This window comes from Haliotis rubra, unplaced genomic scaffold, assembly GCF_003918875.1.
Source record: "Haliotis rubra isolate DU_JTF1 unplaced genomic scaffold, ASM391887v1 Scf130, whole genome shotgun sequence".
NCBI classification, from domain to species: Eukaryota; Metazoa; Mollusca; class Gastropoda; order Lepetellida; family Haliotidae; genus Haliotis; species Haliotis rubra.
In genome coordinates this window covers 1,609,121-1,897,478 of record NW_025765226.1, presented here as the reverse complement: position 1 = coordinate 1,897,478, position 288,358 = coordinate 1,609,121, and the positions used below count along the sequence as shown (strand labels likewise).

At 39.7% G+C, this 288,358-nt stretch overlaps 13 protein-coding genes and 2 long non-coding RNA genes across 23 annotated transcripts in view; 5 read left to right on the top strand and 10 right to left on the bottom strand.

Moving 5' to 3' along the window:
- The first annotated feature begins 1,458 nt into the window (after positions 1-1,458).
- On the top strand, positions 1,459-13,408 carry LOC124267298 (excitatory amino acid transporter 1-like). Its single transcript, XM_046702218.1, has 8 exons — positions 1,459-1,643; positions 2,937-3,150; positions 4,054-4,259; positions 5,291-5,417; positions 5,985-6,218; positions 7,234-7,428; positions 11,254-11,388; positions 12,238-13,408. The coding sequence occupies exons 1-8, from the start codon at positions 1,595-1,597 to the stop codon at positions 12,398-12,400; spliced, it is 1,323 nt and encodes a 440-aa protein (XP_046558174.1). The 5' UTR covers positions 1,459-1,594; the 3' UTR covers positions 12,401-13,408.
- A 6,515-nt stretch (positions 13,409-19,923) lies between these two features.
- Positions 19,924-23,747, top strand: LOC124267316 (protein ALP1-like). The gene is given in 3 exon segments (XM_046702235.1): positions 19,924-19,955; positions 22,764-23,232; positions 23,277-23,747. Coding segments are annotated over 3 exon segments (972 nt in total).
- Positions 23,748-27,004: 3,257 nt separating this feature from the next.
- LOC124267315 lies at positions 27,005-29,274 on the bottom strand. The gene is made up of 4 exons (XM_046702233.1): positions 29,156-29,274; positions 27,897-28,003; positions 27,502-27,609; positions 27,005-27,295 (listed from the first exon to the last, which is right to left on the bottom strand). The coding sequence occupies exons 1-4, from the start codon at positions 29,272-29,274 to the stop codon at positions 27,087-27,089; spliced, it is 543 nt and encodes a 180-aa protein (XP_046558189.1). The 3' UTR covers positions 27,005-27,086.
- Positions 29,275-29,392: 118 nt separating this feature from the next.
- On the bottom strand, positions 29,393-30,945 carry LOC124267314. The gene is made up of 2 exons (XM_046702232.1): positions 30,916-30,945; positions 29,393-29,725 (listed from the first exon to the last, which is right to left on the bottom strand). Exons 1-2 carry the CDS (start codon positions 30,943-30,945, stop codon positions 29,393-29,395), a joined length of 363 nt encoding a protein of 120 aa, XP_046558188.1.
- A 14,872-nt stretch (positions 30,946-45,817) lies between these two features.
- LOC124267313 (excitatory amino acid transporter-like) lies at positions 45,818-65,143 on the bottom strand. The gene is made up of 9 exons (XM_046702231.1): positions 65,043-65,143; positions 61,983-62,073; positions 60,897-61,095; positions 59,843-60,056; positions 49,840-50,039; positions 48,868-48,994; positions 48,279-48,512; positions 47,438-47,544; positions 45,818-45,963 (listed from the first exon to the last, which is right to left on the bottom strand). Exons 1-9 carry the CDS (start codon positions 65,141-65,143, stop codon positions 45,818-45,820), a joined length of 1,419 nt encoding a protein of 472 aa, XP_046558187.1.
- A 6,238-nt stretch (positions 65,144-71,381) lies between these two features.
- Positions 71,382-93,935, bottom strand: LOC124267311. The gene is made up of 15 exons (XM_046702230.1): positions 93,746-93,935; positions 91,671-92,246; positions 90,435-90,590; positions 82,089-82,218; positions 81,587-81,780; positions 80,775-80,912; positions 80,039-80,256; positions 79,412-79,615; positions 78,473-78,634; positions 77,518-77,682; positions 76,493-76,597; positions 74,784-74,988; positions 73,651-73,913; positions 72,297-72,445; positions 71,382-71,487 (listed from the first exon to the last, which is right to left on the bottom strand). The coding sequence occupies exons 1-15, from the start codon at positions 93,933-93,935 to the stop codon at positions 71,382-71,384; spliced, it is 2,961 nt and encodes a 986-aa protein (XP_046558186.1).
- Positions 93,936-106,279: 12,344 nt separating this feature from the next.
- Positions 106,280-119,007, top strand: LOC124267297. The gene is made up of 3 exons (XR_006896000.1): positions 106,280-106,294; positions 111,266-111,268; positions 118,927-119,007. It is a non-coding gene; the product is annotated as an uncharacterized LOC124267297 (long non-coding RNA).
- A 27,675-nt stretch (positions 119,008-146,682) lies between these two features.
- LOC124267296 lies at positions 146,683-156,022 on the top strand. The gene is made up of 7 exons (XM_046702217.1): positions 146,683-147,408; positions 148,029-148,081; positions 149,469-149,649; positions 149,954-150,177; positions 151,664-151,903; positions 152,752-152,853; positions 155,119-156,022. Exons 2-7 carry the CDS (start codon positions 148,030-148,032, stop codon positions 155,460-155,462), a joined length of 1,143 nt encoding a protein of 380 aa, XP_046558173.1. The 5' UTR covers positions 146,683-147,408; position 148,029; the 3' UTR covers positions 155,463-156,022.
- A 4,974-nt stretch (positions 156,023-160,996) lies between these two features.
- LOC124267293 (protein O-GlcNAcase-like) lies at positions 160,997-174,821 on the bottom strand. 2 transcript variants are annotated; one of them, XM_046702212.1, is made up of 15 exons: positions 174,610-174,820; positions 173,151-173,203; positions 172,731-172,828; positions 172,210-172,340; positions 171,730-171,898; positions 171,183-171,281; positions 170,510-170,794; positions 169,524-170,308; positions 168,861-169,035; positions 167,925-167,978; positions 166,805-166,890; positions 164,732-164,836; positions 164,333-164,424; positions 163,737-163,926; positions 160,997-162,273 (listed from the first exon to the last, which is right to left on the bottom strand). In XM_046702212.1, the coding sequence occupies exons 2-15, from the start codon at positions 173,195-173,197 to the stop codon at positions 161,974-161,976; spliced, it is 2,616 nt and encodes an 871-aa protein (XP_046558168.1). In that variant the 5' UTR covers positions 173,198-173,203; positions 174,610-174,820; the 3' UTR covers positions 160,997-161,973. The 2 variants fall into 2 exon arrangements, with proteins under 2 accessions (XP_046558168.1, XP_046558169.1); XM_046702213.1 differs by lacking the exon at positions 167,925-167,978 and having other exon boundaries at positions 174,610-174,821.
- A 12,278-nt stretch (positions 174,822-187,099) lies between these two features.
- On the bottom strand, positions 187,100-189,150 carry LOC124267291 (small nuclear ribonucleoprotein G-like). Its single transcript, XM_046702211.1, has 3 exons — positions 189,003-189,150; positions 187,731-187,753; positions 187,100-187,504 (listed from the first exon to the last, which is right to left on the bottom strand). The coding sequence occupies exons 1-3, from the start codon at positions 189,032-189,034 to the stop codon at positions 187,293-187,295; spliced, it is 267 nt and encodes an 88-aa protein (XP_046558167.1). The 5' UTR covers positions 189,035-189,150; the 3' UTR covers positions 187,100-187,292.
- Positions 189,151-189,289: 139 nt separating this feature from the next.
- Positions 189,290-195,889, top strand: LOC124267289 (nuclear transcription factor Y subunit alpha-like). 4 transcript variants are annotated; one of them, XM_046702208.1, is made up of 6 exons: positions 189,290-189,331; positions 190,397-190,578; positions 190,763-191,081; positions 191,505-191,560; positions 192,427-192,549; positions 193,860-195,889. In XM_046702208.1, the coding sequence occupies exons 2-6, from the start codon at positions 190,408-190,410 to the stop codon at positions 194,172-194,174; spliced, it is 984 nt and encodes a 327-aa protein (XP_046558164.1). In that variant the 5' UTR covers positions 189,290-189,331; positions 190,397-190,407; the 3' UTR covers positions 194,175-195,889. The 4 variants fall into 4 exon arrangements, with proteins under 4 accessions (XP_046558164.1, XP_046558166.1, XP_046558163.1 ...); XM_046702210.1 differs by having other exon boundaries at positions 189,298-189,419; positions 190,402-190,578; XM_046702207.1 differs by having other exon boundaries at positions 189,298-189,419.
- Positions 195,890-206,022: 10,133 nt separating this feature from the next.
- Positions 206,023-207,820, bottom strand: LOC124267292. 2 transcript variants are annotated; one of them, XR_006895999.1, is made up of 3 exons: positions 206,585-207,776; positions 206,338-206,461; positions 206,023-206,306 (listed from the first exon to the last, which is right to left on the bottom strand). It is a non-coding gene; the product is annotated as an uncharacterized LOC124267292 (long non-coding RNA). The 2 variants fall into 2 exon arrangements; XR_006895998.1 differs by lacking the exon at positions 206,023-206,306 and having other exon boundaries at positions 206,422-206,461; positions 206,585-207,820.
- Positions 207,821-208,017: 197 nt separating this feature from the next.
- LOC124267286 lies at positions 208,018-269,483 on the bottom strand. Of its 2 annotated transcripts, none has more exons than XM_046702202.1 (24): positions 269,123-269,483; positions 247,695-248,235; positions 247,092-247,215; positions 244,862-244,967; positions 244,210-244,276; positions 241,438-241,690; positions 239,665-239,804; positions 238,124-238,249; positions 236,811-237,015; positions 234,147-234,483; positions 231,528-231,697; positions 230,781-230,908; positions 229,688-229,858; positions 228,977-229,070; positions 228,039-228,248; positions 225,869-226,033; positions 224,560-224,776; positions 223,047-223,289; positions 222,096-222,194; positions 220,416-220,597; positions 219,808-219,917; positions 212,436-212,598; positions 210,897-211,033; positions 208,018-208,540 (listed from the first exon to the last, which is right to left on the bottom strand). In XM_046702202.1, exons 2-24 carry the CDS (start codon positions 248,144-248,146, stop codon positions 208,336-208,338), a joined length of 4,104 nt encoding a protein of 1,367 aa, XP_046558158.1. In that variant the 5' UTR covers positions 248,147-248,235; positions 269,123-269,483; the 3' UTR covers positions 208,018-208,335. The 2 variants fall into 2 exon arrangements, with proteins under 2 accessions (XP_046558158.1, XP_046558159.1); XM_046702203.1 differs by having other exon boundaries at positions 269,232-269,483.
- Positions 215,939-218,519, bottom strand: LOC124267288 (putative nuclease HARBI1). Of its 3 annotated transcripts, none has more exons than XM_046702205.1 (4): positions 217,575-218,519; positions 217,075-217,183; positions 216,533-216,713; positions 215,939-216,112 (listed from the first exon to the last, which is right to left on the bottom strand). In XM_046702205.1, coding segments are annotated over exons 1-4 (1,020 nt in total). In that variant the 5' UTR covers positions 218,303-218,519; the 3' UTR covers positions 215,939-216,110. The 3 variants fall into 3 exon arrangements, with proteins under 3 accessions (XP_046558161.1, XP_046558162.1, XP_046558160.1); XM_046702206.1 differs by having other exon boundaries at positions 216,533-216,703; XM_046702204.1 differs by lacking the exon at positions 215,939-216,112 and having other exon boundaries at positions 216,297-216,713.
- Positions 269,484-279,262: 9,779 nt separating the features above from the next.
- LOC124267285 (aspartate aminotransferase, cytoplasmic-like) overlaps positions 279,263-288,358 on the bottom strand; it is a 17,252-nt gene continuing 8,156 nt past the window's right edge. The window contains exons 6-9 of the mRNA XM_046702201.1: positions 286,577-286,727; positions 284,726-284,891; positions 283,967-284,109; positions 279,263-279,884 (exon numbers count right to left, since the gene is read on the bottom strand). Of these exons, the coding sequence (XP_046558157.1) occupies positions 279,730-279,884; positions 283,967-284,109; positions 284,726-284,891; positions 286,577-286,727 (615 nt within the window). The 3' untranslated portion in view covers positions 279,263-279,729. The remainder of the gene's footprint in view (positions 279,885-283,966; positions 284,110-284,725; positions 284,892-286,576; positions 286,728-288,358) is intronic.

The window sequence follows — 288,358 nt, the reverse complement described above, 5'->3', positions numbered from 1 at the left end:
CAAATGGGTGCTTTCAACAGCGATATTGCAAGGACATTGGGTTGCACAAGACAAACCATAATTCGGCTGTTTAACCGTTTCAGTACGACAGGCCAAACATGTGTTCGACCCAGAGGTGGACGTTCCAGAGTCACAACACCCCAAGAGGATCGCTATCTGCGGGTTATTCACCTACGCAACTGGATGTTGACGGTGATGTCATCAGCAGCCACATCATTGGGTCATCGCGTAAGCCGATTCACAGTGACAAGACGACTTCGTCCTGCTGGCATGTATGGGCCTGCCGACCGCTGCGTGGAATGGCCTTGACCTTCCAGCATCGTAGGAACCGTCTGCAGTGGTCATCACTACATCGCTGTTTATTGTTACAATGTCATTTTCCTGATAAAACACGTGTATTGCAGTGTGCTTCAACAAACATTTTCCATTTCATCAAAGGTTTTGTTATTTTTATCTTATTGGAAGAAACACATCCTGTGTACTTTCTTTTGCACATCAGTTTACTTTCATTCAAAATGTGATCTGGGTCTAGTTATCTTAGCTGCGTTTAATAAGTGAACACCGAATCAAACTCTGGTCTATAATTTGACACGCCAGAGCTAATTAAAAATATGCATACCAAGACATGTAAAAACTGTAATTGTGTTGACAATTGTCTCGATCGTGTCTCGTCATACATCGTCGATTGGTTTGAAAGCTCATCTCCACATCACATGTGCAATGCCCACACAACCGTACTTAGGCTTTGCAAACAATATGTTCAACATGTAGATACGTTAATCAATAGGGACAAAACTCTTCTCAACCAAAAATGATATACGCAATATTATACAGTTATACATACGCAATATCATAGTTATACAGTACAGTATTAATATATATATATATATATATATATATATATATATATATATATATATATATATATATATATATATATATATATATATATATTGCATCTTGCAGATATGTGCACTTTTATATTCCATTAATGATTGTAGGTGACAGACAAACACAGCCTCGTACGCAGTCATGTCCAAGGTTTGTATACATACTTTCTTCATAGCAAAAATTAAGTGACACATGCGATAGTTAGCCACACTCGTAATATCACTGAGAAGACGTATCTTTAAAGTAAAATTGTCTGTTTGCAATTGCTTGTTTCCCGAATTGTTTTCCTGAATGTTAAGTTAAGTCAATATATAAACACAAGTAGAAATTATGAAATTGATAATTCTGTTATCAAACGATTACTCGTTCGAATATATTAAAATTCCCTTTTTTGTTATTTTACTTTGATGTTTTTGGCATTACTGAAAATATTTAACAGTTACGGTGGGAAAATGAAAACAAACCTGTTTGCCAGACATTTGCATTGCAAGGCCCAAAGGACAATTTTAATTGTAGCTAAACACGTTGAATTAATAAAAGTCATATGTTCCAGATACTGGCATGTCTTCGAAGGAATGTATTGCTGATAGCAAACCTCACTTCAGTTACTCTGGGTGTTACAATTGGACTGCTGTGTCGTCCTCTGAACCCCTCTCCTGATGCGGTCAGCCTCATCTCTTTTCCTGGGGAGATATTTTTCAGAATGTTGAAGATGCTTATTCTGCCCCTGATGGTGACAAGCCTTGTTACTGGTAATTGAATATTTCTTTTACTTTTTACATCTCCAACACCTCCACGTCATCCACCTGGGCGGTGGGGTAGCCAAGTGGTTAAAGAGTCCTCTTGTCATGCCGAAACCCCCGGTTCAATTCCCCACATTGGTCCAATGTGTGAAGCCCATTTCTGATGTCTCTTGCCATGATATTGCTGGAATACTGCTAAAATCAGCGAAAAACCATACTCACTCACTCACTCTCCCACCTAAAGAGGCATTCTAATTCTCAAATGTTTTTAATTTTCAATAGAATATGTCTTTTCGGATCATGCATCAGTTTCTTGTAGTTTGTGTCACTGTAAATAGAGTAACATCATGTTCACTAAAAAAGGGATGTGACTTCCCAATATAACCGCTCTTTAACCCAGTAAATATAAATCACCAATGCCTGAGATTAACCAGTCTTGCTGATTTCATTTGGTGATTAAAGCACAAAATCAGTGAAAAGGATATTATATATGAATCATCTTTTTGACTGGCATTTTAGAAGCTAATGAGTAAAAAGAAAAGTAGTTTACTTTATGGAAACAGTCTATACATGTATACTGCTGTCAAGCAAGAGACTTATAGACTAACAGGGATTAACAAAAACATCATGGTTGTATGCATGAAAATGATTAACAACAAAAAATGGATATTGGTAAATGATGCAGTAACAGGCGGAACAAAATAGTGACGTGATCGCTGGAGTGCTCTGCTCTGCTTTATGAGTTCATTGTAGGCAGATTGGATGAGATATCCTTGGTTTCTGTTGCTTGAGGGTTTGTGTCAGTGGATTTGCTCTACTTTTGCCAGTTGTATTTTTGTGCACTCCTGGAGTTTATTTATTATTTCTACATTGTCCCACCTGATGTTGTGGTCAGAACAGTTGATGATGTAGTAGAAAATGGCTGCTTTTTAGTCTGGTTGGTGGTACATGTTAAGTGTTCTGAGTCTGACATTTATTGTGTGTCATGATTAATAATGAATATCTACTCGGAACAACATACCGAAGGAAGTTTTTGATTGCCATATACTTTAATGCTTTCTGAATCAAATTCTGAATTAGCCACGGTCATGAATATAGTAACTCCATTCAAAGTTAAGGTTCAGAGACTTGAACTGTCAAAAAACAATGAAACTTATATATTATTGCATGAAAATCCTGTAGACCCTTTCATCATAAAATAGTTTTTTGAGGCTTCCATTTAGAAATGTTACAATCACAGTTCCCATATGGTTAGTTCTTATTCCTCACAACCAACGACCTTTTAAGCATTACTTTTGACAGGGCTAGCAAACCTTAATGGAAAGTCTGCAGGCAAGATCGGCCTGATCACCATCGGCTACTACATCTTCACCACCATCATTGCCATCCTCGTCGGCATCATCCTCGCCATCGCGATCAGGCCAGGTCATGTGATCAACAATCACGTCATCGCAGTCAAGTCTGTGGACGATACACCATCACAATCTGCTAAAGATGTGTTCCTGGATTTAGTAAGGTTGGCAAACTACTACTACTACTACTACTACTACTACTACTACTACTTCTGCAGCTGTTAGTATAGTATTTAATGAAATGCTGGCACCTGTAACAATGTCAGCTAAGAGTCATCAGGAGATCCCAAGGTCTGGTGCAATTCAGAAATGTGTCTGCTATAGCCCATATTTTGTTCACTGCCATTGTACAGTTGGCAGAATATATGTTGTGAAGAGTTGCGTCCCTCAGTCATGGCAGGATCCTCTGATCGTACTTTCAAATCCCATTTTGGCCTTATAATGTGCTGCATTTGTGGGTACAATAGCCGGTTTCAGAAAGTGATAAACATGTTTCTCTGGAGGTTCTTGTAAATGAGGCTGACACGCAGCTATTCAACTAAAATGCTACTGAAACCGAGTCACTCACTCACTCACTAATTACAACATCATTGCCTGGTCTGTAAAGCAGCATCAAGTTGTGTAGAATATTTCCTCTCAAATGACATATCCAACACTTGTGGAATTGATCTTTCCCCACATGGGCACAATGTGTGAAGCCCATTTCTGGTGTCCCCCGCCGTGATGTTGCTGGAATATTGCTAAAAGCGGCGTAAAACTAAACTCAGTCAGTCAGACAGTCAGTCAGTGGAATTGATCTTTTTACGAGGAACAAATATGCATATTTCTTTGACACCGAGCTATTGCTGAGAAAGATATTTATTTATTTCATGTCGAACAAAATTACGTCGGCCTGTAAAAAATCGCTTTGAGGCTGGATATTCAGTAATTGGAACGACCCAGGCCCAATGATCTCACGACACTCATAAATTGACAGGGACCCTATTCGAAACCGGAAGCCCCCCGGAATCAGTAACTAATTAAAGGCGCTGCGATCAAAAACACGACACCCGCCCTTTCTTTTCAAGGAATATCTTCCCCGACAACATAGTACAAGCAACATTCGAAATGAGTGGTACCATGTACGTGAAGAAGATGGACAAACAATCTCACAGGAACAATGTCATCCAAAATGATTTTGTCAATGGAAATCGGTCCAGCAATGATACAGATCCAAAACCAGATGGACCATGGACAGCAACGTCCGTTTACCGGCCAGGAACAAACGCCTTAGGTAAGGCAACACCCAGTCCTTCGTTAATAATTATTATAATAGAAAGGAAAGGAGGTTTTATTGGGTGAACGACGTAGCAGCAAGATCTAATGCTTCATGAACTAAAGCATTTGGCCATTGTCTCTGTCTATCAAAGACCTTTGTAGCCATTCTTTTGATGTGTGAGGAATAGAAGTGTTCAAATGCCTGTTGGTACAATAAGGGGACGTGATGTGAACTTACATAGCAACATCATCATCCAGTTGTATTACCAATAGGTCATAGGCATTTTGTATTTGCTGGAGGTGCCTGTTGGGATTTGGTAATACACAAGCCAAGTAAACAAAATAATGCGACATCATGTGAACGTACACAGCAACATCATCATATGTTACCAAGGGTATTATTATGTGCGTTTAATAACCGTATTATAACCGACGTTATACTGAGTTTCACCTCTCGAATCTTTCCATTTAAACGTCTTGGTACGAACATGTACATGTATAGGGGGTTATGCAGATAATACTAGGAGATAAAGGTATTTTGAAAAAGGTCGTTTTTCAACTTCCAAGAATGCAATTAACAATTGATATCGACACTGACTGTTACTTTTTATGCATTACACAGGAACTGCTGTGTGTGTTCAGGTGTGGGTTTTGGGTAGCTCTTTCTATCAACGTTATGCTTGCACTTTTCATTGGGTTTTTTATAAAACCTTGTCCACATTTTCCCAGTTCCTTTAATAACAGTCTTTGGATGGTACATAGGCATAACACCATGTTCTTCAACTGTTTTACCACACTGTGCACATGCTCAGACCTATTCAGGCTTCTTGACATATGTTCATGTTTCAGACAACCAGCATACATAAAGCGACCCTTTCATAATAACGTTGAGTATATCTAATAGAATCCTGGTCAGATGGTCATTGGTAACCTTTTTTTCTAAAGACTACTAATACAAGGGAGAAAAAGTCCCATGCCACATACCAGCATTTGATTCTCTTGTTTCCCTTTCGGCAATATGTATACCACATACCACTTTGCCTCCAGGTATATTATGTTACTCCGTAATTTTTGGAGTTATCCTCGGTCGACTTGGAGACAAGGGAAAGGTCGTTTTGCAGTTCTTCGTTACTCTAAACGATATAACCATCCGAATGGTATGGCTTGTGATGTGGTGAGTATAATCGTCCACAGTCAGGTATGAAATATACATATGTAAACAATTTCTTGACAGAGTAATCATAGCTACACATTACTGTCACTCTATTTCATCTCACTGGTCATATGCCCTTCTACACACGCGCGCACGCATGCACACGCACACATTCGGTTTCCATTTTTCTTATAACGTCACCTTATTGAAAGGTAAGGATTCTCCATTTTGTGTCCCTTCTGATGAGAGAATCATGGTCAAGCATGTTCTGCTTGACTGTGTGGACTTTTCAAACACAAGGGATAATTATTTCAGTGTGAAAACAGTCAGGGTTCTTATTAATAATGCAAATTTTCATTAAAATGTTTACTTTTTAAAAGAAATGGAATAATGTTTGTAAATATCTTAGATTTACATGCTGGTGTTACATCTATATCTGTGATCCACTATTTGTTTTTGCTGTCTTTCGTCCACATGTCTCTATATTCTGAGTTTATGTGTCATGGACCTGCTAAAGTACTGCCGATGTGACTAAAATTTTAATTCACTCACTCAATACACATTTATCTCTTGCGATATATGTTGCAGGTATTCACCAGTGGGGATAATGTTTCTGATAATAGGGAAGGTGTTATCTGTGGAGGATCTGATAAGCACGGCCCAACAGCTCGCAATGTATTTAACCACCATCATTGCTGGCGCCAGCCTCCATGGTCTGGCAGTCTTACCTCTGTTGTATGTTGCCTTAACCAAGAAGAACCCGTTCAGAATCATCAGAGGAATGACACAGGCGATCGTCACGGCTCTTGCAGTAGCATCCAGGTTAATAACTAAGACACTCTGTCATTTACAAAGCATTTTAAGGTAACGACCATTTGATGTGCTAGGTTAGGGCTTTGACTTGTTTGTTTTTAAAAAAATGCGAAAATGATGAAAACATAATTTGTCTTTAAACCATCTGTCCCGTATTTTAAATATTCTGTTCCAGAAAATGCTGGAAAACATAATTTCTTGAAAAGTTCTGTACATGTCACCAAACATGCTTTGTGTTCCAGGTGTAGCATGCCTCAGGAATATTACATTGTCTGTGCCTTAGACATTTACCTCTCTGCCCTCTGTTGCACTGTTTCAGATACCTCATTATCACATGTAAGGGATTAAGTTATACATGTACATAAAAATCAACAAGAAACAATAATCAAATTTTACAAGTAAACATTGCGAAATGATCTAGTCGTTATCAGTTTCGTAGTGCCATGATCATCTGGGGTAGCAAATGGCTCTCTTTCAGGCATATATGTATGCAGATATGTTTAAGTACCTTGAAGTGCTTAGTGGAGGAAAATACGCTGTATGTTCTTGTGAAAACCACGACCAAATGCAAAGTTTGCAAAAATGAAGTAATTCTAGATTTTTCTCTCAAATTCATCGGTGCTCCTTTTTAATAAAACTATAATTACTTGTTTCTGCAAGATTATATATTTTCAGAAGTGAAATTCTTATGATGAGAGCCGTTTCACTGGTTTTAACTGCTGTAGCATGAACGTTTTGGTTTCCTAGTTAAGAAATATATGGGTTAGTGGGGTAGCCTAGTGGTTAAAGCATTCGCTCATCACGCCGAAGGACCGGGTTCGATTCCCAACGTGTGTGCAATGTGTGAAGCCCATTTCTTGTGTCCCCCGCCGTGATATTGCTGGAATATTGCTAAAAGCGATGTAAAACCCAACTCACTCACTAAGACAAATATGCGGTATTTCCTACGAAATTTAGAGCGGATACTGACCTTTGAACAGATCTACGTGTATGTACATCCCATGGACATTATTTCGTCTTATAGTTCTGCCACACTGCCTGTAACTATCCAATGCTGCGAGGACAACCTGAAGATGAACAATGCCATCACTCGCTTCGTACTTCCACTTGGGGCAACGATGAACATGGACGGATCTGCACAGTTTTATGTGGTATCAGCAATCTACGTCGCCCAGATGCATGCGATATCCCTGAATTTCTTTGAGATGATTCTTCTGAGGTAAACTAGGAAACTTACAAATATTATAATAATAATAATAATAAGAAGAATAATAATAATGCTCAATCAGTTCGGGAGGTCGGGGTTTGATTAATGTGGAGGCTCTTCATGATAGAATTTTATTGTGTACTTTTGCACATATTTATTCGTCGGATGATCCTCTGGTGATGCGTGTCAAGACTCATGATGAAAGCAAGGAATTCCACAGCTATTTTAAGCGTGCCATGGTTGTTGGACAGAATCTGAAATTTGAGGTTGATTTTGTTGATGGCGATGTACTGCTGGACGGTATAGCGATTGAAGTCCTTCACCAAGTCTGCCCAGAGTCGGCCATGTGTGGAGAAGCTTTTTAAGAAACCACTGCATCGTGTATATATGCAGTGTGTGGAACAGAATAGCAATCCAACCGACTCCTTTGCCTGGATGAAGTCGGCTGGTTTAAAAAGTGAAACTGAGGGCTTCCTTTTTGCTGCTCAGGACCAGTCACTTCCCACTCGCAATCGCGTAAATGTGATTCTTAAAGAAAATATTAACATGAAATGCCGACTGTGAAATGAATTTACAGAGACTGTCCAACACCTTGTCAGGGCGTCATGGAACATGATGCTTTCAAACTTCTTTGGAATAGGCCCATATACAGCCTCAGAAGAATTCCTGCCAACAAACCCGACCTTGTCCTTTTTGATAAAGCCAATTTATATCATTGAATTTTCTGTCCGTTTTGACAGCAGCGTGATTGGCAAGATTCAGGAAACGCATGCTAAACATACGGATCTCGCCTTTGAAATGTCTCGCTTGCATGCCAAGTACACTGTCGTCAGGCTCCCCATCGTTCTCGGTGCCCTTGGTTTGGTACCTCCTGATCTCATAGCGCAGATCAGGAGAGTGCCCGGGTTCTCCACCGGGAGTACAGCCCTTCTGACACTGGATAATGCAGAAGGCTGCAGTGTTGGGGAGTCTACATATTCTGCGGAAAGTTCTTGGTGGGTTCGGCTAGGCAGCGTTTCCTGGGAGAAGTCCCATGGGCTGTCTGGGCTTTGTGTAGGGGGCCCTGAGCTGATGATGAGCCTTGCCAGCATGACTGTGCCAGGATCACCCGAACCCTCTCTGTTGCATTTTTCATCTAAATCTGTAAAACATAATAATGCTAATTTTTGCGCCTAGAATCCAACACAATGCTGTTCTCTGGCGTTTCATTATTACCCCGACGGAATTGTACGTTCAAAGCCGCTACAAAAGCGCTTCGCGGGATCGTATAGATCCGTACATCCGCTTCTCAGGTACCCATTTCAAACAGCTGGATGGACTGAGTGCAATATGGACTAAGTACCTTGCCCAGGGGCACAGCACAGTATGAGACCCAGGTCACAAATGTTTGGTGTCTCCACCGGGATTCGAACCCGGACCTTTGGCGTGAGAGGCCAGCATGCTAACCACTACACAACTGTGCTCCACATGGCTTGACCCTCGATGACAATTATTTCATAGATGATTTAAAGACATTGGTATATGTTGTCATATGTAAAGTTTTGAATATTCACATCATCTAATTGTCTTTGGAACTGGGAAGATAGATTTATGTTCTTTCAACGTTTTGGTAAAGTCATTTTCACTTTCTTGAGGTCTTCAGTATTTCTCCTATTCTCTCACATTGGTACACAAAGCAGTGATAGATGATTTTGATGAATTTACACTTGTGGTTTATAGTAGCTTCTACACAATATGACTTTTGTCACCAAAAGTACTTCCTATGAAAATGAAGAGCGGGGATACGTAGGATGTTGTGTTGCCATTAAAACCTCCGTGAATCTCTAATGCATGAAACAGGGTGTGACTCTCTGAATCTCACACAACACCAATTAATAATGATTAGTTTCCGAATTTCATCTAAAGTTGAGAAGGCCTGTGAAGTTATTTCAAATGACCAACATATGATCTCAGCTTTCTAACACAATAGTATTCTGTATAGCGCAGTAATTATCCTTTTTGTTCAACAAAATATTCAATTAAGGTTCCCACATATTTCAAATACTGTATTGCAAATAATACTAGTGTCATAAATCAAATTGTTTGCTCCGATACCACATCGTACTGCATGAAGATCTGACAAGTGGAGGATCTCTTATCTGGTCCCAAAACCGCATTAATACTGAGCGAGGCATGTATCCAATATATATCTGAGTCTGCATTTCGACACCGAACGTCCAGTTTCGAATGTAAATAAAAAATAATGTTATCTCGGTTCTAAACTCATTTGCATCTTCATCCAGAATGGGATGCAACTGTATTAACGGTGGTAAACAAATGAAACCATGACCATCGTGTAGAGGGGGCAGTATAGGTGCCCTCATGGTTCATGCAAACTCTTCTGTTGAGGGAATGTTATATAGAATACAAGAAGGGACATTGTCGGGTTGCCGCACTTGGAGTAATTTGACACTTTTTGCTTGTTTTTGTGTTGTCGACGACGCGACAGTGTCCCTTTAGGATACCATATGGATTGTCATAAAATCTTGAAGACCGGTATTATATTTGAATTAACGACCTGAGTTTAATTATATTGGAAGGGATGCACAAGGGATTCATCGTTGTTATATCAGGTTATTGACGGTGGTAAGGAAACACCGACAGGTATTATTGTTTCTTTGATTTGGAGTAATAACGTTTTTACGTGCACACCAAAAACATACAAGTTTGCCGACAAAATGATCGGGATACAAGTGCTAACTAGTTAAGATGATTTATTTTTTAACTATTTCTTTTCAAATTGTTATGTCATCCGAGTGTTAAGATGATTGTTGATGAAGCGCTAGGTACTACCACAAAGATATTTCATAGATTCAAACTTTCAAAGCACATTCCTAGATTCATGTACTATTCCTATCATTTGTAGGTATTGAGTACATTTGAAGGTATCGGAAAAATCCTATACAACCTACACTGATATTCAGCATTTAAAGAGTGATGTTTACCCAAAATGAATTGAAAATATGTTTTATTTGAAACCTACCGCATTTGGTAAACCTATAATGTTAATTTTCACCCCTTAAGCATATTTTTCGAATTTGGTTGTTAAGATGAGTGTTGATGAAAGCGCTAGGTACTACCACAAAGATATTTCAATGATTCAAACTGAACTTTCAGAGCACATTCCTAGATTCATGTAACATTCATAATTATCAATCTTGCAGACTGTGTACATTTGTAGGTATCGTAAAGGGCCTGTACAACCTGAATGATATTGCACTGACGTTCATCATTGAATTTGTTATGTTTACCCAAATGAATTTAAAATATTTTTTATATAAAACCTACCGCATTTAGCACGTCTATAGTGTTAATGTTCAACCCTTATTTCTGTATATTTCTTATGTCTACAGTGAAAATGAGAGTACTCTGAGCAATGCACTTCCAGGAATACCTCAACATATAGGCATAGTTATCCCGTAGGTTTTGGATATTTATAGGACTCCCACCTATACACTGTATGCTCGTTAGAGGCGACCTGCGGTGGTTAGGCTCGGTGATGAGGTTGATGACGTGTCAACGTAACATGACAGTTTGGAATCATTCTTGTTATTCACGGGTTTGGCTGTTACAGATTATTTGCAGGCGGTCATACATCAAGAATATGTGATCACAGCATTAATGAAAAAACAACAGTTGTGTTGCCCCTGAGGAGGTGTTAAAACATAACTATACGTTTTTTGTTACGTAGTTGCTCAAGCTTCCATTCATTTGCTCTAAGTATAAGAATAGTTCATGCATACATTTGGACATTGAAATCGGCCTCTAGAAATGCCTCATCAACACACCTTGTTTCAGTCTATGTGCAGTGTTGACAAGTGTTGGTGCTGCGGGAATCCCAAACACTGCTATAGCAGCATTAATGGTCGTCATGGCAGCTGCCGGTCTGCCAATTGAGAGCGTCTCTATCCTGATGGTGGTGGACTGGTTCCTGTGAGTATCACATAGCCGACTCCTTCACTTCCAAATAATTGTATCGAACGACTCAAAGCTATTACAAATATTAAAGAAGGGATCCCCATCTGAGATACTTTATTCAATTGATATACAGGCCACTGGTCCATTACAACATAGCTAAACCCATAATATAATTTTGTTGCACATGGGTGAACATGGTCTATTCTACTCGTACATGCATCAGTTTCGAAGTAAGCACCGATTTCTAAATTGACAGACATGGTTTATATACATAAGTACATCTTGTATTGTATCAGTCTTGAAACTAGATATTAGTACTGCAAATTGTTGCTTTGGCGGCCGTTGTGTATATTTACGGATCTGTGTTTCTGCCTTCTGTGTCCTAATAATGTACAGGTTTTTCTCTACTTCTCCACACTGACATACCTTACATAATCATTCAGAGTGTTTAGATCTTGCGTCCTACCATGTCCAGTCTCTAGCGGAAGAACACCGCACCGAAAATTTAGCAAACTGTTTGAATGAATTCCGGAAATTCTTTGGACTCGTTAAACTGGGATGGTTTTCTCCGAAGTAAACTATTTTAAGGGAGGGTTTAAGAAGTAAATAAAACCCGTGCTATATTATAGACAGTGTGTAAATGACACTTTTCCTCTGAGAAAAGAATATCGTGAAGACACGTTTCTCTTAGCAATATCTGTAGGACGGGAGTCTGTAAAGTACATACTATCTGAAAAATAACACAAATCTGTGAGGGAAGAATCGTCAAGAACCCTCACGCCTTCTTCTGAAACACATTTACAACTCAAACAACAGCATCTACAGATTTACATACCCTAATTTCATGCATCATATACTCAACAGGGGCCGGGTGCGCACAGTCGTAAACATCATCGGGGATTGCTTGACAGCCGCCATATTGGATCACTTCTTTCCACAAGCCGACGTTGACGTTGAAGTTGAGATGGGACCAGAAATATCCCTCTGTACCTCTACCGATGAACATAACAGGACAGAAATAGTGTAATATGTCTTTCCTGCTTAGCGGGTATTGACGTCTAATTCTGCGACGATTGTGTATGGTTTAAAGAGCAAATTTACGCGGAATTGAAAGTGTTTGTCTTGCACTTTTTCAACATAAAAAGTGTTTTTCAAGTAGTTTCATATCCAAAACAGTATAAATATCACAAGTAAATAATACATTTTGGCATTATATCGAATTATATTCTGCACATTTACCAAGAGTTCTATGCTCATAAAAACCACCATGGCTTATGCTCCTTGCAATATGTTGTCATTGTGCTAAATGAGAAAGAATCATAAGATCTTATTAGATCCAATTCACGTGGTGCAGCTACAGGTGTATGGTTATTTTTTCTCAATGTGCAGCCTACCGTTTTAACTCTCATGGTGTACCGATCAGTGATAAAACATTATTATTTCTGCAATACCATATTGTATAACATTCAGGTTTGAGTCTGTCTTCTTTGAAACAGTATCTCATGGTGTATCGATCAGTGTTACAACACTATTAAATATGAAATACCACATTGTATAACATTCTATTTGAGTCTGTCTTCTTTGAAACAGTATCTTCTTTCAACAAATCATAATCGTACGTGCACAAGTTTATCCTTGTCATTGGTGAAATGTGCCAGAAGTTTAAATTTGCTACTTTTCTACATAAACCGTAAAATATATGTCCCTCCTCTTTCATATCCAAATACATCACCAATATAAATGCACTTCGCAGTTTTGAAATTCAGTTTTGTATATCATCCACTCATACTTCGGAAATCTCGCCATTTTGACAAAATACTAAATCACCTTCCATGGCATTTCGGCGTAATTGTGTGCTTTAATCTAATATCGAATATTTACTGGGAAAATTGAAAAATGAAAATCTAATATTACTGTGGTCACGGGTATTCGTTGTTGTGATCTTTGTAGCTTCGTATTTAACACGTAGACCATCACTTTTACAAACCATAATTGTACTATGTTGATGTGACAGTTTGTAATATGATATATTATAATTAAAATAAAATATATATATATATATATATATATATATATATATATATATATATTATATAACCTGAAACGTTACGGCTTTGTAGATCATTGAAAAGAAAATAGGCTAGGTCTAATCAAAACAATGAAAACACATTAACACACATTAACACATATCAACCGCTCTTAAATATATTCAAAAACACCGTAAACATACACAATATATAATCTTTTCTGACTCTCTTTCATGTCTTCAGGCTATTAAAAATCTTTATTGTAAACATCCACTTTTAATTGAAATTATTGAATTATATAATGAACTTTTGTTGGTTACCCAGCCACGTTGGTATTTCTGGGAACACAATGGCTGAACACATCTGTGACACTACTTATCATTCCATATTGCAAAGCTTTGATTAGATCGTATATCCGTGATATCCGCACCCAAGTAGGTATCAATAAATTACATCAAATAAAACCAACTATCGGTTACACCTATACTAGGTTGTCAGTCCAGATTTGAAGAGCTCATTATGCGACGATGTCGCATTGGCCATACGCGATATACAGTTGTACTTATTAAAAGGTGAAGATACTTCTTTTGTATCCCTTGTGATGTGAGCCGCCATGTTGGATCACTTCTTTCCACAGGTTGACGTTGACGATGACGTTGAGATATATTGAGAAATATTGCTTTGTACCTGTCCCTAATACAACAACGATAACACTATATAACCTCATTACAAAAGAATACCAAGTCTTAACTATCCCCTGAAAGAGATTATGTTGGTGTATAGGGCAAACTAATGGCAAATTCCAAATTATTTCTTACAAATATTAGAATTCTTTTATGTTTCCACAGACAACTGATACTCCAATCTCAAACCCACCTATACAATTGTAACTCAGGATCTCTGAATTTCGCACTACATTTGCTACAAATGTTCACAGACCATATTACAAAAAATCGAGAGCAAAATCATTAACGCTTGAAACAAGTTGTACCAATGCATGAACCTGGAGCTTGCATATTAAGAAGTGAACTATATAATATCTCAACTCTACATATACCATGGCTTGATTGTCCGTCTGGCTGGTTGTTTTGACGTTTTCAACGTTTGACACCATACCCAGGTGAGACACAGCGCCAATATTTATGTTACCCAACCATCCCTGATATAACATCGATGACACTATAGAATCTCATTACGAAAGAATACCAAGTCTTAACTATCCTCAGAAAGAGATAATGTTTGAGTATAGGGCAAAATAGTTGCTAATGATCCTTGAAAAATAGTGATGACACCGATGTTTTGCGAAAAGCGTGGGCATGTCAACAAGAGACAGAGGGTACACTTGATTTGTCCTCAATCGGCTGGTAGCCGGTGTTGAGCCGCATGCCCGAACACGTGACCGGCTTGCCCGGCTCACTGAAGGAATCAAACGCACCGGGCGAAAACCAAGATGGTGGAGACAGCAATCATTATTGCATATCCCGCTTTTACAGAAGCAGAGAGCGATGATGAGGAGAACGATCTTTACAGAGATGCATGCATTCTTGATTCTGTGTAAGATGTTTCTGAACGTCAATCAACAAACTGAAATGAATGCAAGGAAATGATACAAATCCGTGTCGCGTGTGTTTTATTGACCACCGAGATACCAGTTTTCGTGGCAATAGTTAAGGCATGTATTAGGGAATGGTGATTTATTTCGCTGGTGGGCTGATGCGTTTGCACAACACCATGGATAGAGAGGCCTAAATATACCTTTTTGAGTGAGTGAGAGAGTTAATATTTAACGTCACATCGGCAATATTTCAGCCATATCGTGACGAGAACACTTTACATTGTAATGGAATATGTATATATTATAAAACCTGTCATCGAAGGACAGTAAAGCAACTAGTGAGTGAGTGAGTTAAGATTTTTAGTCACATCGGCAATATTTCAGCCATATCGTGACTAAAGCAAGTTATATTTATATCAACAATTTAAGTGAAATTATAACATTCTGCCAACGAAGGACAGTAAAATAACTAGATTATCACAGATATATATGTAAAACTAGTAATTGAATCTAAAACATTTTAACTATGGGGGACAACACAATATAAAAATGGGCTATAGATCGCTAACAACTGAAGGTAGATCACCATACTAGGGACCATGGGGACTTACAGTACATTTGCTTCCTGCATGGACCCTAGCTGGATTTACACCATCCCTTCAGCCGTCAGCAAGTTTTGACGAATTAGCCATAAGTTAAAATAACACATATTCTACGATTAAAATAATGGTATATTTAAATTTAGTTTGAATGTTTTGGGACTTACGTACCCCCCACAGGAGGACAATAATTTTACAGTGCTTCAACCCCAATGTGAGGATACAGCCACTAACAATCTCAGCTGCTGAATTAAACTACCAATTATAAAATATTTATCTATTTACAATTCATTCAACAAATCTAATTCTTTTAAAAACGCAATAACTAAATGAGAACTGATATTATTAAAAAGATCCTTCACCGTTCGTGATCTGAAATAGATATCCCTTGTGATGGAATACTCAACACAGTCAAGCAAGACATGCTTGACCGTGATTCGTTCATCACAAGGGATACAAAACGGAGGATCCTCACCTTTTAATAGGTACTCATGCGTATATCTTGTGTGGCCAATACGACATCGTCGTATGATGACCTCTTCAAATCTGGACTGACAACCCAAGTAAGTGTAACCGATAGTTGGTTTTATTGCATGTAATTTATTAATACCTGCTTGGGTGTCCCACTTCTTCTGCATCAGATCACGGATGTAAGTTCTAATGCTAGCTTTGTAATCAGAGTATGGAATAAGAAGTGGTGTCACAGATTTGTTGAGTGCTGCCTTAGCAGCAATATCAGCCATTGTGTTCCCAGAAATGCCAACGTGGCTGGGTAACCAACAAAAGACGATGTCGCATTGGCCAGTAGCAAGCTCATTATACAATTCAAGAATTTCTAATAAAAGTGGATGATTGCAAGAAAGGTTTTTAATCGCCTGAAGGCAAGAAAGAGAATCTGAAAAGATGATGTATTGTTTATATTTACGGTGTTTATTTATATATTTAAGAGCTGTTAATATGGCGTTAGCTTCTGCTGTGAAAATAGAACTATTATTTGGTAGCCGAGAAGATATTGTTTTGGACCCAATGACAGTGGCACAAGCCACCGCGCCACCATCCTTGGATCCATCTGTAAATAAGGATTTATATGTATTATATTTATTTCTTAATTGACTAAATTCTTGTTTATACTGTAAATCATTAGTTTCGGATTTTTTAAATGTGGTTAATGTTAAGTCAACATCTGGCCTCACCAATTGCCAAGGAGGAGAAGAAAGCAAACGGGAAGGAGCTATATTTTCCAGCTCAATGCCGGCAGCAGCAATGAATGGTCTAATTCTGTGCCCAAGAGGCGGAACAAGAGAAGACTTTTTGTTGTACAGATCCTCATAGAGAGGATGGAAGACACAGTTATATGCAGGGTTCGACTGATTAGAAGATAGTTTAGTAATATACTGCAAAGACAATTTGATACGGCGTTGGTTGAGAGAAGGCTCGTCAGCTTCAACATAAATACTATCAATAGGAGAAGTTCGGAAAGATCCAAGACAAAGTCGTAGACCTTGGTGATGGACAGAATCCAGTAGTTTCAAATTGCTTTTACAGGCTCCACCATATACAATGGAGCCATAATCAAGTTTTGACCGGATGAGTGATCTGTACAAATGAAGGAGAGTAGTTTGATCCCCTCCCCCACTTTGAATTGGACACGACTTTTAATAGATCTAATGCCTTCAGGCATTTAGTCTTCAAAGACTTAATATGTGGTAAAAAGGTCAAATGCTTGTCAAAAATCAGTCCCAAAAACTTGGCTTCCTTTACAACGTTAATTGGAGAGCCATCCAAGTACAGTTCGGGATCTTTATGAGGCTTATATTTCCGACAGAAATGTATACATTTGGTCTTTATCTGTGAAAATTTAAAGCCATTCTCAAGTGACCATTTATGAATTTTATTTAAACACATCTGTAATTGTCTCTCGATGGTATGCATATTTTTACCACGACATGAAACGTTAAAATCATCCACAAACAATGACCCATCTATTGAGTCATTTAATACTTTTGAGAGACTATTGATTTTTATGCTAAACAAAGTAACGGACAAAATACTGCCTTGTGGAACCCCTGATCCTGATTATAATGGTCAGACAGGGTTGATCCAACACGCACTTGAAATTGCCTGTCAGCTAAAAACTGTGATATAAAGTGAGGCAAACGGCCTCTCAAACCAAAGTCATGTAAATCTCTTAAAATACCATGTTTCCATGTTGTATCATAAGCTTTCTCTAGGTCGAAAAAGATTGATACAGCATGCTGGTTATTACAATGGAATTTTTAACAAATGATTCTAGTCGAACCAAATGGTCAATAGTGCTTCTATTTTTACGAAAACCACATTGAATGTTAGAAATTAGATTATTGGATTCTAGAAACCACACTAATCTATTATTGACCATGCGTTCCATGGTCTTGCAAACGCAGCTAGTTAATGAAATAGGTCTGTAGTTGGATGGATCTGTATGATCCCGGCCAGGCTTAGGTATTGGTACAACAATGGCATGACGCCACGAAGGAGGAAAATGCCCTGTCATCCAAATATTATCAAAAATGTTCAGAAGTGTTTCAAGACAAGCATTAGGTAAATGTTTCAGGAGCTGATAGTGGATATTATCAGCACCTGTTGCCGTATCATGAGCTTGCGTTAAGGCAGTATTCAGCTCATGTAGTGAAAATACTTCATTATAATCTTCACCATTATCAGAATGAAAGTTAATTTTAATTTTTTTCTTGATGATCTTTATATTTCTGAAACTTTGGATTGTAGTTGGATGAAGAAGAATGTCTCGCTAAAGTTGCACCCAACTTGTTTGCAATGTCAATTTTATCAGTTAAAAGATCGTGGCCATCTTTGAGATGATGAACACTTGAATTTCTACCTTTGCCCTTGATTCTCTGTACCATGTTCCATACCTTCGTCATTGGTGTACGGGAATTGATCTTTGATACAAAGTTCTTCCATGACTGACGTTTACTTTGTTTAAATGTACGTCGAGCCTTGGCATTGTTTATTTTAAAATTATTTAAATTGTGAACTGTAGGGTGGCGGCGAAAGTATTTCTCTGCCTTTTTCCTACACTTTCTAGCTTGTTTACAATCGTCAGTAAACCATGGTTTTCGAATATGTGGTTTAGCAGAAGCCTTAGGAATAGTTTCATCGGCAATGTTTTTCAGTTTATCAGAGAACAACTGAATCGGATCTGTAACATTAACAAAAAAGGTCGGACTGTAATGTGTCAGCACACAGTGTCTGAAATAATGGCCAGTTGGCCTTATTAAAATTCCACCTTGTTGTTGGTGGATCATCGTTTGGGTTTATAGCAGAAAGGATTGTGGGGAAATGGTCACTTCCACACAGGTCATCGTGTACTGACCAGTCAAATTCATTATAAATATTTGGGTCCGTGAGGGACATGGGTCCGTGAGGGACAGATCAAGTGCAGAATAAGTTCCAGAACCAGGGTGTAAATATGTGGCTGATCCATCATTGAAAAGACATAAATTATTATTAGACATGAAGTCTTCAAGGATTCTCCCTTTACTGTTAATATCGGCACTTCCCCACAAAGGGTTATGGCCATTAAGATCACCCATTATGATACAGGGCTTGGGAAGCTGGTCGAATAGATTCTGAAGATCAGACTGCTGAAGAGCAGAAGAAGGAGAAATGTACAAAGAACAAAGAGTAAAGGTTACCTGTAAAGTTAGACGGACAGCAACAGCCTGAAGATTGCTTTTAAGAGGGACAGGGCTATGCATAACACCCTGCCTAACCAAAATAGAAGCGCCACCAGTGGCTCTATTACCTTGGGGTGAAAACGAATGATATGAATTGTACCGACGTAATTCAAATTTATCTGAACTTTTCAGATATGTCTCTTGTAGACTAAAAGCCGAAGGTGTAAAATCGTGAGATAATAATTGCAGATCGTTAAAATTGTTCCTAAGGCCTCTGCAATTCCATTGTATTAAGGTCATTAAAATGTTTAGGGAGGTTTAACTGGAGATCGTGAGTGCGTGGAAGCGTCACTCCCACCCCCCTGTGCGTGAAGGAGTGATCTCCATGTCCAGTGGCTCAAATGGATTTTGAACCGTCACAGGCGTCAAACTAGTAGACTCTTCTAAGAGTTGAAGTGCTTTAGTCTTTTTCCTCAGTTTTTTCTTTTCTTTACTGGAAAGGTTGGCAACACTCTGTGTTGTCTGAGTTGTAAGTATATCTTCTGGTTGTGTTTCCTCAGTCTGCGAGGCTGAAGAACGTTGAAAGTCTGGTGTTATGGGATTACTGTCATTCAAGTGGATTTGAGTTTCAGTGACCCAGGATAACACAGTTTGACAGGAAGTTGAAACTGATGTAGATTTCCTAACACATGATGGAGAAGAAGATGAAACTGTTTCAGAATAGGTCAGACCGGTAGAATGTTTTGACTGTGCATTAACTAGTTTTTTTGGCCTCAAAGTAGGAGATGTTATTAGTGCATTTGATTTTGAGAATGTTGGTTTCGCATTCAAACTTTGGGCAGGATTTTGATGAAGCCAGATGCCCACCACTACAGTTTGCGCACTTGATGTCATTAGTGCAATCGGTACTCTCGTGAGCTCCACTGCAGCGTGAACAAACGGATTTGCCGGTACAAGATCTTGCACCATGGCCAAACTTTTGGCATTTGTAACACCGGAGTGGATTTGGTACATATATCTCCACTCCGATATTACAATATCCAGCTTTAATAGACTTGGGAAGCACAGTCATACCAAATGTAAAAGGTAAGTGTGTGTTTTATTACGTTTGAATCCTGTTTCCTCGTAAAACGTTTAACAGAAGTCACGCCCTGGTCTCTCAATTCAGCAACAATCTCCTCTTCTGTCATGTCTGACAAACAACGGGACCTGTCTCTAATGATGCCTCTGCAAGTGTTCAATGTCTTATGCACTGAGACAACAACCTGTTTATGCACAAACTGCTGTAATCCCAGCAGATTGACAGATTGCTGCCTCCGTACACATTCTACCAAAAGTGAACCGTTTCGGAGGCGGGTAACATTCTTCACCTCTCCGCAGACACCTTGGATGCCCTTGGAGACAGCAAAAGGATTAATATTTAATGGATTCCCATCATCAGATGCTATAACCAAAAACCTTGGCCAAGAATCATTCACGAAAGAAGATACCTCTTCATCAGACGAAGAAGAAAGATGTCTCCGCTTATGTGTCTTTGACGAACCAGATTGAGTGTTTGTAGCCATGGTAGAAGAATATAGTTCAGCATCCCTGCTCCCCACCCGCCATCGAGTGTCAACAAGGACGGTGCTGCCGTGGAAACCAGACTGCAACACCAGGGCTACAGGGATGTTATACTCCAGAAATAAGTACATAAATAGCTAAGAAATCTAAAAGATCAAATGTCAGGCTGGTTCGGCCCATGACATTAGTCTTAAGAAACTCAGAATTTAGAGGTCCATATCACCAGATTGGCCCATGAGCCACCGCCTTCTGGCATAGTACTCTAGGCAATACAATATCATGATTAACTGTAATTTCAAAAAGCCAAGACCAAATAATATATCAAATTTGTGCAATAACACTCACTATGCACAGGGCCTGGCATGACCAGCCGATTGGTAGAACCGGGCCCATTCTACCACCCGTCTAGGTGAAGTAAAGGGCAAAGTGGTGTGTTGGACAACAGGAACACCTGGTCCTGGTTCCTGTGCCCTCAACCACCAGCCTCCCGTCCTCCACCAACACAGGGGCGCAACCCACGGCAAACGGGTTGGTGGACCATATATCCCCCCGGGTCCACAACGGGGTTGAAGGGCGCTTAGCGTGACCCAGCACCCACCACGAGGAGGTGGCCCTTCATGGGTGCCAAATATTTAGCTATTTACAAATCTGTTAACAAATTTAATTCTTTTCAAAAAGCAATAATTAAATGAGGACTGATATTAGTAAAAAGATCCTTCATAGTTCGGGATTTGAAATAGATATCCCTTGTGATGGAGTACTCAACACAGTCAAGCAAGACATGCTTGACCGTGATTCGTTCATCACAAGGGATACAAAACGGAGGATCCTCACCTTTTAATAGGTACTCATGTGTATATCTAGTGTGGCCAATACGACATCGTCGCATAATGACCTCTTCAAATCTGGACTGACAACCCAAGTAAGTGTAACCGATATAGGGTTTTATTGCATGTAATTTATTGACACCTACTTGGGTGTCCCACTTCTTTTGCATCAGATCACGGATATAAGATCTTATAGCAGCTTTGTAATCAGAGTATTGAATAAGAAGTGGTGTCACAGATTTGTTGAGTGCTGCCTTAGCAGCAAGATCAGCCATTGTGTTCCCAGAAATGCCAACGTGGCTGGGTAACCAACAAAAGACGATGTCGCATTGGCCAGTAGCAAGCTCATTATACAATTCAAGAATTTCTAATAAAAGTGGATGTTTGCAAGAAAGATTTTTAATCGCCTGAAGGCAAGAAAGAGAGTCAGAAAAGATTATATATTGTTTATATTTACGGTGTGAGTTAATATATTTTAAAGCTGTTAATATGGCATTAGCTTCCGCCGTGAAAATAGAGCTGTTATCAGGCAATCGAGATGTTATTGTTTTGGACCCAATGACAGTGGCACAAGCTACAGCGCCACCGTCCTTGGATCCATCTGTAAATAGGGATTTATATGTATCATATTTGATTGTTAATTGATTATATTCTTGTTGATACTGTAATTCATTAGTTTCAGACTTCTTAAACTTTGTCAGAGTTAGGTCAACTTCAGGCCTCACCAGTTGCCAAGGAGGAGAAGAAAAAAGACGGGAAGGAGATATATTATCCAGTTCAATGCTGGCAGCATATACCTTTTTGTTATGTGAAAGAAAAACTTGAAATACTTGAAACTTGGTTATGTTGTGGTATATTGCAAACCCCTCATTAATTACCTACCGCCTGGTAAGTAGCCAGTGCAAGTAAAAGCTGTCCAGCTCATGTTAACAATTTTGAAAGTATGTACAGTGAAACTGGCTGGCTTATGTGTTAACATCGTCATGGGTGACTGGGTTTGGCTAGAACGAAGGTGATAAAAAATGTTGAAAACACATGCACACCACGAGGGCCTTCTGTATCAGCAGTGTAGGTGAAGTGTTATAGAATGTAATTTCATATTTATCATTATATCCTTATGACACCTTTCTTTGTATGTCCAGCCTCTGGAAAGATCACATAAAAACCAAGGACTTTGTGGACTATACAGTGCATAACTTTCTACCAGACACCTTCAAGCGCTATTTCCGAATGAGCAGAGGAACATTGGAGGCGCTATGTCAATCACTCGCACATTCACTGTCGACACGAACGGTTCCAGGTGGTCGTCCAGAGGTCCCACTGGAGAAGAAGGTTCTACTGATCTTACGCTATCTGGCAGCACAGGAAACAATGTTCAAACTGGGTCAGGACTTTGATGTTACAGAATATAGTGCCCTGAAATGCCGCCGTGATGTCATTGGTGCTATTAACACTGTTCTTCTGCAAAAGTTCATCAAATGGCCTGAACGTGCTGATCTCGCTACAATCGCACAAGACTTTGACACCTTTGGGAACTACAGGTTTCCAAATATCGTTGGAGCGATTGATGGATGTCATATTGAAATTGAAGCTGCAGTCAACAATCCAAAGGCATATTAACAATAGAAAGAAATTCTATTCCCTCATACTCCAATATTGGATGGCCTGGCCGTGTACATGATGCAAAAGTCCTAAGAAATTCAACCTTATGGAACAGTGGCTATGAGAAAACCAACAATGGACATTACCACCTTATTGGGGATGCTGCATATCCAATAAAAGAATGGATACTCACACCATACAGGGACAATGGACAGTTGACACCACGACAGCTGCGCTTCAATAGGTGTCTGTCATCCAAACGACAGGTTGTGGAACGGGCCTTTGGTCTCTTGAAGAACCGATTCCGACGTCTGAGACATGTTCATATCCACAACGTACATGAAATCTGCAAAGTAATTGCAGCCTGTTGTGTCCTCCACAATGTATGTGTACTGCGTGAAGATCAGCTTTAGGATGTCATTGATCATGACCCACAGCCGGTACTGCAAGGACCTTTGCCCACGTTGCAGCAAAATGATGCTCAGGGGCAACTGAAACGTGTCATGATCACTAATAACCTGTAGCAGTAAAGTGGATCATGACAGTATCTGTGTAATATCAATCTCCGACAGTTGTGGCATTTACCAGTATTAATAACAAATGTGTGATGTCTGTTTTTTGTTTTATATTTAGGAGATTAAGAAATGACATGGGGCTGCAAATTTGATGTAATCAGAACATTATTGCCCAAGCAAGCCTACATCCTTCGGATGTGTTCCCTGAAAGTGATAATGTACGATCAACACCATAATTGTATTAAATTTTATTGCAAAAGTAACAAAAAAAGTAGTAACAAACATAAATCTCTGTGTTCAAAATAAAACAAGTCATCCCCCCGGGCCCCACAAATTTGAAACAACAAATCATCTGACAGTTACAGTCCAACTTTATTTTTTCATTCAAAGCATTTCCATGGAAATCATGAAAAATTTAAATGCCCAATATCTGCAAAAGGCACTACTGCAAGATCTGTTTCCTATATCTGCCAATTATTGTTGAAAGACTGAACGGTTTTGGAGTTGTCTTCCAACAATGAAGCTCACCCCTCCCTTTTGAGACTAAGTCAGAAACGTTTCCATGGAAACCAAGTAAAATAAAAATCACAAAAATCTGCAAATAGCAAAAGGCACCACTTTAGGTCCTGTTTGATATATGTACCAATTTTTGTTGAAACATATTGAAAAGTTTACGAGTTGTGCTCCCAAAACAAAATGATTACGGATGGACAAGGCGTCCACTATATCCCGCCTCATTACAATGATAAGAAATAGAACAAATAAAACTGCATTGCAATGAGAATGCCAAGGGAAAACCTGACTGACATACACAGAAATAAATTCCACAAGATTCCTCCTTATGAGTTTTCAAGGAAAATATTCATCTTTAACACTGGCACAATTGAATGTTTATGAAAAAGATTACCCGTACAAGTCCTGATGAAATTATAGGAATTACAAATCGTAATGTCTGTACTGAGACAAAAAATGAAAAACAACCACCAACGTGATTTACACAATCAACTTAAACACTTTGGTTTTATCCAATAATTCAAACATTAATCAGTCAAATACTAAGCCAAAATGATACAATCTGTTTCATTGGCATTTTAGAAGTTGGTGACTAATCAGAAAGTAAGATTGTAAGTTGTTATTCATAAAGAATCTTCCTTTCTTACAATGATACAACTCAAAGAGATATAAGTAATGTCCACAAGCGCATTAGGTTATACAGATAGGAAAGCTGCACAGAATTCCCATGACATTATTGCTGAAGTGCAGTTGAAACGGAAATTGAAAAGCAGCTAATAGCTGAAGTAAGACATGGTTATACGAAAAGAGCATATTGGTATGAGTTACCATTACAAATAAAAAACTCAATATCTGAGTTTCAAACACTTCACACACTTAACTCAGTGATTTCAAAATGTATGTTTTAGGAAAATTAACATCATTAAGATCTACCATCATAAATGCACACAGTGATAAACATTAGCACCAAAAATACATTTGGCACCATACTTCAGCCCCCACAAATATTAACTGAAATGATGAAAGTATTTCTATGACATATACACTGTGTAGACTTTCTTACATTAGAAATACATCAAGAACACCAGCATGGATGATCAATCAGTACAGGAATGTGTGCTTGACAAGAAAGTCAACCCCAAATTGTTGTATACTACCCATCAAAAGTTTAGCCTCACTGAAAGCACTCACTATATGTTTATATATAGATATGGTGAAATCGAAAATGAATTTCTCCACAAACTGCAAACTTTATGCAGATTAATTGCACAAGGATCATGCATGAAATTGCTAAAAAGCATCTGGAAATATTGTGCATGTGAACAGTTGCGTTTTGGTGTAAAGTTTGGTTAAGCATTTGCCATTTTTCACTGACTTTTATCATTTACAGAACTCATGACAATCATTTCAACGTTACGCATTTGTTTTACCATACATCCATTCATGTGTAAACAGAATGGAATATTTGGTGAAATCTAGTTTAGACCAGTTGACTGAAGTAAGTGGCTACATTTCCACTAGTGAGTCCAAAGTTTTGATGGGTAGTATATTACCACAATGGCGACATTGCGATGGGGAGGCAAAGCAATCACGGTAATGTCATGTGTTGACATAGTATGCAATGGTCATGAAATGAAACTCAAGTGAATGCTGCTCATTGAAATACTGAACCCCCCTATGCATACTTTTTCAATGTGTGAATTCCAATAGAGTGAGTGAGTGAGTTTAGTTTTACGCCCCACTCAGCAATATTCCAGCGGTCTGTAAACAATTGAGTCTGGACCAGACAACCCAGTGATCAACAGCATGAGCATCGTACTGCGCAGTTGGGAACCGATGACGTGCCAACCAAGTCACCGAGCCTGACCACCCGGTCCCCGCCTCTTACAAGCATAGTCATGGGTTGCTGAAGACCTATTCTACCCCGGATCTTCTCGGGTACAAGTGCAATGAAGATACTTTCTTCATTAAATACATTTTTCTGTGACCAATTAAAAATTATGAAATGAAAATTTCTGATGGGTATACATAATTCATGAACATATACTATTGAAGCATTTCAGATGCTTTTCTTCAAAAAGATTCTTTGCAAATCGGGTTGATTTTCTTGTCAAAGGAACTGTCTGTTTATCAGGGCTTATATCATTTTACTTTGAAGCGCTTGTAGCAAGCAGTTTTAGTACATCTATCATCTCATTTGCCGTGCTCATTCTCTCTCTATGTCTCTGCTCAGCAGCCGCTTCTCTTCTCTCACTTTCACTCTTTAGGAAATCCTTCAAGCTGTCACCCACACTTGGTCGTCGTTTCTTTGGTTTAGGCTCATCTGGAATGAAATAAATCACAAGTGTTTGTGAGAAACATGGCTATGAACCCCACCACCAACAGAATCTGAAAAGGGTATATCTCATAGATCTAGCTGTTGTGGGGCATTACATGAAATCAAGGTTACAAAAATCATCTTAAGTATCTGCTTGTACGAAACAATGAAAACCGACAATACCATATTCAGGGCATCAAATTTGAACACTGCGTCTCATACTTCAAGAGATGCCGTGCTAACTAAATGACTCCGAACTCCTGATCAATATAACTGACCATAAATTCTCAAAAGGTTGTACCACAATTCAGACATCTGCAATAGTTCAGCAAGGACTAATTCTTGCAAATAGCAGTCATACTTTCATTTACCTGCCTCATCCTTCTTGGATTCAGCTTTCTCAGCTTCATCGTCAGTACTTGTAGGTGTCAATCGTAGCTACCGGTTTGCAGTCTGGCTGAGACTCAAAACAATCTTCTAGCTGAGGATCTGTTTCCGATGGGGATTCGCCAGATGTATTATTTTTTTTTCTGCTTAGCATACCTGTCTTTCAGACTCTTTATCTTCAGGCGACATTGTTCAGCAGTGAAGTTATACTTGTTATCACACATTATCTGAGACATTCTTTTCCACTTATTTTTCGACGGTTTCTTTTCCTCCTCCATTTTTTTGTGTTCATCAAGGATCAGTTTCTCTGCTGGTTTTGTCCACATGATATCACCAACTTCTGGAAAAGGTATAACAGGTTTACCGAGTACAGTTCAATTATAAAGTCTAGTTATTCAAAACTACTCAATAAAATTGATAAATCAATCATGCTACTACACAACACAGACAAAGTTTTTTCATATTCACTCTTTAGTCAACAACACTAACCTAAAATACTGGACAGGAATTATTGCATAACCCTGCAGAGTACTTGAATATATTTACCTGGATTATCCACAGAACATTTTGCCACTGCCTCTGTATTAGTCTGGTTTGTCTTGTCACATTGTGACCGGCATAGCTGATCTATGATGATCTGTTTAACCTCTGCATCTGAAATGATTTAAAGGATCCGTTCACAAACCGAACTAAATGATGTCAGTAAATATGAAATTAATTCAAATTATGTCTGGAGATAAAGATTGACTGCAAAGCATCGACAATTCCTGAAAATATACTTTAATGCATTTATTACTGCAGACATTAAGATAAAATCTGAAAGTTTTTTTTGACGTTTTAAGTCATTTTCAGAAAATATGACAGATGATTCATCAGTTGCACTTACACACAGCCCATACAATTTAAACGGTTTACTATTCGACAAGGCTTGCCATGCTTACCTGTATCTGCAGACACCAACAGTTTCGCCACGTCCTCGTTCACTTCGAGGTTGTGCATGTCACCATTCTGTTCCACTGTGAGATTCACTGTGTGAGACATGTTTAAGCTAAAAGGATAAAATAAAGATTTCTTAGCCTCAATAAAAAAAATATTACAGTTTCCCTAACACAGATGCATCATTACCTCAATGTCTTAGCGAAATTAGTTCTAGTGACTGTTGTCCCTGATTTATAGAGACTCTGGGCTCTTTGAAGCATTAGAGTATGCTACTATCTAATTGAAAATTGTTACCTATCTATTCCATGTTGAGAGCGAGTAATCATGATCATATTTTTCTTACAAAATATTTACAATGTAGCAAAACATATACTATGGTATATAAGCTGTGCATGTAACTGTTGTTAGTTCCCCTGTAATATAGAGTTCTAGCTCTGGATTGTCACAATCTGCGTGCCAAACCCTTTTACACTGTTCGCACCTCAGGTATATTCAGAAAAGACAGGACCAGCAAATGTTAGATGAAGGAAATTAAAATTATGAAAGAGTTAGAAACAGATATGAACATCATTGGTTGAATCAAATTGACGTGACAATATACTCGGCAGCATATTTTACCAACCATTTGCAGATACGTGTCATTAGGTAACTAAATTAACATTAAGTTGTTTTCGTAAACCAATTCTTATATGTCCCAATTTATTATATGCCTTCAAAATTGTCGTGTGATTCCATTCAGTGGTTACAAAGTACACAGTACATATCAATGCATTTGTTATGCTTTGAGCATAGTTTTAAACCTTTCATGCGGCCAGTTTTTCTTTCAAAACATATATGAAAAATATCGGATTTTAATAAGGGGTTTATTTTCTATGTTGCGTTAAAGTAATTGGACAAAGTGACTCTTTTACCCTATTTTCCATAACCAAAGTACTATTATGCCTTTCATATTACGTATAGATATAGTTTGATCCATTAAAGACATACCTGAAGTTTTGATCAATAAATAGTATGGAATTTCCGGAGTTTTCTTGTGTTTGCAATGACAGCAATGACTGCAATGACGCCTCTTTCATACATATGTAACACATCCAGTTGTCGGGATCCACCTGTCTCGCCTTGATAATCTCTGTCATCATTCATTAACTGCAATATGGAAAAAAACATTTCAATTTCAACTTTTCAATGTTTTCAGACATGTTTCATATCAAGTAATGTTTGAAAATTGGAATTGCACGACAACACAAGTCACGATACTTACCACGTGCCGCCATGTTTAGCTGTCTGCAGCCGCACAACTGAAGCCGGCTCATTCGGCTGACACCCGTGCAGTCCGTGCTCTTCAGCCGGTCCAAAACAAGTGCCTTGGCCGGTGAACATCCGGGCAATCGCCTGACCCCGGCTCGGCGGCTCATCAGCCGGTGTGCAAATCAAGTGCAGCCAGAGTATGTTGACTTACTTGACTTAGTCCTCTTTACTCCTTGAGGATCATAGGGCCTCAACAGTTGTCCTCAAACGCTTGCCGGTCAGAGGCTATGCTCTTGGTAGCCTCCCAGGTTAAACCGGTTTCCCTCAGTTCCTTTTCCAGGCTTCGTCTCCAGGTCTGTTTTGGACGTCCTCTTTTCCTCTTGCCATGTGGGTTCCAGTCAAGCGCTTGTCTGGTGATGTTTGTATTGTGTTTTCTTAGCGTATGTCCAATCCAACGCCACTTTTGTCGCTTGATCTGAGCAGAGACTTGGTCTTCATTCGCTGCTTCCCACAAGTCAAGGTTGGAGACTTTATCGAACCACTTGATGCGAGGGATCTGTCGGAGACACTTGTTGAGGAAAGTCTGTATTTTGATGGATCTGGTCTTAGTTACTTGGATACAGAGTATGTTAGTTACATGCAAATTCAATGACCTGAAACCGCTGTATGCAATATACTGCCTTGATACCATATATGGCATCATGTATATGTAACAGGAATGAATACAGGGATTGTAAATTATGTACATAAATCAGTCATTTTAATCTTATTTGAGGGTTTTAGTGATACGGCAGACGACGACTTCTTTGTAATATTTAACTTTCAACTAGTTGTCAGTTCAGCTGCATCTTGTCTTTGCCTTAACCGTTCATTTCAGTGTCACAGGGCTGGTTCATTTTGAGTTAAAGGGTATTTGGATTGGTCTATTTTTATGTCAGTGTCTTGGGTATCTTAACAATAGCCAGGGCCCTGTCACGATGCCGAGTGTCAAATCATACAGATAGCATCCTGTCAACAGTTAAACAGTGATTAAGGAAAACACCACAAATTATGTTATTATCTTTTGGCATCAAACATAGCATAACATCAAATAATACACTGTTAGTTTATTCCGGTAGTAGTGTATGTGTTGATTACTTGAAATGATTATACTATTGTCATTCGTAAATACTAAAGAAGGTAAAATTTTCGTTACTAACTTGCATGAGAAATTATTTTTGCTCTTTTACTAGTTTCTTAAATATAATTTTTTTTCAGTTCTGATATAAAATCAACTTACACAACATTGACTGACATAGCAGCAAGCATGCCTCTTACGACACTCATGGGGTGCTGAAGATTTGATTGTTGGTAATCATGTGATGTTATGTAATGTAATGTTAATAATGTATAGGGACTGAGAATTTGAGAATAAGGTAAATATTTGGTGAACAAACTATTTCATATTTTGTATTCTGTGGTTACACACATTCCCCACAATGGGTACAATGTGTGAAGCCCATGTCTGGTGTCCCCCGACGTGATATTGTTGGAATATTGCTAAAGGCGGCGTAAAACCATACTCACTCGTTTTCACCACCCACCGGATCTGGATTTTATACTAGTTCCAAACTTTCTTGGCCAACTTCTATTTCAAGAGAAAGTCGCCATGTTTTTAAGTGTCCTAACCCAATGGGACTAGGCTCTGATATCAACTCTCATATCTGAACCTAGAACACTGTTACTTCAAAGCAACACTTCTGGCAATTTGTAAGAAATTCATCACGATCCTACAGCACACTTCCGTTCTCTCTGTTTCCACATTTTTCGTGACATGTCTTCACAATGGAGGTGAGGTGAGGTGAGGTGAAATTGGGTTTAACGTCGTGCTTGAGAATATTTCGCTCATATGACGACGTGCATGCGTGTGTATGTGTATGTGCGGCTGCTTGTACTAGCCCAGACTGATGCTGGTTTTATAGTGCTAGCCCACTGAGATACCATGCCGCAGTGAACATGAATACCCCACTCAGACACATTATACTGACTCCGAGCCGACCAGTCCTTGTTGTACCTATTCATGCCGAGCGCCAGGCAGGGACCAACAAGCACCATATTTTAACGTCTTTTGGTATGACGCGGTCGGGGATTGAACCCGCGACCTTCCGCTCTCCGGGCGGACGCTCTAACCACTACACCACGGAGGCGGTCTCTTCACAATGGAAGGCTGTTAATACACCTAGTAGTACACATAATCTTTATTGGCCCATTTATGGTGGTTGACAGTACGTACATATATCGATCGCCTGGTTCCCACGTATTTGTATTGTTACATTTTGGCATTGTATTGGCTAAGTTTTGATGATTTAAACAATATTGCATTTTGTAAATTTTCCAGTGACATTATATCACGCTTCACGTATTATCAAATTAGTATCTCTGGAAATGTAACACGATTCATTATTTGATGTAAATTAAGACATGTCTATCACATGGCTGAGTAAGTACTTTCACGCCCAAGTGACTTGGATATTTAGTTTTGCTTTCAACCAGTATTTTGTTTGGTCGAGACATAGCTATAGATATAGCTTCATCATTACCAGAGTCATAAAAAACCCATTTATGATAGTCTATTCATATAAAGAGTTTTGGTGCCAGGAGATACAACTGTGGCAAAAGTACATAGTGTAAACAAAATCAGTAAATGTATTAAACTAGACCAGTATTGTACCTGCTTACTTTAAGAAAATATGTGTTTGAGGAAGACATCTTGTTACGAGATGAGACTGGAATTGTGTGTGTCCCAGATACTGACTGACTGACTGAGTTTGGTTTTACGCCGCTTTTAGCAATATTCCAGCAACATCACGGCGGGGGACACCAGAAATGGGCTTCGAATGGGGATTCGGACCCGGGACTTCGGCGTGACGAGCCAACGCTTTAACCATTAGGCTACCCCATCGCCCCGTGTCCCAGATACTGGCGTAGTGCGCTGAACAACAAACAAATACCTTTTTTCGGTAAAGTTGTAATATCAAATTATCCCGTACAAATATATTCCTTATATGTACATAAACCATTGGCACTCGAAGGGTTTGCCCCACCAACACAATTATAACTCAAATATTAAACCACCGCCTTTCAGATTTCTCCGATGCAAATCACTTGTACATTGTAATAATGATGTATCAAACTGATTTCCATGTAACAATGGCGTCAGACAGGGAGATAATCTGTCACCATTATCATTTTCCATTTTCATAAATGAGACTGAATCTCAGTTACTTACTTCAGTCTGTAATGGTGTAAATATCAATATTGAAGACGAAGATTTGGTGATATTCATAAAGTTGTTAGTTTCATCATATGCAGATGATGCAGTATTATTTCATGAATCGGCAAGGGGATTACAAGACGCGTTGGGCTCATTTAAGGACTATTGTGACTACGTTAAAAGTGAATATAAACAAACCTACAATAGTAATATTTAGGGGAGGACCATTAAAAAGCACAAAGTTAAATTTCATTTGGATGGTAATTTACTTGACAAAGGAGGTATAACGCTCCATAGAAATAAAAAAACTCGCATCAAGCATTACATTTGTAAGCAATAGTGCTCCAAAAGCAATCATTATGTATAGTTAAGTGAAAAAAGGTAGAAAGTTGGACTATCCTTTAGACAGTTTATTGTTAGCATTTGATTTAATGGTAATACTTATCTTGACCTTTGGTGCTGAAGTCTGGTGTTTCGAAAACCTTGAAATTTTGGAGAAAATTTTCAAAAACAAATTGATCAACCCCTCGTTTTATGCTGTATGGAGAACTGGCAAGATCTTCATATTTTATAAAATTTTGGCACCAGTTACCTTACCAAGAGTTTGTTTTAAGCTTTCCAACTTAATTTACAATTACTTATCACTAAAAAGAACAATATAGTTATAAAGATAATCCCTGGCTCTCGCAAGTTAAAAATGTATTAGACAATAATATTGGACTAGTGTGAGAAATAGTTTCCAAATTGTGATAGCCAGTCGGGCTAGCCATGCCTGAAATGTACTAGCCCACAAAATAATTCACTAGCCCCAAATTTGCATGTGGAAACTAAGCCAAAGATTAGAAAAAGGTAAAATACCATCAAAAACAAATGTATATTTACAAAATGACCCCATGAAAATTCACTGGCTTGTCGGGCTAGTGACTGTGGAGATTTACTGGCCCGACTGGATTTTTACTAGTCACTGGCTTGCGGGCCAATGGCTGTTTCGCACACTGCTACTGGACTCTCGTGCGTTTTTTTGAAAATCCCTCAATTTGTACAACCCAGCGGCTGGTCTCAAAAGTTAAACATATTCTTAAAGATCAATTTATCCCAAACTGGGAAAAATGACATTATTTCTAGTCCCAACATCTGAAGTAATTTCTTAATTTTGCTGCATCTACTTTCAAAACGTATTTCTTTACCATTATTGAGATTTTTACCTTTTCAAACATTACTCCTTAATGCATTTACTGCGTTCTTAGACAAGAAGACGAAGCTGTTCGAAGGAAACGCTGAAGCGATGTTGTTCCAACTGAGCGAGCCGCCATTGCCATCGCACTGCGCCCACGTGACCAGGAAGTGCTGACGTCACGTATCTTCACAATACTTATTGTCACCAGCATGACAGGCCGTGCGTTATATTAAGGGAATAAAGTTAGACTTTTACACTAATACGTGGTCTTTTTTGGTCGTTTCTTTGAACTAGATGTTAAAGAAACAGTTTGTGACTTCACGTCTTTCCGTTTATCTTTTAATTGTGTATTAATATGTTGTGCATGATAGTAACACCACTCACGTGAATATCGTGCGTATTGTGAGTATTGCCTTTGTGAATTCATTTAACATGGACGCGACCTCGTGTTACGTTCCGTAATTCATTGTTTGTATATTCGGTAATTTCCTTTATAATACATTACCGATATTTCTGTATATATATTAAATCCTATTATACTTACAACATACTATCATCTATGTTTTGGTATGTTTCTTTCACTTACTCACGTAATGGTAGGTGGGCAATACTGTTCTTCAATTATACGCCCGCTTATTACGCTTTATAGTTTAACTGCTTATATTGCAGATCTAAACTCTGTCAAAAAAGAAACGCAACCCCTGTCCTCAGATATGAAAAATTCGTTTGAATGAAGTTATTGCTTCCAAACTAAATTTTATTCGAATGTATTGAAATGATACACGTAATTAATGAAGATTACCATCCAAACAACTGCATTTGTACGCATAAGTGTATTTTATTGCTTATTCCGTCACAACGCATGAAATGACCCTCATGGTGACTTCGCACAAAAAAAACACATGCAAATCATGAAAATGGCAGTTAATGTAGGGGTGTATAAAAGCCCATGTGCTTCCGTATTATATTCATTCATTTGTCGCCGAAAAGCTGTGTTAAAATGCCACGATTGAGTGCTGCCGACCGAAATATCGCCATTGGTCGTGTTCAAGCCGGAGAAAGTTTTGGAACTGTTGCACGGCACCTAAATGTTCACAAAACAACGATATCCCGACTTTGGAGCCGCTACAACAACTTCAATTTGACCAACGATCGCCCGAGAAGTGGAAGGCCAAGAAGCACGACCCCCCTTCAAGATCGGTACATCCGGGTCCATCACCTGCGTAATCGGCATGCCCTACCAACCGTGACTGCCACACAAATACCAGGTTTGAGGGGAGTGTCAGCTCAAACGATTAGGAACCGTCTGAAAGAAGCGGGTTTACGTGCCTGTAGACCAGTTGTTGGACCTGTACTACGCCCCCTACATCGACGCCGACGACTCAGGTGGTGCAACAACGTAAGGATACGGACTTTACAAAACTGGAGGCGAATCTGGTTTTCTGATGAATCACGTTTTCTTTTGCAACGTCACGACGGAAGACAGCGTCTGTATAGGAGACGTCATAAACGTTTTGCGCCCATCTGCGTCCGACAGGTGGACAGATTTGGCGGAGAAAGCGTCATGGTTTGGGGAACCATCTCATACAACCAGAAACCAGAACCTGACAGCCCAACGTTACATCAACCACGTGTTAGAGCTTCACCTTCTCCCGATTATTGACCAACAGACACAGATTTTTCAACGGGACAACGCCCGGCCTCATACTGCACGTGCAACAATGAACTTTCTGCAGAATTCCAACGTCAATGTCTTGCCATGACCCTCTAAATCACCAGACCTCAACCCTATTGAACACCTGTGGGATACTCTGGATCGACGCGTACGTCAACGTCAGCCGCCGCCACAGACGCTGCAACAGCTCGCCGTTGCACTGCAGGAGGAGTGGAGAGCCATTCCCCAGGAAAGAATCCGGCGTCTTATCCGTTCTTGTCCAAGGAGATGCCGTGCAGTGATTGCAGCGCGTGGTGCTCATACGAGATACTGAGAAAGACGCCCCCCCCTGGTGACAAACTGGTGTCTGTGAGATGACTTTTGAAATGACAATTTTAAACATGCCCATCTGGGTTATTATTCTGCCAAATTTCAGACTTCTGTCTTAAATAATAAAAATGCCGTGTCGTCCTCAAACTTCAGATCAAAATCTCTAAAATACAGGGGTTGCGTTTCTTTTTTGACAGTTTATTATATGCCACGTTGTATCGATGCAACGGTAGCAAGTCTTAAAAGGACCCCCCGTCCGAGGTGTTTGAACTGTACTCGGCAGTACCTGAGGGCATCAAGGATACGGATCACACAGCAAGCTTAAAGACACCGCAGGATGACCGATTCTCAGGAGTGTCTTATCAACCCGGTTACCACAGAGATGCAGGGTTGCTCAGAGGAGACACCGCTCATGGTGAGGTTTGATACAACGTTTTTCAGATTTCCCCACTGACTACATCGACGTCAGTTATGTCGGCACCGGCGCCTTTGAGTGTCTACTCGACCTTCCCCATGGCACCTGCGCCATCACCCCAATTCTTGGATGAGCAGTACCATTACAACATATTTCGTAGCTCTTAATTCAGTGTTTGCCATCCCGGAAGACCGGAAAATGACCAAGATACCGGAATTAAAAGCTTTGCTGCGCTCCATTCAGACTAGAGGACAAAAGACCAACTTCAGACCGCCTGCATGGGATCTGAATGTGGTACTTAGATTATTGCGGGAAGCGCCGTTCGAGCCTTTACACATCCTATCCTACTATATAACCTTACAAAGAAAGCAGTTTTTCCTTCTTGCTTTGGCCACAGCGGCAAGGGTGAGCGAATTACATGCACAAGACATCTTCCGGGTCCAGTTTGAACATAAGACGTACGGAGCCGTCCACCTGGGTCTGTGCTTGGACTTCATAGCAAAGAATCAACTCACAGGACAGCCCGACAGGTCTTTCACCATTCCATCTCTCTCTTCGATTATAGGATCTGAAGACGAGGCGGAACTCCAATTATGCCTGGTCCGCGCACCTCGGTGCTTTATCCGACGCTCAAGTGCTCGCCGTGGTTCAAGGAAACGGCTGTTCATCCATGTCTCCAAGACATCCCAGACAGAAGTTATTCACGACACCTTGGAGTTTTGGTTACGAGCTACCGCACTACAGGCTTATGAAACCGCTCTATTTGACCATCTAGGCAAACAACCATCATGAGATCTAGAGCCCTCACGAGTCCAATATTTGGGACTCGAGTACTCGAGGTGTCAGACCTTATTCGGACCCGAGTATCCAACAATTTGGATGCTTATCTGAAACCAACATTCAAGCATACACGTAGTTGTTCCAATTTCCAGTCTACGAATAATGCAACATGTATGTGTGAATCCAAACGTTCTTGAATAAAGCAATTGATATTCAATGTCAATGAAAGTATCTATTACCTTTTTATTATTGCAAACAGCATGTGAAGGCAGCGTGAGTGTCATTGTGACCCAGTTCTACGCGATCAATAATGTGATTAATATTCACGAGCTGGGCCGGTGATACCTTATTACGCCTGTAAATGCTGTTATATGTCCGGGAAAAGACTGACTGACTGAGTTTGGTTTTACGCCGCTTTTAGCAATATTCCGGGAAAAGAAACCAATCAAAGTAGTTCTCTTTTCATTTGGTTTTAAGTTTGACTGCGCTTTCAAGATTATCTAATATTAATATGTCGTTGCAGTTATGACATATTAGCAACTTTTAAACATTCACATAGACGATAAGTCACATAATCAATTAACCTTAATCACGGTTAAAATGCGGCAAAACACGTGCGCAAGCTGGAAGATACATAGACACAGCATTCATTGATCGACTATAGAAATTAAAGAATATGTAAAACAGCATTGATGTTTATTTGAGACTTCTTATAGTGAAAAAGTTTGAGTTTCAAACTAAAGACTAACCATTTATTGAGTAACACTACGCTGTATTTCTTCTTCCGAAACTCTGCTGAACGGAGATCACGTCAATGGTATTTATTGTGATTAAAACTTTCACTTTTTAGGATATAGGTCTCCAAGTGTGAATGTTATTTGAATGCGTATGTATGAGTTATGGGTGAATATGTAACGCGTCCGTAGTTAGGGCAACGGCAGGTACTGTTTTGAGTACTGATATTTTGTTCTCCTTGCAAACTTCATACGACTTTGTGAGGTAGTTGTGAATTGTCGCGGTACATGGGACCTGGTAATTTGGGTTCAATGGTTCACAGAAATGCCCCAACGAGAAATGCCCTCGAGTCCCTTCAATTAATCTCGAGTCCTGCTTTACCCGACTCGGCCCCGAGTACCCGAGTACTCGTGAGAGCCCTACTTCCACGATCGATCTTATATGATAGAACAGTTGCTGTGAAGGGACATCGTGGAGGCTACCGCTCTGATCTCATATAAGATCGATCATGGAAGGATGCTTTTGGAGGTCAGATACAGTCTTCGCCAGTCACTACCTGATATACGTGGCGCTATAAAATGTTGAGGGCGTACACAGTTTTGGTCCCCTGGTGGTGGCACAGCAGGTCACAATCCCATAAGCCACTAATTTTACGGCAGTCCAGAGCGAGCTTTGCAACCCTTTTGGCATTGCGCCCCAGACGAGCAGGTTACATGCTTCTTGCATACACTCGGTATTTAAGTTTTAGACTTCAGCATATGCTTTTCTCTATAGCTGCCAAACTACGCTCTACATCCCTCACACTCTCATTTATCCTGTCAGAGATAGTCTGAGGATTCCCGATCATCGATCAGGGCTGCTGATGGATTACCTACAGCAGGGAATTATGGTTTCAAGAGGATCACATAATGGTGTGGACTTGCTTATTTGGAATGATTTGGCAGAGGGAAACTATTTGGCTGATCCTCGTGTTTGTGAAGAGCCCAGCACTTTGGAAAATACTGAAAATCAGGAATTGGTCCTTCATATTATTAAGAAATAGAGACTACATAGCCTTCCATGACATCACAGACTAGCAGAGATTTCTTATAGATGTGGAAAGGGTTTTGTTGCTTTCATTTAGGGCGGTGGGGTAGCCTAGCGGCTAATTCGTTCGTGCGTCACGTCTAAGACCCAGGTTCAATTCCCCACATGGGTACAATGTGTGAAGCCCATATCTGGTGTGCCCCGCCGTGGTGCCAAACTCACTTACACTCATATAAAACAGAAACCAAAGCCAACTAATACCGTCTTTATTTCATACTTTCGACTAGCTATATATATGTACATGCAATCACTGGCAATCTGCAGTCTTGCACATTCTAATTGATGGTTTGTGATGTTTGTGTTTGTCTGTCATTACGATAGCGTGTACGTACAATTTGATTTCGTGTGTGTACGCTTCCATCTGGTTTGTGTGTTTTTCTTCTGATAGAGCCTGAGCCTGATTATGCAACAGTTAAAACATCTGGACAACTAAATAATTCTTGGAAGTATTTCACACAACTGAGAACGGGACTCAGTCTAGACTGTCAGATAATGTAGAATGTTGCTGTTTGTCTCACGGAATACCGGGTTTGACTCCATACATATGAATACAAAATGAGAAGAAGAGTTATGTAAACATTGTGAATAGGCATTGTGAAAGTCTTGTCTAAATTAATGTTGGTTAAAATCGACAGACAGTCAAGATAACATGTTGGCCATAGTACATCATCACGTGTCAACCTGGAGGGATATGTCTTAAAAAGGCCTTTAAAAAAAGTATGTTTGATGTTTATTATTAGTTTTATAGTTCTGGGGAAACCTTTGTTTGTGTGCTTTTGCCATATATTCACTGAGAGATCTGTTTGGACAGAGAAGAAAGTAACGCTATTATTGACCTGGAAAATGTGTTGAGCAATACTGTTGCTCAGCATGGAGACATTGAACTGTTCTTAGTAATGAAGAAATGGAACCTATAATTGATGTAAACATTGTGAATCGGCTCGCTGAAAGTTTTGTCTAAATCAAAGTTGGTTGAAGTCGACAGTTGGCCATCATCACGTGTCAGTTTCATTTATATTGTCAGATATTGGTGGATTAAAAAAATCTGAATGCAGATCTTATACAGTTTCTTAAGGATTATGATATCATATGTTTTATTGACATGTGGTCTAAAAGTGAAAGTGAATTCTCAGATATTTTAGTGATTCTCATTATCACATGAACGTGCAAGCAACTTTGGAAGAAATCCTGGAGGGATATGTGTTAAACAGGCCTTTAAAAGAGTGTGTTTTGATGCAAACAATTGTGCATGTTGATTAATCTTTGTTGGTGTGCTTTTGCTCTGTATTCCCTGAGAGATCTAAATACTATATGGACAGAGAAGAAAGTAATGGTATTATTGAACTGGAAAATGTGTTAACCAATATTGTTGCTCAGCATGGAGACATTTGAATTGTTCTTAATAGGAGATTTTAATGCAAGAAATGGACTCTATCATTGATGATGCATCTGATTATCTCCCTTGTGAAGATGTGACATTGTGGCGGCATTCGTCACCACTCGCCTCTTTCCGTAACCTCCAAGAAGACTCGCCCCCCTATGGATGCTTGTTATGTGTGAAAATACGACAAACCAATCAGAACGCGCGTAAATGACTGCGGTGCTTTGGTAAAAATAATCCCGAGTACTTAAATCGTTTATGGCATTATGTCATTGTTTAAAAAATCATGAAAAATATATATAATGCCATAAACGATTTACGTACTCGGGATTATTTTTATCAAAGCACCGCGGTCATTTACGAGCGTTTTGATTGGTTTGTCGTATTTTCGCACATAACAAGCATCGAGAGGGGGACGAGTCTTCTTGGAAAATCGTGGAATTTTAAATGAATTCGCTGAAAAAAATATGAATGACCAAAAACAAAGTCAGACTGAAATATTCCCAGCGATGTGAAATATATGCCCAATGTTAAAGATTAAAGTTGATTAGTTACATGCAGATATATGTCTAATATTATTTTTTTGAAACAAGTAACGATTTATAATTACATTTCCTAAAATTGTTGAAGCGCACATGCAATCTCCATAGCAAGCCCCACAAGATCGTCAGAAATACACTCAGTTGGACCCACGAGAGCCGTTATGTCAACAAACGCACGTGCGTGTTTTTTAATCTCTCACCGTCAATCGCATGATTCTTATTAAAAACTTCATAATATGCAGCAAAATCCTGTTAGCTACCTTCTTTGTACTTTCAATATGGCGATATATATTGTTCATGTTTTTTTAAACAATGACATAATGCCATAAACGATTTACGTACTCGGGATTATTTTTATCAAAGCACCGCAGTCATTTACGCGCGTTTTGATTGGTTTGTCGTATTTTCACACATAACAAGCATCCATAGGGGGGCGAGTCTTCTTGGAGGTTACGGAAAGGGGCGAGTGGTGACGAATGGCGCCAATATGAAATCCTTCCAGAGGGGCACAAGTCGCTATTCGGCTTGTCCCGGAATAACACGAGTTGGTCACAAATGATTGTGGCGGGTGCTTTAGAAGAAAGGAGTGAGTGAGTGAGTATGGTTTTGCGCCGCTTTTAGCAATATTCCAGCAATATCACGGCGGAGAAGAAAGGAATCCACGTAAACATCAAAACAACCATTATGGTGAGACACTCAATATCAAACATTAAATACTGAGAAGTACACTCTTCTCGACATTTATAACAACTGATAATAGTGAAGATCTTCAAGCTGATGGCAAGGCCAAAAACAGGTTTAAAAGTGCATGTCGAGTGCAAAGAAAACAGCATGAAGAAAACAAAATTAACGATGTATGTGATAAAGTTAACTCTGTCAAAGATATGTGAAAGAAAATAACAAGTTTAACTAGAAAATCTGCAAGTATGCCAAATATTACAACAGATGAGCGGATCGAACATTTTCGGAGTATACTTGTTAACAGTCAGTTATATATCGACAAGGACTTTACAAGACATGGTGGAGAAGATCTTGAAGTTTTGGAGGATAGCGAAGAATATGTTGATGAACTGGACAATGTAATAACTGAGTCTGAGATTTTAGAAGCGCTTCATAAGTTCAGGAATCAAAAGGCACCTGATCCAGATGGTATTGTCATTGAGTGAGTGAGTGAGTGAGTTTAGTTTTACGCCGCACTCAGCTATATCCCAGCTATATGACGGCGGTCTGTAAATAATCGAGTCTGGACCAGACAATCCAGTTATCAACAGCATGAACATCGTACTGAGCATTCGGGATACGATTACATGTGTCAACCAAGTCAGCGAGTCTGACCACCCGATCCCGTTAGTCGCCTCTTACGACAAGCATAGTCGCTTTTTTGTGGAAAGCATGGGTTGCTGAAGACCTATTCTACCCCGTATCTTCACGGGTCGTATTGTCATTGAAATGATCAAGAACTCTATTCATTACATCATGCTTTACTTATTAGCCAGATACAATAAGGTTTTAGACTCTGGACATTTTCCACAAGTTTGGAGTGGTGACCTACAACTATAGAGGAATTTGTTTTCTAAATGTTTTAGGGAAACTATTTACAAAGATACTATATCAAAGGATGACAAATTTGGCGGAATTAAACTGCAAACTACATGAGGAACAAGCAGGTTACAGAAGTGGACATTCAAGTACAGACAACATTTTCATCTTACAATCCACTGTACAGAAGTATCTTTCCAAGAAAAAAAAAAAGCAGAATATATGTAGTCTTCATATATTTCTCTAAGGCCTTCGACTCGGTGAAGCGTTTACTTTTAATGTATGTTCTTAAGAAGAATGGAATAACTGGAAAGATATTTAACACCCTCAAATCAATGTGAGTGAGTGAGTGAGTTGAAATTTATCGTCATATCGGCAATATTTCAGTCATATCGTGACGAGAACAATTAAATGTTATACATAGAATTTAAACACCTGTCAACGAAGGACAGTAAAAGAACTAGAATATCACAGAAATGACAAGACTTTATGGATGATCAATTGCAACTTCTTTAAAATAAAGTTGATCATCCATAAAGTCTTGTCATCTCTATACCACCAACTTCTAGAATGTCACTCAAACAAATAGAATATCACAGATATAAATTTAAAACTAGTAATACAAATCTAAAACGGTTTAACTATAGATGACAGTACAATATAAACACAGGCTATAGACTGCCAACAACTGAAGGTAGATCACCATACTAGGGTCAAATCAATGTACTCAAAACGTAGAGGTGAGTGTAAATGGGCTTTAACCATACAGTCACAGTATTGGCAATCTAACATCAACGATAATCACAAGCTTGAATTATATTGCCAACTGAAATGCTTACTGCAACCTGTAAAATATTTGTTAAATGTCAAAAATCATCATTTGAAGATATATATATATATATATATATATGTATATATATATATATATATATATATATATATAGTGATATTAAAGAATATTAGTGAGATGTTAGTGAGAGTAAATATTAGTGAGAATAAAGAACGAAACATGTTGGAGAAAAAGGCATTCTGTTTTTATTTATCTATGCAATATTTATGACTGAACACCTGTACTATTTTAGACATTTTGTGCGTATATATATATACAATCAAACACACGTATATATATATATATATATATATATATATATATATATACGCAAAATGCGATGCGGAAACCATAATATGAGGATATAACAGTAGGATGGGATAAAACACCGTAAGAGGAGCGTTTTTGTGAATACTGTAGAACAAATACAAAGGATGACAAGCATTTTATATTAAGGAATGGTTTACAGGCTCTCGTGGATATCTGCTACGCATACAAGTGGAGATTCAAATTTAGCGTCAAGAAGAGTACTGTCGTCGTTTTCAACGAGAACATGACGTCATACGAACGCTCAGAGCGCAGATGGTCTCTTGGTGCTCAGGATGTCAAGGAAGACAGCAGCTACACGCATTTGGGAATCAAGGTCAACAAGACATCCGACACCTCACAGCAAATCAACGCTATCTGCAGAAAACTTAAAGCAACGTTTTTTAGCACAACAAACATTGGAGCCTTTGATGGTGAAATGCATCCTTTAACCTCTGCTATTGTGTATAAATCTGTTGTTCTCCAGCGGGCCCTCTACGGATCTGAGACTCTCTACAATCTCTCCCGGCAACACACCCTCCAGCTGGAACGAGCACACAGATTTTGTCTGAAGCTGATTCAAGGCTTGCCAGTGCGTTCAAGGACTGATGTTGTTTTGTCCATGATTGGAATCCTACCCATCTCCTCCTTGATCGCCATCAGAAAGATGAGTTTGCTAGGAAGAATAATCAACTGTACAGTAAACTGCACAGCAAGATCCGTCCTCCTCTTCAGACTACACAGATTCTTCCTCTATAGGCATAAACCTTTCCTTGGTTACATTCCTGAAGTCTTCAAGCTTCTGGTGTTTTATGATTGCATTGACTATATCAATAACGTCAGCTTAACTACATTTCCCGTCAACCAGAATTGGAAAACAATTGTGAAAAGCAAAGTTACTGAGCTTGAAACAACACTGCTCGAGCAGAGGACCTCAAGCGATGTAGAACTCTCCCTGTTCCATTATCTGCATCAATCTTACAAACCTTCCAAGCTCTGGACTCTGGGACGACAGATCCCTCATCTACAGCGTGCACTCAAAGGTGTTGTGAATATGATTGCTACACCAGTTAGACCAGGTAACTGCCAGCTATGCTCGGCAGTCTATAAATGCCTGCCTCATCACCTGTTGCATGAATGCCCTGACCAGCGTGTTTGCGACAACCGAGAGACTCTGTGGCTCTCCATCTTGGACACGTTTCGCAAAGACGCGTATGTCATGTTGGACTCCATGGAACTCGATGAACAAACAAGAACTCTGCTTGGGAGACACTCCTTCGATACTGAGGATCTTAAACTGCTACCCCCTGTGGGACTATTCTTCCTCTCCAGTGGACTCATTTGTCGTAACACTTAACTAACTCTTCTCTACTGTTCAATTGTAAATCTCCAAGTTTGGAGGAGCTAAAGACACTCACTCACTCACTCAGTATACATTATTGTTTTATCAATATATATGCACTACTGTTATAATGAATAAACATTCATATTAACAACATGAGAAGACCCGTATTTCTTTCTTCTGTTGCAGCAACAGTATACTGGATCTTAAATCATACAATCATTACGGAATAAGACATTATATACCTGATAAACTAAAAAGACATATTACACTATTTCTGTCCTGTTATGTTCATCGGTAGAGGTACCAAGGGATATTTCTGGCCCCATCTCGACTTCGACGTCAACCAAAGCTTGTGGAAAGAAGTGATCCAATATGGCGGCTGTCAAGCAATCCCCAATGATGTTTACGACTGTGCGCACCCGGCCCCTGTAGAGTAGATGATGCTTGAAATTAGGGTCTGTAAATCTGTAGTAAATGCTGTTATTTCAGTATAAAATGTGTTTCTGAAGAATGCGTTAGGGTTCTTGACGATTCTTCTATCTAAAGTATTTTGAACATTATTTTCAAATATTATGAATTCTAGAGACTCTCGTGCGTAAGATATTGTTTACTTCGGAAAACACCTCCTCGGGATATTCCTTTCTCAGAAGAAACCTGTCATTTAGGTATTGCTCTAATAACAGCAAGATTTGTATATTTTGTACTTGTGCAAAATATTTTGTGTTTTGCACGTCACGCCGAAGACCCGGGTTCGATTCCCCACATGGGTACAATGTGTGAAGCCCATTTCTGGTCTCCCCCCGCCGTGATATTGCTGGAACATTGCTAAAAGCGGCGTAAAACTAAACTCAGTCAGTCAGTCCTCTTTCAAGTGATCACCTTTTGAGTTAACTTTCCTGAGATTTCCTTCCCGTATAACAGCAGTACACATCTTGTTACCTTTCCAGGAATTCTTTCATATGGATGCCTGCACCTCATTTGTTTGTTTCAGTCACTGCTTGAAGTACTCAAATCAACCCTAATTTAAGTTACGACCAAAAGAAACCTTTCTATAATCGTTTTACATCAATCTAGGTTAAAACCATAAAATATAGAGGCATGAGGTCAATTGTATGGACAAGATCAAATGATGTCACGTGGCAGCTGTGGAAATGATATGACAATTGGACGAAGAGTGTCATCATCAATGTAACGCTGAGCTGTCACATTTTCGTTAACCAATGTTGTTCACTCCAATGGTGAAAAAAAAAAGAAGGACTGATTACATCCTTTTTTCATTTCGTTAGCTCCATAAACGAATGATTTAGGAGGTATAGATCAGGGAGGGGCCTGGGCTGTATGATACGTACAAGAACCAATCCACCGCCAGCAGGATAGAGATGCTCTCAATTGGCAGACCGACAGAAGACAGGATGACCATCAATGTCACAATAGCAGCGTTTGGAATTCCTGCAGCACCCACACTTGTCAACACTGTACACAGACTGAAACAATCGCCGTTATACCCAGTTTTGTTGAGCTAGTGAATGGTATTTTACATATCTTGAGCATTTCACTAAATATGAATGTTAAAAAAAATTACAACAAAGAAACCATATATTTCAAAACCTACATAGTGGCAACCGCATCTTTTATCAGTGACACACACTTATATTCTAGCTGTATACCCGTATATGGGCTTCACACATTGTACCCATGTGGGGAATCGACCCCGGGTCTTCGGCGTGACGAGCAGACGCTTTAACCACTAGGCTACCGCCCCTGACTAGTGAAAGAGTAAAGAGCCAAACCATCGGTATGGGATGAAACACAGTGAATCCAATTAACCACCCGAAGTCTCCTCGAGCATTTAGTATGTGGGTTGATGGTTTCCTATTCTAATCCGGAGAGATAACACGATACAATAAATGCTTTTCAACGAACAATGTCTTCTGTGTTGATTAACTCATGAATGAACTATGCCTCCTGCGGGTACTCTTCAGCAACAGGGGTGTTCCCACTTTCATCGTAGGGATGGGGAAGCACGACCCTGTGTGCACTGAACCATTAATTAATGTGTCTCACAACTGGGAGTTCTCACAAATGGCAGGACACCCGAATTGTGACTATGATTATGTAATCCTGAAAGTACATTAATCTTTTTTCGCGGATGTAAAATGAAATTTAATAAAGAGCTGAAAATTTTCATTATAGAGCCTCTAAATATTTTTGGAATTAGATGAAAAAACATTAATGTCAAATCTATTTGAGGTAAAAATCACACACAAAAAGATCACCATTTGCACCAAATATATCGAAATATTTTCAGGATTTTCCGAACAAAGTCCTTCAAATATGCAGAAAGACCAAAACGCCGGTTGCTGCAGATTGATGAATCTTGGAAGGTGCTTTAAACCTTTACTTTGAATCATTTATCTGTTCGGGAAACCAAGGGGAACAACACTGTATCTGTTATCAAGGTTCCGGGTCGTTTCACCCGGGTTGTTTCATCCGAATTCCAAACTGGTTCAATTCATCCCATTAGGGGGTCGTTTCACCCCTAATCATATTCCATTTTAACTCCGAAATCGAAACTTAATTTGAAATGGTATAGTTTAGCAGTAAATAATCCTTTACATTTTGCACATCGTTCCATAGGCAAATTGTAGTTCATATGCATACGGCCACTGGTGCGTACTTTAAAAGATTATGCTGTGTTTACATAACTCAGTTCTCAAAATGATTACATGCCATGTACGTGTTAAGATTACAAATACTATATGTATATGGAAATAATAATAACAATTTAATTTCAAGCCATAGATATGTGTATGTTTCACTTATTTCCTATTTTACCTTAGAAGAATCATCTCAAAGAAATGCAGGGATATCGCATGCATCTGGGCGACGTAGATTGCTGATACCACATAAAAGATTGCCGTACCATCCATGTTGATCGTTGCCCCAAGAGGTAGTACGAAGCGAGTGATGGCATTGTTCATCTTCAGGTTCTCTTCGCAGCATCGGATAGTTACTGGCAGTGTGGCAGAGCTGAATGTGAAACAAAATAAAGTTTACTGGTTGTTGTTTAACTCTACACTCAGTAATGTTCCAGTGATATAACAGCGGTCAGTACATAATTGAGTCTGGACCAGACAGTCCAGTGATTGACATAATGAGCATCGATCTACGATGACATGTATCAACCAGGAACAGCGAGCTTGTTCCAGTGATATGACAGCGGTCAGCACATAATTGAGTCTGGACCAGACAGTCCAGTGACTGACTACATGAGCATCGATCTACGATGACATGTATCAACCAGGTCAGCGAGCTTGACCACCTGATCCGGTACGTTACACCTTACGATAGGCATTATGGGTTACTGAAGATCAATTCTAACCAGAATCTTCACGAGTGAAACAAGATAAGGACCATGGGATATACCTATAGGCAGATATGGTCAGGGGTCAGTATTCGGTGGAAATTCTGCAGTAAATATCAGTTATAATTATCAGTTTGTAAACGCAAAGCTCATGTTAATGTAGTTACTGTAAATGTCATTGCGTGTCATATAGACTCAGCCTACTAAACCTACATATTATGATAGAAAAGAACAACAATTATTCAAATACTTAAATTTGAAAGAAGGCCTAATGAGAAGGGAGAGAAAATATCTGAACTTGCTTCATTTGAGCTTCTGTATTGATAGGATAGTGTTGCTTCAAAGGGAAAATAATGAGGGACTGCGAGACAGACTAAACAACATAGCCTTAGTTATTTACCTGGAAGCAATTGCAAGAGCCGTGACGATCGCCTGTGTTACTCCTCTGATGATTCTGAACGGGTTCTTCTTAGTTAAAGCAAAATACAACAGAGGTAAGAGTATCAGAACATGGAAACTGGCGCCAGCAATGATGGTTGTTAAATAGATGGCGAGCTGTTGGGCCGTGCTTGTCAGATCCTCCACGGATAACACCTTCCCTATTATCAGAAACATTATCCCCACTGGTGAATACCTGCAACATATATCATAGAAATTACGTTGACACAGTTAAAGCAGAAACTCGGGTAAATTAAGCTTGCCAACCTTCACTAGCTTTCTAACATGTTTTTCAGAAGAACTGATAAAATGAAGAACTAAAAGGTATGGTTAGCTTTTAATGCGAAAAGATTCTTTTTAGCACTATTGTTCAATTCGGAAACAATATAAGAAGATGGTGATACGATCAGGAGCTTGATAAATAACAATCACAGCAATTTGTATTTAGTTTCAATATTTTTGCTACCAAAGGTGTTCACTTCAAGGTGTCGTAGACAAATTCATTTGGGTGTCTTGTATACCCGACTGTGGACCATTATTAGGACACTCACCACATCACAAGCCACACCATTTGAATGGTTATATCGTTTAGAGTTACGAAGAACTGCAAGACGACCTTTCCCTTGTCTCCAAGTCGACCAAGGATAACTCCAAAAATGACGAAGTAGCTTAATATACCTGTAGGCAAAGTTGTAAACGAATCACGAGAATCATATGAACTATAGCACCCACCTCATTTTTTCAGTAAGGAAACAAGTTGAACATCAATTATTTGTCCTTATTCCACAAGCATATAGTACATTTTAATATAGAAGCCATACACTTACTTAAGTGCATATTTTTTCTGTAACATTACATAACACATAGACTTGGATAGATTTGCTTAGCAAAATGCAATTTCATTTCTATTTGGATGGACATATTTTGTTTGAGGTAACTATTTCTCAATGTTGTAAAACTTGACATACAAGGGGGAACCACACAACTGGCGGATTCTTAGTTCTCATTTTAATATATATTTCCTTTTCCTTTTTTCAAATATCAAGTCAGGTGATGAAATCGAAAACGTGCTTGTTCGTATTAAGAACGAGAGGCTTATTAAATTAAGTTGAAACAGCGTCATGGAAGAACATGGTCACTGTACGCAATCATCTTTAAGTTCAAGAGAAAAAGTCGAGTCACTACTCACTTTTACATTTCAAGGCTATCATTGCATTCTCAGAACCTTTAGTCTGACAGTTAAACAGACACATCGATTACATTAAGTATCCCTACAAAATACCCTGTTTAATCCCTATAATAAAATGGCATTTCTTCAGACATTAACAGGCAGGTTTCAAGGGTCTTTGATAGTCACATACAAAAGTTGCAAATGGTTCGCAGCCAGATGGGATCATGTTTTGTTTTGTAAAAGATTATACCTTACTGTTATGCTGTACAAACATGTCGTCTTGTTGATGGTATTATATTTATCAATGATTTGTTACAGTTGAAAATGACCAACTGAGTATTATGTATCATACCTAACGCGTTCATCCCTGGCCTGTAGACGGACGTCGGTGTCCATGCTTGAACTTCTTTGACATCTGTATCATTATTGCTGGAGTTTTTTCCACTGAAGAAATTTTGTTCATTTTGTATAGCAGTTTGTTTGTCCATCTTCACGTACACGGTGCCACTCATTACAAATGTTGCTTGAACTATGTTATCAGGGAAGATATTCCTTGAACAGAAAAAAATATATTGTTAATTTGTTGTCACAATGTTCCACTTTATCAAATGTTACATTAGGGGTAAGTAATGGGTGTAATATTTGTGTTGTTGTTGTTGAAAGGTTTACTTAATAAACACAAAAACCGCAAACATTTCTCAGTAGAAATTGAACAACACTGTCATTCGCTGGAAGGAACGTCACTGATCTGAGGGCATTTATTAGTTACTAGTTTAGAATTGGTCCCCGGCAATATATGCATGTCGTGAGTTGTTGCTCATAATGTTAATCACATGGATGTCTGGCCCAGAATCGATATTTTCAGAGCGCCGTCATATGGCTTGAATATTAAACTAATATACATGTATGTCAGCAATTCTTTGGCATTAACGAAACGAACATATTGAACACACACATATACTCCATAATTGTTAGCCATCTCCTACCCGGCCTGGTACAGTTACAGTCGATGTAAGGATGCTGTAATCAGTCCGGGAGTAAGGGATTTGGTTTCAACGCTGTTTTCAACCACTATATTAGTTATATCACTGTGTAACAGCTTCACGTGGGAGAAAGTCCGTGGGAAACAGTTTGCCACATTCTAAGACTGGACATTCTAAATTCTGATATTGTGCTGAACAATTAAGCAACCGATAAGGTCAAATGGGGGTGGAAGCACAATCAGAGGATCCTGGCATCCCTTAGAGGCGCAACATTTTAAAGTACATTCCAGCACAAGGAAACTGATGCTTTGATTTAAGCAGCATTTTGAGACAAAAATCAGTTTCCCAAAATGTGTCAAATATTTCACTTTTCAGGAAATACCAACACTATCATTTTCCACAACGAACACAATTTCATCCAGGTTGTTCACTTATAGGAATGCGTTGCAGAACGTGGACTTGGCAGAACACATGGCTGAAGACTCATTGTTTTTCTACAGACAGGTAAGACATAACTATAATCACAGGTGACTTCTAGATTGTTGACAGCACAACCTTCGTCAACTATTCAAATATGGGTCTAAATATTGTTAACAGTATACTACCAGTTGGGATTACAACTTTAAAATCATTATGAACGCTGCCATAGCATGTCCCAGAATATGGGCTAAAAGAGAGGAGGAACCGGTAAAATGTGTTTCGGAGTGGGTAAATCAGTGAGTGAGTTTAGTTTAGTTTAGTCTGGACCAGACAATCCATTTACGCAAACAGTAGATTGTGACAGCAATGTAAAAAAATACACACACTGCGCAGGGGATCATCTTACTTTAAAGACTGTCCTGATTGCAAATGACAATCAAGAAGATAAAGTTCACGCAAAACATTAGTTTTGCAGATGCAAAAGAACTTGTCCAAAGTTCAGAACATTCAGAAATTTATGCTTCCATTACCAGAACAACATCAGAAGCAACCTCTAGAGTAACTAAAGTATCTGCAGGCTGTCAGACAAACTGGCATTTATATGAAACTCTGTGTTGTAACAGACTTAAACCTCAACATTTTACATAAGTTACTGATGCCATAAAAAAAAATTATCTGATGCACTCAATAATATAGCTGATGAGTGTATCCCAAAATCCTCTGCAATGCCACACATCCGAAAACCATGATTCACCAATGAGTGCAAACAGGCTAGGAAGGCACTGAAGAAGGCTGAGAATTATTTCCGTCGCCATCCTATGGTCCATAATTTAGACAAATTTAGGGTTATAAACGCCAATGCATGGCGTACTTTCAAGCAAAGTAAACACCAATCTTGGCGTAACTATGTATCAAAAATCAATTCGCGCATGCCGATATCAAAGGTATGCAACGTGATCCAGAAAATCAAAGGTATGGGCAATAAATCTAGTATTCACCATCTGAAAGACGGAAACCAATTATTGACTAATAAACGAGATATTGCAAATAAACTTGGTGAGACGTTGGCTATCTATTACTTTCAATTCAGATAATGGGGAAGATTACAACGAAACTGTTTTCCATACATGAGCTTCATGCTGCTCTTGACCAGGCTCACGATACTTCTTCATGAGCTGATGGTATACATTATCAACTCAACTCCTGAAGCACTTACTAGAATCATGTTTAGAGACGCTCTTACATATTTTTGATGGCATTTGGACATCTGGAAGTTTCCTTCAACGTGGCGTGATGCTATAATTGTTCCCATCACTAAACCTGGACATGATCATACTGATTCTTCTAACTATAGACCAATTTCCCTAACCAACTTTGTGTACAAGACCATGGGACGCATGCTAAATAATCGACTTGTTTGGTACTTGGAAACTAATAACCTTTTAACAGATATACAATCTGGTTTCCGTAAAACACAGATGTACCATCGATCATTTAGCGCGTTTAGAATCTTTTGTTTAAAATGCCATAATTAATCAACAAAATGCAGTGTCGGTCGTTTTCGATCTAGAAAAAGCATACAACCCTACATGGAAACATGGTATTTAAAAAGATTGACATGACTTTGGATTACGAGGCCGTTTGCCTCAATTTATATCCAACTTTTTAAATGATAGACAATTTCAAGTCTGCGTGGGTTACACCCTGCCTGAACATTATAATCAGGATCAGAGTGTCCCACAAGGCAATGTTTTGTCTGTCACATTGTTTAGTATCAAGATCAACAGTTTATCAGTTTTATTAAATGATTCAATCGTTGGATCACCTTTTGTAGATGATTTTAATATTTCTTGTTGCTGAAAACTACGCATACTATTGAACGGCAACTGCAGTTGTATTTAAATAAAATCAATAAATGGTGTCTTGAAAACGGCTTTAAATTTTCTAAATCAAAACCAAATTGTATACATTTCCGCCGCAAATACAAACCGCATAAAGACCCTGAACTAACATTAAATGGCACCCCCAACAAAGTTGTAAAGGAGTCCCAAGTTCTCGGGTCTTATGTTCGACTCCCATTCAACGTTTTTGCCACATATTAAATCCCTTAAAGTTAAATGCCCGGAGGCACTTGATCTGTTAAAAGTCATTTCAAATTCTAATTGGGAAGGGGATCAAACTACGCTTCTACTCCTATATAGATCACTTATCCGGTCCAAATTTGAATATGGCTCCATTGTATATGGTTCAGCCTGCAAAAGCAACCTTAAACTATTAGATTCTGTCCATCACCAAGGTCTAAGACTTTGCCTTGGATCCTTTCGAACTTCACCTGTTGACAGTCTCTACGTCGAGGCCGATGAACCTCCTCCAAAACCTCCGTATCCTCCTTGCAGTTTGTTACAAAACTGTTTCAGTGAGTCCAACCCTGCAAACAACTGTGTTTTCAATCCTCTTTACGAGGACCTATCATTATAATAAAAAATCTTCACTTATTCACGAATTAAACCTTTCCTTTTTGCTGCTGGCTGCTTCTCCTCTTTGGCAATTAGTGAGACCACAAGTTGACCTAACACTAACAACATTTAAAACATCCGAAACTAATGAATTACAATATATACAACAATTTCATCAGTTAAAATAAAATGTAATACATATAAATCCTTATTTACAGATAGGTCAAAGTCAAAGTCAAAGATATTTATTGTACTTAAGGCCTCCGGCCGATATACAAGTAATACAAGTATATATACAGCACATGTTACAGACATTACACAAAGAAATTACAGTTCAGATAAGATATTGCTTCTAAGGAAAACAGCATGTTTTACATAAAGCGCAAGATTACGTATTACATTTTCATTTTTGGAGGATAGAATGGAAGCAAAGGCAGATGAAGGATATTTTAACAGGTAATTATTTGGTATATATTTTTTTCTTAAATCAGCATAATGTGGGCATACAAAAGCGAAGTGAATTTCATCTTCTATAGCCGAGTTACATAATGGACATATCCTTAAACGTCTCTCTATTGAAAATCGTCTGCCCTTATTTACTGATAAGTCTAACAAGCCCAATCGAAAATTGACAAGTGTGCGTCTGATATTTCTAGATGTCAATACAGTTAGATATAGTTCTGGTTGAATTAAGCTCTTATGTGATCTATACAACTGGTATCTTGAACTATTGTCTAGACAGGAATGCCATTCTTGATAATACATGCTAACAGATTGTTCTCGAAATTGCTTAAGAAATAGATTAATATTACCAACTGTTTGATTTACCACAGCCACACAAATCCAAAGCCATGAGAAAATAAAAGAGTTCTAATATGAGACGCCCATGTTGTCTTACCCCTATCATCTAAATGTACAAGCATGTTATAAGCTAGTTTGGGGATTCTTTGTTCGTGCATTCCAAGGATCTTTAACCAATATTTTAAACATCTGATTTGTGAATTTATATATATCGGATATCTACCGCATTCTCCATAAACCATACAAGTTGGTGCTGCTCGCGCTACATTTAAAAATCTTTTACATGCTAGAAGGTGTAGTTTTTCTAGACATTCATGACGTTGAAATCCCCAAATTTCAGACCCATAAAGCATAATCGGTTGGATTTGTGCATCAAACAATTTAAAATATATTTTCGTGGTTAAAATTCCAAAATTCTGGGAAACCGACATAACATTAATAAGAGCCTTCTTAGCACGTGATTTCAGGTCTATAACACTCTTTTTAAAGTTCATGGTATGGGAAAACAATAGTCCGAGATAGGTATACTAATTAACAATAGATACATTTTTGCCACTCAAAAAACATTTTTCTTTAGAGGCGATAGGCCCACCTCTTCTAAAGATAACTATGTTTGGTTTTGTAGACCGACGATAGTATCTGACACTAAAATTACATCATCGGCCAAAAGGAGGATAAAAATTTCAATCTTATCTGGAAACATTTGCACACCATGTTTACCTGCATTGGAAATATCATAATACAGTTCGCTTATAAAGAAGGAAAACAATACAGGGCTTAAAATACACCCTTGCCGAACTCCCATGGGACAGTCGAAAAAATCGGTGACATCATCACCACAACGAACACATGATTTAATATTCAAGTACATAGACTTTAAAATAGAATACATTTTCCCTTGTAAACCAGACTTTCGTAAGCAGTGCCATAATTTACAACGATCCACAGAGTCAAAAGCTTTCTTAAAGTCAACAAATGCTACATAAAGTTTGTGTTTATTACGCGATAGACACTTTTGTATTATTGCATATAGTGTAAAGATATGGTCAGTAGTTGAATAATCTTTTCTAAAAGCCGCCTGACATTCAGGAATTAAGTTTCTTAGATTTGACCAGTTTGAGATTCTGTTGTTTAAAACAGTTGTAAATATTTTCCCAATAACACTCAGTAAAGATATGCCTCTATAATTATCTGGATTGTCTTGAGCCCCCTTTTTATGTATAGGGACGATAATTGAACGAGACCAGCTTTCTGGAAACGAACCACTTTCAAATACAGTATTAAAACACTTATGGAGGAAGGGCATTAACTCGATTTGAGAACATTTAATCATTTCGATTATAATATTGTCGGGACCAGCTGCTTTTCCGCTCTTTAAGTTATTTATAGCATTCTTTATCTCATCTACTGAAATTTGTGTTTCCAAAATCATTTGATCAACAGTGTCATAGTCATTCGAAGAGATAATATCATCATCGAAGGAATAACCATCGCTTGGAAAAACAGCATCATTAGAAAAAACTGTCTTGAAATGTGTCATCCATTCACATTTTGAAATATTACTTTTAGGATTTGATCTCTTTCTAAATGAACGAATTTGTTTCCAGAACATAGCAGGATTGTGGATAGAATCATTCAATCTGTTCAATCTTTGATTACGCAGGTTAGATTTGAATTTTCTACATGAAGCTTTGTATTTGTTTCTCATTTTACAAAAATAATTTCTGTTGCTCTCGAGCGTCTACACCGAAAACGTCTAAGTGTTTTGCGCGCGTCTCGTCGCGCAGATTTACACTCGTCACTTAAGGGTGTTTTGCTTAAACGGCTTAGTCTTTTTCTTCATACAATCTGCTGAATCTAATATGACATGGACAAACCCATCAAAAGCTCCGTTTAGATCGAACTCAAGTTTCGATAAGAGAAGGTCATTATAAAATGAAGTCTTACTTTTCAAATTATCTAAAAATATTTCGCAACAGGCGTCGTTCCAAACAATCTTTTCTTTATAATCATCAATATGGTTTTTATCACTTGAGTTGTTCATATTTGGAAATAGACAAGTCCGTTCTAATGGTAAATGATCAGAGTCTACTCTGTCTCCAATATTCAACAAGTTAATAAATTGGAAGAAGTCTGGTGAACCAATAAAATAGTCATTGACACTTGATCCCTGTTGCCCATGAAACGTATATTCGCCTTGCGAGTCTCCATACACTCTACCGTTCGCTATGAACAGGTTGAAGGTATAGCATAAATCTAATAACAGATTACCAAAATTATTAACAACAGTGTCGTGAGAATAACGACCATCAATAGGATAGTTGTCATCATCAGCGCTCGCTTGGAATATATGATTCCTATTATCATCATCAAGACTAGGAGACACATTGTTCTGTTTACCTGTACGGGCATTCAGATCACAACAGATAACAGTGTGGCATTCAGCAAAGTCATGGAGATTCGCTAGCAGATATTGCTCCAGTTGTTCAATATTACATTTGTGATTCAAGGATGGTGGTGCAGTGGCGTGTGCCACTGCCATTGGATACAGAACAATATCTGATAGAATACCAGATAACAGCTCTATTTTTACAGCAGAATTATAATAATAGACTATTTATATAGCGCATATATCCATGTCAGTGACATGCTCAAAGCGCACCAAAAAAAAAGAGTTCCGGAGTCATTATATACAAGACTAACTGACTGACTGAGTTTGGTTTTACGCCGCTTTTAGCAATATTCCAGCAACATCACGGCGGGGGACACCAGAAATGGGCTTCACACATTGTACCCATGCGGGGATTCGAACCCGGGTCTTCGGCGTGACGAGCCAACGCTTTAACCACTAGGCTACCCCACCGCCCCCTATATACAACAGAGTCAAAGAAGAGATTATTGGGAGTCTAATTTGTAGAGGTATGTCTTGAGCTGGCTCCTGAACGAGGAGAGATCAGTGCAGAGGCGGAGATGCTCAGGAAGATTGTTCCATTCTACAGCAGCTGAGTAGGAGACGGTTCTGCGTCCATGTAGAGTTGATCGTACTTTCGGGACTACGATGAGATTTTTACTGCAGAGATCGAGAAGGCAAATATGGAGTGAGGATACTTGAGAGGTAGACCGGAGCAGCAGAGCCAGAGAGACAACGGAACACAATGCGTAAGACTTTGAAGAGAATTCGTTCTTCAGCTGGTAGCCAATGGAGTGATTGAAGAACAGGGGTGGTGTGTTCGTACTTCCTTGTTCGTGTGACAACGCTGTGTTGTGAACTCACTGCAAACGCTGTAGCTGAGATTTGGTGACACCAATCAATAGATTGTTGCAGTAGTCTAATTTCAAGACAACAAGAGATAGTTTAAGAGTAGCTGCTGAGTTTCTAGTGAGGTAGCGCCTGATATTTCCAATATTCCCGAGGGACGTGAAGGAGGCCTGCACACTATGAGAGATATTATCATCAAGTGACAGATCAGCATTTATGACGACACCAAGGTCTCTGGCCTTCTCAGAGAAACTGGCAGACGATCCATCAAACTGAAAAGAACTGACCTCACACTGACTTCTGTGCTTGGCTTTCCCAACAGAAATTACACTCAGTTTTGGCACTGTTGAGTTATAACTTATTGCTGAGCATCCATTGCTTCACCTCACACAACACAGTAAGTGTAACACTGACCAAGATCTTTAAGAGCAGTAGAAGATTGCACTGGGTCTTGAGGGAAGAATGTGTACACCTGAGAATCGTCGGCATATTGGTGGCGGCCGAGCAGGTGGTTTTCGATGATGGATCCCTGTTCCTTGATGTAAAGGGAGAAAAGAACTTGTCCGATGACATGTGAGTTGGATCTTGCGTGAACACTGGCCATTTATGACAACAGACTGACATCAGTCAGTTAAGTAGGACTTGAACCACTTAAGATCGGTTCCCACAATCTGAAAGTCACTCCTGGGTCTGTCGATAAGTCTGGTATCGAACGCCGAGTTAAGGTCTAGCAGCGTCAAAAGGCCAACCTTGTTATAATCGACGCCCAGTCTCAAGTCATTCAAGGCCTGATCAAAGCAGTCTCTGTGCTATGATTGGAGCAATAAGCAGATTAGAAGTTGTCCAAGAGATGGCGTTTGGATAGCCTTTCAGCCACAGTGCTTTCGATCAACTTTGAGGCGAAAGGAAAGTTTGAGACAAGTCTGTAGTTGCCCAGCATGTCAGGATCAAGATGAGACTTCTTTAGTAAAGGTTTGACCACTGCAGATGTGAAGACTGAAGGCATTTCTCCATGTCTGAGGCTGAAATTGACTATGTCAAACGCCATATTAACGGCTCTTAAGTAAATTTAAAGACACCCTAAAAATACACAATATTTTTTTTTCAGACTCTCTTTCCTGTCTTGAGGCTATTAAAAATATTTCTTGTAAACATTCACTCTTAATTGAAATCATTGAATTGTATAATGGTCTTGCTACTGGCCAATACGACATCATCGTCTTTTGTTGGTTACCCAGCCACGTTGGCATTTCTGGGTACACAATGTCCGATGTTGCTGCCAAGGCAGCACTCAACAATCAGTGACACCACTTCTTATTCCATACTTCCATATCTTATATCGATGATCTAATGCAGAAGAAGTGGGACACCCAAGTAAGCATAAATAATTACATGCATACATACTTGGGTTGTCAGTCCAGTTTTGAAGAGGCGTACACGACGATGTCGTATTGGCCATTCAAAAATAAATGTCTTAAAAGGTGAGGATCCTCCATTTTGTATCCCTTGTGATGAAAGAATGTCCTGCTTGACTGTGTTGATTTTTCCATCTCAAGGGATTTGTATTTCAATTTAAAAATTATGAAAGCTTTTAATAATGCATATGTTCATTTAATCATTGAGTTTTGAAAAGAAATTGATTTAACTGATGAATCTGGTATGCATTGTAATTACATGTAGTATGTGAAATTTAATTTGTGAGAATGATTAAATAACTTTGATTGTTAGTGGCTATACCGTCAAAGAGGTTGAAGTAGTGTAAAATCACTGTCCCCCTGAGAAGGTATGTAAGTCCCAGATCATTTAAAGTACTTTTCATTGTCCGTGATTTTAATCGTAGTATATATGTTCTTATAATTTTTGGCTAATTTGTGCAAAAATCACTGGCATCTGAAGGGACGATGTAAATCCAGCTAGGGTCCATGCAGGTCCCCATGGTCTCTAGTATGGTGACCTTCCTTCAGTTGCTGGTGATCTCCAGCCCGTTTATATTGTGTTGTCTATACTATCTGCCTAATTTTAAAAGTTAGTTGTTTGTTTTAATTCACTCACTCACTCACTCACTCACTCGTATGTTTAGGACGGATGCCACCGGTGGGTCAGGATACGCCTAACCTTTTGCGAACACCTGGTATCATCACTATTTGATAGTGATTCCTAAACATATGCTTTGTCATCGTATCTCATTGTCCAGATGCGAAAATTTGTCTTACAGCTGTAATACTTCTGAATGCGGCGTCAAGCAAACAGAATTGTAAATCGACTTTTGGCAGAGGTGTCATATGGATGTGGAAAGGGTTTTGTCGTTTTGTAATTCTTTTAAGATTGTTCTCGTAGTCTCGTATGTCTCTCTCGTTGTTATAGAAACAGCACTAGTAGTAATAATAATAACAATAGTAGTAGTAGTAGTAGTAGTCGTAGCAGTAGGATACCAACCTTACTAAATCCAGGAACACATCTCGAGCAGACTGCGAGGGTGTATCGTCTACAGACTTGACTGTGATGACGTCATTGCTGATCACATGACCTGGCCTGATCAAGATGGCGAGGATGATGCCGACGAGGGTTGCAACCAAGGTGGTGAAGATGTAGTAGCCGGTGGTGATCAGACCGATCTTGCCTGCAGACTTTCCATTAAGGTTTGCTAGCCCTGTCAAACGTAATGGTTAAACATGGTTGTGAGGAATAAAAATGATTAGATGGAAATTGTGGTTGTTGTTTAACGCCGCACTCGGCAATATTCCACCTGCAAATGATCGAGTCTGGACCAGACAACCCAATGATCAACAACATGAGCATGGATGTATGCAATTGGGATACGATGACATGTGATGTGTCAACCAAGACAACAAGCCTGACCTGCCGATCTCGTTAGTCGCCTCTTACGACCGATTACCAGAACATATCTACTACTCACACTTTGCTAAGGATAAAAAAATCATAACTTTACTTAAACGTAGATTCATAATTTGAAATTGTATCCATTTCAAACTGGATAATTAATAATATGGTAACCCCTCTTTAGACAGTCACTTTAATCTAACCTTATGCACTTGATACATGAGTAACCATAAAAATGGTTTTCATGGCACCAATCAACCATTTTGCAAATCATGGAACGAGTCATTGACAAGTACACAACACCTGTTAGTAGCAGATATGGGTTCCACAAAATGAAAGGACGTACTGAAAACTAGAGTCCATGCTTACAATAAGCTTAGATATTTAAACCAAATTTGGCCCCATATCATAGTTTTCTGTTGAATCCATGATTTGATCCTTAGCAAAGTGTGAATAGTATATATTATACATTTCCAGTTTAGAAAGAATAAGATTCTACTATATTAAAATTATAACAAAAACCAACATGAAGCTGATACATGATACAAAAAAAATATGCTACTGAAACAAAATCAAAACACATTTGAGTATTGTCGTTGCTAATGGGGGTAGTGGAGATATAAACAGAATAAAAAAATTGTTTTATTACCAGTAACAAGGCTTGTCACCATCAGGGGCAAAATCAGCATCTTCAACATTCTGAAAAATATCTCTCCAGGAAAAGAGATGAGGGTGACCACTTCAGGAGACGGGTTGAGAGGACGACACAACAGTCCTATTGTAACACCCAGAGTAACGGAAGTGAGGTTTGCTATCAGCAATACGTTCCTTCGAAGACATGCCAGTACCTGAAACATAAGACTTTCGTTAATTCAACGTGTTTGGCTATTAATCTCTTAAAACAAATTTAATTTGTGAGAATGATTAAATAATGCTTTGATTGTTAGTGGCTATACCGTCAAAGAGGTTGAAGTAGTGTAAAATCACTGTCCCCCTGAGAAGGTATGAAGTCCCAAATCATTTAAAGTACTTTTCATTGTCCGTGATTTTAATCGTAGTATATATGTTCTTATAATTTTTTGGCTAATTTGTGCAAAAAATCACTTAGCATCTGAAGGGACGATGTAAAACCAGCTAGGGTCCATGCAGGTCCCCATGGTCCCTAGTATGGTGACCTTCTTTCAGTTGCTGGTGATCTCCAGCCCGTTTATATTGTGTTGTCTATACTGTATCTGCCTAATTTTAAAAGTTAGTTGTTTGTTTTAAGTTACTCCATTCACTCACTCTCCTTCCTCCGCTCACTCACACTCACTCCTCCAATTCCACCGCAGCTCACTCACTCACTCTCACTCACTCCTCTCACTCTCACTCACTCGTATGTTTAGGACGGATGCCACCGGTGGGTCAGGATACCTAACCTTTTGCGAACACCTGGTATCATGACTATTTGATAGTGATTCCTAAACATATGCTTTGTCATCGTATCTCATGGTCCAGATGCGAAGAATTTGTCTTACAGCTGTAATACTTCTGAATGCGGCGTCAAGCAAACAGAATTGTAAAATCGACTTTTGGCAGAGGTGTCTTATGGATGTGGAAAGGGTCTTGTCGTTTTTGTAATTCTTTTAAGATTGTTCTCGTAGTCTCGTATGTCTCTCTCGTTGTTATAGAAACAGCACTAGTAGTAATAATAATAACAATAGTAGTAGTAGTAGTAGTAGGATACCAACCTTACTAAATCCAGGAACACATCTCGAGCAGACTGCGAGGGTGTATCGTCTACAGACTTGACTGTGATGACGTCATTGCTGATCACATGACCTGGCCTGATCAAGATGGCGAGGATGATGCCGACGAGGGGTTGCAAACCAAGGTGGTGAAGATGTAGTAGCCGATGGTGATCAGACCGATCTTGCCTGCAGACTTTCCATTAAGGTTTGCTAGCCCTGTCAAACGTAATGGTTAAACGTGGTTGTGAGGAATAAAAAGGATTAGATGGAAATTGTGGTTGTTGTTTAACGCCGCACTCAGCAATATTCCACCTGTAAATGATCGAGTCTGGACAAGACAATCCAGTGATCAACAGCATGAGCATCGATGTATTTAATTGGGATACGATGACATGTGTCAACCAAGACAACAAGCCTGACCTGCCGATCTCGTTAGTCGCCTCTTACGACCGATTACCAGAACATATATACTACTCACACTTTGCTAAGGATAAAAAATATCATAACTTTACTTAAACGTAGATTCATAATTTGAAATTGTATCCATTTCAAACTGGATAATTGGTAACCCCTCTTTAGACAAACAGTCACTTTAATCTAACCTTATGCACTTGATACATGAGTAACCATAAAAATGGTTTTCATGGCACCAATCAACCATTTTGCAAATCATGGAACGAGTACACAACACCTGTCAGTAGCAGATATGGGTTCCACAAGATGAAAGGACGTACTGAAAACTAGAGTCCATGCTTACAATAAGCTTAGATATTTAAACCAAATTTGGCCCCATATCATAGTTTTCTGTTGAATCCATGATTTGATCCTTAGCAAAGTGTGAATAGTATATATTATACATTTCCAGTTTAGGAAGAATAAGATTCTACTATATTAAAATTATAACAAAAACCAACATGAAGCTGATACATGATACAAAAAAAATATTCTACTGAAACAAAATCAAAACACATTTGAGTATTGTCGTTGCTAATGGGGGTAGTGGAGATATAAACAGAATAAAAAAATTGTTTTATTACCAGTAACAAGGCTTGTCACCATCAGGGGCAAAATCAGCATCTTCAACATTCTGAAAAATATCTCTCCAGGAAAAGAGATGAGGGTGACCACTTCAGGAGACGGGTTGAGAGGACGACACAACAGTCCTATTGTAACACCCAGAGTAACGGAAGTGAGGTTTGCTATCAGCAATACGTTCCTTCGAAGACATGCCAGTACCTGAAACATAAGACTTTCGTTAATTCAACGTGTTTGGCTACACTTAAAATAGCCTTATATTCATCACTAATACTGTGAAAGAAACATTTATACAAACCTTGGCCATTACTCTGTACGTGGTTGTGTTACCTACAGTGGAATTTAATTTAAAGGAACATAATTTGCAATACTCCAAGAAATGATCGCTATTTATCAAACTGTCGCGCATATATACGTTGTACTGTATAATATTACATATATGGTAATCGTTTTTCTATCTATGAACTAACGTATCTACATGTTGAACATATTGTTTGGAAAGCCTAAATACGGTTGCGTGCGCACTGCACAGTCGATGTGGTAAATCAATAACTGGAGATAGGTTCTTTCAGACCAATCGAAACATCACGTACCATGACGACGTAACATCGTCCCAGTGAGTATGTCAACGAATGTCAGTACCATTGCTGGTCCCACGAGTAGTTCCTTTAAGTGTGAATCAACTGAACCTATGTCGCCTTCAGTTGTGGGATACGTGATGGGTTGACCAATAACCAAAGTAACTGCAACAATAGTCCTCGCTATTCAGATTTGTTGTGAACTTGCTGAAGGGGTAAGTCATTAGTAGCGGCTACATGTGAATATGCCAAACATGGTCACAGATTGCAAATCATCTAGCCTGACCATTCATACCTGAACATTGATAGTAACTGGAGTTTACAGGTAAATATGTCAAATTTGATCAGATGAAAAGGTTTCAAACAAACTAACATGATGCATCACCATCAACGACGATTGTCACTGGTGTCGACGGAAGAATATCTCAATTCTGGTCTGATGAATACGGTTTCAGTCGAACTATCCTGTTCGCATACACTTCAACGCTGATAGTAACTATGTCTACGGATGAATAAAGATGTTGTTACACACAAAAGGTTTTCAGTCCAACTTGTCTGGTCACTCGAAATTAACGCTGTCTAGTCTACAAATGAATATGTCAGACTTGGCTTGCCCGATCATCTGCAATGGAACACTGATGGTCACTTGTGTTTACAGATGAGTGTATAAGATGTTAATGTTTCTATACAGTCATCACTGAAAGTCATTGGTGTGTGCAAATGAACATCCCGGTCAAGTTGATCAAGTAAAACTTGAGTCCAGCTGTTCAACACAGCCACTCGTGTTTAGAAACAGTTGACAATTCTATGTCACATTTTAGGTTTGAGCGTTCTCTGACATTATGCTGCCATAACTGTTGTTTGCACAAATGTGGTCAGTTTATATAACCGGTAGACAGGTTTGTTCAATAAACAGTCGGAGGCCCACAGTACACACATGAAAGAGTCATTTCACACAACACTCGCAGAGTGTCTGTACTCGCAGAAAGCATAGGGATTTTTCCAGCGCAGGTTTGAAAAAGATTTTCTAAAGAATGGAATGAAAAAAGTAACAATCTCAAAGCATCCACGAAGAAATCATTTCAAGAACAATATTCATTAATGTTCTTTTGTCATTTTCACACCTTGATATCAAATAATACAAATGCTGTGAGTATTAAAAAAACTTATCTACATGAATGTCGTGTAAAAGTAAATAGTCAAAAACTGTATGTACATAAAAAAAGATAATATATATATATTTGTTATTTGTTGAAAACATTATTTGTTTAACTGTAATACACATCAAGTTTTCACATAACACAAATGTTAGGCATATTATGAAAAAAAATAATGTGTGGCCATTTTGACTTTTTCTATGGTCATTTTGACTTTTTGCTGTGGCCATTTTGACTAGGGGTTGTGGCCATTTTGACTTTTTTGTGTGGCCTTTTGTCGTGTGGCCATTTTGACCTGTTCCCTGTGAGGTTGTGGGCTGGCTTTAATCTGGTGGCGTGGGTAGTCTCCTGGCGCTTGTTGTTGGAGGCCATTTTCAATGCTGGTGATGAAGTCATCTTGGTTGTGTACTTGTCTGGTTGGAATCAACTCTGATAAAAAAAACAACAGGGCCCTCCAGCTATCTCTGATAATTAATCTTATCGTATATGTTGTCCCGCTTCCCGAACAGTTGGTTACCTCCAGTTGTTACTGCATTAATTACCAGATATCCTTTGATGTTGTTAATCACTTTCATACATACCATCACGTTATCTTAATTAATCCCTATTATAATTATGTGGGTCTAGGCCAATTGCCACCAGACAATGGCCACCGGACAATTGCCACCCAGACAATGGCCACCGGACAATTGCCACCTAGGGCAATTGCCACCCAGGACATTGACTCTTCATCATCTAAAGTAATGTTTATTGACAACCTGCATTCATTTTCTTAAACACAATTGCATAAAAAATTCTGGGTGTCAATTGTCCTCACTGTTATAGAAAAAATAACTGGGTGGTAATTGTCTTGCTCCCATTATATGTATACGAGTCTGTTCTATGCTGTATTATTTCACTCTTGTTTGACAACGGTATAAGAATCTATGCAGAAACATCGCGTCATAATATAAATAAGAAGTTGTTATCTAGAAAGTAACCTGCCTCTCTTATTACTCATCAACTCCAAAGTTGCCACTCAAACAGACTGGCATTTTCACTGACAGTGCAATCAAACGGAAACAGATATATCACATACTGTGGTTTGTGCTTAATTTGTAGAAGGTAAGCTCATTGTTATATAGAGTATTGTACAATTTGTATGCAAAATTAATGTTCCTAACTTAAAGCATGAGACGCATACTCTATAAAGTATAGGCAATTGAGTGTTAAAAGTAACAACGACAAATGAATTCTACCATGACTTCAGCAAATACTGAATGAGTTTAGTTTAGCAATATTCCAGCAATATCACGGCGTGGGACACCAGAAATGGACTTCATGAGGGGAATCAAACCCGGTCTTAGGCTACCCCAACCGGCCTTTGTAACTTTATAATTCACTTCTGATAATATTTTAAGATACTGCAGGTTAATATAATGATTTCTATTATTTCAATTATTAGACAAAAATCTTATGTATTGAAAAGTTTTAAATGATCATATATTTGATTTGTCTTATTTATCAGATATGTACATCACTTGTGTTATTGTATATCTCCAGCCATGCGTGTGCTTTGCAGCTCTCTTTATTTGTTGGTAATTAAGAACACAAAATAGAAAACTGTTCAGCCAGATGTTTTACATGAAAATAACATACAACGGACAATGTGCATTGACTATTATATATATCACCACCATATTATACTACAGTGTATTTATTATATCCAGTCAACTGACCAAGACGAGGCTTAAATGTGTTTCTTGTCTAAAACCATCCTGTTCTGTCACGGCCGTCTTTAAATGATAATTGATGCTCATGATCATCTGTATGTTAATTGGGACCTGTATTATCCTGGGACTACGGGTGCAGGAAGGGTTAGCGAGTGAGTTATTATTATAGTCACATCGACAATATTTCAGCCATATCGTGACTAAAACAAGTCATTTTGGGGATAATAAATAAAGTCATCTTATAAATTCTGTCCACAAAGGGAAGTAAAATAACTAGATTATCACAGATGATAATTAAAACTAGCATGGAACTTTGAATTAAACCTATATTATGGACAATACAATATAGAAGCGGACACCAGCAACTGAAGGTAGATCACCATACTTGGGACCATGGGGACTTACAGTACTTGTGCTACCTGCATGGACCATAGCTGGATTACATCATCCCTTTAGCCGCAGGCGAATTTAGTCAAATTTAGCCATAAAATAAAATCACAAATATACTACGTTTAAATAATCTGCTAAGCATAAATTTACTTGACTGTTTTGGGACTTACCTACCCCACAGTAGGACAATAGTTGTAGGTGCAGGAAGATGTCCTCAATTGTATCAGAAGGTCAAGTTCTGTCAACTTTCATACACTCATAAATGCGAACCATTTTCATAATCATATGAAATTGCCTTTGTGGTCTATTAAGACGATATCATAAGAATGGCTGTCAGCATTCCATACAATCGATCTTTAAAACGACTACCCACACACAATTTCCTAAGTTCTTGAACACCCATACACTTCAAGCCTGCGCCTTGGCCAAATAATCTTGTATTGGTTTTGCCAATCTGAGCAAAAACTCCGATAATGCGTAAAAAAGATCCGCAAGGAGTGGAGCCCAATGGGGATGCTTCAATGTCAAAATTACAAAGGCCTTTCACACAGATGTCATCAATAAGTGCAGTGTTTCACATTTCTGTTCATCAGAAAATATCTGATGATTGTCCTGAACCTTTGAGGATAGATGAGGAAGACATCTAGCTGCAGCTACATTGATGATCTGGTATAGTTCAGCAACAGTCACATGGCCAATTCACAATTCACTCAATCCAGTTCTGGTGGTGATATCTCTCTAAGAGACGAGAATCGTGCTCTGATGGACATTCATTCGACGGGCAACTGTAATCTGAGACTGTCCTGCTTCCAGGAGACCTATAGCAATAGGTTGATTGGAGCGGCTCAGTCATGGCATTCTGTATTCCCCAAATCCCAAATACAGTGAATAAATCAAAGACAGTGATGGATCTTTTATACCCATCAATGACACGATGTGATACCCAAGTTTCACGTGCATTATGTCTTCAATGACATTGCATGCGTATATTGAAAATCATGCTGTTACATACAGGTATGTCATGCGGAATGCGTTTGGATATGATGTTTTAAGACAAAAACACCATAGGAAATATAAACAATACAAACATTTTTGTAAACACCTCCCTGTACCAATACACTGCTGCATCAAAATGGTCAGTTTTGTTATGCGTTTCCTTTTTTGAGAGAGAGAGAGAGAATATTTGCTCTTAGTGGTGATTCCTTAAAGATTTCATAATGTTTTGTGTAGGATTTTATACATTCCAATAAGATTATATAATTATTCAATACAGACAATAACTCACATATTCCCATAGTCCACATGCCCTTTAATCGCATCTCTAAATCACTGAAATGTACGATTGCTACAAGTAATGTAAACTGTGCTTCTACTGTTCAATTGTAAAATACATTGTAATAAGTGTCATTTTATCAATGAAGTCACGTGATAAGTCTCGCTAAAATGTAAACTGAATGTTACCAATTACTGTTAAAATATATAGAATTCGAAAATGTTTTTTTTAACAATGCACAGTTATTGCTTACCTTTCAATGCCTAGGTTGATCAGCATTTTCTCCATCTGAACAGTTTCTAGTTAGTGCGAGACAGTGAACACATCATAACACGTTTATTACAGCGTATGTAATCGGACTTTAATCAAACCTAGTGATACTGAACCTATAGCAAAACATGGCGTCCGTCTGGATGGAGTGCAACAAGGTCAATCATCACAATTTGAAAGGCTGCTTAGATGGATCAAACACATCAATCCGTCTTTCCACATGTGATTGGAAAATAAAGATTTCAAGTTCGCAAGTAAACGAGAACAGTTTTGTAATTCGAACGTTTGCCGACAGTGTTCATGGAATCAGCAATGTGTCATGCTCAGTGTCTCGCGCATATTAATTGAGTATGAACGTACACTCGGAAACTGTTCGATGAAACATAATCTACACATGCGTAAAGATATGCAAATGGCCCCTGAACGGTACAACAACGATACACTGATCCAGCATACAAAAGGGTTCCCTATGATTGCATGGGTAGAGACTACCAGTTGGTACCAATAATCACTGAGTCAGAGATTTCAATATGCATGTACTCTCGTACGTGCTGCTTATTAACCCATGGAGTAATGATTCCTGTACAACTATATTTGATCGATAGGTTTGTTGATGTGGAGCGAATTATTTTCGCGTTAAGGACAAAATGTTTGTTTTGAATTAAAAACTTTCGCTAATAATTGAAACGGAATATCTGGTTATAATTACAATGTGGCTAGAAACACTATTTTAAGTTTTTCATTTGCCCTGCTTTCAATATGTGTTGCTTTAAATTACAGCTTACAAATGAATATTAAAGCAACTGTCTCTATTCATGACTGACTGCAGAGTCTGAATAAAGTCTGTTTATGTTTAACGTGGTAGTATAAGTAGTAGTAGGAGGAGGAGTAGTGAGGTGAGGTGAGGTGAGGTGAAATTGGGTTGAACGTCGTGCTTGAGAATATTTCGCTCATATGACGACGTGCATGCGTGTGTATGTGTATGTGCGGCTGCTTGTACTAGCCCAGACTTAAGCTGGTTTTATAGTGCTAGCTCACTGAGATACCATGCCGCAGTGAAGCATGAATACCCCACTCAGACACATTATACTGACTCCGAGCTGACCAGTCCTTGTTGTACCCATTAATGCCGAGCGCCAGGCAGGGACCAACAAGTACCATATTTTAACGTCTTTTGGTATGACGCGGTCGGGCGGACGCTCTAACCACTACACCACGGAGGCGGTCAGTAGTAGTAGTAGTAGTAGTAGTAGTAGTAGTAGTAGTAGTAGTAGTAGTAGTCAGCAGTCAGAAGCACCTGGCACGTGTGTATAAATATCATACATGTGAGTGAGTTAATATACAGCGTCATATTGGCAATATTGCAGCCATACTGTGACGAGAACAATTTAATTATGTCAATATTAAAATCAAGAAATTTCGAACGTAAAATCTTGTCATCGAAGGACAGTAGAAATACCAGATTAGCACAGTTCATAATTTAAAACTAGTACGCTATCATAAAAAATAGATAACTCGAGACAACAGTACAATAAAAACAATAGATCACCATACTAGGGGCCATGGTGACTTACAGTACTTTGGCTACCTGCATGGACCCTAGCTGGATTTATATCAACTCTTCAGCAGCTGACGATTGTAGTCAAATTAAGCCAAAATTAAAATGACAAAAATACTACATTTAAAACATCTGGTAAATTTAAATTTCCTTTGAGTGTTTCGCGATTTACGTACCCTCTCAGGAACATCATATGATCCACAAAGGAGCGTGTGTTCTGGAATGACATGTATGTATACAACTCACTGAGAGTGAGTAAATGTTGCTTTAAGCCGCATCGATTTCTAACAGTTTTATGACAGAGTTGCTGATGTGGAAGCCATTGCCGTTTTAACATCGGACTTGGTGCAAAGGGAAATCGCCGAACAAGTCTTAAGTAAGACTGCGTCTCGTCTAGCTGATGTCTTGTGTGGTCTGCCTGAACGATGCATATCCTTTACATCGTTTGTTTGGTGAGGGTTGTTGCCTGGCATTGTAGTGTCATGGACAACTCGGCATTAACCATACCTATAACTTGACATCTTTTGGCTGTCGTTAGTTGAGGGGGTCCCATAGGGTGTTTTAAGACAATATGTATGCGTTTTAGCTCAGTTTTCTAACTAGAGTGAATGATAATTGAAACTGTATTTTCATGACAGGAGTGTTTCAAAATGCAAGTGTTCCATATGCTCCCCACTTGTTACCTGGAGCACGTGCACCATGATTTGTTACATTTGAGACACTTAATAAGTTATTGCTTTCATTTATTTTCATAATGTTATTATACGGCAATTTTTAGGATACTGAGAGAATAATGTTTTAGGTGTTGCGATACTTTTTTCCATGTGTATATTTATATAATCGTAAGATATGTCATCCCAAAGCATTCGATTGAAGGCCAATTCAAACGCGAATCTTCTGGGGGCGGTTTAGTTATGGTACATGTAGTATAGGTTAACAGAAGTCGTAACATTTGTAGAGTAGGAATGTGGTGTTGTAGTTGAAGTAGAAGGTGTAGTAGACAGCGTTGCCATGGATTACAGGATTGTCGTGAACAGGTTGAATAGAATCAGAGACAGATCAAGTCACAAAAAGGCATTTTTGTGAGTGCGTGGAGAATGTTTAACACTGCAGAAAGCGATTACCACGAAGGACTGTAAAATGCAACACGATCGACCGTACTGGAGCAGTTGATACCAAATGTGGTCTTATAAGCATATCACTACTGCGTAGATCGATGCACATGATGTCGATCACTGGATTGTCTGGTCCAGATTCCATTATTTACAGACTGCCGCCATATCGCTGTAAGTTTGCTGAGAGCGGATTTAAACAAACAAACAAACCTTAAAGGAAGGCACGGACATTGTTCCTGAACATTAACAAAAGAAACCACGGATGCAGTGTAATGATAAGACTTTACTTGACATTGTGAAGTATACACCAGATGCATCAGGCGCACTGGGCATGCGCATCGAGATTGTCATAGACCCCGTTGGGAAGTCTTGGTAGAAGATCAAATGCGGCTTCTTCTTCGTAATATCTAAACACCTGCAAACTGAATAAATACGTAACATATATTGAAACAGCCAGATATACGGTAGACAATATGTACGAGCAGGATTCCCACATCACATAGTAATTCTATTTTCTTTTGTTGGAAGTGAACGTACTGTGTTAACATCATTCAGGCTGCTTTTGGGTGAAAGATTAATGTATAGTATATGTCTAATGTGAATAAATCCTTTGACTTGCACGCAAGATCAGAACGAGTTCATTTCGCGCTTCAGTACATAAAAAGGAGGGATAGAAATACCATTGAAATTCACGGAACCTCTAAGGGCCAATGGCAAGTGTTATCTTCCTGGGCCTAGATTTCCGAAGCTCTCTTAGCGCTAAGATAGTCGTAACTGCCATACATTAACATTAACATTAACTAAGATACGACGCCATACCTTAACATTAACTTACGACGATCTTAGCACTGAGCTTCGAAAATCTAGGCCTTGCAGCTTATGTTTGTAACTTTATCGTTTGCAGTAACTATTCCTAAAACAAATTACATTAACATGCCCTTAAGCTCTTATGAATTCTGATAACCTAGCTTTGAATAGAGACAATGTCTACAATTTCTTCTTTGATTGGCATTCTAGAAGTTGAGGAGATGAAGATTGAGGACAATTCTTATGGATATACAACTTTTTTATTCTGTGAAGGGCGACGTTTCGACATAGATTCTAATGACGTTGTCAAGCAAGTGAATCTATGTCGAAACCTATACAGAATAAAGAAGTTGTATGTCCATACACATTGTCCTCATTCTTAACGTCTCCAATTTGTTGGCAATTGCTTAATAGATTTTCTTACGTGCTCCATTTCCTGTTTCGGGTGTTGTACACGTAGTAGCTGTTGGCGCCCATGGTGTCCGTCAGGCGCACATAAAGGGAGAAGGTTTTGGTGTTGTAGCCGTCCAGAACCAAGTACTCTCCCTTTGTCTGGTTAAGACTTGGGTAGAACTGGACAACATATGGTGAATGATGTATTATTCGAGCTGGGCATCAGCAAACTACACACAAGCTCACTTACATCTACACGTGATATATGTATCCGAATCTCATGTATGCTTTCTGGTAATGTGTCGGCATGCCAGGTTTGGAAATCGAACAGCAACAGTCGAATTCTCAAACTGAACGATTCCCCTTGATAGTTTCTTTCAACAGAGGTAGCTTAAAAAACGATCAAAAGTTCCCTGGATGTGTTTGGTCAGGCCAGCTTCAGATCTGGCCCCTGTATCTCTAAAATTACTTAAGTTTTAGTTTTTATTCAAATTTAAGAAAACCAAGAAAATCAATATCAAACTCAAACTTAATAGATGACTTGAGTTTTTTTGTGTTTGTTTTGTTCTATTTTCTTAAAACGGACCGAGTTAGAAACTTGAAAATTTGAGTAAAAATTTAAGTTGTTTTCGAGAAATCGGGGCCGATTGTCAGCATTCCAGGAATTCATCTTGTGAACAGATTGATCGTGTTAAATTAAGTTGGTAAGACGTCGGTCAGTAATATACATGGTGTGACAGCTTCTCCTTCTATGCTTCTTCTGGGGCGGTGGGGTAGCCTAATGGTTAAAGCGTTGGCTCGTCACGCCGAAGACCCGGGTTCGATTCCCCACATGGGCACAATGTGTGAAGCCCTTTTCTGGTGTCCCCCGCCGTGATGTTGCTGGAATATTGCTAAAAGCGGCGTAAAACCAAACTCAGTCAGTCAGTCTATGCTTTTTCTACTTCCAGGGGTGGTGGAATAGCGTCGTGGTTAAAGCGTTCGCTCGTCACGCCGAAGACCCCTATACGATTTCCCACTTGGATACAATGTGTGGAGTCTATTTCTGGTGTCCCCTGTCGTGATAGTGCTGGAATATTGCTAAAAGCGGCGTAAAACTAAAACTCACTCACTCCACTGTTCAGCTTCCAAAAATTCAGCAGCTCATTACTGAAGCCATATCTTCTGGTATATACTTCGGTGACTTTTGCTGGTACTTAGTGAGAACGTGTTCGTATGTTTTAAACATGCATCTACCATTAAGTCTATCATTAAGTGTTCGATTTAACCTTATATAGGTCCAAATAGACCAAATAGGTCTTAACCAATATCATGGTCAGGGTCTCTTTTAACTTCAGTTTCGAATGAAAATTTTAAATTATGAGTCAGGTGCAGCTACTACTTACACTCCATGTCCGACCATTGTTGTCAGTCTGTCCACACTGAAACACCCCAGTGGTCTGCTGGAAACACCCATACGCCAAGGCTCCTGCCTTTACAAAGCTGCACCGAGGACCCAGGGGATTGGACTTGTAATGCTGCGTGATAAACCGCTGCACTGCCCGGAACTTGGACACTGTCGTGGGATCCTGCCCCGTGTACTCCAACATCCCCCAGCTTCCGTACTTGGAGGGGGTGCTTGTGTAGGAGAAATAATTAAACAGACCTCCTGATAAATAAAATGAAAACATTAAGGTTACAGTGTTACAGAAACGACAAAACCCTTTCCACACCCATAAGAAATATCTGCTAACCAGAGTCGATTGTACAATTCTGATTCTCTCATGAGCAATGTACTTGTAAAAACATATATATACTCTTGGAAACGAATAAGGGAAGACATGAAAGTACAAGTGTTTCAGCAGTATCATAGCTGTACGGTGTTGTTTGTGTATTTTCTGGTATCGGCGATATCAAACTAAAATACTTCATATATGTTGATAAAATTATTAATGGTATATTAATATATTCACGTTTCTATCCAGTGTATTCTGCATTTATATATTTGAATGCTAAAACATGTGCCTGTATAAAATCCTACAAAATACAAATAATGTATTCACAGTCCCTCCGGCCATTTACACCTCGTTAACATTCAAAGTATATTGACTGACTGACTGAGTTTGGATTTACGCCGCTTTTAGCAATATTCCAGCAATATCACGGCGGGAGACACCAGAAATAGGCTTCACACATTGTGCCCATGTGGGGAATCGAACCCGGGTCTTCGGCGTGACGAGCCAACGCTTTAACCATTAGGCTACCCCACCGCCCCCAAAGTATATTGGGGCGGTGGGGTAACCAAATGGTTAAATCGTCCGATCGTCACGTTACGGATCGGGTTCGATTCCCTACATGAGTACAATGTGTCAAGCCCATTTCTGATGTCCCCCGTCGTGATGTTGCTGGAATATTGCTAAACGCCGCATAAAACCATACTCACTCACTCAAAGTGTATTCTTATGTGTTTATATATGCTGATGCATAAAACTGTACCTATGTACATGTATAATAATTATACAACCGCCACTTACATTACCTGGTGATTTGTTGGAAGGGTCCTGAGTAACGAGTTTGAACCACGTGTTCATGATGTCAATAACTGGTTGTTCCATGTGACTGTCTTTGTTGAAGGCTATTGCCTTGTCGGTCACTGCCTGTGTGTTCTGACCGAAGTGGGCTATGGCGCCACTTTCCATTACTCCTGGTCCTCCCTCGTACATCACTAGCTGCAAGCCGTGACTCTGCCAACAGAGGCATTGACTTCTTTCAGTGGCATTTAGAAGCTGGTATGATGAAGATGAACAAACTTTCTGGATTGACAACTTCTTGCTTGCTAACTGTGTTTGTATCTACACCAAAACGTCGCATATATTGCAATAAAGAACTTGTCAATTCATAAAAATTTGTTCCTTTTTAACGGAGGCATTAGTCAATGGACAATGGTCCAACTGGGGGAAATTTGCTTTCAATAATGCATAGATATAGGTCATTTTACACCAGATAAAGTACATGTATGCACAAGGCGTGTAGCGTTTTTATTGAAGTCATTCATCATTTACTTCTCAGTATAAATATGTGCATGGCATTTGTTGGCTTTCGCTATTTTGAAACATTCAAACCAATCCGTCTGGAAACTTTATCCAGTTCTCTCTCAAAACAGCTGCCATTACCATGTAATCATATTACACACCCCAATGCAGATAGCGAGAGCGTTACTGACGAAGCATACCTAACCTACGTCAAATATACAAACGTCAACACTGCTGCTGCCTCTGCTAATAAAAAAAACGTGTTCCACACATGTAAATTACAATTTATCATTTTTTTTATTAATTGCATGTCTAATATTTGGTTATTTGCATTCTGCAAAAGGATTTTTTCCAACAGTGTTGCCTTATGATACTTAACTGTGAGCGGTTGCTTCAAGAAATCAATTACAAATCGTACCGAAGTCCCATATTGAATAGTAGCAAAATTTTGCAGTTGACCTGGTGTGGTCATGAATGTACACAGAAATTACATTGATCTATTGTATATTCCAACAACTCTGCCATCTGGTTGGAATCCCTTCGAATCCCAACTTAGCCATTTTGTAGCAGAGAAACGTTCGAAAAACCCTTGTGAATAGCATTAGCAATTATTTAGAAATTATGTGTTTAGGGTTGCCTTTGTTCTAAAACAATAGCCACAGTTTAGAAGTGATGTGTTTAATAGCCATTGTTTAGAAGTCATGTGTTTAGGATGCCTTTGTTCTAAAAATAGCCAGTGTTTAGAAGTGATGTGTTTAGGGTACATTTTTACTAAAATAGCCATTATTTAGAAGTGGGATGTTTAGGATTCATTTGTACTAAAAAATAGCCATTGTTTAGAAATGATGTGTTTAGGATTCTTTTGTACACAAAAATAGTCATTGTTGAGAAGTGATGTGTTTAGGATACCTTTGTACACAAAAATAGTCATTGTTTAGAAGTGATGTGTTTAGGATTCCTTTGTACACAAAAATAGCCATTGTTTAGAAGTGATGTGTTTAGGATTCCTTTGTACGCAGTATTAGCCAATATGCAGTAGTGATATGTTTGCTTGCCTGTGTCTTTATGTTTAACCTTAGATGTGACAGGCTGTGGGATAGCCCAATGGTTAAAGCGTTTGCTCGTCACGCCGAAGACCCGGTTTCGATCCCCATATTTCTTGTGATATTCCTGCATTATTGCTAAGAACGGCATAAAACTAAACTCACTCACTCACCTTAGACATGTTGAGGTAGTAATGGAGTTGATCTTCCATGACAGGTACATCCTTCTTGCACAGATCCTGAATCTGAGACATAGACATGGACACGATTTCCTTCGCCTGAAACAAAACATAACACAACTTGTGTCAGACATGATTTTGAACATTCCCGAAAATTAATAAAATTGGTCTTCGGCAGCCCTTGCTTGTCGTAAAAACGGCACTTAGGGAATCGGATGGTAAGGATCTATGACCTGCTTGATACATTTCGTCATACCCCAATTTCTAAGCTTTGTGCTCATGATGTCAATCCCTGGATTATCTAACAATTACAGAATATTGCTGAATGCAACGCCAAACAACAAAACATTCCATAGTGTTCAGCCAAAGTGATCAATCACCCGAGCCACCCAAATGGAAATAAACCTAAAAGGGGACGTCACATCCCAATGCTTTGACTATGAGTTCTAGTCAGTTAAGTCTCTATCATCCATGATTACTGACAGGGTGGTGGGGTAGCCTAGTGGTTAAAGCATTCGCTCGTCACGCCGAAGACCCGGGTTCGATTCCCCACATGGGTACAATGTGTGAAGCCCATTTCTGGTGTCCCCCATCGTGATTTTGCTGGAATATTGCTAAAAGCGGCGTAAAACCATACTCACTCACTCATGATTACTGACGAGCTGCTTCATTAAGGATGCATGGGTTATTGCAAGGAATGGAGGACTGATACTATCATTTATACATTTAGACTAACGTTTAGTCTCTGAATATATATAATTTTGATTGTAACAAATAAACCCATTTAATTGAAAAGGAGCCTCAGGGAGACCAGAGCTGGTGATCTTGACTTGCTTCATAAAAGGTGTTAGCATCGCAGGGAGGGTTAGGCTGTAGGGAAAATAATATGGTTCAGGTGAGACAGACTATACTACAGTATGTTTTACATACTGAAATAGCGTTTCTGTTTTTGTAATGTATAATTCCACGGCAGAATATGCGAGTCTATTTTAAACAATTTTGTCTAACTCTGCACGTACGTGTTTGTCGGCTGCCTTATCACAGCTGAAGTAGCCTGTGAGACCAAGGGCCTTGAACTTCTTTATGTTATCCCCCAGAGCTGCCACCGCCTGTCGGTAGTAGTCCTGGTAACCTGTCTGCCATGCAAATATTGGGTACACTTTGTCCTTGTCAGATCCATACACCTGAAAATATACAAATCAAGGTAATTTACGAACTGCATTACGTATACATTTTATATGAACTAGCTATATACATGTATGAGACTGACTCAACTGACGGATGTCCAAGGATTTTAGTTGGAAAGTTGGAGAGCAATATGATATTGTAAACAAAAACATTGAATTCATAGCAAATTCACTACGTTTTTTATGTTTTGGATGTTTGGTTTTTTTTCGAGTGTGTGTGATGAGGGGAGGGCTTATCTTTTTAATTGTTATTTCATTTCCAGTGTTAAAATTAGATAGATCAAGTCTGATTAATACATAACCAATCGTGACTGTAAAATTATTGAACGGCGAGTTTTCCTGAACAAGAATTATTTCCTGCATATTTGTTAAATGTATTCTGGTGCCTACGAGACCCTCACAACGGACATCATTGTTAGTGCATGACATAAACGATTGATGATAGCGCACCTGATGCCATTACAGTCATTCAAGATGAAGGACATGCAAAAGATTACTACAACGTGTATATATGATACATTTATATATTACATGCGTATGCTTTATGCGACAGGCACTGGGTTGTTTAGTAAAATTTAGTAAAAGTGTGGCGTTAAGACAAAAACCAAAAACGTCATAACAGTTTGTGCTAACGCAAGGTCCAGAGAGCGGTTTCTCAAATCACAGTCTAACATTGCATTCAATATTTGCGCCTTTGAAACAAGCCGTGACACTGCTGGAATATTTCTAAAAGCGGCGTAAAACTATACTCACTAACACACTCACTCTTTGAAACAAGCTAACAAACCTGGTTCCAGATGTCGGCAATCTCAGCTGCTCGTCTACCATAGTAAACCAGCCCTGCCTTCCACTGCTGAGAGGCAAGGTTCAACTTGACACCCTGTTCACCCGCGTATTTATTCTGTCGGAATATACCGTTCCATACCTCGTTGGAGTACTCCAGGTAGACCTAAAACAAGCCATACCATAATAATATCAATGCAAATAGTCTAAAAATTATGAACATTTTTTTGCATTTGAAATCGAGTGATCACGTTGGAATACTTCATTTCACTTTATTTACGTCAGGGCGTCAGGGGACCCGTGAAGATCCGGGTTAGAATTGATCTTCAGTAACCCATGCTTGTCGTAAGAGGCGACCAAAGGGATTGGGTGGTCAGGCTCGCTGATTTGGTTGACACATGTCACCTCCCAATTACGTAGATCGATGCTCACGCAGTTGATCATTTGATTGTCTGGTCCAGACCGCCACCATATAGCTGGAATATTGCTGAGCATGGCGTAAAACTAAACTCACTCACTCACTCAGGGCGTTAGGATGTCAGACTACAATTTATAGTGCATAGCAGTCATGTTTCCTGTGTCATTCAAGACTACTATCAAACATTGTTTTGTCGAACGTTGATGTGTCGAAGTTACGGTTGTCTCGAAGTATAGTGTTTGAGTGAGTGAGTGAGTTTAGTTTTACGCCGCACTCAGCAATATTCCAGCTATATGGCGGCGGTATGTATAGGGTTTGGGTAACTCGAAGTATTTGCGTAGGTCCCATCAACTTCGACACAATCGTGTCTGTATTTTAGATGATCACCTCAATAAATTGCAGCTCCGTCGAATATTTAACAACTTCGACTTATATAGTTAAAGCATCGTTTTGATTGTGGAGGGTTACAGAACGCAAAGTAAGCCCAATGCTCAAACGCCAATACCAGTAAATGCCATGGATCACCTTCAGGTCCGGTCTGAGATTCTGCTTCACCAGCTGAGCAAAGTTCTTGACATAGTCATCAGTTGCAGCATGGGGGATGTTGAACCAAGGGTTGGCTCCCAGTGTATTGGCCAGATGTATCATGTACTCGATGGCGCCGCCCTGTGATCCAGCTTGAGTGTAAGAACCAGGGGTATTACGGTCTGCCCATGTTGTTGGTTCCGGCTGCCAAATATTGCATTTAAGTGTGTTAGAGGAAGAGCAAGACATTTCGAGTTCTAGACATGACACTGTTCAGTCATGCAAGTGTGTGAGTATTGGTTTAATCCGCTTTTAGAAATATTCAAGCAATGTCAATGCGAAGGACACATGAAATGACTTTACAATGTGTACCCAGGGGAGGAATCGGACATGGGCCTCTGGCGTGAAGAGTGAAAGCTTTAACCACTAGGCTACCCCGCAACTCATCTATTCGAAGTACCAATTTACCTCGTGATCATTGTGCCAACGCCAACGAAAAGAATCCCGTTGACTCAAATCACTTGAATACCAATTGTATCGATTACACCCGAAAAGAACAAAGATACCCTCCTTCAACATTTAAACTTGGTTTGAAATATATTTTGAAAATATAGAAATGGTAGTCACCTCGTGACCGTTGGTTGACAGAAAGTCCATGAAACGAAGTTCCGAGTATCGTTTGAGATTCTCCAAGAAGACTGGGTGAAATGGGAATCGATCGTACACATACTCGAAACCAGGGACAAGAACTCGTATGTTTCTTAGAGGATCCCTGGGATTCGTTGTATGGATCGTCATAGTGAATCCACCTGAACCAATCTTTGGCATTCTAACCACCATGCGACCTTGAATAAAGAACAGTTCAGAACAAATTAGAGTTTGAAACATCCACTTCACTTACAAGGTGATTTCTGAGGTTGTTATGAATTCTTCATATGTGACTTCAAGTGGTGTCAAAATAAATTTCATTTGTGTTGAGGGAATAATGCATGGGGAAAAGACCGATATACTCTGTGGTTAATGGTTTATACAAAATTGATTTAAATAAGTTGAACGTATTGTCTTAATCCAACTATGCATAAATTTAGAATGCTTCTTATTTCGAAAGATAGCGGTTACTGAGAATACTATCTAAATATACATCTCCAATTTTTTACATGAAGTTTGATTAACACTTGAATGATGTAATGTAAATTGTGTTCCGTATCACTGTAATATCCACATATGCACGTTCTGTGGAAATGGGCCAGTGGCCTTCATACGGATAAACAAATGTTATTCGTCAAGTATGTATGACTGATGAGTAAAACTATTTAAATGCATATGATGTTTATCACTGTTTTCTTATATTAACCAGAAATACCTTTTCCATCATAAAGAACATGTTCTTCAGTGAGTCCAAAGTCCATAGTCCCCTCGCCATCATAGAGAACCGTGAAATTCCCCTTTTCTTCGTGTGATCCAAAACTTCTGAACATTAGTTGCACCAGTTTCTGTCCAGCTGATAATGAATACATTTTTATGAAATTGGAGAAACTGGCATATAATTTAGCAAATTTTGTGAATGTTAGTCACTTACAGTTATGTCATCATGAAATTATAACTAGGTACACATTTAAGCTTTGAAGCATTGTCAGGTAATATATTTATTACAGCATTTATTCAATCTTGTACAGAATTCATCCTGCTTAACGCAACATATGTTATATTTGGGGGTACACGTTTTTTTGTTAAGTACAAAATCCAGTGTGGATACATTTCAGCTGAATTCCAACCGGGACATCCTTTCTCTGAAAAAGTACAGAGTCTTGTATCTTTCGGGGTTTAGTCCCATTCGGGATTCGAATCCACACTCTCAGATTCATGCACCTGAACTCCAACACTCAACATCAGTTATCTAACTCACTCAGCCACCGACACTTCCACAAACATGGAAGTCTGGTAACTGGAACTCTATATCCTGTGGGCGGTTGGGTAGCCTAATGGTTAAGCGTCCGCTCGACACGCTGAAGACCCGGGTTCGATTCCCCACATGGGTGCAATGTGTGAAGCCCATTTCTGGTGTCCCCCGCCGTGATATTGCTGGAATATTGCTGAAGGCGGCGTAAAACCATACTCACTCACTCACTCTATATCCTGTGTTTTATGTTCCCGTCTGACAAGTGTTCTACGTACGTTCAAGACTGGCTGGGTACCCATCCTTTGTCAAGTGCAGCTTGTCCTGTTCCTGCGTGTCCCAGTCATGTCGTCCATCTCTCTGTGTGACCCACTCCTGGGAAAGCTTGTGGATGTCCACGAACTTCACCTCAGACGAAAAGTAGCTGATTCCACCCAAGTTCATACCTACCGCCACATCCTTGTTCATCATTCTAGAGGACAAATTACGGGGTTGTGTTTAGGTTTATATTGGAGTTTGACTAATACCTTTTGTTCGTTTCATGGATGTAGTTTTTCTCTTCGTCTTTTAAAAACTATTTCAGTGACGACATGTTAGTCTACTATTAGATGAAAGGGCAAACGTTACATTAAAATACAACTATCTTAAAAGCCATCCAATGGTCTATTGATATTTCCTGCAGAGCCATTTTGCTCTTTACACCAAATGGAATCATTTTCTAAGGATAGTCAAGATTGGGTATTCTTTTGCACTTTTATATTTGCTTGTTTTAATTCTTACATGCTTGAATCATATTGCGAGCAGTCAGCCCCTTTGTATCCTTCCCAGCATACACACTGACCGTTACGACAGGCGCCGTATCTGCATTTCTGTGTACACCCACATTCCCCGGGACCGATACAGGACTCGCCTGCAGCAGACAAATGTTATAGACACTTCATGTAAAATGTTTTCTTTGTGTAAGATTGTGTAAACAAGTAAACTTTCATCATATTCTAAATGTCATTACTTGAATGTGAAACCGTGAATAGGTAGGGATTTCTAAAGTGTATTACGTTTGTGATTACTCTTAATAAGCTTTAAAATCTTAAGGATTCGAATTCTGTCTTAAATAAAAGACGTGGAAGATCGTGACATTGCTAGTATCCGTCTTGTTCCAGGTGTGAAATAATAAACATCGTAGTTAATAAGACATTGTCGTAAACAGCATATGTTGTCAAAGTGTTAAATGTAAGAAAACTAGCTTATTTCCCGTTGAAGAACAATTTATAATTTTCCAATGTCCAAAGTTAGGTAGTAACTTTACATTTTCAAAGTCATGCACGTTCGACCAACCCACAAGCTAACATCAAGTTCTGAACTAGCAGTTTGTTTAATCATATCATAATTTAACCTTCCAAATCGTGGAATATTTTATTAAATTCGAAAGACCGGGTTATTGCTCAAGGCAATGTGTCAAGAAGATATGTTTCAGAATCATTCCAAAAAACTTCAAGCAGGAACTCCACATACCATTGCTACATTGACAATCCCATACACATCTGCGTTGAGACGGGTCCCATTTCCATCCGTCGTCACAAAGACAAGTGTCATCTAGCAATCATATATTAATGCAACGTTTCAACCGAAGATATTTCCAGTATTTCATACAGTGAGTGAGTGAATCTAGTTTTACGCCGCACTCAGCAATATTCCAGCGATATGACGGCGGTCTGTTAATAATCGAGTCTGGACCAGACAATCCAGTGATCAACAGAATGAGCATCGATCTGCGCAATTGGGAACCGATGACATGTGTCAACCAAGTCAGCGAGCCTGACCACCCGATCCCGTTAGTCGCCTCTTACGACAAGCATGGGTTACTGAAGATCAATATTCTAACCCGGAACTTCACGGGTTATTTCATACAGAGATACACATGAAGCAGAACACGAATTGTCCAGTTTTTGCAATGAACACGGATGATGATTTCAACATGTAGATGCGTCAAAATTAAAAGTGCAAAAGAATACAAAATCTTGACTATCCTCCGAAACAAATTCTATTTTATGTAAAGGGAAGAATAGCTGTGAAATTTAAATATTCAAATTAATGGATAACGGAAAATCAGTGGTGATACCAGGTGTTCCAGAAAATAAAAATAAACGCTATCGTGTAAATTTCAGCCTAATGGTTACTTGTTTGTTACGCATTTCACACTTCCAGATGACTGCAGTTTCCAGAAATCAGGTAATTAGAGAATATTTAAATTATTAGATCATGAGAGGAATGTTCCGTTATTAACACGACAAAAGTCCTCTAAAATCTAAAACGGGCAAAACATCTCTCAGGGTTTGCAATATGAAAGCTGAGCTTTAAAAAGTAATTAAATAATATGAAACACTGTTCTTTCAAACTAAATTAGTAGGCCATCGTTAAGCCAATTCTTCACTTTAAATAATATTTAGTTTTGCGACGTTTCTGACGGTATTTGAAATTGACATGTATATTACGTGTTTACCGCTGGCACAATGTCCATAGCCTCCACATCCACAATCACCACTGCAGTCGTTGCCATAGAAACCATGAAAACAATGGCACTTGCTGTTGATGCAGCGTCCGTTCCAGTTACAGTCGTTGTTACAGACTGCGTCGGCAACACTAGAACCAAATGAATGAATTTAGCAATATGCCATCACTCGTGAAGATCCGGGTTAGAATCAGAGGCCCTCGTGTCTTTGCGAGGATTAAGATTTTTTAAAAATTTATAAAAATTTGAGATGACCCCCCAACTCGAAATGCTTCACTGTTCAATACATTATGACAAGGCCGGACACTTCGGTGAACCCTACACGACTGCTTTGCCGATCGCTACGCTACCATCGCATGCAATCGATTAAGACTTAATGTACACATAATCATGGATGATTGGCCTATCGAGCACCACTCATGACACCTACCAATTCTTTATTGTTATTTCTGCAAGTCGATTGAAACCCGATTTCGACTCTCAACTAAACGATCTTGACACAAATGGATGACAATATATCCGCACAAAACGGAGGTATGGTCGAAGCTCGATTGTTTACAGACCCCTGCCATATAGCTGGAATATTCCTGAGTGCGGCGTTAAACAACAAACCAACTCTATTTGTGTGACAGTGGCTAGGATTTGGAGCAATACACTGGAAAGCCTCTTGGCTTCACGCCATATGATCAGAGAAGTTTTGTCGGTCATGAGAAAGAGGCAGGAGGTATTGTTTTCATGTAAAGATATTCCAGCAAGATAAGATATATGTATAAAAATTCCAAGCAATGTGTTATATAGTTTGGGATTGGTTCTAAAACAAGCTTTTGACCGATATGTTGAGTGAGTGAGCGTGGTTTTATGCCACTTTTAACAATATTCCAGCAATGGCCTTCACACAGTGTACCCACGTGGGGAATCGAGCCCGGGTTTTATGCGTCAGTAAGAAACGTTCTAACTACTAACTTAAAGCTACTCCCATCGCCTCAGCCGATGTTTGGTAAGAACGACTGTCACTTTTTAGTATGCAAATGGTAACGTTGAATAATCCAAAACACAGTGCACATGGCTATCTCTTTCATTTGAAATGAAGTACACTTGTTCAGTTTACAATCTGGAAATTAATTTCATTCTGTAAACATTGAAAATTTAGCTTTGTTGCTCTTTTTATAAAATTATTGATATCAAAAGCATCAAAAGCACACCTTACGAGGTACGTTGGAAAATCAGGGAAATGACCTAAGAGCTTTATCCTGTGCTGAAGCACATGCACAATCGGCGCATCTTTTTGCTTCCAGAATCATCTTTACAAGCTACCTACTATAAGTGCATTTTTTTGCTATGCAGAATTACGTCCCTTAGAAAAGCCAGGATGGTGCTGATTCTTGGTTCGAGGCCCGGGTTGACTATGATTGTAACTGCTTGTTTGTCAAGAACATACGGGTGCTTTTGAGTTTATTTAAAACGCAAAACTCCCCAAGCCCATAAGAAAAATATCTAAATAAGGAAATGTGTTTTACAAATGTGTAACGTAATGTATGAAATTGTGAAATTCAGTCACTTGGTACTAATCTTTAAATTGATTTTTAGATGATGTAGAGCGAGTCACTTTGCTTCAGAAGCATATCATTAAATGTAGAGAAGGAACATCAAGATGATGTGGGATGTGATGTGTGCAAAGATAAGAGTTTTTATCACATCAGAGGATCAATTTCTAAATTTTAGACAAAAAAATATTTTATTATTTCACATCGGAATGAAAAAAAGGGCGGGCGGGATGTGGGAAACAGAAGAAATACTGACAGCCTTATGTTTTCAATTTACTGAAAAATTTATTTAAGTCTCTATGACTTGGCCTACCACTTTAAGCTAACTTTATAACTTACTTAATAAACGACGATCATTAACTGCAATGTCGAAGTAATAATGCATGGTACTTGACCGTGGTGCATATATATACATACCATACCGTCACTGCAAGTGCTGTAATAATTATAATCCCATTCATTGAGTTTGCATTGAGGGAGACCACGAACGATACGTCAGTTCTGCCTTAAATAGATTCCAGCCAATGGGCACTTTGGACTAAACCATTTTAATTCGCAGGGGTGTGTGACCAAACGTAATCTGGCCTACCTAAATCTGAGGAATAAAATTAATATAGTGAGGTCAAGAACGTGTTGAGAATTGTCTTGTATCTAGATACTGATAATGTATTCACACCTTTTCCGTCCGTTAACAACACGTTGACAGCCACGTTGGTCTATCTGTATTTGCTTATATGAAGTCTAAACTAATGTCGTGCCTGTACAATAAACGAATGTCACTTACCTGGTGATCTGTTGGACGGATCCTGGGTAACGAGTCGGAACCTTGTGTACATGATGTCGATAAGTTTGTCAATTTATTTGGAATATATTATGTTAGTTGAGCCTAATCATTTGTTTATTTGATATGTAGCACCCTTGCTTTTGTGAAATTATGTTAGGAGCTCGGTAAAGATAAGTTACACCACATTTGATCTAAAATGAAAACATCAATCTATCGTGTTTGCACCTACTGATCTGAATGTAGATAGAAGCCGTTTTAAAGGTCATTGCTAATAAGTTGTTTGATCAACAACAAGGCCTTAGTGAAGACTTTTAGAATATTCAGAGGTCCGTGTGTGTTTTAGGGGCACAGTTGATTTGCCTTTTCATGTGTTTGTGACGGGAACCACCGTTGGAGTCGTCTTTTTGCAAACACCAGGCATTACAACTCTCTGATGGTTTTGGATTGATTGTACAATGAACTACGGAGATTTTCCATGATTATTGAATGTCTATTTTCGATTTTACGATTTTCGTGTGTAGGCAGTAAGTTTTATAGTAAAGTTGCCAAGTGATAGAGTGGTGAAAAATATATATTGGTCGTAATCATAGATATTAATTACAATACACGATTCCCAAAGTTGTCTTTTGCCTTTTTACAAGGATTACATTCACCTTTGTAATTACATAAGTTATCAAACCGGAACATGAGTCTCATTAGCCTATTCAGACAATGACCTAGTTTTCAGCCGATCCGAACTTTCTCGTGTGAATGTGAAAAGAGACACCACACACAAACCATGGTTATACTGAATTCCAATTCCTTGTTTCATAAGAAAATGGTATTTACAAGTAAATTTTAAATTTAAACCTTTATAACATCGTATTTCTATATTTTATGGCGAGGTGTAGGCAGCATGTCGTTAACTTAGACGTCACAGACTGCCCCTGTTTGATGAGGTCGTAAAATGATTCACAATTCATCTGGCTCACTGGTTACACCTTTTTGCGCTTATTCAGTGTAGTTGTGTAACCCACAATGTGATTGATATAATATCCAGTCCGTACCAGACCGCCAAACTTTTCTAGCGGCAGAGCCTCGTTTTGAGATTTCCACGATTTCCAGATTTCCGTTTGTCAGAGCAGGCTGTACGACAGAGCACGCTGCACGACGTGTTTGCAAGGATTAGAAGGAGCGTAGTGTTGCAATATACAAGTGCTTAGATGTATCAAATAATACTGATACATATGTATGTATCCAGTTGAATGAATTGGTCTAAAATTCTGGACTGGTTATTGTACAAAGTTGCGCAATAGGACGGAACCCAGTCAGCAAGAAACGAGACTTGTGTAATCAATGTTTTGACTTGTAAAATACACAATATTTTGTCAGCGGCATGATGGTTTTCGTGTGTGAAGTGAATGAGTGAATGAGTGAGTGAGTTTTACGCCGCTTTTTGCAGTATTAAAGAATATCACGGCGGGGGACACCAGAAATGGGCTTCACACATTGCACCCATGTAGGGAATCGAACCCGGGTCTTGGGCGTGACGAACGAACGCCTTAACCACAAGGCTACCCCACCGCCCTTTTCGTATGTTGAACCGATAGAACCGTGTTAGTTTCAGCTCTCCTCATATTGAATATAATATAAACTATAATATAGTTATGGCAATATGCCTTCACGAGTAACCACCTCCCTGGTCTAGTGGTTAGAGCGTCCGCCCGGAGAGCGGAAGGTCGAGGGCTCGATCCCCGACCGCGTCATACCAAAAGACGTTAAAATATGGTACTTGTTGGTCCCTGCCTGGTGCTCGGCATTATTGGGTACAACAAGGATTGGTCGGCTCGGAGTCAGTATAATGTGTCTGAGTGGGGTATTCATGCTTCACTGCGGCATGGTATCTCAGTGGGCTAGCACAGCTTCAGTCTGGGCTAGTACAAGCAGCCGCACATACACATACATACGCATGCACGTCGTCATATGAGCGAAATATTCTCACGCACGACGTTAAACCCAATTTCACCTCACCTCACCTCACCTTCACGAGTAAATGTTAAGCAAAATTATGATGTCCACAAATGTTGTTACTATGTATGTGTCAATGAATTCATGATGACTACCTTGTGAGATTGGATGTATTTTTTCTGGATAGGTTAAAGATACAGAGCACGTTCGACAAAACCATTTATTTAGGGGTGGCATCAAAACTTATCTGACCGACCTACATTTGACAAAAGATAATTACAGCCAACAACTGGGAACAATGTACATGTTAGATAAGCTTACTTTTCACCATGGTGTCTGAATTTGCAACTCATGTTATTTTAGAAAAGTCTGGATTTCGTACACATGTACCGCTCTGAAATGTAGAAATTGGCTCGACTCCCTTGCTTAAAGCTTTCAATACACGGGGCCTTTTCGAAGGTGGTCTGATATAAAATATGTTATAATATTTGGGATTGTACGATATCAGTAAAAACAGACTGTTACACCGCTTTGAGCAATATTCCAGTAATATCACGGCAGGGGATACTAGATATGGCCCCATTGTACCCATGTGGGGAATCGAACCCGGATCTTCAGTATGACGAGTGGGCGCTTAAACCATTTGGCTAGCCCACCACCCTGAATTTGGGATTCGAACCCAACGTTCAGGTTAAGGCGTCACCTCACTGTTGTAGTGGCATATCTATACATACTCCCCATCAAAAGTTTAGACTCACCAGTGTAAAGGTAGCCACTTACTTAATCAACTGTTCTAAACTAGATTTTGCATACTGTTTAAAGGTACTGTTTACACATGAACTGATGTATTGTAAAACAAATTCGTAACGTTGAAATGATCATTGTCATGAGTTTAATAAATGATGAAACTCAGTGAAAATTGGCAAATTCTTAACACAACTTTACACCAAAACGCAGATGCTCACATGCACGATATTTCCACATGCTTTTTAGCAATTTGATGCATGGTCCTCGTGCAATTCATCTGCAAAAAAGTTTGCAGTTGGTTTCCCCAAGTTAGTGGAGAAAATCATTTTCGATATAAGAAATACATTTCAGTGAGGCTAAACTTTTCATGCGTAGTATACCTATCTAACCAGCATGTAATGAGCACCGAAAGGTTGTCATTAGGCTTGTCTGTTTCTGTCATTAGGCTTGTCATTTCAGAATAAAAATGTTTGTGTGCATACAAGAATATAATCAAATTAGCCAGTGACAATCTCACCACTCCTTAGTCTTCACTGCGCCGGAGTAGGAAGACATTATTTATTAAATAATTTTTAAATAATACAAAAGTCACACTGTCTTCCGGACCCAAAGAAGCTGTAGGCTCTGATTAAACTCTTCAGGCTCAAACTCAAATAACACCTCACCTCACCACCACCTCCACCTCCCTACCCCCTACCCTATTACCAAACGCAAATTCCATCAAATCTAATCCTTAAATGAGGGAACAAGTTTAAGTACCTGATTTTAAGTCATAGAAACAATGTCGGTGGTGAGTATGTTTTACGCCGCTTTTAGCAATATTCCGGCAATATCACGGCGGGGGACACCAGAAAGGGGATTCACACATTGTACCCATGTGGGGAATCGAACCCGAGTCTTCAGCGTGACGAGCTGACACTTTAACTATTAGGCTACCCAACCGCCCCAACGTCCGTGGTCGATGCTCATGTTGTTGATCACTGGTTTGTCTGGACCAGACTCGATTATTTACAAACTGCCGCCATATTGCTGGAATATTGCTGAGTACGGCGTAAAACTTAACTCACTCACTCACTCAACGTCCGTGGTACATGATTTTTGGCATGGTAAACGACACGTTGTAAGGGATATTTTCACATTATATTTCACAAAGTGTCTACATAATACAGTAGCCCATGAGGCATTTTTGACAACATCCATAATAACAATAGCTACAACAAATCCTAAACACCCACGACCTCTAACACCCACGACACCAATATATCAACTGCAAAGGGTCAGTAGTCTGATGTGGGTATTCTGGATCTATGGGTATTCTGGATCTGCGATAGGAAAATAGTATATATTTCTCCCATGTTCATGAGGCATATTTGACAATGTCCCTCAAAACAACAGATACAACAAACCCTACTAGAATACATATACCAACCATACCAGTTACACTAATGGCAGAATGTCGGTAGTCTGGTGTGGGTATTTTGGACAGTGGTAAGAAGATAGTATGTTTCTCTGCCATGTTCACGAGGCATATCTGACAATGTCCATGAAAACAACAGAAACAACAAACCCTACCAGAATACATATACCAACCATACCAATACTGACAGCAGAGGGTCGGTGGTCTGGTATGGATATTTTGGATCTGCGGTAGGAAGATAATATATTTTTCTCCAGAAGAAGTTGCTCCAACATGGCCATCACGTCCAGTGTGTAAAGGCCTTCGACTCTGATGCAGACTTCTTGACAGGTACCTGTGGATGAAACATAACATGGTGTGTTGGTAATCTGTAACAAAACGGCCTTTTGTTGATTTTTAGAAAAGAGACACATGTTACGAAATCAGTTCTAGGGAATTTCATTGTGACAGCCCTTTGTTGGCCCTCTGTATCTGCAGAGTTTTAGAAAAGAGCCACACGTTTAGAAATCAGTAGGGAAGTTCATTGAGGTCATCACGTCTTCCATATTTGGAACACCTCGTACACAGGGATAGTTACAAATTTGTTTCTACAATGTCCAATAATAATTTGTAAAGGTACCTTCTCCATTAGTGATCAAATATTTAGAGCACTATTATTACCACAACACTTGATTTGATAAGTTTATGAATCCGATATCTTGTTCATGTAAACGTACTATAATTCAATTTACAAAATATATATTTCATACATTATCGAGGTTATATTATATTCTGTATTTTTATATTGTTGGGTATTTTCCTTTTTTACTAAATCTCTAAAACAGATGTTTTACGATGTTATGTTTCTCCAAATATCTGAATGTGAATAAGTGGTTGAACGTCGGCACAGTTAGACGTTACAAACATCTGGCGGCGATGAATACACAATGTCTTTTAGAAAGCAGTCAAAAGAAACACGTCATATTTTGGAATGTACTTTCTCAGTAAAGTTGCGTGCAGGTTCGAATCCCGGATGGGACTCAACCCCCAAAATACTAGAATATGTACTTGACTGAGAAAGTGTCATCCTAAATATAACATATGTTACATATAGTGGCGAATTCCACGGATCGGGATTTGGTTACAGTTATCGACATTTTTCTCTCTTTGTGATTGGTTTCTGTCACTGATCATAAACGATTTTAACTTTTAGTAAACTCTTTAGGCATTTCTAGTGGTCGAAATAGGTATCTCATCCTACCTTAATATTTTAGAAAAACATTCGATCCGGTCAAAACAGGAAAACACCAGTGCTCAAAATTGTCCTTTGGTAAATATGTTACGAATAACATGTCAAACACGTATGTACAGACGATGTATGTTATCTGCGAATATTGAAAATTCGGGTGGCAGTTATAAGTTGAAAGTTTTGTACCTGTGACGTGGCAGTGTTCCCATGGTGAGACGACTTCAATGGCATCTTTTCTTTTCTCAGCGGGTGATGTTGTTGGTTGTGATGTGGTAGGCATTGTCGGTGTCGTAGAAGCAGTAGTAGACGCAGCAGCAGAAGTGGTAAAGTTTGGCGTGGTAGAAGCGGCAGCAGCATTGGTAGTAGCGCTAGCAGTAGTAGTAGCAGTGGTGACAGAGGCAATACAAGTGGCAGCAGCAGGAGTGGTAGCTGTTGTTTGAACAGTTGTTGCTGATGCAGTTGTTGCTGATGCAGTTGCGGTAGTACCAGCAATTGTCACAGAAACAATACTGGCCACAGACTTGTTGTGAAACGCAGCTGGAGACATAGTAGAAGTAGTATCGGTAGTAGCAGTTGAAGTAGATGCACCTGGCGAAGTGACAGTAGTCGTGTCGCTTGAGACTGAAGTTGTCTCGGTTGTAGATACTTTGGATGCAGACCATGTCGTTGTCGAAGATGATGTGGTAGTGTCTGGATCGCAAGGGGCGTTTGCGAAATCGTCTTTGTTTTCAGGTACAAAGGGGAAAGTTGAGTTGATGTAACCTGAAGGCACGGAAATAACAAATAACACTGATCACAAATACATGATTGAATGGCGGTGTGAAATGTTTGGTGCTTTTCCAGCCACTAAAGCATCGTGTAAATATACGAGCCTGCGCAATTGATAACTAGCTTCGTTTTGGAACGATGACACATGCACAGCGACCCGTGAACATCTGGGTTAGATTTTTGTCGTACGAAGCGACGAACGGGATCGGGTGATCAGACTCGCTGACTCGACAAATACCTGAAATATTGCTGAGGGCGGCGATAAACAACAATCAAAGAAACAAACGAGCCTGGCTGAAAATACGAATAACTGGACTCGTTTTGGAAGCATAATACATACTTTGACACCTAGGATACCTCGCAGTGTGCGGGGGCGGTGGGGTAGCCTAGTGGTTAAAGCGTTGGCTCGTCACGCCGAAGGCCCGGGTTCGATTCCCCACATGGGTACAATGTGTGAAGCCAATTTCTGGTGTCCCCCGCCGTGATATTGCTGGAATATTGCTAAAAGTGGCGTAAACCCAAACTAACTCACTCACTCACTCACTCACTCACAGGTGTGCACCAATAAACGTATACCATAAAACAATTGGCTTATCGCGATGGTGTAGTCACGTAAACCAAGACTTCATACCCTTTCGTCGGAATGGAATCGTTCAACCTTGGCACGTGCGGGGTCCTTACGAAAATAACAACTTTCCATCCAATGACACACTTTTGTGACGTCACGGAACGAGTGTGTGAGTAATGTTAATCTCGACAGTCAGCAGTAGTGAGTGAGTGAGTGAGTTCAATTCTAACCCGGATCTTCACGGGTTCAGTCAGCAATACTGTTGCAATGTCGTTGAGTGTAGGTCAAATATAACAATAGATGGTATTATTAACAACGTGCAGCGCTGTTGAAGATAAAGACTTGTTTGGAAATAGTCTACCCAGTTACCACGAACTGTGATATCACTTGACGCTTTAAAATCAGTTGCTCATATTGATTATAACCACAAACAATCTATAAAAGAAAGAAATCAACTGTCCAGGTTTATCACCGCTGCCTGTAAAAACTCGACTCTGAATAACCAGTGGCTCTAGTTACGATTCCAACTGGGATAAGACGGTGCGTCACAACAACCGGATCCAGATTAGAGTGAGCATGTCAGGGTTTAAGGTGTTGGCATTATTACAGCAATATCACGACACGATAAATGGGCTTCGCACCTTGTACCCATGTTGGGAATCGGACCCGGGTCTGCAGCGTGAACGCTTTAACCGTAAGGCTATTTTGAGGCGGTGGGTAGCCTAGTAGTTAAATCGTTCGCTCGTCACGCCGAAGGCCAGGGTTCGATTCCCCACTTAGGTACAATGAGTGAAGCCCATTTCTGGTGTCCCCCGCCTTGATATTGGTGGAATATTGCTAAAAGTAAACTTCAACGTAAGGGTGTCCTACCACCTCCTATCCTTTACAAGCAGGCACAATTAACATACCACGGACTAAAGCATACCTCTATAACACTGTTTTAACGCAACTTTTCTTTTAACAGGTGATGTGGCGGGAGGCGGCCCTGGAGGAGATTTTAGATAGATGCGGCATTTGCCACTGGAATGCCTGTAAGCGACACACATGCTGCCCTCCTCGTGTCGACTCAGACAATCCTGCTTGCATTTGGAGGGCGTGGAGGACTGGAGCGCCATTTGGGTGTATTTGGAGACATCTACCCTTTTGTCATTAAACCAGCATCTCACTGCAATAATAAATAGTAAATGTTACAGACATTGTATCGAAATATCAGACAACAATTCGAGTGTACACTGACTTTTCATGAATCATAATAATTGTTTATAAAATGGTGACATCATGAGCAAATGTCTACTATGCACTGTCTATGATCTATCCACTGTCTATGATCTATCGCTCGTTGCGAACCCTGATCTCCATCACCAACTTACCCACTATTCCCTGTCAACCTGGCCCGTGAAGGTCCAGGTTAGAATATTGATCTTCAGTAATCCATGCCTGTCGTAAGAGGCGACTAACTGGATCGGGTGGTCAGGCTCGCTCAGATCGATGCTCATGCTGTTGATCACATGTCATCGGTCCCCAGTTGAGTAGATCGATGCTCATGCATGTTGATGACTGGATTGTCGTTGACTTGGTTGACAGATCATCGATTATTTACAGACCGCCGATTGATGCTCATGCTGGATATTGATTGTGAGTCCAGATTCGATTTTTACAGACCGCCGCCATATAGCTGGAATATTGCTGAGTGCGGCGTTAAACAACAAACAAACAAACAAACAAAACATACCAACATGTATGTAAACCACTAGCATCTAGAAAAATAGTTATGAAATCTCTTCATGCTAACATCTTTCAATGCGGTCTTCTATTAACCATACCGTTCTGCTGACATACTGTGTGATAAGGTTCGCCGCAGGTCATCGTTCTAAACACCCCGGATGTAGATATCCGGACACAGTGTTCGGTATCCTTGTGGTCCGGTTCGGACCCTGCCCACGGTCTGTAGGAACCGAACGCTGTGCAGTCATTCCACTGGTACTTCACCTTTTCTTCCTCTGCAGCTTGTCATACAGGCCCATCCAAATGTCGTAGTCTCTGGAGTTAAAAGTGCTAGCGACGTGAAGGGACCAATCAAATACCGTTGTGTCGAACATATGGTTCTCTCGAAGTACAAAATTTGGATTTTAATCTTTTATGTTTATATTTTTTTTGGCGGGGGGAAGGGCGTTGTTTTGTTTTGGTTTGGTTTGTTTTGTTTTTTGGTGGTTTTTTCACATATTTAATTTCCTCCTTCCCTGTTACATATGGGATATTTAATCATTCCTTATTTAGCTTGTTCCCTTGTATTCCTTTCTAAGTTACTTGTTGTGTCGAACTCTAAATGACATTTTGGTTTGCCTTTTCTCTTATTTTATCATTTCTTATTCAACTTGGTTCCTGTGTATTCCTTATTAAGTAACCATTTTATGGTTGTGTCGAACTTTGAATAACTCGAAGTATTTGGACCTCGATGTAGGCCCCTTCAACTCGAATACAAAGGTGTTTGACCGTGTGTACATCAGCCAAAATACGTCAAGTATTATGGATTCTTTCACTTTTTTACTTATTCCGAACTTCAGTTGCCTGAATACCTACTTAATGCCAAAGATGTCACCGCCATTTCATTGAAAGTTGGAATCAGAATACAAACTGCTTATTCTCAAATGAAACTAAGTGGAAACATCTGAACTGATGGCGAAACGTATATGGCAATGGAATAGTTACAAAATGTTTCATAGCATAATCGATATCTGTATATTATTAGTGGTACGTGGCTTTGAGAAAAAATCAGTTGTGGTTCGTAAGGAATTAAATATAGGTGACCATCAACAGAAAAATTACCATAATGGTAATATCTAGTAAGTGATGTTCACTTATTTCAGGAGTATATGAATCACTGATCTCAGAAAGGTTGGGGAAGAAAGGTCTTAACTCGTCTGAACTAGATCGTGAAGATCCGGGTTAGAACTGATCGTCAGTAATCCATGCTTGTCGTAAGAGGCGACTACGACACATGTCATCGTATCCCAATTGCATAGATCGATGCTCATGCTGTTGATCACTGAATTGTCTGGTCCAGACTCGATCATTTACAGACCGCAGCCATATAGCTGGAATATTGCGGCGTAAACCTAAACTCACTCACTCACTCACTCACTATGAACTAACAAGGAAACTGTTATGAAACTAATCCGATCTGTGAGTGAGAGCAATAGAGTGTAAACATATATATACTTACAATGCTCCACCGTTATTCCATTCTTTGATGTATTGTAAGAATTCGACACTGTCTCTTCCCGATTTAATTTTCAACATGCCAAACCCGGCACGGTTGCAGAGCTCTTGGACTTCATTCCAGGAACGTAGTCCTGGATACAAGACGTACACGTGGCCATGGGAAGCAACGCCCAGTACGTCCCCTGAAACAAGAAGGAGCAAATGGAAATTCCCCATACATATTATCCCGGCTACACAAAACATGCTAAATGTGTCACGGTAGTTCATTATGGAATGTTTTTGTAATATACCCAAAATGCAAAATTCCCTAATTTATTACACTCTTCGCTATGATATTGTTACTTTGCACATTAATGAGCGAGCGAGTGAGTGAGTTTAGGTTTACGCTGCACTCAGCAATATTCCAGCTATATGGCGGCGGTCTGTAAATAATCGAGTCAATCCAGTGATCAACAGCATGAACATCGACCTGCGCAATTGGGATACGATGTAAAGTATCAACCAAATCAGAGAGACTGACCACCCACAGTGTCGTTTATTTGAACAGTTTGAAGTGTTCTTGAACCACTAGCACTACACATGATCGTAACTCCCATGCACTGCCAAAACCCTCAGGACGGTCGTAGCGCTAAGATCACTTTGTGCAACGGTTCCCAGGTGTTTAATTGGGTTTAACATTGGCTGTATGGACTTTCCACAGATTAAGTCCATAAATTCAAAATAAGAAATTGTGCTAGCACCTTTTTGTTTTCATAGCACTGCCACATATTTTATTTTTATTCCCAATTACAGATGTATATAGTTTTTTAAACATGATTCATTCATAAAACTGTTGTTAATATGTCGTTGCTGGCAAACATTCCTGCAAATACGATTCCAACTTTGAGCCACAAGGTTCGGCGTTTGCAGTATTTCTGATCATAGTTTTGGGAATCATTTACAGTCAATGTTGATCTGCTGGTACCCGGAACTAAAATGTACGTTTTAGATCAAGGGTGTAGGAAATTTGTATCGGTGTTATGTTGATCTGAGCAATTATTCAAGCATGTATTGAATGCTAGTATTTGGAGATTTATTCTATGATATAATGTGTGGATATATAAAACTGTACCTTTGTATGTGAAAAACGCCAGCAAACCAAAACAGATCCTCGAAAACATCTCCTGAAACGGATTTTACATGAACGTATAGAAACAACATTATATGTGATGCTGCACACACGTATCGTTCTGGAGGTAGTCGTTGATGCAAGAGGGTGATGCAGCCGCCGATCAGAGTTGCGTCCCTTCGGCGAGCCTGGAACCTGTGATTGTTCGAATCCCTGTTTAGACCAAATGTTTGTTTGTCTGATTGTTCTGATCCTTCTTTCACAAATAAATTTGAAGCAACGACAACAACGACAGTGGCCACCCCACCCACACCCTGAGATTCATGCTTCTCAGACAAACCAATGATACATGCTGATACGGTGCAAGTCAAACAGACTACGGCCGGGACGGCGGGGTAGCCTAGTGGTTAAAGCGTTGGCTCGTGACGCCGAAGACCCGGGTTCGATTCCCCACATGGGCACAATGTGTGAAGCCCATTTCTGCTGCCCCTGCCACGATATTGATGGAACATTGCTACAAGCGGCGTAAAACCATACTCACTCACATACTACGGTCTGTTAGTAAAGATGGCTGATGAATTTTAAGCACCGAACACGTAGGAGGTGGCCCAACATGCTACAATTCCGTATAATAATCACAGAAGTGATTGGGTGAGTGAGTTTAGTTTTACGCCACACTCAGCAATATTACAGCTATATTGCAGCAGTCTGTAAATAATCGAGTCTGGACCAGACAATCCAGTGATCAACAGCACGAGCATCGATCTGCGCAATTGGGATACGATGACATATGTCAACCAAGTCAGCGAGCCTGACCACCCGATCCCGTTAGTCGCCTCTTACGACAAGCAAAGTCGCCTTTTGTGGCAAGCATGGGTTGCTGAAGAACTATTCTACCCCGGATCAAGAAGTGAGTGAGTATGTTTTTACGCCGTTTTAGCAATATTCCAGCAATACCAAGGTGTGGGACACCAGAAACGTGTTTAACACATTGTACTCATGTGCGGAATCGACCCTGGGTCTGACAAGCTAACGCTTGTACCACTAGGTCACCCCACCACCCCGATGACCACAGACAACAAACCCCAAACATCACATGAAAAATATATGCAGCAGGTAGGCATTCATACTTACCCTTATATCCCGAGCTTCGTCTGTACAACTCCACAGTCACGAACCCAACTGAATAATGTCACGGAACAGCAGTATATGTGATTGTCTTCATCAATGTTTGACATCATTATTCTAAATTAAAGGCTAACACATTGTAGTCAAACACTGCAACCGTCAATGAACTGGGCGATATTTTTGCTACCTGCCACACAGACTCATAAAACGTCAAAATAATCCCGTCCAGCAGTAATGAATGCCAATAGAATTCAACTCTTTGTCAGTCATATGAAATCCCTTAGTAATCAGCGGTGTTATGGCCGCAAATATATCGTCATGGACAGGTGCTGATTAATCAGCCTTCGTGGTGGGTAAATTAATAATCTGGGAATATATTGGTTTCTGATATCACATTAACTCTTTCAAGTATCATTTGATTCGAGACACCCGAGAATTCGACACATCCAGTTCAAAACATCCGGGTTAAAATAATGATAAATATGGTAAATCTGATATCACATTAATTCTTTCAAGTATCATTTGATTCGAACACCCGGGAATTCGACACATCCAGTTCAAAACATCCAGGTTAAAATAATGATAAATATGGTAAGGGCTTGCTGGTACTTGACAGGTGATTTCACGCATCCGAGACATTGGGTTTCCACTTTATTGTTCATATGATCATCGTCAGCTTTCAGTCACTAATACATTATCGTTGCTTTTGGTTTATGTTAATAACTATATGTATCTTTGTTAATATTTACGATATACCAGAAATAATATGACTTGGTTGCTTTCATATTTATTGACTAAAGTTGAAATATTATCCCCTTTATTCCGTCAAGCTAATTGATAGATATCATACAAAGCACAAGCATAATGAAAACATATCAGACTTGTATACTTTATCATGCAGAAGTGAGTGAGTGAGTTGGGATTTACGCCGCTTTTAGCAATATTCCAGCAATATCACGGCGGGGACACCAGAAATGGGCTTCACACATTGGGGAATCGAATCCGGGTCTTCGGCGTGACGAGCAAAAGGCTTTAAACACTGGACTACCCCACCGCCCAATATCATGTAGAAAGACGTAAAGTAGTCGGAATCGTGCGATAGACTGCTAGAGGTTTTGTAGTTTTATTTTCTTTCAGATTCAACTCAATCAAATCTGGAGCAGCGACTTGAGCTGGAGTCCAGTATTTTTCACATGTTGCCGATCTTAGTCATAAGCACTTAATACTTGCTCCTTTAAACTACACAAACTTTGTTTTTCATAAATCTTCAATTCAGTAGAAGAGAGTTCGAAAATTTCAGCACCTCCAATGGAATTAAGCAAGCCTATAAAAAGCCAAATTAGATCATATTAGGACATAGCAACTATGACATCACAACGATCATTGTGAGGCATTAGATATGACGTCATAGTCGAACATCGAAAACACCTTATTTCAGAGGGCATAGTACCGATAAGATTGTCAGGATCATTAATTTATGTATCGAATGATATATGGAGTGATATTTATATATATCATACACAACACGATACCGACAATAAACGCAATCGGAGTACTATTTCTAAATATATGTTTTTCAATACTTGGACAATAAATGGATTTTTACTCAATGTCTATCCATTTTGTGTTGTCTACAATAAATCAAATCCGACAAAAGACGCTTATATCTTCTGCGGCATGTTTGGCGATTTAGGCCGAGTGAGTCACTTGATTGTTTACTGAAACACACACTGCATTAACAGCGACTGCATGCAGGTGAACGTCCAGTAAATGGCATGCGTGAACATATTGATATTCTATCAACACGTTAAAGTAGCTCTTAAGTGCGCTTCAATCCATTTTTAGCTCTGTGGATACCGTCGTAGAAAAAGAGTTGACAACTGCAAACAGGTTCACAGGAACTGTGAAACTGATGGCTAAGATCACCGTGAAGAATTGTGATTCCATGAGCACCATAGCGTTGTCCAGTTCAATATTTGTAGATCGTTATATCCCAAAGAAGACTAAGGTCTTTAACACTCTATATCTGTTGATGGTTGTATCACAATGGAGGAATTTAAGTCCCCCTTGGGTGTGCAGCTGGAAGATTGTACTGTCGTCGATCAATATATAGATACTTGATATGTGTGTTAATAACGTTCTTTCGAAAAAATGTAGTTGTGGAACTCATAGATAGCACTTTATGGGATTCTAAGGATCGAGCTGTGAGAACAACACAATCAGACAATAAATACTCGATCTTTATGACAAAAATATCCATGTATATTGCAAAAAGATTTAGCAAATGACACGCTTCATTTTCCACTCATGCATAAGGAGCACGCACAGTAAATCTCGAGGTACTTGCATTTCGAATATCATTGTCGTACACATTTTATTGGTTGGATTTCAATACCAGAATATAACTGACCCCAAATCATATGCGTCAATTATATATTTTACTACGTAGGACATGTTTGACAATTGAACTTATATTGAAGATTTGCTTGGTTTGGTTTGTTTCTTTTCTTGTTGAGAAAAATAAAACCGTTCTTCTTCAATCACATTTTTTCAATTTTTTAAAAAGAACTATCATGATGATTTTTAAAACATTCATATATTTTCATGCTGACTTAAATGATTACATACTTTACATAAGCACAAGTTAATATGCAAGGGTTAATGTACAAGTTTAAGTGTGCAATGGTTAATGTACAAGAGTTAATGTACAGGCGTTTATATACAAGGGTTAATGTGCAAGAGTTAATGTACAGGCGTTTATATACAAGGGTTAATGTGCAAGGGTTAATGTACAAGACTTAATGAACATGGGATTGTGTACGAGAGCTAGTGTAAAAGGGTTAAGCTACAGGGTTTGTATAATTTTCACAGCTTTTTGTTTTCTTTACACCAAACAGAATTTGTTTATGAGGATAGTCAATACTGGGCATTCCTTTGCACTGACGTTCTGTATTCATTTTACAATGGTTAATGTATAAGGAGTATGTGTCGATCTCTTTTGCCTTGCGATGAAATGTGAACTATTTAATGTTTGTTCACAAACATGATTGTCATTATATCACTGTTTAGCGGGCTTTAAGAATGTTCAATGAAGACGTACATTTCCATTGTGAGTATCAGGACAGAAATAGGAACGGTCTCACAATAACAGTAACATTTCCAAATTCAATCTATGTAGTGACTCGCAGAATTAACTTCCATTGTCAACAAATCATAGGTGTTTTCAGTAACACTATATTTACGTAATTAGTTAGTGTACTTCACAGATTCGTGAGCATTGTATTATTATCATTCAAAACCTCTGTTCTATCAATATCGCTATTATTAGTTTATGAAACAAGCTTAGGTTGTTGAATAGCGTGTACGCACATAAAACATGCAAACTCGTGACTATGTAAACAATATTTATTTTGTAAGTATTATTTTCCAGACAGATCCGTTTGACAATATGTTCTTGTTTTGTTTAATAATAATAATAATGGCACTTATATTGCGCTATATCCACGCCATGAAGGTATGCTCAAAGCGCATTGCCTCAAACGATGGAAACAGAGGCAGTTGAGTTCTCCACAATGGTATGAGTTATGTATCTTTTACGTATAGTGCTTGAAAAGGTAGGATTTAAGACTGGATTTAAAAGTTTCAAGAGATGGAATCAACTTCAGTGATTCGGGTAGAGAGTTCCACAGAGTAGCGGCTGAGACAGAAAAGGATCTGGAGCCGAAAGTTTTAAGTTTGGTGACAGGCACCCGAAGGAGCTGTTGTTGACTAGAGCGTAGAGTTCTTGAAGGGAGGTATGAGACAGTCAGATCACTCAGATAGGCAGGTCCAGTACCATGGACAGCTTGGTAAGTGAGTGAGAGAATTTTGAAAATGATTCGCTCAGGAATGCGAAGCCAGTGAAGCGAGTTTAGCACTGGTGTGATGTGTGCCTTAATATTCGTCCGAGTGACCAATCTGGCAGCATAGTTTTGGATGTGCTGCAGACGTCTGATTTGTTGTTTGGTGTTGCAATAGTCTAATCGAGAGAATTGCCTGTTGTTTAATGCCTCACTCCCGAATTCCAGTTCTATGGCGGCGATCGGTATATAATCGAGTCTGGGTGAACAAAGGCCCAGAGCCTTCCCGCCCCGGGGTCCAATATTCAGCCATATGTACTGACCAACAATAAAAACGAAACTCAGAATTCATGAAAATTATACTTTTTCAGCATGAGTTTGGATTTGATACTTTAGCACAATTGTTTTGATTTCTTGAATTGCGTTTCTTTTGCTGGTCAGTATGTTTTCTGGAATCCCCAGGTGCTCAAGTTGTTGTGGTATGAGGACTACATTTACCCATCATACAAATGTCATACCCATCCTATAGACAAATACTTACTAAATATTATGTACTAAGTATACACATGGAACGTATTCAGCACCCTGTAATATGTCTCATCATAGTGATGAAGCTATCGATGATGATGATATGTCAATTATGGAATTGTTCAGCAACACATTTCAGGTAATGAAAAACAAGGTTTCAGATTGAAAGGCTTTGCCAAAACGCAGCCCACATGAATGTGAAGCATACTACCCACTCATATCATGAAAATCAGTATCTCTGACTGGCCGTTCAAGGGTATAAAATGTGTGGATATACCATCCGTTTCATCATACTCGTGGCGAGGAGAAGACTTTCATTGGGACTGAGATGGCAGCGGGTATGGGCTCACTCAAGGTCATCGGACGTCTTGTTGCTGCCACTCTGTCATCAGTGGACCTATGTTGAAACACCAACAAACAGGCGCTGTCAAGGATCGACGAAGGCCATTGCAATCCACTCTGGACAGCTGAATATCATGACCCAGGCAAAGGTCCTTCCTGTACAAAATGTGGGACAGCATTGCATGGGAAGTGGCGGGCTCACTGATAGCTTGATGAGTGAGTGGGTATGTTTTTACGCTGCGTTTAGTAATATTCCAGCAACATCACGGTGGGGACACCAGAAATGGGCTTCACACATTGTGCCAGTGTGGGGACTAGAACCCAGGTCTTCGGTGTGACGAGCGGACGCTTTAACCACCAGGCTACCCACCGCCCCGTTGGCATGATGAGAACGGGGAAGGTTGTCATCTGGTCATCCGGATACACGAGGTACTGATGTCTGACTGAGTTTGGTTTTACGCCGCTTTTAGCAATATTCCAGCAACATCACGGCGGCGGGACACCAGGAATGGGCTTCACACATTGTACCCATGTGGGGATTCGAACCCGGGTCTTCGGCGTGACGAGCGGACGCTTTAACCACTAGGCTACCCCACCGCCCCGATAGCATGATGAGAAGGGGGAAGTGTCATCCGGGCACGTGGCGGATACACGAGGTAGTGATGTCAATCACGTCGGTTGATTTTAAAGGGGCCTATACGGACAGCGAGATCCGGCACTATCTCATCATGAGTCGTGCTTGGGAAATACCTTTTCAATGAACTGCTTTTTCCACCAAATTAAGAGGGTTCACATTTCTCATACAAATTGACATATTGCCTACATTTTGTTGTTTTTCTAGTCAATTATTCAATCTTCCATCAGATAATCAATCATTACCGCTGTTCTAGAAGTACGAAAGTTTGACACATTGTGTTCTAAAACAGAATGGTGCTTAATTAAGTCCCATGTATATACTTACAGTAAACATACTGAAATTCACATCAAGTTTACTTCGTCGATAATGTATTATTGCTTATAAAAAAATACGAATTATTCCCCTAAGAAAATACTGGCTGAAACAAATTGTAACAAATAGGTACATATCATATGCCTCACAGAAAGCTATGTCCTATTAAAGGAAGTGATTTTTTCCTTCCTTCAAGAATCTCGTGTCTTAGTGTCTTCAACTATGATTAAGACCTTTTTAAACAAGAACCTGAAATCTTCCTGAAGGCGCCTTTGTTCGTGTACTTCTATTGTATTCTCTTGTTTTCTGTCGACACATTCATGGGAATCATTCACCGAGACAATAATACAATTATTGGTTGGTTCCGCTTCACGCATAACAAATTACAAAGCTTCTTTACGTGTTGGAACTCTATCGACCGCAAGAAATGGACAATAGGAGCTAAGTATATTGAAATAATATAATCTAGAGGATATGTTCACAAACAATGCATCTGAGAGGTGTTGTATTACTTTAGAACTTTCACAGTGGGTTGAGTAAGTGCGTGATGTTGTCATTGTTAGAGTGCAAAATCTGAAAAAGATGTATCAGAATTGGAACATACCCATTCTGTCCCAGCCGGCTGTCATCCAAAGTATAGCTGCTCTGCATGAAACGTTCGTAGTTGGTCTCACTGAGAAGGCCTCATACAACATAACCATTATTGGAAACATCGCTACATATATCTTAAACCTAGGGATAAGTACTTTTATCTTCAGCACTGAATTCCAATACAATTATATAAATCCGAAATATATTTCTGGTCCCTGTCTCAAAAAGTAATCATAATATTTAAGACTATCAAGGAAGTGACTTTCTTATAAATATAGCAAATATTTTCAGACAAGCATAATAATACCTTATGGATTCTCAAAGTCAGAAAGGATTTGCTTGGATGTTTACAATCTTAGAAACGGACCGAGTTCAGATCTTGCAACGTTGTATACCACTAGTACACACGAAAAAGGCAATTCCTTAATCCATGGACAATAGGCAACAAACGTGGCGGGCGCAGATAGAGTTGCATATGTATATTCAAAGAATGGGGACAATTTGGCAAAAAAGATGTCATGTCCACATCTGAAGTTTACTGATTGTACAATGTGTGAAATGTTTGATTTCTTTATTAATAAGATCTGCGTAAAATGTGGAGGTAAAACATTAAGTGAGTGGGTGACTTAGTGTTACTCCGCTTCTACCAATATTCCAGCAACATCACGGCTGAGGACACCACAGATGGGCTTCACACATTATACCCATGTGCGGAATAAAACAATTAGAAAAGAAGTAGCATCCTCAGCTCGCCAGTTGTTAATCTGGTTTAATTAAGAAGTATCGATGTTCTAATATGTTTACAATAACCATCAAATAGCCAATCACCTTCCACTCCTGAAATAGAAAGACACAAATGAGACCGCCTCCTGTGTTTCATATTTAAATTTATGCGTAAAGATTAACTGTGACAAAAAAACAACTCCACAATGATGTACATGTATAACAAAAGGAAAGATTTCAACTTGTATAGTCAAATTTATGTTGAGCATATTCCAACAGTTCCAGCCTTCGGTGGTTACATTTCACATCTTTTGAGGTACAACGAAGCATGCTCTTTATACCAAGATTTCAGAGAGCATAATTCGACTCAGAAGTTGGTCGATCAAATATTCACCACTCAAGCCTCAGTAAAGCTTTCAAAAACATTATGATCGACATGTGAGGTAAATTCCAATGTTTGACGCTTCAATAGCAAAAGATATACTAGTATCCCCTGCAAAAGATATGCAGTTCCCTATTTTGACTTATCAAAACTATGGGATTCATAAATATAGGAATTTCATAAACCCATGTTCATGATATAGTCGCAATTGGAGATACGACTCTGAATTTAGCAGAGTTCTTTCGGATATGGAAAGGGTTTTGTCGCTTTCATTTAGGACTGACATCAGCTGTTTACCAAGTTGCCTCTCCTAGAGATTCACTTAAACATCGAAACGACCAACCACATCATCCATAACGGTCCACGGACGTCATAGTGATAATAATTATGATCATATGTTATAATGTTCCCAATGCAGACGGCCGAAGGTCGATCATTTACGCGTAAACGATGATGTTTCCTCTCGAGACTTCAGTTCGCCTTCGTTAACTGAAGCAACCAAACACAACAGCCGTAGACGTCCTTCGAGGCAATAGTAAGAATAACTAGGATTATAACAGTGGTTCCCGTTGCGCCGATACTGATGGCCGAAGGTCGCTCATCCACAACCGATATCTTGGATCGGCGATATGACGATAACGATGTCTTCTTCAGAATTAGGAGTTGGTGTTCTTCCTTCCAGTTAAACACTTGAAGAACTTGCCTTCGGCAAATACACACTATAATAGAAAAGAATTTATTCTATGAGTAAAAAGGCAGAATGTTACGTTTGTGATACACTCAAAGTGAGTGAGTATAGTTTTACGCCGTTTTACCAAAATTCCATCAATATCACAACAGAAACTGAGTGTGAGTGAGTTTAGGTTTACGCCGCACTCAGCAATATTCCAGCTATATGGCGGCGGGCTGTAAATAATCGAGTCTGGACCAAACCATCCAGTGATCATGAGCATCGATCTACGCAATTGGGATACGATGACATGTATCAACAAAGACAGCGAGCCTGACCACCCGATCTTGTTAGTCGCCTTTTACGACAAGCATGGGTCACTGAACACAAATTCTAACCCGGATGTTCACGGTGTCAGATAATTTCACAGAAAACATACTTGAATTTGTGTCCTCCCTTGAAATATTACAGGTTTCCCAGTCATTAATGAGTCTTTGGGTTGTGTTTGTCGTTTCACTGCTATTAAGGTAGGCGGGTTCCGTGGTCGTTGACGTGCTGACAAACTGTGTTGTCACTGTTGTAGTTGGGGAAACTGTAGTAGTACTGGTAGCAGTTATATCAGCAGGTGTAGTCGTAGAAGAGGCAGCACTAGGAGGGAGAGTCGCAGCTGTAGCCGTAGTCGCAGTCGCAGCAGATGCAGCGTTAGCAGACGTAGTAACCGTTGGAATACCATTAATACTCCCTGCCGCAGTTGGAGGGAGAGTCGTAGCTGTAGGCGTAGTTGCAGTACCAGCAGATGCGGCGTTAGCAGACGTAGTAACCGTTGGAATACCATTAATACTCCCTGCCGCAGTTGGAGGGAGAGTCGTAGCTGTAGGCGTAATTGCAGTCGCAGCAGATGTGGCGTTAGCAGACGTAGTAAGGTTGGAATACCATTAATACTCCTGCCGCAGTTGCAGCAGATCGTAGCTGTAGGCGTAATTAGCAGATGCACGTTAGCAGACGTAGTAACCGTTGGAATACCATTAATACTCCCTGCCGCAGTTGGAGGGAGAGTCGTAGCTGTAGGCGTAATTGCAGTCGCAGCAGATGCAGCGTTAGCAGACGTAGTAACCGTTGGCATACCATTAATACTCCCTGCCGCAGTTGGAGGGAGAGTCGTAGCTGTAGGCGTAATTGCAGTCGCAGCAGATGCGGCGTTAGCAGACGTAGTAACCGTTGGAATACCATTAATACTCCCTGCCGCAGTTGGAGGGAGAGTCGTAGCTGTAGGCGTAATTGCAGTCGCAGCAGATGCGGCGTTAGCAGACGTAGTAACCGTTGGCATACCATTAATACTCCCTGCCGCAGTTGGAGGGAGAGTCGTAGCTGTAGGCGTAATTGCAGTCGCAGCAGATGCAGCGTTAGCAGACGTAGTAACCGTTGGAATACCATTAATACTCCCTGCCGCAGTTGGAGGGAGAGTCGTAGCTGTAGGCGTAATTGCAGTCGCAGCAGATGCGGCGTTAGCAGACGTAGTAACCGTTGGCATACCATTAATACTCCCTGCCGCAGTTGGAGGGAGAGTCGTAGCTGTAGGCGTAGTTGCAGTAGCGCCGTTAGCAGACGTAGAAGTAGTTGTCGCAGAAATACCAGTATTGGTCGTTGTAGCCATATTACTGCTTGTAACAAAAGCTGGTGTAGCATCAGAGGCTGTAGACTCAGTTGAACCACCAGCGTTTGACGCAGCTGCTGTAGGTGTTGGACACCTATCAATGGGCTTTGTGTCACTGTTATCAACTATATTTAGTGTTTCACTGTTGTAATAGCCTGTAACCGAGAAAGATCATCATGATACGGAAGTCAGTAATGATTTGTAATTATCTTACCGTCGTGTTTCCTGCCAACAGTTGCAAATATGGACCAGGCTTCAGCGAAATGAGTTACAAATTTATACATTTCTTGACTGAATGTGAATATTATTCCGATCTACGATATGGCTTTCCACAGACCGCTTTCCCTGCATTGATTACCTTAAACTTCACCGTAGAGGAACAATCCAAAAACATTGTGCAAAATGATAGGTTATCTATTCCCATACGCAGTTTTTTCTGCTATGTATAAAAGGGGAAGGTTAGTGCACATTGTACCCATGTGGGGAGTCGAACCGGGTTTTCGGCGTGACAAGCGAACGCATTAACCTCTAGGCTACCACACCGCCCCACTTTTCCAGAACATGACACAGCTGATGGTATATTAGGATCAGTTTAAACACCGCTGAACCTTACCTATGGAGCATCTCTTGATGTAGACAGACGAAGACGTTGACTCTGAGGTCGCGGGTTGTTCATTTCCGATATACAGGGAGTTGTTCAGGGCCATCCTGCAGAGACCGAGAATTGGTGTGTAGTCACACGCGACACACTCCGTGTCCCCAAAGTCTGTGGTCAAACACAGTTCTTGGCAGCTGGCAACGTCAGGGATGGACACGTTGAAGTGGGTCTCCGAGATCACTCGGCGATTTAACGTCTCGAACTGGCAATCTGGAGTTTGAATGCGTAGTAATAGAAAAGACAAAAAATGTTCCTCTTCCTTAGGAATTCTTCTAAAAGTAGAGACAGTTGTACAATTCTGACTGTATCATGAGGATGTGTTTGTTTGACACCACATTCAGCGGTACAGCTGTACGACAATCGAGTCTGGACCAGACAATTCAGCGAATTACACCATGAAATACGAGCTGGGCGAGCTGGCTAAGGCGCCAGGCTAGTGATCCAGGGAGGTTGAGGTGCCGGGATCGAGCCCACCTGTGACCGGGTGTAAAAACCTTGGAGTCAACTTTGTTTGCAGACCCTTTCAGTGTTGTCACAACCCCTAGTGTACTGTACACAACCCTGTGCACTTAAAAGAACCCACGAATCCGTTGGTATATGACCAGATGGTGGCCACATGAATACGTGCAAACACCTAGTTTCGGGTACAGCAACGTGCAGTGAACTTGGGCAAAGTACTGTGACTATGTGTCCCAGTCCACCCAGCTTTGAATGGGTACCTCATTAGCATGAGAAAGCCATAATAACTCGGTGCGGCTTGTGGCTGCAAGAGTTGTATGTTCCCCAGGGAGTTGAGATTGATAATACGATGTGCCGTTGAGATTGCCATCCAATGATCGAGGGGAAAATACCAGCGCCTTGAGCATGCACTAGTTGCCTGGATATGTGCGCGATATAAATATCCTATAATAATAATTTCAGTGTGGGAGCGAGTTGGGTTAAATACCGGTAATCCAGTTACATCACGGAGTGTCAGCTTAATGAGGGAAGAAAACCCGAAGTAATGCAACCTCAGGCGTTGAACACTTTGGTGAAACCTACAGCTGCGATCGAGCCGACAAACCAAGAAACCTAATCGGGTAAAGTGGGATTCAAATCCATGGCCACAGGAAGCTGGCGTGCCATGCACACCTAACACTGTAGGCGGATTGCGGCGCCTTAGACGAATGGATTATCTGGTTCCACTGGAAATGTTCTGGATGGAGATACATATAATGGCAGGCCTCTGCCCAGCTAACATTTTCACGTTGTCACAACGTTGTCACAACGTTATGCATTCGTTGTTACAACGTTATTCTGTGGACTCCCATTTACGTTGTCACAACGTTGTGGCCTAAAGAAAGAATCTCAAAGTGAAGTTATAAGATATTGTGACACGAAGTTATAAGAAACGTTCTTTATAAGAAACGTTGTCATACCGTTTTGAGGAGACCAAAGCCCAACGTTTCCTCAACTTAAATTTGCAACGTTGGTATTACGTTGTGACATAACGTTAGAAAGTGACGTTATACTAGCGTTGTGTCATGACGTTACCAATCTACAACCTTCCCACAACGTTACGAAAACGCTGTGTGTTAGCTGGGTGATTTCACGCCTCATTAATCTTCATGCCTGAGCATACATCTCTTTTGGTCCTGATTCAATTACTATTACAGAGCGTAAGTATATATTTGTAATTCAGCGTAACCATCATGTAACTATGGAAACATAATACACAACATGACAACAAGCAGTCTCGATTATCTAAGGAAACAGATTCCACTAGGTATATTTGGCAACTGGCTGTTCGTGACAAGAGTAATCATGTCCTGAATCCGCACACAACAAAATGTCAGCGTTTGTTTCCTGGTAATTTAAGTAAGTAAAAGTAAAAGTAACATTATTAAGTTTGGACTAACCAATCCAGTGACTGGGCAGTGTTTATGAATTGTTATACAATAAATATATTATTCATAACATACCTTCCTCCTTCTGGCACACAACTTGACACTCCGTATCGCACGTTGTTGTACGGAACCGATACTCCGCTTTATCAAGTCGAACACAGAAGTCCTGATCCTGATGGTTGGGTTCATTCGCACGCCACAGGTTGAAGTTGACGAGAGGGCTGCAGTCCCCTTGCCAGTGATACTGTGTGTCGGATGCGTCGCTGGCCTGCCGGTCGTAAAGTCCCGTCCATATGTCAGTCGTCCTGTGTGAGATCAGAGAGTCAGAAGATGTGGCATGTTTACAGAGTTAGGTGATGTGGCATGTTTAGAGAGTTAGGTGATGTGGCATGTTTAGAGAGTCAGGTGATGTGGCATGTTTAGAGAGTCAGGTGATGTGGCATGTTTAGAGAGTCAGGAGATGTGGCAAAGTATAGAGGCTCTTTTATATCCTTCTTATCGGCCAATCAGATTCAACCTCTAATATGGCCTCAGACCACAGTTACCTCCCTTAACTTTTACCATGACCCGGAAGGAAAGTAGGAGAATATAGTGCCTTGTTTAAATGGGCTGTTCTGTGTGTACTAATTTTTTCAGGGTGACTTGTGATAGCTTAAATGAAAGGTAAGACATTGTACTTTATTGCAAAAATATTTCGGTCCACAATCTACACATGGTATTGACACCAGCCTTCCATGATTTGACCCCAAGTTCAAGGCTGTCTAGTGTGTTTCGGCCCGTAACTTCCGGTGACCATTGTTTACAGTGGATACAGCAAAACTGACATGGTCGATCCAGGCCCATATTTTGCCGGTTAAGTGACAAGTGGCAGGTTGGTCAGCATGCAACAGGAGAACAGCCTACGACCGATATTAATTATGGTGGACTGGCATGTCAGTGTAGATAGCAAAGAAGGAAAATAATTGTGGTCTGAGGCCATATTACTTGCATTTGCGTTAAACAAAATGGCGGTCGCGGTCACGATACACTGATCTATAATCAAGATAACACGTGGCTTACATCGCGAACTGCATCAACTTTCAGCGCCTTTAGAAAATGGTAAAATCTGAGAGAAAAAACATCTCTCGACGGTCAGCTGACGGGGAATTTTTTTGAAAATGTTGTAATCCGCCGAAATCTCCATTGCAGTTTACGAACCAGGGCTTGATTTCGTTATGCGATTTTCTTTGTTATCGTTCGTCCAGCCAAAATGCTCCAAAATTTTAACCTAGTTCGGTAAAGTCAGAAACTGGACTTTAAAGTTAGTTAACGCCCATAGTTTAATGACGTAATATAGTCAGCTACATGCCACACAGTACGTGTGAAAGCATCACTACTTGTAGTACTTGAGTTATACACTTCATTACCTGTATGTCGATATTTTGACAGGGAATGGAATAAATTAAATGAGACTTCATGTATCAACTTGTGCGAAGAACGTTTAGCATGCATGGTGACAATACACTTGCTACTATGGCATGCGAAATATTGCCAAAGCCTACTTGTCCAAGAGCGCGCTGGTTTTCTGTCTCGCTTGACGCTTAAAAAGGGCGGGGCGAAAACGTCCAAAATCCCCGTGGGTTTCCAAATAGTCTCCCATTTGCTACCCCTCAGCAGTGAAGATGTTATCAGCCCGTGAGTGACAAGGCTGTAACGGCTATGGGTGGCTGGCAAGAGCCCGGACCATGTCAAAGGTTAACCTTGGAATTTACTACTAGAATAAACATGTGCCTTATAGTAAAGCTGAAGGGGTCGTTGTCGGCACAGGTACTACAGATACGTACCCCAGGTACGACAAGCATGGGTTAGTGAAGGAGCCTGACCACCCGATCCCGTTCGTCGCCTCTTACGACAAGCATGGGTTACTGAAGAAAACACAGAAACGTGTCCCTCACAAAAATATCAACATAAGACGGAGATCTGCTTATAATGTAAGTAAGTCCAAGCTATTGTGGGTAAAGAACCTACTCACAAGAGTGAATCTGTTTTCCATGTTTCGGCAATTTTCCCAAAAACAGTTGATTCTTCCATGTTCCTGATAATCAGCATCTTTTGTTCGATACTGTCACATACATCTTGAGCTTCATTCCAAGTGTACAGCTTTTCCAACAATGTGAAAGTTTGGCCACGCCTTGTTTCCAATACTGCGCCACCTGAAACACACACGTCATCTCATGCACAGGGTATTAAAACATATTAATTAATGGGGAATGAGTGAATGCTCGCAGAAAGGTGACGACATCCTCCCCACCGGTGTCGTCCGTTACAAATACGTGCAAAGGCAAGTTGAGTTGATGTATGAAACTAACAAATAACACTGATATCGAATGCATGTTACCACGAACAATGATATCACTGACCCGTGAAGATCCGGTTAGAATTTATCTTCAGTAACCCATGCTTGTCGTAAGAGGCGACTAACGGGATCGGGTGATCAGGCTCGCTGACATGGTTGAAACTTGTCATTGTATCCCAGTTGTGTAGATCGATGCTCATGCTGTTGATCACTGGATTGTCTGGTCCAGACTCGATTATTTACAGACCGCCGCCATACAGCTGGAATATTGCTGAGTGCGGCTTAAAACTAAACTCACTCACTCAAACGTCCACCTCAGAATGTTTGCATCTAAGAAATGCTATATTATGACTTCCAGAACTTTGTTTGGGAGGGAGTTTCAAGATGTGTGCAAATTTCCATAAATGTTCATGGTGTTTGTTTGTTTGTTTATTTGTTTATTTGCTGTCTAACGCCACACAGAAATATTACAGCTATATGGAAGCGGTCTGTCTTAAAAAACAATCCAGTGATCAACAACATGAGCACCAATCGACACAATTGGGAACCGATGACATGTGTCAACCAAGTCAGCGAGCCTGACCACCCGATCTCGTTAGTCGCCTCTTACGAACAAGCATGGGTTGCTGAAGACCAATTCTAACCCGGATCTTCACGGGTATCCATCGTATTTAATATGATAATGACTCTTTGTTGTGTTCAAGGATAATGCATCAAAGGCTAGTAAATGCGATATTAGATTTTTAGATTGATTATTTGCTCAATGGAAATATACACATATCTTACCGAATGTCACAGGCAGGGAAATATCAACCGTTTTAATTGCTCGTTATATTTCCTCGACAGAACATCCCTCAAGATGTTTGTCATTAATCCTCCCCTTAAGAGATGAATATGGCAATATGTGTTTACTTTCAAACATTCATTTAACAAAGACAAACAATCATTTAACAAAGACAAACAATCTTATACGTACCTGGCCCTTATTCATTTCTTATGGTACATGTAACAGACTATTTGACAATACATTTTGCTGTTCCATAAACCTAAACGATACATCATGGTGACGTACAAGGCAAGGCTTTGCTTAGTATGTAAACAATTGATTTGACAAAAAGGGACAAATGAATATTGAACAAATGATGTATGGAGATAAACGTTTTCTCAGCAGTCTGTTGTCAACAAATATTAAGATGAAAGGAAACAAGTCTTCACAGGTGCTACAAAGTGCAAACACAATTAACGAAGGACAGATTTTGTAAAAATATTGACGTTTACATATGAAAACTCATAACGAAATATCGTCGAAAAACGAATATTGAATGTTGTTTTTTAAGTCACATCAGAAATAATCAGTGTTCATAGTACAGTTTGTCGGAAGAACAAAGTTTCACATCACATGTGTCCATTGTATATGGGCACTCGATCTCTCCTCAAGTCGGCCTGTGCATAGTGTACAGTTGTGGGCATTTTGGTAGGCGTCTATTTTTATTAAAATTCTCTGTACATCAGACAACCGATCAACAAGATGCTTGGTTGACATTTTTGAAGATGCTATTTGATGAACAAAGAGATTTTTCTGGGTTACGTCTTCTTTTTATTCTTGAGTACAACGTTTCAGGGCTTGTTCTGGCCTAATCATCAGGTAAAAAAGAAAATTTGTTTTTTACCTGATGATGGGACCAGAACAAGCCCTGAAACGTTGTACTCAAGAATAACAAGAAGACGTAACCCAGATAAAATATAAGTTCATCAACAAGATGTTTCAGGGACCACTGGTTAAGGTAACATTCAACTCATATCTGCTGCAACACCACCATTAAGGATGTGATAATGGACCTTTACAATGGCCTGTGTGACAAATAACCGGTAGTAAAGAATCATGACGTTAACACTTGATAGTGGTACTTAAGACATAAATAATCGTTGAATGATAAATCGATGAACACCTCAACAATTCTAAAGCTGCAAACACTGTGTTCCGTAAGTTCTGGAACAACGGTATGCATTATTGTTGATACACTGTTAGACACTGATGAACATTTACAGACAATACAATATAGTACGAGTCTATAAGGAACTAATACATGTCAGGGTCAAGATGGATTTCGTTGCTGTTTCCATCGAGATTAGACGTTTAGCTTGCCTTGAACCGTACTGGGGTTTGGTTGGTTGGTTGGTTGGTTGGTTGGTTGTTTAACTTGGCACTCAGCAATATTCCAGCTATATGGCGGCGGAAAAGCGAGATTTATGGATGTCAACTTCTTTATTGTGAATAACGGCGCAAAACTAAACTCACTCACTCAAACGTCCACCGAATGATTACATCTAAGAAATGCTTTATTATGACTTCCAGAACTTTGTTTGGGAGGGAGTTTCAAGATGTGTGCAAATTTCCATAAATGTTTCATGGTGTTTGTTTGTTTATTTGTTTATTTGCTGCTTAACGCCACGCTCTGAAATATTACAAATATATGGAAGCGGTCTGTCTTAAAAACAATCCAGTGATCAACAACATCAATCTACGCAATGGGGATATGTTGACATGTGTCAACCAAGCCAGCCAGCCTGACCACCCGATGTCAACTTCTTTATTGTGAATAACAAGTGTATGCTTACTCCTTCATATATGGCGGCGGTCTGTAAATAATCGAGTGTGGACCAGACAATCCAGTGGTCAACATCATGAGCACTGCTCTACGCAATTGAGAACCGATGACATGTCGGAGAGCGGAAGGTCGCGGGTTCGATCCCCGACCGCGGCATACCAAAAGACGTTACAATATGGTACTTGTTGGTCCCTGCCTGGCGCTCGTCATTAATGGGTACAATTAGGACTGGTCGGCTCGGAGTCAGTATAATGTGTCTGAGTGGGGTATTCATGCTTCACTGCGGCATGGTATCTCAGTGGGCTAGCACTATAAAACCAGCTTAAGTCTGGGCTAGTACAAGCAGCCGCACATACACATACACACGCATGCACGTCGTCATATGAGCGAAATATTCTCGAGCACGACGTAAAACCCAATTTCACCTCATCTCACCGATGACATGTGTCAACCAAGTCAGCGAGCCTGACCAGCCGATCCCGTTAGTCACCTCTTACGACAAGCATAGGTTGCTGAAGACCCGAATTCCTGTGGTATAACCAGGACTAATATTGCAATTTGAAAATTATGCCTGAGAACAGTACACGTCGAACGTCATACGATATTTTCTTTATTGACGAAATGTGACAATCAACAAGTTATCCAATTTTTGTAGTTTTATAATACCTTCGTATTTATGTTTATATGTGACGCAGTTATATACACATGGAATAAAGTATCGCAACACCTATGATTTTAACCGCCGTATAGACATATCTATTTGTATCATGATTGTGTTTGTTATAATTAATTTTACCCTTTGTACGCACCAGTCATTGATTTTTAGTTATGCACCTCACGATCAAAGGTGAGCATCCCGTGCATTAAGTAAAGTCGTCATTGAATGGAAAGTCGGTACATCACTGGCAAGCTAGATAGAGTTGATGTACCGCATCTCGATGGCAACCCTCTGAGCGAGTGAGTGAGTGAGTGAGTGAATATTGCTTAACGCCGCAACAATAAGTTTGCAGTTACTTGCGGCCTAATCCTCTGAACACAAGGCCCGCCTTCATGGACGACAATGCAAGGTCACATGGTCGTGCAGATACCGTTGTTAATTTCTTGGGGTGCCAGTCAAATCGCCCCAGCTACAAAACGCCCCAGCCAATTTGGTCAAAATGCCCCAGATTTTTGGTCAAATCGCCCCAGGTTTGGTCAAATTGCCCCAGGGGGGTAGTCAAAATGCCCCAGTGTATTTAAATTGGTTAAATACATATGCCACAAATGCATAGTTTTTCTCAACTTCCATATTATATACTTCCTATAATATTATATAGAAATATTTCTGATAGATTTTCTATTAGTAAACTGATAAGACCAAAAGTAATATTCATGTATAAACAACACTATAATACCAATTATTTGCATGTTATTAATGCTTTTGTAAAGAATTACAAGAATGAAATGAAATGTTTGTATAAAATGTGTATTGGCCATAAATGCATAGTTTTTGTCAGCAAGTATGGTATAATACTTATCAAAAGAATCTAGAGCTTTTGTTAATTAATCTTGTCAAAAAGGTGAGGCCATAAATGCATAGGTTTTCTCAACAAGTATGGTATAACGCTTATCAAAACAATCTAGAGCTTTTGTTAATTAATCTTGTCAAAAAGTGTGGATAAAAACAGGCTATTAAAACATGTTCACTAATTGATATTCAGTGCTGTGTTTAGTTAAAGGAAATGTTGAGGCTCGAATGTATGAGCATTTCAGGCTATAGAAACATATTCACTAATTGACCATCACCTATCGAGATTCAAAAATGTAATTTTGAACGATTCTAATATCTACAGTCATTTTGACTTAAATTTCGGTAGCAGATTGTGTCTAATCATACATTCCCGTCTCCAGCTTGAATGTAGTGACCTTAATGCGCACAAATATTAAAGATTTATATCTCCAACATCCTCTTGCTCTTGTGGCCATAACTATGAAGACTCTGCTCACTATTTCTTTTCATGTACTCTTTACAACGATATACGTCAAATTATGTATTTTTATACTGAAGGATTTGACCTAGAATCAGTTTTGTTTGAAAACCAACGCTGCTCCTCAATAGTAAACAAAGAACTTTTAATTTCAGTGCACTCTTTTATAAATTTAACATGAGGATTTGATCCAAAATATTTTGTTTATATGACATATACCGTTTAACAATGATTGGCGTTATTTCTCGTTTTTGCAACATTTATATATCATTCACATTGTACATTCATCATGACGAGTTGATTTTTCCTTCCATTGTATCCCAGAGCGGTATTCATATAAGCTTATGCTTGTTTACCAATCCGGTTCCTTTCTTTGGAAATAAATATGTTTAAATAATAAATATTATACCATACTTGTTATGATTACATAATGCCATTTGTTGACCAAAAACTATTTACAGCCAATAAACATATTATACAAACCTTTCATTTTACTCTTGTAATTCTTTACCAAATAATTGGTATTACAGTGTTGTCTATACATGAATATTACTTTTGGTCTTATCAGTTTACTAATAGAAAATTTATCAGAAATATCACTATTATAATATTATATATAGAATATAATATGGAAGTTGAGAAAAACTATGCATTTGTGGCATATGTATTTAACCAATTTAAATACACTGGGGCATTTTGACTACCCCCCTGGGGCAATTTGACCAAACCTGGGGCGATTTGACCAAAAATCTGGGGCATTTTGACCAAATTGGGTGGGGCGTTTTGTAGCTGGGGCGATTTGACTGGCACCCAATTTCTTGCGTCAAGCAATTTCACCTTGATCCGCCAGGAGTTCAGATGCCAATCCCAGAGCATGTTTTGGACATAATGGGTTGCAGAGAGATCGTCCAGTACAAAAGCTTAAGGTATTGAAACAAGCGCACCATCAAGAAAGGAACGCAATACCTCAACGTCAAATTCAACGTCTAATGCAATCATTGAGGGTCAGGGATGTTATTGTAGTTGGTGAAGGTTACACCAGATATTGACATTGTGCCAGGTAATTCATACTTATGTGAATTCTTGAGGATTTTTGCCACAATCTTAAAAATGACCGCAGCTGTTAACGTCATACGGCTATAGTTATCAGCACTACAAAAGGAGTAATTTTTGCCACGTTTGCTCCTCTGAACAAACTGCAGTATTTCGTTCTTTTGCTTTTAGATTTGCATTTTATCATTCATTGAAAATCAATTTATCCAGATAGTTAGTTAAATTGAGATTTGGATAAGTTCCTTTGATGTGGTTAATGATAACATTGATACCTTTAAAATTATGGCGTGTTGCGATACCTTTTTCCATGTGTATAGATTTATAAAGCCCACATGCATATACAAACTTTTCATAATCACAACCAGTTTATGTTAATGCTTTACCATCGAAGCTTATTTGAATGCTAACACCAATACGTTAACCAGCAAGCTATTTTATATACGGCTACATACTGACATGCAGTGTTTGTGTGGTTGTTGTATGACGCCGCTCTCAGCAATATTCCAGCTATTGGCGGCAGTCTGTAAATAATCGAGTCTGGACCAGACAATCCAATGATCAATATCATGAGCATAGATCTACGCACTTGGGATACGATGACATGTGTCAACCAAGTCAGCGAGCCTGACCACCCGATCCCTTTAGTCGCCTCTTACGACAAACGTGTTGCTGAAGACCAATTCTAAGACCTGATGCGGGTAGCCATCCTTACCTTGAGCAGCAACGGCCATTATCCACACTGTGTAAAGACAGGCGACCTTCATATTAACGGTGACCTGTAAAATAAAGACAATAATCAGTGTAGTGAGTGAGTTTAGTTTTACGTCGCGTTTTAACAATATTCCAGAAATATCACGGCCGGGGACACAAAAGAAACAGGCTTTACACATTGTACCCGTGTGGGGAATCGAACCCGGACCTTCGGCGTGATGAGCGAACGATTTAACCACTAGGCTACCCTACCGCCCCAACAGTCAATGAAGTGACAATATAGACAAATAAGTGACAATTCAGATAACCGAGCTACTATTTTGCTTTGTAAAACATGTATGATATACTGATACTTGCACATCATCATAAACTCAATTATTAATTCATTCAGTGACGAATTTATCAGAATTAAGAATCAGTCGAAGATCATCAATGTGTGCCTGATCCAATAGCGTTCCCAGTGACAAAACTGTCTTCTTCATTTAGCAAAGAAATGTGATTCTAAAGGGCCCTATATCGTCGTTTTCTACTTCAGTTAATACAGGACTGATTATTTAGCAACTTTAATTTATTGTTTATGTAAAACATTTCTCGTCACTATATGGCTGAAATATTGCCGAGGTGACGTTAAATTCTAACTCACTCACTCACTCAGTTAATACAGTGGTCAATAATATTTATTCGAGGTGTTGCAACAAGTTGCTTGAACAGATGGAAGCCCTTTTGTTTCCTCCTTTCGGTCCAAAAGACAATACTTCGTGACCTATTATAATTCTGACATCTTTATCATGTACACATCTCATGATTTGTAATGACGTCTGGGCGGTGGGGTAGCCTAGTGGTCAAAGCGTTCGCTCGTCACGCCGAAGACCCGGGTTCGATTCCCCACATGGGTACAATGTGTGAAGCCCATTTCTGGTGTCCCCCACCGTGATATTGCTGGAATATTGCTAAAAGCGGCGTAAAACCATACTCACTCACTCACTCACTCACTGTAATGACGTCTAGGTGACCGAACATGAAAGCCCCACGTGTCTGAATCACCTCAAAGTGAGTTTGGGTCTTAACAATATTAGAGGAACATCACGTTTGGGGTCACCAGAAAAGTGTTTTACACACTGCACACATGTGGGGAGTCGAACCCGAGCCTTTAGAGTGACCATCGAACGGCTTAACCACTAGGCCAACAAACCGTTACGAATCACATCAAAGATGACATTGAAGTTGATTAGTCAGTCTCATAACATTACCAACTGGCCTCATGGAAATGTCCAGCAAATCATCAGCCGTCCATGATCCATCGAAGAATTAACCTTGCATGAAGACACACACCAACATCGGTGACCGTCACTCAACTAATGACCAGTTTATAGTCTCTGTTGGTCATCACCCGTGAAGGTCCAGGCCTTCAGTAACCCATGCTTGTGGTAAGAGGCGACTAACGGGATCGGGTGGCCAAGCTCGCTGGCTTGGTTGACACATGTCATCGATTCCCAATTGTGCAGATCGATGCTCATGCTGTTGATCACTGGATTGTCTGGTCAGACTCGATTATTTACAGACCGCCGCCATATAGCTGTAATATTGCTGAGTGCGGCGTAAAACTAAACTCACTCGCAATAATATCTCGGCGAAATATCGTTAATTACAATGTCACTTTAAATTTCTTAGCATTTGAAAATAATTTCATTTGGCTTTGATAAAATAACTGAGCCAGTTTGCAATAAGGTACTCACTCGTACTGGCAACGGAGTCGTATCCAACGGCAGCTGATTCGGTACAATTCCTGTTAACGGACATCACAGAAACACAGTCTATCTCTCTCTCTCTCTATCCTGAAGTAGATCGATATATTTATACCAAGTAAGTGTTTAAACCAATGAATTCACATCTGAACAGCAACGGCAGTCAATACCTGCTTACGTCTTGTTCGCCATCGTCTTAAATGTAAATAGTCGAGCTTCTGAAAGTTTGGAGCACGTAAAACACTTTAGAATCAATACCAACAAACTGTGACATTACATTGCTGTTACTCAGACACAGGTCAACATTGGCTGTCATCGGTTATCTCAAACAGCTTGAATTGAGGACATGGTGTAAACGTAAGGGCATGGTACTTACTTCTCAGCAACTCCTAGGACGTTGTCAGCAGAGTCTAACAGGGGAAGATAGACGTTGTACGTTTATAGGAACTAGGGAAGATATAGATTCAAAGGCGATAGCCAGCTAGGTTGACATAGTGTGAACGTTAGGGAACAAGGGAAGATAAAAATTCGAGAGAGAAAGCCAGCTATGGTGACATAGTGTGAACATTAGGGAACAAGGGAAGATAGGAACTCGAGAGAGAAAGCCAGCTATGGTGACATAGTGTGAATGTTAGGGAACAAGGGAAGATAGGACTCGAGAGAGAAAGCCAGCTATGGTGACATAGTGTGAATGTTAGGGAACAAGGGAAGATAAAAACTCGAGAGAAAGCCAGCTATGGTGACATAGTGTGAATGTTAGGGAACAAGGGAAGATAAAAACTCGAGGGACAAAGCCAGCTATGGTGACATAGTGAGAACGTTAGGGAACAAGGGAAGATAGGAACTCGAGAGAGAAAGCCAGCTATGGTGACATAGATTGTGAACATTAGGGAACAAGGGAAGATAGAGACTCGAGAGAGAAAGCCAGCTATGGTGACATAGTGTGAACGTTAGGGAACAAGGGAAGATAGGACTCGAGAGAGAAAGCCAGCTATGGTGACATAGTGTGAATGTTAGGGAACAAGGGAAGATAAAAACTCGAGGGAGAAAGCCAGCTATGGTGACATAGTGTGAACATTAGGGAACAAGGGAAGATAAAAACTCGAGGGAGAAAGCCAGCTATGGTGACATAGAGTGAACATTAGGGAACAAGGGAAGATAGAGACTCGAGAGAGAAAGCCAGCTATGGTGACATAGTGTGAACATTAGGGAACAAGGGAAGATAAAAACTCGAGGGAGAAAGCCAGCTATGGTGACATAGAGTGAACATTGGGAACAAGGGAAGATAGAGACTCGAGAGAGAAAGCCAGCTATGGTGACATAGTGAGAACGTTAGGGAACAAGGGAAGATAGGAACTCGAGAGAGAAAGCCAGCTATGGTGACATAGAGTGAACATTAGGGAACAAGGGAAGATAGAGACTCGAGAGAGAAAGCCAGCTATGGTGACATAGTGTGAACGTTAGGGAACAAGGGAAGATAGGATCTCGAGAGAGAAAGCCAGCTATGGTGACATAGTGTGAATGTTAGGGAACAAGGGAAGATAAAAACTCGAGGGAGAAAGCCAGCTATGGTGACATAGAGTGAACATTAGGGAACAAGGGAAGATAGGATCTCGAGAGAGAAAGCCAGCTATGGTGACATAGTGTGAATGTTAGGGAACAAGGGAAGATGAGAGAGACTCGAGGAAAGACAGCTATGGTGATAGAACGTTAGGGGAACAAGGGAAGATAGGACTCGAGAGAGAAAGCCAGCTATGGTGACATAGTGTGAATGTTAGGGAGCAAGGGAAGGTCTGAGGGAGAAAGCCAGTTATGGTGACATAGTGTGAACATTAGGGAACAAGGGAAGATAAAAACTCGAGGGAGAAAGCCAGCTATGGTGACATAGTGTGAACATTAGGGAACAAGGGAAGATAAAAACTCGAGAGAGAAAGCCAGCTATGGTGACATAGTGTGAACATTAGGGAACAAGGGAAGATAAAAACTCGAGGAGAAAGACAGCTATGGTGACATAGAGTGAACATAGGGAAACAAGGGAAGATAGAGACTCGAGAGAGAAAGCCATCTATGGTGACATAGTGAGAACTTTAGGGAACAAGGGAAGATAGGAACTCGAGAGAGAAAGCCAGCTATGGTGACATAGTGTGAACGTTAAGGAACAAAGGAAGATAGGAACTCGAGAGAGAAAGACAGCTATATTGACATAGTGTGAACGTTAGGGAACAAGGGAAGATAGGAACTCGAGAGAGAAAGACAGCTATTATGACATAGTGTGAACGTTAGGGAACGGGGGAGATAGAGACTCGAAGGCGATAGCTATGGTGACATAGTGTGAACATTAGGGAACGGGGGAGATAGAGACTCGAAGGCGATAGCTATGGTGACATAGTGTGAATGTTAGGGAACAAGGGAAGATAAAAACTCGAGGGAGAAAGCCAGCTATGGTGACATAGAGTGAACATTTGGGAACAAGGGAAGATAGGATCTCGAGAGAGAAAGCCAGCTATGGTGACATAGTGTGAATGTTAGGGAACAAGGGAAGATAGAGACTCGAGAGAGAAAGACAGCTATGGTGACATAGTGAGAACGTTAGGGAACAAGGGAAGATAGGATCTCGAGAGAGAAAGCCAGCTATGGTGACATAGTGTGAATGTTAGGGAGCAAGGGAAGATAAAAACTCGAGGGAGAAAGCCAGTTATGGTGACATAGTGTGAACATTAGGGAACAAGGGAAGATAAAAACTCGAGGGAGAAAGCCGTCTATGGTGACATAGTGTGAACATTAGGGAACAAGGGAAGATAAAAACTCGAGAGAGAAAGCCAGCTATGGTGACATAGTGTGAATGTTAGGGAACAAGGGAAGATAAAAACTTGAGGGAGAAAGACAGCTATGGTGACATAGAGTGAACATTGGAAACAAGGGAAGATAGAGACTCGAGAGAGAAAGCCATCTATGGTGACATAGTGAGAACTTTAGGGAACAAGGGAAGATAGGAACTCGAGAGAGAAAGCCAGCTATGGTGACATAGTGTGAACGTTAAGGAACAAAGGAAGATAGGAACTCGAGAGAGAAAGACAGCTATATTGACATAGTGTGAACGTTAGGGAACAAGGGAAGATAGGAACTCGAGAGAGAAAGACAGCTATTATGACATAGTGTGAACGTTAGGGAACGGGGGAGATAGAGACTCGAAGGCGATAGCTATGGTGACATAGTGTGAACATTAGGGAACGGGGGAGATAGAGACTCGAAGGCGATAGCTATGGTGACATAGTGTGAATGTTAGGGAACAAGGGAAGATAGGAACTCGAGAGAGAAGCCAGCTATGGTGACATAGTGTGAACATTAGGGAACGGGGGAGATAGAGACTCGAAGGCGATAGCTATGGTGACATAGTGTGAATGTTAGGGAACGCGTGAGATAGAGACTCGAAGGTGATAGCTATGGTGACATAGTGTGAATGTTAGGGAACAAGGGAAGATAGAGACTCTAAGGTGATAGCTATGGTGACATAACGTCAACATTAGGGAACGAGGGAGATAGAGACTCGAAGGCGATAGCTATGGTGACATAGTGTGAATGTTAGGGAACAAGGGAAGATAGGAACTCGAGAGAGAAGCCAGCTATGGTGACATAGTGTGAACATTAGGGAACGGGTGAGATAGAGACTCGAAGGCGATAGCTATGGTGACATAGTGTGAATGTTAGGGAACAAGGGAAGATAGAGACTCTAAGGTGATAGCTATGGTGACATAACGTCAACATTAGGGAACGCAGGGAGATAGAGACTCGAAGGCGATAGCTATGGTGACATAGTGTGAACATTAGGGAACGCGGGAGATAGAGACTCGAAGGCGATAGCTATGGTGACATAGTGTGAACATTAGGGAACGCGGGAGATAGAGACTCGAAGGCGATAGCTATGGTGACAAAGTGTGAACGTTAGGTAACAAGGGAAGATAGAGACTCGAAGGCGATAGCTATGGTGACATAGTGTGAACATTAGGGAACGGGGGAGATAGAGACTCGAAGGCGATAGCTATGGTGACATAGTGTGAATGTTAGGGAACAGGGGAGATAGATATTGCTATTGATTTTCATGAGAATGAAATGAATATTCATACTATACTTCATAGCTCCAATACCAGTTTAAGAAATGCAAAGAAATCGATCCGATTTGGTTGAATTACATGTTTGAAGATGCTTTTCTAAAACATCAAAGACGCCACCTATACATTTCTCCTGCAATTACACTTTTGAGTTTAGCACTTAATGTTGTACTCACTGGAATAACCTGGAATTATTCCACATCTGGCCATATTTTTACATTGTATGCAATTGTGCAAAAGTACTTAATAAGAAGAAAACGTAAATTATATGTAGCATTTATTGACTTTAGGAAAGCATTTGACTCTGTAAATCGACAGAAATTGTGAGCTTGTTTAAAGCGGGCGGGATTAGATGGGAAAATGTTATTTATGTTACGAGGTATTTATGCCAGCGTAAAGGCTTGTGTGCGTAGCAATGGGGGATTCACCGGTTCAGGCTCACGACGCCGACCTTTCGACCCAACTTTACGGTTGGGTGCAATCCACGTCCTGAGACTAGTTTCACTTTGCCACTTAATAATGGATTACGAGGACAATTCAGGATCAAAGTGTTGTTAGAGGAGGATAATCCGGATTATGCGGATGAGAGCGCACCTAATGAGAAGATGACAACAGATGACAGATTTTTATTAGTTGACAGATTTTAGCATTTTTAATAAATACATCGTAAATTCATATAGCATACATTTTTTCAAAGATTTTAACCTAAATGCAATAGGTGGGATGCTGAATCAGCAAACTGCCTCACGGACACTGTTCCTTGTTCAAGCTGGTGACAGATGTTATCCAGTCGTCGCTCCAAATCCCTGTATTTCCTCTTTTTGGAGGGACGCTTCTGGCCAGCAGCATACTGGACTAGCTTGTTTTCGGTGTTTGTCTGTTCTCGTGACAAGAAGGACACAATCTCGAAAATGTTTGGATGAGCCTTGCCGACGTATTTCTTCTCCTCATAGACGACGGCCATGACAAGAGTATCCTTGGGTTTTCCACCGCCGATAACTTGTGTCATCTCTGCGAATCAGACACCATCTACGGAGATGGCACATTCTACGTGGCGCCGACCATATTTCACCAGTTGTACACTATCCATGGCATGGTAGATGTCAAAGTGAAACTAGTCTCAGGACGTCGTTTCACTTTCAGATTGCACCCAACCGTAAAGTTGGGTCGAAAGGTCGCCTACAAAAAGCAAAGAATTATTAACCATTTGGTTCCATTTATTAAGCATCTGTTATAAAATTCCAAACTTTTCCATTTATTAAGCATCTGTTATAAAAATCTGTGGCAATAACAAAATTTATACATATATAAGAATTTAAACTCTTACCTTAATATCACGCGTGACAGTTTGATGATTGTGTTCATCGTTCACCATGGTGACGATGTCATTCGTTGTTGATGCTGTGGATTTGCTGTCTTTTGCAGTACATATCCAAGATATCCAGTCTCGTTTTCTCTTGCTGACTCTGTACATGAACCCGCCAACAACCAAGTAACGACCGCCGCGGGCTGTAGGGATGAATCTCTGATCTAGCTGTGCATTTGCCATTTCGAAATCGAATGTGAATCCTTTGGCCATTCCATAGATATTTATACTAAAGATATGAACAGTGTTCAATATTGGCACTCTGCTAAGTGTTATTGTAAACTTTTCAAGTGACATGAGTTCACCCTCAAGTGACCCGTGCATGTGCGACGAGTTCACCTTATCAAAACATCTAGAGTAGATTACCCTAAGCCTAATCAGAACCTAAACTTCAAAGAAAACCGCAGGTCGGCGTCCTGAGACTAGTGGAAAATCGAAAGGTCGGCGTCGTGAGATGACACCGATTCACTGACTATTTTGAGTGCCCACTGGGTGTGAAGCAAGGATGTTTGTTAATCCCTATTCTCTTTTCCTTCTTCATTAGCGAATTGGAAAATGAAATAATTCATAAAGGCAAACATGATGTACAACTATATCCTGATATTTTGGAGATTTTAATGCTACTGTTTGCTGACGAGGTAATATATGAGTATCGGACTCAGTGGTAGGTTTACAGAACCAATTAGACATTCTGGAGAACTACTCGAAAGAATGGAAATTAGATGTTAATCTTGATAAGTCAAATATTGTTGTATTTAGAAGGGGTGGACCAATCGCTAATGGCGAAAAATGGTCTTATAACGGCATTCCAATGCAAATAGTTTCTGAATACAAATATCTTGGAATACTTTTTAATTATACATTGAATATGGGTAAAACTGCTATTGCCTTATCAGCAAAAGCAAAAAAGGCTCTGGTGTATCTGCTTTCATCACTATATTCATTAGAGCCAATAACACCAAAGATGTTTTTTAAACGTTTCGATGCACAGATACAACCAATGCTTTTGTATGGGGCGGAGATATGGGGTTTCCAGACTTTTGAACCGATTGAAAAGATACATCTATTGGCATGTAAGAAGTTCCTTAATGTTAACATTACAACACCAAACTATATGGTATATGGAGAATGTGGAAGATACCCACTTTATATAAACTCTCACCTTCGCTGCATAAAATACTGGTTCAAAATACTGAAAATGCATGAACAGCGTCTACCAAGAAAGTCATATAACATGCTACTTAATTTAGATAATATTGGTTATGTAACATGGTCATCAAATATATGATATCTGTATGGATTTGGATATGTGTGGATTTTCCAAGGTGTCGGTAACGAGTGGCTGTTTATGAATGATTTCGCCAAAGAGCCGTGGATATGTTTCGCCAGAATTGGATGAATACCCTTAATCTAAGTTCAAGATTTGATGTATATAGATCCTTTAAAACATTGATCGAACCTGAGAAATATCTATCAAACATTACAAGCAAGAAACTTAGAAATACAGTTATTAGATTTAGACTTGGCTTGACAGATATAATGATCAATACTGGCCGTAACAAGTCACTCGCCAAACATCTCAGATTTTGCCCTGTCTGTATGGCGGATATCGAAGACGAATATCATTTGTTATTTATATGTGACGCTTATGCCGATTTAAGAAAGGAGCACATTCCACAAAAATATCTGGGTCACCCTACAAGGGAAACACTTATAAGAATTTTATCATCAAAAGACGAATCTGTCCATGTAAAATTAGCCCTGTTTTTAACACATTCGCTGTCTTTAAGGAAGAGTCTAATTTCTCCTGTCAACTAACCTAACAATGTTATGATGCTTTCCACTGTTTGCAATGTCCATACCTTGCCTGTCATTACAATACTATGTATACGGGCCAGAGGCCTTACATGTGTGTACAATAAACCATCTTGATCTTGATCTACTCACGGAACATGAGTGAGTGAGTGAGTTGAGTGAGTGAGCCGCACTCAGCAATATTCCAGCTATATGGCGGCGGTCTGTAAATGATTCACTGAACATGAATCACAATAGTGAGTGAGTATGGGTTAACGCCACTTTTAGCAACATTTCAGCAATATCATGGCTGGGACATGGAGAATGTGCTTTTACACATTGTACCCATGTGGGGAATCGAACCCGGGTCTTCGGCGTGACGAGCGAACGCTTTAACCACTAGGCTACCACACCGCCCCCATGAACCACAATAAGCATTAAGTGTCTTAAAGCACATATTAGTGGTGAATATTGCAGGTATACGTTCCCAACACAGGCTGCACGCTCATTACAAAGCACCATCATGGCGCGTTGTTGATTGTCTGAAGCGTGAAAGTGGAGAAATAGGACGACAATTTGGACGTCACCAAACTGTATCTCCAGGATTAAGAGAGTTAGTGTGTATGGTTTTACCCCTTTTAATAATATCACGGCGGGGAACACCAGAAATGAGCTTCACGCGTACCCATGTGTCGAATCGACCGGGCCTTCGCCGTGACGAGCGAACGCTTTAACCACTAGGCTACCCCACCGCCCCTTTTCTGATGAACATGGGATTCTGGGCCTAGATTTTCGAAGCTCTCTTAGCGCTAAGATAGTCGTAAGTGCCATTTATTAACATTAGCTGACTTTAAGAGGGGATAGTAAGACAGTCGTAAGTGCCATTTATTAACATTAGCTGACTATCTTAGCGCTAAGAGAGCTTCGAAAATCTAGGCCCTGTTGCATTTGGTAGAGGGCCGTATGCAAGCTTTCGACAGACTGGGTAAAACGCGGCCCTGTTGTTCAAAACTCGGTTATCTTTTAACCAGCCGTTAAGTACATTTAACCGACTGTTACCTAATAACAGAGGGTTATCTTGTTGTTCAAAACTCTGTTAACTTTTAACAAGCTGTTAACGTGACGTTAAGTTAACACACCTAAGGACCGCCGCTAACTTTTTAACAGTATGGTTAACTCGCAAATGGCGTTCATGGCTAACACTGCTTTCATGATGCCAGTTCAGCAAAGAAAGGATAGGGTGTATCGTGGACTGGACTTCGATATTGGAAACTATTCTGACGAAGAGTTGCATACGAAACTGTATCTATGCATATCATAGGAACTAAAATACATGTTGTACAAGTACATGATGCCTACGTTTCATCTTTTAACACTTGTGGAAAGGTTTATATATGCTTTACTACACTACATGTGTGAATTTCTTCTGTAAATATTATTCAAACAAACACTTTCAAAGAATATAACACGTACACCATATACCCACGTATGAAATGATATTGAAAAAGGCTACATGTAGATAATTAAATTAGTTTCATGAAAAAATATCCCAACGATTACATTATGATACTGAAAGTGTAATCGGTGGGATATGGTGATTGTGTATATTCTTATTCTACCGACCTTCACCTCAGAGAAATTACCAAATACACTCCCATTTTAAGAAAGAGAAGAAGCCAGAACTGCCGATTATTACCGTTGTCGTTCTGCGTGATTTTGCGTCAGTCATGGCGTCAAGCAGCACAAAAACTTGACAGTTTCGTGTAAACACATCACATTCCTGTATTGTATCTATTTTTAATTTCCTATTTCTTGCTACTATGTTCTTTCCATGCAAATGGGTGTCTGAAAATTTGAGGAAATGCTACATTGTGTAAAGTCTGAAATTTTCTTTGTTTACATTTCAAACAGGTGTTGTCTTTTGAGCACAGCAGTTGTTTCCACCCCCAATATCTTTCGTTTCACTTTATCTAGACACTTGGTATTGGAGCCCAAAAGACCAGTTGTATGAGGAATTCAGTAGGGCTGGGACGAGAAGGAAACAATGGAATCGAGTACCCGCATGCACGTACCCGAATCGGAATCGAGTACCCGGAAATGTAAGAAATACATTCGGGTCAACTTTCTGAATATTCAGTCACGATTTGACAGAGATTATTACAGAAAACCTGAACAGTTGGTAATAAGACATTAAAACTGACCTCAAGCTATTTAATTTACGTCTGTTTAACCAATATAGAGAGTAATAATAATAATAATGTGTCCATTTATATAGCGCCAAACTCCACACTAGGTATGCTCATAGCGCTAACAATCAAGGCCATTATTACCCCGGATAACCCAAGCTGCCTGTTAGGCGCTAGAAGGTTATAGTCATATGACTTTTTTCCACCGGGTACCCATTTTCCTGCTGGGTGAACAGAGACAATTTTGAACAAAATCACTTGCCTAAGGTGAGACCACATGTGTCACATGTGCTTCGTTGTGGGGCAGGACTCAAGTCCTAGAGACTCGAAGGCGATAGCTATGGTGACATAGTGTGAACATTAGGGAACGGGGGAGATAGAGACTCGAAGGCGATAGCTATGGTGACATAGTGTGAATGTTAGGGAACAGGGGAGATAGATATTGCTATTGATTTTCATGAGAATGAAATGAATATTCATACTATACTTCATAGCTCCAACACCAGTTTAAGAAATGCAAAGAAATCGATCCGATTTGGTTGAATTACATGTTTGAAGATGCTTTTCTAAAACATCAAAGACGCCACCTATACATTTCTCCTGCAATTACACTTTTGAGTTTAGCACTTAATGTTGTACTCACTGGAATAACCTGGAATTATTCCACATCTGGCCATATTTTTACATTGTATGCAATTGTGCAAAAGTACTTAATAAGAAGAAAACGTAAATTATATATAGCATTTATTGACTTTAGGAAAGCATTTGACTCTGTAAATCGACAGAAATTGTGAGCTTGTTTAAAGCGGGCGGGATTAGATGGGAAAATGTTATTTATGTTACGAGGTATTTATGCCAGCAGCAAAGGCTTGTGTGCGTAGCAATGGGGATTCACCGGTTCAGGCTCACGACGCCGACCTTTCGACCCAACTTTACGGTTGGGTGCAATCCACGTCCTGAGACTAGTTTCACTTTGCCACTTAATAATGGATTACGAGGACAATTCAGGATCAAAGTGTTGTTAGAGGAGGATAATCCGGATTATGCGGATGAGAGCGCACCTAATGAGAAGATGACAACAGATGACAGATTTTTATTAGTTGACAGATTTTAGCATTTTTAATAAATACATCGTAAATTCATATAGCATACATTTTTTCAAAGATTTTAACCTAAATGCAATAGGTGGGATGCTGAATCAGCAAACTGCCTCACGGACAGTGTTCTTGTTCAAGCTGGTGACAGATGTTATCCAGTCGTCGCTCCAAATCCCTGTATTTCCTCTTTTTGGAGGGACGCTTCTGGCCAGCAGCATACTGGACTAGCTTGTTTTCGGTGTTTGTCTGTTCTCGTGACAAGAAGGACACAATCTCGAAAATGTTTGGATGAGCCTTGCCGACGTATTTCTTCTCCTCATAGACGACGGCCATGACAAGAGAATCCTTGGGTTTTCCACCGCCGATAACTTGTGTCATCTCTGCGAATCAGACACCATCTACGGAGATGGCACATTCTACGTGGCGCCGACCATATTTCACCAGTTGTACACTATCCATGGCATGGTAGATGTCAAAGTGAAACTAGTCTCAGGACGTCGACCTTCAGATTGCACCCAACCGTAAAATTGGGTCGAAAGGTCGCCTACAAAAAGCAAAGAATTATTAACCATTTGGTTCCATTTATTAAGCATCTGTTATAAAATTCCAAACTTTTCCATTTATTAAGCATCTGTTATAAAAATCTGTGGCAATAACAAAATTTATACATATATAAGAATTTAAACTCTTACCTTAATATCACGCGTGACAGTTTGATGATTGTGTTCATCGTTCACCATGGTGACGATGTCATTCGTTGTTGATGCTGTGGATTTGCTGTCTTTGCAGTACATATCCAAGATATCCAGTCTCTGTTTCTCTTGCTGACTCTGTACATGAACCCGCCAACAACCAAGTAACGACCGCCGCGGGCTGTAGGGATGAATCTCTGATCTAGCTGTGCATTTGCCATTTCGAAATCGAATGTGAATCCTTTGGCCATTCCATAGATATTTATACCAAAGATATGAACAGTGTTCAATATTGGCACTCTGCTAAGTGTTATTGTAAACTTTTCAAGTGACATGAGTTCACCCTCAAGTGACCCGTGCATGTGCGACGAGTTCACCTTATCAAAACATCTAGAGTAGATTACCCTAAGCCTAATCAGAACCTAAACTTCAAAGAAAACCGCAGGTCGGCGTCCTGAGACTAGTGGAAAATCGAAAGGTCGGCGTTGTGAGATGACACCGATTCACTGACTATTTTGAGTGCCCACTGGGTGTGAAGCAAGGATGTTTGTTAATCCCTATTCTCTTTTCCTTCTTCATTAGCGAATTGGAAAATGAAATAATTCATAAAGGCAAAACATGATGTACAACTATATCCTGATATTTTGGAGATTTTAATGCTACTGTTTGCTGACGAGGTAATATATGAGTATCGGACTCAGTGGTAGGTTTACAGAACCAATTAGACATTCTGGAGAACTACTCGAAAGAATGGAAATTAGATGTTAATCTTGATAAGTCAAATATTGATGTATTTAGAAGGGGTGGACCAATCGCTAATGGCGAAAAATGGTCTTATAACGGCATTCCAATGCAAATAGTTTCTGAATACAAATATCTTGGAATACTTTTTAATTATACATTGAATATGGGTAAAACTGCTATTGCCTTATCAGCAAAAGCAAAAAAGGCTCTGGTGTATCTGCTTTCATCACTATATTCATTAGAGCCAATAACACCAAAGATGTTTTTTAAACGTTTCGATGCACAGATACAACCAATGCTTTTGTATGGGGCGGAGATATGGGGTTTCCAGACTTTTGAACCGATTGAAAAGATACATCTATTGGCATGTAAGAAGTTCCTTAATGTTAACATTACAACACCAAACTATATGGTATATGGAGAATGTGGAAGATACCCACTTTATATAAACTCTCACCTTCGCTGCATAAAATACTGGTTCAAAATACTGAAAATGCATGAACAGCGTCTACCAAGAAAGTCATATAACATGCTACTTAATTTAGATAATATTGGTTATGTAACATGGTCATCAAATATATGATATCTGTATGGATTTGGATATGTGTGGATTTTCCAAGGTGTCGGTAACGAGTGGCTGTTTATGAATGATTTCGCCAAAGAGCCGTGGATATGTTTCGCCAGAATTGATGAATACCTTTAATCTAAGTTCAAGATTTGATGTATATAGATCCTTTAAAACATTGATCGAACCTGAGAAATATCTATCAAACATTACAAGCAAGAAACTTAGAAATACAGTTATTAGATTTAGACTTGGCTTGACAGATATAATGATCAATACTGGCCGTAACAAGTCACTCGCCAAACATCTCAGATTTTGCCCTGTCTGTATGGCGGATATCGAAGACGAATATCATTTGTTATTTATATGTGACGCTTATGCCGATTTAAGAAAGGAGCACATTCCACAAAAATATCTGGGTCACCCTACAAGGGAAACACTTATAAGAATTTTATCATCAAAAGACGAATCTGTCCATGTAAAATTAGCCCTGTTTTTAACACATCTGCTGTCTTTAAGGAAGAGTCTAATTTCTCCTGTCAACTAACCTAACAATGTTATGATGCTTTCCACTGTTTGCAATGTCCATACCTTGCCTGTCATTACAATACTATGTATACGGGCCAGAGGCCTTACATGTGTGTACAATAAACCATCTTGATCTTGATCTACTCACGGAACATGAGTGAGTGAGTGAGTTGAGTGAGTGAGCCGCACTCAGCAATATTCCAGCTATATGGCGGCGGTCTGTAAATGATTCACTGAACATGAATCACAATAGTGAGTGAGTATGGGTTAACGCCATCTTTAGCAACATTTCAGCAATATCATGGCTGGGACATGGAGAATGTGCTTTACACATTGTACCCATGTGGGGAATCGAACCCGGGTCTTCGGCGTGACGAGCGAACGCTTTAACCACTAGGCTACCACACCGCCCCCATGAACCACAATAAGCATTAAGTGTCTTAAAGCACATATTAGTGGTGAATATTGCAGGTATACGTTCCCAACACAGGCTGCACGCTCATTACAAAGCACCATCATGGCGCGTTGTTGATTGTCTGAAGCGTGAAAGTGGAGAAATAGGACGACAATTTGGACGTCACCAAACTGTATCTCCAGGATTAAGAGAGTTAGTGTGTATGGTTTTACCCCTTTTAATAATATCACGGCGGGGAACACCAGAAATGAGCTTCACACGTACCCATGTGTAGAATCGGACCGGGCCTTCGCCGTGACGAGCGAACGCTTTAACCACTAGGCTACCCCACCGCCCCTTTTCTGATGAACATGGGATTCTGGGCCTAGATTTTCGAAGCTCTCTTAGCGCTAAGATAGTCGTAAGTGCCATTTATTAACATTAGCTGACTTTAAGAGGGGATAGTAAGACAGTCGTAAGTGCCATTTATTAACATTAGCTGACTATCTTAGCGCTAAGAGAGCTTCAAAAAATCTAGGCCCTGTTGCATTTGGTAGAGGGCCGTATGCAAGCTTTCGACAGACTGGGTAAAACGCGGCCCTGTTGTTCAAAACTCGGTTATCTTTTAACCAGCCGTTAAGTACATTTAACCGACTGTTACCTAATAACAGAGGGTTATCTTGTTGTTCAAAACTCTGTTAACTTTTAACAAGCTGTTAACGTGACGTTAAGTTAACACACCTAAGGACCGCCGCTAACTTTTTTAACAGTATGGTTAACTCGCAAATGGCGTTCATGGCTAACACTGCTTTCATGATGCCAGTTCAGCAAAGAAAGGATAGGGTGTATCGTGGACTGGACTTCGATATTGGAAACTATTCTGACGAAGAGTTGCATACGAAACTGTATCTATGCATATCATAGGAACTAAAATACATGTTGTACAAGTACATGATGCCTACGTTTCATCTTTTAACACTTGTGGAAAGGTTTATATATGCTTTACTACACTACATGTGTGAATTTCTTCTGTAAATATTATTCAAACAAACACTTTCAAAGAATATAACACGTACACCATATACCCACGTATGAAATGATATTGAAAAAGGCTACATGTAGATAATTAAATTAGTTTCATGAAAAAATATCCCAACGATTACATTATGATACTGAAAGTGTAATCGGTGGGATATGGTGATTGTGTATATTCTTATTCTACCGACCTTCACCTCAGAGAAATTACCAAATACACTCCCATTTTAAGAAAGAGAAGAAGCCAGAACTGCCGATTATTACCGTTGTCGTTCTGCGTGATTTTGCGTCAGTCATGGCGTCAAGCAGCACAAAAACTTGACAGTTTCGTGTAAACACATCACATCCCAGTATTGTATCTATTTTTAATTTCCTATTTCTTGCTACTATGTTCTTTCCATGCAAATGGGTGTCTGAAAATTTGAGGAAATGCTACATTGTGTAAAGTCTGAAATTTTCTTTGTTTACATTTCAAACAGGTGTTGTCTTTTGAGCACAGCAGTTGTTTCCACCCCCAATATCTTTCGTTTCACTTTATCTAGACACTTGGTATTGGAGCCCAAAAGACCAGTTGTATGAGGAATTCAGTAGGGCTGGGACGAGAAGGAAACAATGGAATCGAGTACCCGCATGCACGTACCCGAATCGGAATCGAGTACCCGGAAATGTAAGAAATACATTCGGGTCAACTTTCTGAATATTCAGTCACGATTTGACAGAGATTATTACAGAAAACCTGAACAGTTGGTAATAAGACATTAAAACTGACCTCAAGCTATTTAATTTACGTCTGTTTAACCAATATAGAGAGTAATAATAATAATAATGTGTCCATTTATATAGCGCCAAACTCCACACTAGGTATGCTCATAGCGCTAACAATCAAGGCCATTATTACCCCGGATAACCCAAGCTGCCTGTTAGGCGCTAGAAGGTTATAGTCATATGACTTTTTTCCACCGGGTACCCATTTTCCTGCTGGGTGAACAGAGACAATTTTGAACAAAATCACTTGCCTAAGGTGAGACCACATGTGTCACATGTGCTTCGTTGTGGGGCAGGACTCAAGTCCTAGAAACTCTCCGGAGTCAAGCTGCCAAACACGGTCACCCATCCAAGGACTCTCCGAGCTCGACGCTGCTTAACTTCACCGATTTGTGACCTGAGCTTTAAGCACAGGACCACGCGCCACCACTTTTTAATTTCTCTCACAACGTTTCAGAGACCATTCCAGGTCCCTTCATCAGGTGAACTGGCAGTTAGGACTATGACGTCGTCGCTATGACGTCATAACTGAGTTATGACGTCACAATGCAAAGTGACATCACAGTACACTAGGGAGAGTACTGTATAAGTGAGTTTGAAGAGTTAATTACATAATGATGAAATTATACTAATACACAACAACTGCTAATTACACAGTTCCTTGATAGCAGGCTTTCCAAAAAGAATAGTAGACTCGTTTTTTCTTGTATCTAAAGTTCATCAAAAGTTCATCAAAAGTTGATGAAAACTTTGATGAACTTAAGATACAAGAAAAAACGAGTCTAGTATTCTTTTTGGAAAGCCTGCTATCAAGGAACCTTTGTGTAATTAGCAGTTGTTGTGTATTAGCATGAATTTCATCATTATGTAATTAACTCTTCAAACTCACTTATACAGTACTCTCCCTAGTGTACTGTTATGTCACTTGCATTGTGACGTCATAACTCAGTTATGACGTCATAGCGACGACGTCATAGTCCTAACTGCCAGTTCACCTGATGAAGGGACCTGGAATGGTCTCGAAACGTTGTGAGAGAAATTAAAAAAGAAGTTTAATCCATAAAAATATCTTGGACATCAATGTACAACTTCTAAATGCCACTGAAAGACATAATACCAATGATGTAAAAACCCGTGAATTTCCGGGTTAGAATATGGATCTTCAATAACCCATGCTTGTTGTAAGAGGCGACTAACGGGATCGGGTGGTCAGACTCGCTGACTTGGTTGACACAATAGAGTAGAACGATGCTCATGCTGTTGATCACTGGATTGTCTGGTCCAGACTCGATTATTTACAGACCGCCGCCATATAGCTGGAATATTGCTGAGTGCGGCGTTAAACTAAACTCACTCACTCACTCACTCGCTCAATGATGTAAATGTCTGTTACGTCAAAACTGAAAAAGACAAGCTATTGTCTGCCCTTGTCATTACAGAGCTCTCTCCCTTTCCGGATACTCGATTCCTAGAAACAGGACTCGATTCCAGCTGTACCCGACCCGGATTCGAGTACCCGAGTACCCGTCCCAGCCTTAGAATGCAGTGATTCATTTGTCGCCGCTGAATATGAAATACAAGTGATGTAATTGGCGTTTCAATACCGGCCTTCGCGAAACGTGATCCAATAGGGCGCAAAGTGCACTTGGGCGTTCGTGTGAATGTATTTATGAAAACATCTGAACACGATTCCAGGCTTAACGGCAACGTTTCAGAATTATTATGACTATCGAGGAAATTATGTTCATCTATAAATTAGACGCAGTTTCATGTTTTTCAAGACATCTTTTCGGAATATGCGTCTGTGAAGGCGTTCAGATAATGACGATATTGCACAGTATTATTCATGAGATTCCTGTCAAAAGTAAGGTCCGATAATAGATCGATTTTATTCAGCAGTGTTGGCCCTGGGGCCTATAGACCATTCTTAGCCAATATGCATGACCTCGAGGTCAAAACGAAAGCGAGGCTTAAATAGGTTGACCCAACCTTGAAAATCGCGACCTCGAAAAGGAAAGATTACTGCTGTGTGCCTTTGCGTTGGAGTGATGCCCGTAAGGATTTTACGGTATCTTTTCACCATATTCCCAAGAATAAGATCAGAAGAAGGCAGTGGTTGACGAAAATACGGAGAGATCCTGGAAAATGATTCATAGTAAGTACAAAATAATTACGGCACATGGCATAGTCTAGATCTGCCGTGTAATGTACAAACTGTTCACTATGCAAGGTTTTAATATTAGGGGCACATGTACAATGTGAATGTCACACACACACAGACACATTCAAACCCCTGCCCCACTACCCACACCCACCCCACCCCCACCCCCACACACACATTGTCATGTTCAAAATCAGTGATCACCCCCCAAGTTCATATGTACACAATTGGCCCCTGCCTCCCAAAACAAACTGGGAGACACCCCAACCCCCACAAACACCGCACCTAAAATCATCATCACCCCCCTAGTCATAAATTATGAACGGTCCATCATATTAAAAAAATTTAAGCATATGGACATATGGAGACACTTGTCATGATGGCAAGGGAATTTTATTTGCAAATATTCTGTATCAGTGAAATTAGATTGGCTGCAAATCAAAGTAACATTTCAAGTACATATACATTTGTATATGCAGGACACACACATGCTGTTAAAAAATCTTAAATATGTACTTTCAAAATTACTGCATACTGACCAGTGCTTCAGGGATACAGGAAATATTACTGGACAATCTAATTACAACAACTGAAATATATTTAGTGTTTAAATATCCATTTCAGATGCTGCTAATTAAGAGTCAGAGAGCATGTCACCAGCTCAGGAACCTCCCATAAGGAAGCTACCACAGTCACCATCTCCGATACAGTAAGAATGTCAGATCGTATTAAGTTAATTTTGCCAACTGACATGGTTTTAAAGAATTTAATACAACTGAACTTTGACCTATATGCTAGTTATTTACATACAAAAATATTGATTGCCCATGCTGTCTAAAATATGAAATGATGTTAGCCTCTATTCCTTGATGTATATTTGTTATTCCAGAGATATATTTATTGTTTGTGTGGTCGAAGAGATAATAGTGATGCTTTACAATGCTTATATTACAGTGAAGCAGAGAGTGATACAGCAGCCACTGACCCCCAGTCCAACATAGAACAACTCCATCAGAAATTACATGAACAGGAGAGGCAACTCAAGGAAAAAGTTGACAAAATAGGAAAATTGAACAGAAAATTTGAACTTGAAAAGTTTGGAGTTTTTAATTCATGTATGATGATAAAAATTGATTGAACATTTTACAGTATTCCATCATTTCAAACATTGGCACTGATTAGCTGGAACTTTTTCATTTGTTGAATATCTTCCCAGGTTTTGTGATGTACCTTGCCCAAACAGCACAACATTGACAGACATGAATGTAAATGAACTTGTTTCCTGCCTTTTAAAGGTCACATGCAACCAAAAAATCAAACATAATTAAAACACAATTATCACTTATTCATGACATATAATATACATTGCTGGTTACGAAAAATATATAAACAAAATTATAAGCGTACAATCGCAAATCGAAAGTGCAAAATTGTGTACTTCGGTTTACTTCCCAAGAAACGAAGCAGCCGGGATACCGAACCCAGTCAGAGCGGGTGGGTGTGCACTCAAGTGTAACGGCTGGTTCATTTGCAGATGCCTTCACGGCTAAATTGTGTATATATATAGAGAGAGATGTTGGGTTTTGTAAATACATGCTCATTTTTTGTGTATAACATTTTGCAATCAACAGACATCATAACATGTCATGTGTTCAAGTATCACACCTGCCTGTCTGTGTAATTACATAATGTGACAGAGACCGAACTCGGGCCATAAATCAATGCATTTTGTTTATGGTGTATAGCCTGATTGGTGTTAAGTTCAAATTGCATGTGGTCAGTGATAGCAGCTGTGTATTGAATATTGTCATTAGCAGACAGGCAGGCAGACACACAGGTGTCAATAAAACAAGACATTGAGTTTTGTCTGTGACAACGACATATCTATATCACAGTTAGAAATTCTGTCAACGCTAAATAATGACATTGCTTTTAAGTATCGAACTGAGAAAGTGTCTCGGTAAGAAGAACGTGTGGTGAAATAGACAAATGAAATTATATAAACAGTTAATTTACTGTCATAACATATAAAAGCTCGCGCCTGTGAGATATCAACAAAACATTAGAAAAATAGCTCACACCAAAGCCTTCACCGAGTATTCACCCGACAACCCGCTTCCAAGCTGCGCGAACCTATTTACTTGCGCACGTGCTATGAGCGCAGCCCAGCTGTTGAAACCCGTTTTCCCCAGAAAGTCTGGGGAAAATTAGTGAAACGTTTGAACTCCGATTTCGCGCGTTTTTTTCATCGCGTTATTTTTCAACTTTATAAGTTGAATTTGCATTTTTGACGATTTGTTTCGGTATGTCCATACCGAAAGGTATCAGAATCTGCAAAGTTGTGTTTTACGTTGCATGTGACCTTTAACTATAAAACAGAGTCGATAGGACAAAACATTTTAAACAGAAAAATACCAAAACAAATAATTTCATCACATGAGTAATACAATTTTGTTTGGTCCAGATCCATTCGAGGAGAGCTATCTTGATCTAGAATCTACATATTGCTTATAATCTCGATTATCCAGCTCAAGAATTAACAACACTACTCCCATGTGGAAGTGGATGATTTGAATCCAGGTCAGGAAATACGTTGAGTCTTTTGCTTTGTTCATATGTTGATAAAGTAAACGTGATTGACTTCCCTTGGTAATATTTCCACTATTGTGACTTTAGAGTAGTTTCCCTTCATAAATGCTGCGCAACATGGTAAACGTTAACATAGATATCTAGGTCATATATGACTTGTCGTGATGTGTCGTGAAGTACAGTAATTATTCACCCTTCAATCCGTGGATATGCTACAGAAACATTTTTGTAGCCCTTTCCCATTTCTCTGCGATTTCCCTGAACTACTGGACAGTTTCGTAATGTACCGTTCAAGGGAAATTTGAAACCAGGAAGTAAACATTGAGATTTGTCGCCATTATCCGATTGTGTCCTTGCCCAATTTAGCCTCGTTTTGGTACAGATATGAATATTCATGAGGCCTCATTAAGAATGGTCTATAGTACAATTACAGTTTGATTACTTGCACGTGGTGCTGGTAACATATTAAGTTTCTATTGGCATTGAATGCACATTTCAAATAAAAGCTAATGGTATTATTTTCACAACATCTATATTGTTTGATGTTAAAAGATTTGGCAATGTGTGTTCATACATTACAATTTTTGACAGACTTGGCAAATAATTAATAAATGATATTGATAGCATCTTCGTGACTTGGCATACAGTCATGACAATTTAAGGAGTGAAAAGAGAGCGATAGGTCTTGTGGGAATTCAAAGATTCTTTAAGACTGTAGTCGTCTAAGCGTAACTCTGTGTGTAGTATTTATACATTTTCTATCCACGGACAACATGCTTCTAAGATTAATATTATTTTCATGGATTCATCATATTTTATCTATAGCTGTGCTACAGTTTTTCATTAAAATGTCTTTTCTGTTGCTGGAATTGAAGTAAGTCCCACACAGAGCTGGGATCATATGTCTTTGAAATATAAATTATGCAAACGACTGGAACCTTTTGTTCCAATATAAAACGTTCGTAACGCTACGACATTCGCATGCCTATGATAAACTATAGAGTTTGCCTCAACCTAGCCTAACAACTAGTCTCTGAAATGAACATATTTTACTGAAAAAAGTTCAAAGTAAAAAATAAAAAATAATATAATGAAAAGGAGCCCTGAGACTTTCTGTCAGCCTGAAGCTGAGGAAATCTAGACTTGCCACATTTTCTAGACTTGCGTGGGCTTTCTTGGATATATTTACTTCAGGGTCTGTACGACAGACTAGCCTCAACCATTGACTGGATTACATTCTCTTCGTCAGCAGAGAAATTTCGACTTCTCTTTATCCTTGGGGTGCAGGCGACATTTTGCGTTTCCATTTTTGGTAAACCGGAAGTAAACAGAAAACGGAACTATGGGATATATGGAAGCTAACCAGTGACGTTAACCACACTGTTAAACTTTGACGGCGACGTTAGCTAACGGCATGACTAACGATGTTTTGAACAACGCATATTTAACGTTCGGTTACCTAACGGCCGGTTAAGGATTTAACCGGCGGTTAAGATAACCGAGTATTGAACAACCGGGCCCTGATCTTCTCCTTGAGAAAAATAAGCTATCTTCCTATCGCAGATCCAAGACATACGCCACAGATGAGCGACCTTCTGCTGACAATATCGGGGCGACGGGTGTCACTGTCTTGGTTATTGTGACTGACGTCCTTGTTGCAATAGATATAAATATTCATCAGATGTGAAAATAAACAGGCCAACAAGAGGATAAAATTTTAAACAAGCAGAATCCACAAAAAATTACTTGTTGAAATGGTTAATCGACTTATATCATGTGTATATTACACAGATATATTGGACATTTTATTCCATACTGACATTCATTACATTCAATCAATACTGTGAGTTTTCTGTTAGATATGTTACCCACATGTCTGATAATACCTAAAATTTCATACTGTTTAAATTTATTTATTCATTCATTCATTCATTTATTCATTTATATATTTATTCATTCATTCATTCATTCATTTATATATTTATTCATTTATTTAAGTTTACAAATGCCTTTATTTATATTTTACATTTCCGATCAACATGATTACGTATTCGAAAGCCCGTATTATTTATTTAATTATTTATTTATATATTATTATTTTTCTTTCTTTCTTTCTTTCTTTCTTTCTTTCTTTTTTATTGTATTTTATTTTTATTTTATTTATTTATTTATTCATTCATTCATTCATTTATATATTTATTCATTTATTTAAGTTTACAAATGCCTTTATTTATTTTTACATTTCCGATCAACATGATTACGTATTCGAAAGCCCGTATTTATTTATTTATTATTCATTCATTCATTCATTCATTCATTCATTTAAGTTTACAAATGCTTTTATTTATATTTTACATTTCCGATCAGCATGATTACATATTCGAAAGCCCGTGTTTGAAAAAAAACATGTATGTAACATATAAACTAATCTAAATATTAATTTATAGAGAAAAGTACACCCTCGATCAGCAAATGTGGTACTTAATGAACCACACTTAGCTGCATCCATATGAACTATAAGAGGTATTTTTACATCAGCATAATTCTTTATCAAAATGCCCCACAAATAGCACACTGGTGTTTGAATAGACAACACGCTAAAGTATGCACTGCACCACTTGTCGCAAACAAAGATAGACTGGAAGACTACCGGAGGTTGATTTATCCAGCATGACAAGGTTGCCAGTAACTGAAAGGTTCTATATTGTGGTTACTAACAGACGATGGGAACGTTGTCTGAAAGTAGAATAACCACAAAGGAGTCTGAGATCTGAGTCGAATTAGAAGAGTAAAAAGTAGGTTATATAAATGAGTTAATGTTTCATATTATAAAACACTGAATCACTATTTAGAAACCATTTATTCCAATGTTGCTTTGATACAAACAAGGCTGGTAAAAAGGTCATTTTTTATTTCAATACAAAAGTAGGTGATTTCAAAATTAAAGAGATACTTCAAACAGCACCACACCAATGTTTATTTGTTTGTTTGTTTGTTTGACTCCGCACTGAAAATTGTCTCAGCTATTTAACAGCATTCTGAACATAATCGAGTACGGAACAGACAATCCGGTGATTGAGATCATGGGCACAGATCAGTGCTATTGGGATACGATGACATGTGTCAACAAGTCAGCGAGCCTGACCAACGATCCCGTTAGTCGCCTCTTATGACAAGCAGTCTGACATTACAGGTACCTTAGCAATGATGTAACATGGTAAATCTAAGAAGCTCTCGTAAAATTACAATACGATGTTATACCAAATTATCAAAGAATATTTCACCTCATATGCTGAAAATTTAATCATACTTTGATTTACATGGATTTCTTATCTTTAGGACTTTAAATTTAAAAAACCTTTGCTAAACTTAACAATACATTTTTGTCAATACTCGACATGATTCTAAGAAAACTGTCCATAGAAGGGCTATTTCTTATATTAGGATGAAAAACACTCCAGTTTTACAGCCTCATGACAAATCGTTAAGACATGAAATTCATCTTCTACAATTAATACATTTTACTGTGATAATGAAAACGAAGCCTCTCGCTAGCAATAATATTACAATGCCTTCCTGTTTCAGTTGCTGGGGCGGTGGGGTAGCCTAGTGGTTAAGGCGTTCGCTCGTCACGAAAACCCGGGTTCGATTCCCCACATGGGCACAATGTGTTAAGTCCATTTCTGGTGTCCCCCGTCGTGATATTGCTGGAATATTGCTAAAAAGCGGCGTAAAACTAAACTCACTCACTCACTCACTGTTTCAGTTGCTAACCTGAAACTGTTACAAAGAGCAGTTAGATGCAAAGGAATGTCAACTGAAAGATACGATTCAACATGCAACATAGTTTTAAATTGATAATAAATTTGACACTTGCTCAACTGTGCCATTGTAGACTCAAGGGTTACAAAAACCTCTGTTTCAAAAGAGAAATAAACATTGCCAATGTCATGACACAGGACTCCAAAACCAAATTGAAACAAGATGTTTCTCACATGATAATCTCAGGTGTTTCTACACGCATCGTCTAAGTTCTTGAGCATTAAATAAGACTGACAAGGTAATTTATTGTAATCTTATTTGCATTATTCTACGCCAATATTCTTTATTGGTTTTAACATATAATTGTATTGGAGCGCTACTCTACCACATTCACCAAGTGTCGTGCCATCACAAGTAGTCAGTAGGCAGTAGCCAGTACTCAGTAGGCAGTAGCCAGTACTCAGTAGTCAGTACTCAGTAGTCAGTACTCAGTAGTCAGTACTCAGTACTCAGTAGGCAGTAGCCAGTACTCAGTAGTCAGTACTCAGTCAGTACTCAGTCTCAGTAGTCAGTACTCAGTCAGTAGGCAGTAGTCAGTACTCAGTAGGCAATAGTCAGTACTCAGTAGTCAGTACTCAGTCAGTACTCAGTCAGTAGTCAGTACTCAGTCAGTAGGCAGTAGTCAGTACTCAGTAGGCAGTAGTCAGTACTCAGTAGTCAGTAGGCAGTACGCAGTAGGCAGTACTCAGTATTCAGTAGGCAGTACTCAGTAGGCAGTACTCAGTATCCAGTAGGCAGTACTCAGTAGGCAGTACTCAGTAGTCAGTACAATACCACATTTAACACTCAATGTCAGTTATTACATGTTACCTTAAACCATTTCTGGTTCTTGCTGGAATATTGCTTAAAGCGGCGTAAAACCATACTCACGTACTCCATAACAATACGATTTTCTGCTAAAATAAGAGGCCGTTCTATGATTCCGACCATTAATAAGCATTTCTTAAAGCCTAAAAATATTAATAAAAATCTTAAGAGGGTTACCAAGTACGTTTGGGCAAGAGTTCACAGTGTATTAAGTACTGGTACCTAGTAATGATGAAGCCGTTTCATACGTTCGACTAGTTTAACATAAATATTTTAAATAAAAAGAAATACACATTTACTTTGAATTTCGATAATAGGAGGAATTTCTATATGGCTTTTGCATCAGCATCCTCGTGTATGAATTGCAGAGAATACACAATATAATTATATAATACAACAAAATTGTATCCGGTTCCAGATCAGTTAATTCCCCTAACCCCAGCCTCCCATCCAACAACCATTAACATTAGTTGTATGTACATCGGTAGATCATTACTAGACCATAGACCAAACGAGCAGATACAATGATAGCTCACCTCAGCCGTAGTAAGAACCTTATGAATAGTTATTACCCCATCATTAGATGTGATCTTATTGTAACTAAAATATTTATATTACTTTCACCTGGCCGACATCAACAGAAGACGCTGTATTACCGATCGCTGAATATTTCACATTTTTATTCCAAATTCAAATTATATTTCACTTACTTATTCTTTTGGCCTTATCAATATATGTCTTTTTCCTTACTTAAAATCAATATAAATGACAATAAGTACATAGCTACTTCTATTTCAATAAGAACACTGTATATGGTGATTATTAGAAAGCATATCTGGATTTCATTTGACTGCACTGACATATATACTTGAAAGCACTCGAACCACTATTAAATATTAATGTTAAGTTGCTTTTGTATCCGAAATCATTGGCAACAAATACGTTTTGTGGGGTGTGGAGAATGTATCAGCAGAATATCTTTGGAAGAGGATTTCACCAACCATATCCGATCATTTATTTATCGTTAAGTGTGAGCCTTGTGTTTAAACTTTAATCATACACTGTTTGGCAGGGCATTTAGAAGCAAGGCGTTGGTCGGAGTGGCGACATGATTGAGTCATTAGCTGTGATTGTTACGACTGATAATTGTCCGTGGGAAAAAGAACGATAATTATTCCAGCATCCGAAGACTCCATCACTGGCTGTCTCCCTTGTGTCATCTTTCTTATTAGAAGTCAATGACAAAGCAGATTAATAACTAGTTGGAAGTTCCTTGTGAAATCTTGCAAAAGATTTGAAAAATTAAAGACGTTAATCTTATTCTTACGGTAATGACGAGTTACGAGGTATTCATTGGCTAGCCCATTGGCGTTAGAAATGCAAGTATATATTCAAATAGGTGACGAATGCATTGTTGAGAATATGACGGTTCCCGGCGGTTGTTTCTTCACATTGATAAAGGAAGAACTGAGTGCTTGGGTGAGGGAGGAAGAAACATACCGTCAGTTGAGGAAACGCTCACTTGGCCACTGAAGTAGATACGGGGAGCGGCGGGCAGGAGACAAACTCTCAAGTGACAAGTGAGTAAAGGAGACAAACTTTCAGGTGACAAATGAAGAGAGGAGACAAACTCTCAGGTGACAAGTGAAGAGAGGAGACAAACTTTCAGGTGACGAGTGAAGAGAGGAGACAAACTCTCAGGTGACAAGTGAAGAGAGGAGACAAACTTAACGGCGACTTGTGAGGAGGGGGAGAGCAACTTTACGGTGACTTGTGAGGAGAGGAGGGAGGTTTTAGGAGGAGACACGCCCTGGGGAATATTTAACGTCGGGAGGTAAGCGAAACCTTGGTTTTCGTTACCTAAATGTGCTACTAATCAATAGAATCGTTGACATATCATCATCACCGATAGCTTTATTAAAATAACTTTTTAATTTAATTTCCATGTGTATATTTACGACGAAGAACTGAACACATTATTGAAAAGTAGACACAAGTTATGTATAACAACTTCTTTCATATACTGTTAAATCAGACGCAGTTTATGGATAAATAGACACCCAAATTGAATTTTAATTATCCACAAACCTAATGTTTTGTTTGGCTTACATTTTAGGTCAAGATCTGCTTGAAAGGAGTTATAATGTTGATATAAAATATCGAGGTGGAAAGATCGGCATTATGACGTCATTATCGTTGAATAACCTATTTGGTTCAACAACACTTGTTGGATAACTTTCAACTGGTTACACAACACCTGTTTGAAATAACCAACATGATCTCATAAAGATATTCAGAACACGTGTGTAATAATGACAGATACCCAGCCTGACGTTATCACAGCAGTCACTGGTGATACGATGTGTAATATGTGGGATCTACGAACTAGTGTGCTTGTCTTTTCTTTGATTTTATTGATGTAAGAAAGAGATTTTAGATTTTTTTATTTTTCAGTATGAGGTTCCTCGACGTCGGAATCGATTTTCTTCTGATCCAGACACTCACAGGTAAATATAACATGAGGGGTAAACAAAACTATAGATGGTTTTGTTTCATTTTCATGTCTTTAGAAATATCATCAGTTATGCATATTGTATTAAACCTTAACTGTACATAATCAGACCTTAGATAAAATTTCTATTTGGTCGTTTTTTAAACATATAACTTTAAAAAAATTGTTTTTCACATTATTTATTTATTTATTTATTTATTATTCAATTATCCATCCATCCATCCATCCATCCATCCATCCATCCATTTATCCATCCATCCATTTATTTATTTATTTATTTATTTATATTCATTTATTTATTTATTTATTTATTTACCCATTTATTTATTTATTTATTTATTTATTTATTTATTTATTCATTCAAACTACCCAGCGTTATAGTATTTTCAAATTAATTTCTAAACCCACTTTTTTTATGAACCATTGTATATATCACAAACTACCCATCCAGCCACAAAATACAGTTTTTACAAACTGTTGCAGGAAAGTGTAACGATTGAACAGACATAATAAATTTGTCAACAGTTGACTTTTTTCTCAATCTTTTGCACGTCAAGTCATGTAATGTGCATTATTTCCATTACCCTTCCACAAATATTGACGTTTTACATTGGTATTTGTATTGAGACAGAGTTATACGTTGTGCAACAATATGTCACATGCTATACATCGTACCTGTGGATTCAGTTAGGGGCAGTAATGTGCTGTATTTAGACTTGGGCTAAAACTAATAGAAATATCCCGTGCCCTTGAGAATATTACAGAATGGTCAGGAAAGTTTATTCCAGAATCATCTGCCTTAGAGTAGAATAAATATTTTCGGGCATTCTTTTCCTGTGTATAAACACCTTCGGCAGTAAATATTCAAAAGGAGCTGGTTATTGAGTCTCATCCTCTTCCTACACTGGTATAAGGGGAGCTGGTTATTGAGTCTCATCCTACATCTGCAGTCACAAGATTACCACCATTGTTGTGTGATCACTTTAAACTCTCGATTACTGTTGCTGGGAAGTGAATATACTCCTCACTGGCATTTATTGCTATAATCACAGCCCTTGTACTAAACTGACTCTGATTTTGTACCGAAACACTATTTTCGCTCTGCCATAATGATGCCTTTCTACTGAATTATTATTGGTTTCGTTAATTTTGGAATACAATTGATAATTACAACACATTTCTTCCTTGCTTTTTGCTTTGTTTTTTTTTTTGTTGTTGTTGTTGTTGTTGTTGTGTTTTTTTGTATATTTGTTTGTTTGTTTCACGCGTTCCCCTCTTACGGACTTATTCCCAGTTAAATAAATTTTGTTTAGTTTCAAGTGGGATTCAACTCGTATACTATTTCATAATATATAATAATTATACTTTTTCTATTGTTTCAGAAATTGTACTGTCCAACAATACCATTGGTCGAACTTACACACTATTTCCGGCCAAACAGACCTGGAATGAGGTCCAGGACTTCTGCGTCACTTCCGGTTCCAGCATGCTCAAAATCGGTTCTGAGGAGGAGATGGAGGAATTCAAGCAAATAATGAGTACTTGGGAGAATAATAGTCTGTTGTAAGTACCAAGAATTGAATAAGTTCGGATTAGACTTTTCATGAACACTTGGCTCTACTACTATTTGAATGTGATTCATAAACACATGTTTTTGATATAGTCATAATCGTACAATAGACTCTGTTTTTATGCACAGTTGCTTTAAAAACTGTGAAAATGTTTCGCTACTTATTTATTGAAACGTTACTTAGTATCGCCGCATGTGAAGTCCATTTCTGGTGTCCCCCGCCGTGATATCGCTGGAATATTGCTAACAGCGGAGTAAAACCAAACTCACTCACTCACTATTTCTTGATCTGTTCAGAACGGATTACTTGTGGATGGGCCTCTACCACTCCAATCTGTACGATGGCAGCAACGTTGTTTACCAGTGGCAACAAGACTGCACCAACCTCAGCACCTACACCAACTGGCGCCTCAGCAAGCCAAGCGACCAAGACATCGACCACTGCGTGGCTGTAACCCTGGAAGGGAAGTACAGGACCCGTCCCTGTAATCAGCTTTACCATACTGTATGCCAGGAAAATGGTAGGAACTTTTTATCTATCTCTTCGAATGCATATTTCGTATACCTGCAGCTAATGCCATGTTTAATTCTCTTTATCAAGCGTTATATTTTGTATGTCAGTATCACATTATCATCCCTTTATCAAACATGTTATTTTGTATGTCAATATTACATTATCATCCTATTATCAAACATGGTATTTCGTATGTCAATATTACATTATCATCCTATTATCAAACATGTTATTTTGTATGTCAGTATCACATTATCGTCCCTTTATCAAACATGTTATTTCGTATGTCAATATTACATTGTCATCCCTTTATCAAACATGTTATTTTGTATGTCAGTATCACATTATCATCCCTTTATCAAACATGTTATTTTGTATGTCAATATTACATTATCACCCCTTTATCAAACATGGTATTTTGTATGTCAATATCACGTTATCATCCATATTTCAAGTATGTTACTTTGTATGTCATCATTACCATTTACATCGCATTTTCAAGAATTTTCTTGTATGCGTTATTCCATAATTCATAACAGCCATTGTGGTCGACGTTTTGTTATAAAGCATGGCCGTTATCATGGTCATACATTCAGCCTGTTTCCGTTCAACACTTTCTCGACCAGGGGCAATGGGGAGTATAGAAGGTTAACCATTCGATTACCCTCACCCTCTATACAAATGATTCCTAGGTGTCCCCTGTCATGATTCTGCTGTAACAATTGTCACTCACTCACTCATACTACCAATTCCACATATTCACCCACATACTCACAACCATCCACTCACTCACTACCACCTATTCCACCTACCCACATTCAACCACTCACTCAACCATCCACATTCAACCATTCACTATCTCATAACATCTATTCCACCTACCTACACATTCAACCACTCACTCATACCACCTACCCACACATTCAACATTCAACCATTCACGCCGCCTATTCACATTCAACATCCACTCATCATACCACCTACCCACACATTCAACCATTCACTATCCATAACATCTATTCAACACATTCAACCACTCACTCACGCCACCTTCCACACATACCATTCACCTCACTCATACCACCTACCCACACATTCAACCATCCACTCACTCACTCATACCACCTACCCACACATTCAACCATTCACTATCTCATAACATCTATTCCACCTACCCACACATTCAACCATTCACTCACTCACGCCACCTATTCCACACATTCAACCATTCACTCACTCACTCATACCACTATTCAACCATCCACACATTCAACCATCCACTCACTCACTCATACCATCTACCCACACATTCAACCATTCACTATCTCATAACATCTATTCCACCTACCCACACATTCAACCATTCACTCACTCACTCACGCCACCTATTTCAACCATCCACACATTCAACCATTCACTCACTCACTCATACCACCTACCCACACATTCAACCATCCACTCACTCATTCTCACACACCTGTATTAACCACCAGGGCCGTGTAAGTTTGAGAAGAACAACGGCGGCGTCTTCCTATACAGCGAACTGCACTCGAAGAGTGCATCAGACATGAGCATATGCGAACAGGAGTGTCTGAGCAGAGTGGGGACCGTTTCTGAGTGCATAGCTTTTGTATACAAGGCCAACAGGTGTGACGTGTACGTTCTCAACACAACGTTTCTGATTGTGCTCTGTCCGTCCCCAGAGCAGCTCCGTGACAAGACCTGCTACACAGGTACAAGTGACGTGCCAATGTTTGGGGTTTTGTTTGTTTGCTTGTTTGTTGTTTAACGCCGCACTCAACAATATTTCACGTACATGGCGGCGGTCTGTAAATAATTGAGTCTGGACCAGACAATCCAGTGATCAAAATCATGAGCATCGATCTACGCATTTGAGATACGATGGCATGTGTCAACCAGGTCAGCGAGCCTGACCATCCGATCCCGTCAGTTGCATCTTAGGACAAGCATGGGTTGCTGAAGACCAATTCTAACCCCGATCTTCGGGGGTCTCGTGTCAGTTACCCCTCTTTGTTCATACAATGAAACACTAACTTCTCGAACCATCGAAAATATATTTCGTCATATCAGAATTTCGAGACAAACTGAACACTGATATTTAACATCGGAATGTATCAAACAAGACATCGAGTTTCGGAAGTTCGAACTAATCCAGGTTACGCTGTGTTAATCTTTTGTTGCAATAGAAGGCATTATTTTCAATGTGTTTTGGCACTTAAAAACTGAAATATATTTTGAGAAATGTGAAATGACGGGTAAAATTTTCCTATTTCTCTTAAATGTGGTCTTCATTTGTTCGTTTGTTTGTGTGTTTGTATTTAACGCCGCACTCAGCAATATTCCAGCTATATGGGTGCGGTCTGTAAATAATCGAGTCTGGACCTGATAAGCCAGTGGTCAACAGCATGAGCATCCAATTGGGATATGATGACATGTGTCATGGTTGCTGAAGACCAATTCTAACCCGGATCTTGACGGGTTGATCAGTTTGTCATCCGAATGAATGTATGATGTGATTGTTGTTTTAACGTTATCACTGACACTCCTTTCTTCCGTGTAGGTGAGATTAATTCCAACGACATCGTCGTCACATCCAACAAAAATCGCCAACCCGAGGACAGGTGCTACCAAACAACAAACTACACAACGACTGTTACGACAAGTAGGCACAATTATGTTCATGTAACCTTTGATTGCCCAGTGTTCTCTTCTGATAAATATAGCTAGATCTATTCGCCACCATTATGTCACGTAGTCATCTCTCTATTTCCCAGGTGCCTGAAGTGGACAAACAATATGGCTATTATTCATGTATGTCTATAATTTATGTCAATGAGAATTGTAGGCAACTGAGTGAGAAATACATTCAATTTTCTCTTTTTGCATACAGTCGAACCCCGTATATCCGGAGAACCCGCCTTCCGGAATATTGGTTTCCCTTGAAATACGAGTTTTAAGTAAAATGTGTAATATCTTTAAATCTATATTTCTAAAGACAATTTGGAATTCCAACATTCATGGCAGAAACATAGGGGTGGGATAGTCTTGTGGTTAGAGCGTTCGCTCGTCACGCCGAAGACCCGGTTCGATTCCCACATAATAATAATAATAATAATAATAATAAGTCATCTTCTATAGCGCACAGTCTCCAAACACCAAGTGATTGCTCGCGGCGCTTAATCAGAATCTGATTCTTATTACCCCGGATAACCCAAGCTGCCTGTTAGGCGCTAGAAGGTTATAGTCACATGACTTTATCCCACCGGGTACCCATTTTTCTGCTGGGTGAACAGAGGCAATTTGAACAAACTCACTTGCCTAAGGTGAGACCACATGCATCACATGGGTACAATGTGTGAAGCCCATTTCTGGTGTCCCCCGTCGTGATATTGCTGGAGTAGTGCTGAAAGTGGGGACAACAACAACAACAACAACACCCCACCCCACCCCCACCCCTCACTCGCTTCAGGTTACACACAACCAAATGGTTTTCCATAGACTTCTATAGCAACGTTATATTTTCTTTTAAATCACCCAGGCTGTCAACAGCTATTTCATGTACACATTAGAGCTGTGTATCGTGGCCTTAGTGGCGAGACGATATATCCAGATACCAGTTTAATGAGGCGAGACGATATAGGTAAAATGTTCACACTCTGTGACTTATACACCAACTCCTTTGTTCATGTAACAGAGATAAACATTTGTTTTAAAACAGAAGAACAAATGCAATACTCCTTACAACTTTAAGTGACCCGTGAAGATCCGGGGTAGAAGTTCAGCAACCCATGTGCTTTTGACTATGCTTTCGTAAAGGCGACTAACGGGATCGGGTGGTCAGAAGAATTTCATTGCGCAGATCGATGCTCATGCTGTTGATCACTGGATTGTCTGGTCAGACTCGATTATTTACAGACCGCCGCCATTCCTGGGATATTGCTGGATGCGTAAAACTAAACTCACTCACTCCTCACTACAACTTTAAGTAGTATTTAAGTTGTATCGGGATATATCGTCTCTTGTGGCGATACATCGATGTATCATGGACCCTCGCGATATAAATATCCTGATATATTGCCTAAATGTGTTTTGTATCGATGCCCTCGTATCGCGTAGTTGATGATTTAAATATCGATACTATCGATGAATGGTTACACCACTAGTACACATGGGTACAGTGTGGCCTTTAAACTACAATAAATACACAAATTTCGGCTAGCTTAGCCTGCCTATTCTTTTAGCACAGGAAGCTGAACACATCAACCCCAGTTCCGCACCAAATGTCACCTACTTGAAAATATCTGTGCACACATTCAGCATAAGTCATCGTTTTAACGAAGGCAGCACTAGATCTTCAAAAATGTGGTCAGTTTTAATTACTGGATGGATGTACATTTCAAAAAACCAAATATCTTACACGCTATCATCCAATCACAGTTGTCACATGCCTCCATCAGAACTGAAGTTTATTTAGTGTAGTGGAACCTTCAACAACAGAATGATCATTTCTTACTTACGTATAAGGCTTGCAAGATTTTACAGGCGCTTCCCTGTCTATTTACGAAGTAAACGTTAGGTTTGCGCCTCCAAGGCCTGTTCATATGAGATCACCCGTGAAGATCCGGGTTAGAATTAGTCTTCAGTAACCCGTACTTGTCGTAAGAGACGACTGATGGGATCGGGTGGTCAGGCTCGCTGACTTGGTTGACACATATCGTATCCCAGTATTTACAGACGACCGCCATGTAGCTGGAATATTGTTGAGTGCGGCGTTAAACAACAAACAAACCAATCCAAATCATGAGATCGTTCGGTTTTCCTCTCACACTTACTGGAATGATGTTAAAAGCGACGTTTCTTCTGGGGGTTTATGTGTCTCCATTTATTGTATGATTACACCCCTAAATGGTCTGCCCGTCTTTGACAGCGCCAACGCCAACACCTACGCCATCAACAGCACCATCAACGGAAGCGAGTCCAGTCTTCAACTGCACTGCTAATTCGGGCATCCAGTGGGTCGATCCTGGCAAGCTGAATGTCACCTACCTGAACGAATGCCTCCTGTTGAACAAGAAGGACCTATCCTGCCATGTCCGATCCTTGACGTCCGCAGAAGACAACCGCCCTTCTGCCATTGCTCTCGGGGCTGTGTGGGCGTTCCTGCTCTTTGCTGCGATTTTCTGTATCATACTGATGGATAACGACGCTTTGTTTCAAGATCGCAAGCCGGCTCGGAGGTGTTTGGTTGAGATCCACAGAATTGTCGATTAAGGACAAAAGAATTAAAACCTGGATCTCGAAAATACGGCTGCTCCCAAGATCCTCAGGTCACACTCAAACTTCATCTACAAAATTGGGTAGGTTACGGAGGTCATGAAAGAATTATACGGAGTTTTCTTGTAGAACTAAAGAGACAACCATTTTTCATTTTACCATTGTTAAACGTTTTCGGTATTTTTCCAACACTGGATACTGTTGATTCTACCATGCCTGTGATTGATTAATTAAAGTCATTCGGAGGTATATATTCACGTTATATACCTCTGGTTTTCCAACACAGTATGTATTTTGTCAAAGTCTTAATACGTTTCAGTCACCCATCATCTCCGCTATATGTTAACGGCTTACGTGTGTGTGCGTGCGTATGTGTGTTGTGTCCGATCCCAGAGAGTCCCACAAAGTAAAGTGGCTGGATCCCATCTGATCAGATTATTCATGGAACTTTAAGATTTTGTGATTAGAAATTGAAGGAGAACTGAATTGTCATTTATTGCTTTTAAATATAACAGTAAAACTAGCTATATATACTAGCCACATAAAGAAACTGTGCATTGTCAAAATATTATCCCGGTTGATAAGTACGATAACAATGTCAAAGGTACATATAAACTTTAATGGAGGGATCATGAGACCATAACAAGTCGGGAGAATTTCAATTGAAAAGTCAATCACAACGACGCCACGAGTCCACAAGCGGGACAGGGGTCAAACGACCATGTCACAAGCTCAATAACGGGTATGTCCACCATCGGCATTGAGAACAGCAGTGCATCGACGACTCATAGAGCCTATCAAACGTGCAAGGAAGGCTTGTGGGATGTCACGCCAGATTCTCTCAAGTTCTGTTGCAAGGTCAAGGACGTTATCTGGCGGATGAGGAAGACGGCGTAGACGTCGATCCATCTCGTCCCAAAACATGCTCTATCGGGGAGAGATCCGGTGAATTTGCAGGCCAAGGCAGTAAGTCAACGTTGTGGTGTTGCAAGAAATCCATAGCAACCCTTGCCGTATGAGGGCGGGCATTGTCCTGTTGGAATGTTAACCCAGGGCCATGACGTTGAAGAAAAGGAATTGCCACAGGTCGAAGAATCTGATCCCTGTAGCCCACACCAGTTACGTTCCCCTGAACAATCACCAAAGGAGTTCTTTGGCGTGCTGTTAAATCCACCCCAAATCATCACGGAACCACCACCACCAAAGCGATTCCTCTCCAAGACACAGGCCTGTGCATAACGTTCTCCCACGCGTCTATAGGCACGTTGACATCCATCACTATGGGAAATGTTAAACCTGGACTTATCTGTAAAAACAACATTTCTCCACCAAAACAAGGGTCTGCGGACATGATTTCGGCACCACATTCGGCGAGCTTGTCGATGACGTTGTGTCAGGATAGGCCGTATGGCGGGACGTCGTGGTCTGATCCCGTGATGACGTACACGTTGTCGAACTGTGTTGGGGTGGATACGGCGAAGTCCTGGGATGGTTCGGGCAGTCATCACTGCAGTCTGAAACCTGTGGCGAAGATGGGTCACCCATATCCATATGTCCTGTCTTGGCGTTGTTACACGTGGACGTCCAGAACGTGGCCGATCGATGACGTCATATGTGTTCTGGTAGCGTCTCACCAGTGCAGAAATGGTGTTCCGTTGGCAGTGGAAATGTGCAGCCACTTGTCGTTGAGACATTCCCCCACGGACCATCCCAATGGCCTCATGACGTTGTGCAGACGTGAGCCTTGGCATACTATGCGTTTCAATAGCCGTTTAATTTTTTGAACGATCGCAAGGGCATGGGGTTTCATTTGCTCTGTTTCTCTTTCCCGGATTGCGCGTCATACCAAAAGACGTTAAAATATGGTACTTGTTGGTCCCTGCCTGGCGCTCGGCATTAATGGGTACAACAAGGACTGGTCGGCTCGGAGTCAGTATAATGTGTCTGAGTGGGGTATTCATGCTTCACTGCGGCATGGTATCTCAGTGGGCTAGCACTATAAAACCAGCTTCAGTCTGGGCTAGTACAAGCAGCCGCACATACACATACACACGCATGCACGTCGTCATATGAGCGAAATATTCTCAAGCACGACGTTAAACCCAATTTCACCTCACCTCACCTCACCTTTCCCGGATTGCACGTGCAACAACGTATTGCACGTCTCAAGGACGAACCAACTGACGTCACGTGCATGCATGTTGGATACATGTCACTAATCGCCGAGTTTAAGTCCTTGTGTCTACACAGGTTTGATAAATTTAGATGTTAAATTTTTGTATGCACAGTTTCTTTATGTGCCTAGTATAGTTCAGAATATTATCTTGAGCCTCAGTTTCTCTTGGATTGCGTTTTCTTTACCTTTACACATTTCACTTTGCTTCAGGTGTCCTCAAAAGGTGACGAAATACTTTATCTGACATAATTTGCATCTATAACTATTACGTCATATATACTTGGTAAAGAGCGTAACGCGTGACAATAGTTTCAATCTATTTGCATGTCCGTATTACGATTTTGTTTCCTTGTACAGCGAAGAATATATTTAATTCCAACTACTCTATCAAGTTGTCGTTAAGAGTCCTTGTAATTTCCTTGAAGAATCGTTTCCCAGTACACCATGCCAGTGGACGGAACCAACTGTTTGAGATCAGGGATTGTCACAACCTTGTAGCTTGTCAAAATCTTTGGAGCGTTGCACCAAGGGATGGAGCATCACACATTTTGGGAGACATTTTGTACATTTTAGTGTCATTTTGGAAACGTGCAAATGCAAGGGCCGCTTGAGGGGTTTGAGGGCTGATATAAAAGACTGCCACATCGGCATACGATAACCTGTTTTTATCGTGCAGGTGAATGCATTACATTATCACCTTGTTGGAAAACATTGCCGTTGGAAAGCAGCCTGCGCACTAAGGGACGTAACTCCAATTCCTACCATTCGGGCAAATATTACTCGCCTATTCAAATTGCACGGACAAGCAATTTTAGCTCGGCAGGGTTGGGTAATATGGGTTTCGTTATTACACCCCCCGTGATATGGCCATCTAAATGTCGGCTATATATCGCACAAGCTCATGTCTCATCCTCACAGGGACATGACAAACGTGCAAATCATCTCTTGGTTTCCAGAACACCATGTCAATTCTCTAAAGCCGTAGCACGTTGTCCACCGTCTGTCAGTCCGTTCGTCCGCTCGTGTTTTGGATTTTGTTCTCAATACTTTGTTTTCGGAAAAGAAATAAAATTTCGTTTATTATGGAATATTTCAATACCAGATAGGTTGTAAAAGATTATAGTACTTCCTGCGAAGTTGCGAAAAATATCACGTGCATGTTTCCAAAATATTAGTCTATCTCACAGACCCTGAACCACATTATTTTCCCTTAAGCCAAGCTATCTCTGCAGTGCTAAAGCCCTAAATAAAGCAAGTCTAGATTTCCTCAGGTTCTGAATCTCTGGTATCCCCACACTCCGGCACAGCGCTGACTTAACATAACATCACTGCCACAGGCTAATTTGCATATCACGTGACCGGACTTTTCTCTTGTTTGTAATCAAACGCGCATATTCAAAATAAGAAGAGACTGGACTCACGAAAGCATTTCGGCGCTCACTTAATAATGTTGTACATTGTTACATATATATTCGTCCACAACTGCGACAGTAAGGTCTATGACTGTACATATTTAGATATCAAACTGGCTGCATCGTTTGCTCTCCATCAGCTTCGATGACAGCACGTGAAGCCGTACAACCGATGTCAACAAACGATCGCTACGCAAATCGAAATAGTGTTACATGTTTTTGGATATTTTCTCAGTGAATCTAAACCATTCTATTAAAGATGTTTAGTTAGATGTGTAGACTTGTCAAAAATAAAACAGTTAAAGAAATCTGTACATTATATTGAATGGACATTGCAAGATGTGACGAATCGTCACATTTTTCTGGCCTGTGGCAGAGATACTAGGCTGGCTTGGCGCATGGAACTCTGGGTAGGAGAGTGTGGTATCCCTGGGGCTCCTTTTCAATTTAAATGAGCTTGTTTGTTACTATCAAAATTATATATATTTAGAGATTAAGCGTTAGTCTACCAAAATATCAGTAACACTGGAATGGGTGTTAGCAAAATACTTTTTTTTCTATAAAGAATATTGCATTGAGACTGCAGTCAACACCGCACTTCGTAGCTTGACTAGATATAGTATTCATCTCTGTAAGATGCACCTCATTTGGTACGTGGTGAACCACAATGCCTTGGCGATATTCCTCTATAGTATACTCCTCACAAAAACTTAAGCAACAAGTATTTTCAGTGTAACATCTTTATCAATCTCGATAACGATTTTTGCCGACATGTTACTGAAAGGTAAATATTCAAAGAATACATATTAACCTTAAGTGCCAGTCAAACTGTTTTATCTCATGACATTGACATCACCACCCGAACACAACCACCCTCAGGAACAACATGCAAAATGTGAGGCATGACTGTGCTCCACTCTTCACAAATGCACTCTGATCGGTGTAAACCTACCTGTAATCATTCCTTTGCCACAACAAGCGGGTCCTAACTTCATTTTTATGGATGATAATGTCCGAGAAGGAGTTGTTTACGATGTTGTTTAGATCAACATCACACATATGGACTGGCCTGCAAGGTCACGTGATCTTAATCCCATTAAACATGCTTGGGGCATTATTGGAAGTCGTGTTTACGGTCTCCATGTTCACCCCCAGACTCTGGGTGACCTTGAGCAGGCGTTACAAAGAGAATGGCAGAACATTCCACAACAGCAACTTTAAAGGCTCATTTGGTCAATGCAAAGACGTGTAGAAGCTTGCATTTGTGCTCATGGTGGTCATACGTATTACTGAACACTGCTTCACTGTCCAAAACTGACTTGAACCTTAATGTTAACACTTTGCTACATCAATCCAGCACATTTTGCACGATTGTTTTGCAGGTACATGCTTTCGATGATTTGTAAGTCTATTATTGCTCAATACCATTTCATTTCATTTTGTGAATAGTGTGTACGTTTCACCTTTCTATTGCATCATTCAGTGATTTGCAATTTCAATAAATGAAAATGTAATGAACCTACAAATATGTGTTGCTTAACTTTTTGTGAGGAGTATATATTAAAAGTACACTTGCAAGTTTTGAGCTGGCTACTGTTTCTATATAATAGATGGCGCCACTCTTAACTGCGGAATGTTTTTGTGACAAGCCCGAATCACGTACCATACTGTTCAAATATGACAGGGCTTAACAACACTATAAAGCATTACAACTTGCAGGAGGACAACTATCATTTATGTATGTGGCATATTCAGTTTTGATTGTGTAACAACACCCCAGCAATATTCCAGTGATCAACATCATGACCATCGATCTAGGTTACTGGGATACGAATGTACACCACCATCACCTAACTATTTCTTGTTGTTATAATCTGGTTCAGAACATTAAGCTTTCACCTTCAATTTTACTGTGATACTGTAGGGACAAAAACAAATGGTCATTATCTTTCATCATTTTATTTCTTTGATCCACAGCCAAGTCAATAATAAAGTTAAGTGTACATTACTTACAACACTGTTTCATTGTTTGGCCACATTAACTACTTGGTAGTGTATGTAGTCAGCCAGACTGGGCAACACAACAGGGTAACAAACATGGCAGCTTGGCTGCTGTCGGAGATTATCACATACATAAATAGGACTAAGAAAATACCATCAACAATAACTTCACCCCTTTAGTCTTTGTAAAACTTCAAACACAAAGCTTCACATCAATATATCAATTCACTAATGTTATAAAATCAAGACATTAACAGAGCAATATAATGTTTTTAGACTGAATGAGTTACGGCTTGTAAGCAAGTGAATATAATAGTATTCAGGCATTCCTTAACAGTGCTTTCCTCAATCAAAATGAACAATTATATCTAAACATAGAATGTCCTTTATGGAAATTAAATTTAACGTTAATTGTGGCACTACAGAATCTCACTTCTTGCAAATACTGACAGTTAACTAAAGTTTGAGTATACTGATGGTGATATTTTCTTGAGACCATAGCACTCATATCACACGAGACTTTATGCAGTGTACTTTGAAATCATGCTTAACTCTTCAGAGAAATGACTCACATTCTTATTTCTTCAGATGCAAATCAAACTAGATAAGCACAGCTATTCTCAAAATATACACAAAAGAAAAGATTCTTTTGCAAAAATAATATCCCAAGAAGACTTCATCAAGTCAGATCTATTCTTTGAGTCAGTGATGCAATTTGCACATGATAAAACACTTCGTTGAAGCCCAGCATCGAAGCATAAGACCAATCACTCCCTTTTCAATGGGAATTGTTGATACTGGCTTAAGTTCCTTTCAGGGAAGGTGTTATATCGTGTAGAATGCCAAATGTATGGCAGCAAACCATCATTTGTCCATGGAAGGCAATACCCTGCCTTAATGCCATTACAGTTATCACAGTTCAAATAATCCGTCCAAGAAAGATAGCATCATCGGACATACAGTCTGGTCCTGTTATTGGTACGAAACCCAGTTTTGCGTAGCAGTCCATCATGTATTTATCTCCTACTGTTAGTTCACAGTGCACACCAATGGAACCACTGGTTTTTACAGCACAAAGGGCACAGGCAAGAAGTCTTTTAGGAACTGCAGGGTCCTCGATTCGGTTTGGCAGGACATCAACACGCAGTAATGATGGATACCGTTTGTAAAGAACCTCTGGGATCATCTGCTGCTCATTGTGAAAACTTAGGATCAGCTCCTACAAAAGAGAAAAATAGATATGTTTGGATTCATAAATGGTACAGATCCAGATTTCAGCCAACTTCAAATTGAGACAAACAGACAAAGCAGCCCTGGTAAAAGATGGTTAAACTACAAGATCATGACATGACAATTCATACATCTGTCATTTCAGTCAGCTAACCACAAGTATGGAGGTACTAAAGTACTGTCGGAAATAGAAAAAACTTTTTCTCACTGATATCTACAATTTATGTAGTTAATATGTGAAAGTGAGAAATATCTGTTAAAGTTCGGCCTAACTACAGTCTCAGTGGTAGGGAGATAGGGAGATAGGAAACGTGGAAAAAGGACTTTATTACATATATTACAAAGGACAATCTTTAAATGTCAATTTCGAAATTAAACTTAGCTTCATTATAAACAATAGCCGTCGTAAACAATAATAACTTTAATACTGAAACTATGAAGGATGAATTTACTACGGAGTCTCACTATCACTATAAAAAGAAACAGGTAGGAGGGGTCATCTCAAAAGCAAATCCAGGACAGGTGTCGCAGATGGTGGTTGGGGTCAGGCTGGTGGATAGAGATATAAGCCGAGATAAGTTAACCCTTTAGGGGAATTAAACTGGGAAGCAAACGGCATGTCATAACAATTTACAAATAATATCCAGCTCTAATAATAATTATAATAATTGGCTTGTATAGCGCCTAGTTTCCATCATAGATGCTCAACGGCGCTGCATACATCGTTAAAAACACAATAAGTGTGAAAAGAGTTCTATTCAGAAGCCATCTTGAAGAAGTAGGTTTTGAGCATTGTTCCACAGAGCTGGTGCTGCTACAGAAAAGGCTCTATCACCAATTGATGTTTTAGTGCTTGGCTGTGTTAGTCTTAACGTATCTTTTGATCTAAGCTCTGTCGATCTTCTGGTGGTCATGCCACCTATATATTTTGAGACATTTAATACGATGGCTGATTTAAGCTATTCCATGGGTACCCTTTTACACATCTCAACATGAACGTTATGAAAGAAAGACACAATGGATATTAATCAACAGATTAGACATATTCAACACACATGAATAAGCATAAAATATCTTTGAGATGACCCCTTGTGCCTGTGGGCAGCACGTGCATTTCATGTCAGATGAGTCGACAGTCCATCATCATACCTGGCTGAGCGTCCTAATTGTCATCTATAGTCTGATCTATTTTGCTCAATTTTACGAGTAAACATGCTTTTCTGGATATCCTGTTACGCATCCCACTGAATGCCAAGTTAGGCCATTGTGGGTTATTTCAATATATGCTTTTTGTAAATTTTAGGAATACAGAGTAACAGCCTAAAAACAGGTTTTTTTTCTATTTCCGACAGTACTTTAGTTACCAAATCAACAGTATTCATTCAATGTTCAGGGGAAAGCATCAAATATTCAGTGCGAGAGATCAACTACAGTACTGCATTGTATACATACATCTGCTGGTGAAAGATCATCTTTGTCAGGTTTGGGGTATTTCTGGCACATGGAGGGAATCCAAGCAATCTTGGTCTTTTGGTGTAGCTGCTTGCTGTCTAGAGCACAAAGGGCATAGCCACAGATTCCTTCTTCATCCTCGACGACAAAGCAGTATTCATGGCTGTTCGTGACCAGGCCTCCCAGCAACCTGGAATTAACACGTCCTCATTACCATCACAAGAACTAAAATTTTGGTAAGGAATCTAACCTCACACTCTTTCCCATATTTGAAACAGATTTAATGTATTTTTAGGAAATGCAAGAAATATGTTAAATGTAAACTTTCCATTTCACATTTTCGACAAGTTGGGGTTTCAGTAAAAAAAATATTTTACCCCGTTAGCTAAATCTTTAGGAAAATTACACTCGAAAGCCTTGTAGTACAGGATATAGGTTATTCAAGAACCTTTCAGACCATTAGTGATTGAATGACAGAAGGCTCATATTTAGGAAGGCAAAATGAATACTTTGAAGGCACAATTACTACATCACAATACCATAAATCAAAAAAACATTTCTAACATGAAGTTTAGTTTGCTCATGGATTTTCATACCTGTCTCCCATGAGTTGTGGATTATCTGGAAAGACATCTGTGCCATCCATGCCATCATCACAAGTCTTCAGACACACTTTGTACACTTGATCCTGAAGAGTTATTTTCTTCATTAAGACATACTCACAATGTACTCCCAAGATATATTATGAACAGTCATCTGACCCTAGAAGCCAACAGCATTTATTAACTTTGTCCAAATAACTTTTGCAATGAAGTGATTTAGGTTCTTTCAGGAAAGAAATCTTGTGCAAAAAGAATAAACGTGAGAAAAAATTTACATCATAGAAACGCTTGCAAGAATCCAATGCCATCTGAAAATTATATATTCAGAGTGTGAATATCTTCTATTTGGGTAGAAAAATCTCAGTATATATTGGTTTTTCGACATGAACTCACCTTATCATTAGGATGGTAAGGTCTATAGACATATTGTTTCTTGACAAAAGTGTCAGGGGCAGTCATGAAGAATAGATCATGAGCAGTGTCAATCGGCAACATTCGCTGTGAACAGATCAGAAGGGTGTTATGTAAGGATCAAGCCATGAACAGACTGATCCAAATTCAAATCACATGTTTCGCAAGCGCAAGATATTCCTGAATCCAGATGCTTAACTTGAAAAACAGCATAAAAGTTGCTGCAGTTTTTTGTACATTCATTTACTCACATGTCAAAATGTGTGACACATGAACCTTGTGCCATAAGTTTTCAATGTTTCACAAAGCTTCACATTAATATTCAACTGGGTTCAGGAAACAAATTGAAAAATTACATTTACCATATAATATTACTTCTTATTAAAACAAGCAAACTACTTATCACTTACTTGTTGGCTGAGAGCCTAAAACATTCAAATTATATTAGCATTTCTTCCTTCTTTCAGGCTGATTCACTGTTGCTTTTGCACTTTATCTCAAGTTTTTGCTATCTTGCTAAATGTTAACCACTGTGAAAGTTGGACAGTTTCAAAATTACAGGAGAAAATTCTTTTTCAAAGCATTCTTGATGGTCATAAATATGAAATTTAGGTGTCAGGAAAGACAAATAAGTAACTTTTCTGTCTTTTGAAATATATTCCAAGAGGGGCTGGGAAAGCTTGCAAGCATACAAAATATGCAATAACAAAAATGTACAAAATGTACAAGCTATATTTTTAACAACTTAAATAATCTGTGTTGACCAAGAATCAAGTCAATAAGCATTATGCTCTACCTTAAGTTGGTCAACAACATGATATTTATAAGGTCAAATCAGTTAACTTTGCAGTTGTGAAGGTTGACTAAAATCATTCAACTTTCTGAATTAGTCAGTGTCTACTCCGGGGATTTTGTGTGCGACATTAACATTAAACAAATGAAATTGGGAACAAGCCATTAACTGCAATGTCTTCTTTACAACACACTGCAGTGGGCAAAATGATATCAAAATATATTCCAAAGACAATATAAGTGAATATGTTCAGATTGTCCAACTTTCACGGATTATGAAAGAAACAAAGCATTATCGCAGCGCACTTTCTGTAATGAAAGATATCTATTAGCACATGGTAAAAACACCACTGGAAACCGTTTACTTGAAGAAATTAATGTTCAGAAAATTTTCCCATTTTTCCGCTCACTAAGATTTATCAACCTCTGTATGGAGATAGAAACATTTGATGGTGTGTAACAGTGTTTGAAATTACTTTCATTAAGTTGGTTTTTTTGCAGAATCATGCACACTGGCATAACAAGTTCTAAAAACAGTCACTAAATTGACCACATTATCCTTTGACAAAGATTCAAACACTGTTCTTATTAAGACTCCTCAATCATCAACTGTCAAATGACAAGTGGAAGCGTCAATAAAAGTTTCTATCACATAATAAAGAGGTTCTCTCAATGCTGAAAGTGTTTACATGTAAAGAGCTTCTGTCAAACTGTTTTTTAAAAGCCAAATCGCCCATGCAACAGGGAAAACAATCCTTTAAATGGATAGGATTTTGCACTAACAAATAACATTAAGAAAAAATTCTGAACCTTTCACTGTACACAATGGTACAAACTTCAGATTACAAATATTTTCTCTGAACATAATTCAAGTTGATTCTTGATTTGCAGAATATTTCGAACATGAATTAAGAATGATCCAACTGCCATGGAAATTTCACAAGCATTTTCTGAAACATTTGCCTGAACTGTGCAAAAACTAAATATTCTGCAACACTGACAAGAAACAAATTGAATTTTAAGAAAAGCTTTAAATTTGGCATGTGAAAGCCATCAGAGCTGAAACGCATGCTCATAGCGCGAGCAGCAGCGTAACCTGTGAAGGAAGCAAGAATTAAACTTGAGATAAAAGTGCAACAACCGCAGAGATCAGCTGAAATTGGAGAGAAGATATTAGTTGGGACTTGGAATGGGGGAAACCACCATGATGATGATTGTTGTGCATCCAGCGCATGTGGCAACAAGCTCCCTGGATATACATACTTGGAACTCTGCCTGCAGACCGCCTCGAAAGACCCAGGGTTCTTGGTCTCCGCTAACGAATGCCTCCTTATAGCCTTTTGTAAGCCCTATTATTGTTAAAAAAAAGAAATAGGTAGAACTCATTAGTGACCTGACAAAACCAATTCAGGTTGGTTGACGGTTGAAATGGTTTACTTAATTTTACAGTTACACATCTTACCTTACAAGTTCAATAGTTACCTCGACGATACAATTCATCGATGTTGCTACTTGAACAAGACGTACTTGCATGCTAGTTCACCTCCAGGGGGTATGATAATGTCAAAGAACTTTGTACAGCTTTCGTCGCGATATAGGTTTGCAAATACCAATTCAAAATGTACTAAACTAAAATTGAAATGTTGATGAAACATGACGTTCCATTTGAATGACTTGAAATAATTTCAGACAAAAATAACCCAGCCAAAAGAAATCTGAAAGCCTTACCAACCTCTATCTTTTTGTACCATGTTTGCAAACCTCTGACTAGGCAAGATGAGAAGGCACAGGAATCCAAATTCAATTACATCTGTATGAGAATATATAGCTCAAAGATCTTAAACAGTTTCATTAGAATTAATGAGGTGATGGACAGATCTAAATTTTGGCACACTCAATTTTCTGATTAAAATCAAGACAATTGAGGGCATAGATGCGAACTGAAAATATTCATCATACATATGAAATTTAAGTTGGATTCAAAACTCTCCAATCCGAGAGCAAATATCTGCATCTGAAACCATCATCTCCATTTCAGCAAGGCCCTAGCTTCCAGGAGTTTCATAACAGAATATTCCTCAATTACAAAAAGGTAAGATACACAAAAAATCATTGATTTACAACACTTGCATTTTCTCTTTTCTGTTCAGTAAGATTATGAAAATATATCATTATGAATCATATCTTCTTAAACCCACACTGAAACACCTGGAAGTTCATGAACGTTTTGGTGAAATGGAGATGCTATGTCCATGTGTAAAGAAAATCAAGTCATGCAGAACCTGTGTAAATGAACAATGATTAGTGAGCCTGGGAAAGCTGTACAAAGCGCTAACTGCGGTAGAAGAGTGTTGGCCCAAACCCAAACACATAGAATGCGTACATGTTAGAGATCCTTGCAAGTGACACACAGCCATGTATGGAACTCGACCACCTCCTGAAAGAACACAAGCAAACAGAACATTAGTATGTGCCTATCACTGGTCATCCGCACTGAAAGTAAGGACTAAATGCCAGTCTATATAATAGACTCCCTTACTCACCAACAGATTTATTTGATCAATTAGGAGACAATTTAGTCCTTAAAAAGATTAAATTTATTTGTCCTACAAGGCATTATCTTCAAACCCACTGTTCAGTTAAGCATTCTTTAAGACTTCATCTTACACTATGGAAAGGTTTGACATTTCTCACAAAACAAGAGCTTCACAAGACACAAAAAGCGCAGATATGTATTACTAGAAAGACTATAAAAAACTGAAATAAACAGGGAAAAAGATAATGCCTGAAAATGTTCTAGCCATGTCCACAACACTGAAGATGTCAACATTATTTAAGGAATTACACCTTAAAAATGGCTGTGACTTAGTTAACTGTCGCAGCATTCAAGAGCCACAATATTATCATGCTTATAAAGAGCCAAGCTGTACAAGACGTATTTCTTAGCACCAAATCGTTTAACATTATCTTAACAAGCACATCAAAACAGTGACTAAGATAAATGGTTTCAGTATATTTTCATGAATTTAACTTTAAAATCTAATCTCATGTTACCAAACTTGATAAAAAACGCAATACAAATCTGTCCATGTCCTGCAAAATGAACAATCTGAAACCATATTTAATTTTGTGTACTATTAATCTTACCAGAAAAATACATGAAAACTAACTACAAGATGGCGTTGTAAACGGACATCAAAACAACCCACATAATTTTATCAATAATACTGAGGCTCAAGAACAGGACAAGATTACAATGCTGTCAGCCAAAGGGACACATGCATAGAAATGTTGCGTTTTCATAAAAATTGACAATTACCCATCCACTTGACATAAGCACAGCATGTTTGTAGTACTCCTCGAAGATCCCACAGATATGGGAAGATGTCAGACAAAAGAGACCTGTTGGGCATGGCCACAAGGCGATCATACAACTCCAACACAGCTCCAACACTATCCTCAAACCTCTTAGCAACTTCAAACCAGTGTGTCACCTGAAATAAAAGCAAATTAGTGAATACTGCAGGAACTTGTCCAAGATCATCTGTACTGTCATCCGAAGAACCTTTGCAATGCTTCAAACTCTGAGTGTGATAAGTTTTACGTCACTTTCAGCAATATTCCAGCAACATCACAGCAGTGACACAAGAAATGGGCTTCACACATTGTACCCATGTTGGGAATCAAACCCGGCTCTTCCGTATGATGAGGGAACGCTTTAACCACAAGGCTACTCCACCGCCACTTCAAACTGAAGAAATCTATGATAAATGGTGACGAACTGACCATAAGCTATACGCAATGTGTTTGATCTGACACTTCATTACAGTTGAGCAACATTCTGTGTTTTAACTGTTGACTCAAAAACTTAAGTTTGTTTGAAAAGAAAAATGAACATGCCACTGAATTGCAATATATAGACATGTCTACTCAACATGCTCAACAAAAACAAAATCTCATAGCACAATAATTTTTCCTTTACCTGATCTTTGATTTTCTTTGCACCATTTGCACTTGAGATTACATGAGCATTTGCCCTAAGCCAGTACAGATCCTGCATCATTTCACAACCCCTGGACCCGTATTCAAAAGGTGTGTAGAACAAGTCCACAAGCAATGAAATGTTCTCATGGGTAAGATTACCACTTGATGTAAATTCAACTCCATTAGATGTTTCCACAACCTCTTCACAATTTGTAATGTCTGTACTGTTTCTTTCTCCTGTCTTTTCCAAAGCAGTCACTTCTATCTGCATCAGAGATTCTGACGATTCGTTTTTGGGAATACTATGGACATTTGAAGGTATTGCACTAACCCCTGTTGGAACACAATCCATGGGTTCAAGTTCTGAATTGTCAGCCACAAATTCTGTATCAGATATGGGCACCTCAACAAGACTGTTCACAGGATTCATTGAAGGCTGCATGTAAGATACATTGTCCACTTCAGCCATGTTGGAATCCATGGAATTTAATGGAGGGATTGGTAATGAAACATTTTTGTCTTCAGATTCAAATGTTGTTGTTGTTGGTGTTAATGCTGTACATGTGCTGACCACAACATTGGACATGGGCATCATAGGTGGGGAGGGGCGCTTAGGAGGGAGGCGTCTTGCAGAGAACTCCACCAACCACTCGCTAACAGCTATCTTCAGTGCCTGCCTGGGCTGGTAGCGAGTGTCAAACCTTGTTGGAATGTCCTCATCTGAACTGAAATCACTTTCTGTCTCCAGCTTTATGTCAGACGCCACAGGACTTAATCTGTCACCTGAAATGCAAATTATAAAAATGCAAATTTACATTAAAGTATTTGGCATCTATAGGATCATGATGTGTACTCTTCCACAAGCAAATTGCATGTTTATCCAGTCAAAAAAATCAGATGGTGCAATACCAGTCTCTAATATTCTCTTCCAAAAAATATCCTGAAAATGTACCTCTAAACAACTTCAACTCAAGGTTTCTTTACCTGATATGATATCTTTTTTCACTCCGTCCACGTTGGACTTGCACCACTGTGCCAATGTGTGACACGCTATGAAATTAGCTTCAAATTCAGTGTTTGGATTTGTCATCACACCCCTCAGGTATGGAATGATTTCAGGCGACCGTCCATCATATGGCCCAAGGAATATCCTTCTTGGATCATAATCATTGGCATGAATATTGTCCCATATCACAGGTGGGCGCTTCAACACAGAAGCAACTTCTTCCAATGACTGAATACTGAGTTTCTTGCTGATCACTTTAGGTCCTGAAAATTAAATAAATGACACCTTAGAATAGCCAAACCCAACTGAAAAGTACTGGGAAAATAATACTCTTTGAGATATCCCTGGGATGTCAGATGCTAAGTTAGGTCACATTCTAACAAGATCATAATTCAGCTTCTATGACTAGCACGGACAGAAATATCACTATACCAATCCTGTTTCACCAACTTCAAAACGGTATAAAGACAGGTCTGTTTCCATCTTATCAGTATTTGGGCAAACTGACTTTCACCATTAAATTTTCACCCTTGACAGATCCATTCCAGCAGGCCATGCAAGTAAGGTAAACACCATGGCATATTGGACTTTCACGGGTAATATGTTAACACCTTGAGCATGTACAAGTGCAGCATTATATTCAAAACATACCTGTCCACATGACATTGATCCCAGGCAGCAGTTTGCTACCTATAGTTGTTAGGTAGTCTGAGTTTAACACATTTGGTATTGCTCTGGAAGCACAATATTCTGAAACAAACATTCATGCAAGATTAATGTAATATGTTAAATAAGACCCTGAATAGTCAAACAATGCTTATTCTGTGGTGTTCCAACAATGTTCATGAACTCATTACAAACAATCAGAAGACAAAGTGGAGCAAGGAAAAACATTCCAGCAAATGAATTTTTTCTTCTATATATGCGAGTTCATTCTCACTGAATTAATTATAGTTTCAACTCAATTACATTGTAATTACAGTTAAGTTTATTTGTTCTTTTCCATTTATTCCGACATTCACATCTAGATGACTCTGCATTTAATAGCTTGATAGATATTGTCATGCTTGGCAAATTATATCCTTTCCAATTTAAAATTAAGAACAGTTTCCTGCTGTGTTGATTCAAAGGATCACAAATGTTTAAATTGTATCTATTCCAAGTTGAGGCTAGTAACAATTCAGTTTAAGGTGCTCACCTGTAGGACAGAATAAAAACTTTGGTTGGCCCAAATGCTCATATACTTCATTTGTAACCGAAGCTTGAGCAAAGGCTGATGACGGGAACACACTTCGATCTGCTTCACTTATTTCAGGATCAATGTCATCAAATAAGATGGCAAATGCTTTACAACCGAATGTTGAAACCTGAAACATATTGAACCAAATATATAAATCTTTCAATTATTTATAAAGTTCATCAAGGATGAGCATTTTAAAACCATATTGAACACTTAAATCTTATATTGTCAGCAATAAGTCTACAGAGTTCTTGAAATAATTTGTTTCAGACAAGCTAAGCTGTTCCAATGAAATACTGTTTTATTTGACAATCATATATATATATATATATAAATTCAAGCACATTTATGGATCACAAGAATCACTTCAGATGGATATTCTGAAAGATTACATTCACCAACATCGCTTGTATGCATAAATGAACACTATACTGTTACCTGTTCCAGTTTCCTTTTAAGGCATGTAATATCTTTTGTGCTGGAGAATGTGATGTCTAGACCAGGTGAGATGGCATAGACAAAATTCACATTGTTCTGATGTGCAGCTTCAACCAGATTTGTAAGATGATCTGCAAGGAAATTGCACTAAATGATCCATCCTTCATACTACAAATAGTAACACAAAGACAAACAATAATGACTTATGTTTTTTCTTGTTTTAATAGGAAGTCAAATCTGAGTTGGTAATGTGTATGAAGCATTAATTGATAAGTGTCAAGCATCAAAACACCTGTATGTATCAGTCTTAAGATGTTAACCTTCATGATTGTCTCAGGATTGGGAACATTGCTAATTACAGCTGTAATAAAATTATTGTGAAGTGTTGGTTGACAGTTGAGTCTTAAAATCTAGAATAGTTTCTTTCAAGTTACTTCAGTTAGCAGTAATGAACGATTACACAAAACTTCCCCTTTGTCAAGTCCAGCATTTCCAGACTTTTGAGTACAATTGTAACTTACCAGCTTCTTCAACAGAATACAGTTCTCTCCAGAAAGCCCTATGTTTACAGTCATCTTTGGGGGCATACATGTATGTGTTCAACCCCATTTTGTTCATCCTGAAAAAATGAAACATTACGAAATTTCAACCGTTGTCTGATTCTATGCTGCTGTATATATACACATCAATGTGAACACTTTTAGCTAATTTAATAAAGCACACACAAAAACTTACTCTCGTCAACTCTGCTCACTGCATACTATTGTTATGCATGTGTGTATGAAACTTTTCATTTGAAACATTAGATATTAACTTGATCTACTCATACACCTGCCTTAAACCTATAATGCATCAGATTATTACAAACATTACTTGGCGTTAGTGTTCATGCTTTGTTCACAATTCAATTAAACATAGTTTTCTATATTTTATATTCTTACCATGCAAAAAAGCAGCTTTCTTTGATCTGTGCTCCATGGTTTACCATAGAACCCTGTAAACAAATATTGCTAGAATGAGTACAAGGTTATAAATAACAAGGACCCTGAACACTAAGAAGCTATTCTTATCAGTTCAGAATAATCCAAGACACAATGTATAAACATAAAAGTATAAACCATTACACAAAACAGCACTTATGGTAGCATACCCAAGTTGTGAAAGCATGTTTTCTAACAGCCAATATGACTGATAACTATTATTAATGTGTGTCATTGTTGTCGACAACCTAACAGCAAACTCTTTAAGCTTAACACTGGGTTCATTATAGGTACTGTAGGTACAGTATTCAGTGTCTCATCATGAAGAGTGCCAGTCTCAGGATGGCAAGAAAGAGAAAGTGCGTTCACTAGAAACGTAAAGACTTCTGCCCATATCACCCACCTTAATCCCGAAACCCAACCCTAACGATTTAATGTCTGTGTGCACTATGCCATTTTAAAACTTATTCTATTAGGGCTTCTGGTCAAATCATAACCTGAATATACCAATCTTTTTCCTCATTAAAATTTACAGGACATGGGCAGAAGTCTTACCGAAGGAATTACCTAACAAATCATTCAATTCATCCATGACTTGTACTATTAGTTAGGTGAATTCTGTTGACTAATTCTGAGTTGTGTGTGGATGCAAAAAATATCAGCAATGCCGTCTGAGCTGTTCAGAAAAGGGATTCAAAAGGAAATGCCATTTTCAAAAAAATTCTTTTGAGCTGCAGAAATCGTTACTAATGTGACTATAACATAGGTGTGCGGGATTTTTATTGTTATTTGACGTAAGGTTCTTGTAATCGTTTCAAAATAAACGTACAAAAGACAAGATTAAAAAACCAGCTACACCAATCCGCCAAAACAGTTCTCTACGATCGTGTGAACTCCGATTGAGGTATTACCAATTCTAGGTTTATCTCTGGGAGTCTGTTTATCCCAGTGACCTATTTGCCAGTGCAATAAGCCAATCATGGCCGCAATACGAAAGAAAAATGGAGGTTCTCCGACGTTCCATTAACAGGATAATGAATTATATGAAAGGGGTTTAAGGGTCTGCCACTATTTACACGTCTTTACGGTAGGATGGTGGTTGATTTAGTACATATTTTAGTGAAAGCGAAACAATAGTCAATTTTGAGAAAATATCAACTTGATACAATCTGTCTTGTAATTCAAGTCAGCAGGCGCAAGACGCCATTTTGTTTTCACCGTCGGAATGCGACAAGTGCCCCGGATGAAAATAGAATTAGGTTTTCCTAAACACAAAATGATTGTATCTTTCCTTATGACGTTTCGTACGTATCTATACTTCGCAGTTTTTCATATTTCAGAATATTTTCACCAAATGAAAGGTTTTGATGACAGGAAACAATCTGTTTCTACAGGATCCAAGGTCGAATATTTCCCTCACCCTCAACAACACCGGACACGAATGTGCCGTCTTCCGCGCTGTTATCGTCAACTTCTTTCCCCGTCATTCTGGATCGTAGTTGGCGCTGAAATCCACCCTTTTGACATCTGCTCGCTATGGACCCAATTTTTGAGCTCCCTTTAACCATCAGCATGCACACTTTCTGTCCCTTCTTCTCGTGAAATAATTATTCTTCTGCTGACTTGTGGGTAATATGTACTTTCGGATGATACAAAGACGTTCATTGGCTACACGAATTATACTCAACCAATGAAATCCAGTCTGACATAGCGTTAAGTGACTGCTAATGCACCATGGGTAAAAAAAAGTGGCCAGAACCGGTTTGCACTGCCATTAACATGTTTCATGACAGCCCAGAAAGTCACAATGAGATACACATAAACATTGCCTGACAGCCGTGTCACCATCAGATATACACCAAATGCAAGCAACGATAGAAAACATATTTTGAAAAGGAGCAATAAAACAATAACCTGTACATTAAAATTACACTGTTCACTCCAAAATCATTTATCATACATAGCTTATATACATACACACCAGCGGTAATATATACCAAAAATTAAAAATATGTATTCAGATCGAGATCTACTTAAATATATGAAGCGAAAACTGCAGAAAACCAAGTATTATCGAAGAAGACTTTTGTAGATTTTGTTTTGTAAACATAAACAGAAATGACGTCACATAATATAGATACAGATCTATATATACATTCTTATTAAGCAGATATATGTAAACATTTGCATCCAAATACATGTCTCAGTTCCGATGATTGAAATAGACCTAGTTGTTTGAGTAGGGTTACAATTAGACTAACATCTAGTCTCTGAAAGTTTTTAAATTAAAATACAATACAATTAAAAGGAGCCCGATCAGCCCAGAGACTTTCTGTCATTTTCAGAAACTGGTAATCTAGACTTGCCATACATTCTAGACTTGCATGGGCTGCATTGGGTATATTTGTTTACAAGGACTTGGCTGACTTGGTTACAACATTCGAGGCCCTATTACATCTTTCAAGAATATAAATGGTAGACGTTTTATGGATTTGAGGCATCGGCTTGTTCAGCGACTACAATTATATGTAATATGGACTTGTATCATTATGTTCGGAGGTATAGTCTTGTGAAATGGTATATATACTGAGGGGAAACTAATAAGGGAACACCACTTCATGGCAGTGTTCCTTTACTTATTTTCAGATTTCCTCCCACAGCGCTATTCAAAGCTGGTGATGAAAACTGGAAAATATTAAATCTGAACATGTTACGAAGCCATTAATGATGAAATGGGCACAAGTGGGTTTTTTCTTCTTCTCTAGTTTGTACTTTGTTGCTGTTGCTTTTGTTTTGTTTTAAAAGAAAACATCAGACAAATGTTTTATGTCAGACAAATGAACTGTCTTCTTTGAGAGGCATTTGACAAGTTGGGGCGTATGTTGTTAAAACCGTCGTATAGGTTTAAGGGCAGAACAGACGTACAATATCGAACAAACTCTATGGATAACAACTTCTTATATTTCGTGAGTGCGTTTACTTCTTGACAACGGTACGCGAATCTGTATGGAAACGCCGCACTCACGAAATAAAATAAGTTGTTATTCATCTAGTTTGTCCAAAACTCAACTGTCGCGCTTGTCAGCGCCTGTCTTACAATAACACCATTCCGATGTATTATCAGTATTAGCTTTACTATTTGACAGCCTAAGCTAATTACGTTTAATTGCGCTTAAACAGAACACGAGACACATTCGTTCGTGTAATTACAAAATGTACAAATGCTCCCGATATTGGCTTAGCGTTGATGTTGTGTTACCAGCTGTAATTAGCATAACGATCGGCTCTGTCTGTGGAAACATCGTATTGTTCACAGCTGGAGTAGTCTCGGTGGTATGTTAGCGGGACAAAAGGCACATCGCGCGACAGTGACCGCTGTAATTATAGACACACGGAAGTGGATTATAATTTATATATGGCCGGTAAAACAGCACACACACAAGAGTCAAAGATTGTTTGGATATCAGCTTCTTTATTTGTTAGACAGAAATCTTTAACTCATGTTAATCACTTCTAATTGCCCCTAGAAGAACTCCAGACAAACATGAAACTACTTACTTCACCCCGCTTGTCTGGTCCAGACTCGATTATATAGAGACCGTCGCCATATATAGCTGGAATACTGCTGAATGCGGCATAAAACTAAACTCACTTACTTCACTCCGCTTGTCTGGTCCAGACTCGATTATATAGAGACCGTCGCCATATAGCTGGAATATTGCTGAATGCGGCATAAAACTAAACTCACTTACTTCACTCCGCTTGTCTGGTCCAGACTCGATTATATAGAGACCGTCGCCATATAGCTGGAATAATGCTGAATGTGGCATAAAACTAAACTCACTTACTTCACTCCGCTTGTCTGGTCCAGACTCGATTTTATAGAGACCATCGCCATATATAGCTGGAATATTGCTGAATGCGGCGTAAAACTGAACTCACTCACTTCACTCCGCTTGTCACTGCGTACTGACAAATTCCGATTCCTCTACAGTTTTCGAGGATTCATGTGCATGTCTCTTGTTGTGAGATACTCTTTGAGTATCGCCTATTATACCAGTTCCAAATACATAACAGTGGAATTACCATTTGGTTTGTTCCTTTCTATCTAAAGGAACCATTATGTGTGCATCAACTGCCCTTCCAGATGAACACGATCATGTCTTTAGGGTGTGAGGTTTTGAAAATAAAGAAATTGTAAAATCATATCACTAAACAATGCCTGAACCTAGACTATCGCTTAGTCTCTGAATATAGATACTTGTGAAACAAACAACTCCTTTCAAATTGAAAAGGAGCCCCAATATGGACATTCAGGACCTGAGGAAATCTAGACTTGCTTCATTTATGGCTTTAGCATTACAGAAAGGTCAAGGGAGATGCCCGTTAAGGTCTGGCTTAGAATTGGTCTTCAGTAACCCATGCTTGTCGTAAGAGGCGACTAACGGGATCGGGTGGTCAGGCTCGCTGGCTCGGTTGACACATGTCATCGGTTCCCAATTGCGCAGATAGATGATCATGCTGTTGTTCACTGGATTGTCTGGTCCAGACTCGATCAGTTACAGACCGACGCCATATAGCTGGAATATTGCTGAGTGCGGCGTACTCACTCACTCACAAGGCAGAAGGAAAAATAAAAAAATCCGGTTCAGGGACTATGCAACAGACTAACCTGAACCAGACAGAACTATAAATTCGCACGAGACACAGTTAATACAGCTTCCAGTGGGTCACGAGTCACACTTATTTTTGTTGAGCCTCTGTTACAGGTTTCAGGTATATGTTACTTCATACGCGGGTCTATAGCCCTGCTTCAAGGCTGTACTGAAGGCAAAGCCCATGGACTAGACTTGCACAAGTCTCTGAGGTAAATATTAATAGTTTAAATGGTTTAAATGATAATTTCTAAACAATGATAAAAAACCTCTAGATCTTCGAAGGATAGAATTACGTATAGTAATTGTATGCATAAGGACGCCAGTCTGTTATAGCTTGTTATTTTGATTTATATTTTCTAGAATTTATCAATTACACTAATAATTATTGCTTCAGAGACTTGTGGAAGTCTGGCGGGTGTAGGGAGGTGGGTTTTTTGATAACCGTCAAAATACTTTATATGTATGTGACATTCATTCATTCATTCATTCTCTTACAAAACCAGGCAAACTGGATCTTTCCCTATCAAAGCAAAGCGACTTGATGTATATCAAAAATTAAAGTCAAGATTATTACAAAGCGACCTCAACAAAAAATCAATAAAATAAGTTGCACTATTGGTGAAAAAAGTTTCGTTATTTTTGGCCCGCTCTCCCTCCAGCTTGTTGATGATGGAAGTGACAAAATAAGAATACCCATAGTTTTGAGACGACCCCGCAGCATAAACAAACACGATGGGATTATCCCTGGGCCAGCTGCCGGATAAGTAGAATGTCACCGATTTAGAAATAATGTTTGCTTAAATATGTTTACTTGTCCAGAAGGATTAAAACAAAGAAGGGTTTTGATTGACTCGCTTCCTCCTTGTCCAGCAGGGCGGTGGGGTAAGACAGTGGTTAAAGCGTCTCGTCACGCCGACTGACTTCGATTCCCCACTTCTAAACGTGTGTTAAAGCCCATAGTTTATACTGGTACATGTATATACATGCATATTGCTGGAATATTTTTAAAAGCGGCGTAAAACTAATCTCAGGCCAGTCAGTCAGTCTTTTCCATCATTAAGTTCCCAATCACTATGCTAAAACTGCACATGCTCTTAGTTAATCCCTAAACATATCTATTTTCACCTAAGCCACTGCACTATTTGGGAATTAATTGCGGGTGAGGTGTTTTAAACAAAATAACACAGTTAACCGCCAAACGAAAAAAACACCACTATTTTGCAAACAATATCTGAACTGAACTAATGTCGCCTAGACGTTTGTATAGACACTTTGAGATACTCACCCAAGTCTAACATAAAACAAAATATGTGATGAAAAACATTTTGTCTGTATGACTATCATGAGCTAAAACAGTAACATTCACGAGTGTTTTGAGGGCGGATGAACAATAAAGTGAACAGCGGTCAGGTTACGGAACATCTGACAGTTCAGCCACGTGACAAGGTCTGTGTCGACAATATGGTGTTAAATTACCAATATGTCTTGCTTAAGGTATACATTGGGACGTATTGCAAATCGAACACAACAGCTGATCAATAATTGTATTTCATTCTGACGACGGCGGTAACTTTGTTATGAATATTATTCTGGTAAACAGCCATGGCAACCAGACATTGTTTTGCACATTACTTGTCCTACTATATGTAGGTTCGCGACGGCATTGGCCTGGGTGCATATGTCCTCAAAACGGAGGGTCACACCAAGAATTGCTGTTATTTTCGTTGAAATAGCTCCCCGCACTTGTATGGAATCATCTTGCTTGTTGCAGTAACGTTTATCAATTTGAACATTTTTTTAAAACCGAGAATCAATTTCCTATCCGCTCCTGCAGCTCTAAATGTTGCCGACAATCTGTCGGCATGAGAAACTGTCGGCTGGTAGGTTGTCTGGGTCAGGCTGACACTCACTCAGTGCATGTATATCTGTACAGACAGTGCATGTATCTGTATAGACAGTGCGTGTATATCTGTATGGATATACAGGTGCGTAAAACACCGTTGTAGAGACGTATGAGTTTTGTTTTAATGTTAAACGCCGCATTCAGCAATATTCCAGCTATATCGCAGCGGTCTGTAAGTAATCGAGTCTTGACCAGACAGTGATCAACAGCATGAGCACCGATCTACGCAATTGTGATACGTTGACATGAGTCAACGAGTCTAACCACCCGATCCCCTTAGTCGCCTCTTACGACAGGCATGGGTTGCTGAAGATCAATTCTAACCCGGATGTTCTCGGGTCCTTCTTTGAAAAGAGGCTACGTCCCAGCAATTTTACAAATGATACAGCATCATGTATTGACATGCCGTTAACATTGAAGACTTCCGTTTTCCCATGAACTGTGAGGTCAACCCATCCATTACAATTACATTCCCAAATAGTGCAGTGGCTTAGGGTGAAAATATACTGAGTCAAAAAAGAAACTTCACAAAATGTAATTTGAAAAATAATGAATAATTTTTCTCTGATGATACATCTATGTATCCGAAATTTGGATCCCCCTATCTTTCGACTCTAGAAAAACGTTAGCAAAACCAACTCAAAACCATCCATTCGTCGTGCGAATAACGTTAGTGCCAGATCAGGTTTTGCACGTGCAGTCGATCACGTGATCTTCGCATCGAAGTTTTCTTCATATGCACGTGTTTGCATTGGCCTCAAGAATTGAAAAAACACTTTTAAACCACAGTTCTAACGGTACTTGAAATGCCACGATTGCCAAATGTGCAACGTGAACGTTCCGTTGGCATGTTGCAAGCGGGAAGATCAGTTATTGACGTCGCAAGAGCAATGGGATGCAGCCGTCGTACTGTGTATGACTTGCAAGGTCGTCTACAACAAACTGGCACCACTTCTGATCGCCCAAGGTCGGGTCGTCCATGTGTGACGTCACGAGCAGAAGACCGTCAAATCGTCCTACGTCACCTACGTGACAGATTTCTGCCGGCTACACGAACCAGGGCTGAGATGTTTAGAGGTCGACTGTCCTCACAGACCATTCGAAATCGGTTGCGGGCTGCCAATCTCCATTCTCGACGTCCATATCGTGGGCCAATATTGACGCCGTTTCATCAACGTCAACGTCTGCTGTGGGCCCAACGTCACCTCCGATGGACCCAGAGAGACTGGAATCGAGTCGTCTTTAGCGATGAATCCAGGTTTACCCTCAGATTCGCGGACGGCAGGCATAGAGTCTGGAGACGACGTCGTGAACGGTGTGCCCAATGTTGTGTACAGGAAGTCGACAGATTCGGGGGCGGAAGTTGCATGGTGTGGGATGCTTTCTGTGGGAACAACCGTTCCCGACTTCTGGTCATCCGTGGAAACCTCACAGCTGCTGCTTACCGCGACCAGGTGCTCACCCCTGAACTCATTCCTTTCATGGCGGCTCATGGCCCAGGTCTACAGTTCCAGCATGATAATGCTCGGCCGCATACCGCGATGTTGACACGAAATTTCCTTCAAAACGCTGGAATCAACTTCATGGACTGGCCATCGATGTCCCCTGACCTTAATCCAATAGAGCACGTTTGGGATGCACTTGGGAGAAGGCTTCGTGGTCTTAGGAACCAACCTCAGAGTTTGCAGGAACTTGGCGCTGCCTTACAAGAGCAATGGCGCAGAATCCCCAACCACGTGTTCACAAGCATCAGGCAGTCGATGAGGAGATGGTGTTTGGCAGTGGTGAATGCGCGGGGCGGCCATACACGATATTGAACTGAGAAATTTCGCATTTTTATTCTTGTGACTTGACATTCTTTATACCCATGTTTTGGAACGGCGGTGTAGCCTAATGGAACTGATTATGGCACTGTCAGTGTATCGAGTACATCACACAGATCTCAGCAATGAAATAATAACAATTTAACCATCTTACCATCTCTTGTTCTTTTATAGTGCCCTGAAGAAAGAATGTGAAGTTTCTTTTTTGACTCAGTATAGATACTTGGCGGACTAAAGCATGAAACTTTGCAGTGTGCTTGGGAACATAATGATAAAACATATTTTTTTGGTGGGCCCGCTTTTGGGGACAAATTTTCCAAAAAATCCAAGATGGCGTCCAAGATGGTCGCCAAAAATCAAGGATTTCCAATTCTAACACTATTGTGACTTCTAACACTATTGTAGCACAGTGCTAGGGAACATCATGGTAAAGCATATTTTTGGGGTGTGCTCGAATATTTGGGTCTATTTTCCCCAAAATCCAAGATGGCCACCAAAAATCAAAGAGTGCTGAAGTTCACCCAGAATCGTTGCCGACTATAAAAAAATATTCATTTGTTGCAATATGTGAGATATATTCGCCGTTCAAAGGGCTATTCTAATACTTTCAAGAAATATAACAAACAAGATTTATGTGTAGTAGTAAAATATACAATTCATCATCCAATTAATGAAAAGTTACTGTTTTGATCAGTCACGTGACATCAATTTGTCAAACATCGATCTCTGTGATTCTGAAGTCTCCTTTAACAGTTGATGACCTGCCAACTAAGTCAGCCAGCCTGACCCCCAACCTTAGTTGCCTCTTACCACAAGCTGAACACCAATTCTATCCCGGATATATAAGCTAGACCGGTGATGACACACACGTACTTCATCTTGGATGGTGAGTGAGTGAGTGTTATTGAACGCCACAATAAGCCATTTTCAATATCATAACTATATCACAGGGACCTTGACATATAATGGGCTCTGGAGCATGCAGTCGACCCAGTGACCGAAACAACGAGCAACGATCCAAACCTGAGACACTTCGATTATCATGCATGGCATCACTGGGAACTTCTTCCTTGAAATCTACACGGATGCCTGTTGGCAAATCCGACGTTGCCAGTAACATACGAGGCCGAATATTTATGCATTTATGCAACATGTTTGAAGTGGTTATTAAGTCACGAGATATATATCTCCGATACTATATATTCAATTCATGATTTGCATGCATGTATAGCCTTCTGAGTATTCGCCTCGGGTTAAAAATACCAGTATATTAATTTCCTCGGTTGTTATACATGAGCAATGCGCCAATGTTGTCAGGTGGAGAATCTTTAATTTACAACAAAATTCCAAACCTAAAACTTGAATGTTAACATTGCCTTCTGACTTCACGGAGTCATTAATCGGTGTTTTATTTAAAACCCTTCGGTCCTGCAAGCGCGAGGAGAGTGAATTCTCATGACTTGTTTCTCCGTCAACGTTAACCATGGAGTATTTTGGTTGTAAATTTTATTGAAACAGACCCTGCCAGTGAAGGCAACTTATTTTTTTAAGAGGTACGAATGTTGTGAAGAACGAAGCCGGCAACTGTTCATGAAAACATATGAGACGGAGGTGCAAGGTTGTTGTTCACAAGTTTGTGATGGCGGGTGATCAAGCGTATACCTAACAACGGATATGTATCAGAGCTTCAAACTCCAAGAGAGGAAAAGGCCTGAGATGCCGGGATCCAAGGGCCACAGGTCCCTGTCTTGTCCAGGGTCAGGCGCGTAGCAAGCCAATTCTTTCGTATAAACCCGATAGGATTCAAAGCTTTATATCAGATAGTACTGAGGGCTTGCCCAACCTTTTCAGCGACAATCATGCGTAAGCCCGGGCTTTTTTAAAAATGGTAGCTACGCCCCTGAGGGTGGAACGTGGTGGGTGGGTTTGCAAATTCCCTTCCAAGAAAGGTCACTTAAAACTATGTATTCAGACCTTGTTGTGTGATTTAAGTGGTCAAAATGCTGTACCCAGTTTGGCGTGAGAGTTATTGTTGGTTGTTGACATGATGTCACACGTGGAAGACCGGTAAATGGTATTCTTTAGGATATATACATGTGCTATATTTCTTTCTTTGTTCTGAAACACCACATTCAGCTATATTCCAGCCACGTGTATATGGATTGACCATACATTCAGTCATAATTCTGTCGTGAGAGCGTGACTTGAGTAATAAAAGCGTGAGTCTCAAGACGTTGGCAGGTGTGTACGTATGGAGCCAAAGTATAGTAATGCAATCAAGTATTACAAATCCCTGGCAAATGAGAACACACACGCATACAGTTCTACAGAATAACCTATCAATCGATACAACCATGCTATTGAGATTCTGTGTGAAGAAAGTATACTGGACAAAATAAGTTAGGGATATTGGTATTTTTATGATTGATATTTTATCAGTGTGTCAATGAATAAATAGATCATTATTCATAATTTCAAAATTTACATATATCCCTAACTATTTTTGTCCATATATATATATATCAGTGTTTAGAGAGTTTGTATGAGCATGGCAACATTGCCCAAGAAAGACAATACACGCATCTCTTCTTCATACAAGGATCCTTTGTGGGTTCGAATCCATGACTGCTGGAGTTTAACCATAAAAGCATAAACGACTGGGCAATTCACTGTACGCCGTATTTGTAACTGAAATGTTACTTATGTTATGTGTGTGTTAGATCACCGCCAGTGTGTGCTGGTAATTTTAAATGCCTCACTCGGAGTGTGGGTTCGAATCCGGATGGGTCTAAGTGAGTGAGTATGGTTTTACGCTGCTTTTAGCAACATTCCAGCAATATCACGGCGGGACACCAGAAAGGGGTTTCACACATTGTACCCATGTGAGGAATCGAACCGGGGTCTGGCATGATGAGCCAACGCTTTAACCACTAGGTTACCCCACCGCCCCTCGGATGGGTCTAAACAACTTACTTGACAAAGTACCCCATATAAAACATATATTACATGAGTGTGTATATACTAAAATGTTTTTCAATTACTCACCCCTAAAGTGTTTTTTAGGACCAAAAGCCTTCCACTGGTAATGCAATTATTAGACAAATGCACATGGTTTACTTCAGTCTGATTACTGGTCTGATTAAAACCAGATTATATTTCCCAACACTACTATTTGAATGAGATCAGATTTCAAGGGAATAGGTTTATTTCTGAAATTAAGAAGTTGCCTATGACAATCATACTTTCGGGTACCTGCAGCTAATCCAAGTTCTTCTGGCAAATGAGTCCAAGCTAATATGCCAGTTGCTGAAGAGTTTGGGCCACCTAGGAAGAATGTGCTACAGGGTTATATGCCAGCAGTACAACAGCAGTACAATTCCACAGCATTTGGGGTGTGTGCGTATAATTAATAATTCTCCTGTAATGAAAATTGGTGACCATTCTGCCATCAAGTATCCAAAGCAGCCATTCATGCCAACATGGTGTCTCCAGGAAAAGATGATCCTCCTAGTGTTGGGAATTGGTTAAAATCTCATAATTGACGATTGGTTTATTACAACCGATCACTCATCAAAAATAAGTGGTTTGCGTCATTTTTCTAATTTACTGTTATGTTTGTTAATGCACGAAAAAATATATATTAAAAAACATGTAGTTCTTTGGGTTTTTTTTTCAAATTGCGTAAATGCATTGGCAAATTTCACACCTTAAAAGGATGACTAGTATGTAAGGAACATAAATTTCCTGGAGTCTTTAACATAAATTCAATCATGACTTGGAACAGCTTGAATTGCTTATGAAATGTAAACTTAATGACAAAGCCAATCTTGTTCAAAATATTGTTAATGCAAATAAGTGTTCCAAAATTGATGAGACATGATCAATTGCTTGGTCATTTAGTCACTGCAACCAATCTTCGATTATTTCAATTAATCGCACCACTACCAGATCCTCCTTTCTCTACAATTGTTAACAGGTGTTTTCCCACAGACTGTGGATAGAGTTGATTGGCAACTCTGATAACGATTACAAGATAACTGTTCAATAAAGCAAGCACAATTTATATCTATACACAAATGTTTATTTACATAAATGAGCTTAAAAACAAAGATGACATTCTTGTTGATGAAAGAAATATACATACACTTGTAACCAAGAAACAAAACACACTGCCATGATCACTACGACTGAATCATCCATACAAACCAAGAAACAAAACACACTGCCATGATCACTACGACTGAATCATCCATACAAACCAAGAAACAAAACACACTGCCATGATCACTACGACTGAATCATCCATACAAACCAAGAAACCAAAAAACACACTGCCATGATCATCCATACAAACCAAGAAACAAAACACACTGCCATGACTGAATCATCCATACAAACCAAGAAACAAAACACACTGCCATGATCACTATGACTGAATCATCCATACAAACCAAGAAACAAAACACACTGCCATGATCACTACGACTGAATCATCCATACAAACCAAGAAACAAAACACACTGCCATGATCACTACGACTGAATCATCCATACAAACCAAGAAACAAAACACACTGCCATGATCACTACGACTGAATCATCCATACAAACCAAGAAACAAAACACACTGCCATGATCACTACGACTGAATCATCCATACAAACCAAGAAACAAAAACACACTGCCATGATCACTACAAACCGACTGAATCATCCATACAAACCAAGAAACAAAACACACTGCCATGATCACTACGACTGAATCATCCATACAAACCAAGAAACAAAACACACTGCCATGATCCATCACTACACTGCCATGATCATGAATCATCCATAAAACCAAGAAACAAAACACACTGCCATGATCACTACGACTGAAGTCATCCATCATCACAAACCAAGAAACAAAACACACTGCCATGATCACTCACGACTGAATCATCCATACAAACCAAGAAACAAAACACACTGCCATGATCATCTGAATCATCCATACAAACCAAGAAACAAAACACACTGCCATGATCACTACGACTGAATCATCCATACAAACCAAGAAACAAAACACACTGCCATGATCACTACGACTGAATCATCCATACAAACCAAGAAACAAAACACACTGCCATGATCATCACTTTCACTGAAGTCATCCATAAAACCAAGAAACAAAACACACTGCCATGATCTACTGAATATCATCCAAACCAAGAAACAAAACACACTGCCATGATCACTCACGACTGAATCATCCATACAAACCAAGAAACAAAACACACTGCCATGATCACTACGACTGAATCATCCATACAAACCAAGAAACAAAACACACTGCCATGATCACTACGACTGAATCATCCATACAAACCAAGAAACAAAACACACTGCCATGATCATCACTCGACTGAATCATCCATACAAAACCAAGAAACAAAACACACTGCCATGATCACTACGACTAAATCATCCATACAAACCAAGAAACAAAACACACTGCCATGATCACTCACGACTGAATCATCCATACAAACCAAGAAACAAAACACACTGCCATGATCACTACGACTGAATCATCCATACAAACCAAGAAACAAAACACACTGCCATGATCACTACGACTGAATCATCCATACAAACCAAGAAACAAAACACACTGCCATGATCACTACGACTGAATCATCCATACAAACCAAGAAACAAAACACACTGCCATGATCACTACGACTGAATCATCCATTTTTGTAATGAAGGGTAGGAATATTTTACTGGGACGAGCGAAATTAGCAATATATAAATGGAACTGTCACAACCTTCAATTGGTCGTCTCTCTCCAGTCTTGGTCTCTTCCATACCCTCATCCACCACGAGATTCATGAAGGGATCAAACCCTCGCAGGATGCCAGTAATCTGTCGACCTCCATTCAGCTTCACTGGAACAAAAACAACCAAAGTCTGAAAATATTAAACTTCACATTTTGGTTTCAGAAAATAACGTGGGAAAGATTTCAAAAACACAGTTCAGTTCTTTCTCTTTCAGAGGCACAACTTTTACTTCATTTCATATTTATGGGATGTGCATAAGCAATGCATCAAGAGGTAACTGGAATAACAGGAATAACATAACTTGCTTATCTAATAATGGCTCATAATACTCACACTGAAGCTTCTTCTCCATGTACCTGTAAAATACAAAAATATAAGTTTAGGTCATCACAAAAGGGACGAATTCAGGGCAGGGGTGGAAATAACTTTTAAGTTGCTAGTATACTCTGGTACAGTGGCATATGTAAAATCACTTGCCCTGATAATTTTTCCTCTAAACCGGCCAATTTTCTTGTTGATTTTTCTTAAATATACAATGTAATTAACATTGGAAAGTCAACTGGAAACCTCTGCCCAACAGAAAAAAACACTGGACTTGGACGTCAGGCAATTGGTTATTTTCACCCCTGCATGGTATCACAGCTTTAAACAGAATTTCAGTTACATCATGTGCAAGGCAAGGCAAAATTGGGATTCATGCCAGCTGCAAGATAACAATGAGCTTACTTTGCAGTATGTGTTAGCCCTGACAAATGGCATTTTTTCACCGAGACACTATGCCATAGTTTATCATGGTAACGGCGATCAGAATATCCAAAGTTAACCAGTCAAGTTACAGCAGTGTCAATTATCCAACCACTGTCATAAGTGAGTGGAAGATTAAAGTGCAGACCAACAGGACTAAGGTCTTAAGTCACCTTTTGTATTGGATGTGTGGAAGATTAAAGTGCAGACCAACAGGACTAAGGTCTTAAGTGTTGGGAGTACTGCACTTTATTGGTTCATTACCCACGAGATTAAAACATTGGGGCATCATGTTTTCCCTAACCCCTAACCCTAAGGATCGTAAAGGGTTTCTAACCCTAAGGATCGTAAAGGGTGCCTAACCCTAAGGATAGTAAAGGGTGCCTTACCCTAAACCCTAACCCTAAGGATCGTAAAGAGTGCCATACCCTAAACCCTAACCCTAAGGATCGTGGAGGGAGCAAAGAGGGCTGCGCCCGGTAAAGTGCATTCTAGCCTTGAAAACTTCACATCCAATGTAAAATGATGCAACTTAAGTCTTCAAGAAATATTCAGTGGAAAGACTACTTTCAGACTTTGACTAGAATGAAATTTAATGGGGGATACGGGCGGAAGTCTTTCCACAATGTATGCAAGTACATACGGGACAGCACATCAGCAGTATATTTTTTTCTAAGGGATTTATATCACTTAACTATACAATGTTCATGGTACAACATTAACCGAACTCTCATTCTTTCAGCAGGTGCTCGTTTCGAAACGTAAACAAACCGATGCAATACTGTTTAGTTTCAAACAAGAGCAAATGACAGTCAAAATTAGGTATATAATCCACACAACATTTAATAGCCATATACCTACTTTTTCAACTCTGGTGGATGTGCCTTACTCATGACGATAACAGTGGATGTAAGTTTGAAGCTTTAGCTCAAACCGGCATCAACAAAGGCGGTAACGTTTCGACGACGCGATCGAACCGGAAGTGGATAAGGGGAGGTTTGAGAAACCAAAATTCAGATCTTTTTAAAAATTAACATTTTCCAGCTTTTGCAATTTACATTAAAAATACCCACGCAATATGGATAATATTTGTAAGTTAATTATAATATTTTGACCTCATTGATACGTCATCAATCTGTGTGCTCAAATTCTGCGCCATATTTATAACCACAGGGGAAGCCCATGCATTGGTAAATCCAAATATTCCTTTCTGATTGGTCACTGATAGACTCTATTAGCCAGTAAAGAGTAACAAGTCTCATTGGATGCTTGTTGAAGGTATTTAACCCTAGTTGTCTTTCTAAGATGTCGAAGGAGAAGTGTGAGGACGGTTTTCTCAACCATTCGAACCTTCGCCATGTCAGACAAAACGGCATCCATTCAGTCATGTCGGCACCCATATCTAGGTCTCTCTTGTTTTGCACTTTCGTCACTGTACCGTTATGCATGCGAGAATAGTTAACCACAACACTCTCACACCGGTTCTGTTACTAACTTTGAAGTTTCAAAGCATTTTTCAAGGCAAAACTTTACGCTTTTCACCCAGTCGCTATTTTGACTGATGATTAGCCTTATGACGTACTTGTGTATAGCGTACGTTTCTCAGACTATTTTCTTCAAACATCATCTACTCTTCGGATGAACTAACTAAAACCTAAAATTCTATCGTATGCAATCATACGAGCATAGAAGTTGACAAAGATGCAAATTTGATATTGTATCATGAATAGCAGATCAAAATGGCTGATTAGTTCCTTTTGGTCTCCAGGAAATTGAATATTGAATGATGTGTGTAGCACTTTGTACATCCAGTGGACTATTTTCTTGCTTAAGTGTAAAAACAATGTTTATAGCACAACTCTTTGATCATGCAAGAGACACTAATATCACATTCACTTGTCACTGATTTTGTTAGACATTGCGCCTTGACCATAGAATACATTCCATGAAATATGAATGTATTTTGAATTTTCAGTTATATAAATGGTACCTTTTACATTTTTTTACCTAAACATTTTCTGTGAGTAAAAAACCCTTGTCAGGAAGTCACAAGATTTTTTCTTCACATCTTCATCTGTACTTGTATGGGTTTATGCCTCCATAAATTACAGTGTTCAGAATAGGGCATACAATTCAAGAGGTCCTTGTCATGAATCTAATGTTAAGCATGTGAATTTAGGGGGGTCTGCTGATTCAAATACTATGTCAGGAAATCACAAGAGACCCTCTATTTTCTAGCACTGTTTTATTTGTAGAGCAGTGAGAAATGGCCGAGGCTGAACAGTACACAGTGTATGAAGCAGACAGTCAGCAGCCCCTCACAGTAACGGTCAACCCTGAAGACGGCCAGGCCGTCCAACATGTGCAGGGTATCCAGTACATAACACAGGATGGAGTGCAGGTTGCCCAGCTCCATGGCCAGCCAGGGGTCATTCAGGTACGTCTTGGATCATACAGGGTCAGCCTTCTGTGCCTGTGAGCATAAAGTTCTGAGGAAGTCAAGTGCAGAGCATGTCCAAGTGTTCTGTGTTTGTCCCATAGCAAACAAGTGCAGATTTTTTTAAAATACACAATGTGTGTCGAAAGTGTTTGGCATTCACTTACTTGCTATTTTCCTTCAGGTATCAGATGCTCAAACTATCTACACAACGCAAGGTGGTTCTTCCTTCACCTCTCTCGCATCAACACCATCTACACAGGTTGTGGCCAATGCTGCCAACGTGATTGCCTCTACTGGTCAAACGATTGTCCAGCCAACCTCGGTTGTCCAACAGGGGGCCAATGTTATAGGCACACAACCAGTGATACAAGGAAATGGTACCACCACCATCAACCCTGGGGGAATCCCCCAGATGCTGTTCCTCAACCAAGTTACTATCAATGGACAGACATCCTTTGTATTGGTGGATGCCAACAATAAACCAGTACAGCTGCCACAAGGTAACCATGGTGACACGTTTTGTCATGTATAGACCTGCATACGAGTGCAGGAAAGTGTGTTGAAGCTTTTACATGTCAAAGCTGTAATCCTTTCAATTAAGACCTGTCTGTTTTGTTTGTTTGCTGTTCAAGTACTTTAAGGCAGCACTCAGCAATACTCCAGCTATATGGCGGCGATCTGTAAATAATCGAGTCTGGACCAGACAATCCAGTGATCAATTGCATGAACATTGATCTATGTAATTGGGATACTATGACATTTGTCAACCAAGTCAGCGAGCCTGAGCACCCCATCCCGTCAGTCTCAAACCCTAAACTAGGGCTAATCTCTAACACACTACTACTTTGTTGTGTTACTGTTACTCAACTTCAAGATTGGTCGTGGTGGAAGTATGAAACGTAACTGGTTATGTTTTCTTGAAGGTATTCAAGTTATCAATCTCCCGTCACAACAACCAGGAGGGCAACAACTACCCATGGTACGTAAACATTGTCATTTTGTGTGATGGGTGGCTTTGTCAGTCAGCATGGTCAGTCTTTTCTTCCACCAATTTTGTCAACTACTGATTGTCAAATGTAAACACACCATATCACCTGCAACATAAAATTCTTTTACGATTTGGGGGTACAGGTTCCAATTCATCAAAGGAGCTTGAATTCCCTGTCCAGAGTTGCATCCCTTGGTAACTTAGAAACCCATGGGTCTGGTTTGAATCCCTGAAATGCTTGGACTTTATTTTTAGTAGGGATGCCACGATACATCGATGCATGGATACCTTTTCAAAGACGATACAATTATCGATACATTCAACACTGTATCGTGACATTTCTTATTTTTAGGTTTGTCAACATGATACCTGAGCTAGTAGGTTACACTAAAGTATTGATCATCTGGCTTTCCTCACCAGTTTTTGGTTGACCCATAAGACCAGAAACATGACACATTGTCAGTGTTCACGAATGATGTTTCAAAGTAACAGGACATTGGGTCCTGTAAGTTTAAGATGTCTGTCTGACCCATTGAAAATTCACAGGACCCTTGGAATAAAATTAAACACACATTTCAGATTTAACATTTCTTATAATTGGCATTGAAATTATTTACAAACATAAGTAAAATTAACAGCAAACAAGTGTCACATGTCAAATATAACAACTTCAGTCAAAGTCATTGTGAAATATACAGTCGGACACTGGGGCTGGTGGGTTGTAGACTTCTATCGGACCATTGGCGAATCTGCCGGATTTGTCAGAGGGTCAGACACTATTCGCGAACACTGCATTGTTTAGAGGCATAGAAACTTTGATAGGATGTATAGAAATACTGAATGGTTTTACATTGCAGCCTGGCTCTGAGTCAGGGGATGAGCCACTTTATGTGAATGCAAAACAGTACCATCGGATACTGAAACGAAGGCAGGCCAGAGCCAAACTGGAATCTCTAGGAAAGATCCCGAAGGAGAGACAGGTGGGTTACTCATTAATGAGTCATTATTTTGCAAATATCATATCACATGCTAACAGGTGATACTGACAGACAGCGTTCTCTTTGTCAAACCCCGCTGTGATATTGCTGGAATATTGCTACAGGCGGCATTAAGGCATACTCGCTCACTCACTCTTTGTATGAACGACCGTCTCCGTGGTGTAGTGGTTAGACTAGAGCGTCCGCCCGGAGAGCGGAAGGTCGCGGGTTCGATCCCCGACCGCATCATACCAAAAGACGTTAAAATAAGGTACTTGTTGGTCCCTGCCTGGCGTTCGGCATTAATGGGTATAACAAGGACTGGTCGGCTCGGAGTCAGTATAATGTGTCTGAGTGGGGTATTCATGCTTCACTGCGGCATGGTGTCTCAGTGGGCTAGCACTATAAAACCAGCTTAAGTCTGGGCTAGTACAAGCAGCCGCACATACACATACACACGCACGTCGTCATATGAGCGACATATTCTCAAGCACGACGTAAAACCCAATTTCACCTCACCTCACCTTTGTATGAACAGAGGAGTTGGTGTCTTGGCTACTTAACCAGGTATACAGCAACAGACCAGTGCCTAGGAACCACTTTAGTATTGTCAGAAGAGTTAGAAAAGGACTTTTTAGAATAATATGTGTAGATTCAGAGCATAATAGTATTATGCTATCCTTATTGAAATCAGATATTAGTTCTCACTACCAGTACCACTACATCACAGATTTGAGTCATCGTAGTACGGGTCATGTCAGCCCAGCCTTTTGTGAACTGTGAACCAGTGTAATGAGAAACAGGAAGTTAAGAGAAGCTTTTCAGGTTTTATGGCCCATGTTTCAAAATGGCCACTTATAATCCAGACTAAGCTTTGAAAAATATTTTGAGAAATTTCCAGATTCATATTCTGAAAACTAATCAACAGAATATCAAACAGATATCTATAGTTAAACTGTTTTAGATTTAATTTCTTGTTTTAAATTAATATCTGTGATAGCCTAATTGTTTTACTGTCCTTCGTTGACAGGTGTTTGTATTTTACTTTTAATTATTAAAAATCTATAATTTGATTTAGTCACGATATGCCTGATTTAAAATCTTAACTCACTCACTCACTCAAATGGATGGCAGAGATTGTATGGCAGTACTTCCCACAGGTAATATATAGTCATTACTGCTTGAAATGTCTGTACCATTCAAGTGAGACACATGTTGAGTTTGACAGAATTGATTTTACAGTGTAATTGTTGAATACTCTTTAAGGTTTCTTGATTAGAAAACACATTATGACTCTTTTCTCCTGTCCATAGAAATACCTGTATGAGTCGCGACATCGGCACGCCATGAACAGACAGAGAGGATCAGGTGGGGTTTTGTCGGAGGAGAAGAGGACGGTCCCGCCCCCAACATCAAGCCACTTGATGGAAAAAACAATCACCAGGTGTTTCAGGAAACACAGGTGCTACACTCAGAGGGAGGCCCAGTCATTCACCACACAGGACAAGCTGCAGAGATGCTTACAACCCTCGGGACATAGGAGATGTACAGACATTGTGGTGGGACATCTTACAGATGCTGTCGACATGTTTATAGAATTGTACATACAATTTCTACTGTGCTATTAACCAAATTAATGAACTGAAGTTGGGGCTGTAATGATTCACTGGTATCAATGTGATGACCAGATACATGTCTCTTGTTGCGTGGGGACGGTGGGGTAGCCTAGTGGTTAAAGCGTTGGCTCGTCACGGCGAAGACCCGGGTTCGAATCCCCACATGGGTACAATGTGTGAAGCCCATTTCTGGTGTCCCCCGCCGTGATGTTGCTGGAATATTGCTAAAAGCGGGCGTAAATCCAAACTCAGTCAGTCAGTCTTGTTGCGCGGATACAAAACAATGCTGGTATTAAATGGGAAACATATATAAATGACTGAAGTCAGGGAGGCAATTTGGACATATTCATAGTTTATTCGAGCTTACCGACTTCGGTTCCAATACTCAAATGTCTGTAGCATTACAGACTATCATAAGTATATAGTTTATCACATTCTTACAAATATCGTAGTGTTACGAATGCTTTGTGGATCTCCCCCCTGGTGTCACTAGTAGCCATGTGCATCGTGTCAGCCCTCAACTTCTGTATTGTACATTTATCAGACAATGGTGCAGACATTTCCATTTGTATTATATCATGTCGAGGGTTCCTGCCCTCGGTCATCTGTTGTTAAATTGCATGCTCCTTTGTTGTATTATATCTCAAGATGCTCAAAGTAGAGAGTAGTTAAAGATAGGTTTATCATGAGTTGATCCACAACTATATGACTACAGCTGTCCTACAGGGATGGACACACTGCACAGTCCTATAGGCGGAACGTGATGGTTAACACTGTTTAAATATGGAGAAGGAAAGATATTTTTGGATATAACCATACTGTTAAGAATCAAAGATTAGGAGTCCCTTCTAGATTCAAAGATTATACCAACAAAACTGGAGGACAACAGTCCACCCCTAATTTCTAAAGCTGTCAAGTTAAGATTTAAAATTTATTGTCACATCGGCAATATTTCAGCCATATCGAGATCTGTCAAGACATCAGGGGCAGAGCAATAAGTACCATGACATTTACATTAGTGTTTCAACAAACATGATCATATATTGTAGTTACTGACATTATTTTGTTTCCATCTTTCACCAAATCGTCTGTTTATTCCTATTTTGATACATGGCCCAATATCCATTTGCACGAAAACTAAACTAGATTGAAGAGAACACTGTTGATATGTGTATGAATACAGTCAGCGACTAGCCACTAGTCTGAAGCCTGGGTCCAGTAGAGTTCACTCGGGTCAAGTAAGCTCAGCTCAGAAATAACAGAATCTGCTGGAAATAATGCTTTTAGATATTTTGGGGCTAGTAGATGCAAATGTTTGTAGCATAGACTGCCTGTACCACTGTTGACAGAGCACGGTAAGGTTATGCTAGTGAGAAAGTTTTCTTCATGTAGGCTGTTAAAGGACAAACAACATTGCCAGTACCTCTTATTTATCACTAATATGAAGGCAAGGAAAGTATTTTCTTCTTGCTGATGGGGTTAACCTCTTTGGTCATGTGGACAAGGCTTCTGACGAGGGGTGGAATGGTACCATCTTACCGTGGTACAAAGCCTTCGGTTTGGTCTGTTTCGGTCCGATATATGAGATATGATCATAATGCAGACAATTGATAACAAGAGCCTAACCTTACGTTGTTTAATAGCATGCACAAAAAATAACCAGAATCTTTATTTTGAATGAACAAAACTGTCATTTTATGACTCGATAGAAATAACGGTACAAAAACACCAAATTTTGGGATTGCATTATGGTATACCGAACCGAAGACAAAATACTGTCATTCTACTAATACCAAGGTATACCGTTTCACTCTTGCTTCCGTTTCACTCCTGCTTCCGACTTTGTATCCAAAGCCCTGTGGTTCGTATCCTAGCACAGAACTCATGGCAACATGTCATAGGCAACAACGAAAACCTGTGGATTAGTTGGCTGGAGCGCCTTTTTTTGTGATAATGACCTGATTTATGGACTGTTCATTTGTTGGTAGTGAGAAATGGTCAGAAGAAATCAAGGGAGGGCATAAAGAACCATGACTCTTTGGCAAAGATCATGAAAAAAAGCACAATTATCTTTTCCTAATTTATATTAGTAAATTTTCATTCAAATTCTTTGTGAGAAAAATAAAATTCAAGCTTGTACCTGAACTTACAACACACCATGGAAAACTGTACCAACCCTGTGAAAAAGTAGTAAGCAAGCTGTCTAAAGAATTGCGGCTTTGTAGGGGAAGGGAGGCAACTTGTTGAGGGAGGGTCATTGATTTTTGTATATTTAAAATAAGTTATTGGTCTTTTTTGTGTGGTAATATACCAGGTTGCTAATGATATTAACCATTCTTTTCCTGATTCCTTGAATATGACTAGAATATTTTGGAGTTTACTGTCACTGTATGAAAGGAGTTAGTCACTTCGTTGACCCCTGCTATCTCAGAAAAATATCCACTACAGCCCATGCAAGTGTATGAAGATTGGCGATTCTAGGTTACTGCAGTTTCTGATAATGAACTGTACCAGGGCTTCCTTTTATTATTTTTTTATAAACATCATTGGTGTTCCAGTAAAATAATCAATTCATAACATTAATCTACAGCTGTCATTTCGTAATGACATTATGAAATCCTTTATCATGATGACTTCTTGTAGGGAGGGCCACCAATCTCTCTCTGTCAATTTAGTGAGACAGCTTAAAATGATGTCTGGAAAACAAATGTTACTGAGGAAGGAACTTGTGCTCACCCCCTACCAATAAGGCAGAAGGCATCTGATATATAGCTGTTATTTACTTTGTAGATGCTATTTCATTCTGTAAGAAATAATCCCGGTTTTGAATTTGAGTGTGAATCTAAGTGTACTTATTTGAAGAAATACAAGAACGGAATGTTCTAGTCAGTATTAGTAGTATCCTATGGTAAAATGAACGATATACTTTGAGGGGATAATGATAGACAATACCCAAAGGGTCATTAGACATACAACAGGATTAGTAAAACACCTATTTATGGTACCATTTAGAAAGATCCAAAACCTTTCCAGACTAGGTTAATATGGTGCGATTTATTACAGACCTCGCATTGACATTTTATGTTGCATTTTTTGTGTGAAGTTTGTTTTTCATACTTTCCATGTCAAAGCTGCCAGTTACCGGGTAGGTAAGGGTATTATAACAGTGATTGAGTAAAGTTTGAAGCAAGTATGACAGTTTGTAATTGGCTCAGTGTTCATACTAAATATGATTTGTCCATTGATGAACAATGTTAATTGTTCCCCGCCAGCGTTTAGAGCAAAGCGGGGATATAGTATTAGGCTCCGTCCGTCCGTACCTAATTGGAATATCTTAAGAACCGTTGACTAGATTCTTTTCATATTTGGCACCTAGGTTCATCACAGTATAAGAAAGGTCCCAGTCAGGTTTGGTGACCTTGACCTTCATTTCAAGGTCACAAGGGGACTTTAACATTTTACTCTTGTCAGCGAGATATCTCAAGACCCGTTCACTAGATTGTCTTCATATTCAACACCAAGCTTTATCTAGGGAAGGCGCAGGGCCCAGGGCCCAGTCGATTTTGGTGACCTTCACATAATTATCGAGGTCATGGCGACACTTTGAAGATTTCAGCATATTAACCTGCATGTTATGCTTGTCAGCGAGATACCTCAAGAACCATTCATATTTGACGCCAAGTTTCATCCAGGGAAAGCGCAGGGCCCAGTCGATTTTGGTGACCTTCACTTAATTTTCAAGGTCACAGCGACACTTTGAAGATTTCAGTATGTTAACCTGCATGTTAAGATGGTCAGCGAGATATCTCAAGAACCATTCACTGGACATTCTTCATATTTGACACCAAGCTTCATCTAGGGAAAGTGCAAGGCCTAGTCGATTTTGGTGACCTTCACTTAATCTTCAAGGTCACAAAGACACTTTGAAGATTTCAGCATGTTAAATTGCATGTTAAGATAGTCAGCAAGATATCGCAAAAAACATTCACTGGATTTTTTTCATATATGACACCAAGCTTCATCTAGGGAAAGTGCAAGGCCCAGTCGATTTTGGTGACCTTAACATAATTTTCAAGGTCACTGCGACACTTTGAAGATTTCAGCATGTTAACCTGAATTCACTGGATTTTCTTCATAGATTTTCAAGACTTCCCTTGAATGTTTTTCAATAAGCAATTTCTTTAGTACCATTTTTGCATATTTCATACACTATGACATTCATGTCAAGGTCAAAGTCAGTCTTGAAAATATTTGTGTGTTTGAACAACTAAAGAGCAAGATATCAAGAGAGGTTGACTGGTCATGTTTTTATTGACATTTAACTTCATCTTAAACTTTCATTACTTTTTAAGTTTGATTTGATAATTTGTGGCGGGGGATTATGTCACCTTAGTGACAATGCTTGTTTTGTAAGGTTTGAATGTATCTTCTTTAAAAAAATTCTAATTTGGGGATTAATTTTAGAGAACCTGAGTAAACTTTTTGATGACCATGGAGGAATTCCTCTTGTCAGTAGTACGAGTCATGATATATATTTTACTATGAGTTATACATGATATTCACCAGATGGAATCCTTCATCTCTTGATACAGATGCACACTCCCTGCTTAGATTTATGCATGGGAGTCCATGCTTACATTTGGAGGACATTTCCAAATTTGATGGATCAATGACAAAATGTGGAAATTCCCTTTTCTTTGACTTGTACCACATCTTCCCGTGTATTTTTTGCCAGGTAACCATTTGACTTGCCTTTGCATGTGTTTGTGATAGATGCCACCACTGAGAGTTGGGATACACTTGCCTTTTGCAAATACCTTTTATCATCACTGATTGATTCATGAACAAAAGCTCATAATTGTCAGACTGGATCAGCAGTGTCAGCTCTAAGCTTAAGTTTCTTATGATTGTGGAAAGTGTTTTGTTGCTGTTATTTATGTCTAAACATCAGTTAAATGGTGTAATTTTGAATTGTTTTGTCCTTGCGTCCTCAGAACCATGCTAGAGCAGAATCAAGGCAGTGTTCATCCCAATTAAATGAAACCAGATATTTTCATAGCTAAGTTATTACTTATTGTCCTGATGACCCTCTTCTAAGAGAGATAACGACCCGTGAAGATCCGGCTTAGAATTGGTCTTCAGTAACCCATGCTTGTCATAAGAGGTGACTAACGGGATCGGGTGGTCAGGCTCATTGACTTGGTTGACATGTCATCGTATCCCACTTGCTTAGATCGATGCTAATGCTGTTGATCACTGGATTATCTGGTCCAGATTCGATTATTTACGGACAGCTGCCGTATAGCTGGAATATTGCTAAGTGTGGCGTCAAACAAACCAACGATCCAAAGGGAGATCACCCATGTAGTTGTGTTTGTGTGTGGTGATAGAAACTAGTATTTCACTTGGAAAAAGAACATCCCCATGCTGTGGTATAACCCACAAGGATACATTTTAGCTGAAAATTGAGTTGTTATGATGCCTTTGTTCGAAAATCAATTATTTGTATCGCCTAGTATGGTAGCTGTGTGAATGAACTATGTCCTGAATTCTGTTTTAGGGTAGGTACTGAAAGGGTTGCTTGAGTTCAGAACAGATATATTCTTTGATTTTACAGTAAATGTAATATTTTCCATGATGTTTTGCCACTTGTACATATTGGGAATGTTTTGTGTAGCTTTGTCTAGGTGTCACTGTGTGAAACACTCAGATCATCAAGAATGCATTAGGTTGAGGACAGAACTATCTACGCTGACACAAAACTTGCTTAATTTACCCAGTACCCAATGTTGTCAGAGCCTATTATATCGAGGATTAAATTACACAATGTGAGATCAGTTAATCATGCACTGTCGAACATAGATTGGTGGCAGGTTGGTTATTTACTGTCAGACCTCAGCTATCTTTCTTCTTTGTTCAACCAATGACAGTGTTCGAACATAAACACTACAGTAAAAGGGTCCTTGTTATAGCACTTATGATGAAAGTTTAACATTTAGGATCCCTATGTTAAAACAACTTAGGAGATTCAATGACTTCAGTACATCCTGTGCAGTGATTGTTTTACCTGGTTCATACTCATTTGTTTACCAATTAAAATGAAATTTAAGTATTTCTGAATGTGCTACCATGCTTAAATATGGTCAGGAGCTTAGGATATACCATGAAGGTTTTGATTGTACAGTTATCATGCACCTAGTGGTATGATTGCGTTACATTTGTTTTTCAAAGACTAAGGTTAACTGGGTGAGAGACCCATGCTCCATTCTGTTTGTAACATAAGTAGTAGTGGATCGGGAGTTTTGGATCATTTGAACATGTATTGCAAGAATATGAAGCTGAACAGGGTCTTTGAATCAGTGTCACGTTGCACAATTAACAGAAATTACCTAGCTGCCTTTGTGATGTGTGGTATTCCAGATCTGTGGAATACTGTCGTCCCAGGTTTAAACTACAGCATAGCAGCTAGATGAAGTATCATCATGTTGAACAAGTCATGTACAAATTGTACAGTAACCTACAGAAAATAAAATATTTGATATCAATGCATTTGTTCTCATTCCCAATTCGATGTACTTGTTAAAGGAGGTGTGCACAACACAAAACAGTGTTAGCTATTTATATGATTTGAAGTGTATGTCTGCTCATTGAGTCCGCTGCATTAAAGCAATATCTGCTACCAGGATTGGGTGGTCAGGCTGGCTGACTTGGTTGACACATGTCATTGTATCCCAGTTGTGTGGATCGGTGCTCATGCTGTTGATCACTGGATTGTCTGGTCGAGACTCGATTATTTACAGACCGCCGCATATAGCTGGAATATTGCTGAGTGGCATAAAACTAAACTCACTCACTCACTCACTCACTCACTCCAGGTCCAGCCAGGATGTGCAGGTGAGGGTTCCAAAGCCAGAAAATGCCTGGTCTGTCCACACCACTCTTTTAGGGCGGGTTTTTCAAAGAGTGCTGAAGATAGCCATAGTATTGAGATCATTTTTGGAAAGACATTTTGCTGTTCATTCCTCAAGGTTCCACTAGACTAAATCAGAATCACATGCTCCCTGAGCGAGTAGTGTATGTAAACATCTGAAGAGAAAGAGATATGATAGATTTTTAGTTTTTTTAAAAGCATCTCCATCCAGTAATTAAAACTGACCACAATTTTAAGTATTTAGTGCTATCATTTTTATCACCTTATGACCTTGACTTGTGCCTATTGTGTGTACAGATATTTTCAAGTAGGTGACATTTGGTGTGCAACTGGGGTTGATGTGTTCAGCTTCCTGTGCTCAGGACAATTGGCAGGCTATGTTAGCCAGAATATGTGTTTTATTGTAGTTTAAAGGCCAGACTGTACCTATGTGCACATGGAATGGCTGTTGACAGCCTGGATGATTTAAAAAAACACCTAATGTTATTATAGAAGTCTATGGGAAAACATTTGATGTTGTATAACCTCAAAATACTTAACATTAGCTTAGGCTTGTCTTGGCTAAGAGATTTGGGGATCATGCCCTCCAAATACTTTCAACATAGCAGATGCACATCACCAGACACTATGTACAAGAAAATAAGATCTTTATTCAAATAAATACAAAATAAATACTAAATCTGCAAGAAACATCTTACGAATCCCCCCTTCATTAGTAGGTACTTATATGTACATGTTAATTCAAAGCATCGCAGTGCTGAGGCATCCTGCTCGACAACCTACACAGTTACTAGTCGGCTAAAAACCTTACCATCATCTACCATGATGGAAGACTTCCACCAAACAAGATTACACAAATGAATATGAAGTAATGACGTTCATGAGATAACATGCATCAGCAGACTGGATCCATCATGGCAAGTAGAATTCAGCAATTCGTACAATTTTCAACCGCAAGGATTAATTATAGGGTCTCCTGGATTCTGTTTACACAGTGGCGGTGTTAGCTGATGAGCTAGACTAACATCTAGTCTCTGAAATGAACATATTTTACAGATTTTTTTATTAAAAATAAGCATAAACTATAATGAAAGGAACCCAGAGAGACTGTCCATTTTCAACTGTGGAAATCTAGACTTGCCATATATTGTAGACTTGCATGGGCTTTCTTGGATATATTTGGTTCAGGTCTGAGTCACAGACCACTGATGAGCCTCCTCATTTCATATCTTTTCAGTTATATATTCAACAAATAAAATATTTTTGAAATACATAAAAATATATGTCTCTTTTTAGTGGTTCCATCTTTGATTGATTAGAAAAATATAAAGATATAACAATGAAAATCAAAAAGCAAGTAACATGTTAAATAATAATTGCTCAAATACTTGCTGCATATATGTTACGAGAGAACCAATTTTTGTCATGTACATACATCTAGTACATGTAATGTTACTTTTAAAATAATTAACAATCTGCACTTTCAAAAGTGTCAATTATCTTCCAACAACCACCAATCCATATTGCTTAAAGCAAACAAAATCCAATGTTTAGCCACATATTTCCTTTTTGACCTACCAAAACGATTTAATTTCAACTACCCAAAATTTGTAAAAGATACTTTTATTTTAAGTTGACCATTATATGATACTAGCATAGGATTCTGCCTGAATTTTTATTGCTATTATTTCTCACTGTTTTCATGTCAAACTGAGAAAACAGTATATGTTTAAAACAAACTTAAGATAAATAACAGGTCCCTGGGATTAATTCTTGGCGGTGCATCTGTAGGGGCAAAGCAGTAAATATTCTGAATATTGTGCATCTATATTAGTGCAAATATTATTATATATGAGACAATCCTGGTTAGGATTATTTTGGCAAAGTAAGGAACTAAGTATCTTCTCTGACAGAACACAGAGTGAGTGAGTGAATATGGTTTTACGCCGTTTTTAGCAATATTCCAGCAATATCACGGCGGGGGACACCAGAAATGGGCTTCACACATTGTGCACATGTGGGGAATCAAACCCGGGTCTTCGGCGTGACGAGCGAACGCTTTAACCACTAGGCTACCCCACCGGCCCTGACAGAACACAGAACCAGCAGCGGATGGAGGCACAATTTCTGATAATACTGAGATAGGATCCTGGGTGGCCCAGTGGAGTAAAATACAAATTGCTTTGCTGGGTTTTGTTCCTTACTCCTGCCAGGATGTTCAAGAATCCTAGATATTACCTGACATTTCTTGATTTGTCCATACCACTGATGTTTGTAGTAATGGCTGATCTTCACTGACCTAGTTTGTAATGGTTCAAGTTATTATTTCATAAATTCTAGATACACTAATAGTTTTTCCCATGTTTTTAAATGACATCTAAATCATCAGTCAGATTGTAGTTGACACTCATTTGGCACAGGATCTTTACCCAATTTGACTCGATCAAGATCAGCTGTTAACAAATCAACCATTGACTATTCCAGTTCATGTGATATTTGATATCAACACAAGGCTTGAATATAGACAACATAACACAAATGACACTCGTTAAAGCTTTGTAAAGGTACAAAACATATTAAAACAACACGTCTTTCTCACACCACCTGCTAAAAATACTAAAAATGATTAGCTCTTTTAATATAGTTAATAACACAACAGAATCAAACACAACAAGAGCATATGTCACACTGTAATAAATGTTATAAATGTCAGAGTTGAACTGTCTGATGCCTAGAGTTCTCTACATATTCAGATTCAGTTCACAGTCCAGTATTCACAATGCAAATGACAGCCCAAGCAAGTTTGATTCATAGTTTCAAACACTGCATGTTGAGTGCAAACTTGTATGTTAGATACGTTTATTTCACTAATACTGTAAGGCCGTGGGCCAGGGTGTATAATGTAGAGCTTACAGATTGGTTGTATATTTCACCATGATGAATTTCATACTAACATTTTGCATAATTCATGAACAATGTAACGTTATATTTTTCTTGTTGAAATGCTTGACATCTATCTATGTGTGCAAAATCTATATGTTCAACATCTGAATTGCATCAAAGATATCCTACATTTCCATATACTGACATCTGTAAGAAATGCATGTTTATATATATATATCACATACATACAATATATACAGTACATATCACATACCATGGTACACATCTTTTAAGTGGTAACATTCTTTGCATTGTGGTCTGACAAGTAAAAGAACAAAAAACAGTTCTTTTACCCGTGATATTTTTTCAAACTTGTTCCAAATATACATTACAAAAAAAAAAAAAAATCTTTAAGTTTTTTGTCATATACCAATAAAAAAATTAGTGATAATTCCTTAAATGAAGCCCTAACAATGTAATGTAATGTAAGTTTCCATAGGAATATATTTATTAATCAAACTGCTGATTTACATAATGTGTGAAGATATTAGTATATTACACCTAACAAAATATGTCTATGTCACCATAGGTGCAGTGGGGTAGCCTAGTGGGTAAAGCGTTGGCTCGTCACGCCGAAGACCCGGGTTCGATTCCCCACATGGGTACAATGTGTGAAGCCCATTTCTGATGTCCCCCGCCGTGATGTTGCTGGAATATTGCTAAAAGCGGCGTAAAACCAAACTCACTCACTCACTATGTCACCATAAAAAGTTGATTGCAAGGTTTACTCTTTATTGGCTTAATTTGGATGAAATCCTGATGCATATGATAAATCATCAGCTACACTCAAATATGTGTCAGTAACTTGAAGTAACAAGTGCAAACTGCTTTGCTTCTCTGACAAATTACTATTACTCACAATATTACAAGCCTGTGAAGATCTAGGATAGTGAGTGAGTATGGTTTTACGCTGCTTTTAGCAATATTCCAGCAATATCACAGCAGGGAACACCAGAAATGGCCTTCACACATTGTACTCATGTGGGGATTCGAACCCGTTTCTCAAGCGTGATGCGTGAATGCTTTAACCACTAGGCTACCCCACCGCCCCAATCATGGTTAGAATATGTCACACTGGAATATATTTTTTCTGTCAAACAACACTGGAGTTATAACTACAACAAAAACATCATTTGAAAAAAAGTTTTCTGGCTTTTTTGTTACAAAAAGCCCCGTCCATGAGGATCAGAAGATTTTAATCAAGGCCCTTACACTAACAAATTTCACTCTGGTGTCTATAAACATAAAATCATTTGACATTCAATGTACACTTGAAGTCTGATTTGTTTCCTACGACTTCTATCTTTGATGTATACCACGCAAACAAGTTGAGGACCATCCAATTGTTTCTTAGTTAATCTGTCACATCCCTAACTATTTTAAGCAGTATATGTGACAGTATTTAACTGAGGGACAGGAATGAAGATGACTGACAGTATGTATTTACACTTTGTGAAGGACCGAAGATATGAACATAACCAATAGTGAAGTCTTGTGTGGATACAGCGCCTGAAAAAGCACTGGTACAGGGTATAGGGTGTATACACTTTCTCCTCATAGCTCAATACAGCAATATCAGTGCCTGACAGGAGAGAGGAGCAGATAGTTGGTAATGTTATATCAGTTCTTGGCTACAGGTACAGATAAGCTGCGTATCTGTGTAAATTACGCAAATATTTACATGAAAACTCAATTCCTTTTAAGTCTATTGAGTATACAGGTACACTTGAATTTTTGTAAATACTCAATAAATCTCATCTAACACACGTGTAGACACAACATTGTCAAATCTTAACTTGCGTACCGGTGGATAAATAAAATAACTTAGGTGTATTTAGAGGTTCTATTTCAACACATGAACTTGACAACTTACAGTCTTTCTTATAGTTTCTCATATTACTAGTCAAATATAATACCAAACACATAAACCAACATTTAAACTTTATTATATTTTTACAGTTAATGGAAAATGGCAAAATACCCAACTGAGTTTGAGTGAGGTGGGTGCAATATATTTGGTTACTCAAAGGAAAATTAGGATACCGAACTGAGATGAACACAAGCGGTTACATAACTCAATGACCCAAAACGTTATCTGTAGCTCTGTCCTACCAGCGCATGACACATGAACTTTCTTCTAACCCTGCCTTGATGGTTGGTTGGTTGGTTGGTTGGTTGGTTGTTTAACACCGCATTCAGCAATATTCCAGCTATGTGGGCCTATATAAGATGAGTATATGGATGGCAACTTCTTGTTTATTGAATGTGACCTCACCCTTCTGAGTGCATAAAGAATGTGACCTCACCCTTCCAAGAGCATAAGGAATGAGATCTCACCCTTCTAAGGGGATAAGGAATGTGATCTCACCCTTTTAATAGCACAAAGAATGTGACCTCACCCTTCTAAGAGCATAAAGAATGTGACCTCACCCTTCTAAGAGCAGAAGGAATGTGATCTCACCCAGCTAAGAGCAGAAGGAATGTGATCTCACCCTGCTAAGAGCTTAAGGAACGTAACCTAACCCTGCTAAGAGGACAAGGATGTTACTTCACCGTTCTAAGAGCATAAGGAATGCGATCTCACCCAGCTAAGAGCAGAAGGAATGTGATCTCACCCTGCTAAGAGCTTAAGGAATGTAACCTCACCCTTCTAAGAGGACAAGGAATGTTACTTCACCGTTCTAAGAGCAGAAGGAATGTGATCTCACCCAGCTAAGAGCAGAAGGAATGTGATCTCACCCTGCTAAGAGCTTAAGGAATGTAACCTCACCTTTCTAAGAGGACAAGGAATGCTTTCTGTGCACCATCAGTGTCAACAGTTAATATCCACCAACACCAAATTGTTTGAAAAATTACATTTGATTCTTAATACCCCTTCTCTTTACTATGTACTTGAATTCTAAATATTTGAAATTTAATTTGATGAACATAGTCCATGACTTCATACAAGCGAGTGACATTATGCTGCTAGTGTTGTACAGTGGTTCATAGTGTGATTACACGTGAGGTGAAATATGCATCAATATATTTACAACTTTAACTTTTGGTTATCTTTGGTTTATTCTTGACTTTCCCCTCCTTAAAATATTTTGACTTCATAATATTTGAATTTGAAATTAACATCATACATACTCAACCACAAAAGAAATGCAAAGAAGTTGGATAATTATTTTTACTTGATACATTTAAATTAAATAAATATTGTTCATATCAGTATTAAGTTTTATAGCAGAAAGTATACCTGAAAACTACAGTTGACAGATTAAGTAAACAATTCTTCCTATTAGCATTAATTAGTTTCACACACCTTTGACCTGCCTCCTCTAACTGCACAGTTGCACCTGCTGACCCCCCTTCAGCAATGTCTTTGTCATTACCTCAGTAGAACTGAATAAGCATCAGTATTCATCATATTGTCATACTGTTGAATATTGTCATACCAGTGAATGTTGTCATACCAGTGAATATTGTCATACCAGTGAATATTGTCATACTGGTAAATATTGTCATACTGGTAAATATTGTCATACCGGTGAATAATGTCATACCAGTGAATATTGTCATACCGCTGAATAATGTCATACTGGTGAATATTGTCATACTGGTGAATATGGTCATACCGGTGAATCAACAACACCTACCACTGCGAGGAGTTTCTAAACTCACATACCATGGAGGAATGTATGTCTTTACTTACATAATAGACTGTCTGGGATCACTCTCCACTATACCCTGGATGCATCGAAGGCTTGGCCCAATGATTATATTACCTCCCTTTGCTGGCTTCGCATTCTCACAGTAGCCAATCAGCTAAGCCGCTGTTACATCCAAGCTTGCCAGTGTCAAAGATAGCGGTCGCAGTCGCGAAGGTTTGTTCGCAGTGCCACTCAAATTTTTGAGGAAATAATAGACAAATTGACAGATCTGAAACTTTCAAAAAATATATAAAAGAACTTCTTCTACCTCTTTCAGAGTACCTCTGCTGTGTTGCCAAGTTTAAACAGCTAGATAATTTAAGAAGCGAAAGTGAGTTGTGATTGGTTCGCTCAACTTTCCATCGTAGACACCTGATTGGATACAAAGCCAGCCAAAGGAGGTAATAAAAGCTTCCGTGATGCCGTGGATGCATCCAGGGTATAGTGGAGAGTGATCGTAACGTATACCCTGGAGATTATGGAGGATGACCAGTCTGAGACTGAAAGACAAGGATAAACTTAGCACACTAACGTTTTGGTTGAGTAGACGTTATGCATTTCAGTTGTACATCAGCTGCTGATAATGCTCACATGACCATGTAGCCTAGCGATAATTGTTCTTGGTGTTTCCGATCTGTTGTATCTCATCGCTGTTGATGTAGATGTTTTGGATGCTTTCCTGGTTCACATACAGACTCTCATTCATGGATGATCTGTCGGACATGGCGGACGAGATTTCCTGTTGAATTCGTACAAATGATGGCCGGTGTTCGTTTTCTGCATGCCAACAAGAGTTCATCAGCTCATATCTGCAACAAACAGTGTCAATCATCAGCAACATCAGCAGCAGCAGCAGCAGCATCATGAAGCCCATGATGTCTAGTTCCTTTCCAATAATAAAGCAGGAATATTGTTTAATCTTGAGTAACACCACAATGCTTCCCATAACCATCAAAAATCACCCCTAGGTAACCTAGTTGTCTAGGACCCGTGAAGGTCCAGGTTAGAATTGATCTTCAGTAACCCATGCTTGTCATAAGAGGCAACTAACGGGATTGGTAGGTCAGGCTCACTGACTGGGTTGACACATGTCATCGTATCCCAGTTGCTTAGATCGATGCTCATGATGTCAATCACTGGATTGTTTGGTCCAGACTCGATTATTTACAGACCGCTGCCATATAGCTGGAATATTGCTGAGTGCGGCGTAAACTAAACTCACTCACTCACCTAGTTGTCTTGGGTTCTCCACCCTGATGGCAGACCCTTACCTGTGTCTGGCTTCCCACACTAATTGCAATTCTTGATCTGCCAGCACCATATCCCTGGTTGCGGTTTTAACCAAAGTTGCAAAACCCTAATTCTGCATTTTCCTTCATTATTAAACAGATCCTGATACAGCAACTAGAATACAACCTTCTCCCTTCAGGCCGCTGATACAAAGTTCCAATTGTGAAAACTAAGAGAGCCCGTACATCCTTTATTCCAAGTACCATATCTCTCTTAAACAAATGTGAAGATATCTAAATCAAGAATTTATGTAAATATGTTTGGTATCTCTCTAATGTGTCAGTAGCTCTGCTGATGTAACACAAATTCCTGAAAAGGCATTAAAGTATTATTCTATTCTATTCTATTCTATTATTCTATTCTATTCTATTCTATTCTATTATTCTATTCTATTCTATTCTATTCTATTCTATTCTATTCTATCTATGTTCGTGACCACAGCCATTTCATCACCTCTATAGGATAAGACATCTCACCAGTGAGTTCAACCCCAGCCACATCATACCAAAAGCTGTTACAACACGGTACTTCCCTGTAGATCCCTGCACTTTGTGAGACCTTAGTACTTCCGGTGACAAACAACGCTTCATACCTTTTCAAATGGTCTCATGGTTGTTGGCCGTAAGGAACTGACTCCTTGCAGGAATAACAAATTTCCGATCTAACCATCCCCAAATTAGCCAACTATTACGACTATCAACAGCTTGACAGCCAAGAATGGTTGTACACTTGGTCTGGTCAAGTAAAGCCATACTTGGCGGTCACGTGATTTGAAACTAGAACTGATTCACTAGAAATCTGGAACCGGAAGTAAGATGGGCCCTGTCTCTCATATCGCAAGTTGGCGGGCGCAAAGGGAGCCGGGAACCAGCATAGTCCAGAAGTAGCATGCCCTATTATACTGCAGCATGCTTTCTCTGTTATGTGAGTACTATAACGCTCCACACTATTAACATGCATGCAGACACACTTGTAGAGAAAAGTCCATCAGAACAGAATGTTTAACATCACCATAAACCTTATTTCGCTCCAGCCACACAGGTTAAGCCTATTGGGCATGGTGGTCTTTGTAAAGCTGTTCAAACATTGAAATAAAATAGAATCTCTCAATCTATCTTGGAAATGTCAACGTTGGATTCCAGACACAAGTTTGTGGATGGCAGCTCTTACTCGAGCTATAACCACCTGTGTTGCATTACATGGACATTGAAAATTCTTGAAAGATGGCTTGTGTTTCGGACAATGTTATCCTTTACATGATGTTCCACTATGGGAAGTTCACCAGATTAGAAGTTGGCAACAAATTGTTTCTAATGTATTCAAAAACCCATAAGGAACCGTTCATAATTTAATGCTAGAGGAGGTGTATTGATGATTTATATGGAGAATCGTGTACAATGTGAACGACACACACACCCCCAACACACACCCAAACCCCAGTGTTTGTGTACAAAATGGATGACCCCCCTACTTCCCCAGAACAAAATGGGTGACCCCCCTAAAAATCCACATCACACACACCCACACCACCCTACCCTAGCCATAAATTATGAACGGTTCTTAAAGAGAATTTGACTGACGATAATATTACAATTATCAATGGACCACTTGTGATAACATAAAGCAACTGGTGGATCCTGCAGGACTGACTGAGTTTAGTTTTACGCCGATTTTAGCAATATTCCAGCAATATCACGGCGGGGGACACCAGAAATGGGCTTAACACATTGTGCCCATGTGGGGAATCGAACCCGGGTTTTCGGCGGGACGAGCCAACGCTTTAACCACTAGGCTACCCCACCGCCGCTGAATCCTGCAGGAAAGAAGACTTTGTTAATAAAAGGATAGTTAAAGAGCTCATTGTCCTCCACGTACAAGTCTTCAGAGAGCATCTGGGGTTTTCCCAGTCGGAAGCCCTCCACGATGGCGTCTTGCACATTCTCATCTGCGATTTCCTGGAACGGCACCAGCCCCCGTGTCATCAGCTCCCACATCAGGACCCCAAATGACCACTGCAGACAAAAAAACAACTGGGATTTAGAGGATGCATTCGCTTAGTCTGGATGATCATTAATAAAATATTGTTGGTTTGTTGTTTAATGCATCACTCAGCAATATTCCAGATCTAAGGCGGCAGTCTGTAAATCTTTTAAATATTGTTTGTTTGTTGTTTATCACTGCACTCAGCAATATTCCAGCTCTATGGCGGCAGTCTGGACCAGACAACCCAGTGATTGACATCATGAGCACTGATAAATGTAATTGGGAAACCATGGCATGCGTAACTACTTAAGCGAGCCTGACCACCCGATAATGTTATTCACCTCTCACGATGACATGTGTCAACCCAGTCAGCAAGCCTGACCACCCAATCCCGTTAGTCGCCTCTTACGACAAGCATGGGTTAGTGAAGACCAATTCTAACCTGGATCTTCAAGGGTTGTTTAAATCTAACTCAAAATGGTAGAGTGAGTGAGTGAGTTAATATTTAACGTCACATCGGCAATATCTCAGCCATATCGTGACAATCAAAATGGTAGAATGATTGTGTGTAATAAGTCACAGATATTTGCTCATGTGAATCTTAGTGATTCTCACTGATGTAATGAAATGCCCAGCTGTTGTTGTTGTAAATGTCACACTGAGCAATATTCCAAGTATATGATAGGAGTCCTTATAAGTTGTTCACTGGTCTCGAGGGGGATATTATAGGGCTGATTTACCCTTGATGTTTGTTTATGTTCCCTGAGCTCGAAGGGTGAGGGGAACATAAAGAAACATCAAGCGTACATCAGCCCATGGGCCCCGAGGGACCAGTGAACAACATATTTATCTTACCGCACACCTCATTGGTAATTTTGAACTGTTTGAAGCACGGGTATCGGATCATAGTATGGTGTACCAGACAACCAGACAACAAGAAAAACAAATTTAGAGTTATCTCCCTTCCATCGATTTGCATTTGCAAAACATCGATAATTTACTTACATCATATGTGATTCAATGTTATTCAAGATAAAGAATTACTACTACGAAGTACCAAATGAGTTCGGCATTCCCAGCGGAGTACATAGAAAATGCTACTCGCTTGTAAGCAGGTCACATTGAAAATTAATAGAAGAGCGCTCAGCCAATCAGAAAACGACATTTATGTGTGAGGCAAGATAAATGTAAATAATTGATTCTGGACCAGATAATCATTTGACTGATGCTGTGACTGGTTTGACTGGTCCAGACAAACTATTTAGTGGCATCCATGGTATGGATGGAATATTGCAGTCACTCACTCATTCACTCACTCACCCACACACTCACTCATCCACGCACTCACTCAACCACACACGCATGCACGCACTCATGACATGCTGCAAAATCATCATTAACAAAATATAAGTAGAATATCAGTGCACTAACCACATCCGACTTGCTGTCATAGAATCCAGTACTTAGACTCTCAGGGGCCATCCAGCGGACAGGCAAGTATCGATCTCTCTGGCTGTCGTACATGTATTCGTTTGGATAGAAGTCCCAGGAGAAAGCCGCATCAGTGATCTTCACCCTCCCTGCTGCATCCAACCTTGAAAGACATGAAGCTTTATATATCAGTGATGCGTTACATGACTACAAAAACTGGTTGTCAGGACTACCAATATGCTGTACTGGTAGCCATATCTACTTGCATACAGCAATGCTTTCCAGAGTTGCTTACATACACTACTTATTACCAGGTAAACTTGCATACATTACTGGTAACCAGGTAAACTTACATACAGTACTGGTTGTCAGTACTACCTACATACAGTACTGGTTACCAGGTAAACCTACATACAGTACTGGTAACCAGGTAAACTTACATACAGTACTGATTACCAGGTAAACTTGCATACATTACTGGTTACAAGGTAAACTTGCATACAGTACTGGTTACCAGGTAAACTTGCATACAGTACTGGTTGTCAGGTGAACTTGCATACAGTACTGGTTACCAGGTAAACTTACATACAGTACTGGTTACCAGGTAAACTTACATACAGTACTGGTAACCAGGTAAACTTGCATACAGTACTGGTTACCAGGTAAACTTACATACAGTACTGGTTACCAAGTAAACTTACATCCAGTACTGGTTACCAGGTAAACTTGCATACAGTACTGGTAACCAGGTAAACTTACATACAGTACTGGTTACAGGGTAAACTTGCATACAGTACTGGTTGTCAGGACAACCTACATGCAGTTCAGGTATCAGGTCAAGTTACATACAGTACTGGTTACCAGGTCAAGTTACATACAGTACTGGTTACTAGGTAAACTTACATCCAGTACTGGTTACCAGGTAAACTTGCATACAGTACTGGTTACCAGGTAAACTTACATACAGTACTGGTTACCAGATAAACTTGCATATAGTACTGGTTGTCAGGACAACCTACATGCAGTTCAATTATCAGGTCAAGTTACATACAGTACTGGTTACCAGGTCAAGTTACATACCGTACTGGTTACTAGGTAAACTTACATACAGTGCTGGTAACCAGGTAAACTTACATATAGTACTGGTTACCAGGTAAACTTACATACAGTACTGGTTACCAGGTAAACTTACATACAGTACTGGTTACAAGGTAAACTTACATATAGTACTGGTTGTCAGTACTACCTACATACAGTACAGGTTACCAGGTAAACCTACATACAGTACTGGTTACCAGGTAAACTTACATACAGTACTGGTAACCAGGTAAACTTACATACAGTACAGGTTACCAGGTAAACTTACATACAGTACTGGTAACCAGGTAAACTTGCATACAGTACTTGTTACCAAGTAAACCTACATACAGTACTGGTTACCAGGTAAACTTACATACAGTACAGGTTACCAGGTAAACCTACATACAGTACTGGTTACCAGGTAAACTTACATACAGTACTGGTTACCAGGGGTGGTATTCATAAAGAAACTAAGATTTTTCCTAAGTCCAAACTTAAGTTTTTTTAAACTGACTTAGCTAAGTCTGAGACTTAAGATGCTATTCATAAAGCTACTAAGTCAGAAACTTAGCTAAGTTTCCAAAGACAAACTAAGTTTTTTTCGTAGTGCATACCCGCGTGATCACTAGGGTGAATCCGAGTTATTTTTAGACTTCCGGCGGAACTCTTTTATAAAAAGGTGTGAAAATGGCTTTCGTTGGGATCTCCTTTTGCTATTTACGGCAGACGACACATTGAGATACCGCGGTAATACATTGTGAAAAATATGTCGGAGTCTGAGATAAGGAAGAGAAAACCTAATTGGACTAAAGACGAGGTCCTGCTTGTGACAGAACTCGTGAAAACAAACGTCAGAGTGTTGGAAGGGAAGTTTGGTCCGGGCATGACGTCGGCAAAGTGGCAAGAGGCGTGGCAGGTAATGTAAACATTGGGTCCGACTGTCAATGTGTAGTCAATACAGAAAATACAGAAATGTCTTAGACTACGTGCCACATAGTTTTTATTCGTTTTGAATAAGTACGATTTTCTGTTCTCTTTTCTGAATTACATTGGTACGCCTATGAAACAGCCCAAAATGCATCAAACACTGGAAAAATGTAGTAGGTGTAGGTGATGATTAGCCGAGGTCACACGACAAAGGAAAGGAACATGTATGAACGAAAAAGTTTTTTTAAGCGAACATGACATCAATACAAATAAATAGTTTGATGAGGCTACAGCATGTAGTGTCAGGAATATTTGTAAAATTTCCTGTGTTTTGTTTACTAACAATGGAAAATTTTTAAAAATAGGAAATCCTACTTTATAATTTTTTTAGGAAATCCTAGTTTATAAATATATTACTAAATATGAAAGCTTTGAGTGATATCTATTAAAGGTATTATCATCATAAGTGTAATCAACTTTAGAACAATTGATTTCAAGAATATATGGAAAATTTAAAAAATAGGAAATCCTACTTTTTATAATTTTTTTTAGGAAATCCTATTTTATCAAAATATCCTTTCTCCCAAATGCTCTGCCTCTTATTTCTCCACAATCATAATGAATATAGTTGATTTCTAACAAGTTATGGTCATGACATAGTAATTCATAAGCAGATAGTAACATATGTATATCATAATAAAGGTTGACAGTTTTCATTCAATTCAACAGGTTATTACAGCAACCATCAACTCCGCTGGTCTGCATCCCAGATCTAAAGAAGAGGTAGAGAAAAAGTGGAAGAACATAAAGAGTCAATCAAAACAGAAGTATTCTGAGTTCAGCAGAATGACTAGAGGAACAGGCAAGTACTTTTCTTCAGTTCATATATCCTGTATATGAGTCACGGGTATTAAATGATATCTATCAGTCTTCTGTCAATTGTCTTAACAAATAAGTTATTACTGATGGATCAATAATCAGTAACAATCGTCCCTGTGTTTTTGTTGTTGTATTTCTTGTATGAAGGGTAATATTTAAAAAATGTGATCCTGAATGGAATAGTGATTGTCCTATTCCCTATTCCAATGAACATATATATATGAAGTTATTTTAAATAAAAGAAATCAAATTAATGATTGTGATTAAATTTTAATGCAGGAGGTGGACCAGCACCAACACCAATCAGCCCAGTGACCGATGCTGTCATTGACATTTTAGGCCAGGACAATGTGGCACTGACAGGTGTGCCTGGGTCAGTCGACTCAACAATGCTGCAGGGACTTGACTTGGTACCAACCGATGACAGGTAAATATGAATGATATGAGGTACCTTTTGGTTAGAATATCATCACCTCACTTGTGCATAAATGTGTTCATACATACATGTATTTTTGGTATGCTTTAACTGCACTGTCTGTTATGATAAATATATGTAATGAACAACTGTTATTGTTTTTTTTTATATCTAATTGTAATAACACGAAACAACAGGCTTGTTAAAATTGAAAGAACATTTATATGAAAATTACATGCACATTTCTATCATTTTATTTTTAGACAGATTTATGAAGCCATGTGTGACCCCCCATCCACAGCCAGAGGGAGCCAGAATGGGTCCTGAGGAGCCAGCAGTCCATCCAGATGCTCCAAGATGCCACACAGTGGAAGCTCTGTTAAAACAGAAATTGCAGCTGGAAATAGAATGCCTCACATTGAAAAAGGAATACCTAAAACATAAAATCATGAAACTGAATTAGCTTAAACTGCCATAAATGTACTTGCTGAAAATCAGAAATATTTACATATTTGGGTATTAGGTGTATCATTCTCTGTCTAATATAAGGATAAAACAGATTCTGTTAGAAAAACTATTGTGGGGCCTTTAGCCAAACAGAAATTAAATTGTCAATAGTACACATGAAGATAAGGGAATATACAATATTACAAATAAATAAAGCTATCGTGTAGAATGTATTAATAGTATGAGTGATTGTTTTGGAGAGGATTGTCTGTATTAAATGTAATAACATAATCTACCATTTATAGTTCTAACTCTGACACTATGATAGAAGATCCTAAAATCATCTTACATGGAAAGTTTGTATTGGCGAAGTGCTCTCTACATCTCAGTGCAGCCACTGGTGTAGTGATTCCTGGTAGACCTCCATTCTGCCCATCATGCCTTCCAAATCCATCATGCCCATCTGTGGGTGGTATTGGAATGTTTCTGTCCTTGCATATGTTGTGAAGGACAGCATATGCTATGATCACCTGAAATATGGAATAATTAGTGATAAATGGAAAATAATAAATTTAATTACAAAAGTCAGTATAGACATGGCCATGCAGTATACATTTTGAGATGATGAACTACTGTATTGCCTTTTACATATTTTCAATAGCATCAGTAAATAGAAATTCATGATAACCCATATCATATTCGTGATATATACCGTAGTAATATATATATGTATATAGTTTCATATTTTCAGTGATTCATACATCTTGCAAAATTGTAATTTATTAATCATATTGCCATTTAGCTTTGTTACCTTGTCAATTTATTTGTATTATTTATGTGGCAAGTAAACAGTGCTAAAGAAATAACTGTTGTTGATTATATTTTTCTTACCTTGCAAGCCTTCTCAGGTTTTAACCTGATTTCCCCATGAAGAACAGGAAATCTGCGCTTGAATTGGCCAATGGCCCTTTCAACACTGCTCCTTGTTCTTTTATGCGATCTGGGTTATGAAATAAAATATCATAAACCTCCAGCACAGTAAAAACTGTTTGTGTTGTCATTGTAAACTGTCACTTATTCAGTAAATAACTCTGAGAAAAACCTAATAATACAGTAACACTTACATAGATTATTTAGGTGGTTTATGATGTTTTAAGAAAATAATTTCTAGTCATATTCAGCATACTCATAAAATGTCTACAACCTGATTACAGAATTTGTATTTTATGAAAACTGTATTTTGCTTCGGTTATCCAGGCTAAATGTAATAACGTTTGTGATCTATAATGTGTAATGAGTACGATTGCTCAATGTTTATTCGAGGTAAATACAAGGGACACCACTCTATGTTGCTGGTCACAATCGGCAACTTTACACGGAAGTTTACATACCTGTTGTAGTTTGTTTGTGGTCCTGCCAATGGCCTTAGGAAAGGGGTTAGTAGCCACTTCTTACAGGGGTAACCGCTGTCACCGAGAAGGTGGCATCCGATGGGGACAACATTATGGTCGAACAACTGGTAGAGACCGCTGTTGGTCAATATTCGTGAATCGTGTGCCGATCCAGGCCACCGAGCGACAACGTCAATTATCCTGTCTTCGCTATCGAAAGCGATCTGTGTATTGATGCTGTGGTAGTGATGCCGGTTTACAAATTCATTTTCATTTACTGTTGGGGCTTGAATCTGAACGTGCATTCCATCAATCACCCCCACAACTCCGGGAAAGTTTGCAACCTGATAAAAGTTGGTCTGGTGACGCCTGATGTCACGAAGTTGTAGGGGGAAGCGAACGAAATGTTTGACAATCCTGTCAGATGACAAACTTCGTATGCAGTCATTCACAGCTCTGGAAATGGTTGGCTGGCTGACACCTTGATCATCCGCATTGCACAATTGAAATTTTCTCAAGTACCTCAATGTGATGAGCGTCTTTTGTGAGGCATCCAGTGCGTGGTTACAGGTGGTTGTGGGCTCAACGTCTGGCGCTATTAGACTGGCGACGAATCTAATGCCATTCCCATCTGGACGGTATCGCCGAATTAATTCTTCATCGCTGTATTCAACGAGACTTTGTCTTCTTTGGTGAAATGAACGACGCCTCAGCGCTACGGCAGCCATATTGTTTACTGACTTAAGTCAAACATCTTCCAGTTAAGCCTACCCCTGCCCAGTCTTAAGATTTAAGTCGGAAATCGCCAAAACTTAAGCCTAAGTTGCTTTATGAATATGACTTGAGTAAAATCTGAAAACTTAAGTCAGAAAAAGTGAAAAACTTAGTTTTTTCAAAAACTTAAGTCATATTTCAGACTTAAGTTCTTTTATGAATACCGCCCCAGGTCTTCTTACATGCAGTACAGGTTACCAGGTAAACTTACATACAGTACTGGTTACCAGGTAAACTTACATACAGTACAGGTTACCAGGTAAACCTGCATACAGTACTGGTTACCAGGTAAACCTGCATACAGTACTGGTTACCAGGTAAACTTACATACAGTACTGGTTACCAGGTAAACTTGCATACAGTACTGGTTACCAGGTAAACTTGCATACAGTACAGGTTACCAGGTAAACTTACATACAGTACAGGTTACCAGGTAAACCTACATACAGTACTGGTTACCAGGTAAACTTACAGACAATACTGGTTACCAGGCCTTCTTACATACAGTTTGTGGTGGCCAGGTGTATCTACATACAGTTTCTGGTGCCAAGTCTACTGACATACAGTTTCTGGTGCCAAGTCTACTGACATACAGTTTCTGGTGGTAAGTCTACTTACATACAGTTTCTGGTGCCAAGTCTACTGACATACAGTTTCTGGTGCCAAGTCTACTGACATACAGTTTCTGGTGGTAAGTCTACTTACATACAGTTTCTGGTGCCAAGTCTACTGACATACAGTTTCTGGTGGTAAGTCTACTTACATACAGTTTCTGGTGCCAAGTCTACTGACATACAGTTTCTGGTGCCAAGTCTACTGACATACAGTTTCTGGTGGTAAGTCTACTTACATACAGTTTCTGGTGCCAAGTCTACTGACATACAGTTTCTGGTGGTAAGTCTACTTACATACAGTTTCTGGTGCCAAGTCTACTTACATACAGTTTCTGGTGCCAAGTCTACTTACATACAGTTTCTGGTGCCAAGTCTACTGACATACAGTTTCTGGTGCCAAGTCTACTGACATACAGTTTCTGGTGGTAAGTCTACTTACATACAGTTTCTGGTGCCAAGTCTACTGACATACAGTTTCTGGTGGTAAGTCTACTTACATACAGTTTCTGGTGGTAAGTCTACTGACATACAGTTTTTGGTGGTAAGTCTACTTACATACAGTTTCTGGTCGTAAGTCTACTTACATACAGTTTCTGGTGGTAAGTCTACTTACATACAGTTTCTGGTGGTAAGTCTACTGACATACAGTTTCTGGTGGTAAGTCTACTTACATACAGTTTCTGGTGGTAAGTCTACTGACATACAGTTTCTGGTCGTAAGTCTACTTCCATACAGTTTCTGATGGCAAGTCTGCTTACATACAGTTTCTGGTCGTAAGTCTACTTACATACAGTTTCTGGTGGTAAGTTTACTGACATACAGTTTCTGGTGGCAAGTGTACTTACATACAGTTTCTGGTGGCAAGGTCCTTGTGCACCACATCCTTAGAAGACAGGAAGTCCATCCCCTCGCACACCTGGCCAGCTAACTCCAGCAGCTGCCGTAGCACAAAGTCCTGCATGGAAAGGATGACCACAGATCAGCACATGTAACTCTACTTCTGTCCTGTTTAAGGTCCTGTAGCTTAGTGGTTGCCTGGAGCCTGGCATTAATGGGTACAACAAGGACTGGTCGGCTCGGAGTCAGTATAATGTGTCTGAGTGGGGTATTCATGCTTCACTGCGGCATGGTATCTCAGTGGGCTAGCACTATAAAACCAGCTTCAGTCTGGGCTACTACAAGCAGCTGCACATACACGTACACACGCATGCATGTCGTTATATGAGCGAAATATTCTCAAGCACGTAAAACCCAATTTCACCTCACCTCACCTCACCTCACCTGTGGTTGAAGTGTTTGATTGTTACACAGAAAACCCGGGTTGAATTCCCCACATAGATAATATGTGTGATGCCCATTTCTGGTGTCCCCTGCCGTGATATTGCTGGAATATTGCTGAAATATTGATGAAAGCGGCATAAAACTAAACTCACTCACTATTTATAAGTATTACCTTTTTGGAGTCTAAGACATGGTCTTTAAGTGTCCTGTTCTCCATATAAGGGTAGAGAATATAGAACCGCCTCTTGTCCAGCCCAATTCCCTTGATGGTCAACAAGCTCTCATCATCATAGGGCTTGAAGCGCAGACACTCTCTCAGTGCTGTTGTGTACAGTGAGGATAGAACGCCAGAGTCTGGAAAACAAACATGAACAGACCATGGCTTTTAAAACCCTTTGAATCCTTTATCCTTAATCCTGAATCCTAAACTCACACCATCAAGAGCGATGCTCCTTACTGCCAGCACACAAAAGAGTACGAGAATTTGAACGTCAGTGACAAAGTGTAAACCCAAATATAATGTGTTAAACATGGACAATCAGCCATTGTTTAATTAGTTTAAAATCAATTAATTATATGATATTATTGCTTTATCTTCCTACCAACCAGGATTCTTATGTCAGATTATATTATTAGTTACCGCATTCTAGATCTTTAATGTGTGACAGTGTCTCACCTGGCAACAACATGTAATTGAAGCACACCTGGCAACAGTGTGTGACAGTGTCTCACCTGGCAACAATGTGTGACAGTGTCTCACCTGGCAACAACATGTAATTGAAGCTCACCTGGCAACAATGTGTGACAGTGTCTCACCTGGCAACAACATGTAATTGAAGCTCACCTGGCAACAATGTGTGACAGTGTCTCACCTGGCAACAACGTGTGACAGTGTCTCACCTGGCAACAACATGTAACTGAAGCACACCTGGCAACAATGTGTGACAGTGTCTCACCTGGCAACAACATGTAACTGAAGCGCACCTAGCAACAATGTGTGACAGTGTCTCACCTGGCAACAACATGTAACTGAAGCGCACCTAGCAACAATGTGTGACAGTGTCTCATCTGGCAACAACGTGTGACAGAGTCTCACCTGGCAACAACATGTAACTGAAGCACACCTGGCAACAATGTGTGACAGTGTCTCACCTGGCAACAACATGTAACTGAAGCGCACCTGGCAACAATGTGTGACAGTGTCTCACCTGGCAACAACATGTAACTGCAGATCACCTGGCAACAACATGTAACTGAAGCACACCTGGCAACAATGTGTGACAGTGTCTCACCTGGCAACAACATGTAACTGAAGCGCACCTAGCAACAATGTGTGACAGTGTCTCATCTGGCAACAACGTGTGACAGAGTCTCACCTGGCAACAACATGTAACTGAAGCACACCTGGCAACAGTGTGTGACAGTGTCTCACCTGGCAACAACATGTAACTGAAGCGCACCTTGCAACAATGTGTGATAGTGTCTCACCTGGCAACAACATGTAACTGCAGATCACCTGGCAACAACATGTAACTGAAGCACCCCTGGCAACAATGTGTGACAGTGTCTCACCTGGTAACAATGTGTGACAGTGTCTCACCTGGCAACAACATGTAACTGAAGCACACCTGGCAACAATGTGTGACAGTGTCTCACCTGGCAACAACATGTAACTGAAGCACACCTGGCAACAATGTGTGACAGTGTCTCACCTGGCAACAATGTGTGACAGTGTCTCACCTGGCAACAACATGTAACTGAAGCTCACCTGGCAACAACATGTAACTGAAGCTCACCTGGCAACAACATGTGACAGTGTCTCACCTGGCGACAACATGTAATTGAAGCTCACCTGGCAATGGATTTTTCAACATCTTGATGGTGAGTTTCTCCATTGGTTCAATCTTGGACCTGGCTGTAAAGGTCCCATCAACTAATCTGGCATGGTTTCCTACAAACAAATAAATATGGCATTTTAATCATTTCAAACTTGAAGACTGAGAATATGTTTTCCTAAAATAGAACAGTGCTGTAATAACAACATCATTTTTCTTCATATACCTGAGAAAGTTTGGGACCTGGATCCATTACATGAAGTACTAATATGAAGGTAACTCCCATATGTTTTACGTTCACAAGTTCCAGCACTCAGAGTGAGTGAGTGAGCTGTGTTCTATAGTATTCAAGGGAGAATTTTCGTTTCGTGTTTTCTTCCACGAGTCGAGTTTTAATTCAGTTTTTTTATTGTAAGTTTTTGTACCGGTAGATATCCTTGCTATACCATTTGCTCTGAAAGGTGAAAAACATCGATTTAGTAACATAGAAGATGTAGCTAGTGTTTTGCACAGCAAAATATACCCCACACTATAAATATTTGTTAAACCTGTTGAATCAACGCAACAAGATGGGTTGAACGCAGATGGAACAGTATTCCAGGAGATTCCAATGTGTCAGTTTAAGGATAAAGGAAAGCCTAAGTGTTAGAAGAGACAGTGTGCTAGGCTCAACCTTCAAATGGATAAGGCTATTATTTTAATGCATGGATGGGTGGGTGGTGAATGGATGAATGGATGGATGGATGGGTGGGTGGGTGGGTGGGTGTGGATGGATGAATGGATGGATGGATGGGTGGGTGGGTGGGTGGGTGGTGAATCGATGAATGGATGGATGGATGGATGGGTGGGTGGGTGTGTGGATGGATAGATAGATGGATGGATGGATGATGGATGGATGGATGGACCCTAATAATTTCTTGATCCATACACAATAACTGAAAGGCCTATTATCGCCACTTCCAACCCACCTTTAGCAGAGCACACACTCCCAACATTGAAGTTCTTCTTGCCAATGACACAGGCTTGTACTTTGGTGCGGATGCTCTCCTCCACTCTATGCAGGAAGTACTCAGTGTTGACAACCTCATCCTTGTCATGTTCTTCAGCATCTGTACCATCAAACGCCCGGTTGGTATACTGATTGATTCTGGGGAACGGGGTGTATGTCCGAGCGGGCTGGATCAGTTCGTGGTCATCACTGACCGGTCTGCCTGTAGCAACACAGGCATGCATAGACACATTACAACTGTCATAAATGGTAAGTTTACTTATGTATTCAATATGTCCTGAAGCAAGTCAAAATAATCTTGTTCTGAGTATCTGGCTGACCTTAATAATTTCTTGAGTGGTACTCATTGCTCATTAAAAAGCAAAGAGCACACATGGAAATGTACCTCTATAATGAAGTTAAGGAACAACCAATGACAATACAGACAAACTACAGTAACATGAAAGAATGGGTTGTTCTTTAAATTCTTTAGAGCAGCATCGATACCAGGCAGTGTGCAAAAACAAGGCGTTTTTTTCAAAAGAAAGAGAAACAATGAAAGTTACTGACACCCCAAATGCTTCAAATATGCATTAAAATCCCATACCTCATTATACTGAAAAAGGTTCATCCAAAAGCATGTAAATATGACAGACAGGACAATTGATGACTAAACCAAATGATTTCTACTCAGTAATGGTTTAATTATATTGCAAAGTAGTTTTCATATCAGTAGACAAAGCAATGATAAAATTATTTCGTGTAACATTCTAAACTCTATAAATGACAATTCTATAACAAAATACCAAAGATTCTAAAACCGATGTATGATACTTGTATTTTGCCAAACACTGCATCATAAACAATATTATTATTTTTTTTTTTTTAACAGATTAAGGATGAAAATGCAGCAGAGAGGGTTCGCATGATCCTGGCAAAGTCAGGCTGGTAAGGCTCATCATCAGCTCAAGGCCCTCGCCCCCTCTACACGCAGCACAGACAGCGAATGGGACTTCTCCCAGGAAACACTGCCTATTGGAACCCACTAAGAATATGAAGGCTCTCCAACACTGCAGCCTTCTGCATTACCCAGAGTGTCAGAAGGGCTGTACTCCCGGTGGAGAACCCGGGCACTCTCCTGATCTGCGCCAAGAGATCAGAAAGTACCAAAGTAAGGGCACCGAGTACAATTATTATTATTATTATTGGATATTTATATAGCTATCCTTGCACTAGTGCATGCTCAAGGCACTGGTATTTTTTCCTCGATCATTGGATGTCAATCTCAACGGCACATCTTATTATCAATCTCAGCTCCCTGGGGATCATACAACTCTTGCTGCCACAAGGTGCACCGAGTTATTGCGGCTTTCCCATTCATCATCGTACAATGTTACACAATTAACCACTGACTCACTCACTGACTCACTGACTCGCTCACTCACTCGCTCACTCACTCACATATTCATGGTTGTAAGAATTCAGTACCGTACCATTATTTTCTGTCAGGGGAGTGATATTCTTTAATGGCTCGCTCATTTGTTTCTTGCGGCTGCGGCGACGTCGACACACACAGATACAGATGAGCAGGGTGATGAGGGCGATGATAAAAACGCCGCAGCCCACCATTATGTAGACAAAATACTTCGTCAGCCAGAACTGTTTGTAGTAGATTTCTCCCACATTCACTTCTCGAGCTCCGATAAACAGCTGGTGTCAGAGCAACAAAAACATATGGTCAGGGAATCAAATTTAGTTGGTATTTTAAAAATACAAGAAATACAGTTTTTATCTTATCTATATGCTGAATCAGGAAAATAGATAGCACTGAAGAATACAGAAACTTAAGAATATATATACTTTTCAAATGAGAGACAGTGAGTTTAGTTTTATGCCACTTTTAGCAATATTCCAGCAATATCATAGCAGGGGACACCTGAAATGGGCTTCACACATTGTACCCATGGGGAATCAAACCAGGGTCTTTGGCGTGATGAGCAAATGCTTTAACCACTAAGCTACCCGGGCACTGCCCCTCAGATACAATGAGGTAGCACAGAGGTTAAAGTGTTCACTCAGCATTCCTAAGGCTTGGTTCAAGTCCCTGCATGGGTACTAAGTGAAGCCTATTTCTAGTGCTCCCAAATATGGTATTTCGGAAGATTGCGAAAGTTTTGTAAAACCAAATTCAATTAACATCTCTCCACCACACAATACATATGACATAATTCTCGATCAGATGACTTTGACCTCAACCATCCTAAACTATTACAGTAATAAACAATTTATTACAATTTATAATCAATTCATGAAATATTATTGACCATATATTACACACAAGACAATTAATATGTGCATTTATAATGTGTTTAACTCCATTCACTAGGTGAATGCTCATAGCACTACCCAAATCTTATTACCCCCGATAATCCCGCTAGAATGTTAAGAGTCACATGAGGGGCGGTGGGGTAGCCTAGTGGTTAAAGCGTTGGCTCGTCACGCTGAAGACCGGGTTCGAATCCCCACTTGGGTACAATGTGTGAAGCCCATTTCTGGTCTCCCCTGCCGTGATGTTGCTGGAATATTGCTAAAAGCGGCGTTAAAACCAAACTCAGTCAAGAATAGTCACATGAGCCCACTCGTACAAGATACATTTGCATAATAGACCAATTAGTGTGCTAAGAACGAACTACTTATGTAACCAGTCTAGTTTTGGCTCACGAAACCAAATTTTGATTAAATTTTCAGGAGAATGGACCTGCAGAGCATGTGTGTATCTGGCAACATCCAGAGTGTTCCTACCGACATCTTGTACTTTCTCTTGTCCATGGTAGAAGTGACAGGCGGGGAGCTGGGAGGCTCACACTCGATGCTAGTCTCTGTAAAACTGGTGATGGGGCAGTCAACATCATCACCAATGACGACCCTGTAGTCACGTCTGAGACAGTCTGTGCCGATTCTTTCACCCTGCAACAGTAATTTAACATTCCATCAGGGGGATGGTGATTGGAGGGGAAAACAGGGAGATGGTGATTGGAGGGGAAAACAGGGAGATGGTGATTGGAGAGGAAAACGGAGATGGTGACTGGAGGGGAAAACAGGGAGATGGAGATTGGAGGGGAAAACAGGGAGATGAGACTGGAGGGGAAAACAGGCAGATGGTGATTGGAGAAGAAAACAGGGAGATGGTGATTGGAGAAGAAAACAGGGAGATGGTGATTGGAGGGGAAAACAGGGAGTGGTGATTGGAGGGGAAAACAGGGAGATGGTGATTGGAGGGGAAAACAGGGAGAGGTGATTGGAGGGGGAAACAAGGAGATGGTGACTGGAGGGGAAAACAGGCAGATGGTGACTGGAGGGGAAAACAGGGAGATGGTGACTGGAGGGGAAAACAGGGAGATGGTGATTGGAGGGGAAAACAGGAGAGATGTGATTGGAGGGGAAAACAACAGGGAGAGGTGATTGGAGGGGAAAAGGGAGATGAGTGATTGGAGGGAAAACACAGGAGATGGTGACTGGAGGGGAAAACAGGGAGATGAGACTGGAGGGGAAAACAGGGAGATGGTGATTGGAGGGGAAAACAGGGAGATGGTGATTGGAGGGGAAAACAGGGAGTGGTGATTGGAGGGGAAAACAGGGAGATGGTGACTGGAGGGGAAAACAGGGAGATGGTGATTGGAGGGGAAAACAGGGAGTGGTGATTGGAGGGGAAAACAGGGAGATGGTGACTGGAGGGGAAAACAGGGAGATGGTGATTGGAGGGGAAAACAGGGAGATGGTGATTGGAGGGGAAAACAGGGAGTGGTGATTGGAGGGGAAATCAGGGAGATGGTGAGATTGGGGATGGTTAGAAGGTGATTAGAGGATATGAAAGAACAGGGAGATTAAGAACAAAGGAAGATGTGAAATTAGGGAAACAAGGTAATGGTGAGATTGAGGACACAAGACGTTTGCCTGTTCGAGGATTTTGTCAAATCATCTCTATGTGAGAGGCACATGGGACCAGATGATTAAAAACGTGAACTCAATGACTTTTATGATGACGGAACAGATTCCATTGGTTGGAATAACCTGTGCCAAAGACAAGGACACTGAGTTTGAGTTTATCATGGAGGCTGACTTTTGAGTGGTTGCTTTATCTGAATGCATCAGTAAATGATTTGTAACTTAAATATGATAAATATTAATCATTATTAAGGGTAACAATTTTGTATTGCACCGTGTCAACACAAACTGGCACTGCTATAAACACGACACAGCAACACAGATAACAACAACAAAAGGCAGGCATGTTTTTATTACAAACGTAAGGATAACGCATGCATCATTCCACTTCGATTAAGGTGAGGTGAGGAGAAATGGGGCCTAACGTCATACTTGTGAATATTTCACTCATATGATGGCGTGTATGTGTGTGTATGTGTGGCTGCTTGTACTAGCCCAGGCTTAAGCTGGTTTTATAGTGCTAGCTCATTGAGATACCATACCGCAGTTAAGCATGAATACCCCACTCAGACACATTATACTGACACCGAGCGGACCAGTCCCTGTTGTACCCATTAATGCCGGGCGCCAGGCAGGGACCAAAAGTACCATATTTTAACGTCTTTTGGTATGACGCAGCTGAGAATCGAACCCAAGGCCTTCCGCTCTCTAGGCTGTCGCTCTAACCACTACACCACAGGGGACGGGGTAGATGAATTAGCACTAATTTTGAAGGCTTGTAAAAGGGAGTCATCTTATAAGTGGGGTCATACTATACGCAGCAATGCATGGTATACATTCACTCGCGTGCTCTGTTTTTAGGTAGGAAGTTAGGATATACAGTGACAAGACGACTGGTTGTATTCTCCACAGGGAGTGTTCTGTACTCATTGACCAGGGGTAATATGTCAGCGCTTTGAGCATGCAATGTGCATGGATAAATGTGCAATATAAATGGACTATTATTATCATGTATTTTGCAACTTACCATAATTGTTATAGTTTTTTCAAACGGTGGTGCAAATTCTAAGAAAAGACCTGTATTAACCACAGCATCCTGCATCAGTGTGAGATTCAGCCGTTGACGTCCAAGATAGTTGTCGAATAAAACGTATACTGGGGCCACACTTCCATTCAGACCAACTGCTGCAGGAGTTGCACATTTCATTCTCTTCCCCGAAGATTCTGGCTCACAGTACTGTAACAGGCAAGAAAAGTGTATCAGGAAATAAACCTACATGTTTTGAAATTTGATACCTTTGATTTTCATTAAGAACTTGTTGGTCTTATTTCCATGAAATCAACATGACATCTCTAATTGTAGGGTACACAGGTTGTTGAAATAGAGACAAAAATGCTAAACATATTTATTCACAATGTTTCTTACTTTGCAGCTGCACTGATGTACCATATGTTATTACTGAGGTCTTAAATAACTCCTTGGTAGGAAATGACCCTTCTATATCCTGAAGGGTGGGTAGGGACTGACCACGTGATATTCTGGTGGGAGTATAAGGGAACCTGCAGTTTTTTTGGTTAAAAACAGAAATGGATTTAAAAAATGCATTGTGAAAGACTACGTATCTTGTGATCATGGTTTTACCCCCAAATTTAACTATTCATAAGTTAAAAAAAAATTCACAAAAATTGTTGGTGTGCTTTAAGCAGTCATCAAATAAATAGCCTGTTTTGAAAAATATTTCCAGGCCCCTCACAGTTTATATATTCCCTGGGCGGTGGGGTAGCTTAGTGTTTAAAGTGTTGGCTCGTCATGCCGAGGACCTGGGTCCGATTCCCCACATGGGTACAATGTGTGAAGCCCATTTCTGGTGTCCCCCGCCATGATATTGCTGGAATATTGCTAAAAGCGGTGTAAAACTAAACTCAGTCAGTCAGTCACATATTCTCAGTGAGTTCAATCCTTACTGAATACGATTCTTCTCCAGAGGCATTGACCATCATCCTCGGCTTGTAGACGCTGTTGAGATTCTCCCCGGCCAGAGTTACGTAACATCCACCGCTGTAGAGAAAACAGAAGTTTAGGATCAGACAGAAAAACAAGAAGACATGGTTATCAATATCCCCCGCCACAGTGTTTTGTTCCTATTTGGTTCCTGTTTTTTAACTCCATCACGACATTCAAGTGCTGAAAACACATACCACATTTGGTTTCCCCATCTATAACGGTTTCTGAGAAAATCTGTCCCCATTGGGGATGCTGTGCACTAAGTCAAGAGATGCATGACAAGGGCCATAACTCTGTAACAAATTGTAACACGGTTTCCGTTTAAGAATTCCATCACGACATTCATGTTCTAAAAACACATACCAAATTTAGTTTCCCTATCTATAACAGTTTCTGATTAAATGTGTCCCATTCGGGTGGGTGGGTCTGGGGGGTGATGATTTTAAAGGAGAGTCACCCATTTTGTTCTGGTGCAATTTTGTACATGACATGCAAAGGGGGGTCGCTTAATTTGTACATAATTCTAAGGGGCGTCGTTCACATTGTACATGCTTCTCCATAAAAATAGTCATCACCCAGTATAGCCATAAATTATGAATGGTTCCTTAGTGTATGTTGTTATTTTCAACTGCTCACCAAGTAACACAAAGTGCAACGTTATACCACAATACCTTTGAGCAGCTGTTGCCGAAGTCGGGTTTTCTGCAGCCAATCTGGGGTTTGGTTTGTAGGTATATTGAAAATTATACGCTAATGGTGAACTGGAATTCCAGGTAACAGACAGAGTTTCAGATGTAACAACACCTTTTGCTGGAATGATGATGATAAGCTGAGTATCTGATCTGGAACACAAAAAAGATTGACACTAGTACATGGCTCTTCATGAACAGCATCTGGACGAGTGAGTGAGTGAGTGAGTGAGTGAGTGAGTGAGTGAGTGAGTGAGTGAGTGAGTGAGTGAGTGAGTGAGTGAGTGAGTGAGTGAGTGAGTGAGTGAGTGAGTGAGTGGGTGGGTGGGTGGGTGGGTGGGGTGGGTTGGCCACACGCACGCACGCACTCACTTACTCATTCACTCACTCACTCCTTATATCACACAATAACAATATTACCTACAGAAAAACCAACATCGCTTATGCAATCACGTTTGTTTCATGAGAATGGGACCTCGAACCAGATATCCAATGTGCCCTTGCATGTGTATTTGACATTGGTGCCACCAGGGAGGCAGGATACATAGAAGATACTAAACGACCTTCCATGTAATACCATTTTTATTAAACAAGTTAATGATTTGGTATGAACGAGTGAAAGCGAGTTTGATACTAAATCTTTCACGAGTTAAATAAAAATGGTATTTCACTGAAGCGAGTTTAGTATTCTGTGGGAGGAGGGAAGAATTGGGGGTCAAACCATTTGAACTCTTCCCTTGGATCCGCACATGATGTGGGTTTGAATTCCGGATGAGATTCAACTCAAAAAGTACCAGAATCTGTACTTTACTAGGGAAGTGTAGTCCCAAATATAACATATGTCAAATACTGAAGGTATGCTGGGGGCAAGTAACATTTCAGGAGGGTTATTGCTACATGTAACCACCATTTGTGTTGGTCGGCATTCTCAGTTACTATCCATGGCCTAGATTTTCGAAGCTCTCTTAGTGCTAATGTAGTCGTAAGTTAATGTTAATGTATGGCACTTACGACTATCTTAGCGCTAAGAGAGCTACGAAAATCTAGGCCCATCCCAGTAAATTGTTATACTCACCCAGTAGCAATAAGGTCAGTGGGTCCTATAGTAACTGTACTGTTCACCAAGTAATGGCCAGTTATTGTCACCACGGTGCCACCAATCACTGGCCCAAACAGAGGCACCACATCTGTCACTGATGGAGTCTGGAAACAAACCAGAAACATAAGTCTTATTTATCTTCTGTTGCTTTTATCTACATTTTATAATTTTGCAGTATCAATATAGGATAAGTCGAACTAGATTAAAGACAATACAATTTGAATGCAATTTGCAGGGCTCGATTTAACAGATGTTTACCTACTTGCACCAGGTGCAACCTAACATAAAAACCTAGTTGCACCAGCCAAATTCTAGTTGCACTGCTTTTATTGCAATATTTAATTTAATAAATATACTATGAATTATTTAGATGTTTTATTCAGAGTTTACCTACTCAAAAATTGAGTTGCACCTGGTGCGAGTTAGACAAGTAACTAGGTTGCACTTTGTTACATTGGGTTGCACAAGTGCAAGTAACAAAGCACTAAATCGAGCCCTGATTTGTTTTAGCATTCACTCTTGAGAGTGTCAATCTTCACATCCCCACACACTCCTTCTGGATCTGCCCCTGAACATATATGAGAAACACATTAACAAAAACATTAGCATTTGTAAAGTTTTATCGATCACAAATCTTATAGGATATCCTAGTACTTTGGAATAAATTTTAACTGAACACACAAACTCAAACAGTATAAGCTACGACTGGTGTTTTTATCTTACGCAAGTTCTGTTGGTGAAATCATCCCCTCGACACTGACACTGTCCCGATGAACCCTTGTCACACGTTGTGTTTGAGGTCCCCATCGTGTGACACTGACACGGGGAGCATCCAATAGCGTTGTTCATACTGAGGTCATAGAACTGATCCTTGCATTGACCACACTGACGATCTGGGCAATACAAACAGTACCATGATATAGCCATCTGTAGTCTGACATGAATGCATCATAACATATAAAAGTAGAAACAAATGTCAAAGATATAGAAACAGCTGGGATATAATTTGCGTGTGCTTAGATTGAATTACAGTGAAAAACCCATAATTTTCTTGCCCTGATGGGCTTCCATACATACTACTGACTGTAAAGCTGTGCCAATCTACACTTATAAGAGGAATACACAACATGTACGCGATCTACACTACCAGTTGTCCGACTTCGATTTTTGTGGAAACCATAGAGGCTGAGTGGGTTAGATTGCTGACTTTGCTGGCAATTAGGTGCCTCACTCTGAAAGAGTGGGTTTGAATCCTGGATTCTTTACTTAACTGGAAAATGTGATCCCAAATATAACATATATTACATTGTGACTGTAAGAAATAGAGATCCATGTCAAACTATTTGACCACTTCCACCATTGAGGTTCACTCAAACAACAAGCATCTACTTAAATGACAAGGAGCCCAAGAAGACTGAACCCATGCTTATTGTGAGATGACTCTTGGTGGATCGATTGGTCATGCTCGCTGACTTGTTTGAAGTGTGTCATCATATCCCAAATACGTAGATAAATGCTCATGACATCAATCACTGAATTGTCTTGTCAGTACTCAATTATTTATACACAACCTCTCGAATACAAGCGAGTCCGGTAATTCTGCGCGTCAGGTAATTCCGGGCAGCTGCAAAAGCGTACTTCCCTATCGAAGGTAAACATGGTCGGCTACCACATTTACGCTTGAAATCGGGACATTTCTACAAGGCACTGGCTTCTAATCACTTCAGGTAAGTAAATAACAGTAACTGACACATAAATGGACATTTTATGAAAATTTGTTTTCTTCAGACTTTAAACCTTTTTCTTCATTATTCATAATTGGATTTAATATGAAACACTCTTCCTTACATTGATGAAGTGATTTTTTGAAAATAATCTGGCCCTAATACGCTTCCATACTTCGGATCTCCAGCTGTTATGCGCATCAGCAAGCGATGTCGTCAGAACGCCGGTAAGGTCAACCATATGGCATAATGCTACGTTAGAATCTTATAGTCGTCAATAAAACTTATATTTCTAGGTAAATATGATGCATACCAGCATGTTTAGTCACGTAAACCACAAAAAATAAGAGACGTTAGTTGCCGTGTTGCGATCGATGTAATAATAATAATAATAATAGTCCATTTAAATTGCGCTTTATCCATGCACGTTGCATGCTCAAAGCGCTGCCATATTACCCCTGGTCAACGAGTACAGAACACTCCCTGTGGAGAATACAACCGGTCGCACTCAAGGTTCAAATTCAAACCACCATCGTATCATACCCATTTCTGGTGTACCAATTTTACTGCTGGGTGGACAGAGGCAAGTTTGAACAAACTCACTTGCCTAAGGTGAGACCACATGTATCACATATGCTTCGTTGTGCTGCAGGACTGAAGTCCTAGAAACTCTCAGGAGTCAAGCTGCCAAACACGGTCACCCATCCGAGGACTGTCCGCGACCACCATTGCTTAACTTCAACTGATTCTGACCTGAGCTCTACACACAGGACCACACACCGCCACATGTGCTTAGGTTTGCGGAATTACCGGACGGCATTGTAACTGTTTTGAGTGTGGTATTAAACAACAAACAAAAAATTACAAGAAGTTGAAGATGAACTCTAAGCTGGATCTTCACTATGAAAACCGAAGTTGCTTGAGGATACTGGCTGTTTGAATCTACAGATCCTTTAAAGACACAATGTCACACCACATTTCTCTAAAAATACATAATGCATTTCTCTCAATAATATTAATTATCAGCCCTCAGGGAAGCTACCATATAATGTATATTAATAAAATTACGCATTTAGATTACAATATTAAGTTAAAAAGTTCAAATGAATTAATGCAGTGTTGCATTCATTCTACTCTCGTCCCCTCTACTGGCCAAACACTATTTCCAGCAAACTAAATAGAGTTATGTCCCTTGGGGCGCTCCTTACGAATATACTATGCACAACTTGTGATGGAAACCAGTTTGGCAAACACAGACAACCCGGCAAGTAACAGTTTTTGATGTACGGAGCAATTGTTTACATTCCATATATGGCAAGTGTTATCTGTTTGGAAGCTGTTCGCCTCGAGGTTTCAATTATCAATTGCAGGCAAGTCGTAAGGGATAATAAGTCTTCCATTGCATCAATAAGAACGTAAAATGAGTGCATATGTCCAAAATATATAAAATATAGGTCTAACCATTGTAAAAAATGTGTGACATTGTGCCTTTAAACTTATTTTCTTATTAAAATTTACAGATCAGTGTCATATACAGTAATTTCAAATGCTGTGTTCTTATGCGAGGGAGAAAATTAGCATTCCTTTGGAATTATATAACACATTACAATTATCTTACCTTGAACATTTTGTTTGCAGTCACACTGACCAGTTCCGACATCGCAGACCAAACCACTAGCCTCTTTAGTTCCTTTAGTATCGCAGAGACATGGCAAACATCCAGTCTGAGGCGTCCAGTAGTGTTTATCCTTGCATTCCGAACAGTTGGAGTTTACGACATTAGTCCTGCAGTAACATTCCCCAGTTTCGTTGTTGCAGGCGGAACTGCCTCCAGCATCACAGGATGACCTGGTACAACCCTCCGGGTTGCTCTTAGTGATGTTATACGTCAGTGGTTTGCACGTGTCACACCGTGCTCCTGCCACGTTAGACTTGCACAAACATTGTCCCCCAACCTGAAACAAAACAGTTAACTTGATGTAGGTTGGATACTGGAAGGATTTTATCTTGGTATGCCTTGTCTTGTCTCGTTTAGAGTGAGTGAGTATGGTTTTACACCACTTTTAGCAATATTCCGGCAATATCACAATGGGGGACACCTGAAATGTCCTTCATGTGGGGAATCGAAGACGGGGCTTCAGCATGACAAGCAGATGCTGTAACCATGAGGCCGCCCCACCACTCTGTCTCGTTTAGAAGAAACACAGGATAATTAACGTACAAAACTCGGGGATTTAGAACTGTCACTGTAACTTGGCTCATGTCAGGATTCCTCTCCCACATCAAGCTGATTCTCTGAGATTAAACTGAAATGTTGTTGAAAGCGATGGTAAACCAGATTCAATCTTGATTTATCTACCAATGAACATGGCTTTGTTTCATATCACTTGCAAATCTATCTATCTACATATCTATCAAAAGAATAGATGGATATGGAAAAACAGTTAAAAACATTTTGGTTATAGGGCCAGTTACTGCTGTCATTCTCAGTCAGCATTGTAACTGTTGCTCATGCAGATACTTCGTTCCTATGGGTCCATTTTTACAAAGGGTTCCCAGCAACATGATGCCATAGGATCACTTCATAGCAAATACCATGAATACACAATGCCATTTAGAAAGTGGTCAAATGTAACATTTATATTTGGGATTACACTTTCTTAGTAAAATACAGATTCTAGTACTTTTAGGCTGAGTCTCATCCGGGATTCAAACCCACACCCTCAGAGTCGGGCACCTAATCACCAGCACACAAAGTCAGCTGCCTAACAGCATTGTGTATTCATAGACCGCCTCGGTGGTGTAGTGGTTAGAGCGTCCACCCAGAGTGTGGAAGGTAGCGGGTTCAATCCCCGACCGCGTCATACCAAAAGACGTTAAAATATGGTACTTGTTGGTCCCTGCCTGGCGCTCGGCATTAATGGGTACAACAAGGACTGGTCAGCTTGGAGTCAGTATAATGTGTCTGAGTGGGGTATTCATGCTTCACTGTAGCATGGTATCTCAGTGGGCTAGCACCATAAAACCAGCTTCAGTCTGGGCTAGTACAAGCAGCCGCACATACACATACACATACACACGCATGCACGTCGTCATATGAGCGAAATATTCTCAAGCACGACGTTAAACCCAATTCCACCACCATTGTGTATTCATAGCATTCGGCCATGTTAACCATGCCAAGTTACACTATCAGAGGGGTACACAAAGTCCACAGTCTAGACCACCAGTTGTCTGACGTCCATTTTTGTGGAAGCTGTGGTGGTTGAGTGGGTTAGACTGCTGAATTTGTGTGCTGGCGATTAGGTGCCTGTTTAAGAAGCACCTAGAACCTACCAGTATTACATTACTTACCTACATCACATACAGAGATCATCCATGATTCTTTGTTCATACATTCATCTTTGACTTTTGTTAGTCTATTGTTTAACACCGCACTCAGCAATATTCCAGCTATATGACAGCAGTATGTTAGTAATCCAGTCTGGACGAGACAATCCAGTCATTGTGATATGATGATGTGTCAACCAAGTCAGCAAGTTTGACCACCCGATCCATTTAGTCATCTCTTACAACAAGCATGGGTTACTGAAGATCAGTTTTTTTAAAGTGGTCAACATGGTCATTAATATGTCAGCTGTAAGAGGGGGATCTGTAAATCATCCAGACTGAACTACTGGCAAACAAGGATAAGTTGAGTACCGACCTCACAATTGACCCGTATTAGCAGGTATAAGTGCAGCCCACTCTCGCTTGCCATTGTTAGCTAAGGGGCCCCAGGTTGTCCACGATCAAGTGTAGTGCTCGGATGTGCCTCAGTGAAGAGAAATAAACCGGCAGCATTGCTAGCTTTTAGTAGATGTACATTCTTTCTCCATGTACTTAATAACATTGTATGCCACTTGTCGGGTCTGAGAATGTATTATCTGACCATGCTTACCTAACTTTGACATGTTTAATTCTCTCGAAATATATATCTATATATCCGAATATTAACGACTTGCTACACCAACCACATGAGAGTCTTATGAGCAAGGCATGTTCAGCTACACACTGAATCAATTTCGTCGTCATGCAATGCACGTGCACTAGCCTACATCTGCTCTACCTTTCACAAACCAAATGGGTTTGCTCCTTGCCACGCACCGCCTACTTCTCGTAAACGCGTTCTCTGCGCCGGTCCAACTTATTCTTGTTTGCCAGTAGACAATCCTCTGATTAGCCTGGATATTCAGGTGTAAATCTTTAAGTAACCATGTGGAACTAGATGAATTTCTCTTACCGTTTCACAGTGCCTGGTAGCATTTCTGCCGTCAGCATCGCAGTCACAACTCTGAGTACATCCAAACCCAGTTTCCTCTCGGTAGTAGCCATTGTCACATGACCTACAGTGGTCACCTTCAGTCTGATTGAGACACATACATGTGTAGCTGGCACTTGATCCTGAGGTCAGACTACATGTTGAGGCTGCGCCGTCACAATCACACCTAGCGCCAACAGTTAATTAAAACATTAATACTGAAAAACGCTATTTGTCCAGACCCTATCAATCCAGGAACCTTGTCATCTGAATGCTAGTTTGGCTGAACCTATGGCCAAACGTTACCTATACATGAGGGGTGGAAATAACCCATTGCCCGACATCCCAGTCCAGTGTGTTTTTCTGTCGGGCAAGCAAATTTGTACATCACACTGTACAGGTGTCCAGTTGACTTTCCAATGTTAATTATGTTGCTTATTTAAAAAATTAACAAGAAAATCAGCCGGTACAGTGGAATAATTATCAGGGCAAGTGATTTTACACGTGCCACTGTACCGGAGTACACTAGCAATTTTAAAGTTATTTCCACCCCTAACATGGATTAATGTGTAAATTTGTAAATTTGGGCAATTTAACTTTATTCAGATTAATTTTAGCTAAATAAATGGGTTCACTGTACAAGGATGATTTTGGATTATGTGCCAAATGAACAAAGTACAAAGCAACTTTAGCACTACGACTTTCATATGTCTGTGTTAAGGACTGGTAGTTACAATCACTTTAGCATTATTACGGTCGCTTTGTACAATGGCTTCTAGTTCTAATAACTGTCACAACAGGGTTCAAATCTTACGGACGCTCTAATAAAGATCTTTGTTTGGTCAACATTGTACTAATGTTGGTGGGCTTCACCAAAGCGGTAATTGTTGAATACCAGCGTTAAGCTCTGACGTAACTGAAATAATGTTTATGCTGGCATTAAACCAAATTCACTCACTCACCCAACTCACTCACCTAACCATTCACCCACCCACTCACTGACCCATCCAAACACCACCAACCCTACCAAACACTCACTCACTTCACCCGACCACCCACCCTCTCACTCAATCACACACTCATTCACTCAATCATATATCCATGGTTATGAGAATTAAGTGTCGTACCATTGTTCTCTGTCAAGAGAGCAATATTTTTCATGGCTTGCTCATTTGTTTCTTGCGGCTATGGTAATGCCATCGACACAGTGCGATGAGGGCGATGATAAAAAACCCACCATGATTACTCACTCACTCACTCATTCATCATACTTCTTTAGTGACAAAGACACTCACTTTCCTGAGATGGTGACACTTGAGATTATCAGGTTTGAAACAGATCCTGAGGATCTTTCAGTGATTTTCATTTCGATTTTCTCAGCAATTGTCTCACCAAAGGCTTGATAATCTGGTGGTGTGGCACTGAAACACATAATGGATGGTATAAAACTAACACGTAAATGTATTAAACACTGCATCAGTACTGGATGAGTGACATTTGTCCACTTTCTCAATGGCATTTGTGTTGATAGCTTTTGATTATGGGAGCAAAGTCTGTGCATGGGTTGTCCGACTTCCATTATTGTGGTAGCTGCGGTGACTGAGTGGGTACGGTGGCTGACTTTATGTGCTGGCGACTGGGTGCCTGACTCTGAGAGTGTGGGTTCGAATCCCGGATGGGTCTCAACCCAACAAAAGTACTAGGATCTGTACTTTACTGACAAAGTGTAATCCCAAATATAACATATGGTACATAGAGTGTCATTATTTACAGATGCCAATATTGATGAAATATTGCGGAGTGGGGACATAGTCAGCAAAGACACAAAAAAGCAACATTTGATAAATGTTAAATGTACAACACTACTATAAGGCCTCTTATTAGTTATCTTTTACTGTTCAGATGAAAAATTCTTTCATAAATATCGGGCTGGTTAGGGCCACTGATCTGTGGCACATCTGACCTTTTTGTCCTTTTGGATCATGTTGGACAAAAGGAAACTGTTGATCGTCATATTGTCAACCTTCAATACATCACTAGGAGCGGTGGGGTAGCATAGTGGTTAAAGCGTTCGGTTGCTCATCATGCTGAAGACCCGGGTTCGATACCCCTACATGGGTACAATGTGTGAAGTCCATTTCTGGTGTCACCCGCCGTGATATTGCTGGAATATTGCTTAAAACGGCGTAAAACTAAACTCACTCAATCACTCAATACATTATTGGAGCTGAATATATTTTTTGTGACATCAAAAGTGTCCTCCCTATAAATAAAACTGCCAGATGAGACTTTCATGCATAGTGTATTGAGGTAGCCTAGTGGTTAAAGTCTTACTCATCGTACCAAAGACCCAGATTCGATTCCTCAAATGGGTATAATGTGTGAAGGCCATTTCTGGTGTACCAAGCTATGATATTGTTGGAACAAACGCTTTAACCACTAGGCTACCTCACCACCTCTGACTTCTAATCTATTTTTGTCCTACAATATCCCATGCAAAATTTCTGATGAGGCGTCAAACAATATTTATTCACTCATTCCCAACAATTTCTTTAATGTGTCAAATTTAAAACAAATGATTAAGGGTTGTGATTTAAGTGCAAAACTATAGCATAAGAACTTGAATTACTCTATTAAGGTGTCCCAACAGTATCCCATCTTCAATGTGTCAAATTTAAAACAAATGATTAAGGATTGTGATTTAAGTGCAAAACTATAGCATAAGAACTTGAATTACTGTATTAAGGTGTCAATTTTACCCGCATGCGCAGTATTTGGAAACATATGGCATAGCGACCATATTGTATTGTTGAACTCTACTAAACAGCTGAGGTACCTCTTTATGTGAAGCTGGGTTGAGTTCAGTGTGTACCGAGATGAGTCCACCCTACTCTTCTGATCATGTGACTCAAAGCTCCATTCTGTTCTTGTGGGCGACGAACCATTGGAACTAAATGTTACCGTTACTTCTGTTACCTGTAACAGTAACACCTTTAGAGATGAGTATTGACTGATGGGATATACTGCAGTATGTTAGGAACAGTATAACAGTATATAGAGGTTATACTGGAATCGTAAACATTCAGCAGTGAAACCTGCCAACATCGGCATTTGTCTAATCTTGCAAAACCGTCAAAACCGGCATAAAAATTTGGTCCCGCCATTTTACAAAACTATTAACATTAAAACATTGTCTAATCCAGCACCTGTCTATTCCGTATTCCGGCATGACTTTCCGTTCCCAACAAGCAATTTTAACTGTAATTAACACTGTCTAAACCGGCATGGGTATGAGCAGTCCATAACCCATAAGCCAATACACTAAACCTCTTGGCACACTAAATAATCAGGAAGAAGTGATTGTGCAATGTATCAAACGTTCTGAGCCAGCAAGGATATGGGCAGTCCAATCAGGGTCCCTTAATCCAACACACTTCTCTCGGCACGTTAGACTGAGAGACTGACGAGTGTAAATGGTAGCCATGTTGGAAAATGATCACCACTTGTCTAATCCAGCACCCTGTCTCAACGGGCATTTTATTTCGGTCCCATGGGGTGCCGGTTTAGACAGGTTTCACTGTATTTAGCAAACTGTGTACCAAGGCACTACGTCAGTCATACTAAACCTGACACAAATATACCCAATGCAGACCATGCAAGTCTAGAATATGAGGCAAGTCCAGATTACCACAGTTCCTGAAATGAAGAAAGTCTCTGGGCTCTTTTTTATTATATTATATTAATATAATTTTGGTACCGTTATATGTAAAATATGTTCATTTCAGACACTAGATGTTAGTCGAAGATTTACTCAATACTTATCATTAAGATAAGGCTCTACCTTAAGATCTCACAGCCCTGGGCCTAGATTTTCAATGTTCTCTTATCGCTAAGATAGTTGTAAGTCAATGTTAATGTATGACACTTAAGACTATCTTAGCGCTAAGAGAGCTTAGAAAATCTAGGCCCTGGCAGGTGAACTTTCTTTATCAGCCAATCAGTGGCAAGGCCTCTAACTTCTTTTTATAATCAAGTGAGGCAATTAGAGAATGGGAATAACTGACCGAGTGAGTTTAGTTTTACGCCGCTTTTAGCAATATTCCAGCAACATCACGGCGGGGGACACCACAAATGGGCTTAACACATTGTGCCCATGTGGGGAATCGAACCCGGGTCTTCGGCTTGACGAGCCAACGCTTTAACCACTAGGCTACCCCAACGGAATGGAAATGAAGCCCAATCATCATAATTTAGAAAGTTCACATCTCAAAGGCTGAAGAACATTCACTCTTTCATTTAGACTGGGAGATATTAATTAATTCACCCAGGATTCAAATGACAACACCTCCTATACTGGGTGGTAGATAGTCATGCATCAGGATATTGTATCAGAGTAAAACATCTTCTCTTAATGAGACTGGAAAAATTAATAGTATGGATTTTCATACTGATTTAACACAAACAAATTTTTAATATTTTTTAAGTTGTATTTTTTTTTCAAACTATTGACATTATCATCTCTTTTGTGCCTTGTTTTAATTTCTGTCTTGTTTGGATATATTTGGGGCATTTTGTAGGGTGCTTATTGAAGACATTTTTAAAACCTTACCTGGAAGGAGCTCTGCAGATCAAACATGATTGTGACATCTCCAGTTGCTTTGGAAACCCAGTTGTATGACGGACTATTGCCTAGTACACCATTAACACCACTGAATTGTTTTGTTAATCTTCTGATATTGCTTCCAGAACCTCCTGAACACATGAGTTCATCAGTTGAAATATCTGGTTGTGACACTGGGCATCGACACTCTGACTCCAATGATACTGATGTGAAGGTACCAGTAAAGAGCTCTTTAATTTCTCTGGTGACAAAAATGGCACATAAATAAGTAATACAAGATGTGTTGTTATAGTGACTGATTTAGTGAATTCGGTATTTACGCCGCCTTTAGCAATATTCCAACAATATCACAGCAGGAAACACCAGAAATGGGCTTCACACATTGTACCCATGTGGGGAATCGAGCCCAGGTTTTCGATGTGACGAGCGAGTGCTTTAACCACTAGAAATAAAATTGGTCTAGCCTTATGTGTTATATCTGTGAATGTGTTATTTCTGTGACAGAAATAACACATAAGGCCAGACCAATTTTATTTCTTGTTTTACAGATTTTTGTCCTCAGAAAAACTAAAGGCAGGAGGGAAAAAAATTAAAAATATAATCACCAATCAAAGTAATATTCCTTGTAAATACCAAACGTATTTTATTGTTGGCAATTTATGAAGTGTATATGGGGCAGAAAACAATCTAAAAAAAAAAGGCTTGTAAGTTTACATTTTTGTCCAATAAAAACATGAGCATTTTATTTTTTGAGCAAGAACAATGAGTTTTTTTGGTTTTTTCATATTCTTGAATAAATACGATCCGTAAAACAAGAAATAAAATTGGTCAGGGCCAAATACATACTACAAAATGTGTTATTGTGACTGATTGAGTGATTTCGGTTTTACATTGCTTTCAGCAATATTCCAGCAAAATCATGCTAGTGACACCAGAAATCGGCTTCACACATTGTACCCTTGTGGCAGCGTTCAAAATACCTGCCTGCCTGGCTGCCTGGGACGGGTTATTTTCAACACGGACTGCCAGATTCACAAATTCACAATGAAGATATTCATCATATTTCAGGATAATAAATCATTATTAACTCACTCGTAAAAATAAATCCTGAATTCCAATTGGATGATAAATTACGTCACTTGTCAAACCTAAATTATTTGCGGGCAGGTAAGTTTTGGTCAGGGCTGGCAAGTTTTACATCTAACCAGCCCTGTGGTCTGGCTGAAATTGTTACCTTGCCTGTGGGGAATCGAACCCGGGTCTTCAGGATGACGAGTTCATGGTTTAACCACTAGGCTACTCCACCCAAGTGTTGTTATATAATACATACATGATCCATATAATGAGTGAGTGAGTTTAGTTTTATGTCGCTTTTAGCAATTTTCCAGCAATATCACCGCAGGGGAACACCAGAAATGAGCTTCCCACATTGTACCCATGTGGGGAATCAAACCCAGGTCTTCAGTGTGACAAGTGAATGCTTTAACCACTAGGCTACCCCACCACCCGTGATTCTTATATGACATCTTGAAAGTAATGTTTGGAAATAACACACGATACGTAGACAATCATATAGAGTATTCTGGGTAAGATTGTAGGTCTTTAGCAACCATGCCTGCCTTGAAACGTGACTGAATGGATCACATGGGAAGGCCCAGTGACTTTGTTGATGCTCATGTTGTCACTCACTGGATTATATAGTCTAGAATAAAACATTTACAAACCACCTTCATATATCTTGAATAGTACTCGGAATCACACAATAACAAAATATCAAAGATTGAATTCCCTCTATACTTCCCTCTTACCTGCCTCAGAATATTATAGTTCCAATGTACCCTTCTTTCCTTAATTGGGGTGGTTGGGTAGAACAGTGGTTAAAGTGTTTGCTCATTATACCCAAGGGCCTAGATCATTTTCCCAACAAGGGAACTATGTGTGAAGCCATTTCCGCTGATTCAACTTGCTAAATAATGCTAAAAACAGTGTAAAATCATACTCACTTATTCGCCCACTCACATATTCATTCTTCAATTGAAGAAACTCTACATTTACAAAATTACTACCAAACGTTTTTGCTACATGTGAATTGCACAGAGCAGGCTGTGTACACAGAGGCCAGTATCATTTTCGTGAAAATACAAATAACAAAAATATGCCTCTATCCCCCACCACAAAAAAAAATGTGTAAAACTATACGAAAATCTGAAAATAATTTATTGCATCATACTGTTGAATGTTGCATTCCATTGCTTCCTTGTATGATTTATTTATATAAGCTATGGGGGATATCATTGTTTGAGTCAAGCATAAAATCTTCGAACATCAACTGCACCTCAAGCTTTGATCAAGGTTAAATCGTTTGGCCTTGTCTTTATGCATGTAGAGTATCCTACTTGTTTGGAAATATGCCGATAACTCTCTGGTCATATAGCTGGAACACCGCTAAATGGGGGCCGGGGTAGCCTGGTGGTTAAAGTGTTTGCTTGTCACTTTCAAGACCTGAGTTTGATTCCCCACTCGGGTTCAATGTGTGAAGCCCATTTCTGGTCTCCCCGGCATAATATTGCTGGAATATAACTAAATGCAGTGTAATACCAAACTCACGCAGTCACATTGCTGAATACGGTAGCAAAGACCAAACAAAAACAATTTACTACCACCAGTAGTTTCAACTTTGCCTTCAATGTGACTTGCTGTGGATAATATTTGAACACTGTTTATTTTTGTGAACATAAATTGCAATGCAATACGACCCACCTCTTAGTCAGCCCATCATTGTAGAACCTCCCATCCAGCAGCAAGAGGGATTCAGACCCTGTCAGAACTGTGACGAATAAAAAATTTTTTCTTAACATTCAGGAAATTAACATCTCTGTTATGTGATCAATAATACGTCTTCAGTTGACGCTTGTTTAATTGTTCATTTAAGAGATTGAACAGAGTAAGAAGTCACACTGAAGAAATATAGAAGGACCTTGAAGAAATATAGTCAAAAGTTACTTTTGTTTGTATGACTGAACTATATTTAACAACTAGACTACCATCAAATCTTGTATCATCTCTGATTGGAAGATCTGATTTTGATTAACTTAACCATAAATGAAATTACTTTAAAAATCAAAATAACTGACCAAATTAAATATAACAAAATATAATTCAAATTCAAATTCCAAATTCCAGAAAACATTTTCTAAGTAATGTACATATTCGAGTACATTATTGGTTGAGATCCATTTGGGATTTGAACCCATACTCTCAGTGTAAGACGCAATCACCTACCCTCAAGGGCAGCGGCCAAACCCACCCAGTCACTGTGCTTCCACATGTGGAATACATCATCAATAATATCTTAAAACAACAGGAAATGCTTTCAAGATGAATATATATACTGTCAGTGAACAATATTTACCTGTTTCAGGTCCGAGAACCAGGATGGTATTTTGGAGGTTGGGTGTGGTTACTGACGCAGTACTAGCAGTATTGTTCACATACACATCAAACATGGTAGAAGATCTCTGAAATACATCCATTTGAGTAACATGACATTTCTTGCAATTTTAATTATAAACAAACAAACAAATAAATAAATGGATCATTTCATTACAAAATATCGTTTCATTTCCTCAACCTCACTAGAAGTCAATAATTGTATATTATCAACCCCTGGCATGGACTGTTACTCATGTTATCAACCCCTGGCATGGACTGTTACTCATGTTATCAACCCCTGGCATGAACTGTTACTCGTGTTATCAACCGCTGGCATGGACTGTTATTCATGCTATCAACCGCTGGCATGGACTGTTACTCATGTTATCAACCCCTGGCATGGACTGTTACTCATGTTATCAACCCCTGGCATGAACTGTTACTCGTGTTATCAACCGCTGGCATGGACTGTTATTCATGCTATCAACCGCTGGCATGGACTGTTACTCATGTTATCAACCCCTGGCATGAGCTGTTACTCATGTTATCAACCCCTGGCATGGACTGTTACTCATGTTATCAACCCCTGGCATGAACTGTTACTCATGTTATCAACCCCTGGCATGGACTGTTACTCATGTTATCAACCCCTGGTATGGAATGTTACTCATGTTAACAACCCCTGGCATGGACTGTTACTCATGTTATCAACCCCTGGCATGGACTGTTACTCATGTAATCAACCCCTGGCATGGACTGTTACTCATGTTATCAACCCCTGGCATGGACTGTTACTCATGTTATCAACCCCTGGCATGGACTTTTACTCATGTTATCAACCCCTGGCATGGACTTTTACTCATGTTATCAACCCCTGGCATGGACTGTTATTCATGTAATCAACCCCTGGCATGGACTGTTACTCATGTTATCAACCCCTGGCATGGACTGTTACCCTGGCATGGTAATCAACCCTGGCATGGACTGTTACTCATGTTATCAACCCTGGTATGGAATGTTACTCATGTTAACAACCCCTGGCATGGACTGTTACTCATGTTATCAACCCCTGGCATGGACTGTTACTCATGTTATCAACCCCTGGTATGGAATGTTACTCATATTATCAACCCCTGGCATGGACTGGTATTCATGCTATCAACCCCTGACATGGACTGTTATTCATGCTATCAACCCCTGGCATGGACTGGTATTCATGCTATAAACCCCTGACATAGACTGTTACTCATGTTATCAACCCTGGCTGGTATGGGACATGTTGTTGGACTGTTATTCATGCTATCAACCCCTGGCATGGACTGTTACTCATGTAATCAACCCCTGGCATGGACTGTTACTCATGCTATCAACCCCTGGTATGGAATGTTACTCATGTTATCAACCCCTGGCATGGGCTGTTACTCATGTTATCAACCCCTGGCATGGACTGTTACTCATGTTATCAACCCCTGGTATGGAATGTTACTCATGTTAACAACCCCTGGCATGGACTGTTACTCATGTTATCAACCCCTGGCATGGATTGTTACTCATGTTATCAACCCCTGGCATTGACTTTTACTCATGTTATCAACCCCTGGCATGGACTGTTACTCATCTTATCAACCGCTGGCATGGACTGTAACTCGTGTTATCAACCCCTGGCATGGACTTTTACTCATGTCATCAACCCCTGGCATGGACTGTTACTCATGTTATCAACCCCTGGCATGGACTGGTATTCATGCTATCAACCCCTGACATGGACTGTTATTCATGCTATCAACCCCTGGCATGGACTGGTATTCATGCTATCAACCCCTGACATGGACTGTTACTCATGTTATCAACCCCTGGCATGGACTGTTATTCATGCTATCAACCCCTGGCATGAACTGTTACTCATGTTATCAACCCCTGGCATGGACTGTTATTCATGCTATCAACCCCTGGCATGGACTGTTACTCATGTTATCAACCCCTGGCATGGCGTGTTACTAATGTTATCAACCCCTGGCATGGACCGATACTCTTGTTATCAACCCCTGGCATGGCTTAGGTCAGACATACTGGTACATTACAGATTATGGCATGCCTGATCATGATCCTGTATTTAGAATACTTTACACTGCAACAGAAGCAACATTCACATTACTGTTGAAAATAGTCCTAGATAACCTATATCTGACCTCAAGAGTGTCTGCACCTACCTTTGTTAGAACAACATGGACAAAGTCTGTATCTGTGACAGAGGATGACACAGTCTGGGTGTTCACCTGTAACAGGTTACCTCTAAGCTTCACTGTCAGACTGCTACCATCCCCTAGTACAGTGCTGGAAGCAGAACAGATATAACCATAATATTTCATTGTACTTTTCATTCTTTGTAAAGAATATCATATAACTGAGAGGGCTAGTTGGAACAATTTTCTGAATATCATCAAGAGAGTTGTGCAGATGAGTCAAGACAAGACTTTCCAATAAGTGCTTTATTCATGGCAACTAGTGACAACTTTCTTTGTGAAAAACGGATATTTCAATGCAGACACCGATGTGGCACTATTAAATTTGGTAGGCTATTCTTGAAGACAGTTTACAGGTTTGAGTTAAGGTTCACTGGTATTGGCCAGTTGTTGAATACCAGAAGGTCCCTGTTGCTGTCTTGGCTTCCTTTTGTTGTTTTTTTGTTTGTTTGTTTTCTGTCTTTGGAATTGTACACCTGTATTTAGAGGAGTTGGGGAGAATGTGTGTATAGGTGTGGAGAAGTGATTGGAGTGATGGCGTGGGGGCGGGGTGACATGATGTCTACTTACCAGTTCGTACAACTCCCTTGTATCCAAAATGAAATACTGAAGGTACTTGTGGAACCAATGGTCACCGTCGTGTTGACATTACAGGGTGTACTATCATTAGAATTGGTAAAATAGTTACCATTGGCTCCATTAACACCAGCCGGGAGAGAACCTGGCTGAGAGCCACTACACTCTGTCGTACTCGTTAATACAGTCCGAGATGGCAATGTAGTCCTTGATCCACTGCGGCATGATAAAGAACACACTCCAAAAGATCCACACATTTCTTCCGTGATGGTGTTACAACTGTCTGAACATCCGTCCGTGGTTCTCACTAGACTGCTGGCGCGCAAGTCTTGTGGGGACTGGGTTGGAGGTGTATAACTACACCACACTCGACTAACACAGACATACAGTACGACAGACAGGGTCAGCCTGCCGACCGGATGTCGTCTGCTATTAGCCAACTCCATGTTTTGCACTTACTGTTACCAGGCAACAGCTACTGGCACGTGATGTCTCCTTGAAATAGTCACAACATTTCTAAGTTAGACTGGTGAATCTGAAACGAGATAGGTGTGTCTTAGAGAAAATGTAACGAGTGTAAACTTTAGGTTGGTTTGTTGTCAGCAATAGCCCAGCTATACGGCGGCGGTCTGTAAATAATAGAGTCTGGACAAGACAATCCAGTGATCAGTAATATGAGCATAAATCTAAGCAATTGGGATACGATGAAATGCGTCAACCAAGACAGCGAGCATGACCACCCGATCCGTCGTCACGGGTCCTAAACTTTAGGAAATTTCCTATAGTGCTATAGTGCTTACGTACATGTGTACTTAAGAAACGGTTAGACATGTCACAATAGCTATCTTACATTATTGTCATTTGTAGTTACGTCATTTAAATCAGATAAACAAGGTTGTCAAATGTTTTTAAACGACCGACTAACGAGGAAGGCAAGAGCCAAGTAACGCCGTTTACCACTTTGGTTGAACCAGCAACCACGATATGGTGGTATCACACCAGGATTCGAACCCATAATCATAGGTTTCTGGCGTTCCCAAGGGACGCAACTCTGCACAACGAATTGTGGTGACCGAAACCACTGTATTGCTCAAACCGGAAGTCGCCAGCTCGAGAACCATACATGTGCAGAGAGTTCTACCGCGAAAGTCAAACACAAATTTAAACTTCGTGAAACTACTGTTGATTGTGACAGGTAGCCCGTGCATTTCTGCATATACATACAAAATCATATCGGTGCAAGATTGTCTATTTCTGGTTTACAAAATATTGTGCTGTCCAATCATTAAAACGATGAAAGCTTACCTGAACGGAATAGTTGTAACAGGCTAATTTTACTATTTTCTTTCAGCGTGAGAGGCATAGCGAATACCTCCGCTCTTCATACTTGTATAGAAAGTAGGAAAATATACGTTTCAGGCTAGATACACTCACGTTGGTGTAAACATTTCGTTAAACAACTGTACATTTTACATCCTCGTCCGGGGTTCGAAACAAAACAAAGGAAATATAACACACTGGTATTACGAGAAGGGTAGCAAGATGGCTCTCACATCCTTACACAGCAGGGCCCCGTTTCACAAAGCGATCGTAGCGCTACGACAGTCGTAAGTCTATGTTAAACTATGGGGGCTACGATCAACTTAGCGCTACCATCGCTTTGAGGAACGGGGCCCTTTATGTGTTTTACACAATTTAGTTTTGTATGGAGTCGTGACTTCCTCTTTCACATGCTTTTGTATATTTTGGTGTTCGGTGGTTATTTATTCACATAATCTCTTTAAAATCAGATCTAAGGTTTCAGTACTGGTTAACAAGGATCTAATTACATTACCTTCCTGGGCCCCGTTCCTCAAAGTGATGGTAGTGCTAAAATCATCGTTACTCACATACTTTAACATAGGCTGTCGAAGCGCTACGATTGCTTTGAGGAACGGGGCCCTGGTAGATTTCCTAGGTTTTCATGGTACATGGTTCTAATACATTACCACGAGCAAATCCATGGTTTTTTTTAAGACATGCCTCAGGTTAGGCAGCGCACACGAATGTAGTGACTTCATCTATAACTTATTCTGTTTAAAATAGATTGGCCCCTTTCGCACATTTAAGACATATGGTTAAATTTGAAATTAATTGTCAGTCATATGAACAATATATCAATTGTCAGAAGTTTAAAATGTCCCCGTGGGCTTTTGGAAGCCATCAGAATTTATCATTTAAAAAGACGAACTCATTGCAAGGGTCTTTAAACCAAACATCTGACAGCGTGACATACTTCACTGTGTAACAGTTGTCTGCCTAAATGTAAACTGGCACCGGGACAATTAATGTCCCAACAATAGCCTGTCTAATAAAGAGAATTACATTTTGTTGGTACGTCCGTCCTTTTTAAAAATATATTCGAGTTTCGAAAACACGTGTCATTAAACCAGTTTACAAACGTGTCGCAATTCTGTTAATTTAGCGCTGGTGTCTTAAGGGGTCATCTCAAACAAAATGCGGTAAAACAAAGCATATACATGTAAGTAATTACTCTTACGGTAAATCAAATAAAAACATGAAAAGTCAAAGCATACACTTTATACAACGTCATTAAACCAGTTTACAAACGTGTCGCAATTCTGTTAATTTAGCGCTGGTGTTTTAAGGGGTCATCTCAAACAAAATGCGGTAAAACAAAGCATATACATGTAAGTAATTACTCTTACGGTAAATCAAATAAAAACATGAAAAGTCAAAGCATACACTCTATACAATGGTTATATATATTGAATAGCATGTCAATACACGAATTTATACCTTTATATCATTAATATTCAGGTAAAGAATAGGTTTGGAATTCTGTACGAAATCACGTTGGCTGCCATCTCGTAAATGACGGCCATCTTGGATTTTCAGGTTCCCAACGCATTTTGTCGGAAAGAAGACTATAGTCCGTTTGGCTCAAAAGCGGACCGATGAATTGCAATCTAACTCGAAAACTAATAAACATAACAACCTCAATGAAACGCTGATCATAATCAAAACATCATACCCACTCTGTGAGGTTTTTGCAGAATTTTTGTCCTAAAAATAACAAAGTTGTTTAACAATCTATCATTAAAATATTGACACAGTTCACTATTTGTTACGAGGGAGGAGTGCAGAAAAAGGGACAGCCAGGTGTTCGAGAACGGATGGAGACGGCACAGCACAGGTTAATGAATAAATAACTTTGTCTGTGAACGTGCGTCTCGAACACCTGGCTGTCCCTTTCTCTGCACTCCTCCCTCGTAACAAACAGTGAACTGTGTCAATATTTTAATGATAGATTGTTAAACAACTTTTTTGTTTTTAGGACAAAAATTCTGCAAAAACCTCACAGAGTGGGTATGATGTTTTGATTATGATCAGCGTTTCATTGAGTATGTTATGTTTATTAGTTTTCGAGTTAGATTGCAATTCATCGGTCCGCTTTTGAGCCAAACGGACTGTACCTGGACTGATGTTACTGCTGGTATGACCATTAGTTTGACTGTGCCTGTCGATAAAAAATGTGGGGTTAGCTAGCAGTTTTCACAGGTACAATAAATGGCTAAAACGTTTCATATTGATATTTTGTGCCTAACAATTAAGCTTCACACAAATCCAAAATGAAGTTAACCTAGATTATGGGCATGTCGTAGGTAGCTGGTAAGCCCAAAACAAACGTAAGATATGTTACTATATAATGGAATTAGATTATCTAAATTGAGGGGATTTATGTTCATATTTCGACATAATTCAGGATCGTGTGCAACCTCAACATCTATACGCAGTACTGTTCCGGTATATGGTTACAGTTTTGCTGGTTGAACTCATTCAGTTTACTTGTTATCATGTTGACAGCTTGCTTTAGACACAAATGAACGAATTAATACATTTCGAAATGTATATAGGACAACTTATCTATCGCTATTGTCACGGACCTGTTGTGTGAAGTGTGACGCCAAAGGTTAACAGGCCGGTAACTTCCTCACAACATACCCACTCATATACCTTGGCATTGTTGTGGTTGGTTGTGTCGATATTGAATTCCTTATCAGACATTGTTCCTGTATATAAAGCTTGGTGGATACATGACCTTTGGTATTTGTTTGATTTAATCAAACTTTTACATTTAATTCGTATATATACACATGCCAATAATGGTTGTCACCCCCCTTCCAACCCCATCCCTAACCCCCTCTCCAATAAAAAAAAATTGAAGGGGGTGACAACCATTATTGGCATGTGTATATTAGGTACATTGAATTTGTGTTTATTGACTTAAGTTAATTATTATTTATTCAGTACGTTTAGTTTGTATTTTTATGTTGCTCCTATTATATGTATATATCGTGACCTCTTTGTTATATTATTACTCACCAATTTCTAAAATGCCAATTAAACGGATCTGCTCTCAATATTTCACAGTATATCCATCCTTGACGTAAGAGGCGACAAAAGGGATCGGGTAGACTTAACAACTAGTCTCTTAAATGAACACATTTTACAGAAAAAAAGCTCTTAGTTAAAAAATAAAATATATTGAAAAGGAGCCCCGAGACTTTCTTCATTTTCAGAAGCTGTGGAAATCTAGACTTGCCACATTTCTAGACTTGCGTGGGTTACTTGGATATGTTTGCTTCAGGGTCTGTATGACAGTCTAGGGATCGTGTGCTTTGGCAGGCATGTCATCGTATCCCAATTGTGTATATCGATGCTCATGCTGTTTATCACTGGATTGTCTGGTCCAGACTCGAATATTTACAGACGCCACCATACAGCTGGAATATAGCTGAGCGGCGTTAAACAACAAACAAACAAAACCTACCTAATTACCTACCCACCTAACACCCACCTATTTGTCTCTATAGACCAAACAAATAACACCGGAAAAACTGAAAGGGAACGTGTTTTCGTTACAAAGGGAACGCCCTGGTTCGGTCACAATCGCTACCAGGAAATGTTGTGCAACATACCTACAACACCAGTACAACACACTGTCATTGTTCCCTTCTACGTGAGCAATGGCCGTATTCTGTGTGCTTATTATGTCCTGTTGCAACATTCATTGTAAACATACATGGTCAATAATTTGAAAAAATATCCTTCATATACTCTGACGACCTACATAACATTTTATTTCCGGGTAGGTCAGCCAAGTGAGCAAACAAGTTTAAACGTGAATTACACTCAGTGGTACTGGCAGGACCGGCAAGATTGATTCAAGTCGCGCAACATGCAATGTTTATATGTATAAGTTTAAATGTCCATAATTATCTAATTAGAAATTGATCATTCACTATAGGTTCTTGGTCATCTGGAGATTGTACATTGATTTAGTTGATTTCGTGTCATCGTAGCAGGACTGAGTAATCGTTGCTCGCGGCATCAGCCACATTTAGAGTGAGTGAGTGAGGTTTTATGCCGCTTTTATCAATATTCCAGCAATATAATGGCGGGGACACCAGAAATGGGCTTCACACAATGTACCCTTGTATGGCTGAGATGGAAACTCCTCACATCACTTGTATGTCTGAGTTGGAAACTCCTCACACCTCTTACATGTCTGAGATGGAAACTGCTCACGTCTTGACTTTCAGAGATGAGAACTCCGCTCAACTTTCGCACTTCTGCGATGGAAACTCCGCACACCACTTGCGTGTCTGGGATGGCAACTCCGCACACATCTTGAACGTCTGAAATGGGAACTCCACACACCGCTTGTAAGTCTGAGATGGAAACTCCACACACCGCTTGTATGTCTGAGATGGAAACTCTGCACTCCACTTGTATGTCTGAGATGGCAACTTCGCACACTGCTTGCATGTCTGAGATGGAAACACTGCGCACCACTAGTACGGCTGAGATGGAAACTCCACACACCGCTTGTATGTCTGAGATGGAATCTCCACACACCGCTTGCATGTCTGAGATGGAAACTCTGCGCACCACCTGTAAGGCTGAGATGGAAACTCCACAAACCGCTTGTACGTCTGATCATTCGTCACCACTCGCCCCTTTCCGTCGCTATTCGGCTTGTCCCGGAATAACACGAGTTGGTCACGAATGTATGTCTGATATGGAAACTCCACTCATCGCTGTGCTTGTGATATGGAGCAGGTATCCCACTCAGGGTGTATGTAAATGTGCATCTATATTGATTGTATGTTGTGTGTCAAATGTTCCGGAACAGTGTTGCCATGTTTGAACGAGCTGCCTCCCCCGAGACACCACACTGTAAATGCACTGGCCATGTTGTCTTGTAGGCCAAGTCTGAATAGCTTAGATATAACGCTTTTTGTCAAGATCGCATTTAAAATCTATAATAATTAAAGAGGTCTAAAGAGTGAGCTGGGTCTTACACCGCTTTTAACAATATTCCGGTAATATCACGGCGGGGGACACCAGAAATGGGTGTATCGAACCCGGGTCTTCGGCGTGACGAGCGAACGATTTAACCACTGGGTTACCCCAACGCCCCTCAGGTCTAAGACTTATGATTCACAACTAGTGGTGTAACGATTCATCGATAGTATCGATGTTTGCATCGTCAACTACGCGATACGAGTGCATCGATACAAAACACATTTAGACAATATATCAGGATATTTATATCGCAAGGGTCCATGATACATCGATGTATCGCCACAAGAGACGATATATCCCGATACAACTTCAATACTAGTTACAGTGGTAAGGAGTATTGCATTAGGAATAGGAAGGGAGTCTCTTTGAAATTCTTCTGAATTTTAAAAACAAATTGAACCTTTTAGGAATTTGTTTGCGTCTGTTATCTTTGTTACATGGACAAAAGAGTTGGTGTATAAGTGAAAGAGTGTGAACATTTTTCAAACTCTTTGAACTGTAGAATACTTGTCTTTAGTAATTGAAATATGTTTTAGTTGTTTGACAAATACCACCATTTATTAACATAAACGAACGATGTCTTAGCTTTGTTAAGTAAGAGAACAAAGAGAAGATAAAATTTTTAGAAAGCATACCTAAGAGTTTTTTTCAGTGATTCTGAATTCTGATATAAATTACATTCAGTTGTTTGTGAAAGCATCGGTGCAGAAACACATGTTTCCAAAGGAAACTTCGGTTTCAAACTTATATATGTTAGATCATAGTATACTGAATATATTTGACTGTACTTTAAAAGCATTAAATGCTGAAACTTTATTAAATGAACAGCTTTTTAAGTGTGTGTGAATGTAACACATGTTCTGCTGTATAACAAATAAAGATTCAGTCATTTTATCTATCATATATGTTCTGCTATTAGAAACTGTTAAGTATCGGGATACGTATCGTATCGCCACCATTGTATCGTGATGATAATCGTCTCGCAGGTTCCTTGCCAATACTTTCAGGATATATCGTCTCGCCTAATTAAACTGGTATCGGGATATATCGTCTCGCCACTTAGACCACGATACACAGCTCTATTCACAACAAGCTGAAGGAGGTTCTGATACTCCTCGGTAAATGGGTCTCCCCGCTGCCATTGTCAGATGCAATATACATGCATATGTATAAACATTAAAGGTCACATGCAACCAAAAAATCAAACATAATTAAAATACAATTATCACTTATTCATGACATATAATATACATTGCTGATTATGAAAAAACATATCAACAAAAATATAAGCATACAATTGCAAATCAAAAGTGCAATATTTTGTACTTGGGTTTACTTCCTATGAAACGAAGCAGCCGGGTTACCGAACCCAGTCAGAGCGGGTGGGTGTGCACTCAAGTGTAACGGCTGGTTCATTTGCAGATGCTCCCACGGCTCATTGTGTGTGTATATATAGAGATGTTCGGTTTTGTAAATACATGCTCATTTTTTTGTGTATAACATTTTGCAATCAACAGACATCATAACATGTCATGTGTACAAGTATCACACCTGCCTGTCTGTGTAATTACATAATGTGACAGAGACCGAACTCGGCCATAAATCAATGTGGTTGTTGAAACCACTTTTTAGTGAATCGTTTGAACTCCGATTTCGCGCGGTTTTTTTCATCGCGTTATTTTTCAACTTTATAAGTTGAATTTGCAATTTTGATGATTTGTTTCAGTAAGTCCATATCGAAAGGTATCAGAATCTGCAAAGTTGTGTTTTACGTTGCATGTGACCTTTAATATTCTTTGACGTAAGATATTTCACTTTATAAGACCATACAAAAATAGCGTGAGATGAATACAAAACTATGTATCTTTGTCATTTCATTTGTTGAGGGCCATGGCAGACACAGATTTGCCTAAATCATCTTCTATTGAAGACGTGCACTACGGCTGATACTTTTCATTGTATGTGGGTATATAATCGTGCGTGAGAATCAGATAAAAACCTACCACAGAACTTCCGAGTCATATTGTTTTAGATTTACCAGCCCTGAACATGGATCATTCCTTTCCGACAGCGAATGAAAACAACACGTCATGCTTGGTTAGTGAAAATAAAAGTAAAACACCGTTGTGTCGAGGCCGAAGGTACCTACGTAAATACTTCGAGTTATCCGAGGTTCAATGCAACCACAAATGCTGACTAAAGAAAGAACAGTTAGTGAGTAAGGTCTCACATCCACAGCCTAAAGGCGCGGTCAGATCTTACGGCCATGAACGTTGTTCTACTGGACCGCAGTGAGTGAGTGGCTGAGTTTAGTTTTACGCTGCACTCAGCAATATTCCAGCTATATGGCTGCGGTTTGTAAATAATGGAGTCTGGACCAGACAATCCAGTGATCAACATCATGAGCATCGATCAAAGCAATTGGGAACCGATGACATGTGTCAACCAAGTTAGCGAGCCTGACCACCCGATCCCGTAAGTCGCCTCTTACGACAAGCATGGGTTACTGAAGATCAATATTCTGACCCGGGTCACTGGGCCGTAGTGGTTAACGTAGTATACCGTGGTTTGATCGTAGTGCCATGTTACCACGGTGTACTACGGTCAACACAACGCTGTAGTCGGGTCAGTTACGGTCAACTAGGGTCAAGCACGTCCAAACTATGATAACAGTAGGGCCTTGGTATGCAAGCTAACCGTAGAGATATTTTGAACATGTTGAAAAGAATTTGGTCTAACAACGGCCAAATCACGGGTTTGCTGAAGTTTAAAGTACGGTCATAACTACGGAGATTTACGTTGAACTACTTTTTTTTACTAAGGTCAAATACGGGTCTACTACGTTCACCCGCAACTACGGTCAACTACGTGCCTGTCCGTAAGATGTGTTTTAGTTCGACACATCAATGTGATTTGCCCGAAGTGTCCACCGAGTTCGACACAAGGGTGTTTGAGTGTATATCCCATATGGAGATATATACATTTCGAGCCTTCTACTAATTCACAACCTCTCCCTAACAAAGTCTTGACATCTATGAACCGCAAGGGTGTGTTACCGTCTCTTATAAACCTATGGCCAATGTTGTCTATTGTTCTTGCAGTTGCTTCGCATTATGGAATAACCTCGGTAGAGGTTTTATGATTGCAGGAGGTTTTACAATGATCATTGTAATACCTCGCAGGAGGTTTTACAATGACCGTTGTAATTCCTCATACGAGGTACGAAGTTTTACAATGGTCGTTGTAAAACCTCATACCCTTTGACTGATCGTAAAATTTTCTAATTATTGAAAACTTCCAATATTTTTTGGCGATAACTGGTTTCGAACCCACAACCCGTCGCTCTCTAGCTTGGCGGTTTTATCCACTGCGCTACGAAGGATCGCTGTGAGGAATGAGATTGTTTGTCAGTATGAACCATGTGTTTCTCACACGACACGTACTGCGGGCAGCGCACGTGCAGGACACGGGTAGCTCGTGCAGGACACGGATTGCGCGTGCGGGGCAAGGTGTTGGCTGCCAGTCGCATCCCAGTTGACACCGGCTGTTCCATCATTTGCGGGCTGTTCCATGAATGTTGTTCTACTCAGTACATGCACAAATTGAAATTAAGTGTTGTCTTAGACGGTTTATAAGTAAGATAAAACACTCCTCCTCGGTTTTGGTGGAGATTGTAAAACCTGGCTAACGCGCCCTCGGGATTTCCTTCCCCTGAGGTTTTACAATCTCCACCAAAACCTCGGAGTCGTGTTTTATCCTATACATACATGCTATTACTTGTTCTCCTTTGGGGTTATAAATCACTGTAAGACTACAGCAGGCTTTGTCGTTGGCCGAACCTTTCATGTTCTCATAACTGTCCGGGGTGAAAAACATAATACAACATGCAATTAAGCTCCGCCATGTGGGACACGCTTGGCGTTTCACGTACATTCATTGTAACGTTCCTGTACTCCGTGCTGAGGTCCCAAGCTTATTTCTGTATCGTGTACGGTTATTGCCAACAAATATTTTGCGTCTGAATATAAAATTAGTCAAACATTAACAATTTGTAATTTGGGATTGGTTTTTATTAAGTTTATTTTAGTCGGTCAGTTTAGGGGGACCTAATAAATGTTTTTATTGTACGGGATGTTTAATCGTTTCATGAAATACACTCGGAATTGTATACGCGGAAGCAAAAGTCTCAGGGACACGCAATTTTCTTATTGTTAATTTTGTGAATAAAGTTTTGGATTTGAACTAGAGACAGGGTGGGATAAAATGGCTGAAGAACGGTTACCAAGACGTTGTTGTTAGAATTGCACGAAATGCGCAAGCAGCATAACATATTCGAGAACTAATGGCCAGCAATACATAATTAGAAAGGTCAGACAACCAGGGCCCCGTTCCACAAAACGATCGTAGCGCTAAGATGATCGTAACTCCCATACTTTAACATAGACTTACGACAGGCGTAGTGCTAAGATGATCGTAACTCCCATACATTAACATAGACTTACGACAGGCGTAGTGCTAAGATGATCGTAATTCCCATACATTAACATAGACTTACGACAGGCGTAGTGCTAAGATGATCGTAACTCCCATACATTAACATAGACTTACGACAGGCGCAGCGCTAAAACGTTCGTAACTCCCATACATTAACATAAACTTACGACAGGCGCAGCGCTAAAACGTTCGTAACTCCCATACATTAACATAGACGTACGACAGGCGTAGTGCTTCAATCGTCTACATCTCAAGAGGAGCAGACAGCACTTGAATTGAGAAGCGTTTCCTTACTGACCGGTTGAACATGCTCAGGAACCAACTCTTGTGTTGTGGCTCATTTGCATATGTCAGGTGCGCTCTTTTTTATTTTTTTTAACTGTTGATTGTATCCATACCTTTAAATAGTTGTCTTTCCAAGAAATAACATAACATTTCATTCTCAACATTAAAAGTTTGACACTGATTATGTTTGCTGTTTGTGTTTTTGTCTTTGAGTATATGATAAACTTTAAGAAGAGAAGCTTCCGCCTTGTATTTTTAGAAGAGGAGTAATTTTGTAGTTTTTAAAAACGTAACAGTTACTCTTAGTAGTACACGGGTAAGTAATAGACTATTTATATTTCATTTACAGAAAATATCAAGCTAACAATTGGCGTGGCCTTCAACTGCTAAACACTGACGCACACACAGGTTGTTGTGCTCGACTTAATATTTAATCGCGTTCGTTCGGGTGCGTGAGGACGAAGAGAGTTAAAGCTTTACGTCACATCGCCATTATTTCAGCCATGAAGCAACGGGGACGAATAATAACACGAGTCCAAATATGCTTAGTCGTCTATATTAACAAATAAAATCGGTAACAGAAATGCCCAGCGCTGACACGCTGATTTATATAATTGTGCAGTCGGAATACGAGACTGACAAACAGTGTGTATTCATACACCCGCGCACGCACGCCCACTCACAAATACACGATACATGAAAACAAAGAGACAACAGGAAGCCACCTGCATAAGATATATAATCATTGATTAAGGCCCTGCAACAATGGATCAAAGAAGATATATCCCGTTCTGTTGTCATTCAGAGCCGGTGGGATAGCCTAATGATTAAAGCGTTCGCTCGTCACGTCGAAGATCCGGTTTCGATTCCCCACATGCATGGTACAACATATCAAGCCCAATTCTGGTGTCGCCGTCGTGATATTACTGGAATATTGGTAAAAGCGGCACAAATCAAATCTCACTCACTCACTGTTGTCATTTATTTCTTACCCATGTCCGCGACATATAGCTGGAATGTTGCTGAGTGCGGCGTAAAACTAAATTTACTCACTCTTATCCGTGTCTTCATTTCACCCATGTATTTTACACACTTTGCCCAACTGCAGATTACGCTTTACGTGTATGGAGGCACAGACATGTCACAAAATAATATCAAATCTATTGTTCTACCCATTGTTTTCGTATCAGTGATGATGTATCATGCTAAAGAAACAACGCGCATAACAACATCGCCACAACAACATAACAACATCGCATAACAACATCGCCACGTCACTTCATGTTTTAAACGTTCCATTGTTTCGAGAACTAAAAGTACTCAGTATTAATGCACTGATGCGCGGTGTGGGAAGAAATATTATTACAGATTATTTTTTGTACATCAAAGTATTGCTGTATCACCGTTTTGAGTGTCAGATACCCTCGCCGAAGCTCTGAAATCCACACCACAATTAATGACTGCGGGCAGCCAATCTGCGAGATGATCGGTACCAGAATGATACACCTAATTACATATGATTACAATAACCATAAATAAATAAAATGAGGAATCCAGGGCAATGACATAGACTACCCGGAGCTTTATAAACTGAGGCATACTGTGCAATACCTAATGATGATTAAAGAACAAAAGACTTAATTAGAAAAAGGATTGCATTCAATCCACATGACTCCAAAATATTAAACAAACCTGAAGATATCATATATATGGTGTAAATTTCACGTGCAATTTCTGGTCTGTCAACTGAATTTAATAATACAACTATTGAACTGAAGAAAACAGTTGTTTGCACATACACAGATGTCTAAACATATTTATAAACTTTAGTTCAGAACAGTAGGTAAAGATGCTACAGTTTTGAACAAAGAAACCTTATTATAAACATGAAAAAATTGGTCAAAAGCAGCAGGGCAAAAATACTATTTTATACAAAATTGGAGATTACATAAATGGAGTCATTTTACCTTCAGAAAGCAGTAAATCTAATTTTAAAAAAATCCCGGGATCCCCCTAGATCCCGGTCTCGAACGTGGATCGAACGGTCTCGAACTACGGTTTTGGCCGTGAGTCTCGAATAAACGCCGTGAGTCTCGAATAAACGCCGTGAGTCTCGAATAAATGCTACCTTGTTGCTGTGTCTTCATCCCAAAAAATGACAGAAAATTACCCAGTCCTTGTTTAATGTTACGAACGTTTGCAAGTATATGTGACGGTACAATGGACATAATCATATGTACAAACAGGTAGTTCAGTCTTTAATCACACAACAAACACAAACACGGTACACGTGTTTTGCTCCTCAGGTTACATCACGTCACAAGAGGTATAATATCAGTTGTGTTGTTACAGGAAATATATCTCTGTGTTGATATACGTTTGAGAAAATATACAATACTTTCAGCGACGGGTTTGGTTGGTTTGTTTTTTAACGCCGCACTTAGCAATATTCCAGCTATATGGCGGCATGTGTCAACCAAGTCAGTGAGCCCGACCACCCCATCCCGTTAGTCGCTTCTTACGACAAGCAATTCTAACCCGGAGCTTCACGGGTCCCTTCGACAGAAAACAAACAGGTGCCATCAAATACAGGGTTCCTGTGCAGATCGTGCTACTGAAGTACTGGGCATGAACATGGCACGGGTGATATTTGTCTGGTAGAACTTGAGAGGGTATGCCAAGCAGAGACTTTTGCAGTTGACGAAAGTCACCTCCGTATTCCAGACAACGCCTTGTGATGACAACCTTTAACGGCCTACTGTCAATGAATCAGGCGGAATTCCAAATATATTAACGTAAAATGAAAAGTTGTTAACTCGAAATATGGCTTAAAACGATGTAACCTATTGTGGCCGACAGACTCTATCACGTACTGTGGTTTCGAACTACCGTTGACGCGAATTTACGTGCACGTGCACGTGTGTGTGTGTGTGTGTGTGTGTGTGTGTGTGTTATTGGAAATATAAATGGCAATAAGCTGTTTCAATAGCGAGTTCCTGTTCGACTAATACAAAAATTGCTATTGTGCTACTGTCGACCTTTGTGTTTGTTAAGCGTTTGCACTAAGCAATATACCAGTGACGGCGGTCAGTAAACAATTGACCGGAAAGTTCCAGTGATTGATATAATGAGCAACGTTCCACGCAAATTGGACAAGGTGACATGCAAAGTAGGTCAGCGACCCTGACCCCCCGATCAGATTAGTCGCCTCATACGACCAGCATTGGTTTCCGATCTCTAATCCACCCTTGAAGGTCCGGGTTAGAATGAACCTTCAGTAACCCATGCTTGTCGTAAGAGGCGATTAACGGGATCGGGTGGTCAGGCTCGCTGACTTGGTTGACACATGTCATCGGTTCCCAGTTGCGTAGATCAATGCTCATGCTGTTGATGGCTGGATTGTCTGGTCCAGACTCGATTATTTACAGACCACCGCCATATAGCGTAAAAGTGAGTGAGTGCGGCGTAAAAGTAAATTCACTCACTCACTCACTCCGATCTCTAATCGTTATAATCTACACTGTTTCGTAGCGCTAAGATCGCTTTGTGGAAAGAGGCCCTGTTAAGGAACACTCGAGTTTTAAGATACCCTTAAGTATCAGTCACGATATGGCTGCAATATAGCCGATGTGACGTTAAATATTAACTCACTCACTCACTCACCTTAAGTATTTTTCTTCGGGCATAAAACTGAGAATAACATAGGCTAGACTAGTTTGCAAAATTATGTGCTCTTGTGTCTATAACACAGAAAAATACCGATCACACGTGTTGCTTTTCATGTTTAACTCAGACTTACACCTAGTCTCTAAAAAGAACATATCTTAGAGAAAAAATGTTCCCATGTTATAGTCATAAAAAGGGGCCCAGAGACTTTCTTCATTTTCAGAAACTATGGAAATCTACACTTGTCACATATTCTAGACTTGCATCTGCTTTCTTGCATATATTTGTTTCAGGGTCTGTATGTCAGACTAATGTCTAACCCAAAGAAGCAAACTGTAAACACGATGAAAAGTCGTAAAGTCCTTTCAATGAACTCGCCCACAGCACATGTCTGAATCACGTAGTGTTCAGATGGCCGAATAGCCTGGTTCCCGGAATCTGCAGCGCTGGCGCTTCAGTGTCGAAGCGCCAGCGCTGCATACACCGGGAACTAGGCACATTGTCGAGCCGTGTGCACCCCGTCAACGGCATTAAGGGCCTATTCGATTATGCTAAACCGGTTTTGGTTTCTGGAAAACCATGCACTCGATTATGTCGAAACCTAAAACTGGGTTCTGAAACTTCGAAACCATCTCCGAGGCAGGTTTCGTAGTTTCGGTTTCGCGTTCCCTCACAACAAACATGGCGGGAAAAGATCTTGGTGGCAAATAGAGCATCAGTTTCTGTAACCAAAATAGTGATAAAAATCAACTGAGAACTAGGAAACTATTATTTAAAACCCCAGTCTACTAAACATGACTATTTAATGTAACTTGTATACATATAATTGCTTGTTACAGTATAATTACATCTACGCAAATATTTACCTCCAAAAGCATCTCATCTCTTTATAATTAATTCATTCCCTGATAAAATGACAAAAAATATTCGGCAATGCTGTCATCCAATTCCTTCCACATATATAGTAGCTGAGACATTTTTTTGGTATCCATTTTGAAACTACTTTCACTTTGAAACCATGTCTCCGGAACTGGACACTCGTTTATAACAAGAGAAACTAGTTTCAGAAACCAAAACTAGTTTTGCAATAATCGAACAGGCCCTAAGACTGTACTATGATGTACACAACATGAGACCCCACAGTAGGCTACCCTACATTGATCAGCCTCGGATCGTTAAATCCTAACTTCCTGGTTGTGTTACTGACACTACGAGGGGTAACCTAGATTGACGCTTAGTCTCTGAACATATATAATGTTGATAAAGACATACAGTATCATTTAAATTGTAAAGGCGCCCAGTGAGATGGGAGATTCAGAACCTGAAGAAATCTAGACTTGCTTCATTTAGGGCTGTAGCTTTGCAGGAATGGCTAGACAGAAGGGAAAGTAATGAGGGGCTGAGAGACAGACTAGGGGTGACCTAGACTAACAACTAGTCTCTGAAATGAATATATTTTACTGAAAAAAGTTCATAGTAAAAAAATATATATATATAATGAAAAGGAGCCCTGAGACGTTCTTCATTTTCAGAAGCTGAGGAAATCTAGACTTGCCACATTTTCTAGACTTGCTTGGCCTTTCTTGGATATATTTGCTTCAGGGTCTGTCCGACAGACTAGGGGTGACCGAACCAGCACCTCCGTTCCCGTTCATCACTTTTACGACAAATGTAGGAAGATCAATTCTAACCCGAATTTTCAGGGGTCCTAAAAATGCGACCGAACAAATAGCAACATCATAGAATGTGTAAAACCCAAATGTGGACAAAATTTGAAATGCATGAATTTCCTATACAGTTACCCATAATCCCCATGTGCCCAGAGAATTGTAACAAAACCACCACAAACATATCACGGCGGCGAAATACTGAAAATTGCCTTATTTTAAAACCTTACGTGAAGGGGAATGCGCAGCTAAGATCCCCTTTCCTATAATAGTCTTGAGTACCAATGCACGGGTCAACTACTTTGTACACAAACTGTTATTACTCAAGATCATATTACCCCACTGTAAAACGAGCGTATGTTCAAAGCTACACAGCCTACAGTGAAACCTAACACCGTTGGTTCAAATCGCGCTGACTTATTTCTGAGCAGAGCACACTTGGCTCCTTGGGGAACGCCAGAGTTCGTGGTTCGAATCCCCGATTACATTTCTTCATTTGTCACCACCAAATCCTGATGCATCAGTGCGGTAAACGACTGGACCCGCATCACTCCGCGTTCCCCTGTCCTTCATGCCGTGGACCCGTGGAGCCGTGGACCCGTGAAGATTCAGGTTAGAATTAGAACTTCCTGGTTGTAGTAGCTATCAGATCTACATTGTGCATGTTTTTATCTACGTTATTCAAATTAGGGTAAAGGGCAGCGCGTCACATTGGGGCAGCCAGGTCTGTATACGGTTACATGGATACCTGGTGTCGATATCTACCTAGGTATGCATACATGCGCGAAGGGTAGGGGGTCGATATTGCTTTATCTATTAGATGTTAGCGAGCGCAACAATCTTCCATGATGGATTCTTGTTCAGGGCCCATGTATAACACCACACAGACCTCACTGAGCACAAACTATGTAATTATGTCAGCATAAATCTTCAACCTCCACCACATGCACCACTCTCCAATTTTGACAATAACCACCACCACCACTACCACCACCATCATCATCATCCTCATCATCCTCATCATCATATTGGAGTAGCTCAGTGGTTAAGGTGTTGCTCCCAGGTTCGATTCTCCACATGGGTACAAAGCTTGATATCAACCGCCGTGATGTGACTCACTAACTCAGTCACCATAGACTGACCCACTCACTCACTCAGCAACACATTCGCCAACTCTTCCTTTTGAATAACCTATTTGCTCGTCACGCCGACGACCCCGGTTCGATTTCCAAAATGGTAACTTTACGCGTGGCTTCTTCTCGGTCCACCCTTCCGTGAGATCTCGCCGTGATGTTGCTGGAATATTGCTAAAAGCGGCGTAAAACCAAACTCAGTCAGTCAGTCAGTCCGTGAGATCTATGCAGACATGCTGATGCGGCATACCCTAAACCCGATTTTATTAGCACGGCGTGTGTGTGCCATCGTCCATTGAACGCATTGATCATTGTCTGTGCTGTTAAACACTGTCTCAGTTATCTAGGACGTCGTGTGTATCATCCAAAGCTGCAGGCAGAGCTGTTCCACCGTACATAACGTGGGTGGTTGTTCACGCTGTCGACCACACCCACAATTATTCAGAAAATGATGTGTCACCTGTAACTGTGACGCTATACCCTGTAGACGTGGATGGCTGTTCATGCTGTCGGCCACACCTTCAATTATCCAGGAAATGATGTGTCACCTGTAACTGTGCCACCATACCCTGTAGACGTGGGTGGCTGTTCATGCTGTCGGCCACTTCCTAGATTATCCAGGAAATGATGTGTCACCTGTAACTGTGCCACCACAACCTGTAGACGTGGATGGTTGTTCATGCTGTCGGCCACACCTTCAATTATCCAGGAAATGATGTGTCACATGTAACTGTGCCACCATACCCTGTAGAAGTGGATGGTTGTTCATGCTGTCGGCCACACCCACGATCGATTATCCAGGAAATGATGTGTCACATGTAGATGTGACGCTATACCATGTAGACGTGGATGGTTGTTCATGCTGTCGGCCACACCTTCAATTATCCAGGAAATGATGTGTCACATGTAACTGTGACGCCATACCCTGTAGACGTGGATGGCTGTTCATGCTGTCTGTCGGCCACACCCACGATCGATTATCCAGAAAATGATGTGTCACCTGTAACTGTGACGCCATACCCAGTAGACGTGGATGGTTGTTCATGCTGTCGGCCTCATCTTCAATTATCCAGGAAATGATGTGTCATATGTAACTGTGACGCCATACCCTGTGGACGTGGGTGGTTGTTCATGCTGTCGGCCACACCCTAGATTATCCAGGAAATGATGTGTCACATGCAACTGTGACGCTATACCCTGTAGACGTGGGTGGTTGTTCATGCTGTCGGTCACACCTTCAATTATCCAGAAAATGACGTGTCACCTGTAACTGTGACGCTATACCCTGTAGATGTGGATGGTTGTTCATGCTGTCGGTCACACCTTCAATTATCCAGAAAATGACGTGTCACCTGTAACTGTGACGCTATACCCTGTAGATGTGGATGGTTGTTCATGCCGTCGGCCACACCTTCAATTATCCAGGAAATGATGTGTCACCTATAACTGTGACGCCATACCCTGTAGACGTGGGTGGTTGTTCATGCTGTCGGTCACACCTTCAATTATCCAGAAAATGACGTGTCACCTGTAACTGTGACGCTATACCCTGTAGATGTGGATGGTTGTTCATGCTGTCGGTCACACCTTCAATTATCCAGGAAATGATGTGTAACATGTAACTGTGCCACCATACCCTGTAGACGTGGGTGGTTGTTCATGCCGTCGGCCACACCTTCAATTATCCAGGAAATGATGTGTCACATGTAACTGTGACGCCATACCCTGTAGACGTGGATGGTTGTTCATGCCGTCGACCACACCCTAGATTATCCAGGAAATGATGTGTCACATGTAACTGTGCCACCATACCCTGTAGAAGTGGATGGTTGTTCATGCCGTCGACCACACCCTAGATTATCCAGGAAATGATGTGTCACATGTAACTGTGCCACCATACCCTGTAGAAGTGGATGGTTGTTCATGCTGTCGACCACACCCTCAAGTATCACACAAATAATGAGTCGCCAACAGCAGCAGTTATTACTGTTTCATAGCACCGTCTTTTTATCAGTCGTTACCAAATAAGCATTGAGGCATGATGACTTCCGGTTTTCGGGGGGATTACATTTTGAAATAAGGAAACACATTCAGATTCGCAGCTTATCTGAATGAGTCAAAATCTATACAAAAGAAAGGAAATCTGATATTTCCTACCACAACAACTGAACAGTGCTTGCCAGTTACACCCAGTAGTGTTTAGATCCAATAAAAACAATGAACCGATTATGCGGCAGTCGGTGTCACTCGCCCAACTACAGTCTTCCAGTACAACATGGAGGCACTACTGCACCTGCCTAGATTGGCTGATAACAACGAAACCTCGTTACTACGAACCCGAGGGAAGCGTCAACATTGACAGAGTGGCAGTTTGATATCGATATCGATTAGTCTATCACACAGTCCCTAAACCACATTATTTTCCCTACTGCGATGCTAAAGCTCTAAATGAAGCAGGTCTAGATTTCCCCTATGTCTTGAATCTTCCAACTCACTGGGGCTCCTTTTCAGTTTAAATGGGCTTATCTCTTATCATCATTACATGTAACATACTTTTATAGATAAAAAGATATCGATATGTCTTTAAGAGACCATAGTGGCGTTACAATTTAGATCTCCCCGAATCTTTCATCCTGTCCAGCAATGGATTATCTACATCCGAAAAACTTTCAAAAGTTTATTATTTTGTGTTTGAACATGTTCCTGCTAAAACTTAATATGAAGCTCTGTAATCTCGTTTGTGTACACCACAGGAGACGGACGTTCGAGTAAATAAATTGAAATGGAAAACACGGTGTATAATTGTAGCCCTGATGTGGCACCACACAAACAATTATTGTGACTGTCACGTCCAAAACAATGCCTTCTCTTCGTTGCATTATTTCTGCCCATGAGTATACCACGTGACAGTCTAACGTCACAACATTCATTGTCTGTAACGGATCTCACACTCGGTCGAGCACGAGGTTGGCCTACCAGCTACATAGCCAGTATGTGTGTCAACATAAGAGGGTCTAAGTGATTCGATAAGCACACACACTGTACTGTACACGACTGTACTGTACTGTGTTATATGAATATTCATGTGCATATCAGTGCATATGAAGGCTAGCTAGTCATGTCGGTCAGCCAAACTTTCCCTGTATTAAACTGAATCTACTGTAGGGCTGTTTTCGAAGCAGACCCGTTCAGCGCGCTTATGATATATTTATATCTATGTAAGCAAAAGGTCTCGAGTATCTGGATCGATTGGTTCAAACCGACATCGGTGTGTGGTGATTGTGGTATTGTGTACCTGCGAACGTCGTCAATATTTCAGACCGTCGGTTAATGTATCTACCTTTGAGAACTAACCTCACATACACACTCCCAAAGGGTGAACGTACGCGTCGTCAGTTCTTTAGACAGCCGGTTAATGTTATCGAGCTTTGTAAACTAACCTCATGCACACATAACCAAACGAGTGAACGTCTCTAGTATTTGTGACAGCCAGTTAATGTTATCGAGCTGTTGGAACTGACCCAATAGGTCGTCTTATACCCAGCAAGCAGTATTGTCATGATCAAGGAATTACTGTATGCCGTAGATTCACGCTTCCAATAGCACACCTGTTCGTAACTACACGAAACAGCTTGTGTTGAGATTCACATATAGCATAATCGATGAACAAAATCGAAGCGCGTTCATTTCAACAGTGATATATGTGTCATATTTACATATACGACTATATCCCAAACCCATTATCCCTCCCGAAGAAGAAGTAATACGGTGACCTAAAAACTACAATGAACAAACAACGTCTTACCTTCAGTACATGGCCTGTCCGCTGTAGCAGTATCTATAATATGACGTGCTCGGTTTATCTGTCAACTGCTAGTCTGAAGTATCCTGTATCAGTTGTCAAAAACACATACCCGGGTCTGCACATTTCTCTTCCGGGTTGTCGTTTCAGCTACAACTCATGCTATCACGTGGTTGGATCCAAAAAGGTGTATTTTTATTCCGCTTGGTGTAGGATTTTGTCTCAAAATGGTATAAAACTGGTTTAGCAAGTTGCATCAGGCTTCAATCATGCTGAGGTAAAAGCAAGCTCCGTTCGTATGTATTGATCTTCGCTGAGCAACTGCAGTCGTGAGACGAACGCGGCCGTCATGCCCGAGTCCACAGACCGGTGCGCAGCGATAAAGGCATTCCAGTCTCTCCCGCCTTAACAACAACCCCCCACCCACCCACCCACCCCCGCTAAAGATATACCAAGCACCTATCTGTGTCTGTGTGTGTGTGCGCGTACGTGAGTGCATGTGTGTGCGCGTTTTGTAATAAATACGATTTCTATTCATTTTTATATACATTTACGTCTTATGATATATTTATTTAACGTCTCATTAACGCCATGAAAATTGTATATGAAGATAATGTATTTGTTTAACGAATTTTGAAGGAGGACCCTACACGTTTGCATATTATTTATGTATTTATTACATTGAGCATCTTCTATTGCTTGAGCCTCAATTAGGTCAGTTTTTCGGTGTTGAAAGAAGAAGAGGCTTTCTTTTCTTTTTCCTTTTCATTTTTTAAAAACATAGTTATCCTCTTTACTAAATCGTCTTAGGGTTTGGTTGTCAAAATTAATAGATATGAAGTCTTAACATCGCATTATTATTTTTAAAAATTCAGTGGTATTTAAATTTAATGCCAGAATGGGTTGGGGCGTTGTTTTAAGTGTGTTGAGGATAAAAAGGTCAGTGTTTGTTGACCTCTTCAGCTAAAGTGTTGTGAAAACATGACGAGGAGAAAGTTTATTTGTTTATTCATTCAAATACGTGTCTCGCTGGTGGCTTTGTCACATCGTATACACTGACTTGTGTCGGGGGGCGAGGACACGTTCCCTATACCGCCACGTTTTTTCCTGAATCGTTCCCACGTTGTCCAAAACATGTTGTGTGCCTGCTATTATATCACATTACATAAACGTGAAAATTACCTTTTAGAAATTTAACGAACGTGCACTCTAAACAAAGAACGGGAAATAGTTTTAATAATGGTGGGTAATTTGACCATACTTCTTTGTTGAGATTTTCTCGTGGGTGAATGGACCTGGTGTAACCCATCACTACGAACCCGTGAAGAATCCCGGTTAGAATGAACCTTCAGTAACCCATGCTTGTCGTAAAAGGCGACTAACGGGATCGGGTGGTTGACACATGTCATCGATTCCAAATTGCGTAGATCGATGCTCATGCTATTGGATTGTCAGACCCAGACTCGATTATCTACAGACCGGTGCCATATAGCTTGGATATTGCTGAGTGCGGCGTTATATTAAACTCACTCACTCACTCAGTATCCCCATGGCCACCTGTAGTTAATGTCTTGTCCAGGCTAACCGGTGGTTGATAGTCCGAGCATCGGGGTCAGCGATCTAGCAAACTCAGCCAACGCTTCTTCCACCATGTTTAAGGGGTGGTGGGGTAGCCTAGTGGTTAAAGCGTTCGCTTGTCACGCGGAACACCCTGGTTCGTTTCCCCACATGAGTACAATGTGTGAAGCCCATTTCTGGTGTCCCCCGCGTGATATTGCTGGAATATTGCTAAAGGCGGCGTAAAACTGAACTCACTCACTCCACCATGTTTAATGGTGGCTGAAAACGAAACATTCAAAAATAATTACTCGATGGAGATGTGTTTGCTACGTTTCGTTTCATTTTACGCCGCTTTGAGTGACTGAGCTTAGTTTTACGCAGCTTTGAGTGAGTGAGTTTAGTTTTACGCCGCTTTGTAGTGAGTGAGTTTAGTTTTACGCCGCTTTGAGTGAGTGAGTTTACTTTTACGCCGCTTTGAGTGAGTGAGTGAGTTTACTTTTACGCCGCTTTGAGTGAGTGAGTTTACTTTTACGCCGCTTTGAGTGAGTTAATTTGTAAGCCGCTTTTAGCAATATTCCAGTAATATCACGCGGGGGACACCAGAAATGGGCTTCACACATTGTACCCATGTGGGTATTGGAACCCGGGTCTTTGGCGAACGCTTTAACCACTAGACTACCTCGCCGCCCTTAAACTTAATTTTAAGTTAAGTTAATTTTAAGTATAAATATTTACCCCCGTGCATCTAAAGAAAGTAAAATTACAAATATATGTACAAATGTTGACCGGTGTGTATATTTTTCTTCGTTTTAAGTGAAATATTGACGGGTGCAAGGAATACAACACATCCTTATTTTTATTAATGCCAAACTGTATCGGCAGGTTAAAATTCCTGACGTGCTTCTTGGAGGGCAGATTAGCGTTAGTCTTTCCTCACGCATGACTTTACATACATTCATGTGATAAAAGTTTCTTAAAGCTGAAGTCCAATGAAGTTGTGTTTATTTTTTCTAACACCAAATTATGCAATCGCTTATAGAGTACGAGCGACCTAATTCTGGAAATGTGAGTGCGTGGGCGTCAGATATAGTAGGGCTTGAAATAACCTGATTCCTTGTATCATGCAAATGATATATAGAGCATTCATACACAAAAATACATAATCCCCCCAAAAGAAAACATACGTCCCTTCCTTCCCTAAACACACCGGAACCACCAAGCCCAACACACAGCCACACCAGGGAAAGAACTTCACAATGGACGTCCGGCAAGTTGATATATTTCAGATAACAACAAATACTTTGCATAACGTGCTGATCAAAACAGGATCCTTACACGATATCCAAACTGCAACATATCGTTCGACTCAGTTGTCTGACGGGACATCGGATTCAAGTTCGATCTAGAATGTCCAATGGAATGTCATCAGCACTAACAAGGCCTATCGCCTTAACTTAACACCATGACGTCCGACTCAATCCATACTAAGATAAAGGGTCGGTGGGGTAGCCTGGTGGTTAAAGTGTTCGCTCGTCACGCCGAAGACCCGAGTTCGATTCCCCTTCATGGGTACAATGTGTGAAGCCCATTTCTAGTGTCCTCTGTCATGATATTGCTGGAATATTGCTAAAAGCTGCAAAAAACTTAACTCACTCACTCACTCCCATACGAAGATAACACAGAGGGACTCCATCCCCAGTCTGTCTCACAGTGTCTCAACAACGTTATTTTCCCGCCCGCCAAACCCTTATTTGTTTCTTTCAACTGTTTATTTTCAGAGACGAAGCTTGAGTCTAATGCCTGTCGCACGAGGTGGTGAGTCGATCGATAGGTAAACTCCTTGATATTGTTGGGGCGGTAAGGTAGCCTAGTGGTTAAAGCGTTCGCTCGTCACGCTGCAGACCCGGGTTCGATTCCCCACATGGTTACAATGTGTGAAGCGCATTTCTGCTGTCCCCCGCCGTGATATTGCTGGAATATGGCTAACAGCGGCGTTAAACTTAACTCACTCACTCGTTGACATTGTGGTTACAGATCACCGTACCCCGTATACTTCAGGCAGCGCAAAAGTTTCAAACTACATCTAGATTTTGTCTCAGGTCTTGAATCTTCCAACTCACTGGGGCTCCTTTTCAGTTTTAGTGGAATTATTTCTATCACATTCTATATTTTCAGAATGCCTGTCGCACGAGGTGGTGAATTGATCGACAGGTGAAGCTCATTGATTTTGTTATTAAAGTCATCGTACCCCTATTGCGTGACACGGTTCTCGAATGTCAAGCGTTGGCATGTCTGGTCGAGACTTGACTGTTTACATGCCTTCGTCATACAGGCGGCACGGTGGGTGTGGTGCTCAACAAATACAAATAAATCATATAAAAGGTAAATAAATCGTCACGCATGCATTGGAGCTCTTTAAAGCTTCCTGTGGCGACGCTGACAGCTGGCTAGGTGAATCAGTAACGTAAAGATGAGTGAGTATGGTTTTACGCCGCTTTCAGCAATATTCCAGCAATATCATAGCGGGAGACACCAGAAATGGGCTTCACACATTGTACCCGTGTGGAGTAACGTAAAAGGAACTGTACATCCATGTTTGTTTCGCGGTTATTGACTAGTGATGTATTCGATACGGGTACCACAGGCGATATTACTACCATGTTTCATTTCAATGAATAAATGACAGCAGACGCTGCTACCTCCTCGTCACTGCCGTGAAGATTCGGGTTAGAATCGGTTTACAGCAACCCATGCTTGTCGTAAGAGGCGCTTAATGGGACCGGGTGGTCAGGTTCGCTGACTTGGTTGGCTCATGTCAAGGTATCCCAGTTGCGTAGAACGCCGCTCATGCTGTTGATCACTGGATTGTCTGATCCGGACTCGATTATTTACAGACCGTCGCCATATAATTGGAATATTGTAAATCCTCCTCGTCACCTTGCGGTCATATTCTACCTTTTTTTCGCCTTGTTTGGCATATTGGCTAAAACATTGTCCAGCATATTTCTTGCCGCTTAAGTTTATTGACACATTTGTTTTGTTTTATTTGTAGGTACGGTTTGGACTACATACGTCACCAGGGGCGGTGGGGAAGCTAAGTGGATAAAGCGTTCGCCCGTCACGCCGAAGACCCTTCCCCAAGTTCGATTCCGCACACGTGTAGAATGTATGAAGTCCATTTCTGGTGTCCCCAGCCTGATATTATTGGAATATCGCTAAAAGCGGAGTAAATCCATACTCACTCACTCACTCACTCACACGGATCAATATAACCCACAGACATAATACTGCTGACAGTCTAGTGATACCATTATATACGATAATGTTCTCGAGATTCTCCATCAACAGGGTGGTTGTTCGTGATTTGCTGTTTGAACATATTTAAACTACCCGACAAAAGAAAGTAATCACTTTTAAAGTAATTGTGTAAAAAACAAAAACACTGGTACAGGTTTGAACCCAAGCAGAAAACATTCGCCAGAACGCAATATGGTCCCGATAAGAACTGTCCGAAAACTTCTTAGGAATCGTGCATTCTTCAAAACGTGAAACACATAATTGCGGGACATTGGTCCAAATGCACGTGCATGATTGTGGCATAGATACCTATGTTGGAAAAAGCAAGCATGCAATAACCCCAAAATCATCACGAATATGCCAAGGCTTACGCAAGCGCAATGTGACAGGACGATCGGTACCGCCAGTATGGGGCTTCACAACGTCAGCTGGCAAGAACTTTTAACTGTAGCCAGGCTACCATCAGATATTGATAAACCGCTACCAGCAAACAGGCCAGACCCAAGACGCCCAAGATCGTGAACACCAAGAGTCACGACAGCCGCCGAAGACCGCTACATCCGGCAGATCCACCTCTGGAACAGATTCGTGACGGCGACAGCACTAGCACACGCCATCAGCAGATGAACAGTCCTTCGACGACTTGGTATGGCAGGTATTGGGAGGCTACCGCCCCTTTCATGGAATGGCCTTGACCCGTCTACACCGTCAACGCAGACAGCACTTGGCACGAAATGTACGTCGGTGGACAGACTGACTGACTGAGTTTGGTTTTACGCCGCTTTTAGCAATATTCCAGCAACATCACGGCGGGGGACACCAGAAATGGGCTTCACACAATGTACCTATGTGGGGATTCGAACCCGGGTCTTCGGCGTGATGAGCCAACGCTTTAACCACTAGGCTACCCCACCGCCCCTGTATGTCGGTGGAAGCGACGTGACTGGGAGAGAGTGCTCTTTACAGATGAAAGTTGGTTCAGTCTGTTCAGAAACGATGTAAAAGTTGGAGTTTTTCGACTTGAAGCAAGACCAGCATTACAATGAATTTTAAGTCAAATCATTGAAAAATGATTTCGGTTTGTAAAATAATTATAATAAATCTCACATACGTCTTTGTTTCTATTGTTGGTGAACTTTCTTTTTGTCCGGTAGTTTATGCGCGAGCCCTACAGTTCGCGATATTCAACGAGGAAGTATCCGTCGGCTTCATACATGTTTATAAATAAAGACTGACGGTGAAAATACCCTGCCCTATAAAGTTTCACCAGATCAGGAAGTTTGTCATTGAGGGGATGAAATGGTGTACACATTTTTACACTGTACTAGACATGACTTGGCTACTTTCCAGTTTCTCACATGTTGTTCCACGCGCGTAACAATGCAATGATTATAAACTAACAGAAAAAAGTAATTGTGCATAACATAAAATTGCATAACATAACAGTTATTTGAAAAGCTGTAAAAATAACCCTAAATAAACATGCAGTAAAGCACTTTGCGTGAAATTTGATGTTACGTATCGCGAGTGGCAAGTGCACTTTGTGCACAATGAACTTACTTACTTTATGCATGCTTCATTCAACTCCACAAAAGCTATATTCTGTTGCTCATTCCTATTGTTTGTTGCTTTGCCCTATTGTTCATTGTTACTGTGTGTTCCTATATTCTGTCGTTCATTATTACACCTGTTTGTTCCTATATTGTTGTTCATTGTTACTGTTTGTTGCTATATTGTTGTTCATTGTTACTGTTTGTTGCTATATTCTGTTGTTCATTGTTACTGTTTGTTGCTATATTGTTGTTCATTGTTACTGTTTGTTGCTATATTCTGTTGTTCATTGTTACTGTTTGTTGCTATATTCTGTTGTTCATTATTACACCTGTTTGTTCCTATATTCTGTTGTTCATTATTACACCTGGTTGTTCCTATATTCTGTTGTTCATTGTTACTGTTTGTTCCTATAATCTGTTGTTCATTGTTACACCTGTTTGTTCCTATATTCTGTTGTTCATTGTTACTGTTTGTTGCTATATTCTGTTGATCATTGTTACTCCTGTTTGTTGCTATATTCTGTTGTTCATTGTTACTGTTTGTTGCTATATTCTGTTGTTCATTGTTACTGTTTGTTGCTATATTCTGTTGCTCATTGTTACTCCTGTTTGTTGCTATATTCTGTTGTTCATTGTTACTGTTTGTTCCTATATTCTGTTGTTCATTGTTACTGTTTGTTACCATCCTCTGTTGTTCATTGCTACAACTGTTTGTTGCTATCGCCTGTCGTTCATTTTTACTACTGTCTGTAGCTATTTCCTATGTTAATTGTTGTTACTTTCATGGGTATTCTTGACACCTTGAATAGTATTTCAGTGATATCACATGGTTACAGTTTGACATTAGAAGAAATGCCAAAATAATACAGGTCATTGATATTTACACTTTAGTGTATCTAATAAGCACATGCATGGTGCTGACAAACCTTAATATTTAACAAGACCAAACTTGGGATTTAAACCAGATTCCTGGCATCTCAAAGGGATACAACTCCCCACAGTCACTAGCTGTGGCCACAGTGGAAGGACATTGTGCAGGTCTTTCATTCCATATGAAACAAATGTACTATCCACGCACAACTTACCAAAATAAACAACGGGTTTTCATCAGGTGTATTCATCAGAGGTAAAAAAAACACAAGTTCAGTGAGCATGTGAGAGTTAGTTTAATTCTGCATATATATTATTGTAACAGTCCATCTTGACAAACAGTGTAATATGTGTTTATTATACGACATTGGTTCCTACATATGGCTTGCCATACATACTACAATCACAATCACATCTTCACCAAATACTTTCCAGGTTAAAAACTACATTTCTGGATTCCACACTGAAAGATTGGTACAGTATGAATATCTCACAGCTATAAGCCCACTCTCTGTGAAACGTAACGTCACAAATGCAGCAAAATGAGTATTTCCGATTCCACACCCCAACTGCATCTTCCTGTTTCAAATCATCATATTTTTGAAATTACTATGTACTATTCCTGTCACAGTTTGAGATTTTCCATTGTCGCAATGTTTGGGAAAAGGTAACAAGGATTAGTTTCACCTGCAAGATACATAATTGCGTTTTTTCTTGCTTTTTAAAACAAATACAGCTGATGACTATGGTCAACTGTAACAATAACAACAATGAACACAAGCACATTGTCTGGTATGAGTAGGACCACGTCAAATTACAATCAAATGACCAACTTCACTAATGGTAAGTCCCAAGGGATTTCATAATTTCATACCAATACAAAACCATCACAACCGCTGTGGTGAGAAAAATAATCACTCGGGTTAATATGACTGCGTAGAGACATATGGGCTTATAGCTGTGAACTCGTAATTCAGTCATTCTTATGACCCACAAGCCCTGTCAGAAATATACAGGAAAAGATTTATTCCACAGAACTCAGCAAGAATTTCATAACATGACATTCAGTGTACATGTTTAGACATTAAGATGAAGGATATTTTTGCCTGAAGTCACTTTTATCTAACTGTAGTGAATACAATGACTGTAAATATTCAGACCCTGATATATTTAGTCAACTCCACTAATTCTGACTGTACCCTTGACCAGCACTTTGAGGGTACTTCATCTACAAAACATCTGTTTGGTCAAATTTGTTTGACACAGTAAATCAAATCATATACAAATCCAGTTACATTAATGTACTTCCTAGAAATACACATATCTATATAGATACCTGTTATAGCTAATAACAGCTGATTCATGATGCTAAGTATAGTCTGAATATATTATAAAATCAGGCAGTTATCTCCCTTGTATTGAGTTATCTGCACAACCTTGATCAGAAAAATCTTATTGTATCAAATACTGAAAGTTGTTCAACAATATTCACATGTCTTAACTCAGTGATGACAAATCTGGATAAATTATGATCTTTATTCATTGGTTCTTCTCTGTTGAAGTTAATAAAACATTTAAACAATGAAACTGAACAATAAAGTTTCTGCAGCAGCCGAAACTTTCACTACTCATGAAAATGGAATCCATCATTACTAATACTGCTAATTATAATCCATGCCATGTATTTCTAATACGAGGCACTTAATAGGTAGGGTTGCTGAATATGTCAAATATGGTAGTTGGATTGAAAAATCAGTTCGTTTCAGCACTAATGCAAGGATCACCCAACACTGTAGATTCTTTCAATCCATTCCATTATTTAGAGTGAGTGAGTAAAATGGGTTTAGTGCTGGTTTGAACAGTATCTCAGTAATATATCCTAACTTTTTCCAGTGGCATTTAGAAGCTGGTATGATGAAGAGGAACACTTTATATGAATAGACAACATCTTTTTTGCAATAGATGCCATTTTTCTGTCCTGTCAACTTAATGTGGTAGAGAGTCTAAAATGTTCAAGTTATACACATTTACCACTTTGGTGTAACCCACAAGCCCTGCTATGGTGCTCAAAAACTTAGAAACATACTGCCGAACATGGTTTTCCAAATTCATGCTCACTGGTGGCTTTCAAGCCTAGGAAGGCAACTCTGCACAGCTGCTTGCACCTTAAACAACTGTGCCACTTGTACCCACTTCAGTTTTAAACTTTGGAATGGATATAGGTTGGCAACAGTAAAAATAATACAGAGCTACAGGTAACTTTTGGGATCATTGAGTTATGTACTCGCTTGTGTTCATCTCAATTGGGTATCCGTATTTTCCTTTGAGTAACCAAATAAATTGTACCCACCTCACTCAAACTCAATTGGGTATTTTGCCACTTTCCATTAATTATTAAAATATAACAAAGTTTAAATGGTATTTATACTGGATCTGTAATATGAGAACGATAAGAAGTTGCAAGTTGCAAGTTGCCAAGTTCATGTTAATGGAACCTCTCAATTTACCTCAGTTATTTTATCTATGCACCGGTACACAAGCTAAGATTTGACATTTTTTGTTTATACGCACATAAGATCAAATTTATTGAGTATTTACAAAAATTCACGCATACTTGTACGCAACTGACTTAATGAGATTTGAGTTTTCACATAAATATTTGCGTAATTTACGCAGATACGCAGCTTATCTGTACCTCTGTAATATATTATTTTTTGGTTAAAAATATACTCTTTGGGGTTTGTTTTTGCTTAAAACCTTGATTTCAAGATATTTGTAAGAAATACCTCTTACTAATTTCTGTTGCTTCTGACCAAAACTGTACACATAAATCAAACATATTTGCTCTATATCATGTAATATATTTTCTTTCTAAGCCAACTATGAAATAACTCTCTTCATCATGTACTTATGATATTTACAAATATATATCTGAATAACAACAGATCAGTAAACTGCTAAAAAACATCTATCCACACATTTGTCATAGAACTGAGAAAAGTGTCTGTATAGCACGTTAAGACATGAAGAATTGTTAATTCACATTGTCAAATATCACATTTATATCACTGAAGATTGACTGTAACAGGAATATATTACTGTTAGAACATCACAGGGGAAGATACGAGTCTACAACTTGGAAGGGATTGCAGCCACTGTTTCGGCAATCGCGGACGTAACATAGTCCATATTGCTTGTGGTCAGGCCACACATGTTGATTCGCCCCTCCAAAGTTAGATAAATGTGAAACTTGTTGACAAGATGTTCAACCTGGGCAGCTGGAAAAAAAAAATGGCAGCTACTAGTTCTATTTTGTATAAGACTAGCCCACTAACTGACTTGTGTGTTTCCGATGTTGACAACAGCGTCATTTATGGCATCTACGACGTAGTCAACGTTCTTGGATGTGATGGCACACATGTTGATGCGACCCTCTTTCAGCATGTAGATGTGATACTGTTTTTGGAGGTGAGCGACCTGATCAACTGAAATACAATGTAGAGTCTGGTGAGAGCAGCAGCAGCAACAGAAGCAGCAACAGGGCAGCAGCAACAAAAGCAGCAACAAAAGCAGCAAGCAGTGAGGTGAGGTGAGGTGAGGTGAGATGGGGTTTAACGTCATGCTTGAGAATATTTCGCTCATATGACGACGTGCATGCGTGTGTATGTGCTTGTGTGGCTGCTTGTACTAGCCCAGATATAGCTTGTTTTACAGTGCTAGCTCACTGAGATACCATGCCGCAGTGAAGCGTGATATACACCACTCAGACACATTATACTGACTCCGAGCCGACCAGTCCTTGTTGTACCCATTAATGCCGAGAGCCAGGCAGGGACCAACAAGTACCAAATGTTAACGTCTTTTGGTATGACGCTGTGGGGATCGACCCGCGACCTTCCGCTCTCGGGCGGACACTCTAACCACTGCACCACGGAGGCGGTCGCAGCAAGCAGTGAGTGAGTGAGCCAGTTTAGTTTTTACGCCGCACTCAGCAATATTCCAGCTATATGCAGTGGTCTGTAAAACAAATTGAGTCTTGACCAGACAATCCAGTGATCAACACAATGAACATCGATCTAAGCAATTGGGAACCAATGACACGTGTCAACCAAGTCAGCGAGCCTGACCACCTGATCCCATTAGTCACATCTTACGACAAGCATGGGTTACTGAAGATCAAATCTTCACAGGTAAGCAGCAAGCAGCAGTGTTGGGAGTATAGTACAGGTAAGGTCAGAGAGTTTGGGTTAACACTGCCTAGAAAAGTAATCATTTGTTTGTTGTATAGCACAAGACAAGGCAGTATTCCAGCTATATGATGGCAGTTTCTAAACGTCGGGGCTAGAATATCCTGGGGTTGACATGAGCACAGAATATCTGTCTCAACCAAGGGGTTTAGCCCAGATCTTCATGAGGTTTGTTTGTTTGTTTGTTGTTGTTACACAGCAATTTTCTAGCTATATGTGTCTAATCTAGTGATCAGGACGACTACACGATTGGGATACTCTGACAAGTGTCAACCAAGTTATAGTGTAGTTCTAGCCCAGATCTTCATGGGTGAAGGTTTGTTTGTTTGTTTGTTGTTGTTACTCAGCAATTTTCTAGCTATATGTAAAAAATCGAGTCTGGACCACACAATCTAGTGATCAGAGCATCGATCTACACGATTGGGATACTCTGACAAGTGTCAACCAAGTTATAGTGTAGTTCTAGCCCAGATCTTCATGGGTGAAGGTTTGTTTGTTTGTTGTTTAATGCCGTTCCCAGAAATATTCTAGCTAGAGGATGGTGGTCTGTAGATAATCGAGTCTGGACCACTCAGCCTAGTGATCAGAGCATCGATATACACAACTGGGATCCGATGACATGTCAACCAAGTCAGTGAGCCTGACCACCCGATCCCTCTAGTCGTCTCTTATGACAAGCATGGGTTACTGAAACCTCATGGGTGAAGCAAATGTCTAGCACTTAAGTGAAACCAGGCTTGGGTGAATATGAGAATTTGAAATGTGATAATCAGAGCCTGGAACAAACATGGGACATGACTGTACATTCTATAAAAACTTAAATTGATACATTTTTCACATATTTTTTGTGAAAACAATTTCTACAGGCATTTCTCTTCATAAATCATAAATAAACCTCAATTCACATTGGCTCCTTGACCAGGTTCATTGAAAGAAATAAACCTGTGAAGGTCCAGGTTAGAATGAACCTTCAGTAACCCATGCTTGCCGTAAGAGGTGACTAACAGGATTGGGTGGTCAGGCTCGCTGACTTGGTTGACACATGTCATCGGTTCCCAATTGCGCAGATTGATGCTCATGTTGTTGATCACTGGATTGTCTGGTCCAGACTCTATTATTTACAGACCGCCACCATATAGCTGGAATATTGCTGAGTGTGCGTAAAACTAAACTCACTCACTCACTCATTGAAAGAAATAGAAAGTAACACCACCAAAATGGTTAAAATTGCTTCCTAGGGAACTAAGATGAACACAGGCATATATTCATGTTCACATACATTTGAAGCAGTGTGTATGGTATGTATCTGGTAATGATGGGAGGGTTGCACCAGCAGGAGAGAAGCTTTGATAACTGCTTTAGACAAAGAACTGCAATTACTGAGAAAGTAAGAAATGTTTCTTAACAATGAGAGACACTCAGTACTCTACGATTTTTGTCTCTAATAGTTCATCTTATACAGCTTCCAATTCCAAATCGCTATATGACTGACATACAGTCGATGTAAGGTTAAATTTTAACTCACACTACTTCCAAGTTCTAGGATTTTGTCACTGACATACCAATACTGCCTGTGACATTTTTCTGCTCTGACCCATTTAATTTTATTTCTTCTTGAATAATAAATGTATCATATTACTCCCTGTATGATCCCCATGGAGTTGAGATTGATAATATGATGTGCCGTTTGAGTTTGACATCCAATGATCAAGGGGAGATAAAGCGCCTTTCAGCAGCTGAGCTAGATACTGGCACTATACAAATGTTAGTTTAATAATATTGCCCCCAAACAAACAAGTTGCCAAAATGTTCCTTGGTAGCAATGCAGACAAGTTTCTATAATTTCCCAGTGATAAAATACAGTGTTTATGAGTGAGAATGCAGAGACAGAGTTCATCACAGAGTGGGCTTGTGTAGATGCCTACAGCATAGATGTGCATCAGCAGGGGGGCCAGGGATTTGACCAGACATAAATGTCTTGATTACAAATCTATATTTGAAATAACATTTGAGAAAGTGCTTCATAATAGTAATCATTATCATTACTGATTATCTGTAATAATCTGATAAAGTGAGTTCGTGTACAATCTCTATCTCAGTTATGCCAAAGCAAGTAATCTCATGTGAAAGGACCCGTGAAGGACCGGGTTAGAATTGATCTTCAGTAACCCATGCTTGTCGTAAGAGGCAATCGGGTGGTCAGGCTTGCTGACTTGGTTGACACATGTCATCGGTTCCAAATTACACAGATCTATGCTCATGTTGTTGATCACTGGATTGTATGGTCCACTCGATTATTTACAGACCAATGCCATATAGCTGGAATATTGCTGAGTGCGGCGTAAAACTAAACTCACTCACTCAAACTCATGTGGAAGGAAGGCCCAAAGTGATCCCTGAAAAGGTCACTTCAGATAGCATATGAGCAGAGGTTTACTGCTAAGAAACAGGAGCAAACTCATGTCTATTCTTAGATTTGTACCCAACATTACAGATCCTGGAACCTCAAAGGGATTCACAACCCTCGGCAGTAAATTGCACCTTAGACAACTGCTTTGTTTGGTTGTTTAATGCTGCACTCAAGCTATATGGCAGCTGTCTGAAAATAATCATGTCTTGACCAAACAATGCAGTGATCAACCAGAGCTACAGATAACTTTTTGGGTCATTGAGTTGTGTACTCGCTTGTGTTTGTCTCAATTGGGTATCCTAATTTTCCTTTGAGTAACCGAATACATTGTACTCACCTCACTCAAACTCAATTGGGTATTTTGCCATTTTCCATTAAGTTTTAAAATATTGAAAAGTTTAAATGATAGTGCTTGTTATATTTGATCTGTAATATGAGAAACAATAAGAAAGACTGCAAGTTGTCAAGTTCATGTGCTGAAATAGAACCTCTCAATATACTTCATTTATTTTACCTATCCACCTGTACGCAAGCTAAGATTTGACATTTTCGTGTGTACACATGTAAGATCTCAGTTATTGAGTATTTACCAAAATTCAAGCGTACTTGTACGCAATAGACTTAATAGGAATTGAGTTTTCACATAAATATTTGCGTATTTTACCCAGATACGAAGCTTATCTGTACCTCTGGATCAACAGCATAAGCATTGATCTATACAATGGGATACGATGACATGTATCATCCAAGCGAGTCTGACCACCTGATCCCGTTAGTCGTCTCTTACAATAAGCATGGATTACTGAAAACCAATTCTAGCCCGGATCTTCATGGGTAAGCAGCAAGCAGTAGTCCTTAGACATTTCTACGACCCATAGGTCCTGACTGGTATAGTGCCAGAACATCTTACCATTTAGCCCAGTGTAGCAGAACATTCCGATCTGCTTGATGATGTGATCCCATGTTCCAGGAGTACCTTTAGCCCGAAGCTTTTCATACATCAGCTGCCTCATTTGTTGGATGCGGTCAGCCATTGTTTTTACCTGAGCCTTCCTGGAAAATCAGACACCATAAAGGATTGACTAAGGCCTAAAACCAAAATGTTGTTTTTCCGATTACCCAACCGACGCTTGAATTCTGGTGCCGATCCTATCTCTTTTAAGCGGTATGAATAAAATAAGCTTACAGATACCATTGTTTTTCCCAGCACCGACGGACATCGGTCATTCTGATAGAGAAAGTCGACATGATAGCCGCAAGCTTGATTGAATAAACAATTACACATTGAACAATTTTACTTCTATGAAACGTGTGAAAAAAGAATCCTACCTACCTACCTTAAAGTTTAAAGAGGTGTAATCGGAACCACTACATTTTTTTTAATGGCCTAACTTCATTATTGTTTCAAAACATCATTTAGAGGCCAACTAATATTTTAGCATTCGCAACTGTTCCAGACACCAAGAATCGTCTTCTGCCAAAGTCAGTGTCAGTAATCAAACTCAGATTTTCAGCCTGGCGCCATGAAGCTACTTAAACTAGTTCTCTGTCAAGTCCCAGTCAGCGATTAATCTCAAATATGAAAATGACTGCCATCCTGGGACGGAATACTAAATTCTTGATTTCAAGTCAAAACAAAATGATCTTAGGTTATGTTGTGAACACCCACCACTCAGCATAAGACGACTTGTTGTTGAGGACGGTGGCAACTACTCGACCACCATGGTTGGGGGGGTTGGACCACATGGTTCTGACAAGGATCTCGCACTGCGATCTCACCTGGCTGAGGACCTCTGGTGTCTTGGTCACAATGCACAAGTTACCTGTACGCTCATCTGGAACGCAATTATAATGTTGCCATGGTTACTGTCAAGGCAAGGACCAATTTCTTGATGAACATTATTTCTGTGACATGCATAATTCAATGTTCGAAAGCAGCAGATTGTACCATGTGTGTGGGTTAACTACCCCACTTTAAACAATATTCCATGTTATGGCAGTGGACACCAGTAATGAGCTTCACACATTGTACCCATGGACATTTATAAGGAATATGCTTATAACAAACTACATGCAGATATAACAAACTGACTGTTTTGGGGTCCCTACCATTTGCTATATACTTTAGTCGAAATGCAAATAACAAAATATGGTTTTAACTAAAATTAGAGGTAACTTTGAGTTCGTTATAACCATAGTTTACAGTAAATGCCAATCTCAAAGAAAAGAAAAATGAAAACGTTTGATATTACAAATGCTTAAAATCCAGCTCCTGGCAAATGACAGTAAGGGACCGTTCATAATTTATGGCTAGGGGGTGATGATGATTTTTATGGAGAAGATGATAAATTTTATGGAGAAGCACCCCAAAAAATTTAAAAATGTATGTACAAAGTAAGCGTACCCCCTGCATGTCATGTACAAAATCAATGACCCCCTCCCCTTCCCATAATTTTTAATAATATTTATGTACAAAATTTATGACCCCTAGTAGATGTGTACAAAATTGATGACCTCTCTACCTCCCCAGAACAAAATGGGTGATCCCCTTAAAATCATCATCACCCCGCTAGTCATAAATTATGTGTATTGTCACCTATTAATCCTGCATTGAAACTACATGGTTGCTGACAAAGATAATTTAATCTTAGTTCAATATGGGTATACTTGTACATGTAACTAGTGAAAATTGTCACTCATGAGGGATGTTAAATAATTGAATATGAGCTCAAATCTTTGTATTTTATTGTCAATGTGTGCAGTATTTGAGAGAACCACTTGATACAATAATGTACATTGTATATGAGAGTGACAAAACTAGTTCAGTTCTAGTTGCAGGTAACCGTGTCAGCTCTACAATCCCGCACGCTGTCTAAACAGGATTATTTATTCAATCCCGATGAGTGCCGGTTTAGACAGCTTCCACTGTAGTTATTAACATCAGAATGATATCTCTCTCAATCAATCACACTTTACGCAAAAATAAACACTGCCAACAAATCCTTACAATGGGCAAAACGTGCTGATATTTCAGGGATCCAGATTTTGAGAACATACATTTCATTACGTTTAAACCTGTATTGATGGTTCCTCACCCAAATAATACATATTAGAACAAATGAGTGAGTGAGTGAGTGAGTGAGTGAGTTAGTTTTATGCCGGAGTGAGTGAGTGAGTGAGTGAGTGAGTTTAGTTTTATGCCGCACTCAGCAATATTCCAGCTATATGGCGGCGGTCTGTAAATAATCGAGTCTAGACCAGACAATCCAGTGATCAACAGAATGAGCATCGATCTGCGTAATTGGGAACCGATGACATGTGTCAACCAAGTCAGCGAGCCTGACCACCCGATCCCATTAGTCGCCTCTTATGACAAGCATGGGTTACTAAGACCAATTCTAACCGGGACCTTCACAGGTCAGAACAAATGAAAGAAAAATGGCCACATTTACCAATGCCAAAGTAATTTCTTATCACAAGAATTGAAGAAATATCCATTAAGGATTTTTATTCAACTTACTGTACAGCCCAAAGTTCTTGGAGAAAGACTGAGCAATGAATAACTCGAAGCCCCGCTCGACAAAATAGCGTACAGCATATGCATCCCGGTCAAGGTCGCCGGAGGCAAAACCCTGGTAGGCATTGTCCATGAGCACAAAGAGCTTCTTGGCCTGTTGAGTGAGGGAGAGAATATTGAAGTACACACATTTGTTTCTAAGGTGGCAAAAAAATGGATAATCAGAAATATTGTCGATGGGAAGAACTTTAATTAATTATTACTACGAAAATTGTGTCATTGAAAATATCGTACATATAATATTGTGTATGAAAAAAAGATTTTATTTATACCCACAATACACAAAGTGATTTTAATATTCAGGGGCTGTTTCTAAATTATGTTCCAGACAGTATTTTGTTAGTAATCCATAAAAAATATGTCACCACACACCAGTAACGTGAATGAAATATGTTGATTTCTTTCAGACTTGTTACGCATTTTTGCTACTTCTCCAAGTTACTTCTCTGATATTTATCAATAGTTGATCAATATTTATGGTTTACGATTATCAATCTTTACTAGGGGCATGTTTCACTACGCCTACAAGCCGACCACCCAATCCATAAAGTATCCAGTAGATACTAGGGTCCTAGTAGGATCAATCCAAACCGACCGCCTCCGTGGTGTAGTGGTTAGAGCGTCCGCCCCAGAGTGCGTTAAGGTCGCGGGTTCGATCCCCGACCGCGTCATACCAAAAGACGTTAAAATATGGTACTTGTTGGTCCCTGCCTGGCGCTCGGCATTAGTGGGTACAACAAGGACTGGTCGGCTCGGAGTCAGTATAATGTGTCTGAGTGGGGTATTCATGCTTCACTGCGGCATGGTATCTCAGTGGGCTGGCACTATAAAACCAGCTTCAGTCTGGGCTAGTACAAGCAGCCGCACATACACATACACACGCATGCACGTCGTCATATGAGCGAAATATTCTCAAGCATGACGATAAACCCAATTCCACCACCACCACATCAATCCAAACCAAAAATACCCCATAACCATAAGCTACAAAGTGCAGGGGCCTAATTATCCAGCATTGTCAGTAATCCAACTCTTGAAAATACATGCACCATGATCTCAGTTGAACAGCTAGCTGAATAGATTGACTTCTTTCAGTGAGTGAGTGAGGTTTTATGCCACTTTTAGCAAAATTCCAGCAATATTCAATGCTGACAATGGTGACAGACAATTTACACTCCCACAGAAACATACACGTCCTCATAACAAAGTGGTGGTGTGTGGTCTTGCGCATAGAGCCCAGGTCACAAGTCAGTTGAAGTTAAGCACCGTTGGTCACAGACAGTTCTTGGATGGGTGGCCGTGTGTGTCCGCTTTACTCCTGAGAGTTTCTAAGACTTCAGTCCTGCCCCACAACGAAACACTCCTGACACATGTGGTCTCACCTTGAGCAAGCCAGTTTGTTCAAAACTGCCAGCTGGGTACTTGGTGGGATAAGTCATATGACTATTAAGATTCTAGAACCTCACAGGCAGGCAGTGTCCTACCCCACAACGAAGCACCTATATGGTCACACCTTAGGCAAGTGAGTTTTTTTTCAAAATTGCCTCTGTTCACCCAGCAGAAATTGGGTACCCGGTGGGATAAGTCACATGACTATTAACATTCTAGCACCTCACAGGCAGCTTGGGTTATCCGGGGTTATAAGGTCCATCTTTTTGTATGCACTTACACCATGCCCGTGCGGAGTGGAGTTCCTCACTATATAAGTGGCCTTATTATTATTAT

What these genes read in the sequence shown, in the direction of transcription:
- LOC124267298 (XM_046702218.1), top strand. Translation starts at nt 1,595, where the DNA reads ATGTTGAAGATGCTTATTCTGCCCCTGATGGTGACAAGCCTTGTTACT. An exon ending in GCCAGGAACAAACGCCTTAG is followed by an intron (nt 4,260 to 5,290) that starts GTAAGGCAACAC and finishes CTTTGCCTCCAG; the next exon opens with GTATATTATGTTACTCCGTA. An exon ending in ATGGTATGGCTTGTGATGTG is followed by an intron (nt 5,418 to 5,984) that starts GTGAGTATAATC and finishes TATATGTTGCAG; the next exon opens with GTATTCACCAGTGGGGATAA.
- LOC124267315 (XM_046702233.1), bottom strand. Translation starts at nt 29,274, where the DNA reads ATGTTCACCGGCCAAGGCACTTGTTTTGGACCGGCTGAAGAGCACGGA. An exon ending in GCTAAACATGGCGGCACGTG is followed by an intron (nt 28,004 to 29,155) that starts GTAAGTATCGTG and finishes TTATCCTTTTAG; the next exon opens with CTTAAACATGTCTCACACAG. An exon ending in GTTGGTGTCTGCAGATACAG is followed by an intron (nt 27,610 to 27,896) that starts GTAAGCATGGCA and finishes AAATCATTTCAG; the next exon opens with ATGCAGAGGTTAAACAGATC.
- LOC124267314 (XM_046702232.1), bottom strand. Translation starts at nt 30,945, where the DNA reads ATGTGGAAACAGAGAGAACGGAAGTGTGCT. An exon ending in AGAGAGAACGGAAGTGTGCT is followed by an intron (nt 29,726 to 30,915) that starts GTAGGATCGTGA and finishes ATCAAAATACAG; the next exon opens with ACTTTCCTCAACAAGTGTCT.
- LOC124267313 (XM_046702231.1), bottom strand. Translation starts at nt 65,143, where the DNA reads ATGACTTCATCACCAGCATTGAAAATGGCCTCCAACAACAAGCGCCAG. An exon ending in CACAACCTCACAGGGAACAG is followed by an intron (nt 62,074 to 65,042) that starts GTCAAAATGGCC and finishes CATCTTGATCAG; the next exon opens with GCCAGGTCATGTGATCAGCA. An exon ending in GTGTTCCTGGATTTAGTAAG is followed by an intron (nt 50,040 to 59,842) that starts GTTGGTATCCTA and finishes TTTCTGTTCAAG; the next exon opens with GAATATCTTCCCTGATAACA.
- LOC124267311 (XM_046702230.1), bottom strand. Translation starts at nt 93,935, where the DNA reads ATGGCGCTCCAGTCCTCCACGCCCTCCAAATGCAAGCAGGATTGTCTG. An exon ending in GTACCCAGCCAGTCTTGAAC is followed by an intron (nt 80,913 to 81,586) that starts GTACGTAGAACA and finishes ATTCATTATCAG; the next exon opens with CTGGACAGAAACTGGTGCAA. An exon ending in ACTACCTCAACATGTCTAAG is followed by an intron (nt 74,989 to 76,492) that starts GTGAGTGAGTGA and finishes CTCTGTTGGCAG; the next exon opens with AGTCACGGCTTGCAGCTAGT.
- LOC124267296 (XM_046702217.1), top strand. Translation starts at nt 148,030, where the DNA reads ATGAGGTTCCTCGACGTCGGAATCGATTTTCTTCTGATCCAGACACTC. An exon ending in TGGGAGAATAATAGTCTGTT is followed by an intron (nt 149,650 to 149,953) that starts GTAAGTACCAAG and finishes TGATCTGTTCAG; the next exon opens with AACGGATTACTTGTGGATGG. An exon ending in TACTGTATGCCAGGAAAATG is followed by an intron (nt 150,178 to 151,663) that starts GTAGGAACTTTT and finishes ATTAACCACCAG; the next exon opens with GGCCGTGTAAGTTTGAGAAG.
- LOC124267293 (XM_046702212.1), bottom strand. Translation starts at nt 173,197, where the DNA reads ATGGTAAACCATGGAGCACAGATCAAAGAAAGCTGCTTTTTTGCATG. An exon ending in GAAAGCTGCTTTTTTGCATG is followed by an intron (nt 172,829 to 173,150) that starts GTAAGAATATAA and finishes TCATTTTTTCAG; the next exon opens with GATGAACAAAATGGGGTTGA. An exon ending in TTAAAAGGAAACTGGAACAG is followed by an intron (nt 171,899 to 172,209) that starts GTAACAGTATAG and finishes AATATGTTTCAG; the next exon opens with GTTTCAACATTCGGTTGTAA.
- LOC124267291 (XM_046702211.1), bottom strand. Translation starts at nt 189,034, where the DNA reads ATGAGTAAGGCACATCCACCAGAGTTGAAAAA. An exon ending in CATCCACCAGAGTTGAAAAA is followed by an intron (nt 187,754 to 189,002) that starts GTAGGTATATGG and finishes TGTATTTTACAG; the next exon opens with GTACATGGAGAAGAAGCTTC. An exon ending in CATGGAGAAGAAGCTTCAGT is followed by an intron (nt 187,505 to 187,730) that starts GTGAGTATTATG and finishes TTTTTGTTCCAG; the next exon opens with TGAAGCTGAATGGAGGTCGA.
- LOC124267289 (XM_046702208.1), top strand. Translation starts at nt 190,408, where the DNA reads ATGGCCGAGGCTGAACAGTACACAGTGTATGAAGCAGACAGTCAGCAG. An exon ending in GCCAGCCAGGGGTCATTCAG is followed by an intron (nt 190,579 to 190,762) that starts GTACGTCTTGGA and finishes ATTTTCCTTCAG; the next exon opens with GTATCAGATGCTCAAACTAT. An exon ending in AGATCCCGAAGGAGAGACAG is followed by an intron (nt 192,550 to 193,859) that starts GTGGGTTACTCA and finishes TCCTGTCCATAG; the next exon opens with AAATACCTGTATGAGTCGCG.
- LOC124267288 (XM_046702204.1), bottom strand. Translation starts at nt 218,302, where the DNA reads ATGGCTGCCGTAGCGCTGAGGCGTCGTTCATTTCACCAAAGAAGACAA. An exon ending in CCACAAACAAACTACAACAG is followed by an intron (nt 217,184 to 217,574) that starts GTATGTAAACTT and finishes TTCATAACCCAG; the next exon opens with ATCGCATAAAAGAACAAGGA. An exon ending in AACCTGAGAAGGCTTGCAAG is followed by an intron (nt 216,714 to 217,074) that starts GTAAGAAAAATA and finishes TCCATATTTCAG; the next exon opens with GTGATCATAGCATATGCTGT.
- LOC124267286 (XM_046702202.1), bottom strand. Translation starts at nt 248,146, where the DNA reads ATGGAGTTGGCTAATAGCAGACGACATCCGGTCGGCAGGCTGACCCTG. An exon ending in ATCTGCAGAGCTCCTTCCAG is followed by an intron (nt 239,805 to 241,437) that starts GTAAGGTTTTAA and finishes TTACTGTTACAG; the next exon opens with GTAACAGAAGTAACGGTAAC. An exon ending in TCCCCTGACAGAAAATAATG is followed by an intron (nt 223,290 to 224,559) that starts GTACGGTACTGA and finishes GTGTTGCTACAG; the next exon opens with GCAGACCGGTCAGTGATGAC.